Source organism: Plectropomus leopardus, chromosome 22 (genome assembly GCF_026936395.1).
Source record: "Plectropomus leopardus strain MGB_pleo_1.0 chromosome 22, ASM2693639v1, whole genome shotgun sequence".
NCBI lineage: Eukaryota > Metazoa > Chordata > Actinopteri > Perciformes > Serranidae > Plectropomus > Plectropomus leopardus.
This window is the reverse complement of record NC_142197.1, coordinates 22,889,852-23,131,287: the sequence shown is the minus strand read 5'-3', so window position 1 is coordinate 23,131,287 and position 241,436 is coordinate 22,889,852. Positions and strand designations below refer to the sequence as shown.

General features: G+C 39.3%; 10 protein-coding genes and 2 pseudogenes across 28 annotated transcripts; 4 read left to right on the top strand and 8 right to left on the bottom strand.

Moving 5' to 3' along the window:
* Nucleotides 1-6,255: 6,255 nt before the first annotated feature.
* Nucleotides 6,256-108,538, bottom strand: kcnc2 (potassium voltage-gated channel, Shaw-related subfamily, member 2). Of its 10 annotated transcripts, none has more exons than XR_015775488.1 (5): nucleotides 107,470-108,536; nucleotides 19,138-20,071; nucleotides 17,301-17,471; nucleotides 9,046-10,172; nucleotides 6,256-7,618 (listed from the first exon to the last, which is right to left on the bottom strand). XR_015775488.1 is itself a non-coding variant. In XM_088072575.1 (5 exons), exons 1-5 carry the CDS (start codon nucleotides 108,022-108,024, stop codon nucleotides 9,138-9,140), a joined length of 1,719 nt encoding a protein of 572 aa, XP_087928701.1. In that variant the 5' UTR covers nucleotides 108,025-108,538; the 3' UTR covers nucleotides 6,256-9,137. The 10 variants fall into 10 exon arrangements, 7 of the variants coding, with proteins under 7 accessions (XP_087928701.1, XP_042367205.1, XP_087928700.1 ...); XR_015775487.1 differs by having other exon boundaries at nucleotides 6,256-9,141; nucleotides 9,265-10,172; XM_088072575.1 differs by adding an exon at nucleotides 16,825-16,879 and having other exon boundaries at nucleotides 6,256-9,141; nucleotides 107,470-108,538.
* Nucleotides 108,539-122,551: 14,013 nt separating this feature from the next.
* LOC121961451 (uncharacterized) lies at nucleotides 122,552-133,762 on the bottom strand. Of its 2 annotated transcripts, none has more exons than XM_042511442.2 (6): nucleotides 133,405-133,762; nucleotides 131,478-131,692; nucleotides 131,315-131,384; nucleotides 131,116-131,206; nucleotides 129,089-129,198; nucleotides 122,552-127,063 (listed from the first exon to the last, which is right to left on the bottom strand). In XM_042511442.2, the coding sequence occupies exons 1-6, from the start codon at nucleotides 133,544-133,546 to the stop codon at nucleotides 126,675-126,677; spliced, it is 1,017 nt and encodes a 338-aa protein (XP_042367376.1). In that variant the 5' UTR covers nucleotides 133,547-133,762; the 3' UTR covers nucleotides 122,552-126,674. The 2 variants fall into 2 exon arrangements, with proteins under 2 accessions (XP_042367376.1, XP_042367375.1); XM_042511441.2 differs by having other exon boundaries at nucleotides 131,478-131,695; nucleotides 133,405-133,761.
* Nucleotides 133,763-138,543: 4,781 nt separating this feature from the next.
* LOC148185926 (uncharacterized) lies at nucleotides 138,544-147,438 on the top strand. The gene is made up of 6 exons (XM_088073059.1): nucleotides 138,544-139,793; nucleotides 144,372-144,447; nucleotides 144,835-144,938; nucleotides 146,194-146,340; nucleotides 146,503-146,513; nucleotides 147,294-147,438. The coding sequence occupies exons 1-6, from the start codon at nucleotides 138,864-138,866 to the stop codon at nucleotides 147,436-147,438; spliced, it is 1,413 nt and encodes a 470-aa protein (XP_087929185.1). The 5' UTR covers nucleotides 138,544-138,863.
* Nucleotides 146,371-161,185, top strand: cmah (cytidine monophospho-N-acetylneuraminic acid hydroxylase). Of its 5 annotated transcripts, XM_088072770.1 has the most exons (17): nucleotides 146,372-146,550; nucleotides 146,834-147,121; nucleotides 147,294-147,434; nucleotides 148,590-148,800; nucleotides 148,892-148,983; nucleotides 151,089-151,198; nucleotides 151,308-151,498; nucleotides 153,103-153,183; nucleotides 153,298-153,364; nucleotides 153,539-153,620; nucleotides 153,707-153,844; nucleotides 154,085-154,220; nucleotides 156,200-156,343; nucleotides 157,138-157,312; nucleotides 158,621-158,737; nucleotides 159,608-159,723; nucleotides 160,580-161,184. In XM_088072770.1, exons 4-17 carry the CDS (start codon nucleotides 148,595-148,597, stop codon nucleotides 160,713-160,715), a joined length of 1,791 nt encoding a protein of 596 aa, XP_087928896.1. In that variant the 5' UTR covers nucleotides 146,372-146,550; nucleotides 146,834-147,121; nucleotides 147,294-147,434; nucleotides 148,590-148,594; the 3' UTR covers nucleotides 160,716-161,184. The 5 variants fall into 5 exon arrangements, with proteins under 5 accessions (XP_087928897.1, XP_087928898.1, XP_087928896.1 ...); XM_088072771.1 differs by having other exon boundaries at nucleotides 146,371-147,121; nucleotides 148,575-148,800; nucleotides 160,580-161,185; XM_088072768.1 differs by having other exon boundaries at nucleotides 146,372-147,121.
* Nucleotides 161,186-162,319: 1,134 nt separating this feature from the next.
* On the bottom strand, nucleotides 162,320-171,150 carry LOC121964941 (NXPE family member 3-like; annotated as a pseudogene). The gene is made up of 7 exons (XR_015775560.1): nucleotides 171,028-171,150; nucleotides 169,419-169,561; nucleotides 167,026-167,448; nucleotides 166,334-166,626; nucleotides 164,611-164,681; nucleotides 162,961-163,161; nucleotides 162,320-162,876 (listed from the first exon to the last, which is right to left on the bottom strand). The product of XR_015775560.1 is annotated as an NXPE family member 3-like (transcript).
* Nucleotides 171,151-172,329: 1,179 nt separating this feature from the next.
* On the bottom strand, nucleotides 172,330-177,741 carry LOC148185925 (NXPE family member 3-like). Its single transcript, XM_088072894.1, has 4 exons — nucleotides 177,619-177,741; nucleotides 176,009-176,151; nucleotides 173,614-174,042; nucleotides 172,330-173,215 (listed from the first exon to the last, which is right to left on the bottom strand). Exons 1-4 carry the CDS (start codon nucleotides 177,632-177,634, stop codon nucleotides 172,919-172,921), a joined length of 885 nt encoding a protein of 294 aa, XP_087929020.1. The 5' UTR covers nucleotides 177,635-177,741; the 3' UTR covers nucleotides 172,330-172,918.
* A 1,767-nt stretch (nucleotides 177,742-179,508) lies between these two features.
* LOC148185924 (NXPE family member 3-like) lies at nucleotides 179,509-184,339 on the bottom strand (annotated as a pseudogene). Its single transcript, XR_015775601.1, has 4 exons — nucleotides 184,217-184,339; nucleotides 182,604-182,746; nucleotides 180,203-180,630; nucleotides 179,509-179,804 (listed from the first exon to the last, which is right to left on the bottom strand). The product of XR_015775601.1 is annotated as an NXPE family member 3-like (transcript).
* Nucleotides 184,340-186,594: 2,255 nt separating this feature from the next.
* On the bottom strand, nucleotides 186,595-203,475 carry LOC121938450 (NXPE family member 3-like). 2 transcript variants are annotated; one of them, XM_088072528.1, is made up of 8 exons: nucleotides 203,227-203,475; nucleotides 198,511-198,590; nucleotides 192,170-192,346; nucleotides 191,604-192,047; nucleotides 190,862-191,154; nucleotides 189,095-189,165; nucleotides 188,393-188,596; nucleotides 186,595-188,308 (listed from the first exon to the last, which is right to left on the bottom strand). In XM_088072528.1, the coding sequence occupies exons 3-8, from the start codon at nucleotides 192,311-192,313 to the stop codon at nucleotides 187,755-187,757; spliced, it is 1,710 nt and encodes a 569-aa protein (XP_087928654.1). In that variant the 5' UTR covers nucleotides 192,314-192,346; nucleotides 198,511-198,590; nucleotides 203,227-203,475; the 3' UTR covers nucleotides 186,595-187,754. The 2 variants fall into 2 exon arrangements, with proteins under 2 accessions (XP_087928654.1, XP_087928655.1); XM_088072529.1 differs by lacking the exon at nucleotides 198,511-198,590.
* LOC121961564 (NXPE family member 3-like) lies at nucleotides 197,091-213,680 on the top strand. 2 transcript variants are annotated; one of them, XM_042511607.2, is made up of 7 exons: nucleotides 197,091-197,468; nucleotides 205,001-205,154; nucleotides 205,729-206,172; nucleotides 207,013-207,308; nucleotides 208,164-208,234; nucleotides 208,441-208,644; nucleotides 208,728-213,680. In XM_042511607.2, exons 2-7 carry the CDS (start codon nucleotides 205,053-205,055, stop codon nucleotides 209,282-209,284), a joined length of 1,674 nt encoding a protein of 557 aa, XP_042367541.2. In that variant the 5' UTR covers nucleotides 197,091-197,468; nucleotides 205,001-205,052; the 3' UTR covers nucleotides 209,285-213,680. The 2 variants fall into 2 exon arrangements, with proteins under 2 accessions (XP_042367541.2, XP_042367539.2); XM_042511605.2 differs by lacking the exon at nucleotides 197,091-197,468 and adding an exon at nucleotides 203,827-203,968.
* An 872-nt stretch (nucleotides 213,681-214,552) lies between these two features.
* krr1 (KRR1 small subunit processome component homolog) lies at nucleotides 214,553-223,489 on the top strand. The gene is made up of 10 exons (XM_042511211.2): nucleotides 214,553-214,709; nucleotides 216,206-216,381; nucleotides 217,285-217,419; nucleotides 217,557-217,682; nucleotides 219,588-219,671; nucleotides 220,258-220,314; nucleotides 221,114-221,284; nucleotides 221,613-221,690; nucleotides 222,682-222,778; nucleotides 222,877-223,489. Exons 1-10 carry the CDS (start codon nucleotides 214,634-214,636, stop codon nucleotides 223,029-223,031), a joined length of 1,155 nt encoding a protein of 384 aa, XP_042367145.1. The 5' UTR covers nucleotides 214,553-214,633; the 3' UTR covers nucleotides 223,032-223,489.
* A 435-nt stretch (nucleotides 223,490-223,924) lies between these two features.
* On the bottom strand, nucleotides 223,925-229,351 carry glipr1a (GLI pathogenesis-related 1a). Its single transcript, XM_042511212.2, has 6 exons — nucleotides 228,477-229,351; nucleotides 227,442-227,687; nucleotides 227,175-227,293; nucleotides 225,184-225,269; nucleotides 224,996-225,022; nucleotides 223,925-224,312 (listed from the first exon to the last, which is right to left on the bottom strand). Exons 1-6 carry the CDS (start codon nucleotides 228,645-228,647, stop codon nucleotides 224,158-224,160), a joined length of 804 nt encoding a protein of 267 aa, XP_042367146.1. The 5' UTR covers nucleotides 228,648-229,351; the 3' UTR covers nucleotides 223,925-224,157.
* Nucleotides 229,012-240,671, bottom strand: LOC121961084 (NXPE family member 3-like). Its single transcript, XM_042510933.2, has 7 exons — nucleotides 240,529-240,671; nucleotides 236,809-236,995; nucleotides 236,217-236,660; nucleotides 234,705-235,000; nucleotides 232,496-232,566; nucleotides 231,153-231,356; nucleotides 229,012-231,069 (listed from the first exon to the last, which is right to left on the bottom strand). The coding sequence occupies exons 2-7, from the start codon at nucleotides 236,938-236,940 to the stop codon at nucleotides 230,516-230,518; spliced, it is 1,701 nt and encodes a 566-aa protein (XP_042366867.1). The 5' UTR covers nucleotides 236,941-236,995; nucleotides 240,529-240,671; the 3' UTR covers nucleotides 229,012-230,515.
* Nucleotides 240,672-241,436: the final 765 nt, after the last annotated feature.

Here is a 241,436-nt window from a genome sequence, read left to right as displayed (position 1 = left end):
TATATATATATATATATATATATATATATATATATATATATATATATATATATTATATTAATATATATAATTTTAATATATATAATATTATATTAATTACATATAATCATATTATTATATGAATTATATATATTGACAGTACATCTGCAACTGCTTGGCCAATTTTGACATTTTATGGGTGCTTTTGAAGGTTAGGGATAAAACATCTGTTTGTCCAAGTCTGGTTGCCATAAGTTGCCGGACTGGGATGGATCGAACCATGGACAGAATGGATCTGGTACTGACATGTGTAGCAGCAGATAGCACTGAGCGGGGGCGCTGTTTCACCAATATGAAGAACCGCAATTAAAACATTGAAAGAGAAATTTGTTAGTTTTATGACAAAGAAAATTATATAATGTTTCTGGCTGATTAAAAAATTACAGCGCATTTTAAGTGGGAGGACTGCAGGGGCCAACCACAGAACAGAATATGCTCACAAAATATATTTTTATTTTGTCTCCTAATGTCTATTACAAATTAATTGGCCATGTTTGCTTTAACCCTGAAACACATGATGGTAGTTGCAGTTGCTGCCTTCAGCCTGCTGTCTGATGTGTCCTTGAGTAATTGCCACCTCCATCAGTGGTCGGTGGCTGACCTCTGACCCCTCTGTGTGGGCTGATAAATAGAGACTGTAGCTTTTCTTTTGGAGATCAATAGCGCATGTATCCAGATACAAAAGATATTTCACCTTGACAGAGAACCAGCTGTATAATTCTCATGTCATTATCCACGCTGCTACAATGAAGGGTCAGAGCCTGTTACGCACCAATGTGTCTGTCCACATGAATTTCTTTCATAGTGATTAAAAAAAAAAAACATTGTGAAACATATTTAACACTTTAAAACCTAGGCTAAATATCTCAGTTTCCTTGAGAAGCACGGGCGGAAGGTGATGAACAACTTAAGGAGAAATGGCACAGAAATAAGCAAGAAAATAGTAAAAAGTACAAGAAAATTACCTGGAAAAAAAGCCCAAACAAACATAAAAAGAAAAAATGTGAAAGTTCAATTTAAAAAAAAAATAATAAAAAAGCAAGGAAATGATCTGAAAAAAAGCCAAAACAAACATACAAACAAAAAACGTGTGAAAGTTTTTTTTTTTTTTAAAAAAAAACACCAACAAAAAAATTTAAAGTTCATAAAAATTACAATAATTCTGTAAAATAATTTTAGATATTTAACTGTGATAATTCCTAATATAGTCTCTTGACATTCTAGCCTAGCATATAAAAATGTCATATTTTTTTAAAATGTGAAAAAATGTCCTGCAATTTGCGGGACATTTGCCGAGTGGCTCACTGACGTTTTAACCCCCATATTTTGTGAAAGGGATCAAACCAATATTCTCAGGGTTCACAGGTTGAAAAACTTGTGAAAGACGTGTGAATGGAGCTCAAGAAAAGTGATGATGATCCAGGTTTCAAAGGGTTAATGTAGCTGAGGGGAACATTTGCATAGCAGTGCCTGCACCCATCCCTCTCCTTGCAGCTAAATAAAGGCTGGAAAGTCAAAGCTCTGGAGGAGGACACATGCTATCCCACATACTTAGAGCAGTGAAGTGGAGGACAGGATGGCTGAAGGGCCGCTTTCCTGTGTGGATTCACTTCCTGCTGCAGATGGAGTGTTTTTACAGCACAATCCTCACTCATCTCTGCGCTTCTGTGTTTTTTTCAGTTACTAGTATTTTTTTATTGTCTCCCAGAGCTGACGCTGGTATTTGCGGCCCTTGTGTGTCCTGGCACTTAACGCACGCCACTACACGCTGCCCTCGTGGCTGTCAATAAGGGGCTCCATGTCAGCATGTGAGTAATTTAAAGCGTTTTTGAGTACGCACCTGCAACAAAGCCTGTAAACGGAGCCCCCACTCTAGCGCCTGACTCACTGTGCCCTCGTACACCGCGCCGGCCTCATTACATGACACTAATCAGGATTTAAATGCCACGCAGCAGTGTGACAGCTTCAGAGTGGCGTCTTGCTTACGTTCATACAGTGTGGGTAAATATACAGAGGCTGATAATCGTCAGTGTCGGGTGTGCTTTTAGCAAAACATCTTGAAATGGCACCCCTGTGTTAGCAAATAGTTTATCATGAGTGTCTCCATTCATATTCATAATTATTTTTTTCACCGTTTTGTAGCACTGGCACTTCTTAAAGCTATAACGACCAGAGTCCAGTACTGCAGCGAGAATCTTGTAGGAGTATTTAGAAGTGAAAAGTTTTTGGAAATGGCAATCACCAAACTATGTGTTCCATTCAGGGATAAAAAAAAGTGTGGACTACTACTGTTGCATGCTGGGATCAAAGGATATCAAAGTTAGTTGGTGGCATTGCAATCTTGTCATCAAAAAAAAGAAAAAAAAACAGGGCAGTGGGCAGAGTCTCTGCAGTTAATTACACCACCACACATTTCTATGGGGTCATAATACATTTTTAGGAAAACCCTGCATTTGATTACAACATTTTAAAACTACCAACCAGGTTGACATGATAGTAGCTCTGGATATTTTTGAGTTACAGAACTATTTTTTGTTTTCAGCAACACTTTACAGCATTTCTCAGCAGCATTTGGGCCAAAAAATCTGGCAACACATTGCAGTGTTTGTAAAGGGCGTTTGAGCCACAGAACTAGTGTGTTTTTCACTGAAACATTGCAGCGTGTCTGTGTGGCGTTTTAGCCACAGCACCTGGGTGTTTTTCACTGACACTTCACAGTGTTTCAATGCGACGTTTGGGCCACGGAGACTGGGTGTTTTTCACGATCACATTGCAGCCATTATAAGAGACATTTGAGCCAGAGAACCTGTTTGGTTTTCACTAACACAATACTGTGTGACTAAGTGACATTTGAGCCACAGAATGTCTGCGTTTCTTGGTAATGTTTGAGCCATGGAACTGAGGTGTTTTTCACTAACTCATAGCGTTTTTTAAGTGACATTTGAGCTACAGAAAACCAGAAAGCTGCTAAAAAGCATTTAAACTATGGAAGCTGGGTGGTTTTCAACAACACTGCTGCATGTCCAAGTCTGAATATTCAAAGCCAAACCATAATCTTTTCCTAATTATAACTAAGCATTGTTTGTGAGTAAATCTAATCACATCTTCACCAAAGCACAGCTGAGAAACATAAATATTTGTGCATTATTTTGCAGCATATCGGCTGCAAAATAATGCACAAATATATCCCCAATTTCTCAGTTTTGAGATCAATAAAGTATATCTATCTATCTATAACGTATCCATGATTTGCAGAAATGTACAATTCAAACATTTTTACTGGAGACTGTGTTCAGTGTGGATGTGAATGAAATTTACCACCAAACCCCCAAACAACAAAAAAGTGAGGACGCAGCTTAAGTTTTTATGGAGCATTTTGAGGAGCAAGGCATTTAAAAATAGAGCATCATATAAAAAAGCTTGCCGACCCCTGCTGTAATAAATGCACTGATTAGAGTGCTGCTGCCAATCAAACTTCATGAGACAAACGCTGTCTAAAGATTAAAGATTATTTTCAGATCTTTCTGGAGATGTGTCTAAAGACTCAGGTGAAATATTGGACCTGCAGTGCACATTTATACATGTCATGATGGAATATGTCTGTCCTGTGTTTTCCTGAGTGAAAACCAATAAGTTTAAAAAAGCCTCTAATGTAATATTCATGTCAAGAGTTTGGTATTTTGGGTGTTTCAGCAGCTGGTATGGTCCACTGCACCCCCTCCCCAGGCTGAGAGGTGGAGGGTGGGTGGTTGGAGGAAGGGGAAGAAAAGGAAAAGAGCAAGAGAGCGAGGGGGTGGGGGGGTCCTGTCCTGAAAAACAGACTCCCAGCTCTGGCTGTTTACATCTCTTTGGCACGTCTGTAGCTGTTTCCATGGCGACGGGAGTAAAGATAGTTGGGATGTGTCAGAGATACAGTGCACCGAGTGCTGCTGATTGCTGGACGTGAGTTGAAGAATGAACACGGTGCACAGGAAGTGGGAGAGGAGGGCGCCGGCTCGCCATTATCTCAGCCGGCCGCCAGACAAATGCAGCTCCTTTTTTAGGCAGCAAATGATTTGTTTGCTTTTCACTCTCACTGGGAGATGACATTTACAGCTGTGTGATGCGAGGGTTAATACACACCTGTGTCATTACAGTCAGTGATAAAGTGCAGCTACTATCAGCACCCCCCACTGAAACGTGGTACATTTTACTGAATGACATTCTGCTGTCAGCTACGGCTGTGATCACGGTCAGAATCAGCTGTCATTGTGTGAAGTTGAATGCTCAAGTACATATATTACATATATTTACTTGAAGTTTTCATCCCTAATCCATAACATCTCATCAATAAAAGAAATTCTTTGTTGCTCTGATGCCTGATGCTCCAGCATCTGCTTTGCATCTGTTGCTATGGGTAACGACACCGCCCATAACCGTATAACACATCCAGTACTTGAATTTGCACTTATTTAAATTTTTAAAAAATCTGTTGTGGCTTTCTGTGTTGGGTATGCTTTGCTGGATGAGCAGGACGGATCTTCAAAAGATCACAGGGAGTGGTCAGATTCATAACAGGAGGTGGTCAGAGAGTAGGGGTAGTTGGAGGGGTTGCAAGATTTAGTAAAGAGACCTCAAACCTTTACAGGCAGAAAATAGATCAACCACAGATACAGCTTCTTGTCTCTCAGCCGGTTCAGCTAACACGCTGTTTGGAAAGTGTTCAACTGGACAGGACTGATGAACACTATTTTGTTTAATTGCTAGGGCACCTGTATCTTTCTTGTACTAAATCCAACAAAGGTCAGCTGGACATGCAAAGCAAGCCATTTAAGAATTTGACTTATGTAATAAATTACATGTTCTATGATAAATGCAATATGAAGTAGATCTGCAAATCAGTACACCAGGGTCAAAGCACCAAGTTTTATACTAAAACCAAACTGGTGGCTTAATATGCAACTAATACCCTTTCCCAACAAAATTAGCCTGTGAACATGGGTCTTTTAAGTGTGGGTAAATTTGCTAAAAAAAAGGCTATAGAATCCTTTTCCATTGCCAGTAGAGCAGAGCTGTGTACATGGCTCTGCAGCAGACAAGTCTGCTTTTATGTGTATTTTGTTGTGTCACGTTCAACGTTACGTGAAAACAGGTTAGTAAACAGTAGAAAGCAGCATGGAGGTCTGTGAAAACTTCTTTTTTATAGCTAGAAAAGCATTGCCAACAAAATCATTGTTTTTCTTTGGAACAGCGCACCTGTCTGGCGCTCCTCTCTGCGCATTGTGTTTTTCTGGAGGTTTTTAGGTGCATAAAAACATATTTCTAATTTTTCAGCTCAAGGCGCGGAGTCGCACTGCTTGTCGCGGTCACTTTCGTCTCAGTGTGATCACCCCTGTACTTATTCAGTTTCTCTTTCAAACTTGGTGCTGACTAATTTGGGTCGATCTTTGAGACTGACAGTATTTAGTAGTGGCGCATCTTTGCATCACGACCGTTAAGGGGCTAAAATTAGCACCTTAATCTGGGTGCTGTGGTGCGCTGTTTGGAGCTGGAGCCGATAAATACCGGTGAATACTGAAGACTCATTCGAACTGGACGTGAATGGCGATTGTCATAGTGGATTTTTTTGTGTTGTAGGAAAGGGGCTTTAGGGTCTTAGAGATAAAGTAAACTTAAATAACTGTCTGACAGGTTTGTCAAAAATTGTACTACATTATAGAATTCCAGAAAACATATTGGAAATATATTCAAAAATTTAGGACAGAAAAAATAAAGTGTTAACCATGACCATGCTGTATGCAGGCTAGTGATGTCTCACAGTAAAGCACCATCAGGAAGAAAACATGTCAGACGGAGCAAAGAAAAAAACAATCGGTTAAAAGATAAATAGTTTATGTGAATCTCTCACATAGCATTTACCTTCACTCTATACACATTGTTTTGAACGTGATATACAGTATGTCATCTCTTTTTTTCTTTTTTTGTTTTTTTACAATTTGACATAATGGGTTTTTTTTTTCAGCATGCACTTTAGAATGCCAACAAAAGGCTCCACAAACACAGACTTCAAACTAGATTTTTTTTTCCTCACAGTAAAACATACAAAACATGAACTCGGATCAAAAAGCCTGACAGTTTGAGGACACGATGGAGAAGCACAGCATCGGACTACCATGACTTTTACAGGTAAGAGCAATGTACTCAACAGTAAGACACAAAAATACATGTTCTGGAGTCAAAAAAATAAACACCTTTTTTTTTTTCCTCAAGTTACAACATCATCCAAAAAATACACAAAGAACGGTACCCTTTTGTCAATTCAAAGAGTAAAGCAGCGTGTGTACTACACGAGGAGGATTGTGGGTACAGGGTGACGGCTAGCCAACAACTGTGCAGGTCACAACTGAGTTGTGCCACCTGCCAGTCCCTCTCTATCAGCTTTCTTTGTTTCCTTGTTGTTTTAAATCTGAAATCACAGTGTGGACGGCGCGTTTTGTTTTCGGGTGCTTATTGCAAATCCGATCTGATTGTTTGGGGTTCACAGGGGTTGCTACTGCGCAGATATAGCCGTTCTAGAAGTCCTGCTCTATAACTTGGTAAACTTCTGCTACACTTTTGCTCCACCCCCACACAGGGGAAAAGTTTGGAAGAATCAAGTTATGCAGTTTTTTTTGTTTGTTTGTTTGTTTAGCCACCAGGAGTTCTGAGGAATCGTTCAGTGGTTTGGTTTGTGAGAGTAGAAAAATCTGCAGCACAAACGCAGGGTAGTTGCATGTTTCTGTGCTTGGCAGGAGGGGGGCGGGGCTTCTATAACGGCGACTGCATCACAGGGGAACTCTGTCTCATTTGTGTTTGTGCTAAAACCTAACTGGAAGAGTGACAGCATCACATCCACTCTGACCTGGCCTTTCAAACTGCAGATCTTAACCCTGGTGTTTACGGATACACACACACACACACATTAACACACGGCAGAGCAATTAACCTACTGAAAATTACCAAGGGAAACAAAAGCAGAGATGACCAACATTGATTCAACTTAGCACGTTTGTCTCTCTATACTGTATATACTGTATGTAGAAGTTCATATATGAATACACTCCATTTTTAGAACACAAAGTGCCTCAACTGATACATCTTAATACACTTATTGCGAGGAGGGATACCACAGCAAGAAAAGTGAGTGTCACGGCGTGGCCTTGTTACCTGACTCGCCATCAAAAGACAGATGCATGGATGGAGCCGCTTGGCCCAGATGTGCTGTGTCGTCGTCTTATTTACAGGAGCGATATCTATACAGGAGTCTCTTTTAAGGACATGTCCAGTTTCCTTTTTTTTCTCCACAAAACAGGAAAACTAAAAGAGAACTGAAGAAAAGGTAAATGCTTGTTAAAGTCCTCCCCGGATTACATTTGTATCTTCTGTTCCTGCGCGCTGAGCCACTGGCTTGGGCGGCTGTCTGTCAATAGTCTCTGCGTGCCTCCTCGTCCATATTGTCTCGTAGGAGTGGCCTTATGGCTCCAAATGGGGGTCCTCCCACTGCAATAGGTCCACACACTGATGACTTATCCCAGCGTCATTCAAATAGGAATTGAATCGTCTAAATAAAATATAAACACATCTCTAAATATCAGAAATGCATATTCTGTCTTTGATGAGCATCATTTCAGAACCATGCACCAAAAATGACAACATGGTACACATCGATGGTGCTGTTCGTTAGAAAAAGCGTGGTCGTATATTGCAGTGGGGGGTGATTCAGTAATTCGGCGTGCAGACAGACAGAGAGAAATGTTTGCAAGAGCTCCTTTTTTTAATTGTTTGACTTTTTGCCGAGCTATGTGTAAGATGCATCTAGCTGTGAGCCAGTTGCTAAGCAACCATCTGCTACTGGTATAGACATACTGTAGGGATGGGTGAGGCACGTCGCTGCATGGTTGTGTGTGCTGTCTTACACCTGTTGGTGCACACAGGCAGTTTATGAAATATAGTGAATGGATGGATAACAAAGCAAAGGCTGCTTCAGTTTAATATCAGATCTCAGTGTTTCCCACAGAATTAGAGTGTTGGTGGTGCGGTAGCTGACAATGGATGGCCTGAAAGCAAACTTTCTTTGTGTGGGTCCCGTCATTTATTTCTGTGTCATCTCTAATTTCAGATTTTTTTTGCGGATCTGTAAATGCAGCAAAGGCAGAACTCTCCATGAGTGCTTTTTTTTCCTTCAACAGCAGTTTGTGACTCCCTGGTTAGAAAATGGATTAGATCAGATTGTTAAATGAGGGAAACAGCTGCTGTGAGTGAATTAAAACTTTTAGACGCAGCAGAATGAAGTTAAGTTTCACTTTCACTGCATCAAATGTTCTGCTGCTCCATGTGTGCCCAGGGTACGCTCTGCATTCCGAGTGTGGAGCAATGAATATCTGAACGGTATGTACACTCCAATAATGCTTCTAATGAAAACTAAAAATAATACATGGTGGCAGATTTTTAAATCGTGGTAGGCTGCCACAAACAAATGATGTGTGGGAAACTCTGAGATCTGATGTGAGATCTCTTGTAAGGGAATTCAGGTTAGTGGTTTGGGGATTTGAGAGCGGTTCATAGCCCTTGGTGATGGCTGATATATAGTGAAACTGTGTGATTTAACAAAGCAAACAGAAAAAGTTGTGTATCAGGGTTTTTTATGCAGCAAACAAATCTGCTCTTGGAGTTAAAATGTGCAAATATCCAACCAAATCTGGTGGCAAGTGATGCAAAATGCTTTTTTTTTGCCTAATTATATGTAGGTCTCAATATCATGTGGTCATTTCCATTGATCCATTGATTAAAATACTACAAGCAGCACCTTTAAAAGTGCTATCAAGAGTGCATGTTTACCTGCAACCACATACAGTTATTTCCTTTTAGGATTATTGAATAACCCCCATTTTTAGAACAAACACACAAAAACACAAACTTAATTCAGGACCAAAGGGGTGAGAGGGTTCCACACTGCAACCTGACCCTCACACCTGTTCAGAAGGTTACCTTTCCACTATGACGGTGCCTTCCCCTCAAGCCATTAAGATAGAACGCTGCTCTCTGCTTGTGTGAAACCAGTAAAGACAACCTCTTTGCAGTTATCTGTGAGCAGAACAACCAGAGACACAACAGCTTTGGTGGCACTCCATCAAAGAAAACAAAACACAAAAGAGGTGGGGAGAAAGTTAATCGGAAATAGCAGCAGACAGGTGAGAAGAAACCCACATGCAGAGAGAAACGAACACCCGGCTGGTGTTTGGGGTTTTCAGTCTCCTGGGTGGATTGTTGGTGAAGCTGATGGCAAAATGAGACACAAGTTGAGTGAACCCCCATCTAAACCCCAAAATAATACATTAAAAAAAATACTCCCTCAAATGTATGTTTCCATGAGCTCTTCGCTGTCTGCAGACGATGGTTACAGGATGAGCCATGCAAAAACATGAGCAGGCCCAGCAGTGGGTGAAGAGTGACAGACGTGTGCTTGTGTGAGTCGAGACATAGTCCTGAAATCCTTCCGTCTCCGTCCCAAAAATAAAGTAGCAAACCAAAGACAAAGTCACAGTTGTGTGAGGTTAAAATGAAGTGACATCTCTCTTTCTTTTTTTGGAAGCACGTCTTTTTCAAGGTATCTAAATATAGCAACATCTAATATCCCTGATTATTCATGTGTCCTTTATTAAATGTTATGGCTGCTAACTCTAAAGCCACCAGTCAGAGTTCTTTTTATTGCAAGTCTCACAATATCGAACTAAAGGGAACTCCAAGACACACAGGGGAACTGATTTTAAGGATGTTAGCTAAGCACATCGAACTTCAAGGAAAAGGGTTGCTCAGGTTGCCCAAGCCACTAACATTAGTCTTAGCTACAAAGTTAAGTACTTATCCACTAGTCACAATATATAGAACAGAGTTCAGATAGAATACCAAAGGGAGGTGGAGTGTTTCGGGGGAAGGATGTGGGCTGGTTTGGACCAAAGTGGCCCGGGGCTGCACATCTCACAGGATGGAGGGGATAGGGGAGCGAGAGCGCCGCAGCGGGCAGGGCGATCCGTAGGGCGAGGTCACGGGAGACAACCTCAGGGCGTTACCAGCCATGCCCGCTATGTTGTTTAAGCTCCGGGATTTCTCATAGCCTTCAGATGAGGGCGCGACAGAGAGGTGGTGGTGGTGGTGGTGGAGGTGGTGGTGCAGGAACAGGACATGAACACACACAGGCAGGCAGGCAGGCACGCGGGCAGGCAACGATCCGAGTCCGAGCCAGCCGAGTGAACCGAGACAGGACAGGAGACAGGAGTGAGACAGAGCAACAGTAACATACTGTATGGTGAGTGCATGCACAGCACATTTCCTGACAATGACTGGGAGGCAGATTGGAGTCTTAAATAGGCAAATGTTTTCAGCCGGAGCTGCTCCAGAGGAAGAAGTAACCTCTTTGGCTGGGTACATCCTCAACGGGCGAGCCAAAGAACCACAGTTTTCTGGCTAGGAATTGTACCATCATATTGGGATTAGGAATAAATTAGAGGCAACCTTAAAGAAATGGATAGCACAAGAACAGTTAGCTTTTTTACTCTTTGCTGCCAAAGAAGGTGACTTAATTTGACTGGAACCATGAGCAGCCGTGCAGGAAAAATCGTCTGCATCAGCCCTCTAGTTGTAAGTCTGACTCAAGCTATGACTCACTCATCATTCAGCAAAAATGTCAACAAACCGAGAATGACTGCACAGCAAACAATGCTGGCTGTTACATTCCAATAAAATCCAATGTTAATTTTAGTCAGTTCAGTTTAACTTTACGTGGTTCCATTCACAGAAAAATCATGTGCTCACTAGCACACCTGGATGGAATGGATCCATCATTAATGTGATTAGTTAAATCTATGCTATTCTTACTGTGGCAGTGAAAAGGTGTCTGCAGTTAGAGCTGTATTGTTATCTACCCTTGCAGCAGTGATGAGATTTTGTGACATTAGACCAAATCCATAAAACAGCATGGCTACTGGCTTAATGCTGCATTCATGCAATGTTGGCAGAGTAGGATGGAAAATCCTCCCGTTATTCCATCTTAGGAGCATTCATTATTCAAAGACACCCCCATTGCTAACAGTGCAACCTCGGAAGCATTGGCTATTGGTCTGACGACAATAAGCCTCTGTGAGCAAGCGCCAATATTTTGGGGGATCCGTTGTAGCCAGCAGATATCTGGGCCAAGGCTTCCTCATCTGTGCAGTCATTTTGACTATCTCTATACAAAGCTATGATTAAAAATGAAAAAAAAAAAAAAACTAAGCTAACAAATTGATAAATTGTTGTTAGATAATAGGCAAGAGATTTAGAGATTGTATTTCAGCCAATGATGCTTATATGTGATTGATCAATACTACTTGGACTACAGACTACAAATCTAAACCAGAATGCCAAAATCTTGTGCAGGAGCCAAGGACGTAAACCAGTCTTTGAAGCCAATTTTTGTAGTGGCCACACACTGGAATTACAGCTTATGGGTTTATATCATGATGCCACTGGGCCAAAAATATACATTTTCCCATTGACTTACATTGGGAAAGGGATGTCTGGATATTTTTTTGCGTTACGACTCCCACGAAATGACTTTTCCATTATCAGGATGTGATCCATTCAGTCCGTTACATATGGAAAGTCTACAAGTGCCACATTCAAGTTAGCGGAGCACTAAACCAGAGATAGCCAGTTTGGCCGCCGGAAGTCTCTGGTGTGCCTGCTCCAGGGGCCCAATGATGTCGAAGCAGCTCTGACCATCCAGGTAATGTCAGAAATACAGCTTCTGTGGCATGTGAATGGGGACCCTTCGCAAATGCTGTATCCAGGTCTCCTAATACATTCATGATCTTGTACCAATGCCTTTCGTTTCTATATACTTATATGAGTTTCTGATTTCTAGAGATTACTAGCCATGCAGTTACACCAGATAAGGTAAAGGTAAAGTTTTCTTATTGTGTCACGTATAGCTCATAAACAAGTGGAACCTAAAATTAACGAATACAGTCTTGCCACTTATATCTGATTTGATTGGCTTAGGGGTCATATTGTTTTTTATTAAAAGGAAGCTGTCATCTGTTTTGGCTTTGCAGATATTTTGCCTCCAGTTTGTTGATTCCTCTGTAGTGGGCTGTTGAAATTCCCAGTATCTGAATGACAGAATAATTCCCCATTTGGTGGCTTGTGATTAGCCTACTGTTTGATGTGATTTGACATAAGCTGCACTAACATTTTGCCATTTTGTTTAGCTGGACTTCATGGTAGCCATACTTGCCTATAAATAGCTAAGCTAGTTAGCTAACATGCTAATTTCCCAACACAATGAATGTCATGACTATGAATGGAAAATGGAAAAAATGAAATCACCTTCATTTCTATTTTGACCAATTTCTCTGTTGCCACAGTGGTTCCCTGGATCCACTCATTCACTCAGCCAATTAGATTGCTTCACCCTCAACTGCAAGGGTTACACATGAGCGAATGCAGGCAAGTAACCATTGCCTGCCATGGTGATATTCATACTGAATGTGGGCAGTGCCCACTGGGACAGACACAGAAAGCTAGCTTGCTAGCTAATGTCAGCTTGTTGGCTTACAAAAACAGACATACTTACTCCACAGTCTCTGACCACAGCATGTACTCTGGGTGCAGACTGAGCAGCAGAACATTGTGCGCATTGAAAGTGAAACTAAACCGCTGGGTCTAAAAGTTTGTTTTCACTCACAGCAGCTATTCCTCTCATGAAGATGAATTTGCTTTGCCACTGGTAGCGAATTTTGGATGTGAATATTTGCAGGGGTTAATTTCGCTCATGTGTAACCGTACCATAACTCTGCCTTTCAGAAATGCCAGCGTGATTAAATTTCCAGTCTGCCAGAGTTAAGTGTGGAAACCTTTGATTCAAATATGCGATATAGTTAATGCCTAACTAGTAGTGTTGAAGAATAGACACACACATCAGTAGTCATTCACTTCATGGCATCGTTATTAGTATTTTTTACAAACAAGAGATTATTTAAAGACTCTAAATGTTACCAATAAATGATAATACTTTTAGGCATGCTTGTATAATCTGTTTCTATAACTGAGGTATGTAGTTCAAATATATGTAACAGTCATATATATTAATAATATATCAAAATACTTTAATCATCAGTACAGATTCACACTTTACAACAGCTCAAACTATAAATGCAGCATGTGGTGCACGCTGGTGCAAAAAGAAACAAGCAAGCCAAAGCAACCAGATAATTAATGGAGCATGCCAATCAGCTGGCGTAAACACTGATGAGGAACAGCTAATGGAAACATGGCCTCATTAACATACTGCATACAACACCATTTGTTTCATCCAGTATGAAGGGTTTACATTAAACCAGGGCTGTTTCAGAACCAGCCCAGCAGGCAGAACAAAAGGCAGCCTGGGTCGATGCCAACAAGTAGCAGGGACTAGAAAGGACCCCATGTTTTATGTATCAGCATGGCGGTGACTGCAACCGTCGGCTGAGGAGGAAGAGGCGAAGGTACAGCTGCTAGGCTGCCTACATTGAAAAAAACATGACTGGCGATGTGCTGGGAAAGAGACCACCATGATGTGCTCCTGAGAGGATCTGGACCACATGCGCAGTGGTTTATTTGCTAGTTTAGCTAAATAAACAGGTTGGAAATTGTTTTAATTCTAACCTACAATATCAAGTAAACCAGAATGATGTATTATTCCATTAGAAAACTTAAAAAACAGGAGCTGAAATTTAATTTAAAAAAATCTTCAATTTACGCTCTAATGGTATAAAAGCATTGATTTGCTTGCTATACAGTGAGCACTGTTTGCTCTATGAGGCTATAGAGCAATTACACTGAGAGCAGGACATTTAGTGAACCTCCACGAGAGGCAGTTAATTTCTGATAGAAGGCAATTAGCCAAGGCTTACTGCTTCGACATTACAGCACAGATTTACACTACATTAATGCCTCAAGATGCTTGAGATAAAATAGGGGAATTTATTAAACAAACATGCTTAAGGTCTGTCTGAATATTATTTTAGTGTGGTCAAAAAGAGGCGGAAATATTGGCTGTCAAATGAGCTTCAGCGTGGCCTCAATTCCACTGTATAAGCTCCTCCATTTACACATTTTACTTCATGACCTTTTTTGCCTTTGAAATGGAACAGTGACGGGACTTTCTGGTAATTCGGCAGATGTGAACATCATGATGACCTTTAGCTTTGGGTCAAAGTGTTTGGAAGGTCAAGCCCTGTTTGAGCTTTCTACCGATACACCTCTGAAACACTGAAGGCCATGACTGATAGGCACATCATCGGGACAAATCAGACATTGTCCATTGGTATTTCTTATTGGAAACAATGTGTATTGTTTAAATATTGAGTCAAGCTTCACGCTTAGTGAACTTTGCTAGGAAAGTTTCAACATTGTCCAATCAGAAACAAGGATCAGCTCATCGTGGTGCTGCAACCAGAGCCGTGGTCAACACATAATGTTTGACTCGGGCATATTGACTTCTTCATTGATATATAAAATTTAATGATCAGGGAGTAGTTTGAAGGGCTTGGAATTGCATGACCTTGCCTTGTTTTACTTGGTTTTATAGCATTTTAAGGCTTTAAGCTGGGGTAGGTAGTTTCATTTTGGTGTCAATGTGAAAACAATAAATTTGAGCATTTTGTTATTCTAGTGGAGTAAGAGAACACTAGAGACTGTATGAATAATGATAATGATGACGCTACTGGGACTTCACCCATCAGTGTATGGACTGCTGTTTTGAGGCCAGGAGCTCAGCATTTCAGCCATCGCCATCTTGCTTTTTTTCGGAACCAGAGGTTACCATATTTGGACGTGCAAGTGTCCACACCTATAAATATATACTTTGGGCCTTGATTAAATGTAAATGGGTTAGTTATTTTAAGAAAAAAATCTCCCACCATACATTGTTATGAAATTAGCTATAGAAAACATTTTTTTTTGTCCCAGGCTGTAAACATGTTTATTTCTGGTATAAATTTGGGCATTTTACCATGGGGGTCTATGGGAATTGACTCTGTTTTGGCCAGCCTTAAGTGGCAATTAGAGGAACTGCAGTTTTTTGTACTTCTGCATTTTTCAGCCTTGAAGGTTACTACCAGGAGAACATTAGATATCTGCACTTTCTCTTTGCTCTGTTTTCAGGCTAGAAAATCCAGCTAAAACCATGTGTGTGTATGTATATATATATACTGTATATAAATCGTTTCTAAAGATGGACAATATCAGAGTTTCCCCAAAGTGTAGCTTTTCAATCTTGATTGCCCCCTGGTGTTTGCCTGCAGCATAGGTCATAAAGCTCGCCCCTCCATGTTGATGAATTGGAAAAAAAGGCCAAACTAAAAACTCAAAGTACAACCAAATAAATATTACCTAAAGATGGTTTCTGTCACTGAGGGTTGTTCTCATCACCCTGATGTTTGTTCTTTTTTTTTTCCAGATAAGTTCGATTTCAATGACTTCTACAAAAATGGGATTTTCTGGCATGATTGACAGCTGTGTGTGCCAATCAGTGGGCTTGCATTCAATGGGGCTGCCCAGGATTGGTTGGACAGGTGTTTTGGCGCGAACTCCCCCACTGCAGATATCGCTAATGCGTAGACTCTGGATCTCAATGACATCACCATCGCAAGATGGAAAGGCTTGTATCTCAGATACTTTAATCTTGCTTCATCATAGTGGGGGTATATGGGGGCATGTTGTCCATCTTTAAATACAGTCTATGGCCTTCACAGACCACCTCGCCAGGAAGAGCTGGCAGCAGACCCAGAGACAGACTCCCAGTCAGCAGCTGCAGTAACCAGAATCCAATCAGTGTAAACTCCAGAGTTGGGACAGTGAACAGTCCGGACTCTGCATCGGATCAGCAAACTTTATGTTGCTGCCTTTACACTGGTGAGAACTGGCGCTAGTGCTGGCCGCCAGCGACCTGTGACCCCTGGTACTGGGTGTTTTGCTATCTTGACTTATTAAATGAAAGAGAGCATGTAGGGCAAGGAGTGGCTAAACTGTGTGAAGACCTACGATGACATAAAAAAAAAAATAGGTCAATACATAGGAACTATTGGCTAACTGTATGAAGCCCAACTATATTCCCATGGTCGTATTGTGGGAGGGGCTTGGAATAAAGAGGGGGGAACTGCAGGAGGAGGATGTATTTTGAAATTCTGCCATTTTTTTGCCTTTTCCAGATTTTTGCCTTCCCCAGCTTTATTACCATAAAAGAGTAACAGGTCTAATATATTAGATAAAAATAGGGGGCTACATTTTCTGATCTAAATTGAATTAATTCATTGAGTTAACTGGTGATTACCTCAAATGTTTTTTAGTAGCAGCAAATGCTCACCTTTTCAAGTGTTACAAATGAAGAAGTCAAATTTATGAGTTGATGAGATTAAAATCTTTCACTTTAACCATTTTAATTCCTACGATTGTGAGCTATCCAAAACATCTGCTGGTGAATCATCACCTTAGGGGCAGATGATTGATGCAGATGATGAACCCGGGTAGTTTCTTTGGGATTGGTAAATGGGCAATGAACCTGGCAACAGCCAAAAAAGACAGGCAGGGTCAGAAATTTATTCAAGTGTTTCCAGGCAACAAGGAAACATGAATAAATTGTGAAGAAAGCAACAGTTCTGAGTCAGATGCATGGACACTGTTGTCCCTCAGAATTGCCAAAAAAGTAATGCTGTGTGGTCACAGCAGCAGATCCACAGGTTACGTTACCTGAGCTGACTAGACAAACTGCCTTCCCCATCCAGGGATGTCGGTGTCCCCGTCACTAAGGATACGGATCAGCTGATGAGGGTTCTGACTGATTTTTTAAAAACATGTTGAGCTTTGACATCTCTGTTTTTATGGTAAAACATATCTGAAATATTAACGCTTTGACTGGTTATTCAATTTATTCAGAGAATCTTCCACACATACTTAAAATGAACACAGTGGTCACAGGAAATCCCTCTGAGATGAATCCTAACCCAGATTTATAACTGATGACTAATGAATGAAACATGAATCAGTATTAATGCACAATAGCAAGCGTGGATTTCACAATGATTCTTTAAGACAAGAAAATATTGTCTGGTTTTAAAAAACCCTACTTTTTTCAAGAGACTGATACCCTTATCCATTTTTAAAATACTCATTTAAAATGTTTAATGAAATGATATTGACGGCAACTGAATGTCAAATGCAGTTACCTGTTTTTCGCATCCCTCCGTCTGCAGGGCAGGTGTAGTCACTAGCAGCGAGCAGGAAACACGTCCCCCCACTCCGGCGGTCATGTTCTCGGGTGCTGGACCTTCGCATGGGGACCCTCTCCTCTGGAGACATGGTCAGGTCACTGCCCCCACTGCAGTCTGCTGACAGAACTGTGACAAAAGAAACAGGTCTGGCTCGATAACTGAAATATTCCAGCTGGGCTTTTTTTGCTCTTCTTTTTTTACCCTTCTTTTTTCAAACAGGTACAATTGTTGCTTGCATGCAGGACAAAGGTCAGGCAGTGTGTGGAGCTCCAGTGACCGAGAAATACATAACAATTTTTCTCATGTGTCAATAGGCGGGTCTCCATTGACCCTCAAACTGCACAAATTGAAATTGCGAGTATAAAATATGCCTAATGGAACCATGTCAGTTTTGATAAAACTCCCATTTATCGCAAAAAAGTTTTTATGCTCGCATGAGATGGTATTTCAGGCGACTCGAAAAGCCACATTTTTCAAATCTATTTAACTAAACTAAACACTAAAACTAGGGATGAGTAAACATTTTAGTTCACTGAAAAAAACTGGACAGTAGAAAAAAAAGAAAAGTAACTGAAAATTAAATTGAGTACTCACAAAACTAACTAAATTACAACAAACAAAAATACAAAAAAAAAAAAAAATGTCTTCAGTTCTAGTCTTTAGGTCAATTGAACAATTTGGTCAGATGTGGGTTTAGGTTTAGGGTTAGGCTATTGACACGTCTACATGACTTTGAGTCAACCACCTCCACAAAGTGTTGTGCTTGTATTATGTTACCTTTTCCAAACTTCTTAAATTTGCCCCTGACAAATACCACCCATATACTGTACTTAAAAAAAAACCTTAAACTAACACTGAAACTACTAAAAATGAAATATTTTTTTAAACAATGAAAACTAAACTAAAAATAGTAAACCCACTCTGAAAACTGAAAAATTGAATTGAATTGAAAACAAAATAAAAAATTCAAAACTATAAGAACTCTCCTTTGTGACTTAAATGAGCACACAGAACATGTTTAAGGAGCCTTTCACATTTAAAGATGAAGCATGATACAATCTAAAGGACACTGGAGGAGAAAGTAACCTTGCAGCCCGTGTATTTCAAATGACCTCAAAGGAAATCACATAGGCGACTAAAACCAGATTGATTCTGTTTGTGCATTCAGCTGAGACATGAATTATTCGATGTCATTACTGTAAATATAAGGTTCTCAGACCTCATAAACAAACAGTGTGTGAAGAGTCCAGAGCACCAGGGGCGTCTGCACTAGAATTCAAAGAAAGTCGGTATACAGAGGTTGACACTAATTTCCATCAATATCAGATGTGTAAGAGTAAATTACTGACTCGAACCTGAAGGGAAAACAGCCACCTACGGTCTGAACAACAAATTAAAAATCCCTACAGGAAGGAAGACTTGGACACAAGGACTCTGAATTCTTATCAGCATAAGCTATTTTACACAACCATCTCCTACTCTCAATACCTTGTGCATTGCCTTCCTTATCACTGTGGCAACCAGAAATGAAGGCTGCGAGGCAAAGAGTTCAGATTTCTGTGAGACTCTCCCACTGTGGTGCGAGAGAGTCTCCAGGGGAAAACCATTTCTAGTCTCAAGGGGGAATCTGTCAAATGAAAACTGTTTTCTACCTGAGATGGGGTCCCTTTCTGATTCACATTGCTGTTGCTAAATACCTAAAACATTCAGTGTAACCTGAACTTTACCCCTGAGGTATGGTTGCTCATTATTTTCTCTCCTATATAGCTTTTTTCTTGCCCATTGGTCTTACCTGAGCGGTTGCGTTCTAGTACCCTGCTCCCTTTGACGTGGCACAGGTCACCTTGAGTGCTGTTGCAGGTGGTGTTGAGATCACCTTTGCAGTAGATTGGGGACCCTCCTTGCACCACCTGAGGAATGTGTTTCTTCCTCTTCTTGGGCAACTTCTGCTTGGCCATGGCCAGAGAATAGTACATCCCAAAGTTATTGACAATAACGGGCACAGGCATGGCTATCGTCAGCACACCTGCCAAGGCGCACAATGCACCCACTACCATGCCCGACCAGGTCTCTGGATACATGTCGCCATAGCCCAGTGTGGTCATGGTTACCACGGCCCACCAGAAGCCGATGGGAATGTTCTTGAACTTGGTGTGGATGCTACTAGTGGGGTCTTTGGGATTAGCGCCGATTCGTTCGGCGTAGTAGATCATGGTGGCAAAAATTAACACTCCCAATGCCAGGAAGATGATGAGCAGCAGGAATTCATTGGTGCTTGCCCGTAATGTATGCCCCAGCACCCTTAGCCCCACAAAATGACGCGTTAGCTTGAAGATACGAAGGATACGAACAAAGCGCACCACCCTGAGGAAACCCAACACATCCTTGGCAGCCTTTGAAGAAAGGCCACTCAGCCCTACCTCCAAGTAGAAAGGCAGGATGGCCACGAAGTCGATGATGTTGAGAACGCTTTTAATAAACTCCAGCTTGACTGGACAGAAGGTCACACGCACCAGGAACTCGATGGTGAACCAGAAGACGCAAACGCCCTCCACGTAGGTGAGCGCAGGGTCAGTTTCGATCTCATACTGTGGGCCTGAGTCCGGCACGCTGCTGTTCCGCATCATCTCAGTCTTGTTGATGATGGTGTTGAAAGCCTCGTGAGTCTCCAAGCAGAAGGTTGTAATGGAGACCAGGATGAAGAACAACGATGCAAAGGCTATAAACTACAGAGGAAGAAGAGAGAGAGAGAAAAAAAACATGTTACTATCAATCTACGCCTTACATTTCAGCTGTTTTGAACCTTGATGTTCTATACCCTGGCTGAGGATACATACACCGAGATCAATCAATTCATTTACTCTTGAGAAAGAAAGTGAACTCAGACAAGTTTAATTAACTTGCATCAATTTGAGTGGACTCCAGAGAGAGGAGCAATCTATTAGCAAGAGCAACAAACAAACACACACTTCCCCCTTGCTCCTGTTGGGAATGTAGCACGGGGATGCAGATGCAGTCAGATTTAATTTACTGCTGCTGGTATGTTGGGCAGTTGTCAGTAAAGCAAGCAGGAAAGTAGTTAAACTAACTAAACAAGACCTCAGAATCAGTGGGGGATCGGGGAGAATGTGCTTATTTTCTGTGTTGTACTTATATTGTGCTTTTGCCTTTTGTATGTTTATTTAAGTTTTGTTTTGTATAGTCAGCATGTCAAGTCAAGCCACATCTTAGTGTAGTTGCACTGTATGTAATGTTGAGATATTGTACTGTTTAATTTAAAGTTGCAACAATTGCAAAGAAAACATGAAGGACTGCATGCAATGTTGGGCAATGGCTCCCAAACTTTTTGTCATGTGACCCCTCACAATTAAGGGACATCCATGTGTGACTCCTCACATAGGTCACAAACTGTATGTCTACTGACCAGGCAACACAGAAGATCTCTACAATCAGCACAGTTTCAAGGTGGACACCCAAGATCAGTGTCACCAATTAAGTATCTTTTGTTCTTGAGTTAGGATGTTGAGTAATGGCCAGAAAAGTGTTCTTGTAATACATTGTGATTTCACAGGGAAGCTAACCATTCACGTTTTGGATATAAAATATCATCACTTCATAATTGTATCCTGTTAGACATTTGTGTGAAATTTTGCCATAATTGTCAATTTTATTTTGTCATATTCCAAGTTGACGTTTGTGCCAAATTTGGGGAAATTCTGTCAAGACCTTGTTGATATATTGTGTTTATGAAGTGAGACAGACAGACCTTTGTTCATCAAATTTTAATCACTTCATCGTTGAAATGACTTGAAATGAAGAAGGCGTTCTTGAGATATCACGCTTACAAGAATGAGACAGACTAGGCCACAATGAACTTGACTTCTGACCACAAATATCAAATCAGTTCATCATTATGTCCAAGTGGACATTTGTGCCAAATTTGACGAAATTCCCTCAATGTGAATTGGATGTACATGTTGAGGGACAGCCAAACATCCTGAAAACATAAAGCCTCAAGCCAGCTCAAAGGCATAAAAATCATAATTATTCTTAAGTTGTAGAAATAGGACTGTAGTAACTTTGAACTTGGTTTGGCAAAACGTGAGCATGTTGATACACTGCAGCTGAATCTGTATGATAACAGTATTAAATGATGATTCACATACAGATTATTTTCCTCGTTTTGTTTTGGTCTTCTTCTGCAAAGTGTTTATCGAACCACCTGTCAGATGCAGAGCTCACATCCAGCTTTTCCGCCGCCCTGGAAGAGGCTCTGGCTCAATGTGCAAAACATCCACAGCTTTCTCCGAGAGAGCTAGACGGAGCAGATTTCCACACACACGCAGCCTACTATGCTCCTTCTCCACCTTCCTCCCACAATCCATCCACTGGTGCGCTCTGCCTACTGAGCCCTGAAGAAGTCGTTTCACACCCTGCCTTGTTTTTGGATCGCATGACTCACACGCTCTCAAAATATCATTGCCACTATTTGGGTCACCGTGTTCCTGAACTGTGCGTGCATTCACTCAACTGCAGTTAGCATGCAACTCTTCATATATTATATATATGTCTTTATCATCCTAAGGGTGTGTGACCATCCTGCTCATTTTTCTGCACAGTTTTTGAAGCCACAGCATGTTGAAAATTGAGTTTGGTGAGGTTACTCAGCACTATCCACCTTCTACATTCAATAAAATATGCAGTTTTTATATGCTGATTAGCTTTCCATTATCCTGTTCACAAAATGTTCAGACACCTCGGCTGACCTTGTATGTATTTATTTTTTTTGCATGTTTCACCTATTTTCCCTTAGCCCTATTACAGTCTACCTGCACTTAGGCAACACACTGTACAATAGTGATGTAATGATAGTCAAAGTATCACCTGAGTAAGTGAGCAAGGTTTTCAAGTTTCCAGCTTTACAGTGTCATGTGACTGCACTGCATTTGGTCTTTTGAGGCTGCTGTTAATATAGAAATTGGAGTCTCTTTCTTCTTCTATAGACTGGTGAAGGCTGTAGGCGGATGTAAACAAGACACCATCTCTGCTGTTGATGTCACTTGTAACACTGTGAAAATGAAGCAGTTTTCACTGTATTGCAAAACCAGATTATTTTTTAACAACTAGACTTAAATTCTACTTTAACACTGTGTTGTGCTTCAGAGGAAACACAACACAAGTTAGCCGATGTGCAATCATGCAAACATCATAACAATTTCTCATATCTATATATATATAGATAGATAGATATATATACTTTTACATGTTCACAGTCTTCCTTTGTAGGGGACGACTGCTGGCCGTAACCAAACCAGCCGGCCTTCAGTATCATCAGACGTTGATAGTCTATGCTGATATTCAGTAGGGCTGTGCATCTTCACTGGTCTCATGATTCCATTATGATTATCATGTCAATAATTGGATTTCATTCCACGACGCATTGCGATTTATTGCATCCTCAGTTTTCTATATTAATGCACATGGCTACTTTTTCATAACAAGCAGTCAGCTAGCTCCGTTCTCCCACAATTCAAAGCAATATTGCCACCATTCAGCACTGGTTGCTACCAGGAAGTTATCTTGAATGGTACAACTTTATTGTCCAGCCATGGCCCGAAAATCAATAAGCAATGTTACATAGCTGTAATCGATTATATATTCCTATAAATATACTATATATAACCAAAACCACCATTATCACGTATCACGTGAGTATTGCTAACTGAGTTAATATTAGCCTTGAGTTATCATTCTTTAAATGATAATAACTTTAAATGCTGACAGAAGTTGTAAGTTGTTGTCGTCTCTGTCTGTAATTTTGACCTGTATGTTTTAAGTAGTTTTTGTACTTTTACAAAGCCTGTCTATTACTCGTAAAGGGCTTTGGTTTTGTTTTTGTTGGCCAGATTTTCTATGATGTTTCAAAGCGGGTGATTCTGGTATACTTCTATAAAAGTACTATGGTTTTATATATATGTTTTATAAACAGGTTTTACTCACTCTTTTAAAACTGTTTTATATTTTTTCATATTCCGGTTCAGGTGTCTGAATATTCTTAATTTAGAGTTCATTACTTTTTGAAAAGATGAACTTATATTATTATGCTATTATATTATCATTTTATCATTGGTATAAAATGGTCTCAAAACTGACAGTAATGTAGTTTATTGCAATTATTTCTGGGACACTATATCGTCCAACAAAAGTAGTTATCATGACAGCATAAACCCAAAATTTGTCGGCCTAGTTATTGAGTAGAAATATGAAAATCATGCACCACATGCCAACAAAATAATCCCAGAAATGCAAGGCACACTGCTGACAGCTTTGATTAAAGTGTTCGAGCTGCTTCAGGGTGGATATTTCCTTGAAACATGCAAAAACCTAAAATGGCAAATCTCCTCCTGCTGCTAAATTCTGACTTTCTATCTCACCCCTCTGTGTCTTTATCTGGGTCTCACTCTTATCATCTTGCTGAAACAAGCAGCAGGACTACCTGGACTAGTTTCCTTCAGCTGTTCAGATGCTGCGCCAACTAATGACAACTGCCGCTTCGTGCTGGGCTGTAATTTTGTTGCGTTCCCATCCGCGGAGCGAGGATATATCATCTCCCTGTGCACACCGGCCTGTAACAGCTGAATCATGTCACATTAAACAAGCACGTCACTAAAAGCACATGCATACATATTACACCAACATGCAGGTGTACACACTGATACACCCGTTGATACGCACACATGCACAGCCTCACAAGGTTATTTATGACGGACATTAAAAATGCAAAGGCGCTACTCTACCATGTGATTGCAACAGGCACATGCCTCTTGACATCCTGATTTCCAGCACACACACTCTGCATGCTAAATACGTCCCGTACTTCTGGAACCCGCTCTTTGAAGGCAGCGCAGGGCGGATGTAGCACAGACAGTCCATCTCTGAACAATGCAGATCTAATTTAGCCTCAAGACTCGCCCCATTTTTCAGCCATCTTTTTCATTACATTTAAGGCTTTTAGCTTTAGCGTTTCTCGCTCATTGGCACAGCTGGTGACGGCCAAGGCGGCTGCAGAGGCCGAAGCGGTGACCTTCATGTCTGACTATCAACATGTGAAGAGCAGAAGCACAGCAGGGGGATGATTTTAAACTAAATGGGTCTCTGCCTCTCTACTTGACTGTAACTCGTGTGCACCCCATAACTTTACAAGACTTATTTAAAAAATCTAAAAAAAAACAAAAAACAAAAATCTAATCAGTTAATTGTTGAGTCATAGTCGATGTTTGTGAAACATTTTAGTAAGCTCTGAAAGAATGAGACAGATGCACGGTCATAGTGACCTTGACCTTTGACCTAAATTTAAAGAAGTTCATCCAAGATGTTCTTGATCAGAAAATGGTGAAAAACATCGATCAGTGTTTCCCCAAGCCCAAGATGATCCTCTTTCTCGCTCTTTATATTATGTCAGTTGTTGCTGGAGAAAGATCTACAGAAACCTACTTTTTTCCTTAGTTTCACAATTCGCTGGTAAAAAAATAATATAAAACATCTGCTACAAAAATCGTCAGTGAGCACAACAACAGACCTATATGATCTGAGAAAAAAAATGCATTTTTCTTTCCTTGACCAAAACTTTGGTCCATGGATTCCCACAAAAATTGTAATAGATAGTTTTGATCCCCAGAGGATACAGTCTTAGTGCACAAGGACAGCCCTACTAAGTCCTTCCTCTGCATTAAAAAAAAAAAAAAATCCACGTTCACATGATATACTGTGAGAACGATCCTTGTGTACATTGATCTGCAAAACAACTTAATAGAAGTATAGTACGCTGTATAGAAGTACACCACAGGCATGCACTAAATGTGGCTGTGGCATCACCGTTTTCACAGGATCCGCGCAGTGCCAGCTTACACAGCGACAGAAAGGGTGGTGTTTTCAAAAGATTACACTCTGGACCCCGGATTCAAAAGTTTGCATTTTCAGACCCCCAAAATGCTGCTGTTGTGTGAACTAAAGGCCAAACTGCAAAAACGTTTAACGTCTCATGCAAAAACCGTTGCTGTGTAAACGGTCCCTTAGAAAGCCCTCACCTTTCCTCTTGTCTTATGATTATACCAACATTCGCACAGCTCAACATATCTCATAATTAGCCATGATATTTGATAAACACATTCGTGTTCTGAAGAGGATGAACCCCACCCATTCCAATGACACCCTCACCTTTATGCCAGCACAATCTCAGAGCAAAGCATCTATTTGTAGCACACTACTGGTGGAAACAAGCCTGTCAGAACAGCTTTGTTCTGCACTCTGTAATGAACCTTTCAGTCTCCATGGGCAACTAGCAAGACATTATACTTTAAGTGTGACTGAGATACAAAGAATCTTTTTTCTCCAATTGCTACCGTTTATTCTTATTCATTATAAACAACAACTGGCGAGATGATTCACAGGAAACATAAAACCTTCAATTTGTTTTGCCAGTTTCTGTTCCAGCGTTATTTCACTGTGCCCAAGTTGAATGTTTTCATATCAGTGCTGCATCATATTAAGCTCAGACGCCTATCAGTCACTCGACACCCACAGAACAAGCCGCACGTCTCCTCCAGGAAACAATTAATCCCAAAAATGTGTCCTTACACACGTTATTAGCACATGGAAGCCTCGTTAGTGAGGAGAAACTGGGCAGGATCAAACCTGACAGCCATATTCTTTCAAAGTTTGGCTCTGTATCTTTTAACATGTACTGTACAAACTGTGAGATTAGGACTTTGAGCCAGCAGCTCTATCACCAGCCCAAACACTGATGGGATGTGATCACTGTCACAGTCCCGGAGCAGGGAGGCCGTCCTCATGATCACATCATTTCTCACTAGACGCCTCTGCCACTCCCTGGAACTCTGCCTGTCTGCGGCCAATAAAGGAGACATGAGGAAAATGCCAGATCAAACAGCTTCGATCACATGATCCCCCGGCGGATTACATCTGCCACTTGGCCCCGAGCCACCAGCACCGGCGGGCCAGGACGCTGACACCGGAGCTATGCAGCCTGGGGGTTGTAAACAGTAACTGATGCATCGCCATGGACGTCACATTAGCACGCTAATGGAAAGGAAAAACTTAGTGGTCTGCAGGTTAGAGTGGACCAACAGGCCTGTCAGCGCTCAGTGATAAATCAAATGTGACGTACCTGTAGCCTCGGGTCACTTCATGTACGCTTCATTTTCTAGAGCCAGCAACAGATTCTACGAAGTATTTCTGAGACTGACTGAGATGTTGTGCATGATGTGTGTACTTTCCCTTTTTTCTTTCATCCCAGACGTTGCAAAGTGCTGCTCTAAATAATCACTGCAAATGTACAATGTGCCCCACTCAGCGTCACCTGCTGAGCTGAATCACACACATCCTGAGTCATCTGTCTCTTTCTCAGTGATACAGGATAATGGTCTAACAGTGAGTTCAGTCCAGAGGGCAGCGGTAATGCACCTGAAGCTGTTGGGTCACGGCTAAAAAAATCACAACAAGAAGCGTTTGTGCACTTTAGGAAATGAGTTACAACAGCTTAACAGCCACAATAAACACAAACACATGGATGAGTCACGCAGACGGACTGTGAGCAGCACAAATGGTTTTCTCGTCTACATGAGCTCTCACTCATGTCAGACCCTGACCCTGAGGAGCAGTGATACTAGCTTACTATCCAAAGGACAAATCTGGCACATGACATGCCTGGTGGCCCCACTGAACATTTTACAATTCATAATGAAAAATAAATTCATGGTCTTTTTGTAATTAGCTTGTAAATAAAGTGCCAGAGTGTATTAAATAACAACAACATAGAAATAGACAACAGCAACATAATAAAAAAGTGACAGAGGAAGATCCCCTGGACCCTCTGGCAGAGGTCCAGGCTCAGCCCTGAATGTCCTCAAATCCCAGAAACTGGCCCCTGACTTTCTTTCATTTTAACCCTTTGAGACCTGGATGGACATCAGTTTACTTGTCTTGCATTCAGACGCCTTTCACTTGCATTTAAACCTCTGAAACCTGAGAAAGTTGGTTTGATTTATTTCAAAAACACTGGGCAAAAACATGATAAGCAACCTGGAAAGAAATGAACTGCAAATTGCAAAAATAAATAAATAAAAAGTACTAATACTACTACTACTAATAATAATAAATTTGTAAAAAAGTGACAAGGACATGATCTGAAACCTACCTGGATGGGATTATTAGATGTGATCAAAAAAGGATGAAATTATTTTTTATTATAAATATTACATTCTGAGGCTCTATATTTAAAGTGATGTTACGGAGGTTTTTTAAACATGCGAAAATCCACAAAAAAAGGTAATAGACTCCTTAGTGATTGCTTGTAAACCAGCAGACACGACTCTGCAACAGATAAGTGATGTTGCTCTAGATTTCAAAGGGTTAAATAGTATTTGGAAGGACAGGCATAGAGTTTTTGAATTATTTGGGGAGATGTATTATAGTAAGGGAAATTATCCGCCAAGCTAGAAAGTGATTTGTCATCTTGTGCCTGAGATCTGCCAAAATGAATCTTAAATTGAACGGGTCCAGGATCTGAAATATTTTGTGGTGAATCCTGGCTCCAGCAGGAAGCTAAAAACAGAGCGCCCGTCATGGGTCACACATTTTTTCCGTACATCCTTTCATCTGTTGGCACAGCGGCGTGCTGGATGGGCAAACCTTGGCATCCTCCCGCTGAAAAATCCCCCCCCCACACACGCACACACACCCAGGCAGCCCACCGCTCTGCTCAGGCTCCGTTTCAGATCCCGCCCTGCTGGCTCGCCCAATAGAAACGCTCGCTGCTTCCACTTCCTCGGGACTGCCACCATCTGTTTGACACTGTGAGTGGAGGCTGTGCGCTCCGATCCTGGCCTAGGACCACCATCCACCGCCACACTGCTGCGCTCCTCTGTAAGCCGCCATGACATCATCAAAATAAGGAGACCCCGGAGGTGCTAACACAATCCAAGAGGATCTCAGACACACTCACACTCACACACACACGGCTACACACTGACATAATTAAACCTGTGGGGTTTTGGGGTTTGAGCCTGTACGTGGTACGCCTTCTGTTTCTGCATGATTGCCCCGTTATATTTTCAATCTGGATTTAGGGCTTTTCCTGAGCATACACACATGAAGTCTGCAGACGTGTCCAACTGCACGTCCACACGGACGCAGCGTCTTATTTAGTATGCAAAGACAGAATACAAGTAAGACTCTGTAATCCCACCTTGAGCCTGTTTACCCACATTTAACTTATGCAGATATTACAGTACCTCCTGAACGCTGTTTATGGTTTTAACTCATGACTTCACTAATGATTAATAAATGACTTAATGCTTTATAAAATACGTTTTTATAAAAAACAATCTTTGGGTATCATTGACTGATGTTTACTTTGCTCCGACACGACAGGTGTTTTGTTTTACTCTGTGTTCTTAAAATCACTGAATATTGGGGTGCCTGGTGACTCAGTGGATAGAGCGGGCACCCCATATAAAGAGGCTGTCTCCTCGCCGCTGCGGTTCGCGGGCTCGATTCTGGCCTCTGCCCTTTGCTGCGTGTCACCCCCCTCTCCCTCTTTCACACTTGTGCTGTCCTATCAGTTAAAGGCAAGAACGGCTTCATAAATATCTTAAAAAAAATAAATCATTGAACATTGACCAAGGGCTGCGGGACAACAAAACATATGTGTTCACAATTTATTTTAATTATCAGTATAACTGTAAATTAATTATCAAAACAGCACGGTTCTCCTTTTTCTCCATCCATCCACATCAGCACTGTCACACATCTCTGATGCGCACAGACAGGCGAAAGACCTTCCGCACGGCACACCCATGAAGAAATGGAGCAATATAGGAAGTGTGTTTGCATCTTTTAGCGCAGTATTTTAGTTTTACATCCCACAAATGTCCCGTTTTTAGTTCAGTCAGCGGAGAAACAAACCTAGCAACCAGCTGGCTTAGATAATGGAACATTAAGCAGCTAATGGGAAAGACATTTTTTTCAGGAGATCCAAACAGAGCGAAAAGGACAGTCAGTATCAGACAAACACGGGGCTAAACATGCATAGAACTGTTTGCTGACATCTTAAATACCAAAACAACTTTACAAGATGAAAATGTGTCAGCATTGGGAGATAGCTTGTTCTGCTGCCCCCAAGTGGCCAAAAAAATCAATGCATGCATTACAATTTATAAGACCTTTCTTAAGGCTGCCTTATAACAAAGTGGCACCAATCTTATATTCACCATGCATCCCATACTGCTTACCTGCATCCTTGACAGATAGTATCAAACATGTAAATTACATTTAGAAATGGTCTTTTATTGGGAATAAAACAACAACAAAACCGCTCTTCACTGTAAAGATACGGCTTAATGTCTCTAAAGGTGACAGTAAATGAACACAACACTGGTGGATATATGAGATAAGGACGCACACTGCAGAGCTGTCCTCTCTGTCTCTGTTTGTCTGTCTCCTGCAGACACAGAGCTCAGCTCCAGCTGGAAGCAGAGACCCCCGGCAAGAGCTATCCCTCCGTCTGTTGCTCTGTGTCTGTCACTCAGTAGTGTTGTGTCTCTTCAAAGAACGCACCCCCCTCTCCTCCACATCACCACCAACCCACGGCTCTGACAACACACCAGGGAGCGACACTGATCACCTACTTAATGACAGGAGCATCTCTCTCTCTGTCTCTCTCTCTCTCCATCCCTCTCTTCCTGCTGCCTGACAACCACTGAACCTGGCCTTGTAAACAAAAGTTAGATAGACTCCACAGCTGTTTCTTTATGAGTTTTGGCAACCCGTGATCCCACCTTTTTGGCGGTTTTGGCAGCTGGACAGAGTCTGGAAAAAAAAACGTATTCCAACCAGCTTGCTAACTTTAGCGGAGCATTTTAGCCTGACTTAACACTGTTATGCTCAGCTTCCAGAGCATGAACAACAGCTGATCAACGTCGTCGTCTCCACATCAGTAAAACCTTTATATATCTGCAGTGAGGGGGTCCACACATAATTATTTAATGACCACGTAGATACCGATATGGAGCCCTGTTTCCTAGAAGTACGATTTTCACAAGGGAGACCGGCTCATTTCTCTAACACTGAATGCTGGCTTAAAAAAACCCCACACACAATATTTCCTGAATCTTAACCTCGAATCTTATCCTCTAACAGATATACTCAACGTGCTTTGCTTGAGGGCCAATATTGCAAAATCACAGGAGGCCAGGGGCCAGTCGCTGGAGCCCTATACATGTTTCTAGGATTTTAGGATGTTTCTAGAATTTTAGGACAATTCTACAATTTTAGGACATTTCTCAGATTGAAGGACCTTTCCAGGACTTTAGGATGTTTCTAGGATTTTAGGATGTTTCTAGGATTTCAGGATGATTCTAGCATTTAAGGACATTTCTAGGATTTTAGGACATTTCAGGATTGTAGGACACTTCGTAGATTTTAGGATGTTTCTCAGATTTTACAGGCTGAGCTAGGATCTCTGTTGCGGGTTGCAGGGGATCCTTCACTGGCCTTTTTTGATGAACAAGTTCTGTTTCGACATGTTTTAAGTCCTCTGGCACCTTATGTGTACTAAAAGTTCAAAACCAACTCCCAGTGTGAATCATTTAATTTTTATTGTAAATTAGAAATTGGTTGGGGAACCACCTGGCACCCTATTGGGGGCCATATTTTGCCTGCTAGCCATAAGTTAAGTATCACTGATCTATATCTGAACAATACTGCAGTTGCCGTGTGTTACTGAATAGAAATTCAGGTCTTGTTTGATAATCCAATATCATTTAGAACAAGGTATGTGTTACTACTGTAATTACCGGTTGCTGTTTGTTAGGTCTACTTGGGTATAAAACTGGGATCCAAACTTCAACCTAACCTTCACCAGTTCATTGGAATCCAACCAGGTCTGATGGGAGCTAGCTAGTGCCACTGCTCATTCATACTAGTTGTGGAAGCACTTTGTCTACCCCCAGGTCGACATTAAGCTATCTTCTCATCGTAATGTATTCTGTCTTTGGGTCCATGGCACTATAATTTATTTTCCTAAAATGTAATGACATGTATAGAAAACACAGTAGAATCATGCACCCAAAGACTACACACAGTTAGTAAAAAAAACAACAACTTTTCCGTCAGTTTGAAGTTTAAAATATTTTGAAAAATGTCTTCAGATTTACGCATTTCCAAAGGAATTTTAACATTTTAGTTGTTGACACAAGTGAGTTAACATACTTAAAAACTTTCTCGCACTACCTCCCTGAGATTTGGATGCACTAAAAAAATTTTACCACAACCATCATCTGAAAAAACGTCACCATTGTAAGAAGTCCAGCCAGCAGTTATATTTCTCTCCTCTATATAAATGTAAGTTTAAGGAAACATAAGTGTTTTAAAGATGCTTGCTGTTGAACGTACCTCCCACTCTCACATACACAAAGGAACAGACTGTGGTCACATGAATACATCGGTTCCTTCTGCTGTGTTTGTCACCTGCACGCTTCCTCGACTCCAAGGAGGAGAGGTGATGAAAGACACACAAACGCGCCCGCTCACACACACATGCTATTAATAGGTCTCAATCCCAGAGGCAACCACTACATACAGTATCTGCACACCGCTGTGTTAACGTCAGGCTTTGATGTCAGTCACTCAGGATCACACAGGAAGATAACATTTCCTCCCACAACAGTGGCATCAATATACCACAATGCAATGCAGCAACACATGCAAAGATTAAACACTGTTGATGTTCTACTTTCTTTTACTGTTTCATCAGCTTAACTCCTGAAAAGTAGAAGTAGACAACAACACGATAAAGAAGTCAATAATAACTTTTTAAAAGTGTGCCAGCCACAAAGATCTTGCTCACTAGTTTGACCTTTGAGGAAGTTCTCATGTTTATTTATGCTCTTTTACTGCCACACTCATGGCAATTAGCTCTGAACAGGGCAGTCTGCTAAATGCAAACAATACAAAAGAAGTGTTAAAAGTGGCGTTTAGTCCTCTTATAGGAAAAGTTCAACCTCAAATTGAAAATCCATATTTTTCCTCTTATTTTTAGTGCTGTTTATCAGTCTAGATGGTCTTGTTTTTGAGATATCAGCCGTAGAGATGTCCGTCTCTAATATAATGGAATGGGACGGCACTCGGCTTGTGAAGCTTAAAGCAACAAAAGAATACATTTGGAGAAGGCATCAGCAATGTCTCTTTCTCGAAATTATGACCTGGTTACTCAAAATAAACCACAGACTGTATTGTGAGCTGTTTTCAGTTTCATAGGAACTATTTTCTTTCTACTGAACCACCCAACAACCATATCACTGTGCAGAGGGAAGAGTGCATCTACTGCTAGCCAGGCCCCCAGGAAATATGCCTGGTGTGGAAGTCAATTTTTGTAGTGACCAAACAATGTAAAAACAACAACCTGGTCCATCATGTAATGCCAGTGGTTCCAAAAAGACTTTTCCCCATTGACTTACATTGTAAAAGAGACTAAAATAAATCAGTGGATGCTTTTTTAATATATATTTTTAATAAATTTTTTTAGTGTCACGATCGCCGCAGACTGACTTGTTTCTCTATCAGGATTTGATCCGTTTGGTCCAATATTTGGAAAGTCTAGAAGAGCCACAAGATTAAATCATTTTACTCCTGATAAAGTGGAACGCTAAACTGGAAGTGGCTGACTCGGCTGGTGGAAGTCTTTAGTGCATTTACCCTATGGCCCAGATGATGAGGAAGCAGCACCAAACACCCGGATAATATCAACCCATGATAACAGAGATTGTTGGCTTCATGAACCACTGAGCAGCTTCTATAGGAATGAATGGGGCCTGGCTTGCAAATGCTGTGTCTCTTAAATAGCACCACTGAGCTGGCTAACGTTTCAGCTATTTAAATGGTGTTTACAACTAAAACAATCTTTGTACTCACAAGCATTTCCGAAATAATAACCACCCATACTAACACACCTGAAAACACATAATGCACAACCATCCCTGCACACTGAGCATGCACTTGCTGATGTTAACAGGAAGCAGATTACCTATTTTACAGGTGGTTACAGTAAACACAGCAGCAATGACGAAAATTCGGACCGGACATTTCTGTTTTATACTACTGGTGTTTTATATCCTTTTCACGTAATTTCCCCCACGTTTTTTCTTTACATCTAAATGTACACATAAATCTAACTAAATTAAAATGAACTGAACTATAAGTAAATTAACTTGTCCATGAGTAGATGCACTCTTCCTTCTGCACAGTGATACAGTTGCTGGGTGTAGTTCAGTTTTTTTGCGCTTTGAGCACTGGCTGAGTGCCATTGTTTCGGAGAGAAGGCAGACATTTTTACGGCCAATATTGCAAACACTCTGTAACTCACACCAAAACCATCTAGACCAGGGGTCAGCAACCTTTACTATCAAAAGAGCCATTTCTGGCCCAAACAAACAAAAAAAATCTGTCTGGAGTCGCAGGTAACACAACACAGTCAAACTAGCCTATCGATATTATTAATGAGTCTATATGAGCATTCATTAATATGTTTTACCACTATTTATTATTTTTTGTTACATTAACTTTGCAGTGTTGGTGGTAAAAAATAAAAGATCTATTCATGCACTATTATTATTGTAATTATCATTATTATTATCTATATGCATTATTAACTTCTCCATTTTCCTCTGAGACTTCTCCTATCTTGGATTTGGAATCCATAGCTAGTCAAGCTTTTTTGATTCAGGAGCGTCCACCGCTTTTGAAATTTGGCAAAATTAAACAGAAAAGGCACCCAGGCCACAGAAATATGATGCATATTTTAGTTAATGAAATGCTAATACATTTTCATATTCTGTGTACAGGCTAAATATTTTTGCAATTGAAAAATTGAATGAAAATCTTTAAAAAAATAATCGCCATTCATTTCCATTTAATTTTTAGTCAGACACACGGGAGCCACTGGAGAGGAGCTAAAGAGCCGCATGTGGCTCTAGAGCCACAGGTTGCCTACCCCTGATCTAGACTGATAAATAGCACTACAGGTGAAAGGAAAAAATTGTATTTTTTGATTGTTTCGTTGTGATCTGTCCCTCTAAGAGTCCAGGCCATTAGCTATATAAACATCCAGTATATCTGGCTGTGTGATAACAGAGCCTGTCTGTAGGAGGAGAACAGTGCATGCTGGGAAACGGACACAATGTCTGTATTTGTCACATGGAGCTCCCCATTCTAAAATTAAACAGTGGTTAAATCAACATTATGCAGTGTAGTTAGCTGAATGGCTCATTTAAAGACCATCGTAGCACACACATAATTAAACCGCCAAGTAATTGATTTCCATCTCAGCCTTATTCTATAGAGACGAGACTGGATGATATTTCTTTTATTAAATAAAGCGGGATAAAAATAAAGCGGGTGCCTGGGAGGACAGTGATGAGTCCCGGGGAGGATCAGACGCAGGGAGGGAGAGGAGGCTAGTAATGAATTGCCCTACATTACAATCAAGTCCCCAAACAAAAGAATGTTTTTGTCGCTGCACTTTTTCCCTTGATCAGCTGCCGCCATGGTAACGGCACCTTTCCCTTCTTTTTTTAAATTTATTTGACAGCTCAAGATGTTGGATCGCAAAGGAGGGAAGAAAAATGAGAGGCAGCGGAGGGGAAAATGAACGGGTGTGCTCTTTGGCAGGGAAAAGGGTTTCCCTGCTTTTTTTTTTTTTACTCCACATCTCCTGTGATAAAAGAATGAGTTTTTTCGTTGTTTTTTAGTACAAGCGGATGACAAAACAAGAGCAGGCTTTGCTGTCACTCACTCAACTAAAAGGATGGGTTTCAATAAATTGTTTTCGCTGCTAATTTAGAATCAACAACTGACAGAGGAGCGGGCGTTGCCGAAAAAACAGATCCGCGACTCCTAACCAACGAGAGAACAAAAACACAGCAGTGTTTCCACATGACAGGAGGATTTGCTGTTCCCCTCGTTCTCTGCGCTCACACACATGCTTCCTCCCCGTCCTCATTATACAGCTTGCTGTGACATGACAGCCAGCTCACTCGGGGAACCCTTCTAAACCCATAGCTTTTGGCAACCAACCACACGCCGTGGCTAAAAATAGCCTATCAAAAATTTCCAGGCGTTCTAATTTGAATAATTCATTGTCACTTTAAGTCGGTGAAGTCGGCTTTGCGGGGGGAAGAGCTGGGCTGGTCTGAGGTGCAGACGGGTGAATCCCTGCAAGCGACCGTCGCCTTCATTTGCACAGAGACTCAAGGGGTCAAGAGAGAGAGGCGGATTTCAGAAATCGTGTTCTTCAGTTTGGCAAGCACTGAGGCAGGAAGTGGAGATGTCACTGATACTTGAACAATATGTTAATCCTCGGCATTGTGAGGGATTTAGCTGACTTTTTGTCGGTGCTGTTGTGTATGTTTGAATGCTTGGAAGAGAGGTAACCTGTGACATTATCGTGATGAAAAACGAGCTTTATGCACAGTTTGTATTATTGAAGAGGAGGTGCTAGTAATGTTAACATAAAGGACAATATAAAGTGATGCCCCTCCCCTTCAATGTCCCCCATGAGACCTTATTTCTTAAAATAATGTGTACAAAGTCGACGACGAGAGATAAAGAGAAAAAAATTGATTTGGATTGTGCCATGAATTACACGTGGTATTTGCAGTGGTGGACAGTAACAAAGTACATTTACTTAAGTACTGTACTTAACCCTTTGAAGCCTAAGCTAATTTGCATGATTTCTTTAAAAAACATGGGAAGAAGGCAATGAGCAACTGAAGAAGAAATTGAGCAAAAATTAGCAAGAAAAAAACAAACAAACAAACAAACAAACAAAAAAAGTAAATAAAGTTACCTAAATATTAGTAAAAATAACCTGGAAAAGTACTTAAACAATTATAATTCTGCATTATGATTGTTAGCAAAAAACTGTTTGTTAAATAGATTTCCTAGCTTTTTTCTTTTTTCCCTGAAACATTTCCTCCTAGCTTTAAAATCTTTCTAAATCTACTAATTTGTTGCGATTTGTGGAACATTTCTTACCAAGTTGCTCACTGTTTTGCTCAAGAAATAGCATCAATTTGCTCAGACTTCAAGGTCTAAATACTTGTAAAAGGTGTCTGCTTATCACAATTTCTAACAGCCCAAAGCGTTGTCTCCAATTTGCTTTTTTCTGTTCAAGCAACAGTTTAAAATCCAAAGACACCTCATTAAATATCATAAACGACAAAAAAGCAGCATATTTAAGAAGCTCAAACCAGCAAATGTTTGAGAATTTTGCTAAAAGAAAAAAAAACAGACTAAAGAATTAGTTGATTATCAAAGAATATGGAAATGGATTTTCTTTTGATTGACTAATCAGCCAGGTATTGCAGCTCTAATTTGATGCAATACAAATAACTTTGAATTGAACTGAAATGTGAAGTGATTTTAGGTAGGTCTTCTATTGGAAAAGAGTAACAATTGCAGTAGTCGGGCTACTCTCAGAGGCAAGCCTAAACTTTCTGAGCTACATTTTCCTGCTTCATTAACAATTAAAGTCAACATTGTAATGAGGAGGTGGTTGGTGTCAAAAGACAACACTAATAGACTTAAAAGGCACATCCCCCGTGTAAGCAAGAATGCTAAGAATCCAGAAAGTGGGTCTAAAATATCCGTTTCCTGTCCCCATCATGTATCATTAAATTCAAATGATTCCTGAGCTGCTGTTGCTGTCAAAGCTGCCCCAAAAACCATGCCTGGTGGAAAACAAAGAATTTAAGACAAATATTAAAGTGAGCAGTGGAAAGACAGCATGTGAGCGCTCATCGTAACATCACTCAAATATAAAACAAAAGCTGTATTCAACCTCTCCAGTCAGACAAAAATACTCTCGCTTGAAGATCCCGGGGAGACTGTGATACTAAATATAACCAACACGCCTCTGTCTCACTGCCTCTCCCTTTCATCTCCTCATCTGCTCGTCAATATTTTTGCGCTCTGCCTATAGACAGACGTGCCGTTGACTCATGAAAGCTGATGTTTATGTGAGCACGTTCTCAGTGAAGCCGCATAAATATTAGCCGTGACTGCTGGTGTGTTCGGTGGGTTCCATCCATCCACTGTGTATCACCAGGACATGACAGGAACACTCAGTTTTATCACTAATGGGGCTCCATGCATTTATACACTCTTAGTAATAAAGGCGCTGACAAGAACCATATACGGTTCTTTGGCTTGTTCCAGTAGGAGAACCCTTTTTGGTTCCTCGTTGAACCATTTATTAAGGTACCAACTCAAACCTTTTCAAGGAGTGACTAGAAATTAAATAATGGATAATACCCAGAACCATGTGTGAAAGGTTACACCCAGAACCCCCTATGAGAGTTTCTACAGAGAACCCTTCTGTTATGTAATGGTTCCAATGGGTCTACCCAGAATGTTCCCACCTTCTTAAGGTGCTAACAAGAACCCACACAAGGGATTCTTTCAAGAACCAATTTATATTCCAAAGATTTGATCTAGAACTCACCAAGTGAATTCCACAGAGAACCCTATTATATTCCAGTGGTTTCATCTAGAACCTAACCAGGGGATTATTACAAGAATCCTGTCATGTTGCAAAGGCTTCATCTCCGCGGAGTGGACAAACCCACCAATGTGATTCAACTGAGAATATCCTTTCATATTTTCAAAGGAAATAACCCATATATATATTTCAACGGTTTCAGTTCTAATGAGAACCCTTTTATATTCCAAGGGTTTCATCTAAAACCCATCCACGGGGTTCAAGCAACTCCTTCATATTCTGAGAGTTTCATCTAAAACCCACCCAGGGGGTTTTAAAGAGAACCCTTTCAAATTCAGAGGGTTTCATGTAGAATGTACCTGGGGGTTCTGGCAAGAACCCTTTCATATTCTAAGGGTTTTATCTAGAACCCAAGCAGGGGGTTCTAGCAGGAAGCTTTTCATGTTCCCACATTACATAGAACCCATCCAGGTGATTTTACCAAGAACCCTTATATGTTCCAAGGGTCCAAAATAGTTATTCATTACTTTACCCATACATTTTCCTGCCACTAATCATTGTTTAAGTTCTTAATGAAACTCAGTTATACAAAGAACCCTTTCTTTAAAAAAGGGTTCCTCAGAAGCAAATGCTTGTGGATAGAACCTGAGCCCTTCAGAATGGGCCTTTTGGGTCCTTTAGTTCTAAGAGTGTGGGCATAATGGTTGAATCAGACTGCTCTAAATTTCTGTTTGGACTGCACCAACATTTGAAACTTTTATCCCTTCTCACAGTTGAATTGTATCATCAGTCTCTTGCCCTCGAGCCACCCCGCTCCCTAAAGAAAGTCGCCGCTGTGCAAATCAGAGCTAATCTTAATAGCCTCAAAGATGCCATTACATACGCCCATCTCCCATCTGCCTGTATTCCCAATAAAAGACGCAATCCTTTGACTCCGCGTTCAAATCCTGCTCCCAAATCCTCAGAGACTGAATGTGACATTAATCACATTTCAAGGTTGGGACACATCTGAAAGTCCGACATGATAATCTGAAACAGTGGAGGATCAGAAAGACAAGGCTCCAATGGAAGACGTGTAGCCTCATTTGACATAACAGCCTTGATATTTCAGCGGGCCGCGACGCGTTTGATTCGGTGTGGCACAAAGCGCTCTGGGCTCAGCTGTCTCTTAAGTGGAGGAAGCGCGCTCTGACAACAGGATCAGGAGCTGTTGTGTTGGTCGAGGTGGACACGCAAGGTGTTCTTTGCCGTGCTCCTGAATGCTTTGGTATTTAGATTTTGTCTGACGCATGTTTTTCCAAGTTGATTCAACACTGACTGCGTCTGTCAGGAAAAATATTGACGAGTTGAAGATCCAGGTGGCTCAGACACACAGTGTGAGAATCAGACATCCAAAGGGGATTGTTTGTGGCATCAAATCCCATCTCTCTCTACTTTGACTACCTCATGAAATCAAAACAAGTAAAAATAGCACAGACAGATCACAGCAAGTGTCTTAAGAAAGTGTGAAACACGCAACATGTCTTTAAATGCAGGAAACAAAAATCAAGTTTTAGAATGATTGGAGAGTTGTGTGCGTGAGGGACACCTTTGTCCCTTTATTAACAACTAATCAAGTGCTTCATACATGAACTGGTTTAATCAGCATGCACTGCATTCATGGGGTCAGTTATGGGACCCATATTTATTCTGCAAGTAGATGTACAAGACACATGACAAAAGCCGCATGCTCATAACTTTGAAATGTTTTTCCTTTTGTTCTCAAAAATCTGGACCTCAACTTTTCAGTATATTTTGCCTTCTTCAGGGTCAGAATCTCAGAAACATATGAACAAAGAAGTGACAGACAGGTGCTTATATTATATTAATATTACATTACTAGGCTTGTGATTTACATATGCATATGCTATTTATATATATTTCTAATTTATTGCTTTTTGCTTTGTAAAAATACGCAATCATACAATTCGGCGTATGTATCCAAGTAAGAAACACTCACTGGAATGAATGGGGCCTCCCTCTTGGACATGTGCTGGGAGGTGTTCAGCTCTATTAACACATCCATGAATGTAACCAACGCTTTGTATTTACCAGGGGAAGCTGGGTTGGGATTGGGATTGTATGTATGAATATCTGTTTGTTGTTTTATTAAGATCCCCATTAGCTTCAGTTTTAAACAGTAGCTCCTCTTCCTGGTGTCTCCAGTTTCTCTTTACAATATTTCATGTACAAGATTACACAAATACACATAACATAGCATTCATACTCACAGTTTGACTAAACGCATGACAACACCAATACAACACACAGCAATCAACACAAAGACTGTCTTATTCATACAGCAGCTCTACAGAACAATCAGGCCGTCAAAAAGTATACATCGTAAATAGTGTTCTACACTATTCCTTATGTAAATAAATCCAATCTTAACTTTTTGTGAAAACATATTGTATTATTTTCAGAATTCAAAAAAGTTGGCGATGAGTTCCGTGCCACCATTGCTCGATAACTCACTGTTAAAATAAAATACTTTTATTTCAACAACGTGTATCATGAGAAAGAAAGATTATTTCACACAAATTTTCTCAGTCAACAATTAAAAAGGACAAGGCTGAAGCCCAAGGCTTTTTTTGGCCTATCCTAAGTTTGATTCAGTTCTTAACCGATTAATGGAGTGTCAACTAATTGTTATTATCCCTACATTTGGCTGTAATACAGCCTTTAAAACCAGGAAAAGACAACACTTACAATATGACAATATCTAATATCTTAGATGATATCCAGTCTCATATCACATTACTGAAATAATATCAATATATTGCCCAGTCCTAGTTTAAAGCCTGCATGAAAGGCTCTGCTTGGTCAACGGTAACATAAAAAGCACTTAGAACAATGAGAGCAGTCACAGACTAAAACGTGCATGAACACTGGTCGCTTACGTGGCAAAATTGGCACAAATAAAAACACGTACAGTTTCAACATGTCCTTTAGATTTGTGTGTTTTTCTACATCATGTGTGTTTGGAGAGGAACACACACTGCATTAGTAGCAAAGTCCACTTGGTTAAACACAGATTGGAGCGCTACTTCTTCCTGTCATCCATTTGTAGATAAGTAGAGAGAAACATATGATTTGTGTATGTGTGTGTCTCTCTGTGAGTTTGTGTGTGTGTGTGTGTGTCCGCGTGTGTGCGTCTCCGTGCTGGAGTGTAAAAACTGATGTCAGTATCTGGGCTTTTTTCTGTTGTGATTAAAAGCCTAGTTGGCAGGCATTTGCTCAGCCCTCCCAAGATTTCCTGAATACATGAATACATTATTGTCATTTAAAAGAAACAAACATGCAATTATATGGAGAGCAGGAATAAAAGGGAGAAACAAGCCTAGTCAAACCGCTATACATACCCCCTTTGTGTGTGACCGAGTCCGCACACGGAGACTCGGCGCACACACTCACCATCTCTTGCCCTTCCCTTCAATTACAACCTGCTAAAAACAACATGTATCTACTCCAATAAATGAGCCTATTATCTGTCACTTTGCTGTTATTTGTGTTCTGACGAGCTTCCTGCTCCAGATTTCATGGGCTCAATTTAGACAAAAGCCACGCGAAGTGGGTCACACGCAAATAGCAGGGCTGGCACGGTCCGAAGCAGAGCAGTCTGGGTAAAAAGTTCTCCTCCCTCGTCGTGGTACAGGTGGACTATTGAAATTAAAAACAAATCCTAGCGACAGATATGAATTAGCCATCTACAAAGTCAGCAGGAGGGGAGACGGTAATGTTCACTTCCAGGCTGATAAATAAACGATGGGGTGTGACGTCTCGCACGATGGCTCAAGGTCATTGCTAATGGCTCTGGAATGGGGCGGCAGTTTTCTGCAAATTTCAGTCTGGATTGATAAATTTCAGTACAATAAAGCACAGATAAGTAATCGTCACTGTGCAGGAAATGTGAGACATGAGTGAACCTAAAAATGAGGTTTACATACAAACAGGAGGCGGTGTGCCCATGAAGTGTGAAGGTCAGGTGGTGAGGATGGCAGCTGGGCTGAGACAGTTACCAACACCCCGTACCAGTGCTACAGAGATGTTTTACAGCCACCTAGACTAAGCTGCCTTCCTGCATTACGTCATTATTCAGTATGACACCATGTTCTTGTCATTTTCTGTTTGGAAGCAGTTGATATTTTGCCCTAATCAATCAGCAGAACAATAGAACAATAGTTCTGTAATTCACTAGTATTGCACTCAATTTAGAATTTGAGTCTCAAGTCTTAGCCAAGTCACATTGCACTCTTCACCAAATGCACTGCCAACACCTGAGAAATAATCATATTTAATAGACAGGGATGTAGCTGCCATGACGTCACCCATTGGTTTGTGGACTGCAGATTTGAAACTTTGATTTCAGCATTTCAGCCATCACCATTTTGTGTTTTTGAAACCAGTAGTGACCATATTTGGATGAGGGGTGGCTCTGACACACTATAGCAATGCCTCACAGTCACTTAAGTGGCCCTGCCCTCAAAAATGCACAACTTTGGGCCTTAATAAAATGCAAACAGGTGAGTTCACCCCCTGTAGGATTGTCATGAATGTTGAAATTAGCTATAAAGACCAAAACCAGTTTTTGTACCAGGCTGTTTTTCTACTGTTAAGTTGGGCATTTTAACATGGAGGTCTATGGGGACTGACTCTGTTTTGGCGCTAGCCTCAAGTGGCCATTCCAGGAACTGCAGTTTTTTGGACTTCTGCACTGGCTTAATTTTTCAGCATTGGAGGTTGACACTTGGTAGTTTAAAAAAATCGCTTAGCTGTAAAGCTAAAGTTAGCTAAGCATTAGCTCACTAACAATGTTAATATTAGCTTTGACTAGCTGCTTCTTGTGCAGCTTCAAAAGTTGAACAAAGTTGGATGTTGTTACTTTGTAATTTTCCTCACACACCTTTTGTATACTACAATTAGATTTTGTTGACCATCACGCAGTTTTTGTACACTAACAAAATTATCCTTAGTGTTGTTTTTCCAAATGGCCCAAAGTAGCATAATGTTAGCTTTTCGTAGTTCTTTATCAGATTGGATCATGCAAGCAATTAATTGTCGACTTGCTGGTGTTAGCGTTAGTTGTTTTCAGGAAATTAAAAGAGATAAATTGATTTGTGGCACACCTTTTAAATAATATACTTTTCAATTTTTGGGATTTGGTAATAATAGGTAATAATAATAATAGTAATAGTAATAGTAATAATAGGTAATAAATATTTTCAAGTCAAAAGGCACATGTCTAACAGAAGCCACAAGTCATTGGTGCTAAAGTCCAAGTCAATGGTTCCCACATAATTTCATGGACAAAATGTTAAAACCTTTCAAAACAGTGTTTTTTTCTTGCCAGACTTGTCGGGCATTTTTCAGATTCAGACAATTCAAATATAATTTCAGCCAGCTGGCATACATGAAGGGAGAGATGGAATGCAGGGAGAAAATGAGATACATGTAGGCCTGTGTGAAAAACAGACAAGCAAAACATCACTCGTTATGTTTCTTAATATGGAAGGTTATCAATGGAAGATAAAATTCCATGCAAATTCCAAATACAAATTCCATGACTTTTCCAAAACTTTCAATGATTTTTATTCATTCCATAACTTTTCCAGGCCTGGAAAATGTGAATGTGAAATTTGATGACTTTTTCAGGCTCCAGTTGCAAGACTTTTTTCTATTTTGTTAGGTTCAGTCTAAAGTCATCAAATTTGTGACTTAAGTTTGACTCGAATGCAAGTCATGTAATTTGAGTCTACACCTTTGCCAATCAGCGAGTGGCATATCTGTTCCAATGTGGCAGCAGTTGCTTGGATCTGTTAACTTAAAACTTATCAAGATAAAAAAAAAAGAAAAAAATGTAACATGCACATGACCCTTTTCCCTGTACAGGATAGTCTGAGTGCTATCAGTGAAAATTCATAATGTGACCTATGTGAAAATGGGTTGTAATTAAATTATTTGCTATTGGTCATAAAAGAAGTCTGATGAATTGAATTGTTGAATGGTGGATCTCTCATTTTGCAAGACAAACTCATCACAGTGTGTCTGCTTCATTCACTGATTCCCAAAGCAGATCAGCATTATTCAACATCTTCAGGGCCGTGGCTCTCACTGAGAGATGAGGTAGGGAAAGCCACTGTTGCTATGGCGATGAGGAACATGTAAGTGGCGGCTGAGGAGCAATGTGACAAAAGACAAGGCCAGATCCGACAACGCCCGCACCGCTCGGCCCTGAGCTGAATGCTGATTTGTTTGGATAACAAGATGTTCTCGAGCCAACATTTAGCTAGAGACTCGGACCTGAAACTCTTTGCTCTCTATGTCTAGAACAACTGAACACAGCAAAGCATGAAACATTTAGACAATGAATACCAGGCTGTAATATACAGCCTCCAATAAAATGAAAGTGACCTCTATTGTTCAACATTGAGCGTGAAGAACACTGACAAAATATACATTGTGAAAATACTGTTTTCATTTGAACTACAAACTGCTTTTACTGTATATGCCTCTCAAGTCTGTCTGCTGATTTTTGATTGATTGCATTAAAAATTCCAACGAATTCTTAACACAAAAAAAACAGGTAATTCGCCACTATCTTCCAAAGTGATCCCAACAACTGTTAGAAAAAATATGACTATTTTCCATCTCTATTATAATTAGGACTGCAACAATTTGTGTGTTCTTACAGAACCGTGCAAGGGTCAAGGTCTGGTGCATGCAGCAGCACGCATAATACATGGTATCTAGATTAATCCATTTAATGGCGTATAAGTTATGCCTTTTAGCTGTGCGACGTTAGCAACATATGCTATGTTAGCACAACGAGTGAATCGACATGCAAATCCGTCACACTTTGGTGAAACGGCAGAGCTGTAAGACCCGTCAGAGAGTTATGGGTATACGATCTGGGCCAACATTTGTATGTAAGGCCCATGTGTGTAATAAATGGGCTGAAAAATCAGCCCTATAAGGGTTTGTCCACAGGTCCCATATTGGCCCCATGCCAATTGCCCTCATGGGTGGGTTAACCCAGGTGGGCCCAACATGGGCTATGCTCAGGCTACCTGGGTACCAAGTGGGTATGGGCTCGACATGGGCATCTAATCTGGGGTCCGCTTGGGTAAAGTCTTGTTTTACGGTATGTTAATTTACACAAGATGCATATTAAAACTCTGGAAATCTGACTCATCTCCCCAATTTGAAGCCTGGTTGCAGGAACTGATGGCTGTTCTTCATGTAGAGAGGCTGAGATATGAGTTATCTGCAGTGGTGGAATGTAACTAATCAGAATCCGGTTTTATTGCCGGACACATAACACATATAAGGAATTTGACTTGAGTAGTAAAGTTTACAAGTATGAATTTATTTGCACTTTACTATTTCCTTTTCTTTTCGTGCTAGTTCATACTTGACTACCTTTTAGAGGGAAATATCGTACTTTAAACTTCACTACATTTATATGGCAGTTTAAGTACTTCACAAATTAAAACTGTTGCATAATAAACATTAGCAGGATTTATAAAATATGATGTTTTGTGATAAATTAAAACGGTTTATATAAGTATAGCTGCAACAACTACTTGATTAACCAATCAGCTGATTTACAGACAATTAAATGCCAACTATTTTGATAAACATTTAAGACCTCATCTTTTTTTAAATAATTTTGAGTTTTGGGAGGTATTATTATTATTATTTTTAATTTTGAGTTTGGTTTTTTTTTTGTTTCTTCTTCTTTTGATAGTTTTGAGTTTGGGGGTGTTTTCACTATTATTCTTTACATTAAATAGCTAACGTACATTTTCCTGAATATACTTACTTACTTAAGTAAAGGATCTGAATACTTCTTTCACTGCTGGTTATCTGGTAATCTCCTCTAACACATGAAACCCAGTGCTACAGAACATAAAGGACCGACAGACCTACACTCCACCTGTCACATATCCTTGTACATATCCTGACAATGTTGCCCTAATGTCATGTTTTTTTATTTATTTATTTTCTGCAAAAGAGGGTGTGGGATGTCAATTTTATTTTGTATTTTTCTTAGGCACTGTCCTTGTCCACTCAATTTAAAATATGATTTGTCTTTTGTATACGTGTGTGTAAAACCACGTCAGGTGTTTAAAGCACTAGAAACTCAAATCAACGCCACATGGTTTGTTTTGGTGCAGTAAAAACTGCCAATGTAATGGTTATAATATGTACTACCTTCATCTGTTGGAGAGGGTACCTGCCTACTAATATCAACCTGAAAATCTGTGTTTTCTGCTGTCACCACAGTGATGGCAGTGTTGGATTGGTCTACACTCATACTTTCTGACATGTGTGTGTATTAAAAGGATAGAGTTGTTTGTGTTTGTCTGTAGTTATCTCATGTTGTCAAGCTAAATGGAAATGTTCCTCAAAATAGTGTCCCTTTCTCAATCAGTCTCATGTCACTCACAGCAGGATGTCTATTATCACTGGGCTCCTCCAGGACATGTATCTGTCCCCAGCTGGACAGCAGAGCAGAGCTGGCTCCTAGACCCCCCCCACTTCCCTCCAGGCAACTTCAAATTGCAGGTCCCGCTTTTGCTATTATGCTCAGCAAGATGGACGCCCACGGGCAAACAGTGTGCGAGTATAGCAGCACGCCATATAGAGCAGTCCGCCCAGTGATATAATCCCTTGTGGGATTTACTGTTGACCCACTAAAGGTCACACAGAATATGGCGGGCTATAGAGTGTCATGATGGGCTTGAGTTTCAATATTGATGCCCGGGTGAAAATAGTGGTCTGAACAACTTCCAACATTTGTGTGCGTGTGCTGTTTGATATGCCTAACTCCTCGAGCAACACTCATGATGAAATTAGAACATCACTACGAGCCAAAAATTACTAACACACACATAAACAACAAGTGAGACTCTGGTCACAGCACCTGCTCAAACCCAACTGTTAAAACGACATGGAAATACAATTATTTTCATTTTTAACTCATTCTAACTATTACACCACACACCTCTTTCTGTGCAACATACAACCCCGCTTCAAAATACCCGAACTATCCCTTTAGGGGTCACTGCAAACATACACAGTGATTTGAAGGTGTGATAACCATCAGTACGATCGAAATTTTGCCTGTCGACCACCATGACTCACATCTCTTCTAAACGGGAATGTGATGTCTCTGCCAAACGGAGCTGATTCTACAAGTCTCTCGGGTTTGACAACCTTAACAATGAATAAATTCATTTTTGATGTAGCTGTAGTCACACTCCCCTCTCACCTCCACCAGCTCCAGACACACACACACACACACACACACACACACACACACACACACACACACACACACACACACACAGGGCAGACGGGAAGCCTACAGTCCTGAATGTTAATGCAAATGAAGGTCAAGGCGAGCTTTTTTTTTTTTTATCAGGCCTGTGCTGTTCTGGGATCTGGGCCTTGTGACTGATGAGTGCCCCGTGGCTAAATGTGAAACACCACCTTTTCAATCTGACACACCTTGTTTCCTGTGTCACGGGGAAATATAGCATTCGGTTTGTCTCCACCCATGGGAGCTGTGTGCAAAATAATTGGCCAGGAGATAAATTATTTATCTGTGGTGGTGTCTTAAGGCCTTGTACTCACACTACATGTAATGATTTTAAGGTCTTACACAAAGTGTTTCCCGCTGGTATTTACCAGTTCACAACCTTGTGTCCGTCCAAGTGCAACAGAAATTCTGCTTTTACAGATGGAAATAAATGAATGACTTTCATCTGGAAATATGTAACTGTGGATAAATATCTTGTAGCGAAATGCTGACAAGACTTCACAGACAAATCAAGCCAGTTTATTCTGGTGAGATGACCTCCGCTCGACAGCGCTGCTAATCTGTAATACTGTTGGATGTCTGATGCAACAACCGGGAGTTTTTTTTGCAGCCGTTTATTCTCCGAAAGGATCAAAGCTGTACGTCTGTTGCCACTACAGTAAATCTATTTGTGGCTTGCCTGCTGAATTATTCATATCAAATGTGTATTCTGGTCCTGACTGATCACTCAGGTAACAGTGTCATGTTGAAGCTCCCACTCAATGGCAGAGGTGGAGAGGTGAATATCAGGCTTTATTTCAATTTCACTATGCAGTTAAAATATAACATTGTAACTTAATGTCTTTTGAGACTAATTTTGGGCATTTTTTGAACCTTAAATTTGTTTTACTGTTTTAATATTTTATGCCATTTCTTCTAATGTTGCATGCAGTCTCTCAATGTGGAATTAAGTGGAATTATTTCCATCCATTTATTTTCCATTACTGTTAAGAAGGTTTGGTTTCAAGTTGCCCATTAGGAGGCTTCACAAACAGCTACATTAAATGTCATTATCTCTGCCCATTTGGTTGTCTGTGTGTGGAGCAGGAAATGTGGTTTTCACTGAAATTTGGTGAGAGTTTTCTCATGGGTCAGGGACCCGGGGCCGGATGTATCAGCCCCTTCTCATTCTCAGGTCGTCAAACACTGACAGTGTCGAGCCCCTCAGCCCAAAAGGCAGCTTTTAGTGAATTTAAGAGATGCACAGGATTTGAACTAACTCCACTGTAAAACCCATCAGCAGCAATCGCTGATGCTGAGAGCAACTGAAACAGAATAAAGAGCAAAAAGTCCACATAGGGCAACAGGGGAAGTGGATGGGTCCAAAAAAAGAAAAGACTTCAAACCAGGAGACCACAAGTTGTGCCAGAAGTCCAATTCAGTTTTCATACGCTCAATACCATAACTGTATTTACTAACGTATTTGCATCACATTACATTATGTTATGTTTAAGATGATAAAGTATCTGGTTCCCCTTTTTGCAATACCTTCAACACTGATTCGTGTTGCCACAAAAAGCTCCTCACAGATGTCTCACATCAGTTCTCTATTTTTAGTTACAAAGCTACAAGAAATCACAATGTGCAGTTTGTCCCAACAGCCCAATCTATCTGCCTTGTCCCTTTTGTCCTGTCTTGTCTGTCCATTCCCGTCCTGTTTGTCTTGTTCATCTGGTCTCGTCCAGTCTGTCTCGTCCGCTTGGCCCCCTCTTGTCTTGTTTGCCTTGCATGTCAAGTGTTAATTCTCACATGGCAATTAGCATATATTGTGTATTCCCATTGTGTAAATCTGTAAACACAGATAAATTAATAAAAAGTTAAAATAAATATAAGATCCTAGAGTACTTTCAGGATTCCTAGTAACTGAGACTCTGGTTCTTTTTCTGCAAGTAAGCATTGCTGTAAGAGTAACCGTGACGTTCATTTCATCATCAGTAATGTGTTTTTGCCTCACTGGCAGAGGAAGCAATGTTCATGTCCATCATCCCTAGGATGATGTCCACTTGGGGCACATTTGTCATACACTCCAGTACAGATTTGTGATCCCCCAGCATGATTCTTTATAACCTTCTCTCTGGTGCCACAATAAGGACAACGTTCCCCCTGGACAAACATTAAGTCTGTGATGGGTAGTGCCGTGTATTGTTTAAAAAATGACCATATCATTACAAATACCAGTGGCCTTAAAGTGACAACAATACAGTGCTTCATTTGATACCCTTAATGTGAACAGTGTGAAAATGGTGTGTAGTGTAGCCATAAGGTGGCATCGACAGCACCATCAATACAATGCACCTGACGTTACCAAACCGCAGACAGTATGGGTTGTAATGTTAGCTGTTGCTGTGGGAGTGTGAGCTCTGCACTGGGGACAGTTGTGAGAGTCTGACCGACTGCACACACACATTGTCAGGGCTATCTGTTAGTATAACATTGCTAATGATACGTAATGGTTTTTAGCGGGTTTGACGACAGAATAGGGTTTAGCGATGTATCAAATATACTTGAGGTATCGTGGCTTGTTCCACGCAAACTACATACAATGACTATATCGCAAACATTTAAATTGTCACGTCGTTTTCATAAGTCATGGGCGTTTTAGTTCTCTCACTCTCTTCTATGTCTGCCTGCCGCAGATGCACACACACAAAGCAGGGCTTTTGCAGAGCTCTAGAATATGACTGTTTTGTTACATCTGGCGACCATGAAGCACTACTGCGATTTGCAAATACTATTAATATATTAACTGGAGAGCTGTTAGTTTGTTTTCAGCTTACAGAGAATTAATCATCATGTTTAACAGCGCTGCAGTAAGTGGTAGAGTGAGCAGGTGAGGCATGTTTGTAATTGCAGAGCTCTGATCGCGACTATTTAGTCACATTTTGACTTGCAAATATTAGTAAAAAAATGAACTGGAGAGCTGTTAGTTTGTTGCCCACACACAGTGAATGAATCCTCACAGTTACAGGCACCATGGTATCTGTCTGCTAACACTAATAACCAACTGTTGATCAGAAGCTCCAAGTCCGCAGCGAAAACATCCACACTTCTTGTCTCAGACAAGCCAGGTCCTTCAAATTAAAAGCACAATGGGTCCCACTTTGATTATTCAATTAGAACAATACTTTCAATACAAAAAATTTCATTATAAAAGTACTTTATTTAACTTCCTTCGACTTTATTATATGACAATAGCTACTTTATTTAACTTTATTGTAACTACAGTTTATACAGTAATTTTGTATTTTAGTAGTTAACATTAGATAAAAGGACATTTAAAAATATCGATATACATCACATATTGCGATATAGCCTTAAAATGTTGCAATATTACTTTAAAGCCATTTAACCCAGCCCTACAACAGAATCAAGCCATTTAGGTGGTGGTGTGAGTTTGCTGCTGCTTTGTTAACTAAAGTATCAAGAGCCGATACCCAGCCCTAGTGATGAGCTATCTCAACATTAACTGGCCAGGTTTCCATGATAATTGTTTTGAAAAAATCATGGTCCCCAGAGGATGAATTCCAAGTATTTGGTAGACCCTCTGACCTTTCTCATAGCGCTCAATCAGCCCAAATTTTCACTTGTATACAACATCTATTAAGCAGATTACCATAGAACTTTCAGAGGATATTCATGCTTTCCAGACAATGAACCCCTTCTTCTTTGACCAAGCAATAAGCTTTCAAAAGCATCATCCTCAGGACAAAATGTTTAATATTTAAGAATCACACTTATATAGAGTAAATAGAGTAGAGTTTATTAATCATACTACACCTACTTGAACCTAAATAGCTGGAGGAGATGCACATACAATCCACGCGCCCAAGAACTACTGCTAAACACCTGACATTCTACAATTAAATACAGCCCTTATTTTTTTTGCATGATGGCTCTAAATTTGGAATAGCACTCCATTGTTACAACTTATTTACATCTAGGTGTCATGGCAGTGTTCCAAAGAGCTCTCTGGAATCAAATATACCATTAGCACAATAATTACATTTCTGTCAGAAAGCTGATTAGATACAGACCCTCAGGGAGAAAGACACAGAATGAGACGGAGATAAAGAGACAGCGAGTGCAGGAAGGAATAACTAGTGATGCTAAAAGTGGGGGCATAAAGAATGGAAGAGTGAAGGGAAAACAAGATAACAGGAATTATGAAAGAGGGAAGACAGAGAGAGACAGAGGCAGAAAGGGAGTGATGATAATGAATGTGGCTGCTCGCTTTGGCTCACGCGCTACGATCCTGACCATCCATCGTCCAACCATTCCTCGTTAAATAATACAGATAAGATGGAAAGGCTCTCACCGTCCACATCCATTTAGCCAAATCGCACTCTATTGTGGAAAAAAAAAAACGTGCTTAATGATTCATGAAGCAGCTCCCATTACTATCATAGCAACTTTCAGAGAAACTGGGAGCAATTCATGAAGCGGAGACACAAGATGAGCTGAAGTGGAGCAACTCTGAATTTCATTAGGAGAAAAGAAAAACGAAAAAAGAAACAAGGCTGTAATTCAGGTGAACAGGTGGATGCAAGGTGCACACACCATGTACGTGCCAGGTCGTAGAATCAAATCAAATCTTTGACTTTCAATTCCCTGTTGTACTGTCCAGCAAAGACACAGCAGTGGCCACGTTTGGTGTGCTGTAAAGCTCATAAGTTAGGTCTGCACTGATGCTGGTAACGGTTCCCTCTGATGGTGTGCAAGATTTTACAGCAGCCTTTGAGATTTGGTTGCTTCTGATTGATGGACACACCCAAAAAGGAATCCATTTGGATTGGTGGTGCATAGTTAAAAAAAATGCTCCTAAAAAATAATTCACCTTCAAAATGATCCTTTTTCTATCAATTATTCACCACGTTGTGTTGAATTTGCAAATAAAACTGTTTTTTTTGGCATACCTCCTCAGTGGACGAAGAATCCAGAAAAGTCAAACATTCTCCACGAATTGAAGTAGACAGGGACCACATTTAAAAACAGCAAAACTGAAATAAAACATCTGTTTACAAACTCTTTCACCACCCTTGAAATATAATCCAAGTCTCATTTGTCAAGACGTATGCTCAGTACTTCTAAACATATGACTAAACACAGACCTCAATGACCCCAATTCATAAAGACTTAAACTTGTTTTAGGGCACTACAACACCATGAACTGTTTGTACATTTTGCTACAAAAACTAATGCAACAAATTACATGAGCCAGTAACTTGTGTATCACTAATGAATTTTGGAAGGCAGGGATCATGTGACCCATGCGCTGACAGGAGTAAAGAAGTAAGTCTGCCATGATTAAACCATCTGCTGCCATGTCTTGATCTTATATTTTTGGAGCTGGACAATTTATCAGGAGCGCCATTGGATAATATATACTGTTCTGTTAATAATTACACCACACTCTCGGAGAGCAGAGCGTGCTCTGGGCACAGACGGAGCACCAGAACAACAGGCACAGTGATAGTGAAACTTACAATTAATTATGTTGGGTGTAAAAGTTTGCTTCTTGCAGCAGCTGCTCCTCTCATCCATTGATCTGATACAATCAGCTCTGACTGAATCTGCTGAGGGAAAAAAGAACTCATGACAAGTTCCACCTGAGCTCAAGGACCCGAAAAAAGGTCTGAATTTACAAAGGGGACACAGAATGGTAAAAAAGAACACGCACAGAATCTGCGACAGTAAATTTACTTGCCTAAACCTAACCTCCACCGACTACTTAACTTAATATTAAGGGTGTAATGTCATTTATGGGGCGCTAATTTGTATCATATAATATCATAGGAACTGTTTGTGCATGCATTTCTGTATTTCTATAGACGAGCCGCTGTACGAGGATATGTTGACAGCACACATTACCAGCTAGCTATAAGAAGAAGGTAGATGGTTTTAATATTTTTATATATCACCAATCTAGAGGTCACTGACAATAAAGAAGGATTGGTATAGTAACATTTAAAATGGCAATATTTGAAATTATACACAGCTTTCGTCAAACTACAGTGTTATTGTCAAGTATGTTTGCTCATTTTACTGGATTGCACTATAATCCAATACACCATCAAACGTGGCCATAAAAGTCACCCTAGAGTTGAATCAAAACCTTCAGTACAGATGTGACATAATCTCATACTCATACAGTCACTGTTGTATAGCATTATCTGCCATATCATAGTATCTAGTAAAACACAGCAATGCTCACAAATTTTTAAAAACCTATAGAAGGCAATTCTCATTTCCACACTGACTGACATTAACCTTTTCATGGCGATGTTGTGCCAAACAGCAGACTGAGACGGCTCCCAGACTGCAGCAATTACAATAACCGGATTTATTATTTCCAATATTAAGCTACATAATAAGGTTGGAATTATGATAATCTGGATAAAGAGTGAGCATATCTGCATCAATTTCACTACAAAGTGGATTCTCATCAAATTAGCATGCTTGCTCAACCTCAACATGCTGCCAGGCAACCTGCACGGCACACACTGACATTTGGGAGCAGCCAGTGTTGGGTGTGTTAGCGCTGTGCCGTGCAGACAGTCTGGCACGCACTCGTAGACAGACACACGCGATATCACAACCACCCCGAAGCGCACGCACGCACTCACATACACTGGTGCACAAGCAGACACACATCCCACTGCTACCCCTACTCACCTCCTCACTACCCAAACACATGCTCCGTCACTGTCTCACGCACACACACAGGCAGTGAGGCGTTTTAGCTGAAACACAGAAAAGCAGCCTCAAGCGGATAGATATCAACGCTAGGCATTATGGGTGAATCTATCTGCCGTTTCAGATCGAGTTAGGGCCAATTAGCCTGTAGGGAATGAGGGGAGCCATCGCATAAGAAGCTGTTGAGAGGAACAGCACACACAAGACTGACGGCGATTAGAATGGAGACTACTTCTCCACCAAAAACCCACCATCAACTCAAATCCTCGTCTTCCAACCGAAAAAACTGGAACCAAAATTACTGCTTTGCGGTTGTATGCCTCCGCAAAGCAGTCAAGTTGCATTCACAGTTTACATTCACATCAGTGAAAACATGGATGCTTCACACAAATCTTCCCCCGCCAAGCACAGATCTATACAATTAGCACAGTTTCAGGTCGGACACCCACAATTAGCCTGACTAAATGTCTTCCCCTCTGAGTCATTTGGTAGAATAATGGCCATAAACATGGTTTTGTAGAACATTATGGTGTCATGGTGAAGCTGACCTTTGACCTTTTGGATATAAAATGTCATCACTTCATTATTTTATGCCATCAGACACTTTTTGTGAAATTGTTGTCCTCCTTTCCACATAAATTCTTAAGTTATAGCCAATAACAAGTCTTGTAAGATCCCAGTAATCTTGACCTTTGACCAAAAAAATGTGATCAGTGGATATTTGTGCTAATCCAAAAAAATATAATCAATTAATTATTAAAAACAACAATAATAATAATAATAATAATAATAATAATAATAATAATAATAATTTATTTCTTTATTTTTAAATACTCAAGCTCTACCGCTCTGCACACAAAATGCACTTTTCAAAATCAGGCTGTAAAAACTGGAAAAATGTTATAAATAAATTTTATTTTCTACTTTCATATTTTTGTAATCATGATCAGTCCTAATCATAAATATCAAATATTCATTTGTTTTCTGAATTTTAACTCTTTAGATGCCAGATTTTTTGTCATGATGCCAATATGTTTTTAGATGAAGGGAAAAAAAAGTCACAAAAAATGAATTATTTTATATATACTACATGCAAAATTGATTTTTTTGGATGATCACACCCTGTGATATATCAGTGATTTGCAGCAACACTGATTGTGACAATGCACCTAGTGGAAATAGCATTTATTTTCTCCATATGTCAATATGATAAAAATGATCAGGTGGAAAAAAGTCAAAATGACAAATTCCAAGGCAAAAGCCCATATTGACAACCAGAAATAAGACAATGCATGTTTTTATGCTTTTATGAAATCAAAAATTGCAGTTTGAATGGGTTTCAATTGTGCACTTTTTGCACTTAACAGTATGAATGTTACAATTTTGTTTACACGGTGTATTTTAGACTTATTTTAGGGGCTTTAAGAAAAAGACACAATCTTGCAAAAATGTATGCCATATGCATGAACACAGCCAAAATTATCAAAAAATGAAGAATGAAACACACTTAAAATTTGCCAAATAGTCCCCAAGGGTTAATGTGTCCTTTATGCAATGACATAAAAGAATTAACGGTGCTAGCAATGGTTTCCTCTTTGTCATCCAATGTTATTTGCCACAATATACTCTACTGGCATTATCCTACTGTACTTTTGTCATGCTTTTTAAAAGCTGACTTGCGGAAATACTGTGAAGATGCAGGTGAATATATAGCGGAACTGAAAAAAAAAAAGGTTCTGTGTCAATTTGGCCCCTCCAGAGTTAAGGATGAAGAGCGCGTGTTGCTCAGGAACACTTGAGCGGGACAGATACAGTAGTTGCCTACACATGCTGTACTCCAGCATGAATCAGCCAGCATCAGCGCGGTGTGTAGGGATCCGCTAACACAGTGAGGTGGAGGTGATCTAAGTGGCTAGGCAGGACGGATATAAACATCATTTGTTTTCCCCGAAGGTGACGATGATAAGCAGCGTGGCGTTCATTGGATGGATGGATGGATGGATGGATGGATGTGTGGAGTGAGAGGGCAGCCCTGCAGATTGATGTTGTGTTAACATGAAATGAATTGCCAGAGGGAGGGAAGCTGTATAGTGTTCTGGGATATGATAAGAGATCAATCAGAGATGGAGGTTGAGGGTGTGTGTTTGTGTTAGCGTGCGTGTGTGTGGGTACATGTATTGTTTGTGAATGAGCAGCTTGGAGAGCGAGTGCCGTGCTGTCGCGCAGCAGTTTTAATGGTAATATCTGAATGTTGTGTCTGCTGCATTTATGTAAAAGTCAGGAGAGGAAAAGTAGTGACAGAGAGGAGGAAGTTTGACAAAGAAAAAGTCAAATAAATTCACAGAGAGAATGTCAGAAGAAGCAGGAGGATTCTCACATTACCCAGCCTCCGTCTGGGATCCTGTAGCTTTTTATTTCTTTTGCCTTTGACTCTCTCTCCGTCTAATCTTTCTCCCTCACTCTGTCTGTCTCTCTCTTTCCCTCCAGTGGGTCTGGGTATCACCTTCTGTAATGAAAGCACACACTTCCCCTTGCTCCCACTCCCCAACTTCTAAATGAGGCCTGGGATCTGCCAAGAAAGCCATCGACATCCATCCCTCCCTCGACTCTTCAACGGGTTTGTGATTTCAAAATTCTCCGCCGCCTCAAGGTCACTGCCATCCATGGCCACACACGGAGGTCTATGTGTGTGTATGTGTGTGTGTGAGGGGATGCAAGTCCGAGGGAGACAGACAGGATTTAATTGGCTTTCACTCATCAATTCTCCTTTAAATCCAACCAGATCAGGGCAAAGCCTTTGACTCCTGTGGTAGTGGGGTTAAAGACAGAGACAGTAGTACGTTCACATTTTACCCCACTGTATTCTATTAAACATTTTTTTATAACAAATTTATGAAGTTACCCATCTTCAAGACAAAAGCTGCTGTGGTAGCACCTCTGTGAGGCTGGATTTTGAGCTAAATCAGCATACTAACATGCTCACAATAGGCAGGCTTTCATTAACCCTCAAATTGCGCGAATTTGCGAATATATAAAACTTCAATAAAGAATTAAAAAATCCCATTTTTTGCATACACTGTCATTCTTTAGAAAACACTGAATGTGACCGGATTATCTTGGAAAAAGAGAAATTCTCACCACCAGGGATTTTAACAAATTTGTGACCAAAATTTGAGAGAAATATATATATTGAGTGAATAACACAGTCTTTGACTTAAACCTGTGAAATAAGTGTTATAATTTTTGTGCAGTAGTAACAGCAAAAGCAGTAAAACTAACAATTACCACTCTAGTAATTGTTGTAGTACTTGTTATAATTAAAGTACTTTTGGTGGTCCCAACAGTAGTGATATTGCAGTGTCAGTACTGGTTGCTGTTTTAGTACTGTGGTGATAACAGTAGTGAATGAATATTGCTTACTAGTATTTGTAGCAGTACCAGGAGTGGTATGAGAGGGCTCTTTGTTACAGAAGCTGATTTGACAACAGGCTCTATATCGGTTCATAACATGATAAATGACCAGTGACCAATGGACTTTTTCATGTGTAAATGGTGACCAATGAGGCTGTCTGTCGCTGTAGAGTGGATGCTACGCTTTACTGCACCTGGAGTGAAAAACACCCCACACATCATCCACCTCCACCTCCACTCACTTGCCTTCCAATCACAGTGAGTTCTTTAAAGCGAGCCCTCGGGGCGACCGAGGGCTTGTTGTCACAGACGCAGATAAACAAAAGAGATCTATATAAAGACTGTTTTAAAAGAGTCGCATTATTGGGCTGTACTTTGACGTTTGACCCACAGAGTAGCTGAATCTCCCATAGCAGGATATTGGACTTTGAGTACATGGTTACCCAAAGCAACCAGGAGCTATATTAGCAGGCGCAGCAAACATTTCCATTTGAACATTTTAATTAATGATGCACTCTTGTCTTAATGAGGAGAGCTGTTTCTCATCCCTGTGAGAAGTGTTCCAGATGCATGCAGATGTTTTTATCATAATAAATGTTGTGATGCAGAGCTCAATCATGATTGGTTAAAAACATTTCAAAACGTTCCTTGTCTACATGCAACTGTCCAATAATGCTTATAAATCTCTGCAGCCCATATAATCAAAATAAAATGTTATTTTCTTAATCCAAATGACTTAAGCAGACATTTTTAACATCAGTTTTCTGTGGTTGCATGTTTCCTTGTATAAAAAAGCTTGATGAAAAATGGCACAATGGACAGTAAGTCCACCTGCTGGCACAAGTCAGGTATAGTGAGTTAAAATCAATAACGGGTCTGCAGTACAGCTCCATTAATGCTTGCTGCAATTACATTTGTACGTTGTGTTTATTTCTATTTTACTTTCATTAGAATGTTTTGAGGCTTTCCACCTGCAGAGCAACTGCATCTTAAAGGGATAGTTTAGCATTTTGGGAATTATATTTATTTGCTTTCTTGCCAAGAGTTACATGAATGTAAACATACCACTTTCTTATATGCCTGTTACCAGTGTATTTAGAGCCAAACATACAGAAACACACATAAAGAAAAAGTAAGAACATCTACTTGCCAGCACGTTTAAAGCTCGGACGTTGTTTTTGGAAAGAGACGTCTTTTCAATGTTGTGAGCTTTACAAAATTAATTCTATTGACCTCTGATACCTCATAACCTGGACAAAAGCAGCTTACGTTGAGAAGCTGTATGCGACATTCATTCAGAGCATATCTAGCATTGGTAGAGGATAAGCGAAGATTGTGTTTTACTTGTTTTTACCTGCTGGGTATGATACACACAATAATTTGTAACTTTTTATTTCAAGACATGGAGACAGCACACAGCACAAGTACAGTGTTAATGTGATGTACAGTGTTAACGATCCTGCCTTGCATTGTCAGGTTACCCATCTCGTCAGCTTTCTAGGTTTTGCTCTTCTAAATTAAAACTTTTTGCTCAGGGCGGCACGGTGGCGTCGTGGTTAGCACTGTTGCCTCACAGCAAGAGGGTCCCTGGTTCGTTGGAACAGGGTTCGATCCGTGGGCGGGGGCCCTTCTGTGCGGAGTTTGCATGTTCTTCCCGTCAGAGTTTGAGCTGGAATTGTCTATGCACAGTTCTTACCATGGGGGTGGATGAGCTGATGGCTAGCAGCCAACAATGCTAACAGACTGAACAGTGCTAACAATGACGCTAGCGATAACAGAACTAACTGTGCTAACCTAGGGGGAAAATGGAAGGTGATCGTTGCACTTTCATGCACTAACATGCACGTGTAGGTGGACTGTCTACCAAAACAAAAAACAGATTACAACAAACAGAGGAAGCATGATTTCATTCTCTGCTCAGGACACCATTACTCTGCTGTTTGTTGCTATATTAATGTCCTGAATGCATACAAAACCTTTAACTCTAGTGGTGCAGGTAGAATTGATTTTAAGTTTTTCTAAGTTTGATGAACATACCTGTTATTGCAACCTACTTCTTTCCTTTATAGAACCGGTTTCAGTGAAACTGGAATAAATTGGTACAGGAAGAAAAATGGAGCTGGTGGAATACCTGAAAATTGTGGGACAAAAAGGAGAACATTTTTTGCCGGAGGCTCCTTATAAACCGCGGGGACTGAAGGCACTCTATATACACTATTGTGCAAAGCTCACAGGCACTATTAGACCATTGGGAGAGACATGTTCTTATGGTGGAGGATATTTATGTCTGTGTTTGGCGGACATTGCCTGAGGGCCATGTGTGACAGGAAAAGATGAAGGAGACCCTGGAAGAGATGGAGAGCCTGGCTCCCCAATCTGGCCTGCAAAATAGTGGACCCTCTGGTTCCAGAAGATTGGCTTGAGATGACTTGGCACTCCAAACAAAGCTATTTACGTCTTTCAAGCTCGCTTACTTCATCCGGATGACAAATGACCAGTGCCTGACCTCCCGTGGCAGCCATTTTACACCTTAACTCAATTCATTAATGTTCTAAAAATACCCACATTCAAACAACAGCATACCTCCAGGGGTGTGAAGGTGGGAAATCAGGGAAGCCATGTGAGCAGGACAGCTCTGCGGCACAACAAACACCAAAAAAACAAACAAAAAAAAACTCTGGATATACATCCAGAACTCACGCTGTGCAAAACATAGCCAAACAGACAGTCTCACAGGGATCTTTGGTGTTTTATGTGTGGCCGGGGAAGCAGAACCACGCTGTCTCGTTAAAAAGTGTGCAAAAGCATTTCCCTCAAAGGAGACTAAAGATCCGGCTCTGCCAGCAGGATCAATGCCAGCCAGACTTGGAGCAAAACGGCCACACATCTTGTCTTACACTCACTTGTGAGGGGATGTGTACAATTTCAGTGGGGATTATATGGAAGATAAGAACACTTTATACGTCTGCAAAAAGAACACTTTAGTAGAAGTTTAGGGGGTAAGAGGGGTTTTGAATAATGTGCCACATACGAAGCCAATGTGCTTACAAATCCTACCAGATGAAGGAATTGTCTAAACAGCCACTTATCTTCAGGGCATGGTAATTCAAATGTATTACTAAACTCAATGACAATCATTAGGAGTGATTCACTGATTGATGGTCATCAAGTGTCCAGCTTTCTGGCAGTTTTCATCACCAATGGCAAGAAAGGCCTTGAACCTGGTGGGCTGACCAGTCCTGGTCTGCTTCTGAATGGGCATGATCTTAAATAGTAGAAAGATTTTTTTCTCATTAGACAAATACTCCCAGGACAATGCAGAAGAGTCCAGCTACAGGGGAGAGGTTTCCACTAATTTACAAGTGAGATTTGAACCCCTGATGTAAGTGCATAATTAAAACTGTAGTTACACTAGTGGGAAAATTGGGTCCTCTTTAGCCCAAAGAGGCACCACAATCGGCCAAAGAACGATGACCCAAGAATAGTTCAGCTCAAAGAATATCCTGTTTATGAAAAAGGTTGTAAATGTAGGCCAAAGTCAGTGAGACACTGAGTGTTGAGAGAAAATCAGGAGATTGCCCAGGTTTGAGCTGGTCCCGGGTGTGTCTGTGCTTTTTCGCCACAGTGTTCTTCCTTCTCCTCATCACCCCTGCTACCTCCACAGCTGAGACTGCCTGCTCTGCTGCTCCCACCAGTTCCTGAGCTGGGAATACATGCTGACTGAAGAGCTGGAGAGCAGAGTGAGAAACAAAACTCTGACAACGTGGCTACAGGAGGTTATTAGAGAGCAATTCTGCACACAGTCATGAATGAAACTTGTCAAACTAAAAGAGACGGGACACTTCCATAGCCTGAAAGGTCCAGCCAATTTCCTCCTGAACTTTAATTCCCCATTATCCTGATAGTTCTGAAAAATCACTTTGCTTCAGTGCTATTAATGTCTTGCTTGCTTACCATAATTTATTTCCATCTTGCTTGAACTTCCTTCTTTAATAACCAAAAGACCATGCTGATGATGGCTTTGCAGGTTTTAGTTCATTAACTTTAAATCAAGTTTAATTTCCACTACTTTGGCCCGTTTTTGAAGGGCTGCTTAAATTTTCAGTGAGCTTTTGTACCTTGCAGACAGTCACTGGTTTCAGTTTTTACTCCTTCACCATAAAAAGCAAATTCTAGCAACAATTGTTTGAGATAGGACAGTAAGCATGGGTTTGATTTGTTGTTTTAAGCAGGTTTTCAAACTGCACTAAAATAGATTTACAACAGCTAATTGTTTGCTAAAACTGTTTTTTCGGCATCAAAACTCAAAGACCTGCCTCTGAAGAAAAATGAGAGGGGGGTAAGACCCACGGAGTATTTTAGAGGAACTGTTTAAAGCCACTGATGAGCTAAAGCTTTGCAATAGCACTTGCAACAGTAGGCTTGCAGCCCATTGGCCCTAATGTCTGGCAGCCAGTTTTTGTCATGCTGAAGTGGTCGTGGTTTCATCTAAAGTGAGATGGAAAAATGGTAGACGCTGCCTGGATAGCTAGCTTCCAGCAGTAGTAGATCAGTGTTTCTTTCAATGCTAATATTTAACATATCATTAACTAATTACAAAGTTCACCAAGGTTTAGTTGGAAATACATGCTTTTTTGTGTGTCTTAGTGATGTTTATCAGGGGAAGCCAAGTTTGCATGGGATAACTGTCATCCTATTGTCTTTCTCAACAACCTTCACAAAAGTCATATAAATTCCATTCAATAAAGGATCTTCTTGATGCCAGTGACAGACAGAAATGACTCCATTAGATTGGCATTTATCAAGGTTGGGACCCAGGTATGTTGTCCGAGGGCATCAGTGGCATCCCAAGACAATTTTTACACACATACACATACAAGAAGAGGACATCCCAGAATGCTTGGAACGCATCCAGCCTCCACAATCCCAGACGAATTAATCTGTCTTGTCTCAGCTGTGTACATTATTCTACCATTACGTGGCGACGGTTGCCTGTCCCAAATAAAAATTGATCCCACTGACGAGTAATCATCTTAGGGCCTGCGGCTTTCTCTTTGTGACCGCTCAAGCCTTCTCCTGATGTACTGAGGACGACACGTCCCCGGAAACTGCAGGGAGGTAATAATAGACACCGTCTTCCTTTTGTTCTTCCCCAGCTCCGGGCCTGAAGTCGGCTACACAGAAAGGTGCCGCCACACAAGGTGGAATCATTTGAGTCTGTTGCCATTCAAAGCACTTAAACATTAGACTTTCCACTTTAACAGATATCGATTAAAGCGTCTTTAATTCAAACAGCTTTCACTCTTTACTTTATGTTTGTTGAAACTTTGCTATACTTTGATGTAGGACTCTGGTTTGGACACCATGTGTCTGCTTGTGTTGGTGTTGTTCTCAGTTCTTACCAGTCGCCAACAAAGGTCAGTAAATCACCCAGTGATTATCTAACATCATTATACTTTGCTTCTATTGTTTGACCTGTAGGAAAATACTGTCTGCAGCACTAATACAGGCGAAATGCTTCCAATTTGGGATTAAACATAAAATGACCCTGATTTAAACAGAAAGGCCAGAGGGCGAGTTTAGAAGCTGCTGACAGATGAGCATTCAGCAAATGAGATCGAGGGTGAAGAAAGAAGTGTTATATTGTAGTAGCACTTGGCACAAGTACACTGTGGCTCAGATGCCGTTCAGATCTGAGGCCTGTGGCTATCTTTCTCTCTGCACCAGTGACAGGAACGCCTTGTACCCAGTCCCTTCTCAGGCTTAAACTCCAAACTTATCCTTTCTACTGTACCCTCTTGAAATAGAAAATCGAACTGATGTGACCTCTGAGATAACATTGGGTGGTGGAAGAGAGGAGTTTGGTTTCATAAAAAAACGATTCTAATGGAAAGAACACAATAAGAGGGTACTTGCCTATTAACAGATTTCAAGACATCTAAGTCCTCACTTGAGAAAATGATTATTATAGAAATCTATTATAGAAAATGAATATTTAAGATGAGGACATTATCATATTTTCATCCAAATCCTAAGAGTTGAGATTAAATATCCCATAAGTTCAGAAGAACAAATCTGTTTGGCACCAAAAAAAACACAGAATTGCCATCATGAGGTTACATGCCTCTACAAATCCATCAAGTTACACTTATACATCCATGTCTGTGAAAACATGGATGCTTCACACACATCTTTCCCTCGGCAGCACAGAAGATCTATATCATCTCAGTTTTAACATAAGTGTCACCAATGCAGTATCCGACCAAACGTCTCCCCTTTTGTTCTTGAGTTATCACATTGAACAAACGGACAGAAAATTTTTTTGCAGAACATTATCATGCAACAATAAACTTGATCTTTAAACTTTTGGATACGCTGTTACTTCATCATTTCATCCTATACAACTTTTGTATGAAATTTTGTCATGACTGGTTTATGAATTCTTGAGTCATAGCCATAAACATGTTTTGTGAGGTTGCAGTGGCCTTTGACTTTTGACCACCAAGTTCTTATCAATTCACTGTTTTATGCAAAATTTGGTTTGTGCCAAATTTGAGTTAATTACCTCAAGGTCATAAGATACTACATTCAGAAAGAGATGGATGCAATTACACAGTGACCTTGACCTTGGACCACCAAAATCAGTTCATTTAATTATTGGGTACACATTGGCGTTGTGCCAAATTTTAAGAAATTCCCTCATGTCAATCCTGATGTATTGCACTCATGAGAGTGGGGCAGACAGTCTGAAAACATAATATCTTTATCACCTCCCTTAGTATGACATAAATACTGATTATTGAAAAATATCCATCTCTAACTACAAATGTCTCTCAGTTAAGAGATGTTCCCTCCACACTTTGGTTACACTTAAGTAAAAGAAAACAGTGGTTCAAATTTCCTGCTGAGATCTGAAGTTTATCTCTGCTTTTCGTGCAACATGACAGGCTAACTGCAATGATATCAGTTCCTGCCTCCACCCATATCTGATAACAAAACCACACACATTGTCCAGAACAGGTGCATCACTCATTAGTCCTGTCACCAAAAATTTGCAGACATTCCAAACCTAGGGGCCACTGATGCCGTTATATATTTGGGATCCATGACTGCCATTGCAGTATAAGGCTGCGTGACTATTGTTCTGGGAACATGAGGTTGAGAGAGAACCCAAGACACTGTGGCAGGACACTAGGTCACTGGATTTTCACCCTCCTCCATAATCACCTCTATTTGGAGGGGTTAAGAGAAGGGCCCATAAAACATGACCTTTTCCGAGGCTCTAATCGCTCCCCTCGGGGGCAGGCGCCTTCCATTCCCAACATGACAGTTTTACAAGTCCCTTCTGACACCATCGCCTGTGTTCAGGGACACTAAACACGCATAACTACAGACAAGCAAAGCCAGGGGACAAAAGGAGAGAGAAGTATGAAGGGTGAGAAGAGGATGTCCAGGCCACATGGTCAGTATCAGGAAGATCAAGAAGGACAGAGAGAACAAGACGTTGATTAGCATCAACTATGTGCTTATGTTAGCTTTTATATCAGCTTTAAAGAAACAGCGAGTAGAGCAGATGTTAAAAATACAACCTGCACTAACACTAAGACATACTTAATAAGGTAATTTATGGCTGTTTTCTGCATCATCTTGTGAAATCAAGACCGAAATGTCTTAAAAACAGGAGAAGCGCTATCCAATTTCATTTAACCCTCCTCTGCCAGAGTACAGACTGCCGCATGAAACAACAGTGAGTAGAACCAATATCTTTCGTGAATAAACCATGCAAACTAATTTCATCAACACTTGTGCCTGACAAGCTTGAGTATGTTCCTGACAGGCTAACATGTTAGCAGTTGGCAACCATGCCATATTGTTATTTTCAGAATAAATAAGGGTATCTATCGTATCTTCGCATCATTGTATATTTTTAAGAAAACTGAAGAAATCCCACATGGTCCACTTCCTAGCTTACAGCCACATCTAAACCATTATAACTGAGCAAACTTCTAACTTAACCCACTGATAGGAAATATTGCAATAAAATGCTCCAGGAATCCTAAAACCTGAAAATCATTTAGCATTTTAACACTCCTGCTTCCCTCATCTTGAAGTCAATGGGATTTTTAAATGGGCTTTTGTTTTTTAAATTTTGTTCTGCGACATAAAATGCATCAGCAAGTACCCCACTTGTGAATTTTAAAGTTGTTTTATGTCTCCAAAAAGCTGGTAACTAAGTAGCTAAATGAGACTACAGAACCTCATCAAGCCTAACACGGTTTTACAGCCTCGTTGGAGTGCGGATGTTAAGTCATGTGACTGATTTTGTTTGTTTAGAGCCTAACGTTAGCTAATTACTTCTGCATTTCTTGCATTTCTGCTTCAAAAATCAAAAAAGTGGTGTTCATTTCTGAAGGTTTTCTTGCTGAATAAATCATGTAAGTATCAAAAATGTTTGTATGCCACATTCCTTTTTTTCTGCAGTAATCCAAATGCCAATGGAAAAATCCAATAGGCTCTTTGAAGAAGAAACCAGGGCAACGGCAACTTCTGCATCGGTCTACACAAAAATGTCATCCCTGGAGAACATTCGGATATATGATATTTTATCTTATCACTGGGGTTTCCATCCTGTTTTGGATGGTGTGAACATTAAGATTAATGTTCCCATGGCAAAGTAAACTGAAATCAGCAATTCCCCTCACATTGATGTACTGACAACAATCATGGATTTAATGTTTAAACCAGACGAAAACATCTCAACAGGATGATCGATTGAGAAGACTGTTAGTTATAAAGGTGTTCTTGTTTGCAGTGGTCTGATATCTAAATGTTTATCTGCTATGGGAACTGCAGACAATTGTCCCTGGAGGCTATTTCCCAAGAAGTTCTTTTTTGTGTTGCTAGCAAGTGATGCTGAGTCAGTGGGTTTGAACTAAACTGATGTCCTTTAGACACCTTGGCTGTGACAGAAGCAGTGAAGCCCAATATCAGAAAGATGGCAAAAGGTCAAAAAACAAAGTGCTCTTTAGAGAAAAAGAGAAAATGATGAAGCAAATGTCACAGGGTGAACTAGAGATCTTTGAGTCCTAGCTCTACTCAGGCTTAACTGGGTCTCTGGGTCCTCTTTTCTTACATGAGAGAGATGTTCCAATTCATCCCCACAGCATTCTCTCTATCTTCTTGCACTACTTTACCATAACCTTTTAGACTTACTCCTAGAATAGGTTCTTTATATATAGTTCCCCACCACACATCTGTGACCGAACGCACATTAGCCTACTGTCTGAAGGACATTATACCCCAAGGAAGAAAACTTTTATACTATGCAGCTGTTATCATGTTAAACCAAAAGCAGATTTTTAGCAAGTTCAAGAAGGCTACGGAGGATCTATGTTGTTTAGCTCATTTTTGGCCAATGATTGGGTATCAGAGTCAGGGGAGAAGGAGTTCAATCAGTACATCTTTAAATGGAACCACTACTTTTGGGCTCTGTGCCCACTGATTGATGTGAATGTCCAAAAACTTCAGCAAATGACAATAAGTTTCAGCGCTCAAGTGACTGCTAAGTCAGACTTTGCTGCTTGTCCAATGGTCTAAGGCTAGAATCTCATTAGAGGGGATCAGGAGACTAAACCCTGTCGGAGCTGTGAGGTTTTCAAACACTTGCTGGGCAAACACCCTTCCTTTCTAGCCAGGTCCTCTGCCAACTGAGTGGGTGTGCTGAGGGGCGCTCGGGGCACTTCATGTCCCTACTTTCCCCTGAGTAACTTAACATGTCACAACCTTTAAACAACTCCATAAAGCATACATTTCAAAAAGCTCTGGACATTTTTGTGATAGTTTATCAAGAGAAACCTTTGGGGCTAAGTGGCTTACATAAGTAAATGACTAACAGGGTTTTGAACAGTGCCATTCCAATGATCCAAATGCAAACAATCAACAAAGTTTAACTGTGGATAAAAACAGATCTCTGACTGACCGCTGTCATCATTGGAAATTGAAGTGAAACACAAAGGAAATCAATATTATCCATGTTATGCTTGACTTTAGATCCGCTTTGGAAATAGATGCTGACCACCAGACTAAATCCAGAACAAAAGGAGCAAGTCTGACAGATTCAACCAAAGGTTGGATACTAGTCAAGGCATTATTGGAGGCAGATGGCTGCCCAAGCAGAACCTAGTTCTGCTTAAGGTTTCCTCACTACTGTTGCCTTGCTTGCTCATGAGGGGAATAATGGATCTCTATATGATTTTGACCTCCTCTTTATGAAAAATGTCATTGGATAAATTCTGTTGTGAATTGGTGCTGTATAAATAAAACTGTACTGAATCAAAAGGGAACCTCAGAACTGATGCAAACAATTACTGCATGATCAAGCTGATGGTGACACCTCCTCCTGATGTTGGCTAACATGTCTTAGCATTTGGTGAAAGACTAATTTATTTCCTTCTTTTTATTATCTGAAAGGAAGTTTAACAACCAACGTGTGCTGTTTACATGTGAGCATGGATCGTCAAAGGGTAATATTAATATATTTAGGTTGAAATATACAAGTCATGTTCATGCTGAAACATTTAGTCTTTCCCATAGAACTTTATTCTTGTCAAGATGGAAACACCTCCAAGACTGCATTTTGACTATTATGAGACACTAAATCTGAGTCATACTTTGAGAGTTGGTAAGGCACGGATGGTGACTCACCTCGCATACTCACTGAAAGGGAAACTCTGGGTTTAGATTTCACCTTTCAACAGGAAAAAATGTCAGCAAGATTGGAGACAAAAGCCTGAATGTATGTGATGCATTCAGCGTTTTTGAATCTACAAACGCAGACTTAATAGTGTACTGATTTAGCATTACACTCATTAAATATTGTTGGGCTGGAAAAAAAAACAACTAAATTGATGCAGCATCACCAGAAATATCCCTTTCTTTCTTTCTTTCTTTTTTAAAACTCCACTCTGTTTTGTTATTTGTCAAAACTTAGCAGCTACATCATCCACAATGCAACTCAACCAGCAAAAACTTAGAGGGATGATCAGGTTTGTTAGGCTAGTAGTGTCTAACTTGTGGCCCAAGCGGCATCCTCTAAGGCTAAAAAATAAGCCAACAAGAAAGTGCCAAAAACTGCAGTTCCTCTAATGGCCACTTGAGGCTGGCTCCAGAAGCGAGTCAATCCCCATAGTTAACCCAACTTTATGGCAGTAATAAACATGTTTACAGCCTCATACAAAAAAAGGATTTGGTTTCAATAGCTAATTTTAATCTATGATAGCACCATGGGTGGCAAATTTTTATATAGCTCACCTGTTGAAATATTATTAAACCTTAAAATTATGTAAAATTAAGGGCGGAGCCACTTTGAGTGACAGGTGGGTATCGTTGTTGCCAAGTCGATAATGGCGACAACATTAGATAGGAAACGTATGAAGTTTCCTAAGTAGCACCCAGAAGTTGGTGTTGTCATAGCTGTCGCTATTTCAGTATGTTTTCAGTTCATGAAAGTTAATTGCATCACTTTAGTTGTTGAAAAAAGTTTTGTTCAGCAATTGGATGTATTAAAAGACCCTCTAAGGAATCTAATGTTCCATTTATCCACTAAGAGGGCCACATTTTGTTTCACTGGTTTAAAGATGTTTTTAGCTAGCCAAAATTAACATTAGCATAATTACAATTAACCATAGCTGTAAATGCAGCGTGCTAATCGTGCTAGCAGGAAGCATTAGCGTAAGATCAACGCTCTCATCCAAATAAAGTCACTTCTGGCTCCAAAAATCCAAGATGCAGAAATGCTAAACTGAAGGTCTCAAAACAGGAATTCACACACCAATTGGTGACATCCATTGTTTTATACAGTCTATAATGTGGCCTTGCGCTTATAATTTACACTGTCTATCATGTCCTGGTTAAACATCAGCTCAGAATTTGTTATGTCAACAGTGATATGTTGTCAAAGAATTTTAAATCTAAAAGTGACAATATCAAGTTGTCCTAAGGAAAGTGTTGTCAATATGACCAGCAGCTCCATGTTAAGAATACTACAGCAAGCTCTCTTTTTAAAGTGGAGGTCTGTTTTTGTTGTTCGACATTGTCTGTACTGTACTTAAAGTCAGATGTCAGCAGCAACTTCACTTGAATTGAGTGTGTTTGAATCATTAATACTGAGTCACTCTGAAAGTTTGTTTGTATAAGAGCATCTGCTAAGCATTGTTAATGTAAATGTAGTTTATATCTACTGTAAATGTGTGTGTGGGGTATATGAATGCCTGCACGCCTGTGTGTTTCTGCGGGTGGTGCGGTGACGTTAGTGTCATCATGTGATGGGGAGCGTGGAGAGCCAGAGCTGCACAGATGGTGTCAAGGCAGGGCTCCTCCAGTGTCACGGCCCTCCTGCCGTCTGCACGCACAGACAGGGAGCAAAAGATCAAAAGTGGGAGCAGAGACACTTCCCATGATAGCGACAATGATTGGACTCAGAGACACATTCACATTCTCAGTGATGTAGAATCATTTATTGTGACGATACAATCGTCTAATGGTATATGAACTAGTGTTTTTGTTGCAAACACACCAAGGTAAAGAACGCTCATGCATTTTTTCTAACACAAACCTTTTTCCGTTAAAGTATATAGGCATTCTTTCAAGTAAGAAGTATCAGTATCAATATGGCATTTACAATACAGTGATACTGTGCTGGATTTGATCACCCACCACTAACCATCACAGGTCTGAGGCATCACAAATGACACTAGAGTCTGCAAGATGGTGTCAAAAAAAGCAATGCATTTACTCATGCATATTAAAATATGTTTGTTTTGAACTATTTTAATACATTTCTTTTTAAATCCGCAACTTGCATCAGGTGGTTTTTGTAATGATTATTAGTTTTGACTAGATTAATCAAAGCACATACATTTTCTGTAATTTGTCTTGCACCCCAAAGAGACTGTCCTCCCCAGTATAGGTTGTTTTCACAAGCAGCTTATTATAACCCATTATAACCCAAAAGCAGTGGGTAAGGGTGGATAGATTGGTCAAAAACCACATGACTTTGACTCATGACACCAGGGTGTGTCCCCTGAGAAACCAAAAGTCAAGGTTGCGTTATTTTATGTTGCATATTATACGTATTGAACGTCACATCACGCTATATTAAGTACCTAAGTGCCGTAACCCTTTTCCACAACATTAGCTCTGGTTTTTGAACCAGTTCTGTGCACAATTCTCGGACCCTTGGTGCTACCTAGCAAACCAGCAAAACACATAATTGCACAACAGATGTAAACAGCAGTCACAAAATCACGGAATACATTGATTACCTGCAAACTTTCGCTCTTTTATTACAGATATTTGTTTTTAGCCCAAAACAAGCATGAGCCAACTATTAATGCTCTTTTTTGTCTGACAGTTTCTCATTTGACTTCTTTATTGTTGCCTTTTCATCCTCTCTTTCTCTGTAGAACATAACACACCCACAGAGCTCGTCATGGTTTGCACTTCAAGTCAAGGAAAACGTGCTGTTTTTTGGTTGCAGCTGAGAACCAACTATTCGGGTTCCGAACCAATTTGTTTTGGTTGAAATACTCTGAGTTCAGAATAGGGTAAGAAAACTGGGTTGAAACTGGTCTCATGTCCGTTGAAAAGTAATGTCCTCTTGGTTAGGTCAAGGTACTTCATTTTTGCTTTTAATTTGTGTATTACACATTGACATGTCTGTTTTGACAGATAATTTTAAAGCATCTAATTTTTTGACAGATAACATGAAAGCATTCCAAAAATTGGTATTTTAAATTATTTGGCAAAATGCTTGTAAAAAAAAAAGAAAGTAGTTTTGTAAAGTTTTTAGATAAGAAAAATAAAAGAACATTAGGACTCAGAAAGAGTCTGAGCTATTCTTTGTTTTTGTCAAGTCAACAATAGTGATGTCAGTTAGATTTGGTAAGGTCAGGGCTATTAAATATTAAATCATCCAAGGATTTGATTTAGTATTGACTTCCTCCTATTTCTTTTCGGACATGAAATACTGTTGCTTGCTGGATATATCCGATTGGCATTCTTGTGTTGTTTTTCTTGCATTTTTTGTCGTATTTTACTTCACATGTTTGAAATAAAGATCTTAAATTACAGGTTATAAACTTTTTTTAAAAATACAAAAATGTGAAATAATCGGGAATCTCATTGGTATTAGCCATGAGAAGCAGAGTTATCAGTTATCTGTTAATAAAAATCCATATTGTGAATCCCCAGTATGACCTGTAATCCTTGCAGATCTGCAGAAATCTAGCCAGTCAATTATCACCAAATGCAACAAGAAGAAGAAAGCAGGAGGAAGCCAACAGGTCTGTGTGCTGTCTAAGCTGACAACTGAAATGGGGGAGGTGTACGACAGATGATGAAGATGAGCTTCGTTTTCTTTCACTCATATTAAGATTTCTCAGTGTTTGAAGAGCCACTTAAACACACTACTATAAGTGTGTGTCCGTGTGTATGCATGCTTGCTTTTGATAAAGAGACCCTCTCCACAACTGCACTAGCCCCCTTCAGCACGCTGCTTAAGTGACTTCTAATGGGAGGAGAGTCATGGTTCGACGCAGAGCTTGGCACACAGTGAATAGCATAATTGCCTGTGTCTGAGGAGGGCGGGAATACGAGGGTGCTACAGAGGAGAGGGTTATATTTACATGCCGAGTTGCGAGCGCGGGCAGACACACCACAGCATTTAAATCTGACACTGCAGTCGGCGCTAAACCTGCATATCTCACGCAGAGCCTCATTGTCTCTACTCCCATAAAAGCTTGCTGCATAAATAGTAGGATGATATTCGCTGCATGACACATGCTTTGCATGTAATACCAGCACATTAGACTGAAGGACATGTGAGAGCTCACATCACTTATTCATGGTGTCATGCTAACGAGGGTGCAGGTAATATACAGTTTGCTATTATGTCTGAGCTACAGAGTTAAGCATTAGACTTTAAAATAAAAAAAAAAACATGTACTCGCCAAACTTCGAAAAAAGGTGTTGTTCACTTGAGTAGGTTCTTGTGGGAGTAATTGTACTTCAACTGGAGTATAGATTTTCAGGATTCTAACCCAATATGATGTTTTCCTGTAATTAGCATAGACTAAGGGCAATAGGCCTATGGAATATTTCATACCTTCATACATTTCTTAAATTTCATTGGGGTATGTGGCATACGATGGTATGAATGTGCGGTGCTACTTACTTTCAGCTTTTCAGACTAATAAATACATAATAGAAACCTACAAAATGTTAAGGAAGTAATTGTCTCTCACCCATTTTTTTTTTATTAAACTGAGAAATACAACTGTACAACTTTTGAATTCAACTGTTTCTCGGTCACAGAAGACTGACAAGACTTTATCACTTTGTTAACTCATAACACACACTTCATTTAAACGCCACAAAATAAAACTCACCAAAACCATCTTTGTTAGTCTTGTTAGTAAGTCCACGTTTGAAACAACAACCAGTTCCACTTTGGTTGAAATAAATCCTTAAATCACCAGTTAGATGTTAAAAACCTCCTATTATTTCCCCCAGTCTCGCTCTGCCTGCTGGCCACCTGCTGTTTACAGTCCTGTTACTTATCCTTCCACCACTTGGTGTTGTACTGTCTGTCAGCTCAGCTACCTGTTCCACCAGTAGAGACTGGAGACTGAGCTCTGATGGTGTGTGCTGTGCATTACATACAAAGAGTTTAACAGAAAGAGAAGCACCTGTATTTATGACGGTATTGAAAACACACCTTCAAGATTTCTAAATACCCTGGTATACCGTAAAACCCTGGTACCGCCTAAGCCTATGGCATACTGCAGAATTTGACAGCTAGTCTCATAGCAAGACCAGACCAGCTCTCAGATTTATGAGGTGTAAAACAAGCACAAATACATGCAAAAATACTTTTGCACAAGCGAGAAGAATTCAGACAATCTGCAGAGCGTCTTTCTGTGACTTGAGACCAGATCATGTCATTATTTTTTAATGTTGTTCAGCTTTTTGCATTAGTCCATAAAAGCTCTAGGCTGTGAACCCTGTGACCTGGAGCAGTCTGATAAACACAGCATGTTCCCATTCATTTCTGAGCAGTGGCTGTCTCCCAGCGTCCTTGAATCTCAGTGACTGACACTTGAGCATGGCTTAGTCTAGCAAGAGTTCTGGCTTTTTGCTACCGCAAGCTGGAAGTGTAATCCTCCCAAAGTCAAGCTGTTTACCTCAAAATCAGACCCAGTTCAGCATCTGGCTGAACGTGATATCTGAGGTCACTGAGATAAAGCTCAAGACTCACAGTGACTTTGCTCTTTTTTCCTTTTCACATCAGCTCCCTTTCCTGCTCCATCTTTCTCATCCTCCCTCCCTTCTTCTCATCTTCATCCTTTCTTCTCTTCTTTCTGGCGCTCATAAAATAAGAAGGAGGCTGCAGGTATTTTAGGGTGGTGCTTCAGAAAACTAAACCCACTCCAAGTTGACTTTGTTCATGAAATATGTTCCAAATAAAGACGGCACCTCTGGCTGATGGATCACCAAGGTAACAAGAGAGCGGATCGTCTGAGAGAACAGATTTCTGCATCAAAGTCAAACCTTGGTGCCAATGCTTCTCAGACAGACCTCAGCAATCACTAAAACGATATTAATACCTTTAATTATGTAAATGATACTGTTTTCTTGTTGTTTCGACTGCAGTTCATGATGCTAGTATTTGAATATGATCCTTTCTATGATTGTCAAATCAATTGAGATACAGTATTTAGTTCAGTCACATGTTGCTGGTGCAGATTTTAATAAAAATATATTTTTCCTGTAAACCTTAGTGACTTCAAACATAAATTCCAAAGTATCAAATGCTGAATCCAAAGGGCCGCATCCAAACACAAAGACGAAGCCCCTGCAGAATTTGGTCATACACACATCGACATCATGATATCAAGTCTGTGAAGCCCCAGAGCTGTAAGAGGATTAAGTATGTTGTGAGACTTTTAATGTCACCTCTTACCATAGACACCAATGTATTGTTTGGGGTATTTTCCTGGATGGACAAATGCAGTCTGGTGCACTTCAAGATCACTCTAGAAATTGCGGAAGGTGCACTTGACGCACTTTTTACTCTTTATGCCTATGAATTTACAAGTGGTTGGAGGAGCGGTCTAGACATTTGGATTGAGCTATGGGTTTTGGATGGGAAACAAGTGCTTTTTTTTTTCATTGGTCTCATCTGCAGTTGTGCAAATGTAGAAAGCTTTAGTTGAATGTGCCTTGATCAAACAGCTTCCTTTTCACCTTTAAAAATTAAATTTTCCCCAAATCAGTTAACTTGTCACAGGGAGTACTTTTTCGAGTCTGAGAAAATTACTTACGTAACATCACCCGGCAATGTCAACCTAAGCTTGAAGATTTGGGTAACAGATCGAATCACCATGACATCGTGCTATCAACAACAATGATTTACTGGAAGCTAACAACTGATTTCAATTGTGTTAAACTGGCAAAATTGTTTATTTCTGTTGCCATTTTTAGCCGTAACTGTAATAGACTTAAGTGGGTGTGCTACTTACTCTCAGCTTTTCAGACTACTATACACAATAGAAACACAAAATTTAATAGGAGGTAATATTCTCAAATCAAATTTGCTATTAAACAGAGAAATACAACTTAACATCTTTTGAATTCAACTTTCTTTTGGTTACGGGAGACTTACACGGCTTAATTGTCTTGTTAACTCATCATAAAACATACTTCATTGAAACACAACAGAAACAAAATAAAACCCATCAAAACTATCTCAGTTATTCTTGCCAGTAATCTAGTTAGTAAGTCCACTATTCCAACAATCACCAGCTCCGGTTTGGTCGGAATACATCCTTAATTCACCAAGTTAGATGTCAAAAAAATCTGTGCTGTTGCTTGGTGCTGGCTGTTTACAGTCTGCAACTTCTCCCTCCACCACTAAGAGTCGTAGTGTCAGCTAAGCTGCCTGATCCATCAGTAGAGAATGAGAGACTGAGCTCTGGTGGTGCATGCTGTGCACTACATGCAATGAGTTTAACAGAAAGGGGAGCGCCTGTATTTATGAAGACATTGAATAACATACCTTTGGAATTTTTTAAATACCCGGGACAGTTCCATTTTATGTACACGACATGAAGGGTTTCTGCATGTAAGCTGCTGTGCGAAAACATTGTGAATCAGTCGATAACCATATAATACACACTGGCGACACAGAGTTTCAAAGACATGGCTATTAACCAGAAAGGTACAGTCTAATAAAAGACACTATCCAGTTGCATCATGGGAGGTGTAGGATCCAGGGTTTTTGGAGTTTGATCCACTCTAATGACTAAAAGTTCGGATATCTCAGCCTCTGCTGTATTGATTGGATTCTTTTTTTAGATTCGTCTCTTGCAAGTCCCCCAACTTGTTGGAAGAGCAAAGCTAAACTGGTGAAGTGCCCCTTTAAGTGATTCAGAAGATTTCCCGACCAAGTATAAAATGTAATGATGTGTCAACATTGTCACTGATGGTCTTTGTTGTTTATGATCATTTTTCCAGTGTCTCATAATTTATTGATGTTTAGACGTAACAATGTAATGAAATTCAACTGGTTTCTACAAAGTCAGGTACTAGACTTCAAAACTGCATTATGCTTTGTTGTTGCAAACTGTCATTTTGATTTATCTACTTCCTCTCATTTAAATTGTGCTTTTACCACAACAAAGTATTTTCCACAGCTGTGCCAGTCAGACTGCACTGAATTGAATTGTGAAGCTTGGTGGTTGATTAAACAGCCATTTAGCTGAGACACGACTTAAAACACTCCTCTCCCTTCTGACAGTAAGCAGCAGTGGTAATTTAGGATATATCACATGCCAGGAGGCATTAGTGGCTGGCAAACAGCGGCATGCCTCTGCTCAGACAAAGACTCTCACACACGAGGGAGAGTATCCTCCCTCTGCACAGGCGGACTGCTGCCGAAAGGCTGCATTTCTCGCACTCGAGCAGCGCTGAAGTCAAGCTCTTAAAATGGCTCCTCAGCCTGCGGGAGCAGATGCTTGGTTACCCTCTACACCGCACAGATCTAATTCCCACTGAATTCAGGTTAACTGTCACAGAAAGGCATTCAAGGAACCAGGGAGCTCAGAGTGGAAGTTAGCTGCACACTGATGTGTGTCACGAAAAATGATATGTTTGCATTCACATTTTAAACATTTCACTAACCCTCTTGTCTGAAGTAATTTGTAACTGCAACGTGTAAAAGCTTTGATTTCTGACTCATCACTATGATTATAATACAAGTAACCTGTTGGGTGGAGGCTGAGGGCTGGATACAAAAACTTCACTGTATTCCTGTGCTGGAAAAAATAAAGTAATGAAAGTAGGAAAATAATGTAAACAATTTTAATTTGGTTGTTTCGGGATTAACAGCTGTACCAACTATCACTGACTGAAGAGACAGTCACCAATATCTGATGTTCCTGCTAATTTCAAGGTGATCTGTTTATGTACTTTCTCAGTATATTTAAATTATGTTGAAGAAACTGTACTTTTAGAATACATTTTAACATGTTAGTCGAACCGAAATCGTACTTAAGTTGAATTTCTCGAAGTTGGAGTAATACTTAGATAACGCCGTTGGGTCGATTTACTTTCATATATACACCTCAACCAGACCTGAACTGGCCTAGGTGTTCTTGGGCATGCGCCATAGTCCCTGCACTGGGCTTTGACCCAGAAGCTGAACAGCAAAAATTCATAGAAAAAAAACAGAAAAACAAAAGAATTATAATGGCCGAAAGCCAAATGGCCATTTAGTATAGGATTTAAAAACGTCAACCGGAAGAAGGTAAAATACCAACTAACTGAAAGGGGGGCAAATCGCCACCAACCATGGTGGAGTCAGACATACTCCCATCAATAAATAAATTCTCCCATGGTGCTTGTGCACTGGCACAAGAACAGTAGTCCAATTAAATGGCCTAATCGAGCTATAACCATAGCTCCAGTTCACTGTGCATGTAAACGTGCTGACTGCGTAGTGGGTCAAAACATATTTATGAACTGTTAATATCTTAATGCTTAGTGTTTTTTGTCCTTTATGGTTTACTGAATATCTTCAGAATTTGGACAGTTGGACAATGAAAACAAGGTCTGTGAATACCTCACCTTCAGCTGTGGAAAATCATGACTGTTTTCTGAAAAAAATGATAATTGACTGATTGATCAAGAAAGTAATAGGCACATAATCAATTAAGAAAATAATAGCTGCAGCCTTAAAACAGACTGTGTGGGGGAGGGACTAGTGCTGTCAAAAATATTGACTTATCAATATATAAAGATTCTGCAGGTTAAAACGGATTCACTACTGATGTATCAATAAACCAGTACCAGCTTCACGTTCTCGCTCACTCCTGCTGTTGATGTTTACAGTCATTCTGCTGTTCTCTGATAATGATACTGAACGAGAAAAGAAAAGTTGTCATTGTCTTGTTTTAGTCGTTATATTCATCTTTTAATTAAAATGATAACTTGTATGCCCTCTATGTCAATTTTCTGATATGTGTATCTCTGCCAGTCACAGCTGAGCTCTACAATGAGACAATGGGTGAGCCGCTCCAATGGCCGTTCATTGAAGAAAATGATAAAAGGATTATTATCTTAAAATGTAGACACATCTATATTTAGCCAACAGCTATGCTTCGGTGAGCCATATATTTTTTCAATAAAAAAATTAAGTTTTCTCAAATTTCTATTGAAGGAGCTCTTTTGTCTCACATTGTACTTTTATTGTTCTACGGGTAGATTTCCCATCCTAATCTTCTCCTTCTCTACTGCTTTCACACTCTGTCAAAGTCTCTACATTCACATGTCTGACATCACCAGATCTGGCAAATGATCTCTCTGCCTGCGGTCCTTGATCCTGCAGGCCATTCTTTAAATATCATTTCAATTCTGTCATTCTGTCTCTCAAACCCACGACTGCACACCACACCCACTCTCTATTTGTTTGGCTAAAGGTTTTTCTCTTTTGCCGACCACAATAAATATTTCTACACACTCTTAACCAGGGAAGCACTGATTGTGAAATTTTGGGCAGATACCCATGTTTTTGTTGTTGTTTGTTTTGCTGTTGTTGCTCATTTTATTTTTTGTTGTCATTTATTACTCCTTTTGTGTCAGAAAAGTAATTTTTTAAAAAAAAAGTAATCTTTACTATAAGAAAATAATAACTTTACTGTTTTAAGTCATTCAGCCCTTGATTACAGTAACTTTAATGAGCACAAATTTAATCAAACACGTTTATGAAAAAACCTTTAAAATGATTTCACATTACAAATATTTTTTTAAATTGACTGCTTTAAACACCTTTTAATTTTATATAACGTATTATGATTCCTTCCATAATATATATTTTATATTGCTGATAAATCTAGGGCTGTACCCGAATCAGAATTATGTCAGTGTAATTAGATTTGCCTTTCAACTTTAATATTTGACAATTTGTTCCTTATTTTAGAGTTTGAGTGGGATTCAGCTGGATGTTCAGCATGAGTGACATTCACATACTATAATGAAAAATCCAATGCTTGCTACCTACACTGACGTCGCATCAGAAATGTGCAGCAACAGTTTTTGCAGACACTAGATATCAAACAAAAGCCAGAGACTGTAGCATATTAGGTTGCTATGAGCTGTAAATTCACCACTTTAAGGCAAAAGGCAGAAGATAACATTATCTAAGAGCCTGAGGGGGCAGAGCCTCTTTTCCTCCAGGCAGCTGACTCCATGTACGCAGCTGCCTGCACCAAAGAGTGGTACATTAACGAGGGGCACTCACTCTGCAGCTAAATCTGGGGACTGTAATGACCCCAAAAGCACACTGCACACTTGAAAAAACAAAACCCAAAAAACAAAAGAAACTGCTCGACATCTCAGTTGAGAGGTCTCAGACGGATGCTTCCAGTCTGACTTTTAGGGCCCAATGAAGACATCAACACATTTCTCCTTACACTACTGTATAGTTCAAGTTTGTAGCCAAAAACTACATTTTACAAGATAACATTTGAACATATCATCATGTTACAATTTAACTTTGCTATATGCTAATTTTTACACAATTAAACCCTTTAACACAGCATATTATAACTCATAGTGTGTTCCATTTGAACTTTGAACAAGTCACAACTTCTTCTTTTTCTGTTCTGAGTCACACATTTCAACTGGAACACACCCTGATGCTGGATTTCTGACTTAAAGTAATCTTGCCAACTTTGCCCTAAAAATCCAAGATAGCTACCCTGCTCTTCGACAGGAGTGAAAGCTGTAATAACACAATGCTTAGCACTTCAAGTCTTACTTTTCTCTTAAAACAATCATACACACAGTCCTATCCAACTTCTATCTATGGACATCTATGAGTTTGTATGTGCAAAAAGCAGCATAATGTCTTGTTATTGACTGCTATTGCTAACATCATCTCAATTTCTGACATGTACTGGAAAGCGGTCATCTCGGGTGTGATGTCATATCTAGCGCCAGCCTCCAGCTTCAGAGGTAAATGGAACGCAGCATCAATGCAACTTCAGTCAGCGTTCAGTTAACCGGCCACCAGCTGCTAACGGCTAATGTTAGCCAACACTCCTCTTGGGCATTTCAACACAAAGTGAGTTTATTTTGTCCTTTTGTCGTGAAGATCTCTGTTCATTTCAAACATGCCGATCGGACGCAATCAGTCTCGAGCCCTGCTTTTTAGCCTGCACGAAATTGATGTGACCCAACAAAAAACATCGGACACTATCATCAGTGAATGTCATTTTATTTGTCAATAGGCCAATGACAGTCAACAGGGCAAATATTAGCCGATAACAATGTCCGGCCAATAAATCATTGCATCCCTCTTTCCAACTGATATGTCCTTGACATACAGTGTTTCCTTACATAAATGCACCACCACGTAGGAAAGCTAACAGCACTGAAACAAGATAGAGCGAGTCTTCTCTGAAACTTAGCTCTCACAATTATTCCAAGCACAAAACAGCAAAATCTTACTGCAAGCTTGTAGACTGAAACTCTAAAAGTCAAACTGCATCCTCACTTCTGTTAATGGGCAAAAATCACCCCCAAAAATAATAAATTAGCAAACTAACACATCTGTAGAGTCGATTGTCTTAGCAGAAAGGTGATTTGCTGGCTATAAAACCCTGATCCAGGTGGGAGCAATCAGGGAAACGACCTGCAGCAGCTTGGAGCTCTCAGTGGCACATGGTGAGACGTCACCGGGTTAAATGAAGGCATTTGTACCGAAAATTACTTTTGGAATATTATCAGCAAACAGATTAAATTAATTTTGGAGTCATTTATAGAAAGGGCCTGGGGTAATGTTCTCATCCCAGCTAGATTCCGACAACACTGAAGATGCTTGAGTCAATGACAAAATTGCCGAGGTGGGAGTGAATCAGCATTGTACTTTGACACACATGCAAAAAAAAAAATCTCTCTCCTCTACTTCCCATCACTTTAGGTTGAAAAATATTTACACTAAGACTAAGGCACACTCAAAAGAGCAGTTTTCATAAGCTGAAGTAATTCAGTCTGCGTGTTTCTCCCACTCATGTTTTGAAATGAATGAGTGTTTCAGCGGCAAAGGGCAATATTAAGGACGATATGAGTCATATCCGCACATAAACAGGACAGATGTGAGAGCTAATAAAGAACGGAGTCACTGTTTGGACTAATGTTGACACAAATCTAAAAAGACACAGAAGATGTTTGAGTGGTACTTCCACCTTTTTGCTGCGTTTCCGCACACTAAGCCTGACCTCATTTTGACCCCAACATTGATGCTAATCCACACAGAGATAAACGTATCATATTATTGTGTAGAGTTTTGTCAGTATTGACAATAACTTCTTACCAGTGCCACATTCAACACAATTTTGCCACACTTTTGCTCTGTGGCTTGCTCCAGTAACACTGGTCTTGGGGAAGAAGCAGGTCACTTTTTATCACAGTTAAACTGCTGCTGACCAAATAATCTGAGCTATTTCAGTCACAGGTTTGTGCAGTCGTCTCTAGTTTTGGTCAATCTTGAACAAACATGCCTGTAGTATTTTTAAAACAGCTGTCAAATAATTGTTTAAAATTGCAATTAATTGCAGAACTTCTATAGTTAACTGCGATTAATCTGATGTTTTTATGTCCATTATTTCCCATTACAGAACAGTTCTGAAGTCCACAATGACATGGTGAAGCAACTGTTAGCAGATTGTCTTGATTAGGAATCAAATGACAACAAAACACTGGCCAAAGGTGTCAAAATAACTCTGATACTGTAGTTGCAAACTTGTTAATACTGGAATAGTGCTCTTAAGAAATTAATGAACTCTGCCAGTGTTTCAGGCAAGGGTTGTAATGCTGATTTGCACAGCAATAATCCATACACACACAGAAAAAAACAAAAAAAAATGACACAAAAAGATGAAGAATTGTAAATCTGCATGTCCAAATCCTCTTGCAGTTGAAATCACTTCGATTTTTTTTTCTTCTATGTGTTTTTAGTATAATTTCCAGTTCAGACCAATGCAAATCTGTCCTGTCAGAGCACATTTCAAATGCAGCCTAAGGGAACCGTGTCTAATTGGGAGCCAAACCACCCTGAGGTAGCTTTCTAATCCCAAAGCTATGGTGAAGAACTGATCAATGTTAGAAAATGGGAGATTCTAAGAAAAAAAATCTGACATCCCATCAAGGGCAGGTGAATAATGAATCATATCCTGCCTGCACTGACTCGTCCTGTGGGAACATAAAGATTTATTTTTATTCCTGTAAAAGACACCTGGGGCCAAGCCATCACGAATCGTTTAGATGACATGTCAACTCTGGAACCTGCAGAGTGGCTGTTTAAGAAATGATTTGCTGATTTGCATTAATTATATGAATTTGTGCAGCAGGCTTTGAGATTGATCAGTGTGCTGATCTGGGAAAAAGTGATATTTTTTTGTCATGTTCATACCTGGTGGCAGGTAACACATTGTCAAAGACCCTTAGCTATACTGGAGGAAACATAAAATCAGGGTTCCTTGACATTCTTACCAGTGGATTTTCAAAACAATGTTTACATTTACATTTATTTTACTCAATTTCCACGACTTTATTCATTTGGTGTAAAATGGGAAGGCTCATACAGCCATACATTATTAAAAAAACACTTCCAAGGCATTTGCAGATAAGCAAACTGCTAGCAGTCGCTAACTTTACTCACTTGTAAGAAATTCACATCACCCACTGGCTACATTTGCCAACAGACCAGATATATATGGGTACTTGCCAGTTTGGTCTATATGTATTGTGTGATACTACTGACATAGCAATGGCTACATTGCACAGCACAGGAATTTAAATTAAGAATACAAGGAACATTTTAACATATGTTTTGGGATATGTTTGGGACTTTTATGAACATATGTATTTTTCTAAAAAATCGCCAAAACAATGAGAATTCAAATCTTTTTCATAATATTAATTCAAAACCATAACAGTCAAAACCAAAACAGTTTGTCTAATTACATGACTTTATCAGGATTTTCATGACTATAGGAACCCTGTAAAATTATTATTATTAGCAAGTACAAAATATTCCTGTCCATCCACCTGACAATTTCTCTGCAAACTCTCACTGATTTACTAGGGCCAGTCTTGGGAAGCCTACCAGCCACTGTAACTGCATCTTAACCACAAATTGTACTTCTTTGAAACATGCGGTCCATTTTTACTCAACTTTCAGCTGTAAAAGTCCTCATTGTCTTTTTTCACGATCATCTGAATAAGTGTATTGAAAACCTCAAATTAAAAGTTGCTGGCAAATGGCAATGTGTGGACCATGTCATTTATATTGTCAATAGTAGGAATGGGAATCAAGAACCAGGTCCAGTTGAGAACAGGTTCCAAATTGTCCGATCCATCAGCGTGGTAATGCTCCAAGCTAATCAATTCCTTTTTCCAATGCCAGCATGTTTCTTGTTATAAGGTCAGAGAAACTTTTTAACAAGGAAGGGTCATGATGGAAGAGGGAAAAATGTTCCAAAGCTTGGCAAAAAAGTAACAACAATCAGAGCTTCGAAGAATTCAGGTCAGCCCTTGTAAAATCTACCTGGCTTTTTGATAAGAGGAACAAGGGCAATATCAACCTGAGAAAATTAGCTTTATTTCTTTCAAAAACATGGGAAGAAGGCATTGAGCAATGGAAGAAGAAATGACCCCAACATTATTTAAAAAAATGTGTGAAAAGTACAAGAAAATTACCTAAAAATTAATATGAAAGTTTAAAAAAATAATCAAGAAAAGGACCTGGACAAAAGTGCTGTAGAAAGTATAGTAATTCGGTAAGACATTTTTAAATATTTGATATGATAACTACAAATAGTTTTACCCTAAAAAATTTTTCCCAAGACATTTCTCCCTAACTTTTATAAAATAATTTTCTAAATCCACTAATTTGTTAGAATTTGTGGAACATTTCCTCCTAATTTGCTGATTTCTTTTTCCCCCCAAGTTTTGGAAAGAAAACAATCCAATTTGCTCAGGGTTCAAAGGATTTAAGACTGCTGAAAGGTGTCTGAAAGCAGCACAATAAAAGTGATGTTGCTCCAGGTTTCAAAGGGTTAACATCTGGGTTGGACAACAAAATAACGTCATCCCTGTAGCACTCTATAACACCACAGACGACATGTGTGAAACAGACCTAACCAGAGTGGCTATTTGCCCGTTATTTTAAACTCACAATCAAATGACTGCAGCACGATCTCCAAAGGTCTTGTTATCACGATTTCTAGGCGTGACGTTCTCAAGACCTCTAAGACCTTAACGAGACAGAGCTCTCACTACCTCGAACTTATCTACTGACCCATCAGAGGAAACTTCTGTCTTCCAAACTTCATTTCTCCTGGAAGCTATAAATGCGTCTTAAAAAGACACCCATGGAAAGCTGGTGCATTTGTAGGCAATAAAAAAGTGGGTGAAAGCCTCTTTGGCCAAATGGATTGGTTCCTGTGTGGCATTTTTACATAAAATTCAATGGATTAAACTTTTGCCCCCCACATTTTCCTCTACTTGACTCGACTACAGGCAATCCAATGTGCCATGAGGCCAATTTCTTGCTCCTTGTATGAAAAGCATGCAGGAAGAATTGGACATGCTTGCTTCTCCATCAACCACCGTGGAAAACAATGTAAGATAAATGTCTAAAATGTCTGTGCCTCAAACAGCTTTGAGAATTGTTACAAACATCCAGCGAGAAGAGAGAGATTTTCTCAGGCGTGGGGCCTTTAGCCTCTTCCTTCAGAGACGGGACTCTATCTTTGTACCAGCAAACCCCTTGTGGTTTTTACTGAAGAGCAAACGCAACCAGCCGTGAACATCCTGCTCCGTCTGCGAGCCCCAGGAAGAGGAGGGGGCTACAGGACACGGAGGGCTCCTCTGGGTCCCCAGGAGCCTGAATCCAGCAGAGAATTACTAATAGGATTGGTTCTGCCAGGTCGGTATCAGTGAACCATAGAAGAAGACTCAGACAGACAAAGACTCCTGCGCTGCACTGCGGGGTTGGGGTCAGCACGCTTTCACTCCAGTCAGTCCACAAAGCCGATTCAGAGGAACAAGAAATGAATAGTTTTTCTCCAAACCATGTAGAAATGTCAGTCCTAGTCTTCTAATATGAATGCTGGCATTGAAGCAAAAGGCTTCACCTGTATTTATATTAAAACATCTTTAGATGAATCAAACTTTAATTGAAATATCCATTTGTCACTTTAGACTGTCTCTAGGAGTAAGGCCATTGTTAATTTTTGAAATGGTTATTTGCTAGAATTGGGATGATTTCAAGTCTGATGCATGATGATTTTATGCAATCCAACTGAAATAGCATTTGTCATTAACACACTTTATGGCAAACTAAAAAATAACCTACATTAGCAACCTGTGTTGACAGTGTCACAGTGCTAAACTTGCATTTCGTTAGTAATAAGAGATTAACATAATATTATAATTATAGATGCACTAATGGAGCTGAAACAAGAAAGAGTTTCGGTAGAATAATGAGGGGGACAAGATGAAACATGGCAGTTAGTCTCTTACGAAGACTAAAACTTCATCAATAGGAGAATATTTTGTATTTAAGTATTTTAGATCTCTTGGCATCGCTTACCTTACTGAGAAATATGTCAGTGGAATCAAATTTGGCCCTTAGATACAAATATTCGACCTGACCTTTGTAAGCAACTGATGAACAGATCTCCAGCTGATGATTTAATCTACAACTTTTGTGGGGCAACCCTGGACATCTCCTGACTGCCTGCAGGTACCGTTTTGAGTTTTAATTTTGTTGGTATTTATATCTGTTGCCCTGCTTGTAAGCGCTGCAATGGACAAGAAGTGGCAGATTCGTGAAGTTGATATCAGAGATTATCTACACGATATGTCCTTCTTTTATGACAAAAAACAAATAAGATGGCAGCTAGCTGGAGGGATCGCCAGGGAGCTTAAAGTTTTTGGTAAGCGAAATGATCATCACTTATAACAAGCTAACACTGTATGTACTGCTACACTGTATGTCATTTCCAGGAAATATTGCAATATAAACATGTTTTAAAAAGTATCGTTACGTAGGAAGACAGCAAGGACACCGCTCACCCATCTTTTTAGTAGTTTTGTCTCCAGTCTGATCTCCAGTGGTTTGTTTACATGACAAAATGCATATTTAATGGATTCAGTGTGGACAGAGAGCTCCGATGTTACACGATGCTACACGACAGTCAGACACTAGTTTTCTGTTAGGATGCATGATGTCATTATGTTCCAATCAGGAGCAGCTGCTGAGTCAAGTGGGACACCTGGTGAAATTCAGTAAACCAGTCTGTCGTTTGGCATAATATCAAACCAGTTTGAAAATGTTCACACTGGCCTAACCCTATTATCTGCCACTAAAACATGCAGCTGTATTAAAAAAAGACATTTACATGCTTTCTCTAAAAATACTCCTTCTTCCAGCTGACACCAAAGACAGAATTGTACTGCAGCCCAACATCACACCACAGCTTGGTTTCACAGGCCTCACAGGGAGAGAGAGAACCACGTTACGCTTATATTAAAAATAAATCTGAGGTTTATTCTTTATTTAATATATCCAGCACACACTGTCCTCGTCTGCAGGCCCTGATCCCCACATGAGGAATTCTACTTCTTCAAAGCTGTATTTCAAAATATGAGGACTTTAGGCCTGAATGAGAAATCCACCATTTGAAAAACTGTTGCAGCCACCCAAATTTTTGCTGGATTAAAAAGTAGAGATATTTTTAATGGAGCCAAAATACACATCCTGGATGGAGATATGTTACAGCTGTTATATACTATAGAGATCACTTCATTTTGCAACAAAGGAGAACCTATTTTCTTGGTGAATAAAGTTTGAGTTGACTGACTGAGTGACTGATCAATTGCTTCCATTTGCCCATTATAACCTAAACCTAAAAAATGTGAAATAAGCTAGAGACACAATACTGACATATTATCAACTGGTGAAAAGACAACAAAGCGGCATTGGAAGGAGACAAAGCAAGACTGAAAAGAATTGATTAACCCTTAGAAACTGTTGAAAACATATGGAGAGGGCCATGAGCAGCATAAGACATTGCCCAAAAATTAGCAAGAAATTAATAAAGAACAAGAAGAAAATTACAGGTACCTGTAAGAAAATCCCCCCACCCACCCAAAATCCTGAAAATTGAACAAAAAAAAATTATTTATTAAAAATATTAACATATTCTTTATTTCTGTAACACACTTTCTAATATGTAATTACTACTTATATATATTTTTTCTGAACATTTTCCCCTAGTTTTATCATGATTTTCTAATATTCCACCACTTTTCTAAAACCAATTTTCCAGTCATTTCTTTTGGTCAACATTTACTTTTTTTTTTGCAACTTGTGGGACATTTCTTGTCAAGTTGCTTCCTGCCTTTTCTCCCATATTTTCAAAAGAAATCAAACCAATTTGCTTCGCTTTCATATATTCAAATAGTTAGATGTCAAGCCAGGTTTCAAAGGGTTAAGAAGGCACTGGATTATTTGCACAATGTTATCATATCACCGTTATCAAATACTGGTATATGCTGACACCCCTACAACCGACTTCAATAGAATTGTTGCAGCTCTAAATGAAATTGTTGTTTTGGGTTTTTTTTTTTACATGCACATACAGTACCCACAAAAATCATTTTGCATAAAGTTTGTCTTTATGAAACTACAATAAGTGGTCATAGGTGTACAGTATTACTTCAGTACCAGCTGATAGCAATTTTAACCTCAGGTCCCTTATTTTGTACAGTGACAGCAAAGAGGTTCACCTGCATGATGTGAATATTAATAACCATTTGGTGCAGTATTTTTTCAAAGTAAATCCACTATCATTTAGAAAATAAACTCTGAGTACTGTACACTACAACAGACTGCATGTCATTGTTTGAAGGCAGTGTTCAGCAGAGCGTGAAGTCTCCCCAACTATGTTCTCCGCTTCAAATCAAACAAGCTGCAAGTCCCACTGGAGGAAGCTGAGTCTGTTAAAGGTTCATCAGCAAAGGCAAGTGAAAGTCTCCTCACCACTGTGATTCGCACAGATTTAAGTCTTAGCTCTACATCTGAGTCCTTATTTACACTTATGCAATGCTGTGTATTTTAACCAAATCCATTCTTATCCTCAATACTGGCAGCTCAAAAGAAAAAAAAATCAAGTCTGTGTTTTGTGTGAATTTCCGTCTTGAGGAAATTTGCAAAGCTACATAAACAAGAATTTCCAGAGCTCCACTTCATGTCTGACTGTGTTTTTGTGCCGGAGGGTGGAGGCAGTGTGCCGACCCTTCGTACAGTTAACTTTCTTTCCGAGAGACGACGTTCTGGAAAGTTTCTGTTACTGACTGCAGTCAGTATCGGGCTGGCAGAACCTGCATTACCCCATCACCATTATCAGTCAGAAAGTACCCTGAAATTTGTAAAATTATGTTACAGTAACACTATTTACAATAATATTACAATGATTAGAGTTCTGGAGAAAAGAGGCTGCAGCACTTAAATCTGGTCCTTAAGGTACCTGGAAGAGCTTTGAATGTTTAATGTAGTTTCTCTGTGAGCCACATTGTCTTTGACGTAAAGTCGATAGCACAAGTCAATGATGAAAACATATGAGTGAGAACAAATGCATGAAGAGGAGAACTTGTTACTGCAGTTTTTGATAGATATCTTGTTATTTTGTCTGCTGGTTTTGCTTCTAATGCACCAACACACAAGTCATCAGTCTCGCAAATTCAACACTTCAAGGCAAATATATTTAATTGTGGATACATCAAAAACACTGCTGTCAAGTTATGTCCAAACACAAACATTGATAAAGGGTTGTTGTGGACGTACTAACCATACTGTTAAAATGAAAAATGATGAAACAGATAGCATTTGCTACTGAGGTTAACATCTGAGCCCAGTGACGAAAGGATACAATCAGTATGGTCCAGTAAAGAGAATGGTGGACCACTAGTTTGTTTGTGTTTTGTCAGCACTGCTGACGGACAAAGAGGAAAAGAGTTACTTCATGGACAAAAGGAGGCGTCTGCTGGTCCACCTCAGCATCCGAGATTAAGTCTGCCAGAAATGGCACGGTCAAACCAGCAGATGTTAAGACCATGTCAGGGTTGGGATTGTTACTGACAATGAGTGGAAGGAAACTTTTTGTGTGTGCAGAACATCACTCATATCTTCAAGTGAGCTTCTAGCCCTTATACTGAACAGGGTTCCCTTAAATTTTACCTCACTTGCCCGGTGTTTTACAAACAGATTTAAACTCAATGAGAACATAATTTCAGCAAAGTCGAATAACGGGAAAGACGAACCCATGGAGAAAATGACGCAACACACATGATAGTAAAAAAAAAAAACACCACCCATTGATGCATATTAAAGTTTTGTGAAGTAAACAGCTACAGAAAATGAATTTGCCTGTTTTACATTATGTGATAGGTTGTCAACGGAAGATTATTGTAACAACTTCTATATAAATGAACTGATAAGTTCTCCGACTTTTCTAAAGCTTTCAGTGATTCTGATGAATTCCATGACTTGTGAACATGTGATAGTATATTTCCATGATTTTTTTAGGTTTCCATAACCATAAGAACATCAATTGAAGGGGAATCAATGGTGATAAAATCTTCTGTCAGTGTCTTGAAAAATGTAACTTTAGCCTGTACACTTTACTACCTTTGCAAGAGTTTGGAGTTGTTTTGGGATTTTAGTGTGGACAAAGATATTTTCTGCGATCAAGTCATGTGGACATAAGTCTTACATCACAGGGGTCATATATGTTTTCACATATATATATATATTTTTATGTGTTTGGGCCACAACAAAGGGATATGCCACCCAGTGCAACAGTACGGCTTATTGATTGATTTTTAACAGTTTTTGGACAACAATTGAGCTCCATAGCAATGAGGAATGACACTGACATTGTTGTCATGTTTTATATGCATGTTCAGCAAATACATTTCTTTAACATCCACGTCCAAACGTAACAGTCATCAATACACAGGGTGAGTTTGGCGCCAATTAGGAATGGCCAAAGATTTTAAACCTGTGCATTATGTACTGATTTATATCCTATATCTTTCTCTTCCTGCCCTCCAGTATTTTATACCTTGCATTTCATTATCAACATATTAAAAATTATTTTACTTTTGTTTTACTTCTGTCTCTTTGTTTTACACTTTTTTTAGATGCCTTCTTTCAAAAATATAAATATACTAAAAATGTTTTTGAACATAGGACTTTGTTTTGAGCGAGTTTGCAATTGGCATGCTGACTGCAAGAATGTCCACCAGAACTGTTGCCCGTGAACTTGATGTTCATTTCACTACCATAAGCCATCTCCAATGTTGTGTCCCTGAATTTGGCAGCACATCCAACCAACCTCACAACTGCGTACCCTGTAAAACAACACCAGTTTAGGTGGTTTGATCATTGGCACATCTGCATGTTCATCGCCCTTATCAGGGTCTTGACCTGAGGCTGGTTGGATATACTGCCAAATGCAGGGAAATTCAAGCCAATTTGCATTCTCCCTCAACTTTGGGACATCTGTGTTATTGTGTTGTGTTGCATATTTTAGAGTGGCCTTTTATTGTGATCATCCCAAAGCTCACCTGTGTAGTAATGATGTTATATGACACACCTGCCAGGTGAATGGATTATCTTGGAAAAGGAGAAATGCTCACTAACATGGGTTTTAACAAATTTGCGACCAATATGAGAGAAATATATCAACTGAGGGCATTAAAAAGATGTAGATCTTTAACTTCTACCTGCAAAAAATGGGAGTTAAAACAAGTGTTGCACTTTTATTTTTGTTGATTGTATAATGAGTCTTTACTTGTTTCCAGGCTGTGAAGCGCTTTTACAGTGTGCAGAACAGAGTTCAAGCTACAGGCATGGTACTTTGTATGTCTGTCTGTCGACCTCGGTTTCTTGGTGTGTTGATTTGGTACCACATGTCCTCTAATTGAGCCCTGCTCCCTCAGATGTAGCTGCATTACACAGTGGATCCTCTTTAAAGCGCCTGTCTTTGAACCAGTGTAAATGATCAGTGGACAGAGTTGAAAGCCAGGGGTTGATCCAGCGGGGTAACCAGGCGGGCAATTAGCATCACACAAAGTTAGCAAGAAAACAGCTACATCCAGTTCATTACCGTGAACTGGGGAGGGAAAAACCAAGAGTTTACAACTTCTATCGCAACCAAAGCTGTCAAAGAGGTTCAGCCTGCAGCAAGTCGCCATTATTATGAGATGACAACTCTTTCTGTGCTGATCACGCCCCTGTCATCTCTTTGCTGGTGTGACATTTTTGGTATGCAGCCTCACCATCATCTGTTTTTAGGGGCAGAGTTAAAGGCTTTGCTGCGTGCTGTCACCAAAGAGCCCACCATGCTATAAATGTGCCAGATAAATAAGAGGGAGTTTACGGGTATGGTAAACACCTCTCTGAAAATGTGACCTGACCTTTGCCTGTGAAGTCTGTGAGGCTCTGCGTGTGCATTCCTACCAAATGTGAGTTAATTTCAGCAGTGGAATAGAGTTTCTTCAATACTTAGTCTGTGGCTTGAAGGGAAAAAAGGTTTTATGGCTGTGCAGCTTATTAACCCTTTGAAACTTTAACAAACTGGCCTAATTTCTTTCAAAAACAATGGAAGAAGGCAAAGAGCAACTTAAGAAGAAATTTGTGTAAAAAAAAAAAAAAAAAAAAGAGAGAAAAGAAAGTTACCTGAAAATTGGCACCAAAAATAAATAAGAAAAAAAATAGGAAATGACATGAAATAAAGTAATTTTATAAACATTATTTAATATATGTTTTATGGTATTTATAAATATAGTTGTAGTTATAATTTTTTTCTTTTTTCACTACATTTCCCCCCTGCTTTTTTTTTCTTTTTTTGAAAATATTTTTCTAAAACTACTACTATCTTGCAATTTGTGAAACATGTCTTACCAAGTTGCCTTTACCCCCATGTTTTTGAAATAAATCAAATTAATCTGCTCAGTTCTCATTGGTTTAAATACTTGTGAAAGGCATCTGAAAGCAGCACAAGAAAGTGATGTTGCTCTAGGTTTCAAAGGGTTAAACTGCATCAGTCTACAGTTGCTAAGTGATGGGATATCAAACCCTGCACACAGGAGGCAGACTAATATGATTTTCTTCTTTTCTAAGAGTATAGAAACCTTCAGCACTTCAAAAATATTTACTTTTCATGAACAAAGAAATGTTTGTTTCAGCTTGATGAGAAGTAAAATAATTTTGAATCATCTTAATGAGGATTTTCTCATGCATTATGCTGTTTTCACAAAAAGTCACATATTACACTGCCAAAAATGTAATGCAATAGCTGTTTTTGATCCCATTTTCACAAGTTTAACTCAAACACTTTTTTCATGTACTCAGTAGATATATATAAATCTTTACAATTCTAGTTTGTCAACAATTCTTATTTGTTAAATTTGTTAAATGAGAGCATTTCGCCCTTTCGCACATAATCAATCCTCCTGAAAGGTATTTCATATCAAGATGGTGATGAACATTATCATTACCACGCAGGTGTGTCTTTTGACACCTCCAGCTATTGGGGTTGGGTCTTTTAAACCGAAAGTACATTCATCAGCCCCAATTTCTTTAATATTTTCCATACAATGTTAGGTGTTTACCTAACTGGCTATAGGTTTTGGGCCCCTAATAGCTAAAAAGCAATTTGGTATTCTGGTTTTATGATATTAAATTGGTAAATACCAGAATTTGAATTTACCTTAAGTCAAATTAGAGTGGCTGCTGTTGCCCAAAATGGGGTGGGGTTATGGCAGATATGCTGCTCTCATATTTATGACATATACTAGTTATCCTACAATTTTAATTATTGTGGGCAAGTGAATCTGCACCTCTCCATCTGGTGCTTAAAAAACACCACTGTCCCAGTGCTCAGACTGCCAAAAGTGTGCACGAGCAGCCTCCATCATTACGAGTGTGAGAATCCCTGTTTGCTGGCTCACATGTAGTAACTCAATTCCTCTTGCATGCTCCAATCATCTGTTTCACTCACGATTCTTTCCTCCCTCGCACACAAGTCTAATTTTGCTCTCACAAATCTGGGCCTGTGTGCTCTCAAAGGCTTGCAGACTGAGTGGCGCTCAAATTTGTTTTGTGCTATCTAAAAGCTTTGGTCATAAATGTACCTTCCATAAATACTTAGGCATGCACACAAGAACTTTGTCCAAATAAAATTGGCAAAATGATGATTTAATAATGACTCAGAATAAGTAAACATGACAGCAGATCTTAAATTTAAGGCCAAACTTTGCTACTTGAAATTGTCCATACACTGTAGTTTACACATATTTCTCTCAGTACCAAAAGTACTCAGGTGCAATACCAGGTCTGGTCATATGCAACCAGGAAACCAAATTCATACAAATTATGACCTTATTTAGGTGTGGACACCTTTGTCTTTCATTCTTTATCTTGGGAAGCAGTTGGCAAAACACTGTAGTTCATAATTAACTTATATCAGATGTTTGAGCATCTACATCTACAAATCCATGACAAGCGACTTCTAAACAAACACAGCCTGCTGATGACTGCGAATGTGTCGTAAGTGGAGATTCGGTTGAAATAGCTAAATCGATTGTTTAGATTTCTATTATACCAGCAAATCACAAACAAAACCTAGTGTGTACTGGGAAAATCTTGCCCAACATGTTAAAATTACAAGGGAATGGAAATAAAATCACAACACATCGTTTTCTGATTTAATAAACATGATAGCGAGGGGAAAAAATATTGACATTGAGGTCATACAATTTCATTTTCCTCATTTGAAGATAAGTGTAACAAGGCTACGACACGACAACAGCAAAATTATTGTAGCAAACATTAACAATAAGAGAGAGTGAGAAGGCACAGCTGGTACTGATGTATCACAAAGTGTGTATTCTGAAAATGCTGAAACTATTTAAAAACAATATGAATCAAAATGCATCTATAAAAAAAACTCTGTTTGACAAATGTGCTGAATGCAGGTCAAAGTTGATATGGCGTGAAAACCACTAGCTCCATGGCGACATGAGTAACACTACCCAGTCACGTTGTGCAACAAAATATGACAATGTTGACAACATAACAAAATTCTCCCATGAAGGTAAAGGGTTTAGCGAGACTTTCTATGCCTCCGTGCTGGTGATAGCTATAGCTGGAGGCATTATGTTTCAGGCTGTCCGTCTTACCCATTCTTGTGAACGCGATATCTCAAGAACACCTTGGTGGAATCTCTTCAAAATTGGCACAAACGTCCACTTGAACTCACAGATGAACTAGTTAGATTTTGTTGGTCAAAGGTCCGAACTCAAGGTCACTGTGAGCTCATTTGTTTATTCTTGTGATTGTGTTATCTCAAGAGCACCTTGAAGGTATTTCTTCAAATTTGGCACAAACGTATGATTGTACTCAAGGATGAACTGACTGGATTTCATTAGTCAAAGGTTTAAGGTCAAGGTCACTGCAACATTGTTTGTCTTATTCTTGTAAATGCAAAAGTCTCTTAACACCTTGAGGGAATTTCTTTAAATTTGGCACAAACGTCTACCTGATCTCAACAATGAACTGATTTGATTTTGGTGATCAGAGGTCAAGATTACCATCACCTTGTATCCATCTTATTCTCCCGAATGGGATATCTCGAGAACACCTTGATAGAATTTCCTCAAATTTTGTACAAACATTCATTTGGACTCAAGGATGAATGGATAGGAATTTGGTGGTCAAAGGTCACTGTGACCTCACAAAACATGGTATTGGCCACAACTCGAAATTTCATTTGGTAATTATGACAAAATTTCACACAAATTTATCATAGGATAAAACGATGAAGTGATTACATTTTACATGCAAAAGGTCAAAGGTTGACTTCACTGTGACATCACAATGTTCTGCAAAAACACTTTTCTGGTCATTATTCAACATCATAACTCAAAAACAGACTGGCAAAAATCTGATCAGATACTGAATGTGTAAATCCTCCACCACATTTAATATGCGTGTGAAGCATTCATGCTTTGGAATTTCTGTGCAGCAACATCCATATTTGAAGCTTTGTCTACTTTCATGGCTACATATGAGATATAGACAGACATGGATGTTAACTGTAACTGCAACTTGACTGGTTCTCTGAGGTAATTCTAGTTTGCTGATGAGCAACACTCATCAAATGCGTTGAGCACCATAAATCAGGCTTAAGATAGAAACTCTAAGCCAACTGAGACACCAAGCCAAGAAACACAAATCAGCCTAATTTATTAATTACCTTTTAATGCATGAGCGTCGGGGTTGTGCAAATAGTGCCAGAGAAAAGAACTTTCAGTAAATCCCTTGTCCTTGGGAAGAGCTCAATCTTTTAGAGTGAATTCATGAGCATTAATTATTCAGCATTAAGCCCAAACAAAGGGCACATCTGTTACAGCTTACGGAGCTCGGGGCGACATCAGAGCCTCTCGTGGCAGTCGACGGGCAGTGCATGGAAGACGGCTGGAGTACACCTTTAGCATGCATGCCATCACATCCATAAATGCATGATACTTACTGATACTTACTCTTATCTAACCCATTCCTAAGTGCACTTCTGACTCTGAAGAACATCTATCTGCCATATAATCCAGGATCTGGCAGGATGTTCTCCTGCTGAGATGGACATCAAAGAACGAGACCTCTCTCCTTCTCTTTGATCCGTTCCAGTTTCGACAGCACTCCTCGCCGTCTCCACTAAGGGTGACATCAATTTCTGTTTGTAAATTGAGCAATAAAGCTTGTCCAGTTTGGCTAACATTGAGTCATATGCATTTTTGTGAAAACCGCCCACCATGTCTTCCATTTTGCGGTGACTGTCACACAGAGAACTCTCCTCTCGCGCATTTCCACTACATACACACAACATTTTAACACTTAACACGATCTGATGACTAACCCTTGTGCTGTTTCTCTCCAGGCGTGCACCTGCAGAAACACAGCCTGGATATTGTAGGGGAGAAGGTGGGTGGGAGCGAGTTAACAAATGCGCCACTTATGTCAGATGCTCTGTTGAATTAACACCCGTGGAAACCTTTAATAAAAACAAAGAGGAGCGCTGCCGTCATGGAAAATCAAACATGCACTCATGCCTCAAAATGCTTCATTCATAATCAAATGCGTATCATGCCGACCGGTTTTGTCACTCACTGACCTTTCTGGGATCAGAGACAAGACTCTTTTTCTGCTGTTTGCTAGCTATTCCATTAAGGACAAAACAGATCTCAATGGCAATAGTTACCCACAGTCAGTTACTCTTTTGTCCTTAAAGGTGTTAATACGTCATACCCTCTGCCTCTCTCCTTTTTTATGGTTAAACTGAAGAGAAAACAATGATTTCTGTATTTATAACCAAAAGATATACGTCAAAGACAGATTTCCTGGCTAAAAGATTCAAAATGATTCCAACAAAATTTGATAAATTACCTTTTAAGAACTTTATTCTTACTCTAACAGATTCCTAATTGCCCTGTGAATATTTTAGTGCCATTACAAAGAATCAAAAAGGCCACACAAAGGGAAGAAATCGGTCACACTGAGCCAGTTCAAGGCCTTGGTGTAACACTGTCATCATATATGCCAAATCTGGCACTTTAATCTACTGCGTAATAATTTAAAAGTCTCTTTGCAAAAGAGGGAGAGAGAGAACATGCTCTTCCTTTCGCTGGAGAGTGTGTGTGAGAGTGTGAGACCGACAGACCGATAGATAGAGCAAGGCCTGATGGGATGCCATATATAGTGAACAACTGTGAGGCAAGGGCTCCGATCATGCATACAGAACGAGTCTCCTTCATTAACTATCCAGCAGGACTCTCGCTTTCTCTTTTGTACGCACACAAAGGCAAATTCTTGCACTTCAACATTTTTGTTGCTGGTGGATGCTCGCTACATCCGAAATACCTGCTTCACTGGTTTGTTTTCACGAGAAGGAAAAAACAGTATTGGATCATCCCTAGTAATTGTGGTGACAGGCTTTGATAGATGTATATTTTTCTACAGTCAGTATGTTTAAAAAGCAAACTTTGCCGATTTTTAACCAGCTTTGTATCAACATAAAGCAACGTTCTCATCCAAAGTCGTCTAGTTGCCGCTTTGCAGTGGATGTCTGCGTCTTCATATCATGCTCTAGGTATCCTTCTGCATCTGCTGCTGAAGTTGTGGGATGCTGCTATTGTAATTTCAATAAAAGGACACGGTGGAATTACTCTGCCCGTGGTTATGTTTAGGCCACAAAAGCACATGGCAACCAATGCCGGGCCGTCTACAAGCACCTGCTGGCACAGATGGTTAGGATTAGGCAAAAGAGGCACATGGTAAAGTGTAGAAAAAAAACCCAACATATTCAGACGGGAAGCAAAAACCTGACTCCAGCACGAAGGTCCATCCAGCGCCCCTCCTGCCCGTCCTATAAGGACCGTCATGCTCCTTGTATTATGTTGTTACCGGAAGTGGTTCAACTTAATGCCGTCCTGCAGCATATAATGCAAATGCAATAGGTTCTGTCTGACCACATTCTCATATGACGCCACCTGTCCGCATGTCATGTTGTTGCACCAGGAGCCTGGGTTCTCATCAGACACCACCCAGCGGCATATCATACGGCCATGAAAGGTGGCTTTTAGTGTCTGGATCTTACTCAGAAATCACTACAAATGTGGTGATATTTGACGACTTCAGAATAAGAACAGGCTGAATAATGTGTGTGGTTTGTGTAGATGAACTGTGGTAAACTCCCCTCCATCTAACCAGTGCCTAGATTTCCCTCAGGCCTCCAAAGCGAAAGTCTCTAAGGCTATCGGCCTGTTGCTCGAACTACAGTCTGTACTGTTGTGTTTTTGTATTGTCCACCACTACTGCTGCTGCTGCAGACACAAAGACTATAGAGCTGGATCAAGAGATTTACCCACCCCTCTCTCTCTCTCTCTCGCTCTTAAACTCAGAACAAAATCCAATCAAACGGTAAAACTAGGCAGTGCTGATCAAATATTAATCATGATTATGTTACTGCACTGCCTATTTCTCTACAAATATGTTTTCAATGTAATTGTAAAAGTTTCTGAACAGAAAGTTGGTACCATACTGATTCCTGCACAGTGAAAACAGAAGCCGTAAAAAATGAGATCAAAAAGTAAAACTAACCTGATCAAATATAAACCAAGATTCTGTTACTGAATTGCCTTTTTCTTGACTAAAATGTTTTCAGAATCATGTTTTTGCGTACTGTTTAGCTATAATACGAGATCAATGGACACCATTGTTTCACACAGACCATTTCACATTACGTCACCCATCAGTTGGAGCGTTATGCGTTCTGGTAGTTGTAGGTTTTCATCTTTTGAGCAAAAGTGTCCTTTCTGTTTTCTCTCGTCATGTAGCAGCTTTAAAAGTAATTGTTTCTTTTTATTTCACAGACATTCTAGATTTATGTGAGGACCCTTTTTATATCTGTGAGTACTTCTTAAAGAATCTAACCAAAGAGGGTGCATTACCAGTGACAGAAACTTCATAACAACACTGCATCACTGACAGGTGCTAAACTACACTGCAAATACTCCATTAAATGTTGAAAAAAGAAGCAGACATCTCACATTACACCTTTAACACAACCAAAAGGTGTTAATGTGACAGTCTTCCTTTTACTAACCTCCTAATTACCACAGCTGCAGCCCTCCATACTCCTGTACACTGAGCTATTATAGTCAGCCAAAGCAGCACAGGATGATGATTGGCGGGGCAGATTAACGTGACTGGCAGCGGCTACAAACATGCCCAGCGGCGTGCCGTCACCGCCCACACTCGGGCAGCCATTTGCCCTTCTCTCCTGCCCGGCTTCAGGTCTGCTGCTGTTTACACATCAGACTCTATTTATTCAGCGAGGCCGTGCCGTCTGTTTGCTGCAGATCAGCCGCATTTCCTGGCCTCCTACAACCTCAGACTCGGCACAATATGACTCAACGGGGCTTTCTGATGAGGCTTGTGTGCACCTGTAGCTCCAGTAGGACAGGAACAAAAAGTAAAGTCGCTAAGGCACGTCACCATTTATCACCTCTGACAGCAATAAGAAAGCAGTTAAAGAGACATGCACACATGGATTGGTTGTGTTAGTGATGCTCGACACCCTTCTTTTTTTTTTTTTTGCATCGCTGCTTCAAAACTAACAAGCGAGCACGCAAGGGGTTACTGAGCAATAAGGGTTCATGGTCGAGCAGGTTTCTGAAATCAATCAGCTTCACAGACTGGACGGATCTGAATGAAAACAGGCCGTGGTGATGAGCGATGATGTTGCCATGACAACAGGCAGGCTGAGCGTGCAGCCTGGCTTTGGTATCTTCAGGCGTGCGGCAGGCGGCACCCAGACGGTTTGGGTTTTTAACCTCTTAAGTGGAAGAAAGCAAGCTGCAGTCTCAGATGGGATCATGGGAGGACAGGGAGGAGAGGGGGGGGATGCGTGGGTGAGTTCAAGGTGTTGGTGGGTGGGTGGTTGGGGGGGACTACAAAGTCAGGCATCAGTTAAACCTCTGCATCAGAGCGCAGACATGGGAAATGAAAAGGTGGTGTTATTGTTTTTGTGTTTTTGTTACCATCTCAATCCAGCAATGGCCAACTACAGAGATATGAGAGGGACAAACAAACAGATTAACACATAGGAGAACACGTACGTCTACACACACACACACACACACACACACACACACACACACACACACAAACAACACCTATATAGTCTCACTCTTTTCATTCCAGAAAAACACAATCATAAACATACAGGAGAAGAAGCTCTCACGCTTTCTGTCTCACACACACACGCACACACACACACACACACACACACACACACACACACACACACACACACACACACAGTGAACAGAGCCACTGTTAAAACACACTGCATGCAGATTAAAGAGGCAGCATTGAGAGTGAGGAGAGAACAGGATGGCTACAACAATAGAAACAGCGTGGGGAGCCCAGAGAAACACGCCTGCTACCGCTGACTGCTGGCACATGAACACTCGTGAACGGCTTCGTTAAAGAGACAGATCAGACTTTTCAGCTTACCTGGAGAAACTTATGAGCAGCCACAGACGACTGTGGACTGACTCCATAATGATTATCATATTAGTTTGGATATGGTCTAATTACTGTGAGCAAATGAGACGGTGGTGGACGGGACTGGGGCTCTGTCATGCTGTTACTGCCTCCCTACTATAGGACCACACTTCCCATAATCCTGTCACTGATGCTGCAAAGAGGACTTGCCCTTTGTCCCTTGACAGTGTGCTGCATATGTTTGTTTGAGGAGCAGCTTTGGAGCTTTTAATTTACCACAGCCACCATTAACTTGCATTAGAAACAGTGAAAGCTTCAGCTCTGTTTGCTCTGGGAGATCAACACTCTTCCATTTCCGTTCGGAGTGTTTTTTTCAATAAAAAAGTTTGTGTTAATCAGACTTAAAAAGCACTCCCATTAGGGCCCTGCAGTTTAACTTCGCTTTTAGGGATTCATATAACACATGATGTGATTCATAACTTCCTTACAGAGGTTCTTTTGTGGAGTTTTTAAGTGGGTCCTTACTTAGTTTTATATTACGATCACATAAGAAAAAACAAACTGAACTGAACAGACACATTTCCCTAATGATGCTACATTGTGAAGGACAAATCTGTGTGGAAATTGGTAGGAAAGCTAAACATTAGAGGTGGGCAGCATAGCCCTCCTTGCATTTATTACTTTTGCAACCCATTTTTGATGAAACCACGCCCATTTTTGCATGATAACAGTAGGCTGCAAGACATCAGGCTTAGTGGGTCACTAATAGCCTGTTGCTGCAAGTAGTACTACTAGTAGTACTGCACAGCTTAAATTCATCAGTGGCATTCAGCAACACTAGGCTTGGGCAGTGTGTTTACCTTCATACCTTCCTGAAATTCAGTCGAGGTAAACGGTATATGACAAAACAATTGTGCAGCCCCCAGGCCTGAGGAAAACACAAAATGTTTAGAAAAGTCATACTTTCACACCTTTTTTCCTTATTAAACTGAGAAATACAACTGTACACCTTTTGAATTTAACTTTCACTCGGTCACGGACGAACAATGAGGCTTAATTGCCTCTTTAACTAATCTCAACAGAAACAAAATAAAACTCACGTAAACCGTCTTGGTTACTCTTGTTAGTAATTTAGTTAGTAACTTCACTGTTCCAACAATCACTGTCTCTGGTTTGGTTGTAAAATAAATCCTTAATTCACCAAATTAGATGGAAAACACATGCAGCTACTCTCTGCAGTCTCTCTCTGGCTGCTGGCCACCAGGCTGCTAATAGTCCTGTAACTTCTCCCTCCACCACTAGGCGTTGCGGTGTCTTTCAGCTCATCAGCCTGTTCTACCAGTAGAGACCGGAGACTGAGCTCTGGTGGTGTGCGCTGTACACTAGATACAGTGAGTTTAATAGAAAGAAGAGCGCCTGTAGTTATGATGGTATTGAAAAATATACCTTTGAAATTTCCACACTGTTATATACCATGAAACCACTCCAGCCAAACAACACTGAGGGACTCTACCCTCTCTCATCCCTCTTCTTATTGGCAGGAAGTCGAGTTTTGATGCTTTATATATTGTGTCTTGTTTGCATGTATATGCCTCCTCTGTGTTTGTTTTTACAAAAAGTTGCCAGCAAAATTCAAGTTGCTATAGCTGTTGAAGGGAGACTGACGATTTTTAATCACCCGCGTCATCACAGCGTGGCCCTGAGCTCCCTGCTCATCCACTGGTGGAAACCTTGACTTCTGCCAACAAATGAGTGGGTAGCCACAGTGCCATGACATAGAGCCATGATACATACATACATGATCAGCAAAGTTTCCCTCAACTACCTAGCTTCTGTATTTGACATATTTTACAGAGACAGATTTTCAGCTTCAGTGGCTGGACCACCCCCTGACTCCTCGACAGATCTGCAAATTTTCTGGAGGGAATGAGGAAGAGGGACAGCGGGGTACATCTATGGGTGGGCTAGATGACTGGCAGCAGTCTCTTCCCCTTTGGATCAGCAAACTTTCTGGCTTTGTAGTCTCAGAGTTGCAGGGAGTGAGACGGAGGAACCGTGGGGCACATCCATGGGTGCGCTAGCCTGCTGACTAGCAGTAGTTCTTTCACTGCAGCCAATCATCAGGCCTTGATGTCAGGCAGAAGTGGATGTGGTTTCATCTAAAGTGGGTTAGAAAAATTATAGAAGCATCCTCTTGGCTAAACGATGGAGCTGACAGCTAACCAAAGTTGCACTGAGTCACATTATGATGCTTTCAAGCTCACACTACCTCTGACATCATTAAAACTACTCATACATAGTTTTTTGTTTTTTTTTTAGCTTTGTGTTGGAGTTTGTTATATTCCAAATTCTAAATGTTTAAAGAAAGATTTTCATTTTTATTGTAAATGCATATCGGTGCGAAATGATGGTTAGGTTTTCTCATTAACTACTAATAAATGGCATCGGCCCTGAAAAAACAATATCGGTCGACCCCTATTACAAAATATTGAAACATATTTGCAAATTGGTTGCAATGTCATTTGAAGTGTACAGACATTCCTGTTGACCACAATTACGAGCTGAAAACCTCATGGAGCCGTTTGATTTATTCTTTTTTTTATTTATTTAAATTTTCACTTGACTTTATAAAAAAAAGTTGCTGGGAAATTGCTTCATATGATTTGCACATTTCAGTTTTGATTTAACATTTGCTAAAAGCAGTTAAACAAAATTTTGTGTTGGAGTTGGTGTGATATTCCAAATTCTAAAAGTTGACAGAGAGATTTTTATTTTTTTATTGTAAATGCATATCGGTTATTAATATTGGTTATCAGTCTCATTAACTAAAAATAATCCGTATCGGCCCTGACAAACCAAAATCGGTCAACCCCTACTCCTGACCCACTGCCTGGCCCAGCAGATGAGAGACAACACTAACGTTAGTTGCCTGGCTGAAATCACACCTTTCATTTCCATGTAGGATAATTCCACATTATTTTCTCCTAATGCCTTGTCAGGGGGTGGATTAGTACCCCCAAGGGTTTAGATACACACTTGATGTCATGCTAAAAACCTCTTTTTCTCTCACACACATACACTGAGGCTTTCTCCATCTATGAGAGTTGTATTAAAAGGTTAACTCAAAGCCAGCTGGCCTTTAATAAGAAAGGAAACAAGGCATGTAGCAGGAGAAGCATCTCTCTGCGTGGTGGCACCGAGCTCAGGCCTAACATGGCTGCGGGCGGAACATCATCGCTGTCAGGGAACGTGGTTCACATGAAAGTGACAGAGGTTTGAAGGCACTTATAGACACAGATGCTTCTGTGCAGTATTGGTGGCAGGGAAATGTGGCGTGACTTTGTTGTGTGTGCATACTGGGTAAGTGTTGGTGCAGGGAGACAGATGTATGTGTGTTGTAAACACAAGCATTTGGCTCCATCAACTCCCTTCTGCCAATGAAGCATCACTGAAACTAACTCAATATTTACCTCCGAGACATCCCTGCTAGTTCCTCTGTCAGTGGCGTCATCGCCAAAAAAAACATTTCCAAGAAATCACCAGTGAAATTTGGTGGAAGAATACAGGGAACTGATCTGACAGATTTTTTTGTGGTCATCCTCCAGTTTCCCTTTAAAAATTAATGGTTTCACACTGTGTCTGTCAAGCTAACTGCTGTTGGTGTAGCCTCAGATTTAGCTTTGGGAATTATATCTAGGTGTAATATCAAGCTGAAGTACTCTCTGAAAGTATCTTCTCATTAGAAAGTACATATTCTGTATCAGTATTCCTTTCAGACAAGACAAATCCCTGCCCTCATCCTTACGAAGAGTTTACTGATGGATTGCAAGAGGAAGACAAAGTGATACGGGGCAAGGTCAATGCCAATACCACCCTCTCCACACCACACACACACACTCCTCCAGCCCTCCTCCCTTTCATTAAAAATCCAGATGGGAGACAGATTCTGGAATTAAGCGATGGAGGAAACAGTCATGTATTGATTGAATCAACAGGCCAAACTGATCAGAGATGCCTGTCACAGACTTATCGCAACAATTCTGAGGAAAGCTGTAACTCCAGGATAGCAGACTGATACAAAGTTTAATTTTTTTTTTTATGGAAAAACACAAAATCTGGATTGAATCTCTAACAAAAGGGATAGTTTCAAGGTCTGTCCATTTCATACTAAAATATGTAGTATATCAAAAATGTCTTCAGGCCAGACCTCTTATCAAACGTGTCAAGTTCAGGCTTCAGATTCAACCGTGTACACTGAAGTTACAAACCACTTCCTGTTTAGATTAGAACATAGAAATTTGATGCCTCGCCACAGTCACACGGCTCAATGAAATCTCAACCTTTTAACAACTTTTCATGTTGATGTTCTTTAGTTGTTACGGACAAAATCTGAAGTCAGTCGTTTAAAATCTGCAGTATGTATGTTAAGGTATGACCCCTGCAGATGACCAAAAATGCAAAACATTTTCACACTAAATTAAAAATGGCTGACGTCCTGTTGGGTTTAGGGTATGGAGCCAAGACACTTTTTTGTATGTCTTGTGATGTTCCATGTGCCTTCCAACTTTTGTAAATGTAGGTAAAATACATCATGTTTTTTGAACGCCATCTTCTCTCTATTCCAACATCCATATAAAAGTGCTTGTACTGCAGTTCAAACAGCTTTCTGAAGACAATGAAGCGGAGAAAAAATGTTGCTAAATTCTCTCTGTTGTCTTTTTAACTGTTGGCGGTGTGAGGAAAAGCCTACTGGTGTTGAGAAACATTAATTTAATTCAGATAAGGAATAATAGGTTTTTACAGGTATTATTAGGTAATAGGTATAGTCAGCTATGATACAGGACAATTTTAACAATAATGAAATTCTACTTCCACTAGATTTAACACTTAATCAGGACACATGCAGAAAAAAATGCATAAAGGCAACCTTCATTATGTATCCGTATATACAACAATACAGCAGGATAGATACGGTGTGATGACTGTATGGTATCAACTAACAGGGAGACAAATAAGATAAATAAAATATCTGACAAATGTTCTGATATTCTCGGCCCATAAATGATTGTGTGCCTGTGAAACCTAGAAAACTTGATCACAGTTCATTTCAAGAGCTGTTTTTGCCACTTGTCTTTGTCTCTGACTACCATTCAAATAATGGCCACACATAGTTAAATAATAACCCATTTCACAAAGTCTAGAGAGGCTGGATCCTTTCAAAGGAAAAGTTGAAGGGGAGCCTACCCTGAACTTGACGCTAGACTAATATAAAAGGCTAATATCAGCTTCAGGATAAAATTTATAAGTTCAGAAGTAGATAATTTTACTCTAAAGCTTCGGGTGTGATAGTCAGATTAAACTCTCCCAGTTTTCTGTCTGATTTATAATGCTTTCAGACTGTCAGGAGCATTGTGGGAAAAGGGGTGTGGTGGTGGAAGCTGCTACAGGTGGTAAAACATCAGCCTGCAACAGTTACCTTTGAAACAAAGGCAAAAAAAAAACATTATTCTTGGTTTGACGTGATTATATACTAAGAAAAACGGTTATAAATATCATATTCAATTTCTGCCAATAAATGCCCCTAAATCCTACACAAGGGACCTTTAAAAACTGTTTTTGGAGGCTCCAGAAGCCACAAATACTAAAAATAAAGCTGGGCAAAAAAGAAGTGTTTTGCTTTTTGGCATGAACTTTTCAAATTTAATGAATATCACTGAAAAATATCAGTATTCAAATATCATTGTCTTTTTGCTTTTTGGTATATTTGCCCTCAAAAGGCAAAACTCATTCAATCACATATAGAGCAGAAGGCTGCTGCAGCGCTGCCCTCTGGGGGCTGAAACTTTGAGGCAATGTCACCTCTGGCTACACCCCGGTGATGTCACAGCAGGTACTTTTCCACTTTGAAAAGACAAAAATCCTCATCAGTGGAACATGAAGTAGTAATTAACATTTTAGCTTCAGCGGTTGCGAAGGCATACTGCCTGTGACGTCATGACGACGTGTGTGTGTTTTGCATTAAGTGCCTTTCACAAAACATGACATCACAGCCGGCAGTCGCTCACTCCTGAAACACGTCAGCCTGCCAATGAGGGATCGATTTGCTGTCCGTTACCCAGAACTCACCAGCAGCCTGCGGCCAGCTTAGCAGAGCCCCTGTCTTTCAGATAGCGGGGTCTAACATGAGCGGTGATTGGTCTTCAGAGACAACTGTTGCAGATGATCTCTGATATGCTGATGTAAAGTCCATCAACACTCTGGAATTAAGTACTCTGATCAAAAGCTGGCGTATTGATTTACAATATCAGAGAATAACTTGTGTTTGTGTGTTGTTATATCAGAGTAACAAGTCTCCTGGTGTAAGAAAATACACAAGGTCACTTTTATCATCTGGGATGTCAGATCTTACAACTGAACTGCACTTCAAACAGATAAAACCTCAAAATTTAAAATTGTTATTTGTAATACACCTCACTGTAAAAAAAAAACCTTGTGATCAGAAAATAATGACAAAAATGTGGTTATAAGTTTACACCTGTCCTCTTCCCTGCACGAGCCACTGCACTCATTTTGGAAGAGACACATTTCTTCTGTTTTTATCGTAAAACGAGCATTTAGAATTAGATGGAACCGAATAACTAATATGCTGTGAGTGCTGAAAATGCATGTTTTAGAGCTTTAACCCATTAAACCAAACTGTTGCAACAGAAACAACAGCACACATAGGATGCTAGAATAAACAGCATCAGAGTGCAACAAATGTAGGCTATATCCTCTGTTTGGCACAGGCCTACACACCTAAAATACACTGCTGCTATGAATATCCATCCTGACAGTGTGTTAACACCTTGTTTGCTTGTGACAAGTGGAAAAATCTGTTTTTTTTAAATTGCACCTGTTCCCAAATCAGACTCTTAAGTGAATGATCCAATCTTTAAAAGAGTCTAAATAAGGCAAATTATTCCAGTGGAGACATCAATTCTATTATATATATATATATATATATATATATATATTATATATTATTATATCTGTATAATTCTTATAGTATGAAAGGGTGGAAATAAATTATTGCTCAATTTTTAGAGGAAAGCAAGTTTTTGAGACTTTTTGACAACTTAGAAATTACTTTCTTTGCCTTTTCTGGGATATTTTGTGTTAAACTAACTTGCTCATGTGCATTTGATATTCTGTGAATGAAGAGGAGGTGTGAAGTGAGGTGTATAGTGGGGTTACTGTGTGTGTTTTTGGAGCGCTCCAGACGCAAGCGGTGCGCCCTTACCCTCGCCGCCCTGGAGGAGTACGGATCCTCGAATAGATTCCACACCACCGGCTGCCACTTCCTCCACAGGCTCACATTACCGTCGGCAGCCACATCCTCAATACCGAGCCTCTTCCCTATCTCGTCGTCATCCTCCCCGGTGTCCACGTTGAGCTCGAACACGTCCAGAGCCTCTTCCGCGTCCCGGTGCTGCCGGTATGTCATCCAGCAGCAGGGCTCCACGTCCGTCTCATCGATGCCCCAGAAGGAGAGCTCCTCCTCGAACAGCGGTCCGCACACATCCGCCGGGCAGTGGAGCTTCCCGGTGCGGTAGTAGTTGAGCACGTAGGCGAACACGCCCGGGTGACGGTCGAAGAAGTACTCGTTGGTCCGCGCGTTGTACTCGATGAAGCCGGGGACTTGTTGCAGCTGATCCAGCACGGAGTCAATGTCCGAGTCGGAGGCGAGCAGGGCCAGGCGCGTCCCCGGAAGGGTCTTCAGGGTGGTTTTGTAGGTCTCGTGCCTGGTGCCCCCGACGTTGAGGATTATCCTCTCGTTGTCGTCAAACTTGCCCATCGCTCTGTATCAGACATGACTTGATGGAAAGCGGGGGAAGTTGGCGAGTGCAGTCCGGAGGTAACGGCGAGCCCGACGCGCACACACCCACAGTCCTGTTCAAAAATGCTCTGGGGTTTTGGCCGAAGTGCGCAGCATCTCTGATTTCACTCATCCGACGCTCGCGTGGCTTCTCCTGAGCCCGAGGGGGATGTCCATCGTCTGTTTGGGGAAGGTGTCGATCGTCGATCTGTATCCCACAATCCGTTCAGACAGCCAGCGGCTCTAAGTGTTGAATGATCTCAACCGGTGGCTCCAAACAGACTGCGCTGCTGCTGCTGCTGCTGCTGCTGCCGTTGCGCGTCTCCGGCGTCCCTGCCCTCTCCAAGACGCACAACCGCTCGTCAGCGTCGGGCTCGTTACTCACAAATATGTAACGTCAAAACCCGAGATTCCTTTTCTCCTCTTTACTCGTCACTCCCTGAGAAAAGTCACTCGTTCTTTCGTTAAGAGTGAACGCTTTTGTTTATGTGCTTTAGAAATCAGGAGAAGTTGGATACAGGAAATAAATCAGGGCGCATCTCAGTGCTGCTCACACTGACTCTGCTCCATTAAAAGACATAGATTTTTCCCATTGCTCATAATTTCATGATAAACGACAAACTGTCTACTGTTTTAGATATTAAAAGAAGGGTTTCCATTTACGATAGTGATGTTAATAAGTTTCTTACATCCTGTGTCTATTGTCTTTATAAATTGCTCTATGGGTTTCTACTTACCATGTTTAGCCCTTTGAAACCTGGAACGACATCACTTTTCTCGTGCTGCTTTTAAATGTCTTTCTCAAGTTTTTCAACCTTTGAAACTTCAGTAAATTGATGCAGTTTATTTCAAAAACAGTGGAAAAAAAAGGGAACAAGCAACTTGTACAAGCCACAAATTTCAAGAACTTTGTACATTTAGGAAATTATTTTTAAAAAGCTAGGGAAAATGTCTAGAGGAAAAAAGACAAAAAAACAAGCTAAGGAAAAACTATGTTTATAATTATCATATTTAAAATGTAAAATTGTAATAATTTGCAAGTATATATTGACATATTTTTTTAGTTGTACAACAAATTGTGAAAGTCTCTTGACTTTGTGTTAACACAGACCTGACTTTAGGCTGCCAAAAGCCTGTTCAAAATACATACTGATTTTGAGACAAGGGAACAGGGAGTGCTAAAGCTCAATGGTGTAAGAGGAGACTGGAGTGGTGGAGAGAGTCGGTGTGCCACCTGTCAGATGGTTTTGACATGAAGGTATCAGCAGAGTCAAAGTGAAAAGTGTCAGGTCATAAAGGCCATGTGTTCACCCTAATAATACCAGTCAGCTGGTGGCTGAACACATGAAGAATGAGTCAGTGATGGTGTAGCATAAATGAAGCAGCTGATGACGTGAGATTTCAGTGCTCGGACTGGACTAATGCAATGCCCCAATGATAACAAAACTTGGAAAAGTAACTGTAGTAGAAGCAACGGTCTGGTTAGTGTTACTGTGGTCACTGTGGTACTGCAGCAGTTAGCAGCAGGGCTGGATTATTCTGGAGGTCCCAGGGCAAAATTGCTCTGGTCTCCAAATCCTCAATTTTCTCCCACTGTCTGTGAAGTGATGTGTCCTAACATAATCTCTGTTTATTTGTCCTCCCAACACATGAATAAGCAATGATATAAGTTTGAAAATGTGATAAGAGAAAGAGAGAGAGAAATGCTAAAAAATCTCTGTACTCTCTCTACCATCAGGCCCGTCATCGTACAGTCTGCACTCTCCACAGTGTGCGAGGAGGAAGGAGTGACATCTTTAGGGAATCTACGCACAGCTCAATCAACGAGGAGACACGGCAGGCAGCTCGCCTATAATTACATGCATCATTATTCCCTGATGTAAGGCTGCTTTGTAAAACTGCAACCTCTGAGTAACCTAATTACTCGTCTTGATCAAATCTAAATTCTGGATTTAAAGATGGATCTGAATTAATCCAAAAAAAAAGTCAGTATGAGATATAGTGATATATTTTGGTCCAGACTGTTCTGGCTCTTAAGAAGGTTAAAGAATTAATTGTGTCTAAAATGACAGCCAGAACTGGTCAGGAATGCCAGAACGAAAAAAGTTAATTAATTTGTCCATTAATTGCCTCAAACTACAGAGATGGATGTAGTGGAGATTTCCCATTATAGTGCCAGCTGTTCACCCATGTTGCCAGCAATGTCACTCTGACTGCAGATGTAGAGACATGAAATCCACCTAATGCCTCCAAAATATGGGTAACTACTCGTGATGATAACAACTAACTGGAGATAGATTGACTGATCGTTAAGAATTTGAATGAACATGTGACAGGTAATGGATAAAATAAAGATCTGATTCTGAAATATGAACAATGTGTCGCCTCCTATTACATAAATGAAAATGGTGTATTTTTTATCAAAGTGTGTTTCAGTGATGAGTTTTGGTAAACAAAGGGCACAATATAACTATTTTATGTCTCAATATAATATTTTATGTAGGAACAGAAAAAAAGGTTTAATCAAAGTGAATACAATTTGCAACCCTAGTACCTACAAATGTGGTGACTTTCTCCAACATTGTTCATGAGTCCATTTTGAACAACAGATACCTGATTTTCTTGTTTTCTGTATTAGAGCCAGGCAAGATTTTGGATATGGTAATATGGTAAGTAGCTTTATAGGCTGCATTGGAGTGAAGTAATGTAATTGCTTGACTGGTCTGGCAGTTCTGTTTACACACTTAGTCATTATATCTACATTCCAGATGATTATTTATCAAAAATCTTGATGGTGTAAATATTTTGTGAAAGCATCAATAGCCAACCCTACAATATCATCGGAACGTCAACGTTGAGGTATTTGGTAAAAAAAAAAATCCAGATATTTGAATTTCTCCATATCGCCAGCTCTAATTTGTATTGTATGGCAACATTCAACAACAAACATAAGGTACAATGAAGGATTAAAATCATAGATAGATCCTGTCATCTATTGTGAAAATGTGTCAATTCAAAGCTACTGTGATTTATAAGGATGGAAGGGAGTTTTAATGGTATAAATTGGTATTCCACTGAATGTTGAAACAGAAAGGAGTGCTGGACAGTAAGAAGGAAAAATGGTTTTTGGAAGAGCTGGGGCTTATCTACCCCATACCTTTCATTAAACTACAGTTAAATATCACGGGAAAAAAGCAGCAACTGCTGTGGCTGCTGACTGTGTTTCTCAGCTGAACATTCATGTGCTGAGGGGTGAAGTATCACTGAAGAAGAGCTGCGTGCTTAAATGCTCCAACATAATTTCTGTGGTTGTGAAGCTTTTATTACCTTGCAAAATAGAACGCACAGCTGAGCAAGACCATGACAGATAAAATACCACGAGTTTGATGGCCTGGGCAGATTGAACTACAACAGGAATTTCAAAGTCGGCCACATGTTCATTTGGTACGGAACAACCTGCTCTCATTCCCAAGTTCTCAAATACCGATGCTTTGTCACGCTCCTTGGCATGTCATAATGACAGGGGACCTTTAGTGAATGTATGAGATGAACAACTGAGACACACTGTAACACGTAGTTAACGTGGTGAAATGGTTGCAGTTCCGTCTAGGCAAAAAAACTGCCTGGCTATGTTTGAAAAAAGATCATGCTTAAGTCACTTGAGTGATGTCAGTGCGCAATGACCGTACATATATGCAACGTTTCATTAACTCAACAGTACATAGGTACGTAAGTTACATCATTCAAATGGGACATAAACAGTGGTCTCCTGGGTGGAAGTCCTGTGTTTGTTTGACTAATCCACCTCCCCTCCCTCCCACCCTACGCGGCCAGTTTCACTATTTATACCTAGTTGCTCTCAACGTCAAGTATTGCTGCGAATGGGTTTACACTGAACTTAGTTGAAATCCCAGTGCATCTCATTAACACATTAATGGGTGTCTTTGGCATCAATATCACACAGCAAGGGGTATTCAGTCAAACAAGCTCTATTTCTACAGTCACAGAGAAGTTATCAACAGTAGTAAATCATATTCACTCACAGGGAGTTAAGAGTCAATTTTGCAGAAGACTTGCAAAAATGTTTACCAAAGAAACCTAACTTTTATATGAAATAGTATTTTCTAATCAGTCAACAATATGTTCAGTAGCTGTCCATCCATGGATTTTATGCCAAAAGCACTGTCAAGGTGTCTGTATTTTACATATTTGGAATGAAAATAGGCTGGATAAGCATGTGATTCTCACACAGGCATCCTTGAGGAAATTCCAGAGGTTCCCAAGAAAATGGGGAATAGTTTATTTTCATAATTTCATTCCCTATAAAAGTGAGCCCAATGTGTGAAAAAAGTGCATTTCATCCAGCTCTTTTTATGTGCATTTGACTTTTGCGAATAAAAAAACATGAGTGGAAATGCAAAAACATTTAAATAAAAGAAAATCTCAAAATATCACAAAAAGTTGGTGTATTGATTAAAAGTAAATGTGACTAATTGGAATGGAAACATTAATTCATAGTCATGACACGTCATGACATAGACCACTGCAAGCGTTCTTAGTTCTGGTTCTGGTTTGTTTTTTAAAGCTTATATATACACAGAGCTTTTAACAAAACTCTTCCACACTGAAAAAAAGTGAAACTGCTGTAACATTTGGGCCAAGTGCATTTTTACATTGGTTTAATGGAAAATGATGGTTCCTGCTTCTAACCCATTTGGTTCAGTTTGTCTGAAAGTAAATAGCATTCCTCTCAGATTGAATTAAAAGCAACAATTCTACCTAAATAGTATTTTCACTTCAATCTAGAGGTTTTCATGTCACGTGACCACCTGATGTCACATCAGGTCGTTACTCTGCCGAGTTCTGTTGTCTGCCATTACCTCACTTCGACTGATTTTCTGAAAATCTTGTTGAAATTAATGCTACATCTGAATGGAAACCCAAGCAGAATCATTAGATTGACTATTCTCAGTATTTTTCACTTCTTCCATCTTCCTCTCAACAACTGTAGATGATAGCTATAAAATTCTGGTCTTAAATATATCAAACAAACAACATTTTTACAGATGGAGCCACATCTTATCAAATGGAGGTCTGTGACCTAATGCGCATCAATTCAAGGACCCTTGACACCAAAAAGGTTGTGAACCACTGTGATGCAATGCACCCAACAGACCTGCTGCTGAGTCCCTTACAAAAAGACACCACTCTACATCAATTATATTTCAGAGTAGTGTCAGGACAGGGCCAACCCTACTGGAACTATTACTGATGATCACCAACAGAGGTGCATTTGGGTCATACTGGACATGAACTCTTTAAAAACCATCTACTGTGGTAACATTACTCATTTTCCACAACCTGCTGCTTCCTGTTTCAATTTAAAATGAAGCAGCTGGTGAATTTTGAAATTGGGGTGTTGAGGCCTGACTAATGAGGCCATTCATCACAGAAGATTTGGACAGAGTATTGGGAACTGTAGTGGGTCAAGACGGCCCTTGCCTATAATAAGCCACCCTTGTACTGCCTGATACAAGAGGCAAATAGCATTCAGAGTCTCTTTCCCCCTCTTCTCCCCCCCTGTAATATCTTCACTAAAAATAGAGCAGCCAGATTGCTGATCTTTATCGGGAACGGGAGAATAAAAAAAAGGGCTATGGGAAAGCCAAGGTCCTTGGCCAGTCCATTTTCCCAAGTAGAGCCACGCGATCAGTCCCTAAGGGGGCTGAAGGCTAGACAGGCAGCCTTGGCTGGCTTCAATTCAGGTTTACAATAACATCAATCAGAAATGCAAGAACAGGGCATAATATCACAATCAAAATGTTTTCTATGTAAGCGATATTTTGAAAAGAAAAGTAAGCTGCAGAGTCTAGTTTTAACCTATATTAAAAGGGAAAAATAAAAGAAAGAGCTACTCTTAGCAGTAGATGACAGGATCCACCATATTTACCATAAAAAAATGAATTAATAATAAAAAAGCTGAGGCAGTGAAGCAAAATATATTTGGTCAATAGAATAAAGATGAGTAAATAATTGTGTCCTAGAAAACAACTGGATGATGACTAAACACTACTGAAATGAATTCCTTTCACTGAACTACAGAGCAGTGAGGGTGTCAGAGAGAGGCAGGGAGAGTTTTCTGCCCTTTCAGTCTGAACTTTCTGTACCATCCTGCGCAGACTGTCTGCTGGGTTTATATCTGATGAAGCACAATACCTCGGCTGAGCTCCCAGACGTCTGACAACCCAATCCTGCTGACATGGAAGACATCCAGCGACCAAAAGGACAATTCACTGACTGAAGTCTAAAATAAAAACTCTGCTAAATGCCCCTTTGGGTAACGACAAAAAATGAAACGCTTACGTGCTGAAAAGTTATTTCTTTGGGAGATTTGGTTCCATATAAAGGCCCAGTGGGTCCTATGTACAGTTTTCAATTCCTCTTGAGAGATTTTTAAGGAATACTGATATTTTTCCAACAAAAACTAAGACTAAACTGATTACTTCTAGTATCACCACTTTCTCATCAAATTACTACAAATGTGTTTAAAGGAGCAGTCCTGCGTATTAGTGCTGCACATTCAAAAGGTGTGGAGACTTAACAGAGACAGAAAAAACAAAGAATGGTCGATTGGTTATTATGAGCAATAACTTCGTAAAGCTCTGTTAGGACTGTAGGAGAGTCAACGGAAAACAGTCAGACTGATATCAATGAGATTAAATCATGATGGCTTCTATGCATCGCTCCCTGTTAAGCCCTTGTGCTGAGGTACGCAATTCGTATCCAGCACTGGAGTGGCGTCACTTACGATGAAAACAACTAAATAGAGCTGCTGTATACTTACAAAATAAGCCCAAAAGTGTTGTGCTGTTTTTGCTTCCATTTTCACAAATTCAAGTTAAAGATCTAAGACTTCGTTCATGCATTAAAAAAATCCACCTGAGAGGTGGTGTCATATCAAGATGCTGATTAAACAGCATCATTACTACACAGGTGTTCCTTGGGATGGTCACAATGACAGGCCACTCCTAAATGTGCAGTTTGATTACACATCACAGTGCAACAGATGTCATAAAGTTTTGACGGAGCGAGTCATTGCCTGTGAATTCCATGTTCATTTCACTACAATAAGCTGTCTCCAATGTCGTTTCCATAAATTTGGCAGTACAATCAACCAAGCCTGACAGCCAGTTTGTTTACAGTATGGCATTTTCACTTTCCGGGATGCATTACCGCCACCTAATGTCAATCACAGGAACAGTGTGAAATCCCTGACAGGAGTGCTGATGCACAAGATCCAAAGGCAACAGGGACATGCTTACAAAAACAAAAACAGCAATAATGGTCAATAACTGAGGTGAGAGTTAGGGGTGTGAATAAATGCAGTGACCCATAAGCAAGACCATTTACAACATGCAAACTGAACAGAGAACTGTATAGTATACTTTACTCCAAATTAGGCATGATAACGATTAATCAACAATCGATTAAACGTTCGTTAAGAATTTAATCAAACATGTGAAATAATGTGAAAGTAATCAGTTGATTGATGGGCTATTCAATGCTGTCAAAGTACGTGCAATATGATTGCTGTGAGCTTTGATTGAGAAAAAATGGATCTGGTATTGTTTGATATAAGATTTTGTCAAAATCCATGACTTTTACAGGTTTTCTATGGCCATGGGAACCCTGAATATCAAAAAATATTCATATTATTCCAAAAATAATATTACGACATTTAGAACTGTGATACTGATATTCTTAATGACACTGCAAAATACTATAAAATATTTAAGTATTTCTTCTGAAGAACACAGGGCTACAATTGCAACAAAATAAGTGTTATATATAAAATATATTTCAGTATACAGTCGCAACAGTTTGCCTTAAAATATTCAGTAGAAACTACACAAAAGTAATCCCTCAGCTCTTTTGTTTCCAAACGGCTGCAGTAACTCAGAGAAGAGTCATATTTTGCAGGAAATATAAACAGTACGACAATCGTACAACAAAATCAACCACACATCTAAAGTGCACATCTAAACATGTGCCACATACAAGAAAAAAGATCCTTGAATCTTCGGTTTATAAATGTAAGTAGTGGACCGAAAAATATGGATAAAAACATAATCCCCAGACCTGTACACTGCCAGTTTCCTCAACTACTTCTGTTGCAACTTCCGTCACTCAGCGTTCACCATCAGACTTCCCCTGGCACTCACACAGATCTGCATTTATTTTTACAGTTACAAAGACTACCACACACTCACACATATTAATTTTTTGTTGACTTTTACATAGGTTAACATTACGACAGGCTTATGACAAAATGACCTGGCAACACTGATTCCAGTTACCATAGTTACTCACTTCTGTCTGCATACAACATTCAGGGCTGTAGCCTTGGACGCCCATGCCTAACGATGCCACATTAATAAAGCTGCTCCCCTTTACTGTGGAGCACGTAGGTATTTTGCATTCGGCCATGCTTGTTGTTACGAGACAGGAGTTAATTAATATGCACAAACCACCAACTGCAAAGAGGCGTGACTATTTAAAGATACAGTAGATTGTCAGCAGTGTTCTAATCTGCCAAAAGTGACAGACAGCCTTCACATTTTTATGTCAAAACAATACTAAACTGAAAAAAACAAACAGGAAAGAGGTCAATATTTCACAATGGTTAGCCCTCCTTTATACATCAGATATCACTGGAAAAACAATCAGCTCTGCAAAAAAAATGCCCAACTCGAACAATTTGATAATACATACTCAACAATTCTCAGCTCTACCACATTGCCAGTGAGCTGATGCCACAATACAGGTATAAATATAAACAAAAGTGTGTAGTTCAGGGAAGGAAAGCAGGAACGAGAATAACAGTTTTAAAGTGGGGGTTTCTGCAAAACTCTTACACAAAATGTAACTAAACCTAAGCAATCAGCACTCTATTTGTTTTTTTATTTTCAGTGTCTTTTGTTTTAAAGTATTTTTATGTTCATTATTGATGTTGCTTTCTTACTTTTATCCAAAATCCAATCTAATATCAACTCTTTGTTGACTTTGTATTTGGTTATACATATGCACTAAATGGTGAATAAAGGGTAAAGTACCAGAAAATATTCTGTTAACACGACCTTTGTTTGGTATATTGCCTCTATCACACCACATTTTTTTTTTTTAAATGATAAAATAAAAATTATACTGGTACTATCGTGATCGATACAATATGGCACACTCACAATAAAAGTAATACAAAAAACCACTGTGGTTGGGGTCAAATAATCAGGCACGTTTTTCATGCATGTCTAATGATAATTGGATAAAAAAAAGAGACCTTCAAGTCATGATAAAGTCTAAAGGTCTTCTCCATCACACAGGAAATTACTGCAGTTCATAATTACAGCCAAGCCATCAGACTGTTCAAAGAGCATGTAAACTGTGTCAATAAGCACACAAAGCACTGCTTTTAACATTTCAGCCCTTAAAAATAAAAACACTTAAAGAACACTTTCATCCCCTCGAGAATGTTTTTTTGGTGTGATTAGGAGTCCAGTGCAGCCCTGAGGGGAGTGGTGGAGGCAATTAGTTTTGTTCAGCTCGGCTGCAAACACTTTTAGCTCCACTCACAATAAAGTACACTAAAATAAATAAATAAAAACCACATTATCCTGCTAAGCATGGGCCCTTGGATGGAATTAGGCAGAATTCCCAGTGGAAGAAAAATGAGCTGATTAAATGTTGCTTTCCTAATTGAGAAAGCCGAGCTACTTTGCGATGAATCCCAGATCTTTTTTTTCCGCTGCTGCGTGCGGGAAAGTCATCATTAAAATCTGTGCGTCTAATTATAAGTTATGATGAGAGTGGGTGGCTTACCTCACTGGGATACTTTGGAGAAGTCTTCAAAAATATTTACATTTTGGTGGATTTAATAAGGAGGGAGTTTATACTTCAGTTTGATGTTGACTGCACACCATTATAATGATTTACCAGTCAATCTTTAAATTAACCTATTTAGTATCGATTTATATCAAAAAATAAAGGAAAACTGAGTATTCATAATTTGATAGATCATTATGAAACAATATGCCTTTGCCACTCAGTGTACAGTGTAATACCTTATTGCCTTCGCTGGAACTGTTCCTGTTCCTGTTGCGCCATCTGCAGGATTTTCAGGGAACATCAACCCTTCCTTCAGCTGGAGTCCAGTGCAGGGATCACACACTGTAGCCGACTGTGAGTCTGTAGATGCAAATAAGAGATGTGACAGTATCCAGATGGAAAATGGTGAGAGTGAATCATAATAATACTGATAATAGCACAGGAAACATACACCGGGTCAGATTCTTGTGAGTGCAGATGACCACAGCTACAGAGAGCAACATTTTCTCCCTTGCAGGTGAAATTTCACCTTTTGTGCCTGATTAGACATCTCAGTAGGACTTAATGCTTCATTGGCATGTCCCCCAGTATCTCTGCTGAAGAGATGAAAGTGGGGCAATTTTGTTTTTATCTATTTTTTTTTTTGCAGCCATAAGATTTACAAAAAGACGGTTACAAAAACTTTACTTCAAGCCGGTTTTGGTGATAATAAATCAAAACAAAATCAAGTACTTAAAAATAATACATAAGGAAGGGGAGAGATATCAACGTGGTTCAAGTCCACTTCCACTAGATAACTAATCAAGACAGCCATCTTTATTATGTGAAGGACATTTAAAATCAAAATCATATTCCCACTTTGAACAATTGGATCCCCAATAAAGAGAGAATGAATTAGTCAGAAAAAAATAACTTTGGGAGAGTTAATAAAAGTAAATTTGTAAAAACAAATTTCTGCCAATATGACAAACACTTTTAAGTAATCAGTAAAAAAAATGTCTACATCTGCTGGTCGACCATCATCATAGACGTTTCATAATATGATGTTCATTTCACCATAGAAGACACTTGATGATCACTTAAATTAGGTGAGGAAAAAGTGGATATATTGATATCGGTATTGGTTATTGGCCAAATGAGTTGTTATTTATTGGCATATTGGAAATCGCCAAGTAATCCAATATTGTGCATCTCTAACCTACACTGTAAAATACATAAGGGGGCACAACTTTTGCAAAAAGTTTAAAAACAAGTTGCACAGCTTTTTATGTTTAGTCAACTTTTAGAACAATTTGCTGCCCAAGTCTAATATTTCACATTGTCACTTAGCTGACACAACATACACAGGTTAAAATGTTGGCAGCACTTTTTTTTCATTATTGATGTTGTTGTTGTTCGATAATGTTACATTATCTCAACCCATTGCTGTTACTAGGTCAAATAATTATTTCTTTCTATCTGGTCATATTGACCCAACTTTTTCTACCAGTCAAAATATGAAGTTAGCTCAGCCCTTTGCAGTTGCCAGCCCTCCTTAATGTTTTCCTCTAAAAGCAAAATGGCCTATAAAGTACTACACAGTTGTCACCAATGGACTAATGCCAAAAAAGTGTCGAATAAATCACTGTGGAGATACTAGGGGTACCTGTTTGTAATTTATTTTTCACCTTTTGTTTGGATTTAGTCAAAATTTATACTAGTGTCTTTCTTTTCTTGGCGATGGAAATAACATTTTAGAAGGTGTTCTCCTTTAAGTTACTCTCCATCCATTTTTTATGTACCTGCATACAACCTGTTAGATACATGTCTCTCTAACTTCCATACCTTTTTTTAAATATGACAGTTTTAGAAAAGTGGAGGGGTCCAATAATGCCCGCTCCCACTAAATCAGCCTGTATGCCCCTGGTCCTAGGAAGCTGTAAGCATTTTTAACTTTAAATTTAATGCTCTGTCAAAATGTCTCTAATGAAAGCCGTCTATACCCTGAAACTGAAGCAGCTAAATGCTATTCTGCTATAATATCTGTGCTTTTTCTGCTGTGTCAGGTCAAAATGCCTTATGTGAAAGCAGGCTATTCTTATTGGCAACGATGTAATGTAACTTCACACGAACTATTACTGTATCTCACGTTACTCCTCGGACTATGAAGCCTGTTTAACAGTTTTGGTCCAGTCTCATGGCGTCGTTTTCGGCAGCAACAGCAAACCTAACTGTTAAAAAAAAGCTTTAAAACTGACTACTTGCCGAGCAAACAGTTGAAGTTAGCAACTAGCTTAGCTTGTGGAGCGTTTAGCAGCTAAAGTTAGCTTTCAAACGTCAGAAAAACGGTGCTAAAGAGCGAAATAGAGTTAAAAAAATAAACAGAATATTGCACTTACATATTTCAGGTGTCCAGAGACACGACTCCAAACGCTGCTCGGGGTCTTCTGGATGTGGAAATAAGCAACTATTTTCTGCCACATATCCCATGTAACAAGTCAAGAGGCGATAATGCGCCATAAAGTTTAGATCTTTTTTTCCCTCTACTGCTGATAATTGCTGTGATGAGTTCAATGACCTCATGGGATTTCAAGAGATGCTCTGTTTAATGATGCGTTCAGGTTATAATGGAAGGATGGTTCATTAAAAACCACACATGTTTACAACTTGAGAGCATTGAGGGGATGACTCGGCAGTAAATTATGATTACAGAGTTGGTCAGGGGGTAGAAAAAGCCTACTGTTGACAGTAAACACCATTAGATGAAGGTTTAATTGCTTGAAGTTTAGCTATCTTGTGGCCATCTAGGTTTGATTTTCAGGTGCTTCCATATTATTGAGTGCCAGGTTTTTCCCCGATTATATCATTATATATGTTATCATGCATATTTATTATTATTATTATGATTACAAGGTGAATTTTGACATTGGACACTAGTCATTTTGGAAACTCCTACATGGTTAAAATACATGGTTAAGGTCAACCTGAGCAGAAACAGGATGAGCAAGCTCAGATTTAAACAGACTTTAAACAATAACTCTCTGTAGCAGAGAGGGGAACAAGTTATTGGTGTGCAAGTCACAATTTAATCTGAAATCTTTGCACTTAAGTCCCAAGTCATGGTTCAAGTTACGACAGTCAAGTACGAAGTCAAGTCCCAAGTCAAGTCCCATGTCAAGACAGAGAGTCTCAAACCAAGACCCAAGTCAAGAAAGAAAAGTCAGAAGTCAAGACCCAAGCCAAGAAAGGCACATCCCAAGTCAAATTCCAAGTCCAGACAGGGAAGTCCTAAGTCATGTCTGACAATCCAAAGTCATGTCCAAAAATCCATGTGAAAACTTTGACTTTTGAGTTTTTAACACATCATAATCTAGTTCCATTTTAACAACAGAGTAATATATTAAAAGTCATGAAGGTTTTAGTTTTTTTAGTTTGTACTTTGTTGCATCTCCACAATTTTTTTTGACCTTCAACTTTTGCATACTACAGTTTGTTTTCTGTTGACCACCACATAGTTTTGTAAACAAAATAAATTATTTAAGTCAAAAGGCTGAAGTCAGAGAAAAGTCAAGAGACACTGGTGGTAAAGTCTAAGTTAAGTTTTAAATGCTTTTTTTTTATCTGCTGAGTAAAGTCATCGAATTTTGTGACTCAAGTCAGGCTTGAGTCCACGTCATGTGGCTGGAGTCCACATCTCTGCTCTGCAGAATAAGTGCCAGCACTATTTCATAAATCCATATTGCTTGGAGCTTAAATAACCATCATCTGTTCAAAAGTCCAGACAAACATCATCACTCGTTTTTGAGATTTTTTTGTTGTTTTATTTTCTACTCAGGCAAACTGAGTTCCTTCACTCAGCCCCCCACATGATACATACAACATTTAACACAGAAATTTAACTATGGATAAAGGGGGAGGATTTATATAAAAACATTTACTAAGTAAATTAAGGCAAATATTTGTGGATTCCAAGATGCGGCAATAAATCCTATGTGTGTTAAATTCAGTGAAAGAGTGGAAATATGCAGTTGACCAAAATAATGAAATATAAGGCAAAGTGATTCCTTTCTGCGATATCGGTATCCAACAAGCAACCAACAAACAGGAACATTATCAAAAATAATGCAGATTTTAAAAATGAATGTAACAGTGGATCAGTATAAAAATGTGTGGGGTTGAATGCGTTTGTGGTTGATTAAATGATTGTCATTTTCCTCTTGAATAAATAAATGAAGCCATGCGGTCACAATGTGCAGACACAAAACAACAAAAAAAACATGCACAATTATGTTTATGAATAAACATGCTACAAGCCTCAAGTTCACACTTCTACAATATATATTATAATATTCTGCAGTCTAAGAAGGCTCATTGCATCCAGTAGCATTAGTGTCATGATTATGATAAAAAATAATTAGTGTATATGTGGGGTCAACAGATTATCAGCCTGGCCTATTATCGGGGCCGATATTTGGCAAATTATCGTTAACGATCACCGATAAAATTATTTAATGAAAAAGTGTACACATTTACACTCAACCAACACCAGAGAGGGCAGTCTATTATACATGCAAAAGAGGAAGTTTTATTTTATAAAACCTCAGGGAGCTATTTTTATTTATTCATTTTTTATTTAAAATTTCACTAAAAAAGTTGCAGAAATCTGTATTTGATGTTAAAGGTTCAGTTTTGACTAAACATTTGCTGAGGGCATTTAAACAAAACTTAGTGTTGGAGTTTGTTATATTCCAAATTCCAAATTTTGACAGAAATACTTCAATTTTTTTGCAAATGCATATTGGTTTCAAATATCAGTATCGGCCCTGAAAAACCAATATTGGTTGACCCCTGGTGTACATTGATGAAACAGGAAAGCAACATTATTTATGGTAAGACTTTATGGCTTTTGTCATGAAATCTTTCTTCACCGTTTTCTCATACCTGATAAGGGCAGAGGGTGGCAGCACGGGATGATTTAGGGTTAAAACGCAACAAAGAAAGCATATTTACGGCCCGAGCACCAAGAGTGCGAGGACCCTATTGTAATTGCTCTGCTTTTTATTCTCACAATTTTTCTTTTACCTAATGAATTGCTTTTTTGAAAGCTTTATTATACTCGAAAACTTGAAAAACATGAAACTTGGCATGCTTATGGGGACTGGTGAAAGTTTTTGTATTTTAGTGTGGTAACAGGAAGTTTGTTTTTTTACACTTTAATTTGCCTCCTGTAGCAGATACACCCGAGCAACCTCAAATGCTCTCATAATCCTGCAAAGACTTTCATGATGCACAGAAAAAATACTTTTGAGTTTTCATCAAACGCTGTCGCCATAGTTATTCACTATTCGCCATAAAACAGGAAGCACTTTTTAAGGGCCAAGTCATGCACCAATACTCACCAAAAGTGGCACAGACATCAAAAGTTCTAAATTGTGATATCTGATATGATTTTTTTGCATTAATGTGCAAAAATGGCTCTTGTACGCCCCCTAGAAAATTTCAATGAAGCAGCCCCCGCAGACCGTTTAACCTAGAGCTACGAAACTTGAGAATCATGTTCAAAAGCCTAAGACCTACAAAAAAACCGTGCCCTAAACCCAACAGGAAGTGCGCCATTTTAATTTGAATTTTAACTTTTTTTGTTATTTTAGTGTTTCCTTGGTTAAATACTTGTCCTACAGATGTCTTCTGATCGACTTCAAATCTGGACAAGCTGGTGATGTTAAATTGCGCGCTGTTTTTTATTTCATCAAACGCTGTTGCCGTTCTGTGGCATTCTTCGCCATAAAACAGGAAGTTATGTTTGAGGGGCTAAAGATGCTTAACAACTCACGAAACGTGGCAGACACATCAATAGTCCTATGATGTGTTATTTGATAGGATTTGTTTTTGCTGTGATGTGCCAAAACGTGCTCTGGAGCACCACCTAGTAATTTTCAGCAAAGCAGCCCCCACAAACCGTTTAACCTAGAGCTACAAAACTTAACAAACTTATGTAAAAGCCCAAGTACCTACAAAAAAGCCTCTTGGAGCCATGACCTAAACACAACAGAAAGTCCAGGAATTTTAATTTTAGAGTTAGAGTGGTGCAGAACAGTGGACGGTGGTGCTTAGTAATTTTTCAGAATCACTCAGCGGCATTGTATTTAAGTAGCAACAAGAAACACATTTAGGGGCTTATTGTGATTATCAGGGAAAAGGGAATAATATACTGTCATTTTTTCCCATGCTTTTTGCTGTGAGTAAGCCTGCACCAGCTCTGTAAATGGCAGATCACAACACACACGCAACCACACTTGCTGAAGTTACTTAGCGCAGCTCCTGCCTCAGAACTACAGCAAGGAAACACTAATTCACTGCTGCGTGCAGTGTTGCCCTTCCCAGAGAGATATGGCTGCATCAGTCGGTGTCCAGCAAGTAGCCCCAGAGCGTGTGGAGGTGCGAGGGCCCATTCATCGCTGCTTGCAGCTTTAATTTCTCTAGAAATTTCACTCCAAAATCAGGCAAGTTTAGAAAGGTGATGTTGGAAAAATTGACTGATAACAGAAAAGCAAAGGACATAATGGGCTCTATTTTCATGTCAACACAAAGACTAACACAAGTGGCACTGTACACAATGTTGTAACCTTGTGGTTTGTCCGTTTCCTCTGTGTTCTTTTGCCCAGTGCAGCGTGCAAAACTGTTACTATTATCTAAATTCAGATAGAACTTCACAATTGCAAGGTGATGATGATGTCTGCACAAAAACACTTCCCACAGATTTAAAGCTATTTAAAAAAAAAAACAGACATGTTTTACAATTTGGCTATCACCATCTTGACCATGTTTAGATGAGAGAGTAAAGCTGTGGAGGAGCGAGGTTTAGATCCGAGAGCTCGATGACACCATCCAGGTAGCGACATAAGGTATCCACACCCTACATCATACCCCGTTAATCGTCTTTTTTACCCTAAATGACAATAATCCAAAAAATGAACATCATGCTGTATTGGAGGAAGACTTGAAACTAACCACTGAGACCATGAACTAATTTGGAAAATATTTACTGAGGTAATAAATCACGTGAGAAATAGGGTTATTTTCTCAAAGACTCCAATCTGACTATTTGCAACCGGTGGAGTTGCCCCCTGCTGGCCATTAGAAAGAAAGCAGGTTAAAGGCACTTCCACATTAACATCACTTTTCAGATAATCCCTTGGCTGCTCGACATCAGATTTTAGATAAGTCATAAAATGAAGGAAGATCTGAACACATGGTGAAAATCGGGCAAATATTAGCTGCTTCCATACAGGAAACAAGCTCACTGAAAGATATAAGAAGTATTAGCTGTGTTATATCTTTGAGATGAGAAGGGCCCTTTGTTGTTTTCTCTGCAAAGTAAATATTTTAAGTGTGTTCATGGCTAAGCTATGGAGGAGCCTCGAGAGACAATTTGTATAATGAGTTTATCCAAGACACACATTCAGTTAGCTTAAAGCCTCAGTCCTTTAACCCCTTAAAACCTGAGCAAATAATTTTTATTTCTTAAAAAAACAAAGGGAGAAGGCAACTTAACAAAAAATAGCAGAATAATTAGTAAAAAAGATATAGAAAATTACCTGAAATAAGCAAAAGAAGAGACATTTTTTTAAAAAAGAAGAAAAAAAAACAGGAAAAAAGTGCTGAAAATTAAAAAATATCTATGTATACATTTATTTGCATAAAATACTTTCAAATACAAAACTATCATGATTATGAATATAATTTTCTAAACATTTTGTTGATAATTGTCTGATTATCCCCCTTCCTTTTTTAAAACTAATTTCCAGGTAATTTTGTTTTGTACTATTTTCTCACAATTGACACTCAGAATTCTTGCAAAGGTAGTGAATTGCCGTTTTCCTCATTTTTTTGCGAGAAATTAAACAAATCTGCTCAGGTTTCAAAGGGTTAACAACCCATCACTAATGGGCCCATATTTGCGGCTTGGTGAATCTTCTTTTTCACGCACCAATGCATCAAAAACATGGGAAGACAACAAGCAACAAAGAAATGGCCAAAAAATGGCACAAAATTTGTAAAAAGTTAGAAAAATATTACCTGAAAATAAGCACAAAAAAAGAAAAAAAGACAAAACAAACAAGAACATGATCTTAAGACAGTGCCGCATATACATATGTTAACATGATTTTAAACTCAGAATTATAAATTTCCCCCTATGTTTGTTGTTGTTGATAATATCTGATAATCTCCCCAGCAAATCATCATCTCCTTGTCAAATTTTTCAAAATTTTTGCAATTGACAGGACATTTCTTGCCAAGTTGCTCATTATGTTTTCTTGTTGTTTTTTTTCCCTCATGTTTTTAACAAAATAAACCTATTTTCTCAGGTTTCAAAAGGTTTACCTGCTTGTGAAAGTCCTCTGAGTGCGGCACAGGAAAAAAAACCAATATCTATCCAGGTTATAAAGGGTTAAAAGATATGAGACAAGTAATGTGGCTCACTGTAAAATCACCAAATCCACTTTACAGATAAACTTGGACCCACCCTCACTGACCTCAGTGACCTTGTGCACACCACTGTGCCGATTCTTTTGAGTGAAACAGGAAAATAGAGCCGCGTGTTCACTGTGTCAGAGCTTTCCTCCTGACGTGATAGTTTCTGATGAATGCAATATGTGATTTTGATAAATATGTAGCGGGCCTTTTGGAATGAAAGCCTCTCAGGTAATAAATATTCATAATAATCTGTCACGTTTCTGTAAAGTGCACAAGTCTTGCTTGGGAGTTCAGTCTGGCCTGTTGCGTCTCCTGAGGCCGGACACAGGCTGCTCCGCTCCCACCTCCTCAATGTTTGTCTCATACGAGTCCTCTAGTGAAGGCATGAGCTCCTCCGATCCTTCTTCTTCCTCCTCTTTATCGTCTCCCTCCTCTTTGCCTGCATTCCCTTCCTCCTCTGCTTCTGCATCCGATTCCTCTGGTACGAGCTCCTTCATCTCTTCGCCTTCTGTGGCAGCTTCATCTTTAGCTTCCGAACTCTTCTGATAAACTTTTTCGGAAGCCTCCGCTGCTCCTGGAGAGCTCCGCTTGTCCTCAAGAGAAGCTCCCACTGCCAAGGTGGAGTCACTGGCTCCCAGTGACTCTATGAGCTCGTCCAGGTTACGCTCGCAGGATGACTCTGAAAAACACGTGATATGAAAATGAACAACATGTTCTACTTGTGATCAATAGTAAAATTAAAAGCGCAAATCTCTACTGAACTAGGATTACAGCCCTGCAGTTAAATGCCTCTGTAAAACAGTCAAATTGGATCTTTGCAATCAGCAGTTTTAAGATCAGTTTCTTCAATTCAGCATCTGACCAAATATCCCTTCTGTCTGAGTTGAGACGTTGAGTGACGGCCAGGAAAGTGTTTTTGCAGAATATTATGATGACACAGGAAAGTTGACCCTTTGACCTATTAGATATATACCGTAAAACCTAGATAAAAGCCTATTCCCAAATAGACACCCAGCTCCTTTTTACTAGCTGGATGTGGCTGCACATTTTGACAAATAGAGGCCTGTCTCTACCAGCTACCAGCTGGAGATAATGTTAGTTAGCCGCTTAGATAATGAATACTGTATATATACTGTACATGCTTGACGAGCAAAAGTGTTAAAAACACTTGACTGTTGACTGCTGTTGACTGTGTGGGGCATGGCATGACACCAGGGACAGTGGTGGCCAAGGAGGCTGCCTGTGCTCTCGTCTGTTCTATAGTTTGCTGGCAATATATTTATTATGTCAATATAATATCCCCCTCCTTGTTAAAATTTTGACTTTATTCTCATGGAATTACAACTTTTTTCCTCTTAAAATGACGACTTCATTCTTGCAATATTACGAGTGTATTCTCATAATATATTACTTTTTCTCAAAATATTACAACTTTATTTTCGAAGTCTCAAACATATTTCTTTTTCCTAAATGTGGCCCTAAAACTCAGTTTTACAGTAAAAATTTAAGTAAGAGTTAAAAATTCAGTTTGTTTTGCCTTCCAAATATATCGCTATCTGATGTTTCTATCGTTTCTTCAAAAATCCCTGTCATCTTTTGGAAGTATCATCAGCCCTTTCTACTGTATAATATTGTCACATGATTCATTAATATCGATAGAAAAGTATACAAGATTTTATCAATATCACCCACTACTAAATGCAGGAAAAATAAAAGTTAATGGGAACTTGCATGGAGTTAACCATCAGACACTTTTTTGCATATGAGACTTCGACCACATTCATAACTACAAAATCAGATGCAAAACATTGTTTTAGAGATGTGTCCCACTGTGGCTGCTCTTGTTGAATTTTAAATTGTGGTTTATCACGACAACAAGGCAGGCACGCAAACCTGAAGCATGAAGCACGGCTGCATTTTTTTATAGCTTAGTATCGAGCCTGCAGTTTGTAGTTTGGGTTTTTTCTTGGAAAAATGCATCATTAGTTAGCCACCACAAAGATTTGGGCAAAATTTAAGCAATATTTTAGAAATGTCGATAAAACATGATTGCTAGATGACTGCCTCTCCACTGAGCGATGTTACGTGACTTTTGCTCTGGCGATAACATTTCAAGAAGCATGGTGATGGATGTTTAAAACATTAGCAGGTTTTTCTATTGCAGCCACCTCACTAGCCGTCATTATTTCCAATCCAAGGTGACGTAGCTGTGTTATGGAGCCATAATGGAAAGACAAGCCCCTTATATGTGGGAGGGTCCACATATGAGGGATTTCTGGGAGGTAATAGTTCACGATTTCACAAAGGAATTGTAAATTCAAAACTTTTGGATGATTGGCTCAACTTTTGAAGAGTTATGTGATGCAATAACAACTCTTATAGCTCCTGCTGCATCATGAGGGAGCCAGTTCCTGCTGATAACATATCAATAGCATCATGTGACCTAGAAAAGCCCAAAAAGTGATTCCTCCATTGCAGTTTTGCAAAATATGGCTTTTATAAATTGGCTGAAATTTTTAAACAAATGGAGTTTTTAAGCGTATTTTATATTCGCAACTTCAATTTGCACCATTCGAAGGTTAATGGAAACCTGCCTACTGAGTCCAACACTGATGAGTAAGAGTGCAAAAAGTAATTCCTAAAATGAGATTTGAGAGAAAAAAACTTGATAAGTCCACAGTGTTAATACAGTCGCTTGGCCCACCGTTGATGTTCAGGGGTGGACAGTCCATTCCTCTCTTCTTCATCAGGTACCGTATGGTCTGAAGCTGAGACATGATCTCGTTCTTCTGCTCCTGTGCCACTGACTTCACACTGACGAGAAATGACAAGTGAAGGAACATGAGGATGAAAACAATCTCAGAGGAGTTACTCTTAGCATGTAGTTAACACTGCCCTTTATGTAGAACATAAAGAAATTATAATGACTGGTTGGTGTCTCAGGCAGCTATAGATTGTTTGGCTCATCTGGAAGCTAAACAAAGCAGCAGCCTCTGGTGCTAAAAAAATGAAGCCAATGCGGGAAGTACAACAAAAGTTCCTCTAATGGCCACTTGAGGCAAGAGCGAGTCATTCCAACAGACAACTGTAGTCGGGAAGCCTCATTTAATTCTGCACAAAAAAGCTGCAAACACCCGCTAGCAACTGGCTTTTAAATGTAATGGGAAAGGTTACAATCAGCATTCACACCCGGGTCAAATGACTATGTGGTAGTTACGAGTATGTATTGGCTCTGATCTGATCTGCATTGATTCTGATTCTGATTCTGATTGATGGAAACACAACACCCGGGTGAACACATTTTTAGCCCCTTAACTTGCAAGATGCAACGGTGCATCACTATTAAATACTATTCATCTTCACCTACACAGCGAGTGAGTCTACACCGAGTTTGAAAGACGGACTGAAAAGGCAAGTCATGTTTAAGAGAAATAACCACCGAAAGTTTTCAGACTTCCTCCAATGCTGCTTTCTACTGTTTATCTGTTTGCCAGCCTGTCTGTGACGTCCATAGCCTGTATATAAAGATGGACAACATAACATTTCCCCCAAAGTGTAAGTTTTGAATCTTGATCACCCCATGGTGTCTGACTGCAGTATAGGTCATAAAGCCCGCCCCTCCATGTTAGTGAATGGGACACAAAATAAAAACTCAAAGTACAAGCCAAATACATTTTTCCAAAAGATGGTCTCTGACAATGAGGGTAGTTCCCATCCCATCATCCCAGTTCGTAGTGTTTGTTTTATGAAACGTTTGGTTTTAATAAGTTATAAAATTATACAAAAGGGGAATTTCTGCCATGATTGACAGCTTTGACAGCCAAACAATACGCTTGCATTCAATGGAGCTGCTTGTGATTGGTCCGATGGGTGTTTTGGTGGGTAATTCCTAAGCTCTATGCTCTCAATGATATCACCATTACAAGATGGCAATGCCAAAATTGTGGATAATTTAACCTCACTTCAGCATAATGGGGGTAAGCTGGGGTGTGTCCTCCATCTTTATATACAGTCTATGGTGACATTCAACTTGACACACCAAAAATAACCCATAGACAAAATAGAAAGGTTAAGTGGTCTGCTCCAGTGGTGTGTACACAGCTCTGCTCTACTGGCAATGGGAAAGAAATCTAAAGCCTATTTTAGAGGGTTTATCCGTGTTTAAAATCTGCATGCACAAGTTTAGGGGGTATAACTCACCCTTTAAATGTTATCATATTAAGGTAATTTTCATCTTTATACTTGTATTTGTGTTTGTATTTATTTTTTGCACAGTCTGTCTGAATATACCTGCATTCACACAGTCTGAAATAATCTGTGTTAAGCGCCTGTCTCTTTAAGCCCAGCTCAAGCATTTCAGTCCTAATCGCATCACTGTCATGCTCATTCGATGTTGAAGCACACCCTCTCATGTAACACTGCTTAATGCAATCAAATGCCTGGACTGAACAAAAAATAATTACGTATCTGTCTTTATTTGAAATTTCAGGGTTTTTTTTCACTTTCACGCTCAAAATGTCCAGGGATCTCAGACAATATTCTCTACTGTCTGCAACAGTGAACACAGTACAAAATAGTATTTCTGAAACCTGCCAGTGACTTTCTTTATACTGTAGGCCTGCTTAAGAAAAGGAACAGCAAGCGACAACAAAGTGGTAATCGTGTTCCAGAACCACAGCTGAGCACTAGGCGTGGTGAAGTGCATGAAAACTGACACTGATCATCACTCACCAATTAGTGAGTGGGTCGAGCTGTGTCAGGATGGAATTGAGCATCCTCTCTGTCTGCGCAAGCCTTTGTTCCAGCTCGTTCAACTGGTTCTCTGCACGAAAACAAACATTTGAATTACTCTCGGTAGGTAAGCAAACACATGTGTGACCAAAGAAAATGCACATATGCAAACAGAAATCTCAGTGCACCCTTTACACACCTGCCTCCACTGACTTTTTGGCTCCTTTTGCAAATTTGTCTTTTTGGGCCTGGTCATCTGCAGATTTAATCTGTGAATTGAAAAGAATAACGTATATGAATTTTGTACTTTTGCCTTCCTTAGATGTTAACTATTGTTTGCTGTTGCAGCTATCTTTGCTAACCTTTAGAAACTTGTAGGCTGCAAACACTCCGACTCCGATGGCGTACAGAGGCATCAGTGTGAACACGTAGCCCTTGTTATTGGTGGATTTGTACTTGTCGCTCTTCAGCTCTTGCTCCATCAGCTTTTTCATCTGCTGCATGTTCTCAGGGCTCTGAGATGAGCCGGGGCCATTCACGTTGATGGGCTGACCTCTCACTGCACCCGGGCCTGGACCTGCTGCCACAGACAAAATGGTGTGGACAAACAGAGGGACAGATGGTGGAGCTACTGTGAAAAATGAAGTAAAACTGTGACCCCAGGAGTGTTTCATAAAGCAGGATTACCAATTAAACAAGGCTTGCTTTATTCTCTTTTCAAGAACTTCTTTTTCGTACAGGAGATTTAAATAAACAAGACCAAAGTTACCATGGAAACTGCCAGACTAGTCTGGTGCTGAGGACTGAAAATTGGCTGTCTGGACAGCCGGTGTCACAAAGATGTTTATCAACTAGATCAGTTCACCCTTATGGATTAGGGTTAAATGATTATGGTTATGTATTCCTGCTGTATGAAATTACCTGGATCTTCCCCATTATATGAAAGTGCCCTGGAGACTTAAAGGAATTGTTCACCCAAAAATAGAAATTCAGTCATCATCTACTCACCCCTATGCCAATGGAAAGTTGGGTGAAGTTTTAAAGTTCGCATGACACTGATGGAAGTTCACAGGGAAAAGGCATGGCACCCATTCCCCAAATAACTGAGGCAAATGGTGACCAAGAATCACGCACACTCACTCACAATCCATAATGTTTTTTTAAAAAAAGTCACTCGCTCCATTTTTGCCTCATTGTGGCGTGTAGCTCCTAGTGTGGGAGCCACATTCACAAATGTGCGCGCGCGCGCACACACACACACACACACACATATATATATATATATAAATGACCTGAAATTAGCAAGAAATTGGTAAAAAGTTACAAGAAAACCACCTGAAAATAAGTATTAAAAAAGTAAAAATCTAGAATATGACCCACAAAAAGTGCTGACTATTAAGGATAGTTTTTTTCCCTGTAACCCAAATATTATATAATAATAGTAATTATATATAATACAAAATATGCAATGCATGTTTTTGTTTTTTTGTCATTTGTTGTTACTTTTTTTTTTTTTCACCAATTTCTTGCAATTTGAGGGACATTTATGCCAAATTGGTCATTGCCCCCCCACCACCACCCTTTTTTATGAAATCAAACCAATTTTCTTACTTTTCAAAACATTTAATAGCTTTTGAGACACATCTGAATGCAGCATGAAAAATCTGATGTCCATCCAAGTTCTTAAATACTTGTAAAAGGCGTCTGAAAGCAGCACAGTAAAAGTGATGGCGATCCAGGTTTCAAAGGGTTAATATAAGAAGCCTCCCAAGTTTGACATGATGTAACAGATGACCCACAGCTGATGGGCCCCACCTAGCAAAGACCCATGGCAGAGATGTTATTCCTGCTCCCTGGCTCTCTCTTTTTGCTAGCACTCCCATTGTGGGATAAAAGCACAGATCATTTCAAAAGTTAAACACACAAATACTCTAAGTATATATATTTTTACGCATGCTTCCTCGTTAGAAATGGCAAGTTAGCTGACATCACTTTAAAAAAACTCGTTTCGTACACACATCATCTGTGTACAATGTAAGCTAGCAAGTATTTGACTGTGCATTGCTCCTAAATATGTGGAGTTTAGTGGCGCTGAACATCAGTATAAAATCACACGTTAGGGTGTGTTGACCATAAACTGCATTTAGTCTTCTATTGTGACCTTTATTTTGGAGACCATGTCAGTGCACGCGCTAGCTAACGCAAACACTACTAGTGCGCTCGAGGCGAAACGACACAGAGCAACTGCCGTGTTTCCTTAAATTCTGCGACAAAAGTGAGCTTTATTACCTTTTCGGCTGTACCGAGGGTCAAACCGCGTTTCCTTCGACCCGGTCCCGCCGCCGACGCCAAACATCCTGGGCAGGACGACAAACGTGAAAAGCACGGCCGTGAAAGCCAGGGCGACTTGTTGTGATGTTGACAACACCATCTTCTCGTGAGCACACAAACGGCGCGAGACACCCGGTGCAAAAGCAGCCGCTGGAGATTGGGAGATGTAGCGACAGAGGCGAAATCACGGAGGAAACGTGGTCCGGGTCACATACAACCAAATAATGAGATATCAGAGACCTGAGGACCCGGAGCAGCCTGTTCCGCTCAAACAGCTGTGCTCTGATCTGCTGCAAGAACAGCAACAGGATATCCGGATCTGGTGTTTTCAAAATAAAAGCGTCAACAGAAATAATAATAAAATAAATTTGCCTGAGTAACCGGATTTTTTTTTTTAAATAAACAGCCTAACCGAGCTATTTTGAGAATTGTGAACTCTTATTTAAAACAAAAATGACATATAAGAATATATATTAATATATATTATCCAATAAAATAACAATGAGATACTTAACCTGCTCTGCTGGTTGTCAAGGGGCCAGGAGGTCCATTACCCCATTTCAGGATATTTCTAGGTTTTTAGGACCTTTCTTGTATTTTAGGATATTTCTAGGATTTTAGGATATTTCTAGGATTTTAGTACATTTCTAGGATTTAAGGACATTTGTGGGTTTTTAGAAAGGTTCCATGTTTTAGGACATTTTTTTCTGGTTTAAAAGCATCCTTAGGATTTTAGGACATTGTTGGGATTTTTAGTACATATTCTTGGATTTAAGGACATTTCTGGGATTTTAATAGATTTTTTTAATTTAAGGATTTCTAGGATTATGGCATGTTTCTAGGACATAGCATTTTAGCACAGTTTTACGATTTTAGGACATTTCTCTGGTTTTAGGGCATTTTTATAATTTTAGGACAGTTTTTGTATTTTAGGAAATTCTAGGATTTGGAGACATTTTCAGTATTTTAGGATGTTTCTAGGATTTTAGGACAGTTTTTAGATTTTAGGATACTTCAGGGATTTTAGGATGTTTCCAGGGTTTTAAAACATTTTGAGAATTTTAGGACATTTCTAGGAATTTAGGACATTGGGATATCTGTCGGTGGCTGCTTCCACTGACACTTTTCTTTTTAAATAAACAAGCTCTATTTTGATGCTGTTTTATGCACTCAGGCACGAAAACAACGCCCAGTGTGAAACACTTTTCTTTTTCTTTTTTTTGTGAATCACTGATTTACAGAAAACAGTGGGTGTACAGGGAGTGTCTGAGAGCTTGTTTCAAATCTAGCAATTGCTGGAATAATTGAGTATTTTCCGGATGCAAAAGCTTTTGTTAATGTCCTGTAATGCTGGAAGTTGTGGTGAGTGGTAATGATGATGCTGGTGCAATATGAGCTGCATGCTGTTTTGAAATATTTCATTTTTCAGCTGCACAAACTGTTAAGAAATATTTCATATATTGAGTCTAAGTTTTATCTTGAAATAATGTTTAAAAACAAGTATTGAAGTTCATGATGTGATTTTTATAGTTGATCCAGTCTTTGTTGTCACATAACTTGTTACTGTAATGTCCTTTTTCACACTAATTCCTTGATTAATGAATACATTTCCAAGTTGAAACCAGAATAGGGAAGAATTTGGTGTTTAATGTTTATTGTGTCAATTAAATGCATCTTAAATACTCCATAAAATGTGTGGAATGAATCACATTGATGGTTAAAAAGCAGTAGCTGGAGGACTTTGGCTGCCCTCATGTGGTGGTGGTTGATGTTGGCCTGAAGGTCAGTCTGGGACAGGTATGTGCGGCTGTATACCAGCATGACACTGCACATGTAACCATGCTGGCATAGTTGGATGCGCCTCTGGGTCAGTGCAATTATACATGGTGAGGGTAAACACGGGGTAAAAAGTTCACTGACACAAATAAATATCAGAGGAGCTACATTACAAAATGCTTCATATGATTTGAAGCAAAATACTGCTACATCACACTTAAAATAAATTATGTTAAAATGAGGAATTGCAATACTGACCACATTTAAGTTGTTAAAGAGATAGTTCAGATTTTTTTTGAAGTGGGGTTGTATGGGGTACATAGACAGTATATTACATGCAGTAGATGTCAGTCAGCATGCGCCCAGTTTGGAGAAGCAAGCGGGAGTCTGACATGGAACCTAGGCAATGAATTGCTGTGGATGGGGGCCAGCAATAAAACCTCTTTAATCGTTAAAAAAGGCCCACCTCAAAAAGATCAGGACAAATTGTAGCGTACATTATATTTAGAATATTTTCACTGCCTTACCTTAAAATCAGTCAGTGATTTCCAACTGAAAAAAGGAACTGACATATCGATCTCTTTTCAAAGCCAGACTCCATCAAGAAAAAAAGTGATTTAGCATCGTTGAACATGGGAGCTGATGGTCCACCATTAACAGGTAGGTGGTTTGTGTTATTGTGTGAATTTGATGTTAAAAAGGGTAAGATTAATAAATTAATAAAATTAATAAAAGTCACACAGTCCACTGATCGAAGCAGTGAGAGACCAACAACTCCCATGTTCAGTGAGCTAAAATGACCATTTTTGTCAATGGAGTCTAGTAGTTTTGACAAGAGCACAGATGGGAAGCTGAAAGCAAGGTTAAAGAGGAAAAATTATTCTCTATATGGCATTTATTTAAACAAGATATTGATTTTATTTAGGCAGTCAAAGCACTCTCCTCATGCTCAGATAATTGTCTCGCTTTGAGGTACTCAGCCCGTACGAAGGACACAAAAAATATAAGATAACTACAAGATTATGACGTGCCTGAATAAAAAAATAAAGAAACAAACACCTGTTGTTCCTTTTACAAGGTTACTGTACAGCCTTCTGTGCCAAAATAAACCTGAGGAAGATGCAAGCTGCAATCAACGCTAATGAGTTTTTAACCAAAGTTTTCATATCAACCGAGACAACACCGTATGAGATCAAAACTGGCCAAAAGTACACTTTAAAGCCATTTAGTTGATGTTGAAAAAATTGAAACTATTTTCCACTGAGAAACTACAAATATCAGAAATATGTAATTTTTTTAATTTATTTTTGCACTCAATGCACACAAGGCAATTTATTTTCAAAGAGCTTTATTAGCATTTGACATGTGTTTGCCAAAGCACAATTACAATTTAAGACAGTGAATTAATTTGACAACTGATCACATGAATAACAATATTTGTAAATTGAATAAAAATATAGGCCATGAAATCAATGAACTACAATAATACATATTCAGTACATATGTAAACATAGATACGTACAGACATATCTCATATGTGTCATATATATTTACCCATACACGTGTGTATGCATGTGTATTATAAATCTGCTGTTTAATTAATTTAAGTGTGTTTGGACAATAAAGAAACAGTCAACAACAATATATTAATTCAAAATTAAAGGTATCAATTGTAAAAATGAAATAAAAAAATCCAAATAAATAAACAACAAAACAAAACCCATGGACTAGAGGAGTAAATAAAAAGGCAAAGTGTGAGCTGTAAGGAGATGAACTCTTGTTGTAATGTTGTGTGTGCGTCTTTCGTGTGTGTGTGTGTGTGTGTGTGTGTGTGTGTGTGTGTGTGTGTGTGTGTGTGTTATAAACCTGCTTAATATGTAATTTAAGTTTCTTCAGGGTCAATAAAGAAACATTTTATAACAATATATTGATACAAAATCATTGAATCAAGTGTAAAAACACAAAAACAAAACAAAAAAGTAATGGGGAATCAATTCTTGGTATTTATGAAGAACATTAAGTCAAGTTGTTTATCTGGAGAGTGTGTCCATTCAGGAGTAACACGCTCTTATTTTCTTGGATTGGTTATACATTTGGGTGATTCTATTCTTTAAATCTATTTATTTTAATTTTTCCGTCCTTTAAAAAGAGAGGGAGATGGGCACGTCCCACCAGTATTGCTCACAACTGAGGAAGTAGTGAAAAGTCAAAAACTTCATGTGTTGTGCATATGTGTATCAGGGAGAGAAAAACATCCAATAAATATATGAATAGATGCTAAAAAATTTAAGTAAAAATAAATAAATACAAAATAAAAAAGTGCGGAGACAATACCTTATGTGAAGAATAACAATAATAATAGAATAACACAGCCAGGGGAAAATGACAGTTCCTTCATAAATAAATATTTGCATGTGTTTAAGTGCCTGCATGTATTTCTGGTTATGTATTCATGTGCATGTGTGTGTGTGGGTGTGTATGTGTGTGTGTGGGTGTGTATGTGTTTTTGTGCTCCATAGTCTCTGTGATGTGCTTTTACCCATAAGTCATACATTTGAAGACGACAGCCGCAAAAAAAAACAAAAGAAAAAACTCGAAAAAATAAAAGAAGAATAGGTAGGAAAACAAAACAAGACAAAGCTAAAAAAGTTAAGTGTAGAGAACGTGTGAAATGCAAAGAGTAGAAAAGTTACCCATATTTACGCCATTGGACATGTAACCTGTTTGCCTCTTGCTAACTTGGATAGCGGAGGGAAAGTGGATGGGGGATTTAAATGGAGCGCCCTCATATACGCTTTCAACCCAAACTGAACCCCTGCACATGTAAACCTGCCAGATCTTAGAAAAACTATAACTATAATAAATTTCTTCTTATTTAATTTTAATTTATTATTTGATTTATTTTAAAATGTATTCAGCTTCTTCATCATTGGTGGTAGGCAACCAGAGTTTTATGCAAAAAAAGAATTTGAAAAAATAATATACACATTCACAATGACTGTGTAAAGTTCCTTGGGGTGGTTTGGAAGGAAAGTTATTTCATGAATTAAAAGATCGGGATACTGTGTGAAACACCTAGTGAGAGACCGCAGTTTTCTCTAGGAGGAGCTGTAGAAGTTTGTCTCTCAGCAGCCCCCGATTGACCTACAGGAGTCATTCATGAGATATTTCCTTGTGTAACACCAGATGAAACAACTGTTGTAAAGCAAATATAACAAGTTGTAATGATGGAAGGCAAGTTTGATCGTGAGCAGAATTTGATATACCCACATTGAAAAAACAATCAGGTTTCCTTGTAACTTGGGGAGGGAAGTGGGAAATAATAAAACATAACATCTCAGTGTGTCAACCAGAAAAAAGAAAAGAAAGAACACTCAAACAATTAGAGGACTGGTACAGGACAAAAAGATGACTGGGTTGGTTTCCTCATGACAACTGCAGAGACGACATAAAAAAGATCCTCCAGACTCGACTGACACAGCTAAAAGAGCGGGATAGAAAAACACATACAACAAAGCTTTAGCTCATCACCACGTTCACCACCCGTGTCCGCATCTAAAAAATCAGATAAAAATCAAGCCCCAGAAATTGAGAGGTGGAGATACGAGAAACGTAGATATCAGGACGCAGCATGTCAGGACATGGGAGGGGAATGGATAGGAGGGTGGGAGGATAAAGACGAGGAGGATAATCAATGTAGGTACAGACATAACGGGGGTGGAGAGTATGATATTAGGGGATGCAGGACAGATATAAATCATAGTGACAGTGAGGAAGAGGGGATAAGGGGGGAGATTAGTGAGGTAAGGATAAGAGGTAATGGGTTAAGACACTTGCACAGGCTGAAGGAGAAAGACAGAGCAGGAAGAGGATTTCAGACAGGTGTGAGATGGCGGGACACGCAGCTCCCCTTGTTTGCAGAAGGCCCAAATAAACTCCCCACCGAATATAAACCATTTTCATTGGGTGACATGACAGCGTTGGTAAATCAGCTACCTCCCTTGAGGGAAGGAGCTCAGCCATGGTTGAACAAAGTTTCACAACTTACACAGGGGCAGACTGTCGCCATGGGAGATATGAGAGGCCTTCTAGGCCACTCCTGTGGATTCTGGGAAAGTGATGCGATAGAAAGACAGGCAAGGACGCAACTTGTAGCAGGTCACACTCCATTTAGTTTGTATGCTACTGTATTTGGAGATGCACTTAGAACACGGTTCCCGGTTCCTGCACACAAACGACATAATCTCACTTTCCACCCGCAAGCGGGTGAGTCAGCATCTGTGTTTTTGCGTAAATGCACTCAGGAGTGGCTGGATAAAACAGGAGAACACCCTTCACACGGTAATGAATATTTATTCAGGCAGGCAGTTCTCCAGAACAGTCCTGAGGAAGTGAAAATTAAAATGTCTGACAATCCTGATCTCCCTGGAGCTGAATCTGATGTGTGGGAGAGACATGTCACCCATCACATGGACGCACTCACACAGAAACAAAAGAAAAAAGAGAGCGAGTTAGAGGAACTGAAAGATCAGCTCTTAAAGCTACAGCTACAGCAGGCCCGTGAACATGCAGTAAGCGGTCTAAACAAATGGTGCAGGTTCCAGTGTCAGAAGCCGCCCCTACCCCTACCCCTCCTCCCTCTAACCCCATCCCTCCTCCCTTCCCTTCTCCCTCTCCCAATCCCTACCCCTACTATCCTGTGCCTCTTCCAGTGCCAACATATGATGTAGGTCAAATGTTTCAAGGGGTGGGATATCAAAACGGGAATAATCAATACCAGAATAAAAATAAAAAAGGAAATAAAAAGTCTGGTGGACAGGGGGGTGGAGGTAGAGGTCAGGGGAACAAGGAATGTTTTATTTGTGGAGACATGGGACACTGGGTTAAAAACTGCCCGTATAACAGCTATATTCAGCAGCAGGGAGGGAATGGAGGTCCCTCAAGAGGAAATGCATCTCCAGCACACAACCCACACATGGCACTAGGAGGATGGTGACCTCCTAATGGGTGGGGACAATTGCCACAACAATAGGGACGCCCGACAGAAGAAAAACTACAGGGTTTGGCAGCCCCCTGTTTTTCTCTAAAGGGGAATGGGAAAACCAAATGGGTCATGGTGGACACAGGAGCTCGCTACTCAACCTTGAGTGATCCACCCAGCAGAACAAAAACTGCCCTTCACTGAAGAGACTGTTGTGACTATAAGGAATCAGACCTTGAGACACTCGTTTGTTTATGCACCTGACTGTCCTGTGGATTTGATGGGAGGAGACTTGTTGGTTCGTCATGGAGTGGCTGTGAAATGTGCACCTCAGGGAACCTCTTTGCATTGCTGTGGCTCATCCTACGACACCTCTCCCGGACAGATGCTTTTGGGGGCCTCTACCCTGTATACTGCTGCTGCACCACCAGCTGACATATACTGGGTTTTGTTAGACACAGAAAACAATCCCTTGATAGATCAGTTTAACTTATGGGCCCCGTGGATACATTCCCTCGCCTCCTATCATCCCCCTCCTGATCCGTTGTGCTATGATAGAACTGATGACTTAATCTATTTCACCGAGTTTGAAGAACAGGTTGAGGGTCAGACATGGACTGTACAAACCGATGGCCTGTATGTGGGACCAGAGGGTGTGGCAGCAGCCGTCGTGTTACCTGAATATGGAAATGCTTGGTACAAAATGTCAAACACCGCTGTGCCACACGTCTCTCTGGCCCTCCATGCAGGGCATCAAGCCAAAGAATTGGGTCCCATGGTAAAAAAGGCACTTACACTCACTGACTGGTTACCGACCCAAATTCCCAGAGTAATGATTTCACCATCTACAAAAATGTACAAAATTCCCTTCCAAGCTGACATCAATGGTGTGTGTGAGCATCGTTCTCTGACCCGATATCACGGGAGAGAGCGGACTGATGGGGATGGGACGCAGGAAATGCTCTCATCTCTACCAGAATCTCTGTGGTCATCTGGACCTTTTGACATTGGGTTTTGTAAAGACAAAATCCAGTATATTTTTCTGTCACGCCCGCAGCTACACCGATCTGGCAGCCACAATACAAACATAAACAGGAAGCCACAGAAGGCATAAAACCCACCATTGAAGGCCTGTTACAGGCTGGGGTGTTGAGACCGTCACAGTCACAGTGGAACACTCCTATTTTACCTGTTAAAAAACCCTCTGATACTTACAGGATGGCACATGACCTACGGGCTATTAACAAAATCATCACCTCCCCTGTCACACCTGTTCCTAACCCTCATGCAGCTCTTGCAATGTTAGACACTTCTCATCAATTCTTTTCTTGCATTGATTTGGCTAATGCGTTTTTCTGCTTACCTCTGGCACCACACCTGCAGGACATGTTTTCTTTCACATATGGGGGACGCAGACTCACATACACACGTGTTCCACAGGGGTTTTTGCTGTCACCGTCGATCTTTAATGACAAATAAAGTTGAGATCTCAACTGGCCGACCTAGTGATTCAACAAGGATGTTTGGTTGTTCAGTATGTTGATGACATCTTAATAGCGTGTCCAGCCCCCCATGTGTGCCTGCAGCTCACCAAATCGATCCTGTCGTGTCTACATGCATGTGGTTACAAAGTCTCTAAATCTAAACTTCAGTGTTGTAGAGCCTCTGTCACTTTCCTCGGAAGAGAAGTCTCCGGTACAGGAGCCGACATCTCTGCATTGCATAAGGACACCATCTTAAATCATCCCAGGCCTGAAACAGTTAAAGATATGCTCTCCTTCTTGGGTTTGACAGGTTACTCAAGACATTTTGTGCCTGACTACGCAGGACGGATTGAGTCTTTGCATGCAATAATAAAAACTCAAGGTTGTCGTTATCTCAGTAACACACTACAGTGGACAGTCGAAGCAGACTCTGACTTTATCTGCCCCAAACAAGATTTATCACTGGCCATGTCCTTGGCGCCCCCAGACTACACTCAACCATTTTTTCTGGATGTTTCTGAGAGACAGGCGTCTGCATATGGTGTTCTCTATCAGAAACAAAGGTGGATAAGAAAGGTGCTGATATACTGTAGTGTATTGTTTGTTGTACAAGAAAAAAGAGCTGCTCCATGTGTAAGATATGCAGCAGCAGTTGCAAAACTACTAGAAAGAATCTCACATGTTGTTATGCACCACCCACTAACAATTTTGACCTCACACACCACAGTAGCGTTTGTAACATCCTCTGCATTCACGCTGACACCATTGAGACAGAACAGAATTTTGAAAGCGCTGACACAACCACACATAACATTTGTACATATGGCAGATCAAATACTGGAAGGACCCCCACATTGTTGTATAACAGCAACTCAGGATAAAACTAAAGTAAGATCTGATCTAAGTGAAACTCTGCTGACTAACCCAGAAGTGGAGTTGTACACAGATGGGTGTTGTTTCAGACATCCAGACCAGGGGCTCCAAGCAGGATATGCTGTGGTAAAATTAGGGGCAGATGATACACTCGACAACAAGAAAAGATGACTGGAAGTGTATGAGCCCAGAAAGCAGAACTGAGAGCAGTGATAGCAGCCCTAGAGATATCGCATGATAAAAGTGTAAATAAATATACAGACTCAGCATATGTATATAATGCGGTACACAGAGATTTAACAGGATGGATACAAGCAGGCTTCATGACCAGTGGAGGAAAGAGCATGGCACATGAAAAAATGATGAGGGAGTTAGCAGAAGCCTTACAACTCCCAAAAGAAGTAGCCATGACCTCTCTCAGTGAGGTTGGCCCCCAAAGGTAGCTTCTCCCTCGCCTCAGGTCTCAGTGCCTAGCCATGTCTCTCTAGCCATGTCTCTTTAGTAACAGTTAGTGTGTGTTGGTGTATGTGTGCGTGTGTGTGGGTGGTAAGGGGGGGTGTTCGGGTGCCTTTGCGAATATTTGTGGGAATATCTACATGAATGTGTGTGTTTTGTTGCGTACGTATATGTGGGGGTGGGAGGGTCAGGCTGTCTGTATTTTTCTTGATTTTCTTTGATGTTTTTCATTTCTGTTAATGTTTTTAATCTCTGTTATGCACTTTGTGTCACTCTTTGTATGAAAAGTGCCATACAAATAAAGATTTGATTTGATTGATTTGATAACGAAGGTGAAAGGTCATAGCATTTTAAATGACAGAGAAGCCAAAGGAAACGATGCAGCTGACCGTGCAGCAAAACAGGCAGCTGGATACATTGTAAATATGATGATGATAGCCTCAGACCCACTAATATGTGATCATGTAAATATGGAAACGACTAAAAAAGCACAAGGGGCTATTTCTGAAGAAACAAAAAAGTACTGGCAGTCAAAAGGGGGGCAACAGAACAGTCAAGACATATGGCATGTACATAATCAAGTAATAATGCCCCCACAGTGGCTTGACAGCATGTTGACACAGACTCATGGACCTGACCACTGAAACATTGGCCAGATGACTCATGACTTACGACATTGGTGGATTGACAGGAAGAATGAAGCTCTCAGAAATGTTGTAAAAGAGTGTGAAGTGTGTCAAACATGCAACGTAAGACCAGCTCTTAAAGTGGAAGCTGGCAAATATCCAGAGCCGACAGCTCCAGGTCAAGAGATAAACATTGATTTTATAGACATGTTGAAACGTGAGAACGGGAAACGTTACATGTTGGTCATTGTGGACTCCTTTTCGAGGTGGGTTCAGGCCTATCCCACAGCGAAAGAGGACGCCACTTCAGTAATCAAATGTTTGATTAACCATTCCCACTCACGGTTTCCCTAAGTTAATTTGATCAGATAACGGAACACATTTCAAAAACAAAGACCTGGAGAAAGTTGAAAAAGCTTTAGGACTAAAGCATAGATATGGGGCAGTGTATCACCCTCAGTCCCAGGGAAAGGTGGAAAGAATGAATCAAACATTGAAGAACAAACTGTTGAAGGTTGTAATGACTTAAGTGGCCAGAAGCTCTGCCTCTGGCCCTCTTAGGAGTGAGAGCTGCAGTGAACAGGGAGACTAGCTTGACTCCCTTTGAGTTACATCATGGCAGAGAAATACCTGGTCCAACTCACTCCTTAAGAGAAATGCCAAATATGGCGTACAAACCATATTATGTGAAAGTAAATGCTCTGGTGTCAGAATTCTCCATTCCCACAGATTCACCAGCAGGAGAAAATATCTCCACGGGAGAACAAAAACCAGAGAAGGGACCAGAAGGACCTCCAGAGTTCTTGTATCTGAAGGCCATTTAACGAAAATGGAATGAACCACGTTGGACAGGACCTTTTAAAGTAACTGCCAGAACTCACTCAGCGGTTAAACTGGCAGGAAAGGGTCACCTCTCCCAGTGCGCCTCAAGTGCCACTGGTCCGGAAGAAGGAGCTGAGAACAAATAAATACATTGTAGTTTGTGTGTGAGTCTATGCAGTAATTCATTAACCGAGTATTGTATTCCTTTGTTTGTATTTGATTTTAGATTTAGGAGCCAGACCCACTCGTCCGGGGGAGGAGAGACTCGAGTGCCTGTGTGACCTTTAAAGGGAGGGAGGACCCGAAAAGAGGTAAATCATGCGGTCTATAACTTGTTTCATTGTTTTGTGGATGCTCCTCCTTGGGATAGTGATCTGGGTGATTTGTGAGGACATCAAGAGGGAGCTACAGAAAGGGAGAGCGTCCCCTGGAGAGAAAAAGCTGAACTACACCAACGCCACATCGACAACTAGGGTGAGACCTAAACGATTTGCATCTTTGCCTACACCAACAGACAGTTGTATTCAAAAGTATGGGGGTATAGAGTTGAACTATACAAAAGGATCAGAAACTGGATTCTAATTTGACCTTTGTTCAGTCATAAATTGTGGAGACAACCAATTTGGATGGGGGGGTTATGATGTGTACCTTTGTCAATTAAAACGAGAAAAACGGTCCGTTGTGCTCCACGTGGAATCAAGTTGATACCGGGACACACTATTCTTATGCGTCATGTAGAGGCGGTGTGAAAGAGCGAATGAGTATAATGCGACAAAGTATGCAAAACTCTGGTAATAATCCTTTAATGTTAAGCATAAATAATCTTAATCAGACTCTTGGTAATCAGGGGGTGTGTGAAGGAGGAGAAAACAGTTTCTATATGATATTAGGAGTAGACGTAAGTGGAAAAGATCCCCAGGGTCTTTTTAAAATTAATCTGTTAGATCAACCCCCATCTCATCCCCCACTGTCTGATACTTCTGTTAACGATACCCAATCAATTTTACCGCCACAGTCATCGCCCCCACCCCAACAGGACGACACAAAAGGTTTTGGCTGTCTGGTAAATATGTGGTTGGGACGGCCTTTTTCAGCTAGCTGTACTGATTTACATAATCTTTACCCCCCGCTACAGAAAGACAAGACAAATAAAATGATACCCCCAGTTTTTTTGGTCAGGGCAGGTAATTACATGTGTTTCAATAACTCCGCGAGCGGACCAAATATGAACCGAGAGAGTACAGAGTATTCATGGTGCGCGGTTATGGTTGATATGCACGACGATAACTATAGTCAATATGGTGCCTCTAACTGGATATTCCCCAGGGCTGATCTATTCTGGTATTGTGGAGCTCACACAATATACTTCTCTCTACCTGTGAATTGGTCAGGAGTTTGTGCTTGTGTGCGCTTGATAGTGCTGGTGACTATTATCTCTATGGAAGATGTTCCTAAACGCAATAAACGATCACTGTCACGTTGTACTATAATACCAAACAACACTGGTCCGGATGGCCCTGTGACACGGGCCATCGTGGAACTCAGGTCCCTCTCAGCCACCATGCACAAGCACTCGGGTGTCTGGAATCCCCTGGATGACTGGCTGGATCGCACGCTTGGCAAGTATAAGAACATTATAGTATCATTATTCACTTCTTGCATAGTTGTTATGATCGCTTTAGCATTTTGTGGTTGTTGTTGTATTCCTTGTGTTCGTACTCTAACTGAGAAAGCTATTGTGACAGCCCTGACAAAGAAGGACACCTGTGGACCTCCCCCGCCGTATGGACAAATGTGTGTCCTCACTGCGGAACGCCATACCCTCCTGGGCATGGGTGATGACGATGCTCTCGACGCATCTGATGAGGACTTACAGGTATAAAAGAGAACTCAGTAGATGTGGGTTTCAGTGTCAGAGATGGGGAGATATTTCTGCTCCATTGCAAGTTAACTACTGTGTTATGATTGTGAAATCAGTTCTGCTGAGTTCAAAAGAGGGAGTGTAAACTTTTTTCCACAGGTTATATTCGTTTTGTAGGTTGAACTCAGGTGAGCTGAGTTCAAAAGAGGGATTATGTTGGAGTATGTAAGTATATGATTCAATGTTCATGTTCATTCCTTATTTCATGTTTATTCCTTATATGATCATGTTTATTCCTTATACAAAAAGACAAGATATATTGTCGCAATAACTCAATGTTCTGGATGACAATTTAATGTTCTGGATGACAATTTAACCTTTGGGGTCAGTAGTGAGAGTGAGAGCATGACGTGAAGAGAAACAAATATGGGATGGAAGGAAGAGAGGTATGGAATGAATGGGGGTCAAAAGGGAATGGATGTGTGTTATCTATAATTCTGTTCAATAGGACACCTAGAAGAGAAAAACAATTCCTAATAGGGGATTGTCCTTGAGGTCAACCAATCCTAAGATGATGCCATGCCGAAAGGGGAGCCAGATAATGAGGGGAGCCAACCAGAAGATGACTCTACCTACATTCACATTTTTTGTTATTGTAATAATATAAAATACTGGATCAGGGACAAACAGGTTGTCAGAATGCAGGCTGACTTGCTGATGTTACCGGCTAGGGAGAGGCATTTTTGATCCAGAGCTCTGTATCTGCTCACTGCTTGCTTGAAAAGATTCACTAAAGGTTTGAACTTAAAATTCTAAATTTTGTGTGGACATTCACTCATTTGCTGTTTATTGAGTTGCTTTTAAGAATTCTGAACATAGCACTCACCCTGGGAGTGTTGTGAGGCTGAACCAAAGAAGGAGAAGGGAGGAGTAGAGGTGTTTTTGATTCACATTGGCTTATGCTGCAGGTACATCTATCAGCCAGGTAAGAGAGCGGTGGTTAAGATCAGACAGGGTGTCAAGTTTGGGATTACTGCCGAGCTGCTGCTGCTGGAAGCTGTTGCACCTGTGACACTGCTTTTGTTGTCCATCGGCGTGCTACCAGTCTGGTGAGCGCTCTTTTGCTTTTTTTTGCTTTACCTTCTTTATTTTATTTTACTTATACTATACTATCTAATTTTTTATGATGATAGACAGATGGATGGGTAGACAGACAGCACACACAATGTTTGGGAGTAGTGAACTACATGTAAACTAGTAGTTTAACAACATGTCCACTAGCATAGTGATTTAAGAAATTTAATTCAGTGAATTGAATTCCAGTGTGGATAGAACACAACATTAAGTTATTCTGTAACATGAAATGACCACATTGGTTTGTATGTGTTTGTTTCTTAAATTAAAAAAATGCTAATAAAATATGATTCTATCAAAAATAATTTTAAATATATAATTACAACACTTATAAATATAGCCCTCTGGACATTTTTGCCAAGCTTTTTTCCCCCCTCTAAATCTTCTGATTTCTTGCACCTTGTGGGACATCTCTCTCTAAATCAATCAGTTTGCTCAGAGTTTGAAGGTTTAAAAATGTCTGAAAGGCTTCTGAATGCAGCACAAGAGAAGTGACGCCAATCCACGTTTCAAAGGGTTAACTATTGTAACTACAAACTATTTTGGGCCAAAAAGTAATTTTTGTTATTGTTACATTGCTTCTCAAGTATACATAAACACATTTTTACTGCAAACAGTCACTGCATAGGTTCTATCTTTCTATCTATCTTTGATTATTTTTTATTTTTTGGACACTTTTTTGGTAGATTACCAAGAAAATCGTGTAAAACTCTGAATACGACCTTGATGGTTACTTTTAGAGCTTGTTTTGGATCACTGCTGTATCTCTATAAAGAAAGAAAATAGAGAATCAGAAAGTATGTTGCCATGATAAATAATTAAGAAATGTTGGACCTTCAAATGTGAAGAACCATGATCCACAGTGATGACATGTTCAGCTACGTCAGCTGGTAGGGTAAATGGGACAGTCATGTTTGTCCTTTTTAAACGGTTAAATACAATTGTCAGTTCAGCTGTTATTTATTTAGTCATTAATGTAACCTAACAATGCATTATGAAAGATCATCAACGTTTCTGTCACACTCTCACGGCTCTTTTGCTGCCTGTTTCCTTGATGCTATCTTGTTTACAGTGGACTTGGGTGTGTGTGCTTGCGTGTGTGGGAAACAATTAAGGTGTGTACTCTACAGGTAAAATGAACTCTCAAAGAGCTAAAGTGGTACTATCACTGGATGCTGAAGCAGTCAACTCACTCAAAGAGGGAATCAATTTCAAGAAAAACCCGGAGGATGGTAAATGCTACATCATATACAAGAGCAACAACAACCTTAAAGCATGCAAGAACCAATGCAAGCACCAAGGAGGGTTGTTAATCAAAGACATCGAAGACCTGGATGGCAGGTGAGATCCGTCTGACAGAAACACACAGCAAGGATGATAATGTTTTCATAGAAACTTTCATCACAGCTGACATGCTACTCTGTTCCCACAGGACTGTTAAATGCACTAAACATAACTGGAAGCTCAATGTGTCAACAATGAAATATGTGAATCCGCCCGACAGCTTCTTGCAGGATGAGCTCGGTAAGTTCACATTTTGTTAAATTTCCTTTGAGTCTGTGATTAATTTATATCTATATCTGTGATCCCAAAAGATTTTTTTACAACTGAAACCAAGTTTAAAAACTGTAACGCCAACTAGAGGCTGCAAATGTTTCAGGATTTCTGTAGAATTCCCATAGTATAGGAGTCAGAAATTCACAAATTTTGGATCATAATAGACAATAAGCTCTGTGGCAAACAGAAGTTTATGATACTAACACGTTTTGTTCAGCAAGATCATATTCACAAATTAACACCACTTTCGGGATTTTTGAAGCACAAATGCAATTGCCAGAATTAAATAGCTAATGTTTGACTTGAACAAACTACACCGCAGTCATATGACTTAACATTGCCACCCACCGAGGGTGTAAAGCAGTGTGGCGTGATGCTCTGAAGTCTCATTTAGCCCCTTGTTAGCAACCACCTTTTTAAAGACACATAAGCTTCAAAGTTTATGTGTGGAATTACTCACATTTTATGCTGTAAAACAAAATGTAAAAGTCTCTTAAGACCTTATTTAAGGCATTTAAAGCACCCATTCAAAATACCCCTTTACTTCAAATGAGAACTGCAAAACTGTTCACTCATTTGTGGGTTTTAAGAGTCTTTCCTGCCCTGCTGAAAAAAAACAACATGACCAGCTTCAGATGGTTAAGCCGGTTTACCAGCTCATAGTGTTGTTGCATAATTTCTGATGGTTAAGCTGGTCATACCAGCTTGTAATGATCATGCTAGCTGGTTTATCCGTTGAAGTTCCTGTAAAATTGAAACTGAGTCAATACCCTGTGTATGGACAGATAACAGTGTCATAAGGGGGAGTATGAAAAAAAAGGATGTCAACCAGTTAAGATTTTTGTCATGTGTAATGCATAGAGATGAATGTGTGCAGCCTGATCATACCAACATAACCAGCTCGACAGGCTGGTCATGCCAGCACGTCAAACCATCTTTGACCAGCTAGAACTGGATCAGGATATCTAAGACCATCTTTGACCAGCTAAAACCATCTTAAATCAACTAAAACCAGCTACCTGCATAAGCTGTTTTTTAGCTCTGTTTTTTTAACGGGGGGTGGGGGGCACTCTATAGTGGATGCTATTTATTCAAAGTTCACTCATATTACTAGTCATTTGTTATTTTAATATGGTGACTAATCCATGAGGACAAATGAATTTAACTGCACACCTTCGCATCAACTTTTGTTGCTAGCTGGTGCATATTTGCTAACATTAGGTATTAGTAATGGTCTTGATACATTTTGTATACATACATACGAGCTCAATGCAACTGACTTCAACTGAGCATGTATGTAATGTCACATACAGAGGTAGAGACTTTCGATAATGGGGGGCTTCAGCTGGAGTCTTTCCTGCCCTGCTGAAAAAAAACAACATGACCAGCTTCAGATGGTTAAGCCGGTTTACCAGCTCATAGTGTTGTTGCATAATTTCTGATGGTTAAGCTGGTCATACCAGCTTGTAATGATCATGCTAGCTGGTTTATCCGTTGAAGTTCCTGTAAAATTGAAACTGAGTCAATACCCTGTGTATGGACAGATAACAGTGTCATAAGGGGGAGTATGAAAAAAAAGGATGTCAACCAGTTAAGATTTTTGTCATGTGTAATGCATAGAGATGAATGTGTGCAGCCTGATCATACCAACATAACCAGCTCGACAGGCTGGTCATGCCAGCACGTCAAACCATCTTTGACCAGCTAGAACTGGATCAGGATATCTAAGACCATCTTTGACCAGCTAAAACCATCTTAAATCAACTAAAACCAGCTACCTGCATAAGCTGTTTTTTAGCTCTGTTTTTTTAACGGGGGGTGGGGGGCACTCTATAGTGGATGCTATTTATTCAAAGTTCACTCATATTACTAGTCATTTGTTATTTTAATATGTTGACTAATCCACGAGGACAAATGAATTAAACTGCACACCTTCGCATTGACTTTTGTTGCTAGCTGGTGCATATTTGCTAACATTAGGTATTAGTAATGGTCTTGATACATTTTGTATACATACATACGAGCTCAATGCAACTGACTTCAACTGAGCATGTATGTAATGTCACATACAGAGGTAGAGACTTTCGATAATGGGGGGCTTCAGCTGGTTGAGTTGAGTCCCATGGACCCCTGGTTGGCTGACCCTCGAGAGCGTCTGGAGCTCCAGGACGGAGAAGTGAAAGTATGTATTATGCTACTTACACAGTCCACTTTTGGACCTACATTTGTGTTAAACCCCTCTAGTCATCTGACCATGTCACTTCAACACTTGACCTGAACTTCCCACCCAGGTGACGTACTTGAGCCACGCCTGCATGGAACTGCAGCTGGGGCAGAGGCGGTTCATGTTTGACCCTTGGTTGAAGGGTCCTGCATATGCCAGAGGCTGGTGGCTTTTGCACGAGCCTCCGGCAGACTCTCTGGACAAACTGTGCGCGGCAGATTTCATCTACATCAGCCATATGCACTCTGACCACCTCAGGTAAGATGGTGTTAATAAATACCACTGTTGCCACCTTTAATGTAGAATTTATATTTGCACCTGTGAGAATAATCCCTCTGCAGCTATTTGGCTATTTACACCCATCCCTAAGACGAGTTATGATGGATCCCACAGTTTGCTGTGATTGAATAGTACTCGTCATGTTGATGAATGAAGGTTGGTAGGGTTAAGGTAAAGAAGTCATGGTAATGGCTAGCACTAGCCAATCTTTGCCTGCATACAGACCTTGAAATCCACCCACTCCAGAGTTGACTGATTTGTCTGGCATTGTGAAATGAAACGGTTAATATTAAAAAATAACCAATGGGCACTGCAAGGGACTACAGCTAGCCACTAACACTTATCAAACTGTTGTCAAGAGGTCTTCTCCATTTCAGTCTGCTGTGGTGCACCACTTTTAGGCAGAAGGTAGATTTTTTTTCAATTTTTAAAACAATGTTCTTCGAAGTTAAAGAATCAATTGATTAAAATCAGCAGCTACCATGAAGATCCCATCCAGTTGCTTAGGCATGTTGCTGCTGATGGCATCATTCAGTTCCTGCAGTTTTACCTGTAACAGTAACAATAGATGCAGTTGTCATTGTAAATGTAATCTGTCAGCCGGTGGCACTAATCATGCAACTGTCAGCTGGCAAAACAAACAACAATGTTGACAAACAGGGCAAAGCCATGGTAGCTTTCCTCGTTCACAAAGAATTGTCCTTATCAACAGTAGTGTTCATAATAGGATCTTATAGAAGTCTGAACGACATTCAGTAGTCTTGTCTTATCAATCTCCCTTGACTTATTTATGTTTTTATAGGCCATGGTGACGTAAACAGCGCTGTAAACACCGCTTACCACTACTGTAATTTGGCTGCAGTTTCAGCAGATCTGTTGGCTATGATAACTGTCAAAAGATGTGCAGTGAAGTGAGCCAAGACTCCACTTACAAAATGTTTCACACAAACTAAAGAAATTAGCAAAATAAAGCAGTTAGTTTTAGTGATGCACCTTGTTAAAAAAAAACCTGATGGCAATACTAACTAACTAACAGTTTAGTCTCATGTCTGAATAAGTGCTCAAGTGACTGTGATGTAAATAACCCCTAACCCTAACCCCAGTAAAAAAAAGAGGTCACAATTAAATCTTCAGTATCCAAATAATGTTGAAATACCATTATGATGCAATTTGTAAAAATACGACTATACACACAATTTTTCAACTCATCCACTTCCTTAGCAGTGCTGTTCCCCATCATGCCGCAGATGCCACATCCCTCTCACTTCTTCTACAAACATTGTGACCCCCATTGTTAATGTGATAGTGTGTTATTTGCATATTTGTATGTGCATAAATATATTCAGCGCCATGTAGCGAGACAAACAAGTGTGACAGAAGCCAATACTCTGAAAGGCAAATTAAAGGGTAGCATGGAAATTTAATCTAACCAGTTTTGATTGCCAAATTCAGAAGCATTAGCGGGATAGAGTTTACAATATTTCATTTCATTTCAACTAAACTAAACCACCTGGGCTTTAACGAGTGTTTATATTCAGAATCTATATTGCCATGAGATCTGACCTGTCCTTTGTCTTTTCTAGTTACCCTACACTGAAGGTCTTGTCAAAGAGGAGGCCTGATGCCCCCATTTATGTTGGTGACACATCAAGACCCGTCTTTTGGTTAGTAAAGAAATACAGTTTAATTTATATCTTTAAAATTGATTCTTAAAAATTAGTTTTGAGTAACCATCATTACATTATTTACATGTCTGTCTCTCTTTCTTAATGCAACAGGTATTTGGAGCAAAGCAAAATCAAGCTGACCAACATCAATGTTGTCCCTTTTGGTGTTTGGCAAAATGTAACTCACTTTTGCTCACATCTGGTTAAAGGGACGACAAAAAAAATCTTCTATAAAATGTGTCTTGAGTCAAAAAATGTGTATCTTACACATAAACTGTTTTACTTTTTTTTAAACCCAGCAAAATTCATAATACTTTAATTAGTCCCTGCTCTGTCTCTTGGTCTCTATTAGGTTGATGAAGACCTGAGATTCATGATCATGATGGATGGTGTGCATCCGGAATTGGACACCTGCATCATTATTGAATATAAAGGTAAGTGCTTTTCTGTGTTTTTCAATCCTTTTAATATTTTAAATACTATCACCAGGGTTGCAGACTAAAATGTGTTTCAAATGCAGGTCACATGATCCTGAACACTGTGGACTGCACCCGGCCAAACAATGGACGGCTTCCACAGAATGTGGACTTAATGATGAGTGACTTTGCGGGAGGTGCGTCTGGGTTCCCCATGACCTTCTGTGGAGGAAAATACACTGGTGAGACTCACTTTAGTTGTTCCTCCATGTCCTCATGATTATATCTTTATCCAAATGAGAGAATCATGCACGTATAAACTGACACATCTCCTCTTTTTAAGTGTTTGTAAACTCTAAACTCAGATGCAAAGAAAAAAAGCCCTGCCAATTATGCAGTGCTGCTGTGACCCCCCCATGTTCAGGTTTGTGTAATGAGTACAACACAGCTGACATAAAGATGATGTGTATGTCTGTGCCCAGATTCCTGGAAGGCAGAGTTTATCAAGAATGAAAGGAAGAAGTTGCTGAACTACAAAGCTCAGCTGGTGAAGTCCCTGCAGCCGGCAATTTACTGCCCGTTCGCGGGCTATTTTGTGGAGGCTCATCCATCAGACAGGTAGAGTTTGTACAGAGCAGGTTAGCCAGGATCCGTTCAATATATGTGGATGATAAATGAATGGTAGCCAAGAAGAATTAGGTTTGAGTAGCCATTATAGTTCCCTGAGCCTCCATTTGATGCAGTTGGTATATTATATTATATATCGATTTTGGGCTTCTGAAGAATTGATTTGCGTCGTCAAGCCTTTAGACTGCAGCATGTCAGTCGTAGTTCCACTTCCTCTCATTCACTCCTCCCCAGATATTATTTTTATTACCTAACAGTATATGTTGCACAGGCCAATTGATTTTGTATAAAGCTCTCTGCTAATAGGTGAATGATCGCAGGCGAAAAGTCCACCTGTACAGACCTACAAGATATATTAGAAAAACTGAAATATTAAAGCAGGTCAGATACTTTAAAAAAAAAAAAGTTTATTTTCTAAATAATTTGTCTTCTCCTTCTATGGTGGTAGGCACCTAGAGTTTTACGTGCATTACTACCCCCTAACCACTAATATATTTTCTTGCATCAAATAGATAACTGCAACACATTTTGGGTGATATTCACCTTTAAAGGGACCAGTGTTCACTTGCACTTATGCCTACTGAGGGTTGACTTTACCAAGTTCATGCAAGTATTCCAGACAATTGAAACACATTTAGGATGGCAGCGGGGATTCCCCCCGTGGACAAGTGCAAAGGTCAAGTCAAAGAGGGCATCTTGAATGACTAATTAAATGAACTCATGGACTAAATTTCTACAGTAAATTCAAAATGGCTGACCTGCTGGTTGGTTTATTGTATACCTCCTAGTTTTTTGTACATCTGTCGATGTAACATATGCATCCCAAATTTCATATATTGTGTGAAATTTAGAGGTGGGGGCTTTCACTTTGAAAACTGATGAGAATGACCCAATATGCCATGACCATGACCAAGCCCAAGTCCAAGTCCAAGACCTATATAAGATATCTATTTTCAGCATTTCTGACAACTTTGGAAAGTTTCATGAGTTTTCAGGCATTGCATGCACCCAAAACATGCTCTCAAATACCATTTGGTGCTCACACCCTAAGTATGATTAAACACTAACCACAAATGTTAAACAATAATAACGATAAAACAGAGTTTACAAAGTGCTGCGAAAAACAAGGCAAAGCAGAAGTGAGAGGAGTTTCACGCATAAGTAACATGACAAAAAAAGAGCCAAAAAGTAATACCGAACTAAAGCCAGACAAACGAGAGAAACAATCACAAAACGGAAAAACAACAGCAACCCATCCCAGTATGAATAAATGATGTTTGAAGAGTGTTTGCGGTAAACAGAGAATTAATGTTACTTGTAGTAGACTTTAACATTGCCCGGGCAGAATAAAAATAAATAAATTAAATGATGAAAATAAATAGATAAATAAATAAAATAAATAATTGGATAAATTAAATAAACCAATTAAAAAAGAATTAAGAGAAGATAAAATAGAATTTAGATACAATTAAAATAGACAACATCACATAAAAGCAAGTCTATAAAAATGGGTATTAAGAAGTGATTTAAAAGACGTCACTGAATCTGCAAGCCTCCTCGGGCAGGTTGTTCCAAAGCTGAGGGGCCCTGATGGTAAAAGCATGGTCAGTCTAAGTTTTAAGCCTCGCCTTTAGGGCGACCAGAAGGGCCCCGCCCGAGGATCTAAGGCTATGATAACTAAATGGACAAACCTGGCTTAGCAGTCAGTTTAATGGCTTGTAAAAGTGGCTATTTGTACAGAGGGGTTGACAGGGTTTTGCATGTGAGTCGATAGTAAATGACTTACCTGATGTCATATTTGATGCAGCTGGTATGTTTAGCTCTGTATCAGACTTGGTTAAACGTTAATATGCATCGTCCAAACAGTAAATGTATGCACCAACGTTGCTTAGTGGTATTCTTGGTTCCATGTAAACGTGTCTGTTTGTCTATCTCTCTTGTCTGTCGCTAATGTCTCTGTGTGTACACAGATACATAAAGGATACAAATGTGAAGAACAGTGCAGAGAACCTCAATGCGCTCATCAATAAGCTTGCACCAGAAATCAAGACATGGACACCCAAGCCAGGCGCTGTGCTGGACCTTGGCCTCGCTCTGAGAGACCCCACAAACAGGTTGACAACACCCTTAAGCCATGTGTGATTGTGTTTTATGTGTCTATTTGTGGGAAAGTAAAAAGACTCAGTCAGGACAATGCACAAAGCAATGCTCAAACTGACTGTTTGGTTTTGGTCATCATTTCTATTGGTTATAATACCATTCTGTTCACATCTGTTGAGGTATAAGGTCACATTGATTGTCACCATGAACAATGGTCAAAAGATCAGACAGGTTATAAACATGTCAATAATTTATCAGGAATATCCAAATAACTTCATTTAGAGGTAAAACTAAAAGAGAGCACATCTGAAATGACAGTAACAATCTCTTGCCAGGATACTGGCTTTGTGTTGAACATTTAGCTTTAACCTCAGTCTTTTAGCACACTATTGTGTATGTAGCCATTCATTGTATATTTAACACAATTTAACACACAGTTCTTGTTTTTAAAATGAGTCAGTTGGAGACCAACCAAAGTAGTTAGCCCTAATAAGCTAGCTTGCTATTGCTGATAAAATCTACCTGCAACAGTTGTCTTTTCAACTAGTAAAGTAGATATTTGCTAATTAAAAATGACAAGCTTTCATTTTCTGCTGTCTAAAATCAATGTATTGTTTAAAAAAGAATTTTGATTGGTAAATCTTGCCCTGCTGTCATGATATTATTACCAAGTGGAAAGGTGGCCAAACTACAAATTTACTTCCAAATAGTTATAAACTGAAAACATCCTCTACACTGCACATGCAAAGACCTATAAGTTCTGACTTTTACCTCATGTATATTTCCTTTACTACACCACCAAACATAGTGAGGCCATCGTCAATCCCCCAGCCAGTGCGAAAATCTTCAAGGACAGTTGGGATTTCGACTTGTATGTGGATGAACTAAACAGCGCCATCAGCTGTGAGATATTTAAACGTCAAAGCTGGATCCAGTTTTATTACACCTGGGCAGGCTTTCAAAACTACAACCTTGTTGTGCGGGTAAATATACTTAACAAGCAAGATCTTCTCTGTTCTTCTTAAACATCTATCCCAGACACTTTTGGCTCACCATCTTGATAACCCTTGGTGAAACACTGTAGCTTATTAATGTCCTTTGTACATATTTTGTTCTTGTGCGTCTTTCTACTTAAAGATCCATTGTGTAGGATTTAGAAGGATTTATTAGCAGAAAAGACTGCTATAGTAAGTAAGTTTTCTTAAGTGTATAATCACCTATAAATAATAATCGTAGTGTATTTGTTACCCTAAAATTGCCCTACCATGTTTCTACACTAGCCCAAAAAGGACAAGCCAAACACCTGCTCTTAAGAGGGCAGTTTTTGCATATTTGCATTTGTCGCATTGGAGATTTCTGTGAATAATTTGGCTCCTGGTTAAAACCTCCTAAATGTCTGGATTGTAAGTTATCAAAAAAAAAAAAAAAATGATTAGGACATATTAGCAGTCTCAAATACTTACTGCTACATGTCACTCAATGCTACACACTGCTCCTTTAAGGGCTCATTTATGCTCAATGCTCAAAGCAAGCTCATATTCTGACTGTGCTTAGGGCTCATTTTGTCCAAATTTGTGCAGATTTTTAAGAGTTTATGGATACATACAAAATGAAGTTGTGCCATCAGAGATTGTGGAGGCAGTGTAGTGCAGTTCAAACTAGGTACGACTGTAGAAAATGGTGAAGAAATTTAACTAATGGTAGAACAGAACAAAGCAGTAATTTATATAATAATATGGAGTAATATCTAATGAAAATAGTGAAATGCATTCTCTGTCGACATGTCGGGATGCAATTAATGGCCTCATTGACCAACAACACCCACAAAACTGCCTCAGTTGGACCTCGTTGGACCTTCTCCACCGTTGTCTGGTTTGTTGTTCAAAACTTTTGACTCCGTCCTCTAGTGCCAAATATAAGGCTGTATCTATGCCAACATGAAGGATGCATAGTATGAGGGCAGTTAAATTTTAAATGAGATGTATCCATTTTCATACATTAAGGGAGGTACAAATGAGGTATAAAAGAGTTGTGGCGCTGAAGAGCCCTGGCTTGCTGTAATTGCAATCTCATAATTGGAAGCAGGGTTAAGAAAAAAAGAAAAAGAAAATTGAGCTATTTTAATTTGAAAACGAACAATGAATAATGGATGCTTGGTTGTGGGTGGTGAGGTTATAAAGAACTACGGGATAACGGGACCTATTGGCTGAGCCTCTCTTCTGTTCTTCCTGTTTCTTGCTCAGAGTATGTCTGCTTAATTCATTGTAAAAGTCTCGACATGTATTTTGAAGGTGATCGAGACAGATGACAAATTTGAACCTCTGACTGATGGCTATGACTACTTGGTGGACTTTTTGGATCTGTCATTCCCCACCAAGAGACCTGACAGAGAGCACTCCTACATAGAGGTGAGACATTGTAGAGCACCAGGCAAACAACCATAACCCTCGTAACCTGTAACCCTAACCCCTAACCAACAGTATGCTATCAAGCCTTCAGCGGAATATCAAATTATGTTATATATATATATAAGGATCAAAAATCTAAAAGACTTACTGGTTCGTGCCTCTTTGAAAAGTGACAAACATCAAAAAATGCACATTTTACATTGAATAAAGATGTTATGAACACTATACAGATATGGGGACTTTGTTCCGTCGGAAAACCTTCCAGCTGGAGTCTTTGAATTTAGTTTGTTTGATGGAGCGTAAAATTTGGCAGAAACTATATGTGAGACAGATCAAAAATAAATTATTAAAATGTTTGAAGCAACATTTATTAACTGATACAATAAAGTAACAGAGCTTCATGTGCATTTTTGTAGACACGGTGTAGAGAATCTGATGATTACAGGCCTCGACTCTTGAACGGGTTGGTCAACAGCTCAAAGACTGGCAGCAAAAAGACGCTGGATCAAAAGATTAAAAACTTGTGGACCCAACAGATTGAATGAAGTGGAATAAATCCATAACTCTGCAGCGATCATGTTAAAGATGGAATCAGGGAAATCAGGGACTTTCATGTCTGAAGATACAGTCCTGTTTGGACTCTTATGTGTGAATTTATAGTCCTGTTTGGAATCTTATGAGTGAGAGACACCAAGCTTTTTTTATTGTATGTATTTTGTGTGAAAATGCAAAGGTTTCAGAAAGACATACTTTTAGATTATATATTATAAGCTGAAAGAGTAGTTAGACATTTTTAGAAAATATACTTATTCACTGCTTTTTTCTTCGATAGAGCAGTAACTTTGATGTCTTTTGGTTTCTCCTTTACAGCTTAAAAACAGGATTGGGGTGATGAGACATGTGGTGCTGCATGGCCTTCTCTGGGATGATCTGTACATCGGCTTCCAGAACCGCATAAGCCGAAACCCAGATATCTACCACCACAAGTACTCACACTCACTCACTCACTCATCTCATGCCTTAAAGGATCAAGGTCCAAACAGTAAAACAGTAAAAGAAGAAACAACACCAGACATTTGCTGCTGAAGTCAACAACCTTCTTTGTTTGTGTGCAGTGTGAGGTTGCAATTAAATGTAAACATTCAGAATAGATAGGAAAGTATCTGTATTAAGTACATACATTAGTATTTAAATCAAAGGAGTGCTTTTCACAAGAATACATGGCATTCTTTTAAAAAATTAACATTTTTTGATGCCTTTAAGTCACATTTTAACTGACACTTCCACTGCTTTCATCTCCTTACTGTTTGAGAGTTCATTTGTGTACTCCTCAGCTAACACTGCCAGCTAGGTTTCTCACACTTTGACAGTGTCAATTCCTCTTATTGTCTCTAACTCCTTTCAGCATTTTTACTTCAACTTCACTCAGTGCTTATACTCAAATTAAGACTCCATTTTTATTCAGCAGTTACACTCAAACTAACACTTCAACTTCAAGTGCTCACATTCTAATTAGCACAACAACTTTATTCAGGTCTAAAACTTATATAATAATAATAATAATAATAATAATAATAATAAATAAATAAATAAATAATAATTTTACCTGCCATTGTAACCTCTTTTGCTAAATGTGAATGCCACTTCACCTCCTTTTATAGTCATGCTTATGATACAGGTTTTTATTTAATCTGATTGTGCTAAATCAGGCTTTGATATCAATAAACACACTACTGAGAGATGGTAGAACATTGAACAGTGTTTACTGCTGCTTTGTTTTATTGCAGTTCCCATTCATTCTAAATGTTATTAACTTTTTTTTTCTATCCCATCTGTCACCAGGTTCTGGAACCACTTTCAGACACAGCTACCAGTTCGCAGACCAGACTGGGACCAGTTCCTGCAGCAGGCTTCCATCCAGGAGCCTGACACACCACAAGAGGAGCCAAAGTACTGGAGCTACTGTGCAGTGATATAAATATGGATTATTGATAAATGATAATCAAGTGACTAAGTTTTGTTTACCAGTATATTAGATTCAATATACTACAACTTCCAGCCAGGTCATTCCAACTTTTTTTGAGCAGAATGTACTGTGATGAAATAAATGATGTGTGAAACAGAAAGAAGAGATACAAAAACACAAAATAATTAAACTAGAAACTCCATTGTTTCCATCTCTCACTAAAGGACCACGCTGCATATTTTGTATGGTTGTATGGTTGTATTGTTTGGTCATATTTACTGCGAACAGGTTTCATTTATGAATTTCTCAATTTCTTTAATTTCTGCATGGTATTAAAATCACTTGAAACTTGCCTAAGTTATGTAATCTAGCACAATGAACATGAAGTCTGTATCAGAGTGGTAACCAAAATTGCATTGTTATTGTTTGGTATTACAGTATAAAATGTAAAAATTTAACTGTTGAAATTAAACAACTCTATTTCTTTAAATCAAAAACTGAATTCACTCTTATCAATTCTATACATGTTCTGCTGCTGCAGTTGAACACACTGATAAGGTCCATGTTTATGACAGATATTAGGCCAAACAACTCATATTTTAAAGGGTTCAATCCAGTAGGAGAGAGTTTGGAAATTTTGGGGCTATATCCTCAAAAACACATTCTCGTTTTGTATTGAGCCTGGACACAGAAACAACCAATTAACTCTGATCAGAGGACCTCAGAGACTTGGGGTTTATCCTAATATAGCCCCAGGGGGCCACAAAAATGCAATGTAAGAACAATGTCTAAAGTCAGCATCAGTTTGATGCATAGTATTGACAATGGATGGTGTTGATATTTTGTTGGTTTTAAGTTGTGTTATTAAGTTACCAAATGGCATGTCTCATATCAACATCATCTTTAATGTAAAATAACTACAATGAGACATCATTATGGACTGTTCGTTCTTTATTAGATGGGAGGAGGTGGTGCAAAAGGAGGGGAGCATGTCAAGTAATTCTGGGGGCAGACTTATCAAAAATAAAAAAAAACAAAAAAATCAATCAGACTCTGGGATAATAAGGCAACAGAAACACTACAAGGTTGCTTTGAACTGACAGACTGGGATTTGTTTTTTAATGACTGTGATGGTGTTTTAGAGCAAAATCCAGCCAATTTGCTCAGGTTTCTGAGGGTTCCCTGTATGTTGTCCAGTCTACCAGGTCTCATTAGGTGAGATAAGGCAAAAAACACATAAACAGTGTCGAAATTATTACAGTGTGCCCAGTGCGGTAAACTGAAAAGCTGCAAATTTAACCCATAGACCGACACATGTAACTGGGCAAAAATATTCTTTGCAGTTCACCAGTTAAAGAGTTAACATCCCGAACAATTGAGTTATATTTTCATAAATATGTGTATGTTTAGGTAAAGGCAGATGTTATTTAATATGCACATTGTTAATCATCGCTCATAAATTTCCTAATTCAAAATGGATGAGAAACATTGTAGTTAGTCTAGTCTGTGCATGGAGTGCCTATAGACAAATGCTTCTTTTGGTGTTTACGCAGAGATCATATGTATACACAAGGTGTGCTTGAATCCCCACTCCCCCCCCCTCCCTCCAACAAATACATCTAGCCACCCTTTGGAGGACATATGTAGGACATGAGAATGTCGATCATGTTCTTAATAATGGGAGGTTTTGGGTGGAGCTCGTGCTGCAGGTGATGGGCGACAACCATCGGCCAGGCATTGATCAGATGAACATTCAGCCCTTTGAATATGGCTCTAAGCACCTTAGAACGCTGCAGTGCATACCAGTCGCTGAAGTTTAGGGCCTGATAAAAATTCAGCTCTCTTGGGTTTGCTGTCCTGATGATGACCAGTGTGCCCGGAGCCCTTTCCAGCAGCCGCACCACCGCACTGCGGATGCTCATAAGTCGCCGGATGTAGACCTCCATGGGAAAAGCGTTAAAGTGAGCCCAGACGCTAAGAACTACGACAGTGTCGGTGCCTCCTTTTAAGCCATCTATTTCATTGGCAACATAAGGAAAGTTGCTGGTTGGGACTGTGGAAAAACGAATAGGGGGACCATGGCAGCGGTATGTCAACAAAATGTTGTTTGCAAAGTTTAAGGCCATGAAAGGTCCAGCTTGTATTGGGTTATGCAGGTCAAACTTCCTGAGATCTAAAAGTATAACAAAGGAAACAGATTAAGATGCAGTTTGAAACATGATCAATCTGTTAGCAGAAACTCCTGTGGATCAGATACCTGGTAGCTTTGCGAGGAATTCATACCACTGCCTGATGGTGGAGTCTCCATACATGTGGACCATTTTGCCTTTCAGACAGTGACTGATGGCTGGAGCGTTGAATTGCTGAATTGTTTTTCCATCTAGTGCTGACCATACACCCTGGTAGTAATAGCCAGAGGGTCCAGATGTCACTCTGTTGCTCTTTAACTTTGGTTGACCTGAGAAGTTAGAGGATAATGAACGGGTTATTTTATGAGTTTTTTATTTTATTTTGTTTTTTTGTGTCAACAAATACCATAAAAAGACTGATAACACAGACTTTGTTAATCTGTGGCACTCTGCCTAAAGTCAGTTTGTTACTACATAAGACATGGTCTTAATAAATATGAAAATTATCGTTGCCCTTTAAAGCAAGATTCTTTCCGCAGTGTTGTAATGATCAAACTCACTGTAGGCACGTTGGTACATAGATTCCCAAGGTTAATTTAGAAATATATAAAACAAAATGGTATAAAAATGCTTGTGCCTTTACAGAGATCAAACCCTTATTGAACTTACCAACCACATCTACCTTACTAGATGTAACCTATGACTGTGGAGAAGGGATCTTCAAAATTGGAAGTTAAAATGATGCCAACATGAACATGACAGCATCTGTTTTATCGAATAAGCATTTAAGCTCCCTACTAGTTGCTAATATCAGCTAAAGCTAAAATTATGCTAATTTCCAAAAGCAGATAAGTGGCAGTTGTTCAATTCTTGTGTATTGTAGTGATACACAGGTAATAACAACAACGCTTATGATAATGATGTATCTATTTATTATTTAATATTGTGCTTTTTAAAAAGTGCTGCCTTATTGTACCTCACAGACACATGAAATTTTCAGGAAGTTGTGTTCAAATACTGCTAAACAAATATGACTTCAAAAAGGGCAAAAATTTCTGTTTTGGAAAGGCCACACCCCTCAAGTGCAGACCAATGTGCTCAACATAAAAGCCTTAAGAATCATTAAGGTCCATCCATAAGCTGTCCACATAATGAATGCAGCCACAGACTGACGTTTTGGAGCCTCAAGTTCGGCATTTCGGGCATCACCAATTTGGATTTTTGGAGCCAGAAGTGATCAGATTTAGACGAGAGGGTGGAGCTGTGGAGGATAGCCTGTAACTCAAACCGCAAGTGGCAAATTGTCCCATCATGCAGTTGTTATGAATGTTGAAATTACCTGTGGAGACCAAAGATGTTTTTGTACCAGGCTATTTATCTCCACTGTAAAGTTGGGCAATTCAACATGGGGCTCTATGTGGGAATTAAATCTGTTTTGGAGCCAGCCTCGAGCGGCCATTCAAAAAACTACAATTTTTTGACACTACTGCATTGGTCTCATTTTTCAGTCTTGGGGATTGGTGCTTGGGTCCCCTCAGAAAGATTCCCCAACATTTTGAATTTTTTGAACAACCCATTTTTACATTCCCTTCTAAACCTGGGTCTTGCCACAGAAGAACATTATGCCCTAATCTCTGGGGAGATTAGGGCATAAATGGCAGTGTGTCTTTCTCATGGTCATAAAACTTGTTTGACATCTTTAAACAGGTGTTGTGCACTATCAAAGATGTTAGTGCACAATAATATCATCAGTAGCAGTAAAAGAAATCATGGTTTACCTTCTTCTTTTGGCAACACGGTGATACTGGCAGGTAGTGGAGCTTGAATGTAGACTTTCAAATTGACATTACTGAAGAAAAGCATACACAATAAAATATCCCTTGGACACACCAAAACATTAAAAACATGAAGAAAAGCAAAGAGGACAAAAATATTGACTACGACATACTGTGGAATACAATTTATATAAATGTGGAGTCGGTCATTCTGTTAAGTACAAATATATGTCAGTATGCACTACTATCTGTATAAATGTAGTTAAATGTAGAGCAGGTCATTCTGTCAGGTACAAATATGTATCAGGATTGATTACTACCTGTATAAATATATTAAATGTGGAGGAATTCATTCTGTAAGGCACAAATATCTATCAGAATGAACTACTACCCGCATATACGTTAAATGTGAGGTAGGTCATTCCATCAGTTCCAAATATTCATCAGACAGGAGTATTACCTGGATAAATGTAGTTAAATGTGGAGTAAGTCATTCTATCAGGTACAACTATTCAACAGAATGGCGTATTATCTGTATAAATGTAGTTAAATGTGGAGTTGGTCATTCCATCATTTATAAATATGAATAAGAATGGACTGATACCTATATTAATGTAGTTAATGTGGGGTAGGTCATACAGACATTATTTAGAATGGAAGACTACCTAAATACATTTGTAGAGCAGGTCATTTTGACAGGTTAAAATATCTATCAGAGCAGACTTCTACTGCTAAAAATTTAGTTAATGTGGAGTAGCTCATTCTATCTAGGTACAAATATACATCAGAATGGACTACTACCTGTATTGATGTAGTTAAATAGAGTAGGAAATTTTGTCAGGTTCAAGAATGGACTAGTACCTGTACAAATGTAGTTCAATGTAAAGAAGGTAATTCTGTCAGGTACAAATATCTATGAGAACAAACTACTACCTGTATAAATAAATTTAAATGTGGAACAGGTCATTCTGTCAGGTTCAAATATTTATCAGGATGTAGTCAAATGTAAATGTAGTCAAATATGGCATGGGCCCTCTGTCTGGTGCAAACATTCATCAGAATTGAGTAATACCTGCATGAAGGTAGTTCAGTGTAGAGCAGGTTACTCTGTACGGTACAACTTGTCAGCAAAATTGTGTGTTATCTGTATAAATATAGTTAAATGTGAAGTAAGTCATTCTGTCAGGTATAAATATTAAGTAAGTCATTCTGTCAAATGCAAACATCTATCAGAAAGAACAACCACCTGCAGAAACAAAGTTAAATGTAAAGTAGATCATTCTCTCCATTCTTTCAGAATGGACTGCAACCTCTCTAAATGTTAAGTAGGTCATTCTGTTAGATGTAAATATCAGAATGGACTGCAACCTCTCTAAATGCAGTTAAATAAAGAGTAGGTCATTTTGTCAGGTAAAATATCTATGAGAATGGAGTACTACCTGAATAAATGTAGTTAATTATGGAGTAGGGCATTCTGTCAATTGCAAATATCAAGCAGAATAGAATACTATCTATATAAATGTGGTTAAATGTGGAGAAGGTAATTCTGTCAGGTGAAAATATCTACCAGAATGGACTACTACCTGTATAAAAGTGTAATAGGTCATTGTGGAGTAGGTCATCCTGTCAGGTACAAATATGTATAAGAATCAACTGCTACCCCTGGATGTAAGAATGTATTTAATCAAAGTCATAAAAAGCCACTCTGGTCTGTCTGCTCCCTCACCTTTGAAAGAGCTTCTCCTCATTGGCCTTGAGGTTTCTCCTGAAGTCTCCCGAGAAGTGATTGATCCTGCTATCACAGCTCAGCTTCTTTGGCTTGTAGCAGAACCAAGACTCGCCTGTACGGAGGTCTGTGTAGTTGCAGAGTGGCTGGGTTGGACGTAAGCAGACATCACACATTGTAGTTTCAGAGAGTGAGCCTGAACGGAAGAGGCTCTTGAAGGAAACCCTGTCAGGTTGTTCTCTGTTGAGTCTTTTCAGCACTGGAATAGCCTCACTAGGGTGAACCATCATCACCTGATCCAACAGAGAAGAGTTTTCATTAAGTCCAAGTCATGTTCAATTATATTAATAAAGACAAATAGAGTGAAAACTACTCAAAGTGCCACTTTGAGACATGTCCTCATTTACCAGATTGATCTGAAACAATCTCTGGAAAATTGTCCATTGACTAACATTAAACAAGTAGGCTAAATTTATTTGAGTTGTGCATGTTCTTATTTTCCACCACGTATAAAATGAAGAAGTCCCATTGTTTCTAAAATGTAGCTGGTTAATCTGCCACTGTTATAATTACAAACTGCACATGTGCTGTGCAAGAAGTAAAAGTTAACAGGTGTAGCAATGGTAACTAGTTTGGTAGATAGAAAACACCTGCAGTACAGCAACATTTAATGTAATAGTTTTTAGCTTCACCTCAACCTGTGCTTCTCCTTCCCAGAGTAAAGAGAACACAGCAGAGTAGCTCCCATTGAGATGATCCACCACTTGTCCAGCCACACCTGCACCGAGCTTCAGGTTGTGCAGCCGAGGCAGTAAAAGTCCCCAAACTTCTTGGGACGGCCCTGGAAGTCAGACATTTTATCATGACCTCCAGCTGATCCCCTACACGCCACTGTCCTCCTCCCTCCTTGGGAGAATGGTGAAGGTGCTGTGAGCTGGATCACTGGTCTGCTCCACGACAAGAGGATCTGGCAAAAGTGGAGTTTCAGGCCAAAGAATGGTGTCTATTAGGAGGCGTTCCTCCAGAGCGGCCTCAGGGGACAGTGGCTGGAAGGTGCAGAAGCTGTGATGTATGTCAGAGGAACCGTTGATGATTGAGTTCACCTTATGGCCGAACTGATCAGGGGTCAAGAGGAATGATGACAAAGATGCATCAAACAAATGTTAAAAGCAAATACCCGTAATCTAAACAAAGCAAAAAGAAAACAACATCCTAAAAAACTGCCTTACCTTAAACATTTCGTATAGGCTCCACCTTTTAAGGGGTCTCACCCAAGCCCCCCAGAAGTGCACCATGTGTTTATGCAAAATTAACATAGTTGCTGAAAGTGGAATTACACCGTTTGAGTCAGTCACATGATGACACTGGCCCAGAAAGACTTTTACCCATTTACTAACATGGGGAAAGAGGCGTCTGCAAATCAGTAAATCATTTTTGTGAGCATCAAAACCCCAGCGAAACGTCTTCTTTCCCTATCTAGATGTAAACCATCCAGTTTGATATCATTTGGAAAGTCTAAAAGACCTGCTAGTTCAAATTTTTCGACCACCATTCAAGATAGCCGAGGTGCTAATTTGGAAATCAGTCGCTCCGCTGGCGGAAGTTATTGCTCGGCCGCACTCATCCATGCTCTGAATTTCGCCGTTAATCTCTACTACGCATGCTCTATGGGCTAGTAGATTTGGGTATTTTACTCATTTTAAAAAAAAGCTTTCTCTGCATGCACCACTCATGGATCTTTTGGCGCCACTGAGCGGCTCCATGGATGTATTATAGTGAAATCTGGATGCAGCTATGGGGGCGGGGCCTCATTCACTCCTGTGAGAGCTGCTCAGCAGCAGTGGTTAACTCCCACCGGCGAAGCGACCGACTTCTGGATTAATGCTCAGCTAGTTTGAATGACGGCCTAAAAAATTTGATCTTGCGGCTCTTTTCGACTTTCCAAGTGGTTTACATTCAGACAGGGATAGAAGATGTTTACAGGGGTTTTGATGCTCACAAAAAAATATTTACTAATCTACAGATGTCTCTTTCCCCATGTTAGTCAATGGAGAAAAGTTTTTCTGGGCCAGTGTGCATCACTTTACCGACTAAAACCCTGTACTTTTAGCCACTTTCGCAGCCTACCCAGGTTTGCGAGAACCAGTCACCGGGGATTGACAAGCAGTGTATGCTGGTTGGATTTGTGTCTGAGCCTAGTCTAACTTGCTGACGTCATGCAAAAGTGGACAGCGATACTATTGCGATTTTGAGGCGGCGGCAGATTTTAGAGCCACGCGCCGCAGTTGCTCTTCGCCGACTGCCAACGCCTGGCTCTCAGCTGATCGAACAGCTGATTGGTTCAGATGTTGACTTACCAATATGAAATGTGGGATAAACATTTTATTTTTGTTGAATTTCAGAGATTTGGAATTCATTTGTCTTACATGAAGTTATTTACTTTCTGTTAACAGAGTGCATGTTGTGACTGATGGTGACGTGTTACAGTCACAAAGACTAAATGCATTTATCATAGAGGGTCTATTGTATCATATTGTAATTATTTTAAAGAAAGACGGACATTGAAGATTAAGGATTAAACAGCACAGAGACTTATGGTCAGTAGCCTGAGTGTGATGTAAGGATCCTTAAAATAACATCTGTACAGATGTGAAGCCCTGGCCATAGGCTATCTGACTGATCTGGGAGATGCTGTGATGGTTTTGATGTATTGATGTAGTTATTTGGGGTGACAGGTATGCTCAGTTGATTTATATACAGCAGCAAATGGATATAATAGGCAAGGCTGAACCATGGACAGAAATAACAGATCACCTGTATAATATTTCAAAAGTTTACACTGTGATCAACACAATAATTGGAGACTGTAAACAGATAAACGGATCTGTGAAGATCTGAATGAAGAGGACTCAAATCTAACAGGATGTGAGTGCCTCCGTGACGTCCTGTACAGACTGAAGGCTGCTGTCCGACTTGATCGCAGCTTTTTGTCAGCGCCTCCTGCTGTGGCTGCCTGCTCTTGTCTGCTGTCAGGCAAGGCGCAGCTCAGTTTGAACGAACCTTATATTACATCCATGGGTCTCACCTCCAGGACCTCCATGTGACGCAGCACAAAGATTGAGACGACCAGAGCCAGAAAGAGGAAGATGACGCAGTAATCCCTTCTCATACGAGCTCTGATCTTCATGGTAGTCTTCATCTCAGGCTGCAGCGCTATGACCACTTCCTCTGGCAGCAGTTGAAAACAACAATAGGGTAAGAATTTTTCTTCTACTGCTACTAATGCAGCCCTGGCTAAAATTCATTTAGACAACAGGATCTAAAAAGTTTCTTAAAAAGTTTGAAATGTAAATATAATTGTAACCAAGATATCACATTCATTCACCAATGGTAGTCAACTTTCCCAACCATCTTTTAATGGATAAAGTGTTGTGGTCTGATATTTGGCTGTGTTTTGTTCTGCATGGGTGCCTGACTTTCCTCTCCCTGTCTTGCAGAGTGAGCACTGAGGGTGGGGCGATCTCCTGGAGCACAGGGCGCCCGGCACACCTGCAGCTTGTTCTGCCTAAATTGGCTGGCTTCATAAGCCACGCTCCCTTTGTCTCCTGTGCCGGCTGATTCCCTTGTGTTTCAGCGTCTCACCCATGCTTCCTGTGATCTCCTGCCTCTCGCTTCGTGTTTTGCTCTTGTCTTTGTTATTCTCGATCAGTTTTTTGTCCCATTTAGATGGTTATTTTTTAGTTTACCTTTTAGTTGTGACTTTTCCCTTCGGGTGATTTTCTGTTGATACTTTTCTGTTTTTTTTCCTGTGAACTGACTTCCTGTTTTGTAATAAAAGACTATTTTTGTTGGAACTCTGCAACTGGGTCCTGGTGTCTTTGACTGGCACGTAACATAAAGGCTACCAAAGTTGGCATGATAAGGATATATCTAGTCTCAAAGACCTGTTGAGTGTACTTTTACCAGCTTTGTCATTCGAAAATATTTTAAATGACTTTTACTCATTTTACTTTGCATACTTTTTTCAAGCTACACCTTTTCATGACACCTTTCCTTTTTCTCCTTTTTCATCTTCGCATGTGTTTTACATTTCTGTTCATATTTGTACATTGAGATGATATCTTAATAATTAATGTAGTTAATGTATTATCTGATAAACTACAAATAATAATAAATAATACAGGTAAAAAGACACATAGACAGTTAAAATGAACATATAAGGGGAAGAAATTATTTTGATCGTTAGAATGTATTGAAAATATGAGCCATAATCTTTACAGTTCAAAGGTATCTGATAAACTTTCCATTAATGCTGAGCAACTTTGTTTGTGTTTGTGTCCCAGTTTTGCAGAATAAACTTATCTGAACGCCTCCAACGCTTATTTTGTGGCAGGTTAAAAGAGATAGAGAAAGACACATTAGCAAGAATTCCCTGAATTACCTACAAGTGGTCCAAAATGCAAGTCCTCCAGAAGATCTCATGTTACTCCCATTTTAATGTATTTTTAATTTCTCTACTACCTTCTCATTAAAGATTCTTGTGATCACATTTAGAGCCGTGCATGGCCAGGAGCACCCACAATACCCTCACTTGCATCTTTTCCTTTCACCTTAGTCCCTTCCAACGCATCAAGAGACACAAAGGAAAGAGAAGAAACAAGAATATGTTCTTTAGAACAATTAGACATCTTTACCTCCAAAGCTTCGCATGGAATAACGTCCATTAATGATGACAGCAACAGCTGATCGCAGTGGGTTCAATAACAGAGCAGCACTGTTGCCTCTCTGTCTAACAAAGAGGATAAAGTAACACCCTACTTTCCTTATTAACAGTGTGCTGTGTCCTGTTCTCTATGGGTGGGATGTTTACCTTATAAATAGTCATTATTTGCATTTGTTATTATTGCTAATCTGTTTGTTAATTCATTATGTAATAACCCATCATATGATTAGAACATTGGACATGATTTATTAGCCTAAATGTTTCAGGAAAGACTGAAACTCTATAACTCTAATAATAATTAACAGCCTCATGTGTGACTGAATGGAAATGATGATTTATGATGTAGGAAGTGGTTCTTACTGACAGACATGCTTTCTTTAACTTTCATGTATTATAAATTATTTATATTACATTATGCTATTATGCATAATTTTTTTTGTAAAGTGAGTTCAAGAGAGGTGCTATATTAATCCAAAGTATTATTATTAGTATTAAAAGTGAATGAAAGAAAAAAACAATCGTAAATAGAATAAACTTTCCAATAAAGTAGAAAGTTGTTTGTGGTCTTTTTGAGGCTCAGACCTACAATTTACACAGCTGATTTTTAGCTAGATGGTGAATCATGAAACAAATGAAATATAAAACTTAGGAGTGAAGAAGTGAAGTTTAATCTTTTTTTTTCTGTCCTCACTCCAGTATGAAACTCTGGTATGATGAGTTGTATCAAATCAGTCTGATCAACTGAAGTGTCCAATTTACAACTGATTTCAAATAAGAATTAGCACTGGTAGTAGTAGTAATGTGAAGTTGTTATAATTTGTTCGTGACCATAAGTTACTTAGCATACTTAGTCATAGCAGACCTTATAAGATTGTAGCAGCAAAAAAATGAGTGCATAAATCAACAAGGGAGTGCTCATGAAGTTGTTACAATTTAAAATGTACTGCCACACAATGGCAATGTAATTTTGGCAAACACTGATACAGACTTGATTATAATTATGATAAGCCACTTTAACTGCCAGCAGCTCTCGATCACCAATGCTTCTGCATGGGTGAGGACAGGAAGAATAAAGATAAGAATAAATTTAAATGTGGAACAGGTCATTCTGTCAGGTTCAAATATTTATCAGGATGTAGTCAAATGTAAATGTAGTCAAATATGGCATGGGCCCTCTGTCTGGTGCAAACATTCATCAGAATTGAGTAATACCTGCATGAAGGTAGTTCAGTGTAGAGCAGGTTACTCTGTACGGTACAACTTGTCAGCAAAATTGTGTGTTATCTGTATAAATATAGTTAAATGTGAAGTAAGTCATTCTGTCAGGTATAAATATTAAGTAAGTCATTCTGTCAAATGCAAACATCTATCAGAAAGAACAACCACCTGCAGAAACAAAGTTAAATGTAAAGTAGATCATTCTCTCCATTCTTTCAGAATGGACTGCAACCTCTCTAAATGTTAAGTAGGTCATTCTGTTAGATGTAAATATCAGAATGGACTGCAACCTCTCTAAATGCAGTTAAATAAAGAGTAGGTCATTTTGTCAGGTAAAATATCTATGAGAATGGAGTACTACCTGAATAAATGTAGTTAATTATGGAGTAGGGCATTCTGTCAATTGCAAATATCAAGCAGAATAGAATACTATCTATATAAATGTGGTTAAATGTGGAGAAGGTAATTCTGTCAGGTGAAAATATCTACCAGAATGGACTACTACCTGTATAAAAGTGTAATAGGTCATTGTGGAGTAGGTCATCCTGTCAGGTACAAATATGTATAAGAATCAACTGCTACCCCTGGATGTAAGAATGTATTTAATCAAAGTCATAAAAAGCCACTCTGGTCTGTCTGCTCCCTCACCTTTGAAAGAGCTTCTCCTCATTGGCCTTGAGGTTTCTCCTGAAGTCTCCCGAGAAGTGATTGATCCTGCTATCACAGCTCAGCTTCTTTGGCTTGTAGCAGAACCAAGACTCGCCTGTACGGAGGTCTGTGTAGTTGCAGAGTGGCTGGGTTGGACGTAAGCAGACATCACACATTGTAGTTTCAGAGAGTGAGCCTGAACGGAAGAGGCTCTTGAAGGAAACCCTGTCAGGTTGTTCTCTGTTGAGTCTTTTCAGCACTGGAATAGCCTCACTAGGGTGAACCATCATCACCTGATCCAACAGAGAAGAGTTTTCATTAAGTCCAAGTCATGTTCAATTATATTAATAAAGACAAATAGAGTGAAAACTACTCAAAGTGCCACTTTGAGACATGTCCTCATTACCAGATTGATCTGAAACAATCTCTGGAAAATTGTCCATTGACTAACATTAAACAAGTAGGCTAAATTTATTTGAGTTGTGCATGTTCTTATTTTCCACCACGTATAAAATGAAGAAGTCCCATTGTTTCTAAAATGTAGCTGGTTAATCTGCCACTGTTATAATTACAAACTGCACATGTGCTGTGCAAGAAGTAAAAGTTAACAGGTGTAGCAATGGTAACTAGTTTGGTAGATAGAAAACACCTGCAGTACAGCAACATTTAATGTAATAGTTTTTAGCTTCACCTCAACCTGTGCTTCTCCTTCCCAGAGTAAAGAGAACACAGCAGAGTAGCTCCCATTGAGATGATCCACCACTTGTCCAGCCACACCTGCACCGAGCTTCAGGTTGTGCAGCCGGGCGAGTAAAAAGTCCCCCCCAAACTTCTTGGGACGGCCCTGGAAGTCAGACATTTTTATCATGACCTCCAGCTGATCCCCTACACGCCACTGTCCTCCTGCCCTCCTTGGGAGAATGGTGAAGGTGCTGTGAGCTGGATCACTGGTCTGCTCCACGACAAGAGGATCTGGCAAAAGTGGAGTTTCAGGCCAAAGAATGGTGTCTATTAGGAGGCGTTCCTCCAGAGCGGCCTCAGGGGACAGTGGCTGGAAGGTGCAGAAGCTGTGATGTATGTCAGAGGAACCGTTGATGATTGAGTTCACCTTATGGCCGAACTGATCAGGGGTCAAGAGGAATGATGACAAAGATGCATCAAACAAATGTTAAAAGCAAATACCCGTAATCTAAACAAAGCAAAAAGAAAACAACATCCTAAAAAACTGCCTTACCTTAAACATTTCGTATAGGCTCCACCTTTTAAGGGGTCTCACCCAAGCCCCCCAGAAGTGCACCATGTGTTTATGCAAAATTAACATAGTTGCTGAAAGTGGAATTACACCGTTTGAGTCAGTCACATGATGACACTGGCCCAGAAAGACTTTTACCCATTTACTAACATGGGGAAAGAGACGTCTGCAAATCAGTAAATCATTTTTTGTGAGCATCAAAACCCCAGCGAAACGTCTTCTTTCCCTATCTAGATGTAAACCATCCAGTTTGATATCATTTGGAAAGTCTAAAAGACCTGCTAGTTCAAATTTTTTCGACCACCATTCAAGATAGCCGAGGTGCTAATTTGGAAATCAGTCGCTCCGCTGGCGGAAGTTATTGCTCGGCCGCACTCATCCATGCTCTGAATTTCGTCGTTAATCTCTACTACGCATGCTCTATGGGCTAGTAGATTTGGGTATTTACTCATTTAAAAAAGCTTTCTCTGCATGCACCACTCATGGATCTTTTGGCGCCACTGAGCGGCTCCATGGATGTATTATAGTGAAATCTGGATGCAGCTATGGGGGCGGGGCCTCATTCACTCCTGTGAGAGCTGCTCAGCAGCAGTGGTTAACTCCCACCGGCGAAGCGACCGACTTCTGGATTAATGCTCAGCTAGTTTGAATGACGGCCTAAAAAATTTGATCTTGCGGCTCTTTTCGACTTTCCAAGTGGTTTACATTCAGACAGGGATAGAAGATGTTTAGGGGTTTTGATGCTCACAAAAAAATATTTACTAATCTACAGATGTCTCTTTCCCCATGTTAGTCAATGGAGAAAAGTTTTTCTGGGCCAGTGTGCATCACTTTACCGACTAAAACCCTGTACTTTTAGCCACTTTCGCAGCCTACCCAGGTTTGCGCAGAACCAGTCACCGGGGATTGACAAGCAGTGTATGCTGGTTGGATTTGTGTCTGAGCCTAGTCTAACTTGCTGACGTCATGCAAAAGTGGACAGCGATACTATTGCGATTTTGAGGCGGCGGCAGATTTTAGAGCCACGCGCCGCAGTTGCTCTTCGCCGACTATAACGCCTGGCTCTCAGCTGATCGAACAGCTGATTGGTTCAGATGTTGACTTGCCAATATGAAATGTTGGATAAACATTTTATTTTTGTTGAATTTCAGAGATTTGGAATTCATTTGTCTTACATGAAGTTATTTACTTTCTGTTAACAGAGTGCATGTTGTGACTGATGGTGACGTGTTACAGTCACAAAGACTAAATGCATTTATCATAGAGGGTCTATTGTATCATATTGTAATTATTTTAAAGAAAGACGGACATTGAAGATTAAGGATTAAACAGCACAGAGACTTATGGTCAGTAGCCTGAGTGTGATGTAAGGATCCTTAAAATAACATCTGTACAGATGTGAAGCCCTGGCCATAGGCTATCTGACTGATCTGGGAGATGCTGTGATGGTTTTGATGTATTGATGTAGTTATTTGGGGTGACAGGTATGCTCAGTTGATTTATATACAGCAGCAAATGGATATAATAGGCAAGGCTGAACCATGGACAGAAATAACAGATCACCTGTATAATATTTCAAAAGTTTACACTGTGATCAACACAATAATTGGAGACTGTAAACAGATAAACGGATCTGTGAAGATCTGAATGAAGAGGACTCAAATCTAACAGGATGTGAGTGCCTCCGTGACGTCCTGTACAGACTGAAGGCTGCTGTCCGACTTGATCGCAGCTTTTTGTCAGCGCCTCCTGCTGTGGCTGCCTGCTCTTGTCTGCTGTCAGGCAAGGCGCAGCTCAGTTTGAACGAACCTTATATTACATCCATGGGTCTCACCTCCAGGACCTCCATGTGACGCAGCACAAAGATTGAGACGACCAGAGCCAGAAAGAGGAAGATGACGCAGTAATCCCTTCTCATACGAGCTCTGATCTTCATGGTAGTCTTCATCTCAGGCTGCAGCGCTATGACCACTTCCTCTGGCAGCAGTTGAAAACAACAATAGGGTAAGAATTTTTCTTCTACTGCTACTAATGCAGCCCTGGCTAAAATTCATTTAGACAACAGGATCTAAAAAGTTTCTTAAAAAGTTTGAAATGTAAATATAATTGTAACCAAGATATCACATTCATTCACCAATGGTAGTCAACTTTCCCAACCATCTTTTAATGGATAAAGTGTTGTGGTCTGATATTTGGCTGTGTTTTGTTCTGCGGGTGCCTGACTTTCCTCTCCCTGTCTTGCAGAGTGAGCACTGAGGGGTGGGGCGATCTCCTGGAGCACAGGGCGCCCGGCACACCTGCAGCTTGTTCTGCCTAAATTGGCTGGCTTCATAAGCCACGCTCCCTTTGTCTCCTGTGCCGGCTGATTCCCTTGTGTTTCAGCGTCTCACCCATGCTTCCTGTGATCTCCTGCCTCTCGCTTCGTGTTTTGCTCTTGTCTTTGTTATTCTCGATCAGTTTTTTTGTCCCATTTCGATGGTTATTTTTTAGTTTACCTTTTAGTTGTTACTTTTCCCTTCGGGTGATTTTCTGTTGATACTTTTCTGTTTTTTTTCCTGTGAACTGACTTCCTGTTTTGTAATAAAAGACTATTTTTGTTGGAACTCTGCAACTGGGTCCTGGTGTCTTTGACTGGCACGTAACATAAAGGCTACCAAAGTTGGCATGATAAGGATATATCTAGTCTCAAAGACCTGTTGAGTGTACTTTTACCAGCTTTGTCATTCCGAAAATATTTTAAATGACTTTTACTCATTTTACTTTGCATACTTTTTTTCAAGCTACACCTTTTCATGACACCTTTCCTTTTTCTCCTTTTTTCATCTTCGCATGTGTTTTACATTTCTGTTCATATTTGTACATTGAGATGATATCTTAATAATTAATGTAGTTAATGTATTATCTGATAAACTACAAATAATAATAAATAATACAGGTAAAAAGACACATAGACAGTTAAAATGAACATATAAGGGGAAGAAATTATTTTGATCGTTAGAATGTATTGAAAATATGAGCCATAATCTTTACAGTTCAAAGGTATCTGATAAACTTTCCATTAATGCTGAGCAACTTTGTTTGTGTTTGTGTCCCAGTTTTGCAGAATAAACTTATCTGAACGCTCCAACGCTTATTTTGTGGCAGGTTAAAAGAGATAGAGAAAGACACATTAGCAAGAATTCCCTGAATTACCTACAAGTGGTCCAAAATGCAAGTCCTCCAGAAGATCTCATGTTACTCCCATTTTAATGTATTTTAATTTCTCTACTACCTTCTCATTAAAGATTCTTGTGATCACATTTAGAGCCGTGCATGGCCAGGAGCACCCACAATACCCTCACTTGCATCTTTTCCTTTCACCTTAGTCCCTTCCAACGCATCAAGAGACACAAAGGAAAGAGAAGAAACAAGAATATGTTCTTTAGAACAATTAGACATCTTTACCTCCAAAGCTTCGCATGGAATAACGTCCATTAATGATGACAGCAACAGCTGATCGCAGTGGGTTCAATAACAGAGCAGCACTGTTGCCTCTCTGTCTAACAAAGAGGATAAAGTAACACCCTACTTTCCTTATTAACAGTGTGCTGTGTCCTGTTCTCTATGGGTGGGATGTTTACCTTATAAATAGTCATTATTTGCATTTGTTATTATTGCTAATCTGTTTGTTAATTCATTATGTAATAACCCATCATATGATTAGAACATTGGACATGATTTATTAGCCTAAATGTTTCAGGAAAGACTGAAACTCTATAACTCTAATAATAATTAACAGCCTCATGTGTGACTGAATGGAAATGATGATTTATGATGTAGGAAGTGGTTCTTACTGACAGACATGCTTTCTTTAACTTTCATGTATTATAAATTATTTATATTACATTATGCTATTATGCATAATTTTTTTTGTAAAGTGAGTTCAAGAGAGGTGCTATATTAATCCAAAGTATTATTATTAGTATTAAAAGTGAATGAAAGAAAAAAACAATCGTAAATAGAATAAACTTTCCAATAAAGTAGAAAGTTGTTTGTGGTCTTTTTGAGGCTCAGACCTACAATTTACACAGCTGATTTTTAGCTAGATGGTGAATCATGAAACAAATGAAATATAAAACTTAGGAGTGAAGAAGTGAAGTTTAATCTTTTTTTTCTGTCCTCACTCCAGTATGAAACTCTGGTATGATGAGTTGTATCAAATCAGTCTGATCAACTGAAGTGTCCAATTTACAACTGATTTCAAATAAGAATTAGCACTGGTAGTAGTAGTAATGTGAAGTTGTTATAATTTGTTCGTGACCATAAGTTACTTAGCATACTTAGTCATAGCAGACCTTATAAGATTGTAGCAGCAAAAAAATGAGTGCATAAATCAACAAGGGAGTGCTCATGAAGTTGTTACAATTTAAAATGTACTGCCACACAATGGCAATGTAATTTTGGCAAACACTGATACAGACTTGATTATAATTATGATAAGCCACTTTAACTGCCAGCAGCTCTCGATCACCAATGCTTCTGCATGGGTGAGGACAGGAAGAATAAAGATAAGAATAAATTTAAATGTGGAACAGGTCATTCTGTCAGGTTCAAATATTTATCAGGATGTAGTCAAATGTAAATGTAGTCAAATATGGCATGGGCCCTCTGTCTGGTGCAAACATTCATCAGAATTGAGTAATACCTGCATGAAGGTAGTTCAGTGTAGAGCAGGTTACTCTATGCGGTACAACTTGTCAGCAAAATTGTGTGTTATCTGTATAAATATAGTTAAATGTGAAGTAAGTCATTCTGTCAGGTATAAATATTAAGTAAGTCATTCTGTCAAATGCAAACATCTATCAGAAAGAACAACCACCTGCAGAAACAAAGTTAAATGTAAAGTAGATCATTCTCTCCATTCTTTCAGAATGGACTGCAACCTCTCTAAATGTTAAGTAGGTCATTCTGTTAGATGTAAATATCAGAATGGACTGCAACCTCTCTAAATGCAGTTAAATAAAGAGTAGGTCATTTTGTCAGGTAAAATATCTATGAGAATGGAGTACTACCTGAATAAATGTAGTTAATTATGGAGTAGGGCATTCTGTCAATTGCAAATATCAAGCAGAATAGAATACTATCTATATAAATGTGGTTAAATGTGGAGAAGGTAATTCTGTCAGGTGAAAATATCTACCAGAATGGACTACTACCTGTATAAAAGTGTAATAGGTCATTGTGGAGTAGGTCATCCTGTCAGGTACAAATATGTATAAGAATCAACTGCTACCCCTGGATGTAAGAATGTATTTAATCAAAGTCATAAAAAGCCACTCTGGTCTGTCTGCTCCCTCACCTTTGAAAGAGCTTCTCCTCATTGGCCTTGAGGTTTCTCCTGAAGTCTCCGAGAAGTGATTGATCCTGCTATCACAGCTCAGCTTCTTTGGCTTGTAGCAGAACCAAGACTCGCCTGTACGGAGGTCTGTGTAGTTGCAGAGTGGCTGGGTTGGACGTAAGCAGACATCACACATTGTAGTTTCAGAGAGTGAGCCTGAACGGAAGAGGCTCTTGAAGGAAACCCTGTCAGGTTGTTCTCTGTTGAGTCTTTTCAGCACTGGAATAGCCTCACTAGGGTGAACCATCATCACCTGATCCAACAGAGAAGAGTTTTCATTAAGTCCAAGTCATGTTCAATTATATTAATAAAGACAAATAGAGTGAAAACTACTCAAAGTGCCACTTTGAGACATGTCCTCATTTACCAGATTGATCTGAAACAATCTCTGGAAAATTGTCCATTGACTAACATTAAACAAGTAGGCTAAATTTATTTGAGTTGTGCATGTTCTTATTTTCCACCACGTATAAAATGAAGAAGTCCCATTGTTTCTAAAATGTAGCTGGTTAATCTGCCACTGTTATAATTACAAACTGCACATGTGCTGTGCAAGAAGTAAAAGTTAACAGGTGTAGCAATGGTAACTAGTTTGGTAGATAGAAAACACCTGCAGTACAGCAACATTTAATGTAATAGTTTTAGCTTCACCTCAACCTGTGCTTCTCCTTCCCAGAGTAAAGAGAACACAGCAGAGTAGCTCCATTGAGATGATCCACCACTTGTCCAGCCACACCTGCACCGAGCTTCAGGTTGTGCAGCCGGGCGAGTAAAAAGTCCCCCCCAAACTTCTTGGGACGGCCCTGGAAGTCAGACATTTTTATCATGACCTCCAGCTGATCCCCTACACGCCACTGTCCTCCTCCCCTCCTTGGGAGAATGGTGAAGGTGCTGTGAGCTGGATCACTGGTCTGCTCCACGACAAGAGGATCTGGCAAAAGTGGAGTTTCAGGCCAAAGAATGGTGTCTATTAGGAGGCGTTCCTCCAGAGCGGCCTCAGGGGACAGTGGCTGGAAGGTGCAGAAGCTGTGATGTATGTCAGAGGAACCGTTGATGATTGAGTTCACCTTATGGCCGAACTGATCAGGGGTCAAGAGGAATGATGACAAAGATGCATCAAACAAATGTTAAAAGCAAATACCCGTAATCTAAACAAAGCAAAAAGAAAACAACATCCTAAAAAACTGCCTTACCTTAAACATTTCGTATAGGCTCCACCTTTTAAGGGGTCTCACCCAAGCCCCCCAGAAGTGCACCATGTGTTTATGCAAAATTAACATAGTTGCTGAAAGTGGAATTACACCGTTTGAGTCAGTCACATGATGACACTGGCCCAGAAAGACTTTTACCCATTTACTAACATGGGGAAAGAGACGTCTGCAAATCAGTAAATCATTTTTTGTGAGCATCAAAACCCCAGCGAAACGTCTTCTTTCCCTATCTAGATGTAAACCATCCAGTTTGATATCATTTGGAAAGTCTAAAAGACCTGCTAGTTCAAATTTTTTCGACCACCATTCAAGATAGCCGAGGTGCTAATTTGGAAATCAGTCGCTCCGCTGGCGGAAGTTATTGCTCGGCCGCACTCATCCATGCTCTGAATTTCGCCGTTAATCTCTACTACGCATGCTCTATGGGCTAGTAGATTTGGGTATTTTACTCATTTAAAAAAAAGCTTTCTCTGCATGCACCACTCATGGATCTTTTGGCGCCACTGAGCGGCTCCATGGATGTATTATAGTGAAATCTGGATGCAGCTATGGGGGCGGGGCCTCATTCACTCCTGTGAGAGCTGCTCAGCAGCAGTGGTTAACTCCACCCGGCGAAGCGACCGACTTCTGGATTAATGCTCAGCTAGTTTGAATGACGGCCTAAAAAATTTGATCTTGCGGCTCTTTTCGACTTTCCAAGTGGTTTACATTCAGACAGGGATAGAAGATGTTTCGCAGGGGTTTTGATGCTCACAAAAAAATATTTACTAATCTACAGATGTCTCTTTCCCCATGTTAGTCAATGGAGAAAAGTTTTTCTGGGCCAGTGTGCATCACTTTACCGACTAAAACCCTGTACTTTTAGCCACTTTCGCAGCCTACCCAGGTTTGCGCAGAACCAGTCACCGGGGATTGACAAGCAGTGTATGCTGGTTGGATTTGTGTCTGAGCCTAGTCTAACTTGCTGACGTCATGCAAAAGTGGACAGCGATACTATTGCGATTTTGAGGCGGCGGCAGATTTTAGAGCCACGCGCCGCAGTTGCTCTTCGCCGACTGCCAACGCCTGGCTCTCAGCTGATCGAACAGCTGATTGGTTCAGATGTTGACTTGCCAATATGAAATGTTGGATAAACATTTTATTTTTGTTGAATTTCAGAGATTTGGAATTCATTTGTCTTACATGAAGTTATTTACTTTCTGTTAACAGAGTGCATGTTGTGACTGATGGTGACGTGTTACAGTCACAAAGACTAAATGCATTTATCATAGAGGGTCTATTGTATCATATTGTAATTATTTTAAAGAAAGACGGACATTGAAGATTAAGGATTAAACAGCACAGAGACTTATGGTCAGTAGCCTGAGTGTGATGTAAGGATCCTTAAAATAACATCTGTACAGATGTGAAGCCCTGGCCATAGGCTATCTGACTGATCTGGGAGATGCTGTGATGGTTTTGATGTATTGATGTAGTTATTTGGGGTGACAGGTATGCTCAGTTGATTTATATACAGCAGCAAATGGATATAATAGGCAAGGCTGAACCATGGACAGAAATAACAGATCACCTGTATAATATTTCAAAAGTTTACACTGTGATCAACACAATAATTGGAGACTGTAAACAGATAAACGGATCTGTGAAGATCTGAATGAAGAGGACTCAAATCTAACAGGATGTGAGTGCCTCCGTGACGTCCTGTACAGACTGAAGGCTGCTGTCCGACTTGATCGCAGCTTTTTGTCAGCGCCTCCTGCTGTGGCTGCCTGCTCTTGTCTGCTGTCAGGCAAGGCGCAGCTCAGTTTGAACGAACCTTATATTACATCCATGGGTCTCACCTCCAGGACCTCCATGTGACGCAGCACAAAGATTGAGACGACCAGAGCCAGAAAGAGGAAGATGACGCAGTAATCCCTTCTCATACGAGCTCTGATCTTCATGGTAGTCTTCATCTCAGGCTGCAGCGCTATGACCACTTCCTCTGGCAGCAGTTGAAAACAACAATAGGGTAAGAATTTTTCTTCTACTGCTACTAATGCAGCCCTGGCTAAAATTCATTTAGACAACAGGATCTAAAAAGTTTCTTAAAAAGTTTGAAATGTAAATATAATTGTAACCAAGATATCACATTCATTCACCAATGGTAGTCAACTTTCCCAACCATCTTTTAATGGATAAAGTGTTGTGGTCTGATATTTGGCTGTGTTTTGTTCTGCGGGTGCCTGACTTTCCTCTCCCTGTCTTGCAGAGTGAGCACTGAGGGGTGGGGCGATCTCCTGGAGCACAGGGCGCCCGGCACACCTGCAGCTTGTTCTGCCTAAATTGGCTGGCTTCATAAGCCACGCTCCCTTTGTCTCCTGTGCCGGCTGATTCCCTTGTGTTTCAGCGTCTCACCCATGCTTCCTGTGATCTCCTGCCTCTCGCTTCGTGTTTTGCTCTTGTCTTTGTTATTCTCGATCAGTTTTTTTGTCCCATTTCGATGGTTATTTTTTAGTTTACCTTTTAGTTGTTACTTTTCCCTTCGGGTGATTTTCTGTTGATACTTTTCTGTTTTTTTTCCTGTGAACTGACTTCCTGTTTTGTAATAAAAGACTATTTTTGTTGGAACTCTGCAACTGGGTCCTGGTGTCTTTGACTGGCACGTAACATAAAGGCTACCAAAGTTGGCATGATAAGGATATATCTAGTCTCAAAGACCTGTTGAGTGTACTTTTACCAGCTTTGTCATTCCGAAAATATTTTAAATGACTTTTACTCATTTTACTTTGCATACTTTTTTTCAAGCTACACCTTTTCATGACACCTTTCCTTTTTTCTCCTTTTTTCATCTTCGCATGTGTTTTTACATTTCTGTTCATATTTGTACATTGAGATGATATCTTAATAATTAATGTAGTTAATGTATTATCTGATAAACTACAAATAATAATAAATAATACAGGTAAAAAGACACATAGACAGTTAAAATGAACATATAAGGGGAAGAAATTATTTTGATCGTTAGAATGTATTGAAAATATGAGCCATAATCTTTACAGTTCAAAGGTATCTGATAAACTTTCCATTAATGCTGAGCAACTTTGTTTGTGTTTGTGTCCCAGTTTTGCAGAATAAACTTATCTGAACGCTCCAACGCTTATTTTGTGGCAGGTTAAAAGAGATAGAGAAAGACACATTAGCAAGAATTCCCTGAATTACCTACAAGTGGTCCAAAATGCAAGTCCTCCAGAAGATCTCATGTTACTCCCATTTTAATGTATTTTTAATTTCTCTACTACCTTCTCATTAAAGATTCTTGTGATCACATTTAGAGCCGTGCATGGCCAGGAGCACCCACAATACCCTCACTTGCATCTTTTCCTTTCACCTTAGTCCCTTCCAACGCATCAAGAGACACAAAGGAAAGAGAAGAAACAAGAATATGTTCTTTAGAACAATTAGACATCTTTACCTCCAAAGCTTCGCATGGAATAACGTCCATTAATGATGACAGCAACAGCTGATCGCAGTGGGTTCAATAACAGAGCAGCACTGTTGCCTCTCTGTCTAACAAAGAGGATAAAGTAACACCCTACTTTCCTTATTAACAGTGTGCTGTGTCCTGTTCTCTATGGGTGGGATGTTTACCTTATAAATAGTCATTATTTGCATTTGTTATTATTGCTAATCTGTTTGTTAATTCATTATGTAATAACCCATCATATGATTAGAACATTGGACATGATTTATTAGCCTAAATGTTTCAGGAAAGACTGAAACTCTATAACTCTAATAATAATTAACAGCCTCATGTGTGACTGAATGGAAATGATGATTTATGATGTAGGAAGTGGTTCTTACTGACAGACATGCTTTCTTTAACTTTCATGTATTATAAATTATTTATATTACATTATGCTATTATGCATAATTTTTTTTGTAAAGTGAGTTCAAGAGAGGTGCTATATTATTCCAAAGTATTATTATTAGTATTAAAAGTGAATGGAAGAAAAAAACAATCGTAAATAGAATAAACTTTCCAATAAAGTAGAAAGTTGTTTGTGGTCTTTTTGAGGCTCAGACCTACAATTTACACAGCTGATTTTTAGCTAGATGGTGAATCATGAAACAAATGAAATATAAAACTTAGGAGTGAAGAAGTGAAGTTTAATCTTTTTTTTTCTGTCCTCACTCCAGTATGAAACTCTGGTATGATGAGTTGTATCAAATCAGTCTGATCAACTGAAGTGTCCAATTTACAACTGATTTCAAATAAGAATTAGCACTGGTAGTAGTAGTAATGTGAAGTTGTTATAATTTGTTCGTGACCATAAGTTACTTAGCATACTTAGTCATAGCAGACCTTATAAGATTGTAGCAGCAAAAAAATGAGTGCATAAATCAACAAGGGAGTGCTCATGAAGTTGTTACAATTTAAAATGTACTGCCACACAATGGCAATGTAATTTTGGCAAACACTGATACAGACTTGATTATAATTATGATAAGCCACTTTAACTGCCAGCAGCTCTCGATCACCAATGCTTCTGCATGGGTGAGGACAGGAAGACACAGCGGTGTAATTTATGGTCCACTTGGGAGCGTTGGGAGAGGACCGCCCCAATGCCGATGTCCAGAGCATTTACTTCCACCACAAACTGGAGTTGGGCGTATGGGAAAGTTAGGATGGGTGCTGATGTGAAACTCTTCCTCTTTTTTTGAGCGTTATTCTTAAGTATTCTTTTAAAAAGTGCACCTTTGTTCAAAATACCAATGCATGTACTGAACACAAAGATCACCAAAAAGGGGCGATTGTTATGTAAAACAGCGCTCAACTAAATATGCTGAAACTACATTTTTAATATGAGCATCGAACAAATTTAATTAATGTTTATTAAAATATTTATTACTGTAATGTGAAACTGTGATTGTGGGGAGACAAAAGTCTCTTGATAGATGTTTTTAAAAAAAACAGAGGATTTTGCTTGTTAAGTATATTTACCCTAACAACTGTTGCAGTTCTTGAAGATTTTTGTACTGGCTGGGGGACTGGTGATGGACTCACTATTTTTGTGCAGTAAAAATAAATATTCATACAAACATGAGGTCAAACTTAAGGTAGGTTAGGTGTGCAATATGTATATATATAATATATAATATATATGTGCAACTGAAAGAATAATTTCAACTGATCACTATACTGAACAAAAATTTAAGCGCACACTTTTATATTTACTTATCTAAGACTTTTAAGGTAGAGATGCATGTCTGTGAAAATCCCACATTTTTGGTGGGAAGGAGAAACACACCTGCTTTTAAGCTTTATGAAAGACGTGTATATCAACAGATTTTGGATATGCATAAATATAACCAGTACAAAACGATTTTTCCCCCCAAAATGATTTTTAACCCTTTGAAACCTGGATCGACACTGATTTTCCTGTGCTACATTCAGATACCTTTCACAGGTGTTTTGATCAATGAGCAACTTGGTTTGATTTTTTTCAGAAACATGGAGAAAAAATGAGGCAATGAGTTCCTTGGCAAAAAATGTCCTGCAAATTGCAAAAATGTATTAGTATAGATTTTTTCTTGGTTATTTTATAAAAAGCTAGTTTATGATTTAAAGTTGTGTTCTAGAATTATTACTTTTTAAGTAATTTTTTAAAAGTAATTTCCTGGCTTGTCATTTTTTTTCTTTTTAGGCCTATGTATTATTTATTTATTCATTTATTTTAATGGCAAAGGACTAATATAGGTTACCAAAAGTTCTGGCAAACAGCTGAACAGCATATGCATCAAATAAAAAAAATTAAAAAATGAAATGGAAATGAGATTAATTTTCCTGAATAGTGGTGAAATATTTTTTATATTTATTATTTATTATTCATATTTTTATACCACAGACAGTGAAATCTGTCGCAAATCTTGCCTCTGTATTTATACCCAACACACTGATGGAGGGAGCTTCATTCATCTGTGAAAGTGACTGCAAACCAAGTGACACTTTGAAATGGAGCGAGAAAATGTCAGACAAACACCAAGGTGGGAAAACACACAAATACAGGAAGTAAAAGCAGACATGACACACCAGAAGTGAATCTACAAAATAAACGAAACAAAACGTTCAACAACTTCACTTGACTCACATGACTTTGCTGAGGAATTTCATTCATTCATTCATTCATTCATTCATCCAGTCATGTGCTAACAGATTACAAAATTCATTATTTCTGTATGAAAAACTAGTGCATAAATACATTGTCACAAATCTTTTAGTAATTAAACAAGTAATAACAAAAAATAACAAATCAGTAGATGCATAGATGTGGATATACAAAACACTGAGTTGTATAGCCAGTGAAAAATTTCCTGTCATATAGCAACGACACCAAGATTGTTGCAGTAATTTACCTTCATTATCACTTTTCTTTCGCATTCAGATACCTATTTCAACTATTTCGGCTTTTGAAACCAGGGCAGATTGATTTGATTTCTTTCTAAAACATGGGGGGTATAGGAAATGGCCAACTTGGCATGAAATGTCCCAGGAATTGCCAGAAATAACTAAAAGGTGACCCCAAAAGACCCTTTTTTTTTATCTTTTTTAAAGGTTGAGGACTATTAGAAAATTTTCCAAAAAAATGTCCAGAAAACTATATTCATTATTATAATAGCTTTATATTTGCAATTATATCACATAAAGATGTAATATATATACAATAAATACTTAAATATGTATTTTATTTGTATTAATTTATTTTTAGAATACTTTGTGTTTTGGTTTTGCTTATTTTCAGGTAATTTTCATGTAACTTAATATATATATATATATATATATATATACTTTGTTTATGTTTTGTTTTTGCTGAGTTTCAGGTAACGGTAACGGTCGGTCAAATTGTATTATATGTGGACTGCTGAAGGCAAAATGCAGCATTTGGTAGAAACTCAGAAATATGATGTAAACTCTTGAATCCCATCTTCTTTCCCCCCAAGAAAACACACATCTAGACACCCTTTTGAGGACAAATGTAGGACAAGAGAACATCAATCATATTCTTAATAATGGGAGGTGTTGGATGGACGTTGTGTGGCAGGTGGTGAGCCAAGACCATCTCCCAGGCATCAACCAGATGAACATTGAGTCCTTTGAACATGGCCCTGAGCACCTTATAATGCTGCAGTGAGTACCAGTCGCCAAAGGTTAGCGCCACGTCAAGTGACAAATCTCTTGGGTTCCCTGTGCGGAAGATAATATGCGTATCTGGAGCCCTGTCCAGCAGCCGCATCAATGCCCTGCGGATGTTCTGCAGCCGCCGGATGTAGACCTCAGTGGGGAAAGGGGCAAAGTGAGCCCAGACGCCAATGATTATGACAGTGTTGGGGCCTCCTTTTAAGCCATCTATTTCATTGGCAATGTAACGAAGCTCCCTGGTTGGGACTATGGTATAACTGATGGGAGGACCGTGGCAGCGGTACGTCACCATGATGTTATTTGTGTAGTCCAGGGAGATGTAAGGTCCAACAAGCTTCGGGCTGTGCAGGTCAAATGCCTTTAGACCTAAAGTATTAACACAGGGAGCAGAATAAGCTGTAGTTTGAACAAAATCAAACTGTTAACAGAACCCACCTACTGATCAGTTACCTGGTAGTTCTGCGTTGATGAATTCAAACCACTGCCTGATGGTGGAGTCTCCAAATAGATGGACCACCTTGCCTTTTAGGCACTGAGTGGTGGCAAGGGTGTTTAATTGTTGAACTGTGGTTCCCTCTAGTGCTCTCCATATGCCCTGGTAGTAATATCCTTTGGGTCCAGATGTTACACTACTGCTCTTCACCGCTGGTTGACCTGAGACGAAGTCAGAAGATAAGGGTTTTTTTTTCAACTGTCAACAATTCTCATGAAAAGACAAAAGACAAAGTTTCTCACTGACCTGCCTAATCAGTGGAGTCAGCACTAAGTCAAATGTCTGTTAATTTCCTAAAACATCTGGGCAATGTTGGGCTCTTTTCAGCAAAGGATGAAAACACATGTAGTGCCTACAGTGATAATCAGGAGAAATAAACAACCGTGCCCATGATTATTTTGATAAAGGAATATGCCACTCAGCAAACCAGTGTAACCAGTGCTTACTGATGTGTTTTAAATACATTATTATTATCATTTTTATTATTATTATATTTAAATTTAAAACAAAATTCTCCTGACAGTGGTCAAATTTCCATGTTTGCCATGAAACAAGAAGTGTTTCTATCATTTTACTTACATGAAATTTACATAGACATTTACATAGTCTACCATGATATACAGCAACAGGACTTACAGTCTAGAGAATTTTTTTCTTACCTTCCTCTTTTGGCAACACAGCGATATTGGCAGGTCCTGAAGCCTGAATGTAGACTTTTAAGTTGACACCCCTGAAGAAAAGCACATGCAATAAAATCTCTTATACTTGAATAACAATAACTGAATAAATAAAGACTGAATTATTTTGATGGAACTTAAAATAGAAAAATCAAGTGCTAAAATGGGAAACAACTGCTTGAAAATTCATTCAACATCGCACAAAACTTCAAAACTGCATTAATTTATATTTTCATTTAAGAAATGGGTTGACTGAATATAATGTGCAAGGTGTCGCTTGCTGTTTGCCAGTATAGTGCTGAACCCACAGCTAATTATTACCTAAGTTTGCAGTTCCCCTCAGCTCTACTGAATGTTTATGGGTTTTTTTGTGACTAATTTTTGTATTTTTGTATATAAAAATGTATTTCATTTTTCAAGTGGAAGTGGCAATACATGGCTTTGGACAGCATAAAACAGCAGACATAAACAAGATACTCAAGTTTGCAAAAATGTACACACATTATCATTTGTCTTCTCATGTTGTCTGTATTGTAGTTTTCCACCTGACCTATGACCCTGTAATCCCGTGACTACAACACTCTTTTACCATCCCTTATACCTTTCTCATTGGGTTCACACTAAGGTAAATTAATAAAATAATAAAATAATATCTACTGAATGTTGTAAAATCTTTCAGCATATTGTTTCGGTATGGCCCAATTTTTTCAAGAGTAAAAAGGTCAAATGAATGCAGGACTCACATTTACCATTGACACAGCTCCATATGAATACTAATGTTGCTGAATGTCTACTGGGTGTACACCAAGCTAGCAGGGAATGTTCCCACAACATTGACTAATGTTACATACAAGTTGCAATAAAATTTCAAAGAAAACATTTTAATCTAATGTTCAAAGAATGTTTAACAGATGTTCATCATTTCAAATAATATCCCTATAAGGTTAAATGCTGACTAAGATGTAACGTTACATCTGCAACATTCTGAGGATGTTTTGGTAATGTTGAGAGGTGACAGATCATAGACTGTTCTTTTTATAGAACATGTTATATGAGAACAAAGGAAGGAATGTTTTTAAAGCAACATTCAGAAAATGTTATTGACGACTGAGATTATATGTAATGTGTAATGTGATATGTTAGTAAAAAATAAAAATAAAATAAAACATTTTTAATTTTTCATTCACAGAGAATGTTATCCTAACTTTAAGAAGAATATTCTGGGAGATAAAAGAATACTTGTCGCTGAAAATGTTACTAAAACATTGCATTGGTTGCATTGTACCATTCTCGTTTTTAGAACCAATAATTGCTACCTGGGTATACCACTGTTGGCTATCACTCATATCCACTTTAAGTTATATATATATATATATATACACACACATACACACACACACACACACACACACACACACACACATATGTGTGTGTGTATATATATGTATGTATGTATGTATAAAGTGATGGTATATATATACATCTTTAAGGTTGTAAGAAGACCATATAAAAGGTTAAATGTGAGACTTTACAATAATGATAATGAATAACAGTTAATACTATCCAGTTTCTAATGAAATTCAATCTGTGTTCAGACTGATGGGTTTGATTTTTATAATCTTTAGAACTAATTCAATTTTAACTGCCTTAAGTTACAAACTTTCCACTATGAAGACCCATAGGTAAGACTGGATGTCTGTATTTATTAGGTGTCACATAAAAGGCCAGCTCTGAACTGTGCTCCTTTACCTCTGAAAGAGCTTCTCCTCGTTGGCCATGATGTTGCTTTTGAATGGTTGCCTGGTGTGGTCCATTCTGGCTTCACAGCTCAGATTCTTTGGCTTGTAGCAGAACCAAGGCTCGCCTGTACGGAGGTCAGTGTAGTTGCACATTGGCTGGGTTGGACGTAGGCAGACGTTACAGATGGTAGTTTCAGAGAGTGAGCCTGAGCGGAAGAGGCTCTTGAAGTAAACCCTGTCAGGTTGTTCTCTGTTCAGCCTTTCCAGCACTGGGATAGCCTCACTTGGATGAACCAGCGTGACCTGAATGGAGTCCAATCATGTGCAGACATTTTAATAAAGAAAAATGAAGCATATACTACTCAAAGCACACTGAAACATTTAGAAAGACTTGTCTCGTCCCAAACCGGATTAATTTGAGCTGACAATCTCCAGAGGATTGTCTGTTCACAACCACCATAGAAAAGCATCAGAAATTTTGATTTTCCTGCATTTTAATTTAAATTTATGCAGATGAAACTTTAAAACGATCACCAGTTATCTATTTAATATATATCCTATATCCTAATATTACGTCTCTAAAACTGGTAAATCTGCAACCAGTATCATTACAAACTCTGCATGTGCTGTGCAAGAAATGAAAGTTTACAGTTGTATCAACAGTAACTAAGGGGGATGGAGCTTGGTGAACAGTCAGTTAGAAGATGGATTAAAAGTAGAACCACATTTAACATAACAGTTTTTAGCATCACCTGAACATACGCTTCTCCTTCCCAGAGTAACGAGAACACAGCAGAGTAGCTCCCATTGAGATGATCCACCACTTGTCCAGCCACACCTGCACCAAGCTTCAGGTTGTGCAGCCGGGCGAGTAAAAAGTCCCCCCCAAACTTCCTGGGATGACCCTGGAAGTCAGACATTTTTATCATGACCTCCAGCTGATCCCCTACACGCCACTGTCCTCCTCCCCTCCTTGGGAGAATGGTGAAGGTGCTGTGAGCTGGATCACTGGTCTGCTGCAGGGAATCACGAGCTGACAGAGGTGGAGTTTCAGGCCAGGCAATGGATTTTAGTAAAAGTCGCTCCTCCAGGGCATCCTCAGGGGACAGTGGCTGGAAGGTGCAGAGGCCATGATGCATGTCAGGGTCAGTGGAAACTCTTGGGACGAAGATGGTGGAGTTCACTTTTTCCTCTAACTGGCCGTGAGAAATAGCGACAAAGATGCATCAAACAAATGCACTAAAAGCACATAAACTGAATAAAGCAAAAAGAAATACACATTGTCATACATATAAAGACATCCTGAAATTGTTCTTACCTTAAGCAGTTCAAATAGGCTGGACCCTTTAAGGGGTCTCACCTCCAGGACCTTTATGTGATCCAGCACAAAGACTGAGGCAACCACAGCCAGAAAGAGAAAGACGATGCTGCACTCCTTTCTTAAACAAACTCTGGCCTTCATGGTAGTCTTTATCTATGACCACTTCCTCTGGCACTGGAACAAAAACAAACTAAGATTCATTCCCAGGAAGTAATAAGTAATATGAAATTGACAACAAGTTATTTGAAAGAAAGAAAACAAAGGATCCTGAAATCAGATTCAAATACATTTGGACACTTTTTTTTGTTTTTGATCAGACAGCACCCTGCAAAGTTACCCCAACAAGATGTGCAAATATCTGTTTTCATTTCCATTCTACAGAACAGAGATGTCCTTTCTGCAGAATTTGACAGTAAAAATGGAATCAAATGCAAAATGCAAATACAGTTTTAACAGGTTGATCCAGCACATGTCATACCTGCCCTCTGGGGCATAGCCTGCTAATACTGGGCGATGTGCCAATTTTGGAAGCAGGGGTAGCTCCGGGGAGGGTAAAAATAATCCACCCTCACCCCCTCCTCTCCTCCGATGAATAAAGTATAGTCCATTATTATTATTATCATTATTATTATAATTATTATAAGTAGTAGTAGTAGTAGTAGTAGTAGTAGTAGTAGTAGTAGTAGTAGTAGTAGTAATATGTGCTCAAACAGTGCACTGCCTCATAAAGTCTTTGGTTTGGGAGTCTGAAATGGTCCGACTGGTTAATTTAGTGCTCACAGGCAAGTGAAGTTGTTACTGATGTAGTTAGGGTGCAGAAATATGGGTATCATATCTGTACCCAAAGGTATATTTGTCAGAGAAGTATCCTGTAAGGTACAGAAATGGTCCTTCAGGTGATAACTGTGGACCTTTGTTTTTTTCTAAAGATAAAAAATAATTCCTGACAGATTCACCTGACAGTTAAGGGTACATAAATGTAGCAGGAATACAAATTAATGAAGAGAAGCAAGGAAATTCAGAGGTAGGTAATCTAACGCTTTATTTCCTGTTGATCCTGCTGTTAGCTCGCTAGCTAACTTTAATAAGCCTAATACGAATGAATGTGAATGTCAGCTAGACATTAGCCAGGTATAACAGTCATAAACTAAGCACAATATGGCCTTTGCAAGATATGATCTTGTTAGCTCTTTCAGGGTAAGTTTGGTCTACTACTACTAAGTAACTGTTTTCATAGGTGACTTTTTTAATGTATTTACTTATACTTTACATAATGAAACACTTCCACTTGCCATCAACATTTCTGCCCAATTATTTTTTTATGAAGTATTTTAACTGTTCCACTGTTATTTCCTCTTTCATTCATTGCATTTCATTATGGAAAGTTTGAGGTATTTTTAACATTCATTTTACACCTTTGCACACGTTATGGAGCCCCTGCATGCTTGGGTAAGGCAAACCATTATTCTTTCTCAGTCTGCGGTGGTCTCGGGTGGTCCGGCCTCATGCTAAATTTGTGCTGCAAAGTAAGTAACTTATCAAATGATATTTGAAACTTAATTTTGGTCGTTCCGTGGCTACCATTTCTGTAAGTTTTAAATTACCGTTACATTTTTTCTCTGTTGTCTGTATTCAGGGGCGTATCCAGGGAGTGGCCTGGGGTGGTAGAGGCCACCCCTGAAATCTGATTGGTTACCCCAGGTGCCACCCCATTATGACTGGCTACCTGCCCAGCCAGGTTGAACTTTTTTAAGAGTAAACTGAACTTGTTTGAAGGTGCAATTCAGCCTTAAACCTGACAGACAGTATTATTTTAGAGTAGTGTCTGGCTTGACTTATTTTACATTCAAATAAATTGATCAAACTGTTGAAAAGTTTGTTCACACAGGCTTATTCATTGTCAATTTTGGTACTTTAATTGTGTTTTTTTTATTTTATACTTGCTATTGTACTATTTACTTTAGGAGGAACAATTTCTGTGATAAAGTAAGTGTTATTTTACTTTTGTGCCATGTCATTCAGATTGGTAGGTCTATTTATCATTTAAACTCAGCCATAAACTGGAATGTAAGACACTACAAGGTTAGTAATAAAAGTAAGTATGGGTAGAGGAGACATAAATTATAAATTAAAGCTATGCTGATAAGTTTGCCCACAGCAGCAGCCATATTTCATGCCATTCCTGCATAAGTCAGTGCCCCACTTGGGCCACCCCGAAAAAAAAAAGTCTGAACACGCCACTGTATGTATTGTGAAATAATCTTTAGGCAAAACCAAGAGGTTTACCCTGAATTTCTTCCACAGAGGATCAATAAAGGCATGTATTATATCATATCTTATATCTTGATTCAGAGTTTGTCTTTGTGGTAGGTATCCAGCCAATGAAGAGTATATTCAAGTTGCCAAGGCTCTGGTTATTAAATACCCTTTCCTGAGGGATATGAAGTGGAATGGCTATGTCTTAATGAACAATCTTAACACAGTAACTGTACACTGGGTCGGAAATTGTTAATGCATTTTTTTTCAGTTAGCGGTGTAAATCTTTCAGTATCTTACATTTCGATTTCGATTCTTGGGGTCACGATTCGATTCAGAATTGATTCTGATTCAAAACAATTTCCGATTCAAAATATAGGAGGTGTAATTTCAGGATCTACTCCAGTCTGTTTTGCGAGTGGCATATTATGTTATGATAGCAAAGTGTGTCTGAAATTATGGAGGTTTTATTATGTACAAGCTTGTTTGCTGTAGAAAACTTTTCTCCGGAGTGTTGGGAATCAGAAAGTGAAAAAATAATCATTGTAATTATTATAGTGTTTCTCATTATCTGTGCCATTCTGCAAAGCAGCTCCTCTCTGTGATGCTGTAGAGGGCCACATTACACTCCTGACACTTCAGAGAGGGGCCTGATTCTCCTGCCTGCTCTGCCTGCAGTGAACACAGAGTTTACAACCATATGAGGCCCTGCTGCATGTTAGAGTGTCTCCTGATTTACCTTTGTCTCATTATTATTATCATTATAGGGGCTACCAGAATTTATTCTAATGCAGGAGGCGCTGCCACCAATAACACAGAGCGATACAGTAGGATTAGGCCAATCACAGTGCAGTTTGCCCCAGATGACATGTGGCAATGTAAGCAGATACAAAGCATCAGATCGTCTTCCAGTTGGTGGAGACCTCACTCCAAAGGAACTATGGGAAACCAATATGGCGTTTAGCATCGATGCTAATGTATTTTTATCATCAAAATATGTATAAAATATGGAAGACACCCAATATCGGATCTAGCATTATGTATTTGTTGAACAATGTCCCATAAAAACACTCGAATTCCAAGGCTGGATATTGAGGCTTCTAAAAGAGCTAAGATGCATTGTAGACATCCACCTGAACTGCAATGAAATGTCAGTTGCTGTCTCTGAAAACAAGTTAAAATAAAATTTTAAAAAAAATAGCTAATATAATCTTTGAAGACCTCATTATTGAGACTTAACCGCATTTTATGAGATGCAAGTCAGCGATATACTACACTGCATTCAGTGTGGTGAAAGTAGATGGAGTGGGTGTGTGCCTGTGCACAAGCCTCAATGAAGCCTTTGTAACAGCTTTCAGTATGTATTTTGCTTTCATTATTACATACCCACTGCATCTGAAAAACACACTCACCTCCTTCAGAGGTGCATTGTCAGTATAATGGAAGAGGGAGACGAGCCTGTGCCAGTAACTTTACTCAGGGTGATTAACCTCCTGTGCCAAATCCATATCATGCCTCAACTGTACCAGTGTCCCAACTTTACTCTTACGCTGGTGAAATTAATCCAGCATATTGGACGTGTTCATATACATGAACCCAATTTTTGTATCACCTGTGGGGTGGGTGGTTGTCAGTTCAAATTTTTTTTAGCTTAATTTAGATAAACTGTTAGAGGATTTCAGAGATAATCTGTTTGGGTTCATTCTTAAATGCAGAGAGAAAAACCTTCTGCATTTGTCAGTCCAGCAAGACATTACTGATGATGTAAAATTTAAACTTATGCAAGTTTTGCACTCAGATGATTTTATTGATAAAGCTTTGAGGTTGCTTGTTCTCCACACGATTAAAAAATACTGCAAGTCCAAGATGAACTATACAGAACCTGTACACTACACACTGAGGGGCTCTTTAGGGCACAAGATTGGAAGCTATTCTTATGTTCCTATCGTAAAAGTTACAAAGAAATAGCGTTTATGTGAAGATGCCTGGGATCAAATACACAAGACAAGACAACAAGGCCCAAGATGAAGAGCTTTTGACAGATTATAGAGATTCTCCTTATTTTAAGGAACATTTGTTTTTCAGAGAGCATCCAGATGCTTTAAGGCTTCATTTATACAAGGATGAATTTGAAATAGTTAACCCTTTAGGCTCCAAGAGAACTAAGTATAAATTGTGGGCTTTTTACTACACTATTGGAAATTTGAGAGGAAAGTATGGAGCTCATCTTAAACATATTCATTTAGCTCTACTTGTTCATTATTCAATTGTGAAACAATTTCGTATGGATGTCATTTTAAAACCATTGATAGATGACCTAAAAATCTTTCAACTGAAGGCTTAATTGTGTGTGCTGGTGGAACAGAGCAAAAAGTTTAAGCAGCTTTAGCAACTTTTTCAGCTGAAAGTCTGTTAGCTCACATGATCGGTACCTTTCGTATGTGTTTTCACTCAGGTCGAATTTGTCATTACTGTATGGCAACTCGTTCAGAAATTAATAACAAATTCCAGGAAGATCATTTTGTTCTGAGAACAACTGAAGTCCATAGATACCATCTCCAATGTGTGCAGCAAAGCAAAAAGCAAAAAGCAAAAAATGTCACTTTGTATGGTGTAAATGGCACTAGTTCATTTGATGCACTAGGTTATTTTGATGTGACCAAAGCTATGCCCCCGGACATCATGCATGATATGTTAGAGGAAGTTGTTCCACTGACAATGAAGCTTGTTATCTTTGAAGCACATAGACAAAAGCATGTAATTATAACAGAGTTAAATGAAGAGCTTCCGAAATTCTGTATAGTAACAGTAGACAGTGACTGGATTTTGTTTAAACCTGGAGATGAGTTGGACCGCACATCACTTGACACATACGCAGTTGAGGATAATTTGTATGTTGGATTGAGACATTTTGTATAAACACGTTTTTTGGAAAAGGCAAATGAAATAAAGGCATGGTGCTGTGCAAGAATTGCTAGAGGGAATTTTTGCCCCCCTTTACACCTGCCATTAATAAGTCTTCTGTCCAGATTGTCACCAGGTAAGTCCAGTGTTTAACTACTTGAGTGTTTCTGCATTTAAAACTGATTAATGAAGGGCTCAGTGGGCCTGATGCTTTCAGTTTTGTGTTAAAGCTCTGAAGGAACTGAAACAATTTCTATCATATATGTGAGTTACTAAGTTTACATTTTGTTAATGTTCTGTATTTCATACTGGAATTTATTGTTTTGTTTACATTTGTGAAACAATGCCATCTTAAGGGTCATTTTAAGAATCATTAATCAAAAAGTCTGATGCTACAAGTTTTAAAGTGTTAAACCACAAGGAATTGAATCTAACCCTGCGTATGTGTATATTTTACCCCTTTATGAATTTGCCTTTTGTAAGGGTACTCGTACTTGACTTGGGAATTTTATGTGCGTAAAAAAACTGTAAAATGGAGCTTTATTGCACTCATTTGATTAGTAAATGGCTCCTTCATCTTTATCTTGAAAAGCAATGCTTTTTCTCATGTTCTAAAACAAGTAATTTCTCACAGAACAATACAATGAAATGCATTAAAATGGATTGGTTTACTTGTAAAATGTTTTTGTTAAAACATGCAAAATAATTGCTGTTTTAATAAATGTAGCAAATAATTGTAAATGTTTCTGTTTTAGCCTCCTAAAGGTATATAATAGCCTGTCGCTCCAGTTGTACCTCAATATACATAATTTGTACCTTTACAGTAGGTACATTTTTGTACTGGGACACAAAAGTACATTTTTTATTCTACGGGTGCAGAAATGTTCTTTTAGAGGTACAGACAAGAAGGTACAAAAATGTGCTATGTTCAAAGGTACATTGACTCTACCCTGCTAGGTTACAGCTGGAGCGACAAAGCATCTTTACCATTTTAGGTCCAATTCTGTACTTTTATTTCTTAGTGTATGTCTGTCTGAGTCCTGGCAGAAGCCAATAAATTATTATGACAATAATAATGCACAAGCACAAACTTAATAGAGTTCTGCCACATGACTGCTTCATAGTCCCTCCCAAATGTTTTCACAGTGTGTATAAAATAATAGTTGAAAGTGTCTTACCTCAGGAGAGATTTCTTTGTAGAAATCACTGTGGTGAAATCTTATCCTGCACTTTGAAAAAAGGTTTTGTTCTCTTACTCCTGAAGGAAAATAGTTGAAACTTTAATTTAATATCAAAACCAACACACCCCTCCTATCCTTTTCCTTCAGTGGCTCCATTTTATTCTCCTGCTTGCTCCCATTGCCTCTCTGTTTACACCTCCATGGATTTTCCCCTGTCTGTGCGCAGAGAAATAATGCAGAAGGAGTGTCATGTGTATCTGCATGGTTAAAAAGAGGTGGAGTCAGAGGGATGGGTTTTTTTTAATTCTTTTTGTTTTTTGGGGATTTGTACATTTTCAATTAAGTTTTTATGTAAACCAAGTCATGATTTATTTGACTATTTATGTTCCTTGATGTTTTTCATTGTCTGCAATTTTTTTTTTTTTTGGTCTGTTTTTGAATGATAATTTATCTATTCCTTTTTATTTTTATATGTTCAAAATAAATGAATCAAATTGAAACCATACAATCGAACAAAACTTCCTTAATGTTAACCAAAAATAAGACTGAAAAATAAACTGAAGCGAAACAACAAAAAAACACTTACAACTTTGGAAAGTTCTTTTTCAAAGGACTGTTTGAGGGTTAACACTTGGTTTAGGGACAAGGTTGCAATTAAGGGTTGGGCTGCGGTTAGGCATTTATTTGTGATGGTTAAGGTTAGGGGAAGGGAAATGCATTATTTCAAAAAGGGTCCTCATAAAGATATAAGTACAAGGAAGTGTGAGTGTGTGTGTATGTGTGTGTATGTATGTGGCGAGCTTGCATGCAAACACCTTTACCTTTAGGGGTGTGCCTGTGTGTGTGTGTTTCTGTTGGAACAGGATCTGCTACCTCCCATGCTGGAATTGGAACCTATGAAATTGGATCTGGTAAACATCTAAAACATTTTTGTCTCATGTTTAATGTTAACTGTCTTGTTAATCTTTAATTCTGGGGAAAGTTTTACAAAAATCCCTTATTTGCCAATTTTAGACGCGTTTTAAATCTTATTTTAAAGGACAGAGAGAAAGAAAGGGGGAGAGGGCAATTATTTTAAGCTCACTCACACAACATTTACGTCAAACAGTAACAGTTAACAGTACATATAGTAAATATTGTCAGCAGTGATTGTGTAACAAGGGATGTGCCTCTCCTGTGCTTGTGTGCTGCTGAAGAAGCTTTTCATAAGCTTTGTTTGACATGCAAACGTAGAGCCTGGGCTTATATTGTCTGCACTGCCATGTGCTACATATGCTGATTATAGCTCTCCTTTTCCGTTTCATTTTTCATATTAAACAAATATTGGGACAAACTAAACTAATGGAACAATTCTTTCTTTTTGTTTAGTTTTGATTTTTAAACAAAATTCAATACATATTTTGAATTACAAATGCTGCTGGAGTGCGGCTCTGATAAGACTCACACATTAGATGTGTTCCCATCAACTGCACCAATTGAAATTGCGAATATAGAATACACCTAACGAAAACACGGCGATTAAAAAAACACAACTGCAATTTATCGCAAAAAAAACCCCCCAAAAAAACAAACGTTTTTACGCTCGTATAAGGTGGCATTTTAGGTGATTTGAAAAAGCCATATTTCACAGTACAAACAACACTGTTATAGGTCACATGATGCTATAGCTGTGTGCTTATCAGTAGGAACTGGTTCTCTCATTATGCAGCAGGAGCTACAAGAGGTTTTACTGCAGCATATAACGCTTCAAAAGTTGTGCAGATCATCTGGAAGTTTTGGATTCCCTTATACAGTGGTTAGGGGGTTTTACCTGTGCTGATAAGTGACTTATGATCAATTGGGAATCATCATTGCACACACCTGGAAAGAGCAGCTTTGGATGGGTAAGAGCCTTTGGTGCATCTAGAGTTGACTTCTCTTATATTATTCCTCACCAAAGTTAGGTCAAACACTCCTAAAAGTTATGTGTTAAATCTAAATGTTAAATGTAAAATCTAAATGGTAAATGTTATATGTTCAGTATATACATATATATATAGCTGTGTGTAGCTGTGTGTGCCATCAATGGGAACAGGTGTGCAAGCATGAAATCGATGCCAGCGTACACTGCTAATCTGCAGACAAATGAAATATTAGCGCAAGATGGCAGTGATATCTGAGATATTTTGGCTTCATTTTTGTACAGTGGCAGTGAGTGGGGATGCATTCATGTTTATACAGTGTATTAGTGTAACACTGGCACACACACACACACAGCATGTGGCACATGTACCTTAATGATACAGCTACTGCCATCAGCACTTACTTAGTAGTGGTAATATTAGCATTGAGATGTACACCAAGCAGTAGGCACTCAGTCAATATTTCATGTGAAATTTTCTAGTTATTACATATTGTTTAGACATTCTGGTCTTTGCGGAGCCATGTGAAGACGTGTCTGAGTCGAGCTCTTCGGTAAACCATTAAAATTTCAAGAATAACGCTTTAACTTCAGTGCACATCTGACCTGGACTGAGGCAATTTGTATCTCTGTCTGACGGAGAGTGTAAATAGCGGTGTATCAGCGAACTACTTCCAAGAATGCCTAAACACGCTAAGAACATTGAAGCCCAAGAAGCTAACGACAATGCTAATGCTAGCGCGCAACAAGCAATACCAGCAGCCATCAGTGAACTTCGAGAAGAAGTTATGGGAAAAATTTCAAGTACGGCGCCGGCCCACTCGGACCAATTTCGCGGGCTACAGGACACCGTGGAAAAGATGAGTACCACGGTGGAGGCCACAACGAGCCGGGTAACAGAGATGGAATCTGCGTTGAATGACCATTCTGATGCTATTGGCACCCTGGAGGCAGAGATGCTGGCATTGAAAAAAGAGATGTCTACTCTAAAGGAGCGGTGCGAGGACCTGGAGGCTAGGTCTCGCCGCTGCAATGTCCGAATAATGGGAGTGAAAGAGGGACGGGAGGACGGGGAAAGAATGTCCAACTTTGTAGCACGTCTGCTGAAGGAAGCACTGGCTCTTGACAAGCCACCGCTATTGGACCGAGCGCACTGTAGTCTTCGCAGCAAGCCCACGGTTGACAACGCACCGCCCCGGGCGATAATTGTTCGATGTCATTACTTTGAGGAAAAAGAAGCTATTCTTCGCAAGGCAACGGAGCGCCGTCCGATTACAACAGCGGCGGATGACAAGATTTCGGTCCTCCTGTACTATACGCAGGCAGTGAGTAGGCAGCGGGCAGCTTTTACTGAAATAAGGGTGCTGCTGCGAAACTACGAGCAAGTCCGTTATGGTCTTCTGTTCCCGGCCACACTGAGGATTACCACCCTGAACGGGAATGAAGTTCGCTTCAAGGATCCGGGACAGGCTAAAGACTTCATAGTGAAAAACCTGACACCAAAAGTGGACTAGACATAAAAGATTGTGCGTAGCACTCTCTCTTCTCTCTTTTCCTTTTCCCATTCTCAGGTTTGGGTCAAATTGTGAGCAATCAAACTGCACTATTATGTGTCAAGACAAAGATATTATGCCCCCGTTTGGGCTAGGCTGTCATGCCTTATTTGGTGTGGTGCCACTAGACTGTAGGATTTCAGCCACCCATGTCACAGCAGTGGCCTTCGCCACACTTCTGGCACGGCGGACTATCCTGCTAAAATGGAAAAAGTCGGTACCCCCTTCTCATAGGCGATGGGTGATGGACATGGTGGCTCATCTCAAAGTGGAACAACTAAGATATATAACTCAAGGCTCGGAAAGAAAATTCAAAAAGCTTTGGCAACCATTCCTACTATATGCTGAGAGGCTCCCTGTTGAATAAATGATTACAATGGCCCTGTGATTTTTTTTTTTTTTTTTTAAGTTATTACTATTTTTATTTGTTCACTTATTTGTCGTTTTTTGTGCAGCTGAGTTCATTGTTTGTGTAGTTATTTTTACTTTTCTTTGTTGGAATGTCTGTTTATTTTGCCTATTGTCATTAACGCCAGTATTTGTGGGTCAATCTAATTGTTTCTTTTCATTTTCATTATTATATTTTTTAATGGATTTTATGGTGTGTGTGCAAAGCACTGGAGTAGATGTTCTTGAGTTTCTAGATGTTTTCATGCTGTGTGTACAGCTATTTATGTGTTAAGTAAAATCCAATAAAAACATTCACATAATTACATATTGTTTAAAGGTAAATCTTAAATGACAGCCAGCATTGGCATTAGCAGCCAAACTGTCGCCTTCTCCCTCAGTTACGTAAACCTGTTGCACTGGATTCTCCACTGTCTATTGAACCCATCAAGCACCCAGCCCTCTGACTTCACCTTTAAAATGTTTTCACCCATGCAGAAAACATTCCTATCAGATTACACTCTGTTTTTGAATGGCGAAAGGTGCAGTCAGCCACAGTATAGAAAGGTTACCCTGGTCTATACTATATTTTAAGTTTCATTTCACAGACAACCTGATATCCTATCCTATATCCATGTATTTAAATCCATTTCATGCAGAAGGAAATATATCACATTGTACTCCAGTACATGTAAGTAATGGGGTACTTTGCTGATTAAGATTTACATACAGTCAAAAACATATGATCAGTTTATAAAACCATGCATTCAAAACTTGATGTAAATTAAAGGTCCAATTTGTAAGATTTGGGTTTTACAATGTCTGTAAAAATGAAACAAAATATACTTTATTTGAGCGTTTCATGTGTCTTACCTCGGCAGAGGATCATCACCAACCAGGAAGACAGAGAGCAGAATCAAACGGTTTGTGTGACTTCCCTGTAATGACAGGGAAGCAACCACAGACAGCACTGCAAGGTGAATTACAAGACAATCTGGTCTGGTATGACTACTGATTCAGTATGTGTGTGTAAACAGAATCATGGAAATGATAAATATTGTAAATGCCAGAAATACACCAGAAAAGGCTGTTGAAAGTTTGTATTCCTCACCAACAGTCCAGTTCTAGTCCAGCTGAAATGTATTTGTATTGAATTTATGAAGACTATGTGACAAAAACCCAGCCCTCTGACTCCTCCTTCAAATCTTTTTGAAACCATGCAGACAGACAACACTCTTGTCACCTTGCATATAATAATTTAATATTTTCGTCTTTAACAAATGGATTGATTTTCATCATGACATTGATTTTCCATTCCGCATAGAAAATGAGAAGGCTTTTGTGTATTTTCTAAACAGTTGTGCCTGTAAAGGAACTTACACTGTTGGGGTGGCTCTTTTGATACATGGGAGTGTCTAAGAACACAAGGTATTAAACCAAACCAGATACTCTTGTCTTCAGATATGATGGTAATTCACCTGCTGTCTGTGCTTGCTATTGGTTAGCCACTACAGAGAAGTCACTGAAACAGTTGTATTCTGCTCTCTATTTTCTTGGTTGTGTGTTTCTTCTCAGATTCAGTCACTGTGCTTTCTTCAAATGATTCTCTGTTGAGGTAAGACACATCCTGACATTGTAAAACCCAAATGTTGCAACATTCTAATACACATGTAAAATACTGAAGTACTATTATGTTTCTTTCACTTCTTCATTTTTATGTTACTTTATACTTCAGCTTCACTACATTTCAGAGAGTAATATTGTACTTTGAACTTGATTACATTTATTTGACTATAGTTACTGGATACTTTGTTGATTATTTACATACAGTTAAAAACAAGATAAGTTTGTACTGTTATACATTCAAAACTTTATGTAGGCAAAAGTACAGCAACACTAGATTGTAATAATATAATACATTACGCAATAGTTTATATAGCAGCTGCTAAAGGTGAGGCTTATTTTAAGTACTTTGTATACCAAGAAATTATTTAATATATTATTATTATTATTATTATTATTATTATAATGTATTTATATATTATAATATATTTTTAATTTAGAGTAATAATAATTTATGTAATGATAACATTTTGCATTAATAGAAATCTGTAAAGTAGTAACTACAATTACATATTGAGTACTTTATTTTTGTTTCTCTTGAGGCATGATACCTTTATACTGTATACATTCAGGCATTAATAAACTAAACTGATCTGCATCTGAGTCCATGAGATGATCAGATTGCCTGATTTCTCTTACTTCAACTGTATTTGTTGTCATGACAGAAATACATTTGAACAGTAGTGCAAAACTGTGATTTGCTGAAGGCAATCTAACCTGACATGATCTAACATGATGTTGTGTTGTGAGGATTACAGGAGAGTGCAGTATCTAAACATATTCAGATATTTAAACAATGTTGTAATGTGTACTTGATAGGCTCACCTGGGAGTGACTTAAGTTAAACTGCACGGGAGAGAAAGGCTTCTGTCTTTAGTTGTGGCTTTGATTGAGTGAGTGGTTGATGTCAGGATTAATAATTGAAAGCATGTCGCCATGTTTGTAATAAGAGGATTTCACAATTAAGATAATGTTTCACAAAGCAAGGTTTCATTTACTGTTTTGTTTTTATATTTTAATCCAGTGCCAGAGGAAGTGGTCACAGTACTGTGCTACAGCCATAGACTGGAACCATCATGAGGGTCAGAGCATGTACAAGACGGGAGTATACCGCCATCTTCCTCATTGCGGCTTTTGTTTTCTTTATCTTTGTCATACGTCACATGGAAGTTGTGGAGGTGAGAACTTTTAGTGGTATCTCTTGAATGGTGGAACCTATTTGAAATGTTTAATGTTGGTTTAAAAGTATTGTTGTCAAATGGGTGTTTTGGTATAACTCAAAATAACAGTAATGTTATTCATTGTAAATAAATGCAATTAGACTTAAATTATGTTTTTCCTCACAGAACCGCTGTGATTTGGCTGACATTACTCTATACTTCCCATCTCCTAACAAAACCATTTGTACTGGCTTGGGTTTAACAAAAAATGTAGGCACCATTTGATGGCGTTTTTTAAAATTATTCTGTATCAATGTGCGTGTTTAAGACAGGAGGCACTGAAAGCAGCCAAAACAGTTCCGGAAAATATTTTTTTCCCTATGGGTCAATGTTAATAACAAAGTTATGGTTGCAGGGGAAGTGTGGAGAGGCAGAGATTCATGGAGCTAACAGATCAACAGTTCTTATAAACGACTCAAAGTTATTTTGAGCTTTGGCCTTCTTGGACCTTATTTTCTCTGTTTAGTTAATTTGCTTTCGGTGTGATCGTTTGATGCATCTTGGTCACCATCTTTCCTGACTCCCTGACCAGCGTCCGCATAAAGTGAACTCCACCATCATCGTCCAGAGTTTTTCCACTGTATCCTACATGCATCATGGCCTCTGCACCTTCCAGCCACTGTCCCCTGAGGATGCTGTGGAGGAGCAACTTCTACTAGACTCCATAGTTTGGCCTGAAACTCCACCTTTGCCAGATCCTCTTCTTGTGGAGCAGACCAGTGATCCAGCTCACAGCACCTTCACCATTCTCCCAAGGAGGGGAGGAGGACAGTGGCGTGTAGGGGATCAGCTGGAGGTCATGATAAAAATGTCTGACTTCCAGGGCCGTCCCAAGAAGTTTGGGGGGGACTTTTTACTCACCAGACTGCACAACCTGAAGCTTGGTGCAGGTGTGGCTGGACAAGTGGTGGATCATCTCAATGGGAGCTACTCTGCTGTGTTCCCTTTACTCTGGGAAGGAGGAGCGCAGGTTGAGGTGATGCTAAAACATCATTTTAAATGTGATTGTACTGCAAGTATTTAATGTACCTTTCAAATTATTGTCCACTAAGCCCTGCCCCCCTTGGTTACTGCTGATACAACATTTAACCTTTTCTCTGGTACAGCACATGTGCAGGATGCAGGGTCTCATTTTTTAGCCACTGATTGTAGATTTTGCCTGCTGCAAAATGTCAATAGTAGATTTAATAGGTAGCTAGCTAATTAGGATACCTAAAGCTCTGAGTTAGGTAAAAACAGCAGCTTATGGGAGTGACATTTTTTTGTAACCAGCAGACTTGTAAAAGGATTGTAAATGACCACTAGATGGCTACATCCATAATATTGGTCTAAAATAAAGAGGCTAAAGCTGCATGTCCCAGGCAAACAGTTGGCATCCTCACCACTGATGATAAGTGTCAAAGACATGAAAATGAAGAGACAGCATTGTTTTTGTAATGCACTTTAGAGCTTGTTACTCCTAGTGTGACAAGAGTGATAAACAAATGTAAAACCCTCTCTAAACATTTTAAATGCAGAGTATCTCTCTTACTACAGCCTCATTCAGATCAACATGTGGAGAAATGCAAAACTTGACAGATTTGAAATGTCTAGTTACCGTTGTTAAGTTATGATTGTGCAGTCGTGTGGGGGGATGGGTTTGGTGAATGGACAGTTTCTGGAGATTGTCATCTGAGAATCAGTCTGATTTCAGAAGAGATTAATCCTTCAAAATGTCTCACAGTGTGCAGCTTTGAGTGTTTTTTTTTTTAAATTTGTCTTTGTTGATGAACGTGATGTGGACTTGAATGAAAACTCTGGTTCTCTGTCCAATCAGGTGACGCTGGTTCACTCTAGTGAGGCTATCCCAGTGCTGAGCAGGCTGAACACAGAGCATCCTAACAGGGTTCACTTTGGCACCCTCTACCAATCAGGCTCACTCTCTGAAACTACCGCCTGTAGTTTCTGCCTACATCCAACCCAGAAGCTGCTATGCAACTACACAGACCTCCGTACAGGTGAGCCTTGGTTCTGCGAAAAGCCAAAGAAGCTGAGCTGTGATGCCAGGATTCAACAATCCAGGAAAGGAATTGACCAAGTCCTCACGGCCAATGAGGCGAAGCTCTTTCAAAGGTAAGGAAACAAAGAGACATGTCTGACAATTTGTATGACTTCGAATAATGGAAATGCAGCGCTACCTATGTATCTCCTTGTTGAGAAATTCCAGAAATTGTAACCAACCCAATTGCCAGCAATAAATGTTGTAATTGTACATTTCTTCGAACCATGGATACACTACATTTGCACGTTATTATGTAGCGTAGCGCATATCTCAAAGATCACATTTTGACTTGAAATAACTGGTTTGGGTGCCACTATCCCAGCAGGAAAAGCAATGATGTCTTGACAAGAAACAGACACTTTTTGTGATTAAAACAACTGAAAACACAGCAGTGAGTCACTACAATGGATAGATAAAGAGACCCCGATACAGCATTGGCAGCAGGGCCCAGTTCATTGATATGAGAATTGCTCAGTGGTGCATGAAGCCAAAATTGTTCAACTGTGGTGGATGAAATTATTCAGGTGATAGCCATTGCTTCTCACTGTGTGGCCCATAGAGCATGCACATTAGAGACTTCCACTAAAGCTGGCTGCCCACAGTTTAGCACTCCGGTAACTTGAATAAGGATAAAATAATTCAAACATCTGGCTCTTTTAGACTTTTCAATTGTTACTGGACAGAATTTATTAAATCTCTGTAGTGGAACTACAATGTGTACTACTACTACTAGTGGCTAATGCATTAATAGCACCTTTAAGTTCAGTTTAACTATTGCAACTAAGAGGCAAAGTTTTGTTGAATGAACTTTAAAATAGTTGTTTTTTATTTTAGTGCTTAATTTTTCTACCTGGATTTTCAAGAAATTGTTTGAGTTGATGTTGAAATGTGTTTAAGACATTTGTTATGTGTTTGCTTTTCTTTAGTCGTGTAAACATGAAAGTCTTCATTCAGGCCTCAGGACCTGCCAATGTCACCGTGTTGCCAAAAGAAGAAGGTAAGGCAAAATTTTGAGGAATGACAGTTATGAGTTGTCCACATGACCGAAAGTTGCTACTGATAGTTGTAGAAGTCTGCGTAGAACATACAAAATGAGGCAGTTCATGTTATATGGCCTTGTAAAGATAAATGTACCAGTGTTCCAAGACAGTTTGGCTTGAACCTTAAAAATAACCCCACCTTTATCCTTTAACTTCCTCTCAGGTCAACCTGAGGTAAAGAGCAGCAGTGTGACATCTGGACCCTCTGGCTATTATTACCAGGGCATGTGGCAAGCATTAGATGGAACCACAGTTAAGCAATTCACCTCCTCTGCCATCACTCAGTGTCTGAAAGGCAAAGTGCTCTACCTATACGGAGACTCCACTGTCAGGCAGTGGTTTGAATTCCTCAACATAGTACTACCAGGTAACTGATCCACAGGAATTTCTGGTAACATTTGGATTTTCTTCACACTGCATGTTAATCTGTTCCTTCTGTAATACTTTTAGATCTCAAGGAGTTTGACCTGCACAGTTTAAAGAAATTGGGACCTTTCATGGCCTTGGACTATGGAAACAATATCATGGTGACATTCCGCTTGCACGGTCCTCCTATAGTCAGTTTTGCTCCGGCACCACCTAGCAAGCTTTATTATATTGCCAATGAAATAGATAGCTTAACCGGAGGCCCCAACACCGTTGTAGCTTTTGGCGTCTGGGCTCACTTTGCTCCTTTCCCTATGGAGGTCTACATCCGAAGGCTGCGAAGCATCCGCAGGGCGGTGGTGCGGCTGCTGACAAGAGCTCCAGGCACAGTGGTCATCATCCGGACAGGAAACCCCAGAGCTTTGACACCTGATCTGGTACATATCTTCAGTGACTGGTATTCGCTGCAGCGTTCTAAGGTGCTCAGAGCCATGTTCAAAGGACTGAATGTTCATCTGGTCGAAGCCTGGGAGATGGTTGTCGCCCACCACCTGCCGCACAACCTCCACCCAGAACCTCCCATTATAAAGAACATGATTGACGTTATCATGTCCCATGTGTGCCCTCGGATGGGCAGCTAGATGTGTGTTTGTTGGAGTGAGAAGGGTTTAGATTTAAGCACATGCTTATAATTTACATGTTATCTCTGTGTTTTTACCAAAGTGCTGCGTTTTTTTTTTTTCAGCAGTCCATGCACATAGTAGACTAACTACAATTTTGGGATGTTAAGTTATTTTATAAAAACTTTATATAGTAATTTATGGTGGCATCTTGGTGTGGTGGTTAGCACAGTTGCCCCATAGCTAGAGGGATCTAGGTTTGAATCCCTGGTGGTGGAGGGTTCTCCCCATACCGGTGTGAGTTCTCACAGTCCAAAGACATGTAGGTCAGGTTTACTAGTGAATCTAAACCGACCATAGGTGTGAATGACAGCGTCAACGGTTGCCTGGTTCGCCCAGTGTCAGCTGGGATAGGATCCAGCTAAAAAATGAATAAATGAAATTAATTTAGAATAAAATCCTCGATAATACAAAATATCTACCTTTAATGCTACAGCCACATATTTATGAACTTCTCCCTCAAGAGATATAAATTGGTTTTACGCCTCCAAAAATAAAAAAAACACTATTTTAATGATAACACTAAAATAATATGAAAGAGGGTAATTATACGCACATCACGCAGCGGTCAAAAAGCGGTCAAAAACAGCATACATGAGGAAAAAGGTAACGCCTGCACACTTATTCTATGCCACACAAGTTTAGCTAACATAATGTTTTGATTCGGCTTGGATCGAAACAAGCAGGATCATTTTGTCAGGTCAAATGTTTGAAAACCACACCTTTATGTACACCAGTAGGGTGACAAGCATGTGGTTGCAGGTGTGTTTAACCATCTACCAATAAGGTTAGTAAAACAGCTGTCAATTGTAGTGATACTGTGGATCATTGTAGTGAAACACAGACCATAGGTGAAAACTTCAGTAGCCTACAGAGAAACGAAAGGAGCAGTTGCCAAGATAAGAACTGGGCATAATGAGGAGATTCAAGGCCAGAGCAAATTTTGGCATTAGGCTTCGTAAGGCTACATCTTGCTGTATGAGGCTAATGGCAAGATTCAAGGCCAGAAGTAACTTTTTGGTATGATGCCTCTAATAGCTCCATATCACTGTATGTGAGCAACAGGAGAGGTGAAAAGTTTAACAGCACACACACACCCTTTTAAAGTGGCTGAATATGATTTTTACGTAAGTAAATTAAATCTTGATTTTGTGTTCATCTACTGAGTGGTCTATTATGCTGTAGTTTGTAACCTATGTGTGGAACAAAGTAAGAAATTAACCAGTTTGTAACCTGTGTGTGGAAAATACACCAAGATATAATTTTTAAAATATAGTGCTGACAGTCTCAGAAATAATGGTGACACGTGAAAGGTGGGGCTGAGGTGTGGAAAAGCACCGAGAGCCATGCTGGCAACCTGACAACATTAGAATTGAAGCCAAAAGATTAATGCATAAGAAAGGTGGGGACTCCTGGGAAGGAGGAGAGACCCCAGCAGAATCAAAAGGCATTATTTAGTCTAATCCCGGGACTGACTCGTGTTTGTTGTTGTTCTGTCAGAGACTGCAATAAACTCTTCTGCGCATCTGACTTGGCTCCTCTCCAGTGTTCCTTGATTGAGACATCTGCACCAAGCTTGCAAGAACTAGATAAATCAGATTCAAGTTAAAGTTAATTATAGAGAGATCATCAGAGGTGTCAATGTTTTACCACAACACAATCAACAATTAAATAAAGTACATAGAAAAAAATACACAGGGAAAGAAAAACAGTCATGTGAAGGCATTTTTTTTATCAACTGAGATATGTTTGACATCACTGTTTTACTTTCCCTGTGTATTTTTTCTATATATTTTCTGTATACTTTAGTTGTTGATTGCCCATTGTTTTACCACCCGTAGTGGATCAGATGGTAAAACACACCTGCCACCATAGAGCTTGTCAGCCTGTTGGTGTACATTATGTATAAATATAGGTGTGGTTTCATCTTTTCAAACATTTTACCTGATGAGGATCCGAGCAGGATCTAATCGTTGTCTTGTATAAACTTGCGTGACAATAAAGTTAGTGTGCAGGCATTACCTTTTTCCTTGTGAGCAGTGAAACAATAACAATGATGTCTGGGGTTCAGGCCCTCTCTTGGGAAACAGAAGAATGCAGCTCGATAGCTCAATATCAAAGCAGCAGGTGGGTTTCAAACCTTACAAAGCTGACCAAAGTCACTTTAGTTACATTAAGAGTGTATATATGTGGAAAAAAAACTCAGTGGATGAGTTCAGCACATAGTGCAAAATGTCTCATCCAAGTTTAGTCAAGATTGCTCTCATATAACTTGAGTTACAGCCTTCTTCCCGCTTAATTCATTGCCATTAATGGCAGCCATGTTGTTTGGCCAATCTTGCGCATTTCTAAAAGAATTGCATAGCTCCATCCCGCAATATTGTTCTTCAAATCTGAAATTGATGAATTTACAAAACAAAAGTCATATTCCTGTTTTTCACATCATGTAAATTTGCAAAAAGTTGAAGATGCGTTCATGTAAAGGACATTGATATACAGAAATTTGAAATCACTCAGACTCACATTAAAAGGGGAGTGGCCCATCAAAGTTGTCATTTTTCGGGCTGTAAATTATAGCACCATTATCAGGCTAATTGTGATCACATTTGATGTAAAGCATTGACACATCACTTCCAGTTTAGATGCCAACATGCATGCCTCCAGAAAAATCTGGGAAGCTAATCTTACTTAAAATAAGCTCGGAAACCGATTGCCTTGAAAAAGGAAAGTAAATGTAACTATTCATTTTAATTCATGTTTACTTTACAACAAATTTTTAAGTTAACTTAAAATTTCGCTGCATTTACTAAATTTTGTGAAGTTGTTAAAACTTAAAAATGACAAGTTGATTTACCTTGTTCTTTTCTAAGTGCAGCTTCTGGAAACCAGGTTAGTCTGACTTAACTTGACTTAACATGATCAAGATTGTTTTGCCAGTGATTAAGATAGGATGTACAAATATGATTGACTAGTATGCAAGCGACAGAATACAGATACATAGATCAGTAAACTGCGTCTACTGGAGTTACTAACACTTAGAAAGATTGAGTATATTCAACTTGATTTTTTTTAAGTTTCAACAGCTTCACATTACTAAGTAAATATAACTAAATGTTAGGTGAACTTAACTGTTAGCTATAAAGTAAAAATCAATTAATTATTTGCTATTTATTTTTTTTTAGTAAAATCAGTTTAGATTTTACAGTGTGCACCAAATTTGACGAGTTTCTGTTCAGATCTTAAGGTAAAAATTGGTATTTGTGGCACCCCTTATGGGCTGTGCTCAAAATGCTTCGGATGCCTATTTCCAAACATGAACTGATACTTAGATTTACGACTGGACAAATCTTGAATGAGTTGTGGTTAATTTTGTGTAAACCCCGCCCTTTGCAAAAAGTTTTTGATTCATGGCTGCCATGGTTTTCATCCAGTCTTGTCTATGTCTAAGGGAAATGTGTGTCTCAGTCCCAAAATGCTATGTTCCAAATTTGGCGTTGATCAAGTCAAATTCGAAAATAGCCTATTCATTAGCAGTGCAACTTGTATAACAACAGAGCTAATACTGTCAGTCATGACGTTTCTTTTTTTTTTAAATTTTTAAAATTTTTTTTTTTTTATTAATGTATGTACCAACATACAATGATTACAAAGAAAACATTACATACAAATTTCCGTATATACCAACACCTACACCATACACTGTGCGCACTATTGGTACACTAGAGCCACCCAAAAAAAAAAAAAAGTCATGACGTTTCAGTTATATATGTCCAGGGTGAATTGTGACATGATGACAGTTGTCTATACTCTACTTCAAATCAATAGCAGTTCCGTGGATTAAATTCTATAAAAAAGTACAGTATTCTCTATGAATTGATGATGATGTTTGACATGTTAACTTTGACTTATGTGTTTTGCAATTTTGCCACTACAACTCAACTTGTGAAATTATGTCTACAACACTACGAACTTGTCAAATACTGCCACTTCAGTGATTTCGGTGTCAGACACCAACGCCAAAACGCCTTCACAACAATCTAATATGCCAGTGAACGGCATCAGTTTACACTGCAACAGGACGGGCCCTTTCATGGCAGTATGATATGCCACCGGTTGGCCAGAGGGCATCTGTCACGGCAATATGATATGCCAATGGGCAGTGTCAGTTTATAACGTGGCCAAACAGAACCTGTCGCAGCCATATGATACGCCACTGGTCGGCCAGAGGGCACCTGTCGTGGCAGCGTGATACACCGCTGGATGGTGTCAGTTCGAAACGTTACAGATAATGACATAATATGATGTCTAACTTATTTATTAAATATGGCCAATTAAAGACTTTTTAACTTTTGTAAAACAGTGTGCCTTGTTTTTTTTGTTTTTTATTATGACCTAATGACAAAGCAAATTACAGGTCCAACCTCTCCCTTCTTTTTTTGGTAATAAACTAAGAACTTACTTACTCTATACCCCCCAAAATGAAGAAACACATTTCTAAATTGTAAATGACAATAAGTCCTTGTATTGTATGTATTTTTTTTCTTTCCTTAACCCTTTGAAACCTGGATGGACATCAGTTTTCCTATGCTGCATTCATGCAGATAACTGTGATGATAACGGTGCTGACGCCTGTCACATGCATTTAAACCTTTGAAACCTGTGAAAATTAGTTTTATTTCTTTTGAAAAGAAGATAATAATAAAATAGGGAAAAACATCCAGAGAAATATATTTGAAATTATTATTATTATTATCATTATTTAAAAAACGACTTTATCCAAATATTTATTGATTCATTTATTTATTCATTGTTTTTTTTTTGTTTTTGTTTTTTTTAACTTTTTCACATTTTCTCTTTTTCTTTTCTTTATTTCTTTTTTTCGTTGTTGTTGCTAAATTTCAGGTCGTTTTCTTGTAACTTCTTACTTCTTCCCATGTCACTGAAATAAATCAAGCCAGGGTTAAATGAGCTTAAACTGTACATAAACTATTTTAAACTTTGATTTCTTTATTTTCACATTTTCAATCTTGTATTATAAGGAGTTTGAATCTGATTTACGTTGTTTCAGTCAGTCATTGTTGTCATTTGTTTTGTACATTTTCAATAAAGTTGTGAGAAAAAAGGCATGACCCGCCTTCCTCTCCCTCTAACTGGTTTCTACCTTCTCGGTGCACCAGGATGGATTGGTTAAATTTCGGAAATAGGACTGTGATTGGTTACAGTAAGAATATACATTTGCAACAAACCAATCAGAGGCAGAGTACGGCAGAGAAGGGCGGGCCATGCCTTCCGGACTGTTCTCCAACAACAATGGCGTCCTCCACGACGGGAGACGGCGTGAGTGAAGCTCAAACAGGAAAAAAATCGAAAAAGACAAAAAACCAAGGTAAGTTTGGGCTGCTGGTGAGTTCAAAACTACTACTTGATCCCCACTTGTACATTCAGTGTGTTAATAAGCTTAATTTTGTCGGCTAATTGGTATGTTTACATGTTAGTTGCATTGCACGCGTACATTACCTTTAAGCTAGCAAGTCAGCTCATTCCCCTGTTAGCTCCGTATTGAGCTCACACCAAGGAAAACGACAGAAATTAAAACAGTTTAGAGTCTGTGTTTTGTTTTATTTTATTTTATTCACTGTGAGAGTTTTAAGAGCTGTGCAGCAGACCCCAAATTGTGAACTAGTTACTTTAGGAACTGTTCGTTATTTAAGAGACTGGCAAGCATTGAGGACGAAGTTACGTTTTTTCAATTTGTCTCGGGGGACGTTCACCTTTAAGAAGTTGACCCAAAAAGTGCATTAAATGAGTTAAAGGTGTCAAAGGAAATGACCTGGAAATGTGTTTCTAACAACGGATTTACAGTTTTTGCAATTATTTTTTTTAAAAAAACTTAGGAAAAACTTAAATTATGTTATGGTAAAAGAAAGAAATCAGGTAATTTCCTGTATTTGTATCTTAGGGGAGGGTCATGAAAACAAACAAAGTCAAAACAAAGTGACAACCCATCCATTACCCTGCTGACTCTCAAGTGGACTATTTAGAGAGCAGTGAGGGATTTTTCTGTGTCAAAATAAAAGCCTGTTGACAACATCTCTGTCAACAGGATTGTGGCTTGTGTTACTGGCACAAGGCTTATGACATAATTGCAGGACAGTGTTGTTAACAACACAGTGGCTTGCAGGGACTCATAAATGAGTTGAGTATGTGCTCCTAATTGTGGAAATACAGTAATTGCAGCAGCAGCATTGCAGCAACAGTATTGTCAGTTTAAAGTTTGCCAGGTGCAGCAGTTCAGTGAGATTACTGTCATGTGCTGCATACACATGCAGTGCGACCCGGATGTTACAATTTCCCAGTCTGTCATGCGATGCCTTGCCAGAAATTTTGCCCGTTGACTTACTTGAGGAATGAGTCTGTAAGTCAGTTCATACTTTTTTTAGTGTAACAAGTTGTTACACTAAAAAAAGAAAAAAAAAAAAAAAAAAGCTGTAAAAAAGTATGAACTGAACTGAACAACCCAGGTGAAATGACTGATGTTACATAGGAATTTGATCCATTAGGTTTAATACCATTTTTAAAATCTAGAACAACAGCAGTATTTAGTCATTTTATCCTCATTCAAGTTCGCAGAGCACTAAACCATAAGTTAGCTGCTCCGCTGCAGTTTGTCACAGATACTGTGAAAGTCAAGAACACTCACGCCTCAGCAAAATCTGGAGACCAAAACATCCCCAGAAGTAAACTGCTCAAAATAAAACAACTGCTCAACTTGAAGCAATCTCAATCAACTGAGGGTCTCAGACTGGTGATATGACTTATAAAGGGCAGCCCTAGAATAATAGCTGTCAGACTTCCCGTGGTTCTGATGTCTCTGTCCTGCAGTGGATGAATCTGAACTCCTGACTGTTCCTGATGGATGGAAAGAGCCAGGTTTCACCAAAGACGACAATCCCCGAGGCCTGCTGGAGGAGAGCAGCTTTGCCACCCTCTTCCCCAAATACAGAGAAGCCTACCTGAAAGAGTGCTGGCCGCTGGTGGAGAAGGCCTTAGGAGAGGCAGTAAGTTCACAAGTGCTGATAACAGACCACAACATTTCTGAATCAGAGTCAGTTTTACTGGACAAATATGTTTGCATGCTCATGGAAGTCAGTTTCATCAGTCACTTAAAGGGATAGTTTGGATTTTTTGAAGTGGGGTTGTATGGGGTACTTCTCCATATTATGATTCCTGCAGAGCCTTCAAAATCCTTAAAAGGCTTTGAATTCATTAATCTAAAAATAAGGTCTTAATTGGTATCAAAATGTCTTGAAGTATCTTTAAAAAGTCTTAAAATGCAAAGACATTGAAAATTGTTTTTTTTTTCTAATTGTTTTTTTCTGTCTTTGCAAGTAATTGGAAGCGTCTATTAAATAAAAATACCAGATCCTTCTTCTTAAACTCTTCATGATGAGTATTAAAGCAGTAGAATAATCTGACGCACAGAGTGTGACAACTGACAAAAAAAGTGTTAAAAAGTATTACATTTAATTTGCCTTAAGTTGTAGGAACCCTGATCCATAGTTAGTGTATTTATAATATATTCAGGTTTAAAATAAATGTAACTGTCTGTACTTCTGTATGCTTTAATCCTGGTGGCAGTGTAAGGAGAGGGATTCTCCATGAGGTGGATGTAAACTTAGCTGAAGTAGAACTCTGGCAGGAACTTTTAACCATTGCTCAGTGTCTTTTAACTGTCGCTGTTTTTATTTACTTTTTGTTTTTGCATACTGGTCCAGAGGAATGTAATTTTGCTCCACTGTATGTGTTCTCACAGATATGGATGAAATGACAATTATTGAACACGAGCCTTGATCTTAGCTGTTTTAGTGATAGACTGCTGTGGGAATATACTGACTTTCTGCAGAAATGAAAAAAAGCACATTTTTTGTATTGAAGTTAACATGAATATCTGTTCTTGTCAGCATATCAAAGCCACTCTGGACCTGATAGAGGGAAGCATCACAGTCTGCACAACAAAGAAAACTTTTGACCCGTACGCCATCGTTAGAGCCAGAGATCTTATCAAGCTGCTGGCCAGGAGCGTCCCATTCGAGCAGGTAACCATCACCTGACACGGCGCTTTTAGAAAAGTGTGATGCTTGATGACAGCAGTGGCAAACACATGAGTGATGCTGATTTCTAATTATTATGCTGTTTTGCCCCTCTGTTTAGACTTTTTTTTTTTTGCTTCCAGGCTGTACGGATATTACAGGATGACATGGCGTGTGACATCATCAAAATTGGGACCCTGGTGAGGAACAGAGAGCGGTTTGTGAAGCGAAGACAGCGTCTGATCGGCCCCAAGGGCTCCACCCTAAAAGTGAGTCCCACACCAATATCCACCTGTTGGGAACAAGTAACAGTAGGTTTGCTTACTAGCAAATATTAAAGATAACTATTAATATTAAGGGTACTGTGGAGCTGCATGCAAAAACAATCCAGCAGCCTAAAATAAGAATGAGCAGTACATTACCTGTGTGGGTGCATGCGGCTTCAGTGGTCAGTGTAGCAGCTTTAGTTGATTTTAATGGCCATGCTCTGCTGAGGGCATGCTGCCGCAGGCATATGCTACCTGCTGACTGTGCATTTAAGGTGTGTGTGAATGTGTGCAAAGGCGTATAAGTGTGCATATGTGTTAGTTAGTTAAGGAGAAAGATAAACACTCAGTACAATAACATGCACAGTTAAGTAGAGCTACGGTTATTGCTTCCTTAGGCCATTTAATTGTCTTCATTTGAGTATACAAGCACTGCTGTTGATGTATTGACAGCAGTATGCAGTGGCAGGTGGAGATATGCCTTCTTTCAGGTAGTTGCTATAGACCTATATTTTTTGCTATAGACAGAATCCCAGTTATAACTTAATACCCCCCTGCCCCCCAAAGAATTAAATCAAGTCATTCATATGCAGAAACAACCTTTTAGTAACAAGATAGCAGCTGCAGACACTTTCTGGCAAGTTTAAAATTACATTTTTTTGTTGCATTGGTCTTTTTAGGGTATTTTAACAGATGAAAAGGGACTGGGTGAGATATAATCTGCCAAATATATTCACTCTGAATGCAATCAAGCATTTATGCTACAACTTTTCAGTAACAAGATAGCAGCTGCAATTACTTTTTGGCAAGTTGAAAATTGCATTTTTTTGTTTTTGTGAAGCATACACTGTATTTAGAACATTTTCACTGCTTTACCATGCTGTAACACACCCTCTACAACAGGGATTTGAAGCAGTTACATAAAAAACACCAAAATCCACTGACAAAACAGTCATTTTACTCCACTTAACGGCAGAGTTGCTGCACTAGCCCTGCCTCCATCAGCTGCTGTGGAAGATGAAGAGGAGCAAATATTCAAATACAGTGCACACTTAAAATTATATTGATTATTTTTTTATGTGGCTAAAGTATGTTATGCTTCACGCTCATCCACAGCAGTACTCAGCTTAGCTTCGGTGCTGGTGATGTAGGACTGCATTTTATTTATCAGAGGAGGGAGTGGCTGGGGGTGTGACTTTTTTTAATTTAGAATAAATATAAAATACTACCTTTTTCAAGTTATATGTCTCTCTCCATAGCCAAAACTAAAAACACAATTTCCTCCTCAGTTCTTATATTTTTTTAATGCCTTAACCATTTAGCACCTCTTCCCCCCTCATAAGTAAGGAACAGTCCCTATCCCAAACCAGAGGCAACAAGGAGTACGTGCAGAAGAAGTCCAGTTTACATCAGACTGAGGTGTTTACATGACAGAACAACTCGACTTCCAATCACATTAGCTTGGTGTATTAGTCTGATTTCAAGAAATTAATTTAGTACGATTTCAGATACGTTTACATGTATTTTAAAACTCCAGTTTAATCGGTCTAACACAGTAATTTGACTTTTTCTAACATCATGGAAACATACAGATTCAAAGCAAAGTAAACAAAATCCGTACCGCTTCAGAAATGAGAGAAGGACAAATTTCCTTTGCAAGCCCCACCTCCCTCTTGTGTCATCACCATCATCACTGCACTGCATTATAAAGAAAGCACACAGTGTTGTGTGCACTGAATATACTTAATAGACTCATCTGTCTGTGGTTTCTGTACTGCATTTTGGGATAAATGTCACCGTGTGGCAGTTTTTCATCAACCACAATATTTGAGTGTTTGTGTCATTTCAACAATATAGTATATAAGTTTAATGTTTAATGACTTTGATTTCCTGCTCATTTTCTTCTAGGCGTTAGAGTTGTTGACCAGCTGCTATGTGATGGTGCAGGGTAACACCGTGTCGGCCCTGGGGCCCTACAACGGCCTGAAGGAGGTAAGAACCTCACAGAGCTTCTGAATGTTCACAGGAGTCTACTGGTAAATAAAAATTACCCGAAAATTGGTAATAAAAAGAAAAGGAAAAAAAGGAAAATGACCTAAAAATGCTGAAAACGAAAAATGTACATATGTATTTATTTGATTTTTTTTTTTCTGTAACATTTTTTATACAATTTATTGTAATTATATTTACACTTTCTTTTTTTTGGTGATAATCTTCCCATAATCATCTTCTGTCTTCTATATGTATTATCAGGTAATTTTCTTGTTACCCTTTACTTTTACCTAATTTGTTGCAATTTGTGGGACATTTCTAGATTGTCACTGCCTTTTTCACCATGCTTTTGAAATTATTTTGTTCCAAAATAAACTGATGTTGATCCAGGTTTCAAAGGGGCATTTTGAAACAAAAATAATTTCCAAATTTGTTTATTGTTATTCAGTTAAAATAAATTATGCAAAAACATTTCATAATATCGGGTTTTTAATGAATTTGTAAATTATTTAGAAAGTACATTCTTAATCTATATTAATCATTTTATTTAATGTCTAATTAATAATATCTGTTTTCTGTTGTTCAGGTACGCAAAGTGGTGATGGACACAATGAAGAACATTCACCCCATCTACAACATCAAGGTTAGTTTGAACAGCCGACAGAGACCTGGCTGGTTAGACAGCTTTCTGCTGGGCCACAGCCCAGAAAACAAGATAGATAGAAATGTTTTGACAAAGTGCAAAAATGCCCAGTGAAGATGTTTCCATCCTTGTTCTTGATTTCCTGACTGAAATAAATCTCTCTGAGTTTGGACGCCAAGGCTGGCTCAACTTGGAGCTGAGGGCATGAAAGAGCTGCAGACACTCTGCATAATTCGTTCTCTTCAACAACTACCTGTTTGTACCAGCTGCATGGTTGATGACAGGTGTTATAACAATTCATTGCTTCTCGCCATATTTCTGGCTAGAAAAGCTTGAAATACAGAGGGTTTAAACACTAACAAAATGGCTGTGGCTACATAAAAACAATATATTTCAGCATGTCAAGGGATGTTTTTAACACCCAATATGTACTAAATTTGTGTAAAAGCCCACCTTCAAATTAAAATGCAGTTTTGATAAAACAAATGCAGAAGTATTAGTTTGACATGTAGCTTTGTCTCTAGCTTAATGCAGTAAATGAATAATGCAAAAAAAAAAGAAGTAGTTGCTGTGACAACACACTGTCCTGATAAATGCAGTAATAAAATGCATGGGGCATTGTCATGGCAACGCAGCTGTTGTGGAGACTAGATACAGTGGTAATAAAATGGCATTTTAGTGAAGAAAGGGCACATGGCGTAACATTGCAGCATCAAATCACATTTTTGTTACTATGACACCCCACCACCAATCACCTTCCCCCGACCTCACCCCCACACCCCTTCCCTGACGCCATCAGACACTGATGATCAAACGAGAGCTCTCCAAAGACCCCGATTTGCGGGTGCAGAGCTGGGAACGCTTTCTGCCCAAGTTCCGCCACAAGAACCTGGCCAAGCGCAGGGAGCCCAAGAAGAAGAGCATGAAGAAGGAGTACACACCTTTCCCTCCAGCACAGCCAGAGAGCACAGTAAGACATTTGCATGAAAATACATTTATTTTAACATGCGTAACTTAATTACAGCCTCTAAGTGGTCTATAAAGACCACAGTAACATTACTTGCTAAAGATATCAAGTAGTCTATCATGTATGCTCACTTGCTTATACAATTATATGTTATATCATTAAGCACTAGTTTAAAATCAGCTATTTTAAAGGTAAATGTTGATGTCAGTCTAAGCTAACAACAGAAAGTAAAGTTTTTACTTTGTTTATACCCTGTTACTGAAACGAATTTGTATATTAAGACTGTTTATTTGAACATAATTTTGAACTCTGTGGATTTTCTTTTTTTCAGGTTGACAAGGAGCTGGCCACAGGAGAATTCTTCCTGCGTGAAAGTGTGAAAAAGAGGAAGAAGATGGAAGAGATCAAGGTGAGCACTGATTGGGTTAATCTCCTACTGGACTGCAGTGTCTCTTCACATGAATGTCATCACGATAATGATATCCAGCCAGCTTTTTGACTACATGCCGGCAGTAGAGGCCACCTGGTTTTCAGGTTATCCGTCTGTCTGTCTGTCCCGTTCTTTTGAGCAGAATATCTCAAAAACACATTTTTCAGATTTAGCACAAATATCCACTTAGACTCAAGGATAAACTTTTGTGGTCATAGGTCAAACGTTAATGTTACTGTGTCCTCTACTGTCTCATTCTTTTGAACACGATATAACAAGAACATCTTGTAGGAATTTCTTCAAATTTGGCACAAACATTCACTTGTACTCTGGAATGAACAAATTAGAAGTTAGTGTTTGAAGGTCAAAGATCAAGCGCACTGTGAAGTTGCATCTGTCTCATTCTAGTAAATGCAATATCTGAAGATGGCTTCGCAGGAGCTTTGTAAAATTTGGCACGAGTGACCACACGGACTCAAGAATAAACCAACCACAGTTTGGTGGTTAAAGGTTTGGTGGTCATAAAATAAATGTTTGGCCATAACTTCAGAATTTGCACGTCAAAATTTTGTACGAAAGATTAATAGAAGGTCAACTGTGACATCACAGTGTTCTACAAAACACTTTCCTGGCCAATACTCAACATCATATGTCAGAAATGGAAGGTCAGATAATGTATTGGTGACACTAATCTTGGGTGATTTAAAAAAAAAAAAGAAAAAATGTCATGATTGCATAGATTATCTGTGCTGCTGGGGGGAGGTTATGTGGGAGGTATTCATGTTTTCACAGACATGTGAACTGCAAGTTCAACTTGACAGATGTGTGAAAGCATACGATCGCATGGTGGTTAATGGATGCAGAGTCTCTGCAAAATGCTGCAGAAACTCAGCCTAAAAGACTAAAGGAATTGTTACGTCATATTCTGAGAACTGCCAATAGTGTGACAATCATTGTTCCCTTTTCTCAGGTGAAACAAGCAGAGGCACTGACCAAGAAGCAGGAAGAGCGGAACAAAGCTTTCATTCCTCCTAAAGAAAAGCCTTTGATGAAGAAAACAACCAAAGGTAGATTAAATGGAGCACATTTTTACATGAGAACAAATTAACTTTGTCTTTGCACCGTGATAGTCCAGCTAACCGCTATCTTCTTGTTTGTGTCACAGCTCAATCAGAAGGCAAGCTCGACATCGAAGCAATAAAGGAGAAAGTGAAAAAAGCCAAAACCAAGAAGCTGGGGGCTCCACCAGTGAACCCAGCTGCCCCCACCAGCAGCACCACTGACAAAAAGAAAAAGAGCAAAACAAAAAACAAAGGCTAACAACAGACTTAGACCAACACAGCTGTACTGTGTACCATGACACATGGTATTTTTAGGCAGTTCCATTGGACAGATGGAGAACTCTTTAAGGGTGCAGGAAGATGAGAAGTAAGATGCAGTGTGTGCTTGGATCTAAATGAATTCTATCACAAACTGCTATGGACATTTTTTTGTTGAACTATTTTTGTTGAGAGGATTTCCTGTTTGCACCCAAGTGTAATCTTCAATCGGGTGACCAGTTCTTACTCGAGGGAGATGAACAGACAACCAGCAGCTAATGTTATACATGTTCCCCTTGTCTGCTTCATTTGTCTTTGTAACTATTGTCCAGATTTTTATGGTCGGTATTTATAGGCTTCAAAATATAGTTTTCTTCTTTCTTAAGACAGATGTGTGTTCAGGGGAAGACAGACTATTAGATGGAAATGTGAAATTAAAGGCAGATTTTTAATAACCTGGATCTTGTACATGAAGGTGTGCCTTTCTTCCTTTCATCATGAAAACAAACTTAAAGTCTTAAAATGAAAATATTTTTTTAAACCCCTCATGATGGGATTCCAAGCAGCAGAATCTCACTTGCATTGAGAAACACAACATTTTTTCTCCAACATTTGACGTAAATAATCATTTTCACTGGACAAAAAAAAATTATGTTTTATGTTACACTTAACATTCTGGCAAAATAAAGTGGTCCTTCAGTTTTGGTTATTTGAAAAGTGGTCTTAAACTTAACTCTGAGTGGCACTAATAATCTTAAAAGCTTTATCATCAGTTGCAGGCCACGTTGGCTTCGCTGTGACTCAGAAAAAATAAAGAGAAACAGCTTTAAATGTAACTGTAGATATAAGACACAGTAAAAGTAAAAGTGCAGTAAAATGAATGAGCACAGTGGACAGGTTTTTCACTGTAGTTTACTCTCCCAATCCTACAGGTTTAGTTGAGATTTTTTAAATCTGTGGTTCAGTGTGTCACTACAGAGACGCTGTTTGGTAAATGCATGCATTGTACAGTTTATGTACAGGTCTGATGTGACACAAAGGCTGCCAATAGAAAGGTTTAATTAACCTCATAAATACATCTCAGCACTGGCTGAATAAGTCCATGTCCTTCAGGTCAGCACAGTGGTTTATTCATAGCAGAAAACGTCGGGATAAAAGTGGCGGACTGCATATGCCGTGATGAATGTGAAGATGAGGGCAATGGGCCGAACAACCAGAATAGTCACATAGTTGGAGCCACTGTTCGCTTGAGCACTGGCCCAGTCTGGGGTCCAGTTGTAGCCTGGAAACACAAATAAAATCAGACAGAGTGGTTTTAGTATTTGAACCTAGCACAGCATCACCTGGGATTTATCCAGTTGAGTGTGTCATGAACTTAATTAACACCATGTATTAAACAGAACCCTAATTCCAAAAAAGTTTGGACACTGTGTAAAATGTTTATAAAAACAATGCAAGGATTTGCAAATCCTTTTTTAGAATATATTCAGTTGAATTTGATGCCTGTAATAGTAACTAAGTGTCTGTGAACTGAGGACACTAATTTTTGAAGTGTTAAAGTGAAAATCCTTCCCTTTCTTACTTCACAGATGACTGTATTTGCTCAACAGTCCAAAGTCTCCCTTGTCATATTTTGCGCTTCATAATGCACCACACATGTTCAGTGGACTGCATTCAGGTCAGTCTAGCACCTGCACTCTTTTACTATGTACTACACTACTGCAACACATGCAGAATGTGTATCATTGTCTTGCTGGAAGAAGCAGGAACGTCCCTGAGAAAGATGTTGTCTGGATGGCGGCATATGTTGCTCCAAAACCTGTATGCACCTTTCAGCATTTATGGTCATTTTTATGATTTACATGGAGTCTCAACTTTTCTGGAATTGGGGCTGTTTCTTTTATTCCCAGTTGGACTGCATCTCTCCTTCAGAATGTATGTTCTGGCTTATGAGCTGTCACTTACTTTTTTGTGAATCTCGTTCTTGGCTATCTGCAAAGACATTAAGACAGAAATTGTTAATTGTTGACACTTATAGTTTGTTTTACATTTATTTCTCAGGTTTTTGTAAAGTTGCCTGTTAAGGGCAGCGTCAGTAGCAATGCCTACAACATAGTGAGGCCCTATTTTTTCTATCCAAAAAGTGGACTCACGGCAGAGGTTCTCCTCACAGGTTCCTTTGCATTTAGAGCAGGCTGCACCTTGATTGTCATAGGGTCGCCTTCCGTTCACATTCCCCCTGCACAAGGAACAATCATCCAAGTTAAATCTGATCCCCGTCTGCAGCAGTAGATTGCTTAGCCTTCGTATTGCACTCCAGCCTGTTTCTCCAAACTGGGGGCATTGCCAACAGCTGTCATTTGGATATTATGCACTGACTTTAAATAAGTATCGCATACACCCCCACTTAAAAAATCCTGAACTATCCCTTTAAAGCATAGGCGTCCAAACTTTTTTGAATGGGGGCCAAATTATATAATGTGAAAATACCTGGGACCAAGTGTTTCTGGCATCATACAACTTATTTAAAAAAAAAAAAAACACCACACAAACAAGCAATACAAATGTAACAGTTTCATCTTTCACTGAAAATGTGTTCAATTTTACACCATTCCTGAAAGCAGCTTTCCTCACTGTCCACTTTACACTTCTTTGCTGTGGCCATGTCTGCTTCATGGCAGGAAATGTCTGCTGCCAGGTAACCGTTAAGTTTGTTAGTTTACTCTCTGTTAATAAAAATACATTAGTTCCTGCTTGATGCGTCACTACGAACTGTATTATAGTCCTTCCATTGTGAGCTGAAGGGAAAAAATGCAAAGTGATCATGCTTGATTAACAAATATTGTGTGTATTGTGTGGCAGGCCAAAGTATATTTTGAAAGTCAAACCAAGGGCTGCCTAAAACTGGTCCGAGGCCCACAATTGGCCCCAGGGCCGGACTTTGGACATGCCTGCTTTAAAGCATAGGGCTGGCATTGTTCTATGTTTCTTACTGTCAACAAATTAAAAATACCTAAGCCTGTGATGTGTTACTCCATCTCTCAATACTCTCCGACTTCACTTACCTATATGTGATTTTAAAGACTCGGTGCTTCCCTTAACCCTTTGAAACCTGGATCATCATCGGTTGCCTTGTGCTACATTGAGATGCCTTTCAGAAGCTGTTTGACCTTTTTAAACCTGAGCAAATTGGTTTAATTTCTTTCACAAAGATTGGGGGGTAAAAAAGTCAGTGACCAACTTGGTAAGAAATGGCCCACAATTTGCCAAAAAAAAATTTAATTAAATAAATTTAAAAAACTAAAATGTGACAAGAAAATTATCTAAAATAGTTTTTTTTAAAGGAGAAGAATCATCAGAAAAATATCAAAAAAGGGGAAACAAATATTATTTATTTTATATTATTTTGCTTATTTTCAGGCAATTTTCTTGTAGCCTTTTTATTAACTTTATTAACTAACTTTTTAGCTATATCTTGTTTAGTTGCATGTTGCCTGCTCGCCCTTTTTTGTTGAATGAAATCAAATCAATTTGCTCAGGTTTCAAAGTGTTAAACAGATGGTCGCTGTACTTAAAAGTAGTGCATTTGTTGAAAACTAACGTATTCAAAGCTGCCGCATGGTGTGTGTAACTGAGAGAAAATAAACTGCCAGCGCAGTGTGCGTGTTCCCACTGCAAGTGTGGCTTATTGTTGTATTTGTATTTGTATGTATTTGTATTTGTAAGTGTGGTACAGAGAAACAAGATAAATCAGACATTGGATACACACTGGGTACTTAGAAGACACTAACACAGCTGGTTTTATTAATTCCAGCCAATTTGTTGATAATAAGAAACAGAACACTGCCAGCCTTATGCTTTACTGTACTAAACCTGCCTAAGTGGTTGCAGTTAATACCACTTCCTTTTTTTTTCATAATACCTACACTGAAATCATGATTTGCCACAGCCTCAAAACCAGCATAGAAGAAGGGCATGTGAAGAACATTTGGTGTCACCGGAAAAAAATACATATTTTAAAATGTTCACAGGAAAAGTGACATCTTTTGTGAACTATAATCCAACATTTTTGGAGCGCTTTAAGCCCTCAACTCATAGTTCATAAATCATACTTTTAATTTATTTGTAGATGTGTTCAACTTACGCTGTAGCATAGTTGCATACAAAAAAGACACCCTCTTTGGAAGCAAACACTGTGTTTTTGACACCGTTCGTGCACAGCTGGACGGCACAACCAACCTTGTAGCTGCTCGCCCACACAACCTGGAGAGAATTAAAGGGTTAAATTGTGTCATGCAAAAATAAAACAGTGTGATAATTTCCTCTTTTTTGCACACATCTCTTCAAAACGTTTCACCACAAACAGAAAAAAGCACAGTCACACCATCAGAATGTTTTCAAGTGCACACACCTGTGTGTAGTGGCCACAGACACCTGTGCAGACATTGCGGTTGTAGTCATATTCTTGTTTTTCATCCACCCAGCTTTTTATGGCCCCCGACACATCAAAATGGGGTGAGCTGCGAGCCCATATGTTTTCTCCCACAGAGGAGAAAGTAGGGTGCACGCGGCGGACATCGTCGAGGTACTTGTTGTGTTCAAACACACACATTCTCGCCCATGCTCTTGCAGTGATGGCCAAGCCCTCATCCCATGTCTGAATGACCAGAGATAAAGAATATCAAGCAACAGTCCTTTACAATGACATACTTCTTTAAATTAGGTTTTTAAAGGTTTGGTTCATTCAAAAAAAAAAAAAATGTTCTCATGTCCTCCTTGTGACATTTGTCCAGTGCAATGGAGGTATGTGGAATTAAGAAAAATACATAGAGCTGTGTGTATTTACCAAAAATATGGGATACTTAAAGTGATACTTTTATTATGCACTATTTTTAAGTTATATGCTTACATAAAAGTTTTATTAGCAAAACATTCACACAGAGGTTTAAGTGTAATCTTTCTCAATTTTAATTTTTTAAAGATTGACATAAAGTTAAACTATGATTTAATCCAGTTCAAAAGTTAATCCTTGCTGGTGCAACCCAGCCTTAATGTTGTAACATATAATACATATAACACATACAAATAATGCATTTTTTAAATCAAGCTTCCTATATTTTACTGACTTCTGCTTTTTATTTCCTGCATTGCAAGATGTTTGCTTTCTATCAATGTGGCAAATTTATTTGTCAATGTTCTCTAAACCTTGTGCAGAAGTCCTTTGATGGTCCAGGGTTTCAAACCATCAATTCTCCAGCCTTAAACCGCTAATGTACCATCCTAAAAACAACAAAGGGCTGGCAATATAATCACTTCATGACTAAGGATATTTTTTTAGCCTTACATGTATGTTAAGTCAGAGTTTTAGACCCACTAATTGTTCACAATGCTTAATCGAAGCAGTTACTGTGTTAGTGAAGTTGTTGAAGTTGCCAGTCATGCCTACCATGTACAGCATATCAGCAGCAGCTGGACTGACAGATGACCGCGCCTTGTTGTGCTCCCTCACACATTCATCAATGAACTTTCGATCAGTGATTTCTGGCAGTGAGACTGCACACAACCCCGAGTGCAGGATAATCCAAACCCGCAGTAACATCTTCACCGCGCTCCCCATGCTTTAAAGCACAAAATACCACAGAAGAAGGTGCAGAAGCTGTGTCTTTATGAAATTTGCTTGCATGTATTTCCTGGAACAGGAAATTACACACTTGAGAGGAAGTGCTAAGTGAGTGTGCAATAATTTAGGCACTGCATGTGCACAGTAAAGATGCTAAACTGAGTGGAGTTCGTTGTTGTCACGTGATAAAATAGGTGAGAAATGTCTGAATATGCATTGCACGTGAACATTCTGTTAGGTTGTTAGCTTGTTTGACTTGATTGCTTATGATTTGAGTTCCTTGTTGTCAGTTGCTTAAGGATGTGTCTCTGTCCTTTGGTGGCTAACTGAGAGTGGAAATTAAGCTTGTGCATGATCACGGTTTCACAATGATGTATAAAGTTTATTATATATCCCAATTTGATAGAGGGGCTGGCGATCATCATAGACCTGGCTTCATATCACCACCATGTCTACATGAGACAATAGGCAGTCCAGGCAAAGGAGGAAAGTATGTAGGTTTTTAGTCACCCAAGCAAGGCAAGCAGTACACAAAAAAGTGCCTCAAAAATGTATATCAAATCTGTAACATAATTTTAGATATGTAATTATGATAATTCTATTTTTTTCATTTCGTTTTTTTGTGTTTACTAAGACACTTTTTTCCCAGGTTTTAAAAATATATATTTTTTATGTGTATTTGTATTTTTTTTTTAAGGTTTAAAAGGTTTCTCTCAAAAATATGTGGAGAAGGCAATGAGCAATGGAAGAAGAAATGACCCAAAAAAAGAGCAAGAAATTGGTAAAAAAAAAAAAATACCAATAGTACCAAAAAAAAATAGTAAAAGAAAATTACCTTAAAATTAGTCAAAGCAAAGCAAAAAGATAAAACAGTTAAAAAAAGAAGAAGAAACAGGGCACCTGGTACATCAGTGGATAGAGCAGTGCCCCATATACAGAGGTTGTATCCTCACTGCAGCAGCCGCAGGTTCGATTCCTGCCTCAACCCTTTGCTGCATGCTCTCTCTCTCTTCCCCCTTTCACGCTATAACTGTCCTGTCCATTAAAGGCAATAAAAGCCAAAAAAAAAAACAATCTCATAAAAAAAATATAAAGAGAAGAAGAAAAAATCCACTTGCTTTTACTTGCTGTTTTGAATTTGGGCAATTGAGTGTTATTGAACATTTTATTGCCACTTTTGGCTTATCATTGTTATCAAGGCTGAAGCTCAGAGGGGATCGAGCGTTTTCTGTTGCGGCTCCAAAACTTTGGAATGAGCTGCCGCTGCACATTAGACAGGCCTCCTCACTGTCTGATTTTAAAACCCGTCTTAAAACCCATCTGTTTTCTTTAGCTTTTAACATCACGTAGGGTTGTTGCTTCACATGTGCATAGATACGACGGGCAATACACTTTTAGCCTATTTATTAATTATGTTTTATTGTTTATGCTGTTTTTAGTTCTATCATTTTATTGTCCTTTATTATTTTTATTATTTTTATTTTTATTGTCTTTGTACAGCACCTTGGTCGACTCTGGTTGTTTTAAAAGTGCTTTATAAATAAATCTGATTGATTGATTGATTGATTGATCAATAAAATAGCCTGTTTCTTCTTATGAGGCACAAATTAAGTTCATATTTGTTGATGGAGATTTTCATAATTTTTTTACTGATGTGGTTAAGGTAGATATTTAACATTAAGGCTGTTATTATAAATGATTATACATTATTATTGTTATTATTATTATTATTATTATACCACCCAGAATTGTAGAAACACTGCAGCACTTTCAGAAAAAAATGCAGCACTTTGGCAGAAACACAGACATAACATGTAAACTCAGCATATGCTTAAATCTGAACTCTTCCCCCTTAACAAACACATCTAGCCGCCGTTCTGAGGGCACACATGGGACAAGAGAACGTCAATCATGTTCTTAATAATGGGAGGTCCTGGGTGGACATCATGTGGAAGGTGGTGGGCTAGAACCATTGACCAGGCATCGACCAGATGAACATTCAGTCCTTTGAACATGGCTCTGAGCACGTTATAACGCTGCAACGAGTACCAGTCACTAAATGTTAATGCCAGATCAGGTGTCAAAGCTCTGGGGTTTCCTGTCCGGATGATGACCACCGTCTCGGGAGCTCTTGTCAGCAGCCGCACCACCGCCCTGCGGATGCTCCGCAGCCGCCGGATGTAGATCTCCAAGGGGAAAGGGGCAAGGTGAGCCCAGACGCCAAAAACTACGACAGTGTTGGGGCCTCCCTTTAAGCCGTCTATTTCGTTGGCTATGTAATGTTGATCGGTAGGTGGGATGGGGGCCAAACCAAGCATAGGAGGGCCGTGGTAGAAGCACCTCACCATGATGCTGTTTGCAAAGTCGACAGCTGTGAAAGGTAATTTCACCAGGCTTTCTGAGCCGAACTTCTTTAGATCTAAAAGTATAACACAGTAAGGAGATTAAGCTGCAGTGTAAACAAAATCAAACTGTTATCAGATATCCCTATGGATCAGTTACCTGGTAGTACTGTGACCAAGAACGCAAACCACTGCCTCATGGTGGAGTCTCCATACATGTGGACGTCTTTGCCTTTCAGACACTGAGTGATTGCAGAGCTGTCGAAATACTGAACTTTGGTTCCATCCAGTGTTCGCCATGAACCCTGGTAATAATAGCCAGAGGGTCCAGATGTCACAATGCTGCTTTTCTCCTCTTTATGACCTGAGAGGAAGTTAAAGGAAGTGTGGGGTTATTTTTAGGGTTCAGGACAGACTATCTTTTAAACATCATACTGAGTGTCTCACAGAGAGTGATGTTGGTTTTCTAATAACGAAACAATTGCTGTTTCTCTTTGGGTGCATGGAACAAGGCATTCTTTTAGCAGTTGATTGTGGTGATATTTAAACATGTACATTTATCTTCCTGAGAAATGTTACATTTAGCATGCTGTGCTTGGATTTGTCTCTGATTCAGGTTTCTACACTTCTTATTGCAGTTTGTTTAAGAAAGTCGACTTGTCTTCAGCATTTCATTGTGTTGAAATGTATACAACTCAATGACAGATGCACTTACAGTGATTCCAACAGTTGGAGAAAACAAACTTTCATGGACTTGCACCAAAGATGGAACAGCAGATCTCAATTTACATTGGATTGGTGTTTTACATGATGCTCAAGTTTAAGTATTAAACAGTACGCCGTGTTTTCCTGATCAAACTCACTATTCAAAGACTTAAATTTGGACAAAGGTTGTTGCATGTGTCTTAATGGGGATCTTTACCAACCTAATCTACTTTACCAGATGTATGGTCTTCAAAAAAACAGTAATGATTCCAATATGAACATGAGTGTACCTATTTTAAGTGCTAAACATTTAGGCTACCTACTACATTTAGGCTACCTACTACCTGACAATAATTGTGGCTAAAGATAAAATCAAGCAAATTTCTTAAAGCAGTAAAATTGAAGTTGTTCACTTGCTGTCCATTTTAATTGTACACTCTTAGTACATGTAAATAGTAAGCACTCTGTCCACACAGTTCTGAAGGACAAGTGTTTGCTTTCAGGCTAAAAACAATTAAGCAGTTGCAGGTGTTCCTTATTTTGGGAATACCACCAAGTGTAATCTGGTTGTGTGAACATCTTATTGGCTATACTTACTCCAGAAAATCTACAAACACTGCTAACAGCTCATGCCATGTTCACTCACATTTAGCCAAATAATCCTCCTACAGGGTATTGCAACCCAGAATGTAGTGGTAAGTTGTATACAACTGGACTTTCTTCTCCCCGTTTTACTTTATCTATTACAAATTTAGTTGAGTTATTGACAGTGGTGGTTGAGTAAAAATTGTGCTTTACCTTCATCTGTTGGCAACACGGTGACAATGGCAGGTCCTGAAGCCTGAATGTGGGCTTTTAAGTTGACACCACTTCAGAAAAAACACAAACAGAAACACACTCTTAAACACTACAAAATGAGTTAATGAAGTTGAAACTAGAAAAATCAAGCCCTAAAGGAGAAACAACTGCTTGCAAACCCATTTTGTGAGTTTAAGTTGCACTTTACACAGTTTAGATGTGTAATTGATACATTAGCCATTATATATTGCACACCCCTTCCACTCACTAATGGCACAATGCTGCCATTAGTCTAAGCAAGTGATTGACAGCTTGTTGCACAACTTTAATATTTCATGGATAAGTGGACAGACAGACTCAGTTATGCCAAATACTGAATCTTTCATGGTAGAGTAAGGTTGTTTTTTTATTATTATCAACATGTAGCTATACATAAGCTATTGATTTAGGTTGTGCAATGGATTTTCAAAAGTGACGTGATTTAATATTATGGTAACCATAAAATATGGCTTGGTACCAATGTACTGTGCCAACAAAAAGTTTCACTCTTATTTATGTCTCATCATGTTTGGAGGGGAGAAGGCCACTTCTATTTTATACCTCTTATTTCTGGTTCTGGCTCATAGAAACATAATTCTAATGTTTATCATGACACCCTGCAGTCCTTTTTCCTCCACCTCCACCAGACTTCTGCTGCAGGAATGTAAGCTCCATACTGAGGACGGTCTGCCCTTACATATAATTCCAGGGCTAACTGTTGGCATCACACTGCTAATGTGATGTAGTGGTAAATATCGGTTTAACGATAGAGTTGAGCCACTTTGGTGTTGTTGTGAGTTTGTTGGGACCATTAAGTTGCTCAGTGCTAGCTTTTGCTAAACAAGCAGGTGTTAAACTAGACAGCACAACCCAGCTTCCAATTTGTCCCAGTGGCCATTCACAGTATTCCAGTGAGAAAATCCTCTGAAGCACCAAAAAGCATTTGTAAAACTATTGACAGAACACCTCAAACTTTTAGCTATCCAAAACAAGCCTGGTACTCTACAAAGCACATTTACATTATACAGTAAGCTAGATAACTGTTAAAGTATTTACAAAATATGTCAAAATTTTGTTTATTACTAACGTCCTTGTTATCCTTATTTGCGTCTTAAGCACACTCCTAGGCTGCCTTTCTTATCCCGCCTTGTGGAATATCTTCAAAGTACACAAGTCAAATGTAATGTTAAGTTATGATGAAACAATGTATATTTCACTTTACTGGTATAACTTTTTGGTTGTTCCAGGACAAAAAGTGATGATCACCACCACCATGGATGGAACTCAGGCTGTCAACACCCTGGAAAGATATCTGTAATCTCAATAAGTTTCTGAAAAATGCTTGTAAACACGAGTAGAGACCTAGCTGCCACAGCACCTCTAACCTGAATCAAACCCCTGCATCAGAGGCAAAGGTATGGACTGCTGAAGTCTAAGGGACTGAGATCAGGGCACCCTGCTGAAAAAAACAGCTTAAAATGTTTAAGCTGGTTGACCCGCTTTTTTGACCAACTTAAGGTATGTTTTTGCATTATTTTTTGTGCGTAAGCATACCAACTTGTGATGGTCACTCTAGCTGGTTTATCTGTTGAACTTCCTGTAAAATTAACCAAATCCATGTCCTTGAGTATTGAGAAATAACAGTGTAATGAAGAGAAAGTATGAAAAACGAAGGGCATAAACCAGCATGTCAAACCATCAAAGACCGGCAAAAACTGGGTCACGACCATCTTAGACCAAAGACCGGCTAAAGTCAGTACCAGCATAAGCGGATTTTAGCTTGAAAAGTTATTCAAATAGTACATATCTTGAATGTGATACTCAAGACGTGTTTTTTAGGCCCGAAAAGTTGTTGTAGCCAAGACATTGTTGCTTTTCCCGTCTAGGGTGGGGCACAGGAAAAGGTTGTGTTTTTCCGAGACCTCTCTGTTATTCCTGCTTGCATTGTGCCCTCCCAATCAGGTATTTAAAGTCAAAATGTGATCTTTGATATATTTGCTACATAGTAATGTGCAAATGTGGCATAGCCTTTGTTAGCAAAAATGTACATTGCCAACATTTTTTCTGACCAATGGCTACTGCCAAACTTTTAGAATTACTCATCAAGGATAGATCAAGGCATATGTGTCATTAGAAGTCATGCAAAATGTCAGTCTCACTGTTTCCTCACCTTTGAAAGAGCTTCTGCTCGTTGGCCTTGAGGTTTCGCTCGATGCTTTTCCTGGAGTGGTGGATCCTGGCATCACAGCTCAGTGTCTTTGGCTTGTAGCAGAACCAAGGTGCGCCTGTTCGAGGGTCACTGTAGTTGCACAGCGGCTGCTTAGTTGGAGGTAGGCAGACGTTACAGACGGTAGTTTCAGAGAGTGAACCTGAGCGGAAAAGGGCGTGGAAGGAAATCCTGTCAGGATGTTCTCTGTTGAGCCTTTTCAGCACTGGGATAGCCTCACTAGGGTGAACCAGCGTCACCTGATTGGAAAGAGAAGACCAAATCATGTTCTGTCATATCAGCAAAGACGAATAAAGTGAAATCTACTACAAGCTGTACACTGTGAGATATTTAGAAAGATTCATGTTTTCTGACATTGGTCTGATTTTCACATGACTATCACTGAAAAATTGTCTGTTCACTAAACCCTTACTTCAAACAGTGATTGTCTTAGGTAGCAACTGTAACTAGGCATTTCTGGTCTGTCAATACTTTGCATTTAAATTGTTTGATTGTTTGAGGATTGTCGTTTTTCCAAAACTAAAAACAAAAGAGGAAAAGTACAGCAAATGAATCATTTAAGATAATTATTACTGATTCTCTGTAGTATATGTATAATCTGCTATTTTTAGCATGTTTGTTAACAGCTCACCACCTAAAATAGGAAACAAACATCCCGTTTATGACTAGCATCTTCTGTGTACTATTTCCCATTGAGAACCTGGGTGCTACCAAGTGAAAGCTAACATTAGCAGAGCTATCCTGTTCTGTTGGATTTGGGGAATGACTCCAACAAAATTAGTTATCTAAGACAACATGTACACCATACATATCACTCAAACAATGTTATGTTAGGATGAAGTATTAGCCTGATCTTATATTTTTCTAAGATACTTTAACATTACGACTTCCTAGCTCCATATTGAATAACAAAAAACAAAGCTGTTTCTCCATTTCCATGTCTTTGACATTGTTCAACAACTGGTGAGGGTGTCAAATATTTGCTTGGGACATGCAGCTTAAGCCTCAGTTTTTTGGTCCAATTTCATGTGTGTAGCCATCTAGTGCTCAATTAAATCCCCTTTTACAGACTTGTTTTTTTGAAACATGTCCGCTGTTGAAGAAAAGTCAACTCTTCAATGGCTGTTTCACCTTATTCAAAGAGCATTGGATTGCTTAATTAGTGAAGCTTATAAAATCTGCTTGTGACAGTTTGTAGCTGACAAAATCTACCATCAGTGGCTAAAAACGAGACCCAGCTTTTGTATGGAATTTAAAAGTCCCTTGTTTCTAAAATGTGAGTGGTAAATCTGCCACCGTTGTTATTACAAACTGCACAGGTGCCGTGCAAGAAGCACAAGTTAACAGGCATAGCAACAGTAACTAAGGGGCATGGAGCTGCATGAACAATCAAATCGAAGATAGATTAAACACGTACAGTATAACCACATTTAACACAATAGTTTTTAGCTTCACCTCAACCTGTGCGACTCCTTCCCAGAGTAAAGAGAACACAGCAGAGTAGCTCCCATTGAGATGATCCACCACTTGTCCAGCCACACCTGCACCAAGCTTCAGGTTGTGCAGCCGGGCGAGTAAAAAGTCCCCCCCGAACTTCTTGGGACGGCCCTGGAAGTCAGAAATTTTTATCATGACCTCCAGCTGATCCCCTACACGCCACTGTCCTCCTCCCCTCCTTGGGAGAATGGTGAAGGTGCTGCGAGCTGGATCACTGGTCTGCTCCATGAGAAGAGGATCTGGCAGAATTGGAGTTTCAGGCCAAGCAATGTAATCTCTTAGAAGGGTTTCCTCCGTAGCGTCCTCAGGGGACAGTGGCTGGAAGGTGCAGTAGCGGTGATGCATGTCAGGGTCACTGTAAACTCTCGGAATGATGATGGTTAAGTTCGCTTCATGGTGAATCTGGCAGGGGGTTGAGAGAGATGGTGACAAAGATGTTTTAAACAAATGCACTAAAAGGAATTTAACTAAATAACTTAAGCCTTGATAAACATTTTAAGTCTTGTTCAGTAAAATTCATGTTTCTGGATATTTAAAATCAAGTGCTCACCTGCAGAACATCCATGTAACGTGCAAGGAATCTTTCATAGATTCCTTGGTTATGTGACAAAAAGATAAGGACAGTGACAGCCAGGACAACGAAGATGGCACTGTACTCCCTTCTTGTGCAAGTAATGGCCATCACGACAATCCCAATTTATAGCTGTAGCACAGCACTGTGACCACTTCCTCTGGTACTAGATTGAAAAACAAAAGAACTGAAACTATGTTATGCTAAAACTTGAACATAATTGTGAAATTTTCTGTATGCAAATGGTGTGACACGCCCAGCTTTCAATCACCGAAGACTGATACACATCCAGTCATATGGTACATTCCTTTGATTGAGCAACCATGAATCAAAGTCACAACCAAAGACAGAGTAACTCTTTACAAAACACAGTCATGCACTATTGTTCAAATGTATTCCGAAAGAGAACAAATTCAGTTAATGAAAGATAAATCAGACAATCTGATCTAATTAACCAGGACGTAGGGACAGACACTAACAGAGTTCAGTTTGGGTCATCTTTTTGCGTGAACGTTGTAGTGGATGATGAGGACAACTCTTGATAAGAAGATATTCACATGCCTACATAAAACTGAGACTTTTTTTGGAGATTCCGTAGATGACCCTCGGGGTCAGCTAATGGACCTAACTGCCTTGTTGAATTTACGACTCTTGTGAGCAGAACTAAATTACGACAGATTTTATTGCCCGACCGACAGTTTGAGTTAACTTACGAATCATTTGGGGCAAGGACCTGTCAACTGAGCTCCTGCAAAGACTCAAGGAGACATCAGGAGATCTCTACATCATAGAAACCGACAGTTTATGTCTTTGTTGCACAACCAACACGTGACATACCCACACATCTCCGGACTGTAAGAGAGGACCACGTTAACTGATGTTCATATTCAAAGCAAAATGTACTTTGAAATGTTGTGTGGAGATTTCATACCTACAGAACTGGAACTTTGCTCACCTGCCGATTTTTAAAACCAAACTCACAAACACAAGCTGTGCCTGTGTGTGTGTGTGTGCGCGTGTGTGGAGGGGTGTGACCTTTCGTAACCCCCTGCCAGCAGCGTTTTACACACTGAATGAAAATACTCTTAGTACAGAGTTGCATTTTGATATACATCTCCTCTATCTTATCTTAATTATCCGTCCTTTACACTGTTGTGTGCAGATGCTGTATTGTTTTTCTAATTATAGGTTTTGTAGATAGATGTTTGCTCATATTAAATATAACATATAATATATAATATAAACATATTTGTTGTATTTTGATGCTGGTGCTTGTGTACCTTTACTCAAATAGGATCTTTGGCAACCTTTAATTATATCAGTGTTTTGACACTGTGGTGTTACACTTACTTATTTTCACGCATATTCGTTACATTTGTTAAACGTGGTTAATACTGTTTTACTTAGTTAATGATCTGCCAAATAATTATTTGGTTTCCTCATAAGTGTTTGGTATCGATTAGCAGAGGAGAGCATCGTGGTATCAAATATTGAAGATTTGAAGGCCTGTAGTGAACTTTATCAACACTTTAGGAAGAAATTAGATCTAGACAGTTAAAGCAATAGAAGTGATAGAAGGGAGGAGTGTATTTTTCCCGCTTTGACGGTCAAGCACCACACCCCTTTTTTTTCACAGGAGTTATAACCCCAGTGAAGTCGAAGGACCTGGGTTTTTTGGGGTCTTTTTGCTCTTTTGGCTTTTGCCCTCCCTCAAAGGAGGAGGGCGGATGCCTGCTTGTGCTGCAGCCCTGAGATGCTGTGAGCTGCTGTTTATCTACCTTGAAAGAGAGAACTTTTGAAGCAGCCCGTGCTACACGTGTTCTAAATGACGATTTATAACCAGAAGACTTTGCACGAGAGAGACCGTGAGACAAAGAGAGACTTTGAATGAGACAAAGCCTGATAAGTTGTCACAGTGATCTCATCTCAGCCACGTGAGGTGTCAGAAGATGACCCAGCTGTTCGGGGAGAGAGATGGAGGAATCAAACTCAAGTCAGGTTTGCAACGTTCAAACCGACTGAGGCCGGCCACCGGAACCACATGAGCGTAACTGAGCTGCCCGTCCAGTGTCCTCACAAAGGCCACACTGTAATTTTCCAGAGCAAACCATTTCCCTGGCATCAAGACTTCTGAGGAAGGTGAAACGATCTTTCCTGTGCTTTTACGGGGTTGATGCTCTTAAATGCTAGGGACACATAGGAAGTCTTAGACCTTGGTTAGGATCTCCCATTAATATAATTATGGGTCATTCTTTGATCGGTCCTCTTCTTTATCTTTTCCTTCAGTGTTTTATGGGATAGGTTGCCTCTCCCATTGTTGACCGATGCTTGACACTGACTTCTCTTTAATCTTGACTTTTCATCTGCTTGATCATCTTGCACTATTTCAGTGTATCTGATCGAGTCCAGGTGTCACACCTAATTCAGTCCCTCACTGATTTTCATCCCCTGATTTTTATTATTGCTTCATTTATGAGTTTGTTGTTTCATTCACTCGGTGTCTTTGCTGTATTCACTGTTTCATCATTTATCCATACTTATTCTTAAACTCATTCATTTGTAATTTTAGGAGTAGTATTGCTGTGTAGTGAGTAGTTTAATAAACCTTTCATGTATAAAGACACTTGATCACATCTTGTGATGTGTGTGTGTATAATGTCAGGTCCCTGTACACCTGGAAAAAGAACTCTGTTGCAAATTTCAAATTATGAGACTAGATTAATTTCTAAGGCAAAATGGTCTATCAACCTTTCTATTTTAATGGGTGGTGCTCTGAGGTTTTTAAACTCTAATTTTCAATGTAAACGTATTGTTCCTGATAGCCTTATGAGTTATAGTTATGTATTTTGATATTGATTAATTAATTAATTAATTAATCATTTTAATTAATTACTAATTAATGATTAAATCCCCTATTTAAACCGCTACAATGTAGTATAAAGTGTAGTATAGTGCGGTATAAAGGTATCTGTGGGTTCTCACTATAACCACAAGACAACACTGCATGCATATGTGTTTTGGTTTATCCTGAGCATGATAGTAGAAGAAGAGCGTGTAATAGAGGAGAGAAAAAGAATACTGTGAATGAATACATTATGTTGTCGTTATGTGGAATGTACTCACTAACTATTTTTTATTCTATATTGAGTTCAAAAGAAGTTACTAAACAAAATCAGATTAATACAAAGTGTAATCATTAAGATATTGTTTAACTGAAGATATAAAAAGTCGTCAAAAATAACCCAACCATTGGCAACTGCAATATGCTAAAGTGATATGTACATACTTTATTGATTTTCTGTAGAATTCAGCATAATGAGTGCTTTTAAATTTTTACACTTGATGTATATTTGATATATATTTGATGCTAATGTTTTTGTAATTGCACTTACATAAGGTTTTGAATATATGATTTCACAAAATGATCCTGTTTTTAACTGTGTGTCACTCTTAACTGACAAAGCATCCAGTCATTATAGACGAGTAAATGTAATGAAGTACAAAGAATAATATTACTCTCTGAAATGTAGTGGACTAGAAATATAAAGTAACATAAAATGGAAGCAGTAAAAGTGAAATACAAGAACCTCAAAAGTACAGATGTGTATATAAAGTGGTGAATGGCAACATTTACTTTTCACAGTGTTGATAAAATGGAACTGTAAGTATACTTTAATTTGAGCATATCAAGTGTCTTACCTCAGCAGAGAATCACTTGGAGAGGGCACCCTGATGAAATCTTAGTGTGATTTGGCACTCTGTCATGCTGTAAAGTGTTCTTGATTTGCCTTGACTTCCTGCTGATGAACATGAGGGTGGTGACTACAGGCAGCAGTTCAGCGTGTGAATCATAGTCACAGGCTGGGTTTTTGTCATTGTTAGCTTGCCACATCCAATGGCAGCAGCGATAGATCTGACTGCAACAGGTACAGCAGGTTCTGTTATGACGAGGGAGAGCGTTGCTGCTAAGCTGTTTTTTTTCACAGCATCCCAAAAAGAATAGTTTGGGTTAGGGTTCTTTCACACACACACACACACACACACACACACACACAGACACACACACACACACAATTACACATCCACACTTGCATATAATAAATACAATACTATTTATTACATTATTACATTATTATACTATATTTTATATACTGCATACTATATTTTACTAGTAAGGATAAAAATATTGTGTGTTTTGCCTGTTTTGCTTCAGTGTGTATGTTTGTGTTTTGGAATTATGCTTCATCTGTCTAATATTGTAGAAGAGTGAATGAATCATCAACTACTGTGCCAAAAACTCCTTCTCTATTTCCTATTAATATCGTAATATAGGTTATAGTTATTAATGTAATTATTAATCAGAGTTCCAAATTGATAGTTTAGTGTCATTTGAGTCATTTGATTCATAGCGCCATTGCCATATATCCATAATTGTGCACTATAAATTTCAGCATAAATTTTGGTCAACATAAAAGATATTTTATTCCATGTCAGACTAGCCTGAAGTCTTTCAATACCACTAGTTTGTCATATCAGTGGCAATCCAGCTGTTTGTACAAACAAGCGCATTGTGGTGAGAATAAATTAATTTGTAAAGCCAAAGAAAT

Excerpts from the sequence above, each read along its gene's own strand:
- krr1 (XM_042511211.2), top strand. The coding sequence starts at position 214,634 with ATGGCGTCCTCCACGACGGGAGACGGCGTGAGTGAAGCTCAAACAGGA. Across the intron at positions 217,420-217,556 it reads GGAGCGTCCCATTCGAGCAG|GCTGTACGGATATTACAGGA; the intron begins GTAACCATCACC and ends TTTTGCTTCCAG. Across the intron at positions 221,285-221,612 it reads CAGCACAGCCAGAGAGCACA|GTTGACAAGGAGCTGGCCAC; the intron begins GTAAGACATTTG and ends TCTTTTTTTCAG.
- glipr1a (XM_042511212.2), bottom strand. The coding sequence starts at position 228,647 with ATGGGGAGCGCGGTGAAGATGTTACTGCGGGTTTGGATTATCCTGCAC. Across the intron at positions 227,294-227,441 it reads TCTGTGGCCACTACACACAG|GTTGTGTGGGCGAGCAGCTA; the intron begins GTGTGTGCACTT and ends AATTCTCTCCAG. Across the intron at positions 224,313-224,995 it reads AGAACGAGATTCACAAAAAA|GCTACAACTGGACCCCAGAC; the intron begins GTAAGTGACAGC and ends TTGTGTTTCCAG.
- LOC121961564 (XM_042511607.2), top strand. The coding sequence starts at position 205,053 with ATGAGGGTCAGAGCATGTACAAGACGGGAGTATACCGCCATCTTCCTC. Across the intron at positions 205,155-205,728 it reads GTCACATGGAAGTTGTGGAG|CGTCCGCATAAAGTGAACTC; the intron begins GTGAGAACTTTT and ends CTCCCTGACCAG. Across the intron at positions 206,173-207,012 it reads AAGGAGGAGCGCAGGTTGAG|GTGACGCTGGTTCACTCTAG; the intron begins GTGATGCTAAAA and ends CTGTCCAATCAG.
- LOC148185925 (XM_088072894.1), bottom strand. Across the intron at positions 174,043-176,008 it reads GTCACATGGAGGTCCTGGAG|TTCGGCCATAAGGTGAACTC; the intron begins GTGAGACCCATG and ends ACCCCTGATCAG. Across the intron at positions 173,216-173,613 it reads AAGGAGAAGCACAGGTTGAG|GTGATGATGGTTCACCCTAG; the intron begins GTGAAGCTAAAA and ends CTGTTGGATCAG.
- LOC121961451 (XM_042511441.2), bottom strand. The coding sequence starts at position 133,546 with ATGGTGTTGTCAACATCACAACAAGTCGCCCTGGCTTTCACGGCCGTG. Across the intron at positions 131,385-131,477 it reads CAGCCTACAAGTTTCTAAAG|ATTAAATCTGCAGATGACCA; the intron begins GTTAGCAAAGAT and ends TTCAATTCACAG. Across the intron at positions 129,199-131,115 it reads CTCGACCCACTCACTAATTG|TGTGAAGTCAGTGGCACAGG; the intron begins GTGAGTGATGAT and ends ATTTCTCGTCAG.
- kcnc2 (XM_042511269.2), bottom strand. The coding sequence starts at position 108,024 with ATGGGCAAGTTTGACGACAACGAGAGGATAATCCTCAACGTCGGGGGC. Across the intron at positions 20,072-107,469 it reads ACTCCTCCAGGGCGGCGAGG|TTTATAGCCTTTGCATCGTT; the intron begins GTAAGGGCGCAC and ends CTTCCTCTGTAG. Across the intron at positions 10,173-17,300 it reads CGGAGGGATGCGAAAAACAG|GCTATGAGAAATCCCGGAGC; the intron begins GTAACTGCATTT and ends CCTCATCTGAAG.
- cmah (XM_088072772.1), top strand. The coding sequence starts at position 148,595 with ATGAACTCTCAAAGAGCTAAAGTGGTACTATCACTGGATGCTGAAGCA. Across the intron at positions 153,621-153,706 it reads CATCATTATTGAATATAAAG|GTCACATGATCCTGAACACT; the intron begins GTAAGTGCTTTT and ends TTTCAAATGCAG. Across the intron at positions 158,738-159,607 it reads GAGAGCACTCCTACATAGAG|CTTAAAAACAGGATTGGGGT; the intron begins GTGAGACATTGT and ends TCTCCTTTACAG.
- LOC121938450 (XM_088072528.1), bottom strand. The coding sequence starts at position 192,313 with ATGAAGGCCAGAGTTTGTTTAAGAAAGGAGTGCAGCATCGTCTTTCTC. Across the intron at positions 188,597-189,094 it reads TGTGTTGCCAAAAGAGGAAG|GTCAACCAGCGGTGAAGAGC; the intron begins GTAAGAAAAAAA and ends ACTTCGTCTCAG. Across the intron at positions 188,309-188,392 it reads CATCAACGCAGAACTACCAG|GTCTAAAGGCATTTGACCTG; the intron begins GTAACTGATCAG and ends TTAATACTTTAG.
- LOC148185926 (XM_088073059.1), top strand. The coding sequence starts at position 138,864 with ATGGGAGGGGAATGGATAGGAGGGTGGGAGGATAAAGACGAGGAGGAT. Across the intron at positions 139,794-144,371 it reads AGCAGGCCCGTGAACATGCA|ATTCACCAGCAGGAGAAAAT; the intron begins GTAAGCGGTCTA and ends CCATTCCCACAG. Across the intron at positions 144,939-146,193 it reads ACGCCACATCGACAACTAGG|AAAGCTATTGTGACAGCCCT; the intron begins GTGAGACCTAAA and ends ACTCTAACTGAG.
- LOC121961084 (XM_042510933.2), bottom strand. The coding sequence starts at position 236,940 with ATGGCCATTACTTGCACAAGAAGGGAGTACAGTGCCATCTTCGTTGTC. Across the intron at positions 232,567-234,704 it reads GAGCAGAAGCTCTTTCAAAG|TGGTGTCAACTTAAAAGCCC; the intron begins GTGAGGAAACAG and ends TTTTTTCTGAAG. Across the intron at positions 231,070-231,152 it reads CTTGGTCACAGTACTACCAG|ATCTAAAGAAGTTCGGCTCA; the intron begins GTAACTGATCCA and ends TTATACTTTTAG.